Consider the following 288,358-nt stretch of genomic DNA (forward strand, 5'->3'; position numbering starts at 1 on the left):
TGTGTAATATACTGAGTCTATTTTTAATGATGCTGATATATGCGTATGGATACACGACACTGTAATGTGTGTGGATAAACTTTAATGTCATCAGTAATACACAACGATATAGCCTTCTAGTACTTCACAATTCATCCTAAGTAATCTTCTAGATGCTAATTCTACTGCATTGTCAGTTGACATGAAAATAAATTGTTGTTATTTAGAAGTGAAAGGCACGAATGGAGCATTTTGACTACTGTGCAAACAGATAAAAATCTCTTTCATGGCTATAATTGTGCTGAGATATTGGAAAGTGGAGCACAGGACTACAGTTTTACAGATCGATCACGTTTTGAATGAAATTTAAACAGAGACAATGTTGCTGTGTGCATAGATTGGATATTTGGTTGCAGCTAGTTTACCTTTGGAGTTATTAGTAGGTATATCAACAGAGTCATTTCTGTCAGTTTTGTGGAGCAAGAGTCCGTGTCACCTGCAAAATTTGGAGAGTCCTGCATACTTGCATCAAAACAACCAAAACGTCCATTGTTGTACGGGAACTTTGTACTGCAAACCCCCACCACACTCAATAGAATACACTAGAAAGAACTGTTATGAGAAAGTTTGATTAATGCTGTTTAGAGTGGGTTGTATCAGACAAGAGTCCAAAGATCTGATAACACATCTTCTGTGCTCATATGGTCATGCCGATGTCGCATGTGGATGTGAATCCAAAAATTCTTTCTCCTGCACGTTAAAATTCCAAATAATACATGTCGTAAAACGTATCAGCCACTGAAAATACACATTTCTGGGTGTACTCGCTACAGTGTTGTATACACTCCAGACAGTAAATGCTGTATATACCTACAAACTTCCACTGCCCGGTCCCTTGTTGTCTTTTCCTGAGATGGTGCGCTTACTGAGAAATATAGGGGGCTGTAACTCTTACAATCCCACCGTTCTGTCGTATTCCAACAGTATATTGATAACATTTTTTTACTTCTTTCCAGGTACATGTAATATTGTCAGTCACGCTATTACTTTCGTGTACAAAACTAATATCTGATTATAACGAACAAGGTTTGCACTTGATGCCTTCCTGATTCCCAAATTTAATGTTAAAAAGCTATTAGACATATATACTTGCGAATTTAGGCATAGAGTAAGGCAAGTCGAACATATTGTACAAAAAAAAATGTAGAAACTCCTCTACAGTGGCTCCTTTCGTAGCCGTACATAGCAGAGTTTCTGCACATCTGAAATGCAATCTACGCCCCATCCCCGAAAATCATATTACTTACAAACTGAAGAGGAACAGAGTCAGTCAAGCTGGGAGAAATGTAGAACTCAAGCATGCGCACGCATTAACCGTTAGCAGAAGTGATCAGCTGCCATATGAAATAACCTCCGTTGTCTTGGTGTTTCAAAATGAGTGCTGCAACTGATTCCATTGCTTCAGCCCACGAATTGAACCGGTAGTTCACATTACCTACAACCACAACTGAACCACAAACGAAACAGAGACTCATTGACAACTTCTTACGGGTAAACGACTGCTGTCACTGAAAAATTCTATCTGAAGCGTGTTACTTGCAGTACCGTCAATAGAGGCATCAGATCAGCAGGGTCTACTGAAGCACGGGAAACAACCCGTCGGGTTTGACAAAGGTCGTCATAAGTTGCTCTTAGATATTAATGCCATTACTTTCCAGCCATAGATAACAAATAGATTGTCTGCTGCGGATAAGCGTCATCATTGCACATTCAAACAAATTTTTTTTTTTTTTCGTTTGCACTGATTTCAGTAATTGGTTGTTTGCAATTCATTCGGTACTTAATGCCATTCTTAGTGAGTTTGAGACAATTTGGACTAATAGCTTTTTGTTTTATGAGAATTTTTACTTTTTCATTTTCGTTTGTAGGTATGGATTTGTCTACTCCAATAAACCTGGATGATTTAAAGGAGCCTGTGGGTGTAGACATGATGGCCACGATTCGATTTTTACAAATGTGTGGTGTTGTTGCTGATTATGTTCGATCTCGTGAGTGCGGTGAACATATGCACCTGAGCAGTGTGTCCGCTCGCCGTACTCACGACTTATTCGTATGGCGCTGCAGTAAAGATCGGCTGTGGCGGTCTTTTAGACGAGGAACATGGATCGAGAAATCTAAGCTCGCCTTGAGGGATATCATAAAAATTACATATTGTTGGTGTTTGAGGTATCCTGTGTGGCTGTGCGTGCATGAATGTCGTGTGGGTGAGCGTACAGTTGAAGATTGGTACTCTTTTTGTAGGGACGTTTGTGGGGAGTATTTGAAGTATAGAGGGCCTTTGGGGGGCCGGGTGTTACAGTCGAAATCGACGAGTCGCATTTTGGCAGAAGGAAGTACGATAGGGGGAACCCCCTGTAGGATTATGGGTTTGGGGGGCTGTAGTTTCAGGTCAAGAATCTGACGAAGTAATTTTTAAAGTAGGTACTAATCGAACGAAGGAAGTTTTGGTTACATTAATTGAAGATCATGTTGCAGAGGGTTCCGTAGTGATTTCAGATGGTTTTTCGTCACATACGGATTTGGGGAATAGGGGTTATCAGCATCATGTTGGTAGTCACAATATTGGATTCAGATCTTTATCCACTGGTCAACTGAAGAGCAGGATACAAATGTTAGGTATGGCGATATTTTTGTCTTCCGTAGCACTAGTATCCTATTCTTCAATTGACATATATAGGTCAGTTCAAGTACAGAATACGCATGTTATAAATGTCGTTGTCTCCCATTCGATAGTACTAGTTTTCTGTTCTTCAAATGGTTCAAATGGATCTAAGCACTATGGCACTTAACATCTGAGGTCATCAGTCTCCCTAGACTTAGAACTACTTAAAGCTAACTAACCTAAGGACAACAAACACATCCATGGCCGTGCAGGATTCGAATCTGCGACCGTAGCAGCAGCGCGGATCCAGACTGAAGCGCCTAGAACCGCTCTGCCACAGTGGCCGGCTTCTATTCTTCAGTTGTTCAAATGGCTCTGAGCACTATGGGACTCAACTGCTGAGGTCATTAGTCCCCTAGAACTTAGAACTAGTTAAACCTAACTAACCTAAGGACATCACAAACATCCATGCCCGAGGCAGGATTCGAACCTGCGACCGTAGTGGTCTTGCGGTTCCAGACTGCAGCGCCTTTAACCGCACGGCCACTTCGGCCGGCTCTTCAGTTGTCCTATACAGCTAAACTAAAGAATGGGATACAAATTTCACTGCTCTTGATTTTCTTGTCGTCGCTAGAAAGACTATAACTTTCACGCGATACTATTAGCATCCAAGGCAAATAAAAAACAACATATAAAACTAACAAATATTGTATCCCATTCCGAAGCACGAGATATAAATTTTGTGTGTGTCGTCTTCTTGCGCCCTCGCGTAGTTCAAGTGAGGTACAATGTAAAGTACGTCAGTACGTCGATTTCCTCGCTTTCGTTAAGAGTATATATATATCTGTGTAAGAACAGTGTATAGGTGGTAGCGGAGGCGAAAGAACGAAAGAATCTACACATGATGTAAAACTTCTGTCCCGTACTTCAGTTGATCTATATAGTTCAGCTGAACAACAGGATACTAATTCCAACGAAAACGAAGAAATCTACGTACGTTAAATTTGTATCCCATTCTGCAGTTATCCAACAATGCGATACAACTCTTATATATGAGACGTGAGGTATTCTACGCTACCGCTACTTCCATCCCTTCTTTTTCTCATTAATTTCCACTGAAGTACTAGGACACAAACGAGCGATATCCTTAACATTAAGGTCGACGTATTACTCGCCTTGTTATATGTCTAAAATATTTTTTCCCTACTGTATTCCCTTGTTTCTGAACACTCCTCTCAGCTGTTACATCTTCGTAATAAATGATCTCTGGCAAATTCTGACGTCATTGGTCAAAGCTGACGGGTTGTATCCCGTTCTTCAGTAGCCCCGATCAGCAATTGCTGGGAATCATCTCATCACAGTCCAAATGATGAAGCTTATTATTGACCCATTTCTGTCCGCTGTAACCCATTATTTCAACCAAGTATTTTCCCTGAGGTTTGCATACAGGGACTAGTTAAGCCATTTCTAAAAATGACGTTTCCACAGCACCAGCTGTTTTCTGGCCTATTTGCATTCTTCGTGGAATGTCTAAGGCCTCAGAACGTACAGTCTAGGTCCAGGTAACAAACTGTCCAACTACAAACAACCTACTAGACGAACACCAATCACGTTTCCGCAAACATCGCAGGTCGACATTTTCCTTCAAAGAGATGCACAAGAGACAACTTCAATGTGGACCTTACTCTCCAGAAAAGCCTTTGGAACTGCTGTCTGTGACATTTCATCTTTCCAAAATAAGAAGCCTAAATTTCTTGAAAAATATAGTGCAATGGTTTCCCTCATGACCGACATCTCGCCAGCAATGCTTCATATTCGTTACCATAAGTCACAATTGAGGAGGGTACTATCAGGTGTCCCCCAGCGTTCGGTATTAGGTCCAACATTCTCATCAGCTTTCTGTTCAGTTTTATGCTACTGCAAATACCACATCTACGTTGATTGCCTCCAGTTCTACCTAAGTCCAAAAAGCAATAAAAAGCTTTCGAGAATCTCAACACCGACCTGTTCGTGCACTCAAAATGGGCGCAGGATATAGGGTTAAAACTCAACCCTCCAAAACTCAAGAGGTACTTGTTGGTCATTCTAGGCTTGTTAGTCCGAAATATAGGACCGAAAGAGGTGGCGCAGTGGTTAGTATACTGGACTCGCATTCGGGAGGACGACAGTTCAATCACGCGTCCGGCCTTCCTGATTTAGGTCTTCGCTCCAGGCAAATGTCGGGACGGTTCCTTTGAAAAGGCACGGGCGACTTTCTTCCTCGTCTTTCTCTAATCCCATGAGACTGATGACCTTGCTGTTTGGTCTCTTCCCCCCAAACAACCCAACAACAATTCGAAATATCAGGAGTCCCTGCCATCTTGAACCCTACATAGGAGAAATTCCAACTTTTCTCCTTCAGCGAAGTGTCTAGGAGTAATAAGTGATGAAAATCTAAATTGGACTGAGCACGTAACAGTAATGTGCACGAAGTTATTAGCATCTCTACGTGCCCCATAAAAATGTAAGGAGCTCTTCCTTTATGACTCCAAGATGAAACTTGTTTGCCGGCCGCGGTGGTCTCGCGGTTCTAGGCGCGCAGTCCGGAACCGTGCAACTGCTACGGTCGCAGGTTCGAATCCTGCCTTGGGCATGGATATGTGTGACGTCCTTAGGTTAGTTAGGTTTAAGTAGTTCTAAGTTCTAGGGGACTGATGACCACAGCAGTTGAGTCCCATAGTGCTTAGAGCCATTTGAACCATTTTGAAACTTGTTTACATACTTCTGCTTCCAATTATTTATTACAGGGATGTTATCCTGCAAGCCTATCCTCACAGGCCTGGAACTGCTTATGAACACCTGCGTCCATTACATCTGTCGTGTTCGACTCACTATCATATGCACAGCTGCGTGCAGACAAGAGTAGGGGGCAGATGGCGGCGATGACGTAATCCAAGATGGCGGCCATGAGTCATTTGATGGCGTCATCCAAGAATGCGGCCGTGACAGCTGATGACACAAGTACCATTATTCAAGATATTGGCTTTTGGCGAGAAGTTTGAATTTAGGTGGGAAGATAGATCAATTGGGCTTCGTCCACTAACCTAAATACCCTCCCCCAGAAAATGGCGGGATTTTCAAACTCTGTCAGAAGAATGCAACACACCACGGCTACCTCTACTAACCTAAGGAAATGGCGGGAAAATGGGTCACTTTGGCTACCTCCACTAACCTAAGTAATCCGACCGCCATCTCTTCCTAGAAACTGGCAGGAAAAGGACACGGCCTGTGCTGGACATAAGTCTTTATTTCGCATGCAGTCTTTTTTTAAACAATTTGATGCAGTTCTCCATCTAGTGTGTTCACCATAGGGTCTGGAGTCCAACTGAGCAAGTACACAGCCCTGCCACCAGGGACACAGTCATCCCTCCTGTGACGTAATCCAAGCTGGCGGTCTGGGGTAGGGAAAATGGCAGGAAAATGAAGTGGCCGGTGCTGGGCTGCTCGAGAGAGAAAGGAGTGTACTTTCTTTATTTTGGAACACTTAAATTAGGGACGGATTTCACTTAGTAGATCAATTGGGCTACGTCCACTAACCTAAATACCCTCCCCCAGAAAATGGCGGGAAGTTCAAATTCAGTCAGGAGAATGCAACACACCACGGCTACCTCCCCTAACCTATGAAAATGGCGGGAAAATGGGTCACTGATACAAAACACTCACTCTGACATGCTTGGGATCACAATACATATCAAGCAGACCTGCAAAATACTCATAAATAATGCAGTACACTGATGTACAAACACGCAAACAGCTTGTAAATTAGCGAAATAATGCAGCATGCTGCATAGAGACTGGTAAACCACTGCTAAATCACCAAAGTAATGAAGTGAGCTGAAGAGCAGTCGTGAAAACAACTCCTAAATTATCAAAATAACGCATGAAAAATGCTCTGCAGACCTGCTCATTACTCGTAAACTGTGCAAATAATCCACAGCATGCCCTACAGATCTGCTCACGAAATGATATGGAAGCCATATCATATCACATATCATATGACGGTAGTATCTGTTCCCGAAAGAACAGTTACCGTTGATGACCATGCAGCTTTGCTAGAAATGAAATGATAATTAAATGGACACCCTAGCTGCAAACAGGCGTTGATATACTTCATTGGGGACATGTTGAAAATGTGTGTCCCGACCGGGAATCGAACCCGGGAACTTCTGCTTTATGGAACAGATACTACCGTCATATATAGTTAAAATATGGCTTCTTGGCTATTGACCTTCTTGTGTGAACGTACACACTGCGGCCGAACTCGTACAGGACTTGGTATATTAATCTGCCACGAGTAATGAGTGTGATAGGCAAACATCTATTAGGCGCACTACGAATGTAGTGGTGTAGACATGTTGGGAATGTGGATGTCACAGGGAGCGTCCAAGGGATAAGTCCCTGCAGGCGCACTATTCTCTGTGCATTCGGTGGCCCAGATGAATAGAGCGTCTGCCACGCAAGCAGGAGATCCCAGGTTCGAGTACCAGTCGGAGCACAAATTTTCAACATGTCCCCAATGAAGTATATCAACGCCTGTTTGCAGCTAGGGTGTCCATTTAATAATCATTTCGATGATAAAAATGAGACATATACGTAAGAAACGCTAAATATCTCAAGAAAATGTCTCCTTCAAGTTGTGGATAGTATCAGCAATAGTCCAGAAATTGCTTCATTACTCGCTTCGAAACAGATAAATGAATTAATTGACAGCACGACATAGCAGTAACTACATTAGGGTTACTGTAGTGTTGTATAGAGTGTTATTTTTATTATTGTTATTAGAGTGTTAGACACAAAGCATTAACAGCCAGTTCAGAATTAAGGAGTGATTTAAAAACAGTAAGTATAGTGCAATGGACAAGAATAATGCAGGGGTAATATGGTTTATAACGAGTGTCTACCCTCCCTGTGGATAGTTAGCTTTCTGATCAGAGAAGGAGTTGTGAGTAGCACTTGCGATGCACCACTAATTTCTTCGTCATTCATTCTAACTCACACACACACACATTTTAAAGATGAGACTGTTTCAAGAAAAGTCTTTCATTCTGCGGTTTAGTTAGGTGCTAACTATGGTGATAATTTGGGGGAATGGGGGCGGAGACAGACGCTGCGGCGAGGGGGAGGGGAGGAAGGCAGGGGTACTAGTTAATGTCTGATTGCACTCAGCGGTAATGGTCTAATAAAGGTTGGAAACCACTAATCTAAGCACTGCATGCGTCCGCTGTTTTGCAGCAAACTCTTGGAAATACAGTCTTTGGCAAATACCACACTTTCTTAATGTTTGTGAAACACGTCGTCGTAAATTAGGAAAGTAACAAAGTTTGGAAATCTTATCTGTACATTTTGTCACTTCGTGGTGTCCGCATACTTCGTGTTCTTGTTTGATAAATTCTTCGATATATTTCTCTCGAAGGCATACACACCAATGGTTAGAAATTTCGTGCTTCCGGTGAAACAAAACGGCTTTGTATAACTGATACCATTTACTTACCTTATGGTTTATATTCTGGTTAAGATTTTGTATTACCTTTTTCGACGTATTGTCCTGATGTTGTATCATTCAGATGTCTTTACAGAAGTTTTTGTAGTCTGATTTTTGTGTGTTACTTTGCATCAATAATGTTCGGATTTCTGATTCGTGTTCAGACAGTTCACTGAACTCGTCTAGTCCCTGCGGTAATCTGGATAGTGCATCTGCGATAATATTCTGACTGCCTTTTATGTATAGTCTTCGGTGTAACAGTTTACATGTTAAGAGAAATGATAATGAATGGTGATCACAATAGACTTAAGTGTTTTTATCCCAAATAAAACACTCAAATTTCTTAAACGCCCAAATTACTGCTAAACTTCCCAGTTCTGATACGGAATATGATCTTTCTGCCTCTGATACAGTTCTGCTGGCAAAGCTGGTGACTTTGGGTACTGTTTTCCCTTCTTCTTCTTGTATCTGGAACAAACATACCCTCAGCCCCTGAGACGAGATGTACGTGCTTAAACAAAAGTCCATAGACATGTCAGGACGACTCAAAATGTTTGCTGATATTAATGCATTTTTAATTTTGGTGAAGTCGTCCTGGCGTCTCTCGTCCCATAAGCAAGGTTTATTTAGTCCTAGATATGCTTTCAATTGTTTTTTTGTTCCTTGGAGGTGGACAATGACGTATGGCATCCAGTTTCCTTGGGTCTGGTAATATATCCTGTTCTGATACGATATGTCTTAAAAAATTTACTTGTTCTTTGCCAAAGTTAGATTTTTTAAGATTTACTTTTACTTTGTACTCTGCAAATCTCTGAAATAATTTTTCCATTATACTGATGTGCTCTGCCTAAGATGATATGGCTATTAACATATCGTCAACATAAATGGTAACCTTACTGAGCAATTCTGGTCGTAAGACCCTGTCCAAAGCTGATATAAATACGCTTGCGCTAATTTTTAAGTCAAATGGTAGAACTTCAAATTCATAACTCCTGCCATTGCAGACAAATGCTATGTATTTTCTACTCTCCTCATGTAACTTTATTTGCCAGTAGGATTTTTTTAGATCTAGGTTGCCGAAATATTTGGTGTTACGGAATTTTTCTAACTGTTCATCTAAATTATCTGTTTTTGTTCTTACTGATTCTACGATTTTGTTTATGCCTCTAGCGTCTAAATCTAGTCGTACTGATCCATCAGGTTTGCTAACTGGTAGTATTGTACTGCAATATGGTGAAAAGGATGGCTGTATATTTCCCCATTTGCACATTCGACTGATTTTCTACTTAACTGCACACGATTGGTCCATGGTTTGGTGTAAAACATAACACAAAATGTTTCATGAGGATAGACTTAAGTTTATGTTCATAATCTTTCATTACTCCTGGATTTTTATTAAAAACATTTGCATATTTAAAAAGTAAGTCAGAAAGTTCTTGTCGTTGTGTAGTATCTAGAATATTTCAAAAAATGCTTCAAAATGGTTCAAATGGCTCTGAGCACTATGGGACTTAACATCTGAGGTCATCAGTCCCCTACAACTTAGAACTATTTAAACCTAACTAACGTTAGGACATCACACACATCCATGCCCGAGGCAGGATTCGAATCTGCGACCGTAGCAATCACGCGGTTCCTGACTGAAGCGCCTAGAACCGCTTGGCCACCTCGACCGGCTATAGAATATTTGATTCGATCAATTTATGTTCTACTAATTCATGGTTAACTTCAGTGTCGGCATCATGTTCGTTATCACATTTGTTCAAAAAATGCATGGTGGGATATGAATAATGTACAGTGACATTGGGTTCTGGGTTTACTTTGTAATACCTCTCCGGTGTGTTACTCAGGCTGATCGAAAATCTATGGTCTTTCACAAAGAAATGGCACTTACCATTACCTATGTCTATTTGAGTTTTGGAGGTTCTAAATGTGTCCATACCTATCAAGCAGTTGACTATAAGTTTGTCTAGTATTAAGAAAGTACACTTCACAGAAAATTGTTCAATGTGCACGATGATAAGAGCTTTGTGTTTTACTAATTTGGTTTTGCCGCCGGTGGCGGTTTGTACTTTGCAATTTTGTGCTGGCACAACAGGAAATTTATTCCGTCTTTTGAATTCAGTAAAAAATGCTTCAGACATTAAATTAGCCGAGGACCCAGTGTCAAGTATCAACTGTGTGTCTATACCAAAAATTTTCACCCTGATAACTGCGTGCACATGTTCTTCTAGTGTATTTGTCGTCTATTCTAGTTCATGTTGGTGTAGATCGTCTTTTATGTCTTCTTGCTCATCGAATCATACGAAACATGTTTGAAAATCTGATTTGCCCCAATCACTTGTAAGATCTATATTATGGGGCTCAACTAAGACGGATTCGGGTTTTCCTGCAGTGTAGTCTGATTTACTGAGCATGGAACAATTTCTGTCACTTCTACTGTTTCTATCATTACCAGTACGCGAAATACTTTCTCATGTGTTCATATGGCTGTTGTGAAATGTAGCCGTATTGTGATTTTGTTGCGCAAAGGTTGGCTGCAGTATGGCATGTGGTATGTTGTTGTTGTTGTTGCCGCTCGCTGGCCATTGGTGCGGCTGACTGTTTTTATTTACACGCGGTGCATAATTTTGAGATGAGGGATTGAAATTAGCTTGTGTATGGTAATCGTTCCTGTTATACGGAAAGTTTTGTTTAAGTCTTTTGTTCTTGCCATTTCCTTTTCCGTATCCATTACCGCGGTTAATGTATCCTTGCGGTTGCGCGTACCAACTTTGCTGTATGTTCACGTCTGGCTTCTTGTATTGACAATTAGAGTTATGTTGTTGTGGAGTTCGGCTGTCTGATGCTCTACTTGTTATTACTCGCTTCTCATATATTAGGTCGATTGAGTCTGGAATGGATAGAAAATATTGTGTGTCGTGCTCAGGTTTAGTAACTAATTTTTCACGAATGTGTGATGGCACACGACTTTTTAAAAATTTTAAAACATAAACATGAGAAATAGGATAACGTGTTTTATTGAGATACTTCAAAAAATACCCTCACAAGCTACCATATTTGCTATTAAAATGGGCGGGGTTAAAAACCTCTCGCGTAAGTCTCTTCTGTACGCCTTCTGACCAGTATTTGTCAAGAAGTGCCGTTCAAATTGTAAGTATGTGACACAATGCTCGGCTACCTCGGTCACCCACAAAAGTACATCGCCTTGCGTGTACCCAACAACAAACCTGTTCTTCTGTGCTTCCGTCCAATTTCTAGGAAACACATGTCGAAAAGCACTAATAAAAACAACAGGATTCATCTTCCTACTTTCACTCGTAAATGTTGGGAATTGACGGTGTCTTAATAGACCTTCCTCAGAAAATATAGTGGACAAGTTTTTTGCATTTTGTGCTGTGTTTACATAGCTATCATAATTATTTACATTTCTCATAGGTACTGGTTCTGGCGTTATGCCAAGTCTGTCATTACTACTGGTAGTGTTTGTAGGGTTTGCATTGATCTGTGTGCATACATTACTTTGGTTTGCTATGGATGGCTCTTTGTTCATGTGTACAACTTGTGTCTCTGTAACACATTGATAGGTGTCTACATTGAGTCACAGCGCCAGAGATTGCGCCAAAGATTATTATTCCGCCGCCTCCACTGCCGCAGTAGTAGTTCAGAGGATGTCGAGAGCAATCGTTGTTCTGCTGGGCGAGAGAGTAGACGATCTGAGTGTTGACTGAAATGTTGTACTGTTCGGTTGGTGTAATGTATAGATAGAAGAAGATGCAATTGTCAGAATATATTTGAGAAAGGAGATGGGCTTTTGATTTATGATGCTGGTGTAATGGAATATTTTCGTCAATATATAATGAGGTAAAAAGGTATTACAGTTTTCTTTAATAACAATCCCTCTTGCTCACAGGTACAGTCAACAAAGCATCTGGCTCGTGTTCATTTATTAGACTTGTAATTCTGGTTTCTACGTGCAATTATAGTATTTCTGGTTTTTCAATTAGTTCATTGTAAATGGTGTTTAAAATATTTTGTAGTATTGAGAAAGAACCGAGCCAGATTCATGTACGTTGAGCCACACTAGCACACACAGAACAGTTACACTTGTGCTTTGTTGTTTCGTAGCTTTTATAGGTGTAGGGGACTTAATTAATCAATTCTGTTAACGGAAATTCCTTGTCATTCTTTAATTTTATTTTATGCAGTCAGATTGCTTGCTAATAATAGTCAGGGGCAACCGGTTACGAGACTTCGTAGCCGGTCACACAGATAGTAAAATTATTACATTCATTAATATTAATCTTTTCTTTTTGATTAAGCCCCCTTTGAACATTCGCCGAAGTAGTTGCGTATCCTGTACTCCGCCTTCCGGCGTAGCAAAATACATCTTTTCCGACGCTTCCAGTGGTCGCGCTAGTGTATTTTATCATTGGTTTTTAACTTTTGTCGTAGTGCATTGGGGCTTTTCCCTATGTGTCTATACAAATGACGAGCTGCGCGTTTAAAGTAGTATTCTAAGTAGACTGTAAAATGATTATACAGCCTGTATTGTACATCTCGAAGTAGGACCACGAGAACGAATTGAAGAGACATTACTTAGCGAACGGAGACGTAATGCCAGTAATTTTTTTTTCTTCGCCTCTCCTAGAAAATGGAAAAAGAAGGGTGGGGCAAAAAAACGTCACGAAATACAATTTTCCTTGCGTTTATCAGGTGAGTATTGTTTATATACGTATGTACATGCGTATCTGGATTGCAAGTGAGACAGCGTAGTACAGTCAGGCATAAAACGACAGTCACCGCTGCGGAATATCTTTCCAGTAGCGTTCTCGCTTACAGCAGAACCGTTTTCACATTGGACCAATGAAGAGTTCCGCTTTCATGGACAATACGCTGTTGTTGGTGGAAATTACGCGCCTAGGGCACGCCTGGTGTAAATTATTTACTGCAGCGACTCCCTTTGTGTGGCTAAAAGGAGTGATCCATCTCTCCACTGTGTTTGTTTGCGGGACATTCCCAGCTCTTTTGTTGCATCAAACTAAGTTTGTTCGTAAAAGTCATACCGGTAAGCTTTCTCCTCTGTCATTTTATGCCCCGCTGCCTGTTGGTTGAGCAGACAAAGTTTTCCATTTAATCAAAGACGTATTTTCATACACTATCAGCTACCACGTAAACTGAGTTGAAATGTGCAGTAATTCTTGTAATGATTTTGAATATAAATAACTACTTTCATTTTAGACTTCGTGTAATAATGCATTTGGTAGAAAAGTCTCATTATGCGTGAAGTCATCGTAAATTTTAAATTAAATTGTAAATTAAATACTACTTTTATTTTAGACTTCGTGTGATAATGTATTTGGTAGAAAAGTCCTATTATGTGTCAAGTCATTCTAAATTTTCTTGTACTTCTTTTACTACACAATCTAGATATTACATAACATATAGCAACCATCATATTAGGCTTCACGCAATAGCTACCGGTGCTTAAAGACTGCATAAATTAAATTTTTGGATAACAGTTTATCGGTATCTTAAGACCAAATCATTTAATATGTTTGACAATGAACTTTCGAAATGTCTATATTCATCAATACATTACACACTGAGTGTGAATTATTTGCATTACGTGAGGTTAACACCGAATCACGCTACTACTCGTAAATACACTAAAATTTTTACGTCTTTAGATAACTGAAAATAAGAAGTTAATTGCAGTTGCTTCATATATAATAGCGTCTTTTAATTAGTAGAATGTATATTATTACTTAGAAAAACATTGGTATGTATTTTTAAAGAAATGCATACAGGAAATAAGAGATATATATCATTATGGACGTATGGTTCTGCCTTGAACAAACAAAAATTCTCCTAGTTTAACATCCAAATATGTTTTGGTGAAGTTCCACCATCGTCAGTGGATTCACTCACTTTCTGTCACATAACAAAAGGAAATTTTGCATGATATTACATCCAGTTTTGAGATCATGGTATTTAGATTTATAGAATTATTAACAGAAAAAATTCTACGAATCTAAATATCACGATCTCAAAATTGTAAATTACCATGCAAAATTTATTTATATGTTATTTTAAAGAAACTAAATTAAATGCACCAAAACGTAATTGGATGTTAAACAAGGAGAGTCCGTATTTGCTGCTGGCGTATGCGTGTTTCTATAATTATGTATAACATAACAAACACGGAGAAAATGTTAGCTTCAACCACAAGTTGAATGTCTGACTTATTCAAAAGTAAGCATGGGGTATATGTGACAGATCAATACCGGGATGACACTGCAGTTATTTTTGATGGTCACTTGTGCGATGGACACACTTGCTCTCACTTTGTTGGTGCTCGATGTAACTGAAGTTGCAAAGTAAATCTCCAAAACATTAGCCCAAAGATAAGTGGAATGTGTTTTTCATCAACGCAGTCACGAAATTTTCGCCTTGTTTGTGTTACGACAGCAATAACGATAACTTCCACAAGCTAGTGATTCTTGCAGAATGTTGTGTTTGGCACACATGCCTAACATTAACGCCTAAAACGATGTTTATCATACGATATTAACTTGACATGTTTTACAAGAACTGAATATGCGGCGTTTTCAGCGGGAGCACAAGTGTGTTCAGTTACCGAAATTGTGTCAGACGCAAATAACACAAATACCGATGTTTGCCCATAGATATCAATATTCAGGAGGTTATGTATAATAATGCATATTTCACAACGAATTTTTGACCAGTAAGTATACTGCGCGAAAGAAATAAAGAGTTACTTTTTTGAAACCCCGTCATTTTCACCCATTGCCACGTAGAAGAGCTATATTTGGCTTGAAGCTGCCTATCACCTTCCTCTGTAACGATACAAAACAGGTGTTCCTTGCGCCGAAACCTCGGGCTGGAGTCGTTTCAAACACCAAGGTGTCGGCACATGTGAAGAAAAGGCCAGAGCTCGGAAATTCATGAAGGGTGTGAGGTGGTTTAATGAGATCACATGGCACTAATTTCACCACAATTCTACCTAACGCCAAATTTGACGTGTTCCACGATGGGAAGGTCGTGATGCATCCCTCAACCACGTCTCAACTGTTGTCTTGACAGTTCTGCGATGAAGGTCATAGCCGCGATGCCTAACTTTAAAACCATGCGCTTTTCTTACAGATGGCAGAGGAAAATGTTTCAGAAACACCACCGCTCAGAACGTACATGGAAAAGTCTCAGGGGGGTGACATAAATGGGTCATTGTAACCACCCCTTTGCTTCAGGCGTTCATTCCCACACATTTTACGGTCGGAAACGACAGCTCGCAGGGCGATGAGCAATAGAAGGACATTCTTGACAACCTTTGACAATTCCGACACCTCTTGACGATTCACCCCTACTCAAACGACGTCGTGAGGCTGCAACCCCACTGAACGTTTTTGAGCCTTTCAGAGTGTAGCGTGAGTGCAGTTTTTGCTCTGATATACAGCGTTAATCCACTAGAGACTGTGAAACGTCCCCTTTGAACAATTATACATGACTGTGTTTAAACTGACACACAATATTTTTTAGCGCAACGCAATCTGACTTTCAATAATCCCTACAAAAGAATGGCCCTGACTAACATTAACCTATAATTTTCACAAATCATTTACCTCACAAAAATCTTCGTTACTCGAACTACTGCAATACAGCGAGCGCCACTACTGCCAGCTAAATAAAAGATTCAAACTACGGATGGCACTAACTACTGATAAGCATAGTTAGCAAATGAAAGATTTTAATAGAGAGCAAACAATGTATTTACCTTAATAGTCATAATAAGTATAGCAGTTCATGACATCCAGTCTTACAAATTTCAAAACTCCGCCATTTCTCTCCCCACATCCACCACTGCTGGCGGCTCACCTCCAACTGCGCAATGCTACGCACTGTTAACATCCAGCTGCCCAACACTACAATGGCAGACAACAATGCAAACTAGCCACAGACTGCACACAGCACAGCCAGTGATTTTCATACAGAGCGCTATGTAACGTTGCCAATAAGAAAACATAAACAGCCTACTTTCAACTGTTCAAAACCGTTCGACGGAATGTGAACGTTATCCGAAGCAGCAAAAAGTGTTTATGCATGTTCAGCCCTCCTGTTTCATGCCCACCGGCGGCTTAGTCATGGAAGAGTGTGACATTGACACGTGTACGAATAAAACGACAAGAGGTCGCTGTAAGTTCTCCCATCAGTGCCACCAGTACCACTTTTGTGTATTTAAAAACGTATCTGTGCAGAAACAGCCGGTGTCCGATTGCTAGACACCTGCTAGAAAGCAATTACTTCGAGACACAACACTTAAGTGGCAATCTTGCTCTGGCACCTGCTAGTGGGAATGCAGACTCTGATTGGTATTTATAGGTTGCCTACCAACAGGCGCCTAGGAACAGGTCAAAAGTTATCGTTTCTTAGGTACATTTTTCATGTGGCCCACGAAGGTGCACAGGTGATACAGAGGGTAGCGCCGAACTGCGGTGTCTTAGATGGACCCTTTGCCGTTTAATTCATGCGTGTGTCAATGCGGCACATTACTGTGACCATGCCACAGGTGGGCGTGGACACTATGGCCGAAAATACGCAAACACTCTTTCCCGCTTCAGATGACGTCCGAATTTCGTCCAGTGGTTTTGAACCAACCATAGCGGTTTCACCCTAAATATCAGAAGAAAAACTTCATTCATTCTACACTCCAAAAGGGTTAGATCACATTAAATGGGATTACAGCTATGTTCGTCTAGAAGGGTTGAATATCCCAGGAGGTGTCAACAGTGCCAAAGGGTGCCAAGAACGTCGACCTTTTGCTGTCGTTTTCGTCTCCGAGATCCGTCGGAATCAACGTGGCAACGGAAGGGATGATTTCATTGAAACCCTATATGCCAATCCCTGAGGCCTTTTTGTTTAGATTCTGAGTGGTGATATCTCTGAAATGTTTTCTTTGGCCACTCATAAGAAAACCGAGTGATTTCAGCGCAGGTCATCGCGATTCTGACCTCCGTCGCAGATGTGTCGCGAGAAGAGATGAGATGCGGGTAAGGGAGCGTGTGACGGCCTTCCTATCATGTGACACGTCCACCAGGGCGTCGGGCAGAATTGTGATGAAATTTGGTGCCGATGTGACCTCACTTAGCCGCCTTACACGTCACATGAGCTTCTGAGCCCTGGACTTTTTAAATTTTTTTTTCACATGTGACGACACCTCGGTATCTGAAGCGTCGCGGAGCGCGTGCGTGACATCGTAGGGCGCGACACTTTTTCACCATTACAGAGGAAGCTTATAGGTACCTCTGAGTCAAATTTTACACTTCTGTGTCGGTATGGAGGAAAGTAACGCGGTTTCAAAAAAGTGACCCTGTAATTCTTTTTCTTAGTATATATACCGACATCGAGTAACACGTTATAAGAATTTGTGTAATTTTTACAATATTTTTACAAATTATACTTATTTTCAGGGTATGTTTCGTTTATAGTCATCAGGTCCCGGAATGTGGTACATATACAGTGGAAACATAGTTCTCTGCCCTTTAGTTGCCGTAAAATCACTTTTGAAGCTACTTTCTTGCTGGAATTATTACTTCTTATTTCTCTGAGTTTCCTACACCATTCAGTTTCTCTCGCATGCAAGTTTAAATGATTGAAATGGCTCTGAGCACTGTGGGACTTAACTTCTGAGATCATCAGTCCCCTAGAACTTAGAACTACTTAAACCTAACTAACCTAAGGCCATCACACACATCCATGCCCGAGGCAGGATTCGAACCTGCGACCGTAGCGGTCTCGCGGTTCCAGACTGTAGCGCCTAGTCAGATGAGTACCGATTTCAGTTAGTAAGAGATGACAGTAGAGTTGGCGTGTGGCATGGACCAAAGTTGTCAAGAAGGCACCGTGCAAGCTAGTGGTGGCTGCATAATTGTGTGGACTGCGTTTACATGAATGGACTGGGCCCTCTTGTCAAACTGAACCGATAATTGACTGAAAATGATTATGTTCAGCTGCTTGGAGACCACTTGCAGTTGTTCACATATTTTATGTTCCCAAACAATGATGTGAATTCTCACTGTGCCACAATTGTCGGCGACCGAGTTCAAGAACATTCTGGACGATTCGAGGAAATGATTTAGCCGCCCATATCTCCCGACACGACTCTCACCGACCATTTATCGGACATAATGGAGAAGTCAGTTCGTGCACAAAATCCTGCACGGGCAACACTTTCGCAATTGCGGACGACTATAGAGGCAGCGTGGCTCAGTACTTCTGCAGGGGACTCCCAACAACTTGTTGAGTCCATGTCACGTCGAGCTGCTGCACTACGCCGAACAAAAGGAGTTCCAACGCACGTTTAGTAGGTATCTCAAGACCTTAGTTACGCAGTGTGTGAAAAAATATGTGGGATGGGTAACATGAAACTTGTATCATATATACCGCGGAAATGGAAAGTGCTGTTGACGTGCGATTTTCGCAGAATGGAGTGGTAGTCAGCGGCTCAACAGATTGTAATGACACTTAGTAAGTGTATTTTTTGTGCATGAACCATGGACCTTGCCGTTGGTGGGGAGGCTTGCGTGCCTCAGCGATACAGATAGCCGTACTGTAGGTGCAACCACAACAGAGGGGTATCTGTTGAGAGGCAGACAAACATGTGGTTCCTGAAGAGGGGCAGCAGCCTTTTCAGTAGTTGCAAGGGCAACAGTCTGCATGATTGACTGATCTGGCCTTGTAACAATAACCAAAACGGCCTTGCTGTGCTGGTACTGCGAACGGCTGAAAGCAAGGGGAAAACTACAGCCGTAATTTTTCCCGAGGGCATGCAGCTTTACTGTATGATTAAATGATGATGGCGTCCTCTTGGGTAAAATATTCCGGAGGTAAAATAGTCCCCCATTCGGATCTCCGGGCGAGGACTACTCAAGAGGATGTCGTTATCAGGAGAAAGAAAACTGGCGTTCTACGGATCGAAGCGTGGAATGTCAGATCCCTTAATCGGGCAGGTAGGTTAGAAAATTTAAAAAGGGAAATGGATAGGTTGAAGTTAGATATAGTGGGAATTAGTGAAGTTCGGTGGCAGGAGGAACAAGACTTCTGGTCAGGTGACTACAGGGTTATAAACACAAAATCAAATAGGGGTAATGCAGGAGTAGGTTTAATAATGAATAGGAAAATAGGAATGCGGGTAAGCTACTACAAACAGCATAGTGAACGCATTATTGTGGCCAAGATAGATACGAAGCCCACACCTACTACAGTACTACAAGTTTATATGCCAACTAGCTCTGCAGATGACGAAGAAATTGAAGAAATGTATGATGAAATAAAAGAAATTATTCAGATTGTGAAGGGAGACGAAAATTTAATAGTCATGGGTGACTGGAATTCGAGTGTAGGAAAAGGGAGAGAAGGAAACATAGTAGGTGAATATGGATTGGGGCTAAGAAATGAAAGAGGAAGCCGCCTGGTAGAATTTTGCACAGAGCAATACATAATCATAACTAACACTTGGTTTAAGAATCATGAAAGAAGATTGTATACATGGAAGAACCCTGGAGATACTAAAAGGTATCAGATAGATTATATAATGGTAAGACAGAGATTTAGGAACCAGGTTTTAAATTGTAAGACATTTCCAAGGGCAGATGCGGACTCTGACCACAATCTATTGGTTATGACCTGTAGATTAAAACTGAAGAAACTGCAAAAAGATGGGAATTTAAGGAGATGGGACCTGGATAAACTGAAAGAACCAGAGGTTGTACAGAGTTTCAGGGAGAGCATAAGGGAACAATTGACAGGAATGGGGGAAAGAAATACAGTAGAAGAAGAATGGGTAGCTTTGAGGGACGAAGTAGCGAAGGCAGCAGAGGATCAAGTAGGTAAAAAGACGAGAGCTAGTAGAAATCCTTAGGTAACAGAAGAAATATTGAATTTAATTGATGAAAGGAGAAAATACAAAAACGCAGTAAATGAATCAGGCAAAAAGGAATACAAACGTCTCAAAAATGAGATCGACAGGAAGTGCAAAATGGCTAAGCTGGGATGGCTAGAGGACAAATATAAGGATGTAGAGGGCTATCTCACTAGGGGTAAGATAGATACTGCCTACAGGAAAATTAAAGAGACCTTTGGAGATAAGAGAACGACTTGTATGAATATCAAGAGCTCAGATGAAAACCCAGTTCTAAGCAAAGAAGGGAAAGCAGAAAGGTGGAAGGAATATATAGAGGGTCTATACAAGGGCGATGTACTTGAGGACAGTATTATGGAAATGGAAGAGGATGTAGATGAAGATGAAATGGGAGATATGATACTGCGTGAAGAGTTTGACAGAGCACTGAATGACCTGAGTCGAAACAAGGCCCCCGGAGTAGACAACATTCCATTCGAACTACTGACGGCCTTGGGAGAGCCAGTCCTGACAAAACTCTACTATCTGGTGAGCAAGATGTATGAAACAGGCGAAATACCCTCAGACTTCAAGAAGAATATAATAATTCCAATCCCAAAGAAAGCAGGTGTTGACAGATGTGAAAATTACCGAACTATCAGTTTAATAAGTCACAGCTGCAAAATACTAACACAAGTTCTTTACAGACGAATGGGAAAACTAGTAGAAGCCAACCTCGGGGAAGATCAGTTTGGATTCCGTAGAAACGCTAGAACACGTGAGGCAATACTAACCTTACGACTTATCTTAGAAGAAAGATTAAGAAAAGGCAAACCTACGTTTCTAGCATTTGTAGACTTAGAGAAAGCTTTTGACAATGTTGACTGGAATACTCTCTTTCACATTCTAAAGGTGGCAGGGGTAAAATACAGGGAGCGAAAGGCTATTTACAATTTGTACAGAAACCAGATGGCTGTTATAAGAGTCGAGGGGCATGAAAGGGAAGCAGTGGTTGGGAAAGGAGTGAGACAGGGTTGTAGCCTCTCCCTGATGTTATTCAATCTGTATATTGAGCAAGTAGTAAAGGAAACAAAAGAAAAATTCGGAATAGGTATTAAAATTCATGGAGAAGAAATAAAAACGTTGAGGTTCGCCGATGACATCGTAATTCTGTCAGAGACAGAAAAGGACTTGGAAGAGCAGTTGAACGGAATGGACAGTGACTTGAAAGGAGGATATAAGATGAACATCAACAAAAGCAAAACGAGGATAATGGAATGTAGTCAAATTAAATCGGGTGATGCTGAGGGAATTAGATTAGGAAATGAGACACTTAAAGTAGTAAAGGAGTTTTGCTATTTAGGGAGTAAAATAACTGATGATGGTCGAAGTAGAGAGGATATAAAATGTAGACTGGCAATGGCAAGGAAATCGTTTCTGAAGAAGAGAAATTTGTTAACATCGAGTATAGATTTAAGTGTCAGGAAGTGGTTTCTGAAAGTATTTGTATGGAGTGTAGCCATGTATGGAAGTGAAACATGGACAATAACTAGTATGGACAAGAAGAGAATAGAAGCTTTCGAAATGTGGTGCTACAGAAGAATGCTGAAGATAAGGTGGGTAGATCACATAACTAAAGAGGAGGTATTGAATAGGATTGAGGAGAAAAGAAGTTTGTGGCACAACTTGACTAGAAGAAGGGATCGGTTGGTAGGACATGTTTTGAGGCATCAAGGGATCACAAATTTAGCATTGGAGGGCAGTGTGGAGGGTAAAAATCGTAGAGGGAGACCAAGAGATGAATACACTAAGCAGATTCAGAAGGATGTAGGTTGCAGTAGGTACTGGGAGATGAAGAAGCTTGCACAGGGTAGAGTAGCATGGAGAGCTGCATCAAACCAGTCTCAGGACTGAAGACCACAACAACAACAACAATTCAGACAGTGTCGGGAAGGTAGAAAATTTCTGTGACTGGGTAAAAATCACAGAGGGAGTCTCACAGGGTTTAGTTTTGGGTCCATTCCTACTCCTTATGTATAGGAATGACCTTCCACTTAATATTCAACAAGATAAATCGATAACCAGTGCCGGTGGTAGCTTTTTGTTTTACCAGACGTCTGACGCGTTTCATGTGACCCACCGCGAATATCTTTCCGGAGCTGACCTTTTCATCTCAAAGCTGCAATTGCGCCCCATGTTCTCAATTGTTTCCTGAATGTATTCCAATTTCTGTCTTCCTCTACAGTTTTCACCGTCTACGGCATCCTCTACTACCATGGAAGTTATCCCCTGATGCCTTAACAAATGTCCTATATTCTCTTCCTTCTTCTTCTTAGTGTTTTCCGTACGTTCCTTTCCTTGCCGATTCTGTGGAGAACTTCTTCATTCTGTACCTTATCCTTCCACCTCATATTCACCGTTCTCCTTTAGTATCACATCTCAGAGGCTTTGTTTCTCTTCTCTTCTGGTTTTTCTACAGTCCGTGTCTCACTACAATAGTGCTGAGCTCCAAACGTTCTCAGAAATTTCTTCCTTGTGTTTCATATTATCAAACTTTTGTTGGCCAGGAAGGCATTTTTCCCCACTGATGTTCTTCTTTTTGTGGCCCCCTTGCTCCATGTGTCATAGGTTATTTTACTGTCTAGGTAGCAGAATTCCTTAACTTCCTCGCTATTCTCATTTCTGCAACTCCTCAGTACTTCCGTTTCTCTTCGATTTGCTCTTATATCCATATTCTATCGCCATTAGACTGTTCATTCCATTCAACATGTACTTCAGTTCTTCTCCACTTTCACTGAGAATAGCAATATCATCAGGGAATCTTATCATTGATTTCCCTTCACCCTGAATTTTAATCCCACTCTTCAACATTTCTTTTGTTTGCCTCATTTCTTCTTCTTTCAGAATGAGATTTTCACTCTGCAGCGGAGTGTGCGCTGATAAGAAACTTCGTGGCAGATTAAAACTGTGTGCCGGACGGAGACTTGAACTCGGGAGCTTGGCCTTTCGCGGGCAAGTGCTCTACCATCTGAGGTACCCAAGCACGACTCACGCCCCCTCCTCACAGCTTTACTTCTGCCAGTACCTCGCCTCCTACCTTCAAAACCTTACTCTACGCTGCAGAGTGAAAATCTCATTCTGGAATCATCCCCCAGGCTGTGGCTAAGCCATGTCTCCGCCATATCCTTTCTTTCAGGAGTGCTAGTTCTACAAGGTTCGCAGGAGAGCTTCTGTAAAGTTTGGAATGTAGGAGGCGAGGTACTTTTGCTTGTTCTTTGTTTAGATTGAACAGTATGTGCGGAAGACTACATTCCTGTCCTGAACCCTTTTTCATCCAAGCACATCGTTGCCTTATTGTTCTTCGTTCTTGTACATATCGTACCCCTATTTTCTCAGGATTTGGAACATGTTGCACCATTTTACATTGTCGAACGCTTTCTGCAGGCCGACAAATGCTATGAACATGTCTCGATTTTATTTCAGTCTTACTTCCATTATCAACCGCAACGCAGAACTGCCTCTCTGGTACCTTTACCTTTCCTAAAGCAAAACCGATCGTCATCTAACAGATTCTCAGTTTCCTTTTCAATTCTTCTGTGTATTAGTATTGTCAGCAGCTTGGATGCGTGACCTGTAAAGCTGATTGTGCGACAACTGTCGTACTTGTCGGCTCTTGCAATCTTCGGAATTGTGTGGACGATGTTTTTCCGGTTGTCAGGTTGTATATTGCCAGTCTCATACATTGTACATACCGACATGAATAATCGTTGTGTTACCACTTACCCCAATGAGTTTAGAAATTACGATGGAAGATTATCTATGCCTTCTGACTTATTTGATCTTAAGACTTCCAAAGCTCTTTTAAATTCTGATTCTAATAGTGGGTCCCCTATCTCTTCCCTGTCGACTCCTGTTTCTTCTCGTATCACGTGGTCAGTCGTCTCCCCCCCCTCTCCCCCCTCTCCCCCCCCCCCCCCCCCTTGTAGAGGCCTTCAATGTACTCATACTCTTTCCACCTGGCCACTCTCTCCTCTCCATTTAACAGTGGAATTTCCATTGAGCTTTTAATGTTGCCGCCCTTGCTTTTAATTTCAGGGAAGGTTGTCTTGACTTTTGTGTACGCTGAATCCGTGCTTCCGACAATCATTTTCTTTTCGATTTTTCACTTTTTCATGCGGCCATTTCGTCTTAGTTTCCCTGCTCTTCCTATTTATTTACTTCCAAATTGACTTGTGTATTAGTCTTATAATAAATATCCTTAGAGATAAAGCGACAAAAGAGTTAGTAAATAATATTTTCCAAATAATTATTAAGTGGTTCTAGGAAAATGGACTCTTCTTAAATTTTGAAAAAAAAATACTGCATTTAGTTTCTTATAACAAACAGTCATACCATTGACAACAGGTGTAGCACATGAGCAGAAGTCAGTAAGTAGGATACATATTAAACTTCCTGGATTTGCCTGACACTTTACAAGCATGTCTCTGAGTTTGCTGGGTATCTCTTGTCTAATGTACCTTATAAAGGACTCCAAATATTACAGCAGTACTCTAGAAAGGAGGTCACTCTAGCGTCTTGCAAGTGATTTCTTTTACAGGTGCACTGAGTTTTTCCAGCTTCTTCTATTCACTTTCCCTAATACTGAATGTACGTATCGTACTTCACGTATGCAGGTGCCCGACCGAGACTCGAACTCGGGACCTTTGCCTTTCGCGGGCAAGAGCTCTACCATCTGAGCTATCGAAGCACGACTCACGCCCGGTACTCACAGCTTTGCTTTTGCCAGTACCTCGTCTCCTACCTTCCAAACTTTACAGAAGCTCTCCTGCTATATCTCATTCAGGATACATATTGATGAAAACTTGAAAACTAGAAGGGGCCTATTACTGAGCTTCTCAAACAATGAAGGTCAGCTTTCTTTTTTCTTCGCATAATTGCTAGTCTTGGAAACAAGCGTTTCAACCTCTTCACATATTGTGCATATTTCCACTCAATAATCTTCTGGTGATACTCATCACATAGAAAGACAATATTTACTGCACAAAAGCGAACAGAGAGAATTATATACGTATGGCGTTCACTCACGGACGTCATGTAAACACGTCTTCAAGCAACTAGGCATTTTGCCGGCCGGAGTGGCCGTGTGGTTCTAGGCGCTACAGTCCGGAACCGCGAGGCCGCTACGGTCGAAGGTTCGAATCCTGCCTCGGGTATGGATGTGTGTGATGTCCTTAGGTTAGTTAGGTTTAAGTAGTTCTAAGTTATAGGGGACTGATGACCTCAGAAGTTGAGTCCCATAGTGTTCAGAGCCATTTCTGAACTAGGCATTTCAACTGCACCTTCACAATACATATTCTCGCTAATGAAATTTGTCATAAATAATGCATCACAACTTAAGAACAACAGTGATGTACGTACCTGCAGCACGTCAAGGAAAAATTACTTTTATTACCCGTTATTCAAGCTGTCAGTGGCTCAGAGAAGAGTCCAATATTCAGGAATAAAATTTTTGATCATTTGACGAATAACATAAAATGTCTGACGGATAGCGCATCAAATTTTAAGTGCAATTTAAAATCATTTCCCCTGACCAACTCCTTCTATTCTATTTGAAGAATTTCTAGTTAAAAACTGATATGGTATCCATAAAAATATTTGTTTTTAAGTATAGTTGCAAGGTCGAGAATAAAATGATGTGTTCATTAATGTTAACACTAATCATGTATATATACCTTGTGACTCGTTTCATATCATTTCGAGAAAAGAATCATATAGGTGATCTATGGAACATCTAACTAACCACGCGAGCGCAGACGAGTGTAACAGCTAGTTACTACTACTTGTGTATATCCATCCCGCCAACCTGCATACGTGAAGTACGATACGTACATTCAGTATTAGGGAAAGTGAATAGAAGAAGCTGGAAAAATTCAGTACACCTGTAAAAGAAATCACATGTAAGACGCTAGAGCGACCTCGTTTCTAGAGTACTGCTGCAGTATTTGGAGTCCTTTATAAGGTACATTAGACAAGAGATACCCAGCAAACTCAGAGACATGCTTGTAAAGTGTCAGGCAAATCCAGCACCTTCCATGAAAACCCTGACATGATAAGCAAATCCAGTAGTATGTCACATAGCTCCGAATGAATCGTGACATTAAATTAACCAAAGTAATACGAGTAACGAGTGAGCAAATAGAGCCCTCCAGAAGAACAGTATAGATCTTACGATAACACAAAAAGGGCCACCACAGCCGCAAGTTTTAGCGTGAGACTTTTTCGCGTCTCTGTTACGTCAGGACCACCCCCCAGCCCACGTTAAAAGATAGAGCCCTCCAGAAGAACAGTATAGATCTTACGATAACACTAAAAGGACCACACCCGCTGCAAGTTTTAGCGTGAGACTTTTTCGCATCTCTGTTACGTTGCAAACCTTAAAAACATTGCCCCACCACGAAAAGTATAACGTTTCTCATTGGATAGACAGAATTTTTGTAGACGGAGCATAGGATTAACATTGAGACCCTGATTGGTCAGATGAAAACACAGCCAGATAGTTTTTTTAAAGCAACTTCGGTAAATAGTAGTAAGGAGAAGTTGGGAGAGAGTTGCTTCCGAGACGGCGAGGTGAGCGGAGCTGTGCTGCCCGCCGCCCCCTGACGAACACCGACAAGGTAATGAACGCACGCGATGCTGCATAACAGCGCATAAAACTTCACTCAGAACTGCAGAAGTCTCATCTGTTACACCCCCTTTTTGCGTAATACTAGTGTCGATCGTCAATTAAAGCTCATGGTGTTCACATTTGCCACTTGAAGCAAAAATCTGAAACGCGATGATTTTTCTGTTATATGGTTATTGAGAAGCCACATCAGCCGCTGTAATTTACGACAAGTTAGATAAGTAATTGAAGATAATTGAGGGTCACTGTAGACCATTTTGATAGTTTTCTCTCTTGTGAAACTTAATTTAAACCTAGATTATAGATGTGATATGGCACAGGTCATCCTTCGATCCATTGTAGAACTTGAAAACCCACTCAGGGAATATTCGTTCACATTTTTGTTGAACGCAGTTGGTTTTTATCAACCTGTATTAAAACATTTCCTTTTATCAATAGTGCAATTTATAAACAATGTTTTGTGAGTAGAATAAAATTTCCAATGGTAAACTTAAATGCTTTTTTGACATTATTTTACCAGCTAACCAAAAATAGGAAAGCCTTGAACCCCTTCCACTAAATTTAGTTAGTATTAAGATTCTTTTACAGAGAGTGCAGTGGAGCTGACGCTGAAATCATTAAGTATTTGGTTATACCATCGCTAGTCTCACTGAACTCTTCTGAACTCTGCATGTCATGTGTGGTCTGGCGTCTCCTTACCAGCAACAGGCCCCAGGTTCAAACTAGACAATTCCCTAAAAAACACGCTCAGAGCGTCGTTGCGCGAAAGTGGTAGGGAGACAAGATATAGAACAAACAGACACCACGCAGAATGTTGGACCCGCCAACCTGCATACGTGAAGTACGACGACGTACATTCAGTATAGGGGAAAGTGAACAGAAGACGCTGGGAAAATTCAGTGCATCTGTAAAAGAAATCACATGCAAGACGCTAGGGCGACCTCGTTTCTAGAGTACTGCTGCAGTGTTTGGAGTCCTTTATCAGGTACATTAGACAAGAGATACCCAGCAAACTCAGAGACATGCTGTTAGGATCTTAGCGGGTCAACGTAGCCCGTGCTACAGTGCAACAGAAATGAGACTCCTTTTGCAGAAAGACGACGTTGTTCTCACGAAACCCTACTGAGCAGAATCTGAGAACCTGTATTCGCAGACGATTAAGTGATCATCATGCCGCCACCACGGTATACTTAACACACAGAGAGACATGTAGGGCGCTTACTAAAGCATAGACTTACTTTTTTTTTGTTTTTTTTTTTTTTTACATGCGGCATCTCTTTATCGACCACACCTACTTTCTCGTCTCTTCCATTACTTTCTGTGTAATGCGTGTTTGTCCATTCGGGGGTGGTCCTAGCTGCGTCGTCCCAGTTGTATCGTCAACTAATTTTGGGTCTTCCTTTTCATCTTGTCCTAACGAATATTGCAGGTAGTTCATTCTCTGACATTCTTGCGATGTGACCAGCCCAACTTAACATTTTTATTAGCATTTCGACGATGTTATGATCTGTGTACATCTCCTGTTGTCTTTCATTTCTTCTTAGCCTCTCTTCCAGCGGTTCCCAACCTCAGGGTATTTAATCCACGAGGGCCAAGATGAAATTTTCTGAGGAGTAAAACAAAAGGTTCGAGTGCATTTCGGTCATGAAATTGAACTAGTTTAAAAACATAATTACTTTTATCACTGTGTCATAAGATTACGTAAGCCATCAATTTTCTTTTTCCAAATGCTAGTTTTAGCACAGGACACAATGTGACGAAGGTTACAAGTCGTGAAACGTATGTGTGAAAATTTTCCTAACGTAGCCCACCCACTATACATTCACCCAGTTCTTCGTACCAGGCATCTATCACAGATATACATTACATATACTTAAATATCTCATGAAAATGCTTTCTTCGAGTTGTAGGTAGTTCACGCAATGAACTTCAAATTGCTTCATTACTCATTTCGGAACACATAAACCAACTAACTGACAGCAGTAACTGTATTCCGAAATAATTGTCGTAAAGGAGCGTGACCATAAGTTAAATGTTTATTTGAAACTACAATAGAGAGGCCATAGCCACAGTACACAAAATTTTTCTTTAAAAAAAGCGTTTATATTACCGTCGTCATTTTCGAATGTAAAACATCAGTTGGAGAATATATAATGCGAATTGTGACCGTACATCTGACAACAATTACGAAAAATAATGAGACCAGGCAACCGAGGCAATGGTGGTACAACCAAGTCACTACAAGTAATGCTCATTTTTGCCCAACCGTTCATTCTATGTCCTAATGTAGAACACATAAAACTATACCAGGGTAAAAATTGCCAAAGATTCTTGCAATGTTTCCTGCCGTGACACAACGATCGTATAGCTGATATAAATTCACAAGTCGAAAGTGTATCAAGCTCAGCAATCTTCCATATGGAATGCAGCGCATAATTTTACTACGTTCCGAAAGAAGAATATCAAAACACGCTGTACGCTCATGTAGGACTGACGAGTAGCGTACCAGTCCTACATGAGAATACAGCGTGTTTTGATATTCTTCTTTCGGAACGTAGTAAAATTATGCGCTGCATTCCTTATGGAAGATTGCTGTGCTTGATACACTTACGACTTATGAATTTATATCAGCCATACGGTCGTTGCGTCACAGCAGGATACATTGCCACAAACCTTGGTGGGACCTGTGACGTTGTGGGTCCTGTAACTGCTGCGGAAAATCGGTTTCAGACTTTGTCGGCAGAGGACGTTGCCTAGCCGTTCACTGACGTCCTTCACATCTGGTAAGAGCACTAGTGGACTCTTCTCTTGTTTTATATCTGTTGGCCTCGGTCGCCTTTCTTATAATGTTATTGCCATAACCGTTAGCGCAAAACCTATGGTGTAGCTGCCTCAGTTCTTCTTTGATGTTTTTAGTGTCACTTACCCGGTACGCACGGGAATTCAGAGAGTCAGAACTTTTGAACAAGGTGAACTCCGCGTGAAGTTGCCGATTTGTGTGTTGGCTTCCGCTACACATTGTGTCAAAATGCACCATACGCAGCTCTACACTGAAGCGTCAAAGAAACTGATAGAGGCACGCGTATGCAAATATAGATATACGTAAACAGACAGAACACGGCGCTGCGGTCGGCAATGCCTATATAAGACAAGAAGCGTCTGGCGCAGTTGTTAAATCGGCTACTGCAGCAACAATGGCAGCTTATCACGATTTAAAGTGAACTTGATGTTATAGTCGGCGGAAGAGCGATGGGACACAGCATCTCCGACGCAGCAATGAAGTGGGAACTTCGCCGTACGACCATTTCACGAGTGTACCATGAACATCAGGAATGCTGTAAAACATCAAATCTCCGACATCGATGCGGCCGGAAAAAGATCCTGCAAGAACGGTACAGTGACTACTGAAGAGAATCGTTCACCGTGACAGAAGTGCAACCCTTTCGCATATTGCTGCAGATTTCAATGCTGGGCCATCAACAAGTGTCAGCGTGCGAGCCATTCAACGAAACATCAGCGATGTGGGGATTCGAAGTCAAAGGCCCACTCGTGTACCCCTGATAACTGCACGACACAAAGCTTTACGCCTCTCCTGGGCCCGTCAAGACCGACATTGGACTGTTGATGACTGGAAACATGTTGGCCGATCGGACGCGCCTCATTTCAAATTGCATCGAGCTGATGGGCGTGTAAAAGTATGCAGACAACCTCATGAATCCATGGACCCTGCATGTGAGGAGGGACTGTTCAAGCTGGTGGAGGCTCTCTAATGGTGTGGGGCGTATTCAGTTCGGGTGATATGGGACCCCTGATGCGGCTAGGTACGACTCTGACAGGTGACACGAACGGAAGTATCCTGTCTGATCACCTGCATGCATTCATGTCCATTGTGCATTCACACGGACTTGGGCCATTCCAGCAGGACAATGCGACACCGCACACTTCCACTACTGCTACAGAGTGGCTCCAGGAACAGTTTCCTGAGTCACTGGCCACCAAACTCCGGAGACAAGAACATTATTGAGCATATCTGGTATGCCTTGCAACGTGCTGTTCAGAAGAGATCTCCACCCCCTCGTGCTCTTGCGGATTTATGGACAGCCCTGCTAGATTCATGGTGTTAGTGCATTACTTCAGACATTAGTCGAGACCATGCCACGTCGTGATGCGGCACTTCTGAGAGCTCTCGGGGGCTCTACACGATATTAGGCAGGTGTACCAGTTTCTTTCGCTCTTCAGCGAACATACCTCCAAGATCAAAAAAGGTACACGCCGTCGTTTTCAGTTCCGTTCGTGAACGGCAGATTCTTATGCAGGCTGTTTAAATGCTGAGAGAAGGCTCCCAACTCCGCCTCTCTGCATGGTCAAATAACGAATGTGTCGTCTGCATACCGTAGCCAGCAACGGGTGCGTAACGGTGCAGAATCTGGGGTCGTTTGCTCAAAAGCTTCCATGAAGATGTCCACAGTGAGTGGGGACAGGGGCGAGCCTATTGCCACTCCACCCAATTCCCCTTAATTTTGCCACTTAGCTCGCCGAACTTTAACCTAAACGAGAATCATTGTGATCATCTCGATCGACTGTTCGCGCCATGGATCCTCAATCAAGAAACTCAGCAAAGCTGTTCACGGGACTGGAGTCGGCAAGGCTCCATATACCTGTCATAATCTTCCAGAACCTTCTTCATTTCCTTTCTGAACGTCTCACAGCCGTCTGCGATGCAAAAAGTGGTTTCAGGCTTTTGGCGAGCCGCCAGATTAATCTGACTGAACACTATTGTTTTTTCATCATCCTGACTGCTTCTGTTTTGGAAGTACTTATTAATATTACATCACCCACGTAGACAAGTCTAGTAATATTCATACCTCGCTCGGTACATGAATGGAAAGCAGAAAATCGGTAACACGAGGTCAATCATAAAGTTTTAATTATCACTTCGAAAAAATATTTGTACATAATTATTATTATTGTTATTATGATTACTATTATTCTTTTTTTTGCAGTTACATATTGGAATTTCCGACCCACAGCACCGTAACACTCCACTAGACGAGTCAGAAAAATCAGTGTAGGCCATTGGTAAAGTGGCGTATCGTGCGGAGATTCGCTTCCTGCAATTTGAAGGGGAGTATCAACGGTGCAACAAATCATGTCGAGTTGGTGGACGTACTGCAACAATCCAACATATGACACAGTGGTTAGATGGCGTACAAGCTTCCAATGGGGCGAAACAAGCCTGTATATGTGTGACAGACCATCCCTCTGTGAAGAAACGGGAATGGCAAGAGAATAAGAGGCCCTGGTGCCCGAAAAACAGCGTATCACGATATCGGAAAAACTTAAAATCAGTTACGTCGAACTTCCGTGGTCGCTGTGTCTACCACTGCTGACACCCATTAGCTGGGCACACGAGCGGATTTCCGCCAAGGGCCAGAACCGCGGCCCAGTTCCGCGGGTATCCCTGACGGACCTGGCCCGCCGATATGTGGACCATCGTTCCCCACTAACGTGCAAACCCTGGCCGTGGGATATAGCTCTCCAATCTGCCCGCAAGGCGGATCCGGTCGTGTGTCGAGGCAAATCGGCGAGCTGTCGCGATTTAGGCGCGGATCCAGGACTGCTATGCATGCACGACAGATCAGAGGCAACAGGAGGTGATTTTAAGAGTTGCGACTACGTTTCAACACTAGTTAGTTGTACAGCGCGGCGTTTTATAGCCATTTTTTTTATTGTACGAGAGAAAGACGATGTTACGGAGAAAATTGTTGCAGTCGCCGGTTGTTTGAGCCCTTGTAAAGTGCAGTGATTCATAATACCTGTAAAGTAATGGGCACAACGCAGTAATGGGTAATAGTCTACAATAATGAACATAGTACAAGCAACATTTTGTTTGCGCTGTTTATAGTGGTGGTTTATACAACTCATCTCTCTCCCCTCACCCTCCGCTTACCTTCATTTTAAGAGAACTACAGCTTTCTCAAGTTATTTCTGAAGTTATTGAAGGTATTTTGAATTTGTCTCTGCAACTTCGACAAAATACATACCTTTTTTTTACCAAATGTGTTTCGTTTTATTGAATTAAGCATTGTCAGTGGTCTGTAATGCATTCACAATCTGGCATCTAAAGATGTTAATGTCACGATATACAAATTATATTGATGTTACGATATATTATGTCATATTTTCACTCACATCAAGAAACGAACTGTGCTTGCGCGTTTTAGATCTATTCTGTTGTTTGGCACTTTTGTTAGTTTTTATAACACTTTTGTCCACGCTTGGAATACTATCAAGAAATATTTCCAAAGTTTGTTAGTGTCCCCTATTTTTTACATTCTTGTTCGTGTAATCTTCATGTGTCAGTCTTCACGAAAAAGGTATTTCACGGAACAATTGTATAAAAGTATAAGTTTCTGGATGTAGTCATTGGTCCACCCCCTGTACTATACTGATAGCAACTATATGTTGCATTCACCTGAAAAACACTCGGTCACTAGTGGCGAATTTCGCATGTCACCTAAATTTCTCTTGTTGCCACGTTCAAATTTGCTTCTTTTAGAATAACAAAGCAACATTTACACAATGTCACTTCGCTAATGTCCTAATGCAATTGCAGTTGTGATAGAATACTGCAGGAGACGTTTATCAGAACAATAACAGAGAACAAATCAACGCAAAAGCTTCTAAAATGCACAATCTCAGTGTAGTTATAAAAGTGTAATTTCTTCACTTATCTTGTTGCAAAGCCACACCAATTCAAATTTCACCAGATATCGATGCCTCTTCAAAAGTTACATAACTCCATTGCAAAACTCTCCAGTTATTCGTATATCCTGAGAGATAAGAAAGTTCCACTTGTTCAAAATATGGTAAAATACTCTCCTCTTTCCAAACTATCGTTTGAAAAAATCTCGTTTCGATATCTCAAACCGTTTATAAGGTATGAGGTGTGTTTTGAGTATTTCATTCTAGCTGTATCTCTGGCTCATGCGATCGTAAATGAGTGTGCCACATAACAATTTTCTTAAGACTGGTGATAGAGACCTCCTCTCAGGTCTGAAGAAAAATTTAATATGTTAGCTAAATCTGATATACAGCAATATATGGTCTAATATGCACCAACCGCAAACTCATAGCGCCACCTATTTTTCATTGCAAGAGACAACGCAAAATATCACAATAACTATGACCATTAGTGAACTGATAGGCACTTCATCATGAAGCTGACATATAAAGCTACAACTGACTTCAAAATATATTTTTTTACCAAATAATTTCCTTAAAATTGTGTGAGAAATATTGCAAGGTAGCCAACGTGAGGACGTCGTTCTGGCAGAGTAGTGCGTCAGCAATCAGGCCCCGCCTCGCCGAAAATTCACAGATCTGGCTCAACGAGATCCGTCAGAAGAATCCGCCCGTGTGTGTATCTGCTGAGAGGCCTGATCGGAAGTTCCCTTAAATACGGGTAATGGTCTGAAGGTAATGGCTGAACTAACACATAGGTGGGGACTGCAGGTCTTCAAGAACCCGCTGGAAAATTCTCTGGTGTGTGGCCAGCTAATTAAAATGGCAGCCAGCCGAACCGAGGAGCAACACAAACGTGTCATGCGAATCGAGATGAATTTCTTGGCCACGTAATCATCATGGAACAAGGAGAAAGCAGTCAGTGGAAATTGTGGATTTATCACTGTCGAAATAGACGAAGATCCAACCATTATAGCGCAAAGTACTGCAGAGTGGTTTTTGGGACTGCAGTGGTGTGGCGCTAACAGATTACACGCTCGTACAGAGCACACTGCCGAAATCTCCTGACACATTATGGGTGGCTGTCAAGACGAAGTGTCGCAGGAATCTGTCCAAGAGACGTTTTCGCTCCATGACAAAGCCCCACATTATTCTGTGCAGGACAGTCGCGCGTACTGCGTCTTTTGATTGTTAAATTTTGCTCCCCTCCGCCATCCCCCCCCCTTTTTTTATTCTTCTGGTACGGCAAAAGTAACCCCTTCTTCCTTCTTCAGATAAAGAGACCATTGTGTGTCAGGCGTTTTCAAAATGATGTCGAGATGATATCAAAGTGGAGCTACTTCTGAACAGCAAAAATACAGAATCCTATGTCCAAGGTCTCCATTAAAGTCATCCACAGTTGGGAAATGTGTGAAGCATTGAAGGGTGAATATGCAGAGAAGTACTAACGATTTCACCAAGTTCCATAGGTTCAGCTAGATTTTCTCGAGAAGATAACTAAAACTTCTTCCTTGCCTCCTGTATTGGTACAAAACGCCCCTACTGATCCGTTTTATGCAACCCGCACCACATCTGTATGAGGAACGGTATCCAGACTGGCGACAGCCACGTAATCGACATAAATTCTCTGTCAGAGCTTTGGGTGATTGATAGCAAACGGAATCACACTGTAGAAAGTGCAACTGAGGATATGCCATGGGCTATACGGATTTTTGGATCAATATACACCTTACTTCTGCCATACTTATCCTACTGTCTCCTATGTGTCCTATGTAATTATCGGTTTCGTCATATGGGCTTTGGTTATCTCTGTCAGTTTATTCCGTTTATAGTACTTAAACTTTCGCAAATTGTTTTTTATAAATTGTTTCATCGTCCAAAACCAAAATTAACAGGAGATATTAAAATGGGAAGTTTGCAGGTAACAACTTTGCTGTATATAACTCAATGAAAAGATTAATATGCAGGATGACTGAGTTGCCCTGTCGATATCGTTTTATGCAACACCACATGACAGAACAATGTTGCTGGCCAGTCCTCTCTTGAGATGTGAAGAACAGTGTCAAGATGTCGCAGAATGACTGGTAAAGGAGTCTTAGATCTACCGTACAAATTTTGTTTATGGTACTACTTTAGTACATTAACGTGGTGGGTCTTATATTATTCTTTTCATTGGATTATATGACAGAAAGTTATTAATTCCACGCTTCCCATTTTGATGTATCCTGTTAATTTCGTTGTTTCTTATGGTGAAGCACACTTTATAAGGAAACGTTTCTGAACCATTAATGCTAAGCACCATAAACGGAATAAACTTAGGAGACAACAAAAACCTGTATGACTACAGACCGTGTAATTTGACCCCTCCTTCCTACTTCCATCTATTGTCCACATTAAAGTCTTTTATGAAGATTTGAGAGGAGCAAGGATTACAATAAACTTTCTAGTTTACGTAGTTTGTCATGTTGAGTTGGCTCCGGTTTTTCTTGTCTAAGGGTCTGATTCTTGAAGACTGTAAATGTCACATAAGGTCCTCACGGTTGGTTTGAACTAAAGAAATCTGAAGATTGTTGTTGCAGCATTTTTAAGTAAATATATTTTCTCACATTTTACTATATATCAAACAGTAATTTGATTTTTCGTATCAGCAAAGCCGAAATTACAAAAAATAACAAAAATACGTCCCATCACATCAGAGGCAAGCTTGAGACTCCCTCACTCTGTGGAAAAAACAACTTTCCAAAGGGTTTACAGTTTTTCTTAACAAATGATTTTCCATTATCATTTCATAAATAAATCCAGAAATAAACATACACTATGTGACCAAAAGTATCCGGACAGCTGACTGATAATGACTTACAAGTTTATGGCACCCTCCATCGCTAATGCTGGAATTCAATATGGTGTTGGCCCACCCTTAGCCTTGATGACGGCTTCCACTCTCGCAGGCATACAATCAATCAGGTGCTGGAAGCTTTCTTGGGGACTGCCAGCCCAATCTTCACAGAGTGCTGCACCGAGGAGAGATATCGATGTCGGTCGGTGAGGCCTGGCACGAAGTCGGCGTTCCAAAACATCCCAAAGGTGTTCTATAGGATTCAGGCCAGGATTCTGTGCAGGCCAGTTCTTTACAGGGATGTTTCTGTCCTCTAATCACTCCACCACAGGCCGTGCATTATGAACAGGTGCTCGATCGTGTTGAAAAATGCAATCGCCATTCCCGAATAGCTCTTCCACAGTGAGAGGCAATAAGGTGCTTAAAACATCAATGTAGGCTTGTGCTGTGATGGTTCCACGCAAAACAACAGGGGATGCAAGCTCCCTCCATGAAAAACACCACCACCTAATAACACCACCACCTCCGAATTTTACTGTTGGCACCACACACGCTGCTAGATGACGTTCACCGGGCATTCGCCATACCCACACCCTGCCGTTGTGTACCGTGATTCGTCACTACACACAACGTTTTTCCACTGTTCAATCGTCCAATGTTTACGCTCCTCACAGAAAGCGAGGCGTCGAGTGGCATTCACCTGCGTGATGTGTGACTTATGAGCAGCCGATCGACCATGAAATCAAAGTGGATCCTGATGTAGTTTGGAATTCGTGTGTGATGGTCTGGATAGATGTCTGCCTATTACACATTACGACCTTCTTCAACAGTCGGTGGTCTCTGTCAATGACCAAACGAGGCCGGCCTGTACGCTTTTGTGCTGTACGTGTCCCTTCACGTTTCCACTTCACTGTCATATCGGAAACAGTGGACCTAGGGATGTTTAGGAGTGTGGAAATCTCGCGTACAGACTTATGACACCAGTGACATCCAATCACCTGACCACGTTCGAAGTCCGTGAGTTTTGCGGAGCGCCCCATTCTGCTCTCTGACGATGTCTAATGACTACTGACGTCGCTGGTATGAAGTACCTGGCAGTAGGTGGCAGCACAATGCACCAAATACGAAAAACGTATGTTTTGTGGCGTGTCCGGGTACTTTTGATCACATAGTACAGTAAACAGTACAGGATTATGTAGTTAATAATATAAATTTTAAGTGTGCAAATATTTTGTAATTTCAAATGATTCTAAAAAAAATAATTTATCTGTACATTCAGAACTAGTACTTACTGATTATAACATTGAAACTAAAATATTTTATAAAGTAATTCCTTTTCATAAATTTTAGCTTGAGATATAACATACTGTGTATAAAATTATACGAACGTTTACAGAAAAGCAAGTCAGATAATACTGGCCTGTCCAAAAATGGAAAATTATACTGGTATCGACAACTACTGTTGAGGAAAGGTAATGCTAGATTAGGATGTGCCATTATAACCGCTAATTACACAAAGAAAGATTGGAGACACTTGGATATGTATGGCGGAATTAAGGTGTATCTTGGCCATGTATACCTCACGCCCGGTCTTCACTTGCATTTTTTACGGTATGTTTACGTTTCCTAACAGTCGCCCGAAACTATGAGAGGGAACATATTTCGATCACGTGACTGGATACCGTTCATGATATAGATATACAGGGTGATCAAAAAGTCAGTATAAATTTGAAAACTTAATAAACCACGGAATAATGTAGATAGAGAGGTAAAAATTGACACACATGCTTGGAATGACATGGGGTTTTATTAGAACAAAAAAAAAAACAAAGTTCACAAAATGTCCGAACAGAAGGCGCTGGACAGCAAAACTGCTATGGTGACGGCTGAGAGGTACGCTGATATTGTACAGAATCGCTTCATCCCCAGCCTGGCTGATAAACACCTGCTGGAATGTATTATGTTTATGGAGGATGGCGCTCCACCCCATATTGCTAGACGCGCGAAAGATCTCTTGCGCGCGTCGTTTGGTGATGATCTTGTGCTCAGCCGCCACTTTCGTCATGCTTGGCCTCCCAGGTCCCCAGACCTCAGTCTGTGCGATTATTGGCTTTCCGGTTACCTGAAGTCGCAAGTCTATCGTGATCGACCGACATCTCTAGGGACGCGGAAAGACAATATCCGACGCGAATGCCTCACCATAACTCCGGACATGCTTTACAGTGCTGTTCACGACATTATTCCTCGACTATAGCTATTGTTGAGGAATGATGGTGGACATATTGAGCATTTCCTGTAAAGAACATCATCTTTGCTTTGTCTTACTTTGTTATGCTAATTATTGCTATTCTGATCGGATGAAACGCCATCTGTAGGATATTTTTTGAACGTTTGAACTTTTTTGGTTGTAATAAAACCCCATGTCATTCCAAGGATGTGTGTCAATTTGTACCTCTCTATCTACGTTATTCCGTGATTTATTCAGTTTTCAAATTTATATTGACTTTTTGATCACCCGGTAGAATGGGCAGATTAAAACAGATCAAGAGGGGCAGCTGGACCAGCCACCATGTAGTCGTCGAGTTCGTTCGTCGGAACACCCTGTTTTTCTCCTTGTCTGAAGCCCTTCCCGTGGCCGTTGATGTACTGTAACGTGCAGTTCAAGTCGACTTCGCTATGCGCGTGTGTGTGTCTGTCTGAAAAGTGCTCCAGCCTTCTCGTCGCAGAGCGAGTCCTCGTGCTTTACGTCAGCCAAGAATCTGCCCCGCTACTGCTGGCGAGCGCATGTATATATATTATTTCCTGAATGGCGCCTGATGCTCTCGGAAAAGGGCACTTGAGCGAGTCGGGGCGAAGGGCCGTGCCGTGCGGCTGCAGCCCGCGATGTGCCGAAACGGATCGCTTCGCAGCCGAGCAGCGACGCCGGATGCCAGACGTAAAACTGCGGGACGCCAAGTTCCCAAACTCAATACATTCTGCTCGCCGCTGCGGCCAACATATTGTTCTGGTCCTCGTCACAGGTTTTTGGAGTAAAGTTTCATTACTGGAAGAGATTGAGAAAAAGTTTTGATTGCCACCCAAATGGTGCGCCGCAGTTGTTGACTTCGTTCGCTTTCCTCCTCCGCTCTGTCTCTCTCGCTCGCAGCCGCGGACTGTTTCCTCCTCCCGCCCCCCTTTTCCCTCCCAACCTTACTCCCCCCACTACAGCTTTCTTTCCCTGCTGCAGGCACTCCCCACGTGCTCAGACTGTTACCGACGAACTCTTAAAATTCGGCCACGCCGAGTGCCTGCTCGTCTGCCATCTCTCTCAACCGCTCAAGTTTTTAAAACCCTCGTTATATCGGACGATGAAATAGTCAGCGCGGGTTTCGTTCTGCCCTCGGATGAAAGACCTCGAAGAGAGGCCGGCTGCGAGTGGGAAAGCCTCATTCAACGTTTTCCGAGAACAGCCGTAAGCTCCACGTTGAACTTTATTCACTAGATTCCACAGTGCTGCTTTACCGAGACATATCTTTCGAGAGCCATGTAAAACAGTTTTTCCTTTTGGTAAGAAATTTCGTTATAGAAATTAAAGAGCCTCTGCCGTATACTTGATATGCATACGTCTCAGTATAATAGCTGTTCATTACGTGTAGCGTTCGATAGCTAATTTATCTTATAAGACCTACAGTCTCCAGCAGACGCTGTGATATTCAGTTCAGTTCTTCCTTCCTCTTCAAGTGCCGCATGCTTCTCTTTACGTAGACATTCGCTTTACTCTTAAAAGACTAAGTGAAATGGAACAATAGTTAAAACATTCAACTTCCATTTAGGTGGAGCAAGATGCATAGCCTCGCTTGCCCATCCACGTTTAGGTTTTGCATTGTTCCCTTGAAGTCGAAGCAGCTGAATGGGTTGAAAATAAATAAATCGGCAGGTCCTGATGGGATTCCAATTCGGTTTTACAGAGAGTACTCTACTGCATTGGTTCCTTACTTAGCTTGCATTTATCGCGAATCTCTTCCCCAACGTAAAGTCCTGAGCGACTGGAAAAAAGCGCAGGTGACGCCTGTATACAAGAAGGGTAGAAGGACGGATCCTTAAAATTACAGACCAATATCCTTAACATCGGTTTGTTGCAGGATTCTCGAACATATTCTCAGTTCGAGTATAATGAATTTCCTTGAGACAGAGAAGTTGCTATCCATGCATCAGCACGGCTTTAGAAAGCACCGCTCCTTGGAAACGCAACTCGCCTTTTTTTCACATGATATCTCGCGAACCATGAATGAAGGGTATCAGACGGACGCCATATTCCTTGACTTCCGGAAAGCGTTTGATTCGGTGCCCCACTGCAGAATCCTAACTACGGTACGAGCATATGAGATTGGCTCCCAAATATGTGAGTGGCTCGAAGACTTCTTAAGTAATAGAACCCAGTACGTTGTCCTCGATGGTGAGTGTTCATCGGAGGTGAGGGTATCATCAGGAGTGTCCCAAGGAAGTGTGGTAGGTCCGCTGTTGGTTTCTATCTACATAAATGATCTTTTGGATAGGGTGAATAGCAAAGTGCGGCTGTTTGCTGATGATGCTGTGGTGTACGGGAAGTTGTAGTCGTTGAGTGACTGTAGGAGGATACAAGATGACTTGGACAGGATTTGTGATTGGTGTAAAGAATGACAACTAACTCTAAATATAGATAAATGTAAATTAATGCAGATGAATAGGAAAAAGATTCCTGTAATGTTTGAATACTCCATTAGTAGTGTAGCGCTTGACACAGTCACGTCGATTAAATATTTGGGCGTAACATTGCAGAGCGATATGAAGTGGGATTAGTGCCGGCCGGTGTAGCCAAGCGGTTCTAGGCGCTTCAGTCTGGAACCGCACGACCGCTACGGTTGCAGGTTCGAATCCTGCCTCGGGCATGGATGTGTGATGTCCTTAGGTTAGTTAGGTTTAAGTAGTTCTAAGTTCTAGGGGACTGATGACCTCAGATGTTAAGTCCCATAGTGTTAAAAAAAAAAAAAAAAAAAAAAAAGTGGGACAAGCATGTAATGGCAGTTGTGGGGAAGGCGGATAGTCGTCTTCGGTTCATTGGTAGAATTTTGGGAAGATGTGGTTCATCTGTAAAGGAGACCGCTTATACAACACTAATACGACCTATTCTTGAGTACTGCTCGAGCGTTTTGGATCCATATCAGGTCGGATTGAGGGAGGACATAGTAGCAATTCAGAGGCGGGCTGCTATATTTGTTATTGGTAGGTTTGATCATCACGCGACTGTTACGAAAATGCTTCAGGAACTCGGGTGGGAGTATCTAGAGGAAAGGAGGCGTTCTTTTCGTGAATCGCTACTGAGGAAATTTAGAGAACCAGCATTTGAGGCTGACTGCAGTACAATTTTACTGCCGCCAACTTACATATCGCGGAAAGCCCACAAAGATAAGATAAGAGAGATTAGGGGCTCGTTTAGAGGCATAGCGGCAGTCATTTTTCCCTCGTTCTGTTTTGGAGTGGAACAGTGAGAGAAGATACTAGTTGTGGTCCGAGGTACCCTCCGCCACGCACCGTATGGTGGATTGCGGAGTATGTATGTAGATGTAGATGCAGAGATGAGTAAGGCCAGTACTGGGAATATTCCTTGACGTCGACCTGTCCATCCCCCTTTATCCCTGTCAGATGAGCTAGTGCTCAGCTACAATGGCGTCGAACTCGGTGAGGCTCTAGTAGTCCTCAGGGTTGAATGAAAAGTAATGCCTCCGCCTTCGTTAATTGGATTTGGATGGGAATATTTCAATAAATCAAACGCAGAATGGTTCAAATGGCTCTGAGCACTATGGGACTTAACTTCTGTGGTCATCAGTCCCCTAGAACTTAGAACTACTTAAACCTAACTAACCTAAGGACATCACGCACATCCATGCCCGAGGCAGGATTCGAACCTGCGACCGTAGCAGTCCCGTGGTTCCGGACTGCGCGCCTAGAACCACTAGACCACCGCGGCCGGCTCAAACGCAGAAGTAATCCTTATAATGTGATCTTTAATTACCAATATTCACTTTTCCGCATAATCACCAGCCAATTGTATACGTTTCTGCTGACGATGTACAAGTTTTCTGAAGCCGTCACGAAAGAAGTCGACACTGTTTCCGCAACCACAGTCTCACAGTTCTCTCAACATCTTCATCAGAAGCGTAATGATGTCCACAGAGGTCGTCTTTCACTATCGGGAACAGATGGGAGTCGGACGGTGCTAAATCTGGAATGTATGGACGATGCCGTACGGTGGTGAGATTCAGTCTCTGAAGTTCTGTTGTGGTGGCACGTGAAGTGCGTGGTTTGCCAAGCAAAGCAATAATGTGTCCCACACGTTCTTGTGAAATGCCGATTGTGCTTGCAATTCCTCTCTGAGTGGTACGACGGTCGTCCTGAAGCAATCTGTCAACATTTTGCTTGTGATGAAACTTGGTGGTTGCTGTCACAGGACGTCCAACTCTCTTTCTTTCGCCCCATCATCTTTAAACTTACTCGCCCAACGACGCACAGTCCTCACATCAACAGAATCACCATAAATTGCTTTCATTCTCTGATGAATCTCCTTTGGGGTAACACTTTCTGCTGTCAAGAATCCAATGACTCCACGTTGCTTAAATCGCATTGACCGACAACTGCACAGGGCTCCATACATTACACTGTAACAACACGACCGTTCAATTCTAAGGCTTCCTGCCAACTGGATCTGTAGAGAAGAGGGTAGGAACAAGCCAGGACCTGCCGCATACCAATGCTGCCAACTGTTGGAGAGTTACGAAGGTGGAGGCATTATTTTTCAGTCGACCCTCGTATATATATATATATATATATATATATATATATATATATATATATATATATATATATACTGGGGTACAGTGGGTACTGGGAGATGAAGAAGCTTGCACAGGATAGAGTAGCATAGAGAGCTGCATCAAACCAGTCTCAGGAGTGAAGACCACAACAACAACATATATATATATATATATATATATATATATATATATATATATATATATATATATATATATCTGGAACAACAATAAATATTCTAAAACGGTTTTCACAAGCATGAACGTAAGGCAGGGGCTTAGGAAACGAAATAAAATGCGAAATTTTAAAACGTAAACAAATACTAGGTTCAACACAAACTTGTGTATCTTTAAATCGACACACCCTAGAATTTTGTATGCAATCAGTAGCATGAAAAATTACAAAAATAACGGCGTTGGTTGTATCGCAATACGACAATTATATCCCGAGAAATTGGGAAGCAAAGTTTATGCTTGAAATAAATGTAGTGCACAGCTAGGTCACGTCCTGAGACTCAAGCATGCACCTCACGCTGCCGGTAATCGTGATGTGATTGACGTACTACGTCAATGCAGTGTTAATGTATGGTGTGGTATTGTATGACAACACATCATTGGCCCATATTTCATTGATGGCACTACTAAAGGGGGACAGTTTAGCGCCTTCTTGAGCTCTACCTTACTTGAACTGGTCCACCTCTTATAATGTGTCAGATAATACAGTATCAGTTGTATGTTCTGCACATTATGTTCACTGTAGTAAAATGACAACTAGAGGTAAAATTAGTGGCAACAGACGTGGTTTCACGTTTCTAAACATCATAAGTTCCGAAATACATGTCACTGCACCAAGAACTGTACGGGAATGACATTGAATCACGCATTTCATTCTGTCGTTTTGCATTTCAGCGGTTGCAAGGTAGTCCAGTATTTCTAAGCAATACGTTGTTTACGGACGAGGCTTCATTTACAAATCATGGTAATGTGAATCTGCAGAACATGCACTACTGAGCAGTGCAAAATCCCCACTGGATTCGCTAAGTTGCTCATCAATGACAGTGGAGTGTCAATGTTTGGAGCGGTATCATTTCTAACAGTATCGTAGGTCCGTATTTTTACCGCGGAACATTTAATGGACAGCGATATGCATCATTTCTTCAAAACACGCTAGCGCTTCTCATGGAGTATCTAGGATTGGAAACTCGCCTATCATTGTGGTTCCAACATGATGGATGTCCCGCACACAATGCAAAAGTTGCCAGAGACGTTCTAGATGGGACGTTTCCAAATAGATGGATTGGGCAGGGAGGTACTGTGCGATGGCAAGCAGGGTCCCCCGACTTGACGCCATTAGACTTCTTTCTCTGGGGTGCATCGAGAGACAGAGGGTATCAGGAACCCCCAACGACAGTAGAGGATATGCAACGTCGTATTACTGCGGCGTGTGCGGCAATATCTGTAGAAACTCTACAATCTGTGCAACACTCTCTCGTTACCCGTCTGCAAACGTGTATTGATGTAAATGGAGGGCACTTCGAACATATCTTGACGTGACACAGTTTCATTGGTCAAGATGCGGGTGAATTTTCTATGCTGGATGTAATGCAGAACAATACAGTTTCTGTGGGCGACAGGGCACTAGTAAATGTTTTTAGCAAAGTGAATTCAAGTGTGTTATCTCTTATTGTAGCTCTAGTTGTCATTTCGCTAGAATAAACATACATTTACAATCTGAAAAACGTAACTTTGCGTTGGACGTGTTACTTGTTTATTTTTGTAGGTTGTGCATAGCTTCCCATTGTGTGGGCCCCTGGCACAGTCAGCGTGAGGTGCACGCTTGAGTCTCAGGACGTGCGCTAGCTGTGCGCTTCATTTATTTCAAGTGTCAACTTCACTTCGCAATTTCTCGGGATGTAATTGACGTATTGCGATGCAACCTACGCCATTATTTTTGTGATTTTTCATGCTATTAATTGCATACGAAATAATAGGGTGCGTCCGTTTAAAGATACACAAGTCTGTGTTGAAAACAGTTTTTTTTTTACGTTTTAAAATTTCGCATATTATTTGGTTTCCTAAGCCTTTGCCGTACGTTAATGCTCGTGAAAACCGTGTTTGAATATCTATTGTTGTTCCAGAGATATTTGAGGTGGCAGAGTTAGGTGAGACACCCTGTCTATATATTACTTTTGGTGGCCAGTTATCGCAATAGCTACATGTAAATTATAGCGACTAGCGAGAAAACGGCTTTCTGTATGCTGCACATGAATTTCTAATTATACATCCGAACAAGTTTCATTTTTTTAACACGACGTCCTCATTCAGAGTACTAGTATATTACATGATTTTTCGAGTACGTGTTTTTATATTTAAAGTAGTTTGTGTAAATATTTCTAATAAAATGAAAAGCAACTTACAGTAAAACATCCAATTCATTACCTGAAGATCATGCAGTTTTCCCCAGTGTGGAAAACCGATTGAAAGTCTCAAAAATGTTCAAATGTGTGTGAAATCTTATGGGACTTAACTGCTAATGTCATCAGTCCCTAAGCTTACACACTACTTAACCTAAATTATCCTAAGGACAGACACACACACCCATACCCGAGGGAGGACTCGAACCTCCGCCGGGACCTGCCGCACAGTCCATGACTGCAACGCCTAAGACCGCTCGGCTATTAAAGTCTCACTTTTTCGTGTGGTCACAGTAATTTCGTAATGTCAGTTGCTATTCTTGGTGTCTAGTATGTCACTTGTTTCTATAAGTGATGACAACTTTACCAATATTTTTTTTGTTTTTACTTGTTTTCTGATTGTGTGTGTGTGTGTGTGTGTGTGTGTGTGTGTGTGTGTGTGTGTGTGTGTGTGTGTACAGATGAGAGAGGACTTGTCTGTCATTAGAATTGTGCTCACCTGTTGGTATGTTTGTCTATAATGTAAGCGATTAATGTACATAGTGAGTAGCTTGCCAAATTTATTTAATAGCACTTTACCTTCTGCCTTTGTTTTGCATATGTGATAGTTTTATTCCTTATTTATTGCAACCATATTTATGTATTCATGTCTTAATTGCAGATGACCTGTGACTCTTTTCTCTTAAATGTTCTGCAGATGCTGAATGGCTTGTACCGTGCGTCGAGGCTCTGATATGCTCTTTGAGCCGTGTGTCGAATGATATGTCCGTTTGTCGTAAGCGTGTTGCATAGTAATTAGTATTTTCTTACCGTCTGGTAGATGTCTGTGTCTTTCGTTATGTTTGGGACGTATTTTTGGGCTGTATTATCTGTTCTGAAAGCTATTTTTATGCCATGTCTTATTTTAAATGTTACTCATTTTGTGTGCGGGTTTGTGCCTGTATGCCTGTATGTCATCGAGTATCACTTTAAAACACTTTCGAGATGTCAATGGAGCCGCAAAACTCAAAAACCTTTCAAGTACATTGCGACTACTCAATATGGCACTGCTACCTCACATTCGTCAACCCCTGACAATAACTCAAAGTGGCTGCAGGGAGGGAGTGTACAGATGCTTTCGACACTTGAATGGCCACAATCTCTGCTCAAAGAGTCTGCAGCACATTTCAACCCGGCAGTGAGGCTCATACGCGAATCTCAGACCTGAAACGGAATTTATAGAGCGCTGAAAATATACAAGCAACAACACCCACTGTAATCAACAGGGACTGGTTTCGATTCACCCACATATTAAATAACAGGAAAAAAATTAAAACTAGAAAGATTACCAGAACTCTTACTGGAACAAGATCGGGAGCATAAGTATTCACTTTACAAACAGTAGCACAAAATGGTTCAAATGGCTCTGAGCACTATGGGACTTAACATCTGAGGTCATCAGTCCCCTAGAACTTAGAACTACTTAACCCTAACTAACCTAAGGACATCACACACATCCATGGCAGAGGCAGGATTCGAACCTGCGACCGTAGCGGTTGCGCGGTTCCAGACTGAAGCGCATAGAACCGCTCGGCCACAATGACCTGCAAACAGTAGCACAATATATTACGTATCCTGTTGCCATTTACTGCTGTTCTGTAAGTGTTAGAACCAGTCCTTTCAACAAGATTGATGTCCAGGTAAACGAACCATGAGAATTGTCACTGACACGCTACAATCAGCACCAGTTCTCTGACTTCTTGTCTTCTTTAATAAAGTTCATTAATGTTAAATTTAGATCATTTTGACATGTAAGGACTTGTAAATGGATAGCATGGAAATATCCACTGAAACTAATCACGTATACAAGTAAGAGAACGACGGGAATTTTTGCTCATGGCAGGAGATCAATAAGCACTCCAGATTAAATTTTACTTTGAACTTCCCCTCTCCTTACCCCCTCTCTAGATCCCTCTTCCTCCCCTCATCTACACGCCCTCTCCCGTCTCTCTCTTCCTTTTCCTCTTCACCACCCTCCTCACTTTCTATTTCACTTCTTGGAAGCAGGTTCAAAAAATGAAACCGCCAATCTCAAATATTCCTGTGACGGGGACAGGAGACGAGATCTAGAAAATAAAGCCAGTGTGTTATTATATGGCGTCATTCCTATCGAGTGGCAAAGGTAATTGAGTAAGTGTGTTATTATATGGCGTCATTCCTATCGAGTGGCAAAGGTAATTGAGTAATGCCTGCGTGCCATTTTTCACCAGACATGCGCTTTGCTTGCCTGAACAAAGTCAAGTCCTTACACATGTAGTGTGTTACGAAGTCAGCCATTTCACGAAATCCATTACGTGATATAATCTAGACAGTTACGCCCATGCATGAAGACGGAAATTCTGCCTGCTATGCAGGCATTAGTTCTCTCATGACTGTTCCAGATCACAAAAAAAAAAACACTGAAATATGAAGCTCAAAATATGATAGAAGGTTTTCATTAGACTGCCCCAATACATCACTTACATATCTTATACATCCACAAGATCTGTGTATTCCACTACATTATATGATGGCTTAAAAATTCAGTTTATGTTTATATGCTACTTGTGGATTGCAATTACAGTTCCATAATACATCTACAATCAGCGTATTACAATATCTCTTCTCTAAAATGGCCCCACGCTACAGTGCTCAATATCATCGAGTTTTAAATATTTATAGTCTTTTGCCAGTAATGTCAATTTCGATTGCTTCGTAGCGGAAACAGCATGTAGCTTAAACAGAATTATATGTCGAACAGCCATTTTATCAGCATAAGCTAATACACAGTTTCAGAAATCGTCAGTGTTAAATTCATTAGCTGCTGAGTATTTCATGCCTTCCGCTCTCCACATTCCGTTTTGTGCTTCAGTTTCGTGTACATACATTTTTGATCTCAGTCCTTTGAACTCTGTAATAATGCCCCTTGATATTGCATCTTTCATTTATCAATCCGTGGGATGTCATCAGTAAAAATGTAAATGTCGTGTGACTAGTGTTATTATCTGGGTAATACGATATGTCAAACCGGACATGCTCATTACTACAGAAATATCACAAATATGTGAAGTAGTTACACGAAATATTAAGCTTCCTGTGTCTGTGTAGTACATTTTAACATTTTTTTCCTCACATTTCTTCAACATCTAATGGAAATCTACAAAAAGCCTCTTACAAATACCTAAAAATAGCCATTCCTACGACTGTGGGCCTATCAAAAACAATGTTAAGTCTACACAATTTTCCTGAAATACGACGCTGAGCTTAAAATTTAGTCCTACAATCAGAGTAGTAGCTCTATATCAACCCTCCCAGCTTACCACTAGCTTCGCATCACTAATTTTTCGTACATTCTTCATAGTTTCGCCAAAAACACTAACATTCATAAGTTTTAAAAAATTCTTTTTGAATTCATTTTTGTATTCATACGTTTTTCAGTATTAATATCAATATACAGTTTTATCCAGGGAGCTTTATCTAATGATAATATCTAGTGAATCTTGCCTACGATAACATTACTGTTGAGGAACTCTTTTAAGTTTCTGCAGTGAATCGTGTAACTTTAGATAGCAAGATGTTGAAATCAGCTTCTTTGGAACTCCTGGCTTACTGATACTAGGTGATGGAATCCCTGTTTTCTGGACATAATGGTACCTCAAAGTGAAGTTCTTGGATATTTTTCTGGATACTAATACCTATTACTAAAATGTAACCTATATCTGAATCATTTGGTAAATTCATTACACCATAACTGTCAACCATTTCAGAAGATAGCCATGCAAAATCTGAAAATGGGTCGGTGTTGTATCACCGCCCATATGTAGGAACTGTTAACGTCAAGATCTGTCATATAAGATTCTTCGTTATTTTCATTATAACCAGCGATGAACCTATTGTTTGCAACAGAATGTCTGCCCAAACAGTGAACAATACTACCTCTCACACCACACTCAACGAACTGTAATTGTTTCTATGTCCGCAATAAGCTGTAATTTTATGTTAGCAGTTTTCAGTAAAGCAATCAACGCTAAGCCAGATGAAGTCACATAATGGACTGTCTTCTTTTAGGTTTCTTATTTCGCCATGGGGATTTTCTCTTCCTGGAGACTGGGCGTTTGTGTTGTCCTCATCAATTCATCATCATCATCATTCGTGAGAGTGGCTGGACTGCACTGTGTAAAAAATTTGACTGTGTAAAAATTGGGACAAACATCATCATATTCCGCCATCAGGGAAAGAGGTCATAAGTATATGGTAGACAGTTCAACAAATAATAATAAAATGTATATGCACTTCGTACAAACCGTCTCAAAAAAGTAATGTAAGAATGAACGGTGCATATTAGTTAGCTAGGTGACAGACCATCGACAAAGACTGACAAATAAGTAAACTCCATAAATCGTCTATGACAGATATCTGGATGGTACTTTCAAAACAGACATGGGCTATTTTGAACCCATCTTTACCCACTGTGAAATTCAGCTCCGGCTTTGTTGATCACACCATGTTCCATCGACAGTATTACTAGCGCAATCTAAAACACAAGTTTCTGTAAAGAAAATATGAGTGCTTTGTGACTTTCAGCGCACACAATCATGAGCAACTTCTACGATATTCAGTAGCTCTTTCGTTGAACGTCGATCTCGGTCTCTGAATGCAAATACGAAGAGTGCACTACTCGTAACTGTAACCATGTCATCTTTAATACTTCTTTGTCACAGTAACGGAATCGAAGAGGACCATGTCTCATTGTATTCAGTTAGTCATAAGTATACAGTTGCATATAAGAACATCCTCTTTGGTCACAACGTACCCATCAGTTTCTGTGAATATTCGGATAAGCCTAGATATAGTGTCTTCTTCGCAAATCAAGTTCATTTCTGCCTCTGATATGTGGTATCACCCATGAGAACATGCAATGCATTGCACAAGTTTCTCTCAGCTTCGTGATCTCTGTCTTTGTAACTGTGTATCTCCACCGCCACTCGTTTTCAAAATTTTAAACGAGAAATTCCGTTAATAAAGGTTGGAAGAACACGACAGGATTACAATCTCAATTCAGGGAGCCGTATTTGTGGCGCAAGAGAGGCTCTTAAAAGCATAAAGATAAGAAAAATGTACGCCTTGTTTTTTTCATGAATAGCTAATGCAAGTTTATCTCCACACTACCCACATCAAATTTATTACTAAGCACACCTGGCGAAGCCAAACGGACAAATTCTGAAAGATAAACTCAACCAATGAGCGATGGCGTGAATTCCAAAAATCTTCTTCGTGGTTTTTACGTAACGAATAAATTATGCGTTTTCACTTGAATGATGTGCTTCCTGGTATACTAGTCTGATTGTAATCGAGGCAGAGAGTGCACCCAACAGCAGAATTCACAGGATCTGAAGACGCCTGGGTCAGCCGTCGAAATATTCTGCGTTTAATGGAAACAAAACAAAGCACACTATGAAACAATCATGCCAAGAAATTAATTATACCAGTCAAGATCGCAAGGCATCTATATTAAACAGTGGTCGGTTTCGACCACCCCGTGATCACCTTCAGACCTACAACTGTAATATCATTCAGGATATAATATGGAGGGGTACATAAAAGGAACTTAAAATTAGCTATATATTTACAAATGATTCATATACTCGTATCGATGGACATGGCTGTGCATGGAGCAGGAACCGCTGAATGACGAAGGTCAATGTTGGAGATAGACAGCATGATGTCAGCGTTAGTCGATCAGGTATAAGTCGAGAGAATTATGCATAAAAAGATGTATTTATTAGTAAATAGAACGTCAAAATTACGTAGAATAATTTTGTAATAAAGAAGAAACAGCTTGTTAATACAATTATTGTCAAACAACTAAGAGCTTTAAAAAGGAAACAAATAAACGTCACATTCGTTGTGTCGAGAAAATCTGAGAGCTCACTTGTTTTCAATTATTGACTGCAACGTACGTCTAGGGTTTCTTTAATTCAGTAGGCAGATAATAGCGATCCTCTTCAGGCCATATCTCAGCTACGACACGTCACTCGCTCAAACATGTGTGTTGTGTTCTTCAGCATACAGACAGGATTAATGTAGCCCTCCAAGTTAGTCTATCCTGTCCAAACCTTTTCAAATTTGCATGACTATTGCAACCAATATCCAGTCGAAAATGCGTACTGTACTGCAGTTTCTACCCTCCATTACCAAACTTACGATTTCTTGATGCCTCAAGGATGGATCCTATCAAATCCTATCAAAAGCTTCTGTTATGGACAGCTTCTCGCTCATGTTTCACTGCTGTACAAGGCAACAGTTCAGACTAAAACCTCCAGAAGCGGACTTTCTAACACTTAAATTTATATTCGATGTTAACAAATTCATCTTTTTCACGAATGCTTCCCATGGTACAGCCAGTCTGCATTTTATAACAGGTCTACTACAGCCATCAACAGTTACTTTGCTACCGAAATATATTCAGAGAGTAAATGATACACTACTGGCCATTAAAATTGCTATACCGTGAAGATGACGTGCTACAAACGCGAAATTTTACCGACAGGAAGAATATGCAAATGATTAGCTTTTCAGAGCATTCACACAAGGTTGGTGCCGGTGGCGACACCTACAACGTGCTGATATGAGGAAAGTTTCCAACCGATTTCTAATACACAAACAGCAGTTGACCGGCGTTGCCTGGTGAAACGTTGTTGTGATGCCTCGTGTAATGAGGAGAAATGCGTACCATCACGTTTCCAACTTTGATAAAGGTCGGATTGTAGCCTATCGCGATTGCGGTTTATCGTATCGCGACACTGCTGCTCGCGTTGGTCGAGATCCAATGACTCTTAGCAGAATATGGAATCGGTGGGTGCAGAAGGGTAATACGGAACGCCGTGCTGGATCCCAACGGCCTCATATCACTAGCAGACGAGATGACAGGCATCTTATCCGCATGGCTGTAACGGATCGTGCAGCCACGTCTCGATCCCTGAGTCAACATATGGGGACGTTTGCGAGACAACAACCATCTGCACGAACAGTTCGACGACGTTTGCAGCAGCATGGACTATCAGCTCGGAGACCATGGCCTCGGTTACCGTTGACGCTCCATTACAGACAGGAGCGCCTACGATGGTGTACTCAACGATGAACCTGGGTGCACGATTGGCAAAACGTCATTTTTTCGGATGAATCCAGGTGCTGTTTACAGCATCACGATGGTCGCATCCGTCTTTGGCGACATCGCGGTGAACGCACATTGGAAGCGTATATTCGTCATCGCCATACTGGCGTATCACCCGGCGTGATGGTATTAGGTGCCATTGGTTACACGTCTCGGACACCTCTTGTTCGCATTGACGGCACTTTGAACAGTGGACGTTACATTTCAGATGTGTTACGACCCGTGGCTCTACCCTTCATTCGATCACTTCGAAACCCTACATTTCAGCAGGATAATGCACGAACGCATGTTGCAGGTCCTGTGCGGGCCTTTGTGGATACAGAAAATGTTCGACTGCTGTCCTGGTCAGCACATTCTCCAGATCTCTCACCAACTGAAATCGTCTGGTCAATGGTGGCCGAGCAACTGGCTCGTCACAATACGCCAGTCCCTACTCTTGATGAACTGTGGTATCGTGTTGAAGCTGCATGGGCAGTTGTACCTGTACACGCCATCCAAGCTTTGTTTGACTCAATGCCCAGGCGTATCAAGGCCATTATTACGGCCAGAGGTGGTTGTTCTGGGTACTTATTTCTCGGGATCTATGCACCCAAATTGCGTGAAAATGTAATCACATGTCAGTTCTAGTATAATATATTTGTCCAATGAATACCCGTTTATCATCTGCATTTCTTCTTGGTGTAGCAATTTTAATGGCTAGTAGTGTAGAAACGACATGTCGGCTGAATAAACCACTGTCTACATGAGTTAAGATGCTGTACTATTTCGCGTAGTTAAATGTAGTATCCAGTATTAGGGTTTAATGAGCCTTCTACGATAATCTCAACAGGAACTCATTAATACAGTAGGCCGTTTTCGCAACTACGTCTTGACTTTCGCACATAGCTGTTTGCAATCTTATAAAGCGATATAACCTCAAGACGTTCAAGTTTACAATAGACAGAGATTATGATTTTTCGCACTATATTTCAACAGGCTCCTTTCCTAAACATTCCTCAGATATCTCCAGAACGAAATTTTCAATCTGCAGTGGAGTGTGCGCTGATATGAAACTTCCTGCCAGATTAAAACTGTGTGCCTGACCATGAGTCGAGCTTGGGTAGCTCAGTTGGTAGAGCACTTGCCCGCGAAAGGCACAGGTCCCGAATTCGAGTCTCGGTCCGGCACACAGTTCTTATCTGCCAAGAAATTTCATATCAGTGCACACTCTACCGCAGAGTGAAAATTTCATTCTGTAAACATCCCTCCAGCTATTGCAAAGCCATGTCTCCGCAATATCCTTTCTTTCAGGAGTGCTAGTTTTACATGTTTCGCAGGAGTGCTTCTGTGAAGTTTGGAAGGCAGAAGACGACCTACTGGCGGAATTAAGGCTGTGAGGACGAAGCGTGTATCGTGCTTCGGTAGCTCAGATGGTAGAGCATTTGCCCACGGAAGGCAAAGGTCCTAAGTTCGAGTCCCGGTCCGGCAAACAGTTCTAATCTGCCAGGATGTTTCATTCCTCAGGTGTATCGAGAGAAAAAACCGCTCAAACAGAGAGCAACTTGAGATTTGCTCTCATAACACCAGAAAGATTACTAGGCGAGCTGCGGAAATATCTTGGAAAAATGACAACGCCCACCAAGAATTCCGCGCATAACAGTGGACGACTGCTTGCTGAACCACACTAGAATCATGGAAATGGCAGTATCTACTTATAGTGATCTTATAAATGTTGCAGTTCTTCTTATTTCCGTGCTTACTAAGAAAACCGGAGAGTAATTCCGCCTTATTCAAGACACCTTTGTAGTTTTCTTTTCACGAAGCACTTTTTGCGCTATGTTCAGTGGGTTTGTTTGTTTATTTTCCATTTGCAAAAATTTTATTTCATGTTAACCTCTACAGAAACTATTCGTACATAATATTTTCACTTTCAACATGAGCGATTATTGTCAAATATTTTACATTGTTGTGAATACAGTACAGAGTTGAGGCATGTATCACAGAGCTGTAGCATTCTATGTCGTTTACTTAAGATATGTCCAAAGGTTCTTGTTCCGTAGTACATTTGGAAACACAGTGGATTTGTTTATAAACCTCACATGAAGCTATTGGATGTTAGTCTTAGTAGCTTTAGGTCTACTAAGCAATCTACAGCTTGTCATCTGCAAACAGAAAAACGTTATTTTATTTTTCTGTTTATTATGCATTTCCAGCCGAGAATCACCATGTATCGTATCCAAAAATCAGTAGCCCAAGGAAAGAAAATAGTAACACATCGCTGTGACACACACACACACACACACACACACACACATACACACACACACACACACACTCACACACACACACACACACACACGCACGCACATGAACTAAACACCACGAACGTCAACAACACTTCAGACCCGCGCGCCTCAGTGCCTCTTCCCGAACAAACATGTCACGCAACAAATGAACACTACAAAGCCGCAACAGAATGCAATGGCGGCGAAAACTCTGTGCTTAGCGAACAAATCGTAGAAAATGCACGTGTTATGACAAAATCAATAGAAATAAGCGTGTCGCCTTGTCAGAAACAAAGTAAAATCGCCACAACATCAAAAACTGTAAGTAACAGGCTAAATAACGCGATACATAGTGATTCTATGTCGGACATGCATGATAAACATCAAAATAAAATAATGTATTGCTATTTTCAGATGGCAAGCTGTAGACTGCTTGTAGACCTAAAGTACTGGGATAACGTCCTATAGGTTCATGTGAGGAATGTGAATAAATGCATACATCAACTTTATCTACATAAGTACCACAAAACATTTAGACATATCGTAAATAAACAACACAGAATGCCTCAACTCAGTAATACACGTCTCAACCCTATACCGTAAAGAGACCAACGTTAATTTTTTTACAATAATCGCTCATTTTACAAATTTAAATATTCTGTACCAGAATTTTCTTTGAAGATTAACATGTACTAACAATTTTGCAAAAGGATATTAAACAAATAAACCCACCGAAGATAGCACAGAAAGTGCTGAAACCTGTCTGGGTAAAAATGACACTACAGAGGCCTCTTGCATAAGTCGGAATGCCTCTCCAGTATCTACCTGCGCGATAATTCGAAACCCTGTAGGTTATTTACATCATCGACAAAGCTAGAAGAGTGAAAATCTACTAAGAATATTTAATGAAAGGCAGATGCTGCTCTAACAAAACAGAAAAAAACTGAAAGGATCTAAAGGTCTAGAACAATATTCCGTAATATACTAGGCTTATCTCAAGAAGTTAGAGCCTCAGCAGGAGTGAGATACAATTGTACTCATGGGTGAATGAAAGAGTAGTGTCAGTAAGGCCTAAATTAGGCGTATAGTAGCTAAGTAAGGCGTGGATCTGCTCCCAAGAAGAAAACAGCATGGAAGATGAAGGGAATTTCGATGAAAGGCTGCAACGAGCAGTAAACGCTATTATGAACAAAAACAACTACATTATCATTGGTGGTGACATTAATCGAAGACTAGGAAGTATTGCAATATATAACGTTATGGGGAATAATCGCGAAAATGTTATGAATAACAATGGAAACTCCCAAGGCAATTCGCATGCTTGTGTAATTTCCGTACTATGAATACATATTTCAAGCATAATAAAGTAAATAACACAACTTGGGTAGTTAGAGTATGGAAATTAATAATAGATTACTTTCTGGGAAATTACAAAAAGTCTCTAACATTTGCACGTGTAAGAGAAGACAGAGGAGCAAAAATTAACACAGATCGCTACGTGGTAATATCAACGGTAAACATTAAAGCCAGATGGTTGAAACTTTAGCCTGACAAAAATATTCACAAAAACTCCTTCAGAACCGGTCTTGGAAGACCCAACGGTACTGACTGACCGCCGTTTCATCCTCAGCCTTAGACGTCACTGGATGTGGATACGGAGGGGGATGTGGTCACCACGCCGCTTTCCCCGCCGTTGTCAGTTTTCATGACCGCAGTCGCTACTTCTCAGTCAAGTAGTTCAAAATAATCGCAAAAAGCAGTGGAAATTCTGTCTTCTCACAGCAGCTTACGTTACGAAATTATGCATGGACCGACTGAATAAATATTATGCTCGAATTAAGAAGAGTACACATCTGCAACAAGAACGGAAGGACATCAAAGCTATTGTAGGAAATGCCGCCTCAAATACGGGTAACACCCATGTTTAAGAAAGGAGGCAGCAAACAGCTTGCGAGTTATATGGGCATTCTTTTTTTATTAACATTACAGAGTGACCTACCACTTTGGTATGTGTAGTGGGTCGACTGCTATTACAAAATAGACAATTTTCAAAATTTTAGTACTTTTCTTGTTTTTTATGTAATTAAATTGTTAGTTAAAAAAGGAAAAAAACACAGGTCACATAAAGTGCAATTGGGAAAAGAAGGGAAAAAACTAATTTTACTATATTCTTAAGAAGAAAATAGTGCACAAAAGGAAAGATTCAGAGAGCAAAAGAGGTCCCTTTACCTAGCTATTTCAAGTGGGAGGACATATTCTGTTCTGCTGTAGGTAGTACTATATGTATGTTTGTTGTGATATTAACTCTACGTGATTTGTGAATAAGGTATGACAGTATTATTTGTTACCACAACTGTTTCCTCCACTTATCTGCGGCGTAAGGGGCAGGAGAACCTCGAGTCTTTTTACGTTGTGCGCTTATGTTTGTGTATTTACGTCTTATTATACTGCATATGTACGTTTATGCACATTTCTATAAAGCTCACATGTTTCACAGTTTACATCTTATACGTTTAACTAATTACACAATTATATGTTTGAAAATAATGACCCAAAGAACTAAATAATTACTTGTTGTGTAACCAGGAAAATTCGTCGCTCTTTTCTATTGCTAACTCATTTCTAAATTCTATGTATGTATTACTTGTAGTATTGTTGAAGTGGTGTATTCTGCTACTATGCAGTATATGTATTTGGTGATATTGGAGTGTGCATGGCATCATCTCTGTCTATATTTTCAATTGTTTCCATATCATGTTTGAATCTCTATTGTCCCAAGCATCATGGTGCAGGGCGTGCTTCGGGTCTTGATCTTGTATATGGTCGTTGCTGTTTATAAGTGTTGTGTAGCGTTCTTTATGTTTCACCAGTGACGCGGTTAAGCATGCTCCAGTTATCTGGGTCTCTTAAGGCTTGCCCCGTATCTTTGATTTCTGACGTCGGCCTACGTGTCTGAGTGTGTCACATTTTAGTGGTATGTGTTCGAGGGATACATGACATGAACTACGATGGCACAAAGGTGTTACATCAATCTAACACCATCTGGGACTATATCCTCAAAGAGACAGTGGAGATCCGGCTGCATGGCGAACTAATAAATAAAGACAGCGGTTTAGCCGGCCGAAGTGGCCGTGCGGTTAAAGGCGCCGCAGTCTGGAACCGCAAGACCGCTACGGTCGCAGGTTCGAATCCTGCCTCGGGCATGGATGTTTGTGATGTCCTTAGGTTAGTTAGGTTTAACTAGTTCTAAGTTCTAGGGGACTAATGACCTCAGCAGTTGAGTCCCATAGTGCTCAGAGCCATTTGAACCAAAGACAGCGGTTTCCAGTTAAGCAAGGCCAGAGATCCAGCCTTGAGTGTGATTAAAACGCAACGACAGTCTACGCGGAAATCCGCTCCTGTCAGGACACCTGAAGAAAAAGAAGCAGCATTGTCTCCGAGACGGCAGAGTTCCGTAAGCGGCCGTAGCCGCGGAAGGACTGCGGCCCATGATCTGTCTCGGGGCGCCGCGCTTCCCCCACCACCCAGCGCCGCCCTTCCCCCACCACCGGCCGCGAACCGCTCGGATGCGCCCAGACGGATGCTGGGGGAGGGGGGTGGAGATTATATAAAGTAAGCATCCATCAGAGATCAAGCAGACTCCAAGAACGCCTGAAGATGGCAAGAAGTCGGCTTGCCGAAATATCGCGCCTTTTGGACAACGCTACTAGGCTGAATACCCGAGAAATTTTCAAGATTTCTGTACGCCAGGAAAACATCAGATCACACAACGAAGAGACAGTTTTGACGTTGCGCTTGGTAATGGAAGCGAACTGAAGAAAAATGAAGGCACTCTCGTAGGATTTGTCGACCAAGAAAAAAAGCGTTCGACTACGTAAAATGGTGCAAGATGTTCGAAATTCTGAGAAAAGTTCAAGTAATCCACAGGGAAAGTCGGGTGAAGAGCAATATGTAGAAGAACTCCGAGGAGACAATAAGACTGGACGACCAAGAACGAAGTGTTAGGACTAGGAGGGGTGTAAGACAGGGATGCAGTCTTTCGCCTATACTTTTCACTCTCGTATACACAAAAGGAGCAATGATGGCAATAAAACAAAAGTTCAGAAGTAAGATTAAAAGTCAGAGTGAGCGGATGTCAAAGTTAACATTCGCCAAAGAGATTCCAATCCTTAGCGATAGTGAAGAATTATGGGATCTGTTGAATGGAATGAGCAGTCTGTTGAGTTCACAACATTGGCTGAGAGTAGATCGGGAACAGACAAATGTAATGAGAAGTAGCAGAAATGAGGACGATGAGAACTTAACGTCATAATTGGTGATCAGGAACTCGACGAAAAAGGAATTCTGCTACCCTGGAAGCATAAAACCGATTATGGACAAAGCAAGGAGCAAATAAAAAGCAGATAGGAACAGGCAAAGAGGGAATTCCTGGCCAAGAGAATTCTACTACGTGCCTAACGTAGGCCTTAATCTGAGAAAGAAATTTCTGAGAAGGCACGTTCGGAGAACAGCATTTTATGAAAGTTAATCGCGGACCGTGGGAAAACCGGCACAGAAGAGAATCGAAGAGTTTGATATGTGTGCTGCAGAAGAATGTTGAAAATTAGGTGGACTGATAAGTTACGGAATGACGAGGTTTACCACAGAATCGGCGAAGAAGTGAACGTATGCAAAACACTAACAAGAAGAAGGGATGGGATTCGGGTACAAGTGTTAAGACATCAGGGAAAAAAGTTCATGGTACTAGAGGGAGCTGTAGACGGTAAAAATCACAGGGAAAAACAGAGATCGGAATACTCGTACAACCAGCATTTATCTGAGGACGCTGGGTGCAAGTTTTACTCTAAAATGAAGAGGTTAGTTCAGGAGAGGGAGATGTGGTGGGCCACATGGAAATAGTCACGAGTCACATTTCTTAAAACACATTGGTGAATGCAAACTTGGATTTTATATAGAGTAAATTTTCATTTGTTTTTAAGTTTGGGAGATATCTTGCTATTAGGCTCCTTAAAACAATTAAATAGCACAAGTAGACCTACTTCTCAAATTTTTGGACGAGTGCTTTTCAAATACCGTTTTTCTCTGAATTCTAAAAGCGTGAAATCTATACCAAATAGATATAGTAACCGATGTCAGCATTATATTAAAATGTTTCATATATTTTATTATTAATGTGAGTTGCGTTTTTATTTGAAGTAAGTATTGTTTTAAAATTCCAGTCTGGTAAACTGACATACGGCCGGGAGAGTGGTGTGCTGACTACATGCCCCTGCATATCCGCATCCAGTGACGCCTGTGAGCTAAGGATGACACGGCGGCCGGTGGTACCGTTGGGCCTTCATGGCCTGTTCGAGCGGAGTTTAGTTTTAGTTTTTTATTATTTTTTAATAAATGAAAAACATAAATAATTTAATATCAACTTTATTTTGACATGAGAGTTTGTATTTTAAGCTACTTTTCAACACAGTTTACATCTATATTAAGGCGCTTACCGTGTCGTAAGATGAGCTACTGAAATCCAGCCCCTTGACCTTTTAACCAGTGCTACACTGACGCGTTGACATCATCATCTTCCTATAGCGCTTACAGGCAAGGTGCTTCTTTAAGTGGAAGAACAAGTTTTTGTAATCAGGTACTACGTGAGTGCTACACGGAGGGTGATCAAATTGTTTCCAACCATGCGACGCAGTGAAATCTTAAGTTATGATGATGTGATGTGCCAAATGGTCAGGCATTGTTGTGCAGCAAAAAGGTCACTCTTCTGAGCATGCCATGCCTTTTGTTTGGGATTGCACGACGGAGTTTCTTTGGAATATTAGAAAACTGTCTGCATTGACTGTGGTATCCTGAGACAATAAATCGAAAGGCCAAACGTCCTACTTATCCAAAAACACAGTGCACACAACCTTACGGACTGAAATAGATTGCTGGAAATTTCGTTTTTCGGGGCATGTTGAATGTCTCCATTTAAATGACTGTTTTGATTACGGTAAACCGAGACCAACGCGTGTTTAGTCATCAGCGACAATTTGGCTTAAAAACTTATTGTCGTCGACACAGTACCCCTGGAGAAAGGTCATTTCACTGGCTAAACGATTTCATTTATGGAACTCAGTCAGCATTTGCGGAACCCAGTCGGCTCACAACTTCGGATACTTAGCGCTCTGTCACACTTTCATACACAATACTTCTTGAAATGAGAGGAGCAGTATGAGATAATGATGAAATCGTGGAGCGTCTTTCTTCTTTCTTCAGCAGGTCTTTAGTAATGACCGTCGGTCACCCACTTCGTTTCTCGTCGTGCACATTCGTGTGGCCATCTTTAATCACTCTACACGATTTTCTGTCCATTACCGCAGTCACAACGTTTCCTCTATGCATTTGGTTAATCCGCTGATGAATTTCGGTACCGTTTCGCTCTTGCAATTAAGAAAAGAACAACAGCATTTATTTGCCAATGTATGGCAGTTTCATTCCGATGAGCTATTTTAAACAGCATTTTTAAATAAACGTCCGTGAAATCGGCAGCTAACGTAATGGCGTTTGTGGTTCAAATGGTTCAAATGGCTCTGAGCACTATGGGACTTAACATCTGTGGTCATCAGTCCCCTAGAACTTAGAACTACTTAAACCCTAACTAACCTAAGGACATCACACACATCCATGCCCGAGGCAGGATTCGAACCTGCGACCGTAGCAGTCGCGCGGTTCCGGACTGAGCGCCTAGAACCGCTAGACCACCGCGGCCGGCCGGCATTTGTGGATGGACGATATTTGTAGGATAAAAAGTAGTTATAATTAAACTTTGTAACTAACCTGTTTCTACGGGTTATTACGTTGAGATTAGGGTCGCCACCGACTCTAACCATACAACTAATCAAAGATTTGGCCGAGTCGGAAAATAAATTAATTTGATCACAAACCAAAAATTCATAAAAATGCGTACGTCGTTATATCGCTCATAGGGGATGCGATGTAATTAATACTATTGCCCGTGCACTGTTCACGAGAATCAAACACTTAAAATAAAACAGAAAATGCATGAACACTGTGCATAAGATCAGATCCCAGCAACACACCTGAAAATAAGACTTAATCTAAAGCATTTGTTTTAAAATAAAAGGGGAAACTAATCACTGGACCTGTGCGTAAGGAAACGCGTTGGATGTGCTAACGGGAAAGCTATGAGGTGAGTGGCTTAGGTGCAAAAACGTAACCTCGGAACACAAGAGAAAATTGTGGATAAAATCATTTACGCCTAAGATATGGATGTGAGGCATGAACACAATTCCTGATATAATTAATTCCTAAAACGCTAAAGAAAAGCATCGATACATTCGCCATTATATTCTACACCTAAAATCATTGGTGTGAATCATTCATACAACTGCTGTTGCCTGATAACTGATCGCAATAACTCGTGAAACGGTACACGTTTCGCAGTACACCCGCGTGCCCACGTGGTTTGTGGAGACGCAATTTCTAGGTATGGTGGCCAAGTCGCAACATATCACATCACGCAATCACGAACAGTTAACATTCTTTAAAACAAACATGAGATGGGAGAGTTAGTGATGACGGTAGCCCAACAAACTCTTAATGTTCAACCACGTGGTTGGTTCCCCAGGGACGAAAGACACATTAAGCAAGGAAAATTTACGAGAAGGCAAAGCTATTAATATTTAGAAAAGTAAAAGCGCATACAGGCACAGCTGAAGGCAAACAGACGTTCATATAGAAGCGAGTTCTCACTTATTATCGACACCTTTGTGTGGCGCTCTTCCGACGGATCCAAATCTGCTATAGAAATTTACTAAAAGAAAAATCTGCCAAAGTTTTGCATTCCTTGCTGCGACAAGGCAAAGCAATCTCTCAAGAGTTGAAAAGCGAGACCAAAAGCTAACAGCTCTCCTCTCGCCAAGTAACAACGCGCCAAGCGGTCAGTCTAACTCACCTTTCTTCGACTGGAGCACAGTTGTGGACGCTTCCCGTACCGGCGGCAGACTGCCTCCCTTTTTCTTCCCCAGCCTCTTCCACGCTCCGCGTGGCCCGGAAAACCCAAAGATGGCATTTCCGCCACCAACCTAACGCAGGTGGATTTCTCACAAGTAGTGCAAACCTCTTTGACCACTTGACCACTACAAGAGTTGGCTATTCTGTGCAACTGTTGCTGAATCTGTATGACTATCGCAGACTTTCTGCAGCAGACTACGCCACCGTCTAGCAACGTGACACACAACCACATTCATTCAGTCACACCACTATGAGAGTTATGAGAAAAGAGAAACAAGGAAAAGAAAGAGAAACGGTAGTGAAAATGGGCTACCGGGCCAATGAAAGGTGGCTACAGGACCCATTCAACTTTCCCAAAGCTGAGCCAGTGCAGACGCAAAATCACATACCGTATTTGTATAGAACTTTACAGGAATCATGTTCAGACTGTGCACTGCAGGATTTGCGTTGTTAGTGGTGTTAGTATGATGACTTGCCATTTGACGCGGGTACTGGAACGGCGACATAGCATCGAAACATAAGCATCAGTGTGCATTACAACTGCAAACAGTCAGCATGAGTCTGAACAAGGTGAGCAGGGCTTTACACGCAAAATTGTCGTATCGGTTCTGCTGCTCTTTGCGGCCAGCCGGAATGGCCGAGCGGTTCTAGGCACTATAGTCTGGTACCGTGCGATCTCTACGGTCGCAGGTTCGAATCCTGCCTCGGGCATGGATGTGTGTGATGTCCTTAGATTAGTTAGATTTAAGTAGTTCTAAGTTCTAGGGGACTGATGACCACAGCTGTTAAGTCCCATAGTGCTCAGAGCCATTTGAACCATTTTGCTCTTCGCGAGTATCGACGAATTAAATAAATACGGAGAGGTCCACTATCTGTACCAGGGTTGAAGGCCACGGTTCAGAAGTACGAATTAACTGTCGATTTGGAATTTCCTCCTGGGAGAGGCTGATGGTCAATTGTGCCACAGATTTTTGAGTGAGTTACTGTTCCCACGGCTGAGAATGCTGGACGCCATGTGCGATCTTCAAGTAGTGCAGGAGCTGCCTCATGACAGCTGAACATTCCATCGTGGTGCGCCGTTGCTTCAGGCAACATAGCACGAGGGGGTAGTGCCTTGGACGGAGCTCGTGTAGTAAGCATTTCTGCCGCTAGGCGTTTACAGCACAACTCATTGCCAGTTCAGTGCCGCCTGTTTTGTCGACCTGGCTTGTTCTGTTCACCTGCAGTGATTGTTTTTGCCAGCGTTGCTTTTTCTTGTATCGTTTCTTAGGATGGCAAGTTTAAGTGAACAATGTGCAGCTGTGAAATTTTGTTTTTTACTCAGTAAAAATGCTGCTGAAACTGTTTTAATGTTGAAAACAGCTTACCAAGGTGACGCTATGGTAAAAACTCAAGTAAACGAGTAGTTTGCTCGATTTAAAAATGGCGACATGTCGACTGATGACAAATCTCGTTCTGGACGTCCATCAGCTGCCCGAACCAACTAAAATATGCAACAAATTCGAGACTTCGTACTCACAGACTGTCTACAGACAATTGATCAAGTGTCAGAAATTAGTGGGATGTCTTGAGAGTCGGTTCAGCGAATTTTAACGGAAGATTTGGGCAGACAGGAGACTGGTTCTTCCATCACGACAACGGATCTGCGCCACACAACCGTCTCGGTTACACAGTTTTTTTCTAATAATGACAGGGCTCCGCTGCCCCATTCACCTTACTTCCCTGACCTGGCTCCAAGCGATTTTTTCTTATTTCTACATGTGGAAAGGGACATGAAACATCACTGACTTGACAACACTGAAGTCAAGAAGGAAACGAGGGAGGAGTTTTCAGCCATTTCTAAAGGTGATTGCAAAAAAGGTTTCGAACAGCAGAGAAACCTGTGGGACAAATGTACACTGAAGCGCCAAAGAAACTGGTATAGGCATGCGTATTCAAATGCAGAGATATATAAACAGGCAGAATATGGCGCTGCGACTAGCAACGCCTGTATAAGACAACAAGTGTCTGGCGCAATTGTCAGATCCGTCACTGCAGCTACAATGGCTGGTTATCAAGATTTAAGAGAGTTTGAACGTATTGTGATAGTCAGGCACGAGCGATGGGACACAGCATCTCTGAGGAGCGGTGAAGTCGGGATTTTCCCGTACGACTATTTCACGAGTGTACAGTGAATATCAGGAATCCAGTAAGACATCAAATCTCCAACAATGCTGCCGCCGGAAAAAGATCCTGCAAGAACAGGACCAACGATCGTTCAACATAACGGAAGTGCAACCCTCTCGCAAATTGCTGCAGATTTCAGTGCTGGGCCATTAACAAGTGTCAGCGTGCGAACCATTCAACGAAACTTCATCAATATGGGTTTTCAGAGTCGAAGGCCCTCTCATGTACCCTTGATGACTGCGCAACACAAAGCATTACGCCTCGCCTGAGCCCGTCAACATTGAAATTGGACTGTTGATGACTGGAAACAAGTGTATGTGTATGTGTATGGGTATGGAGACAACCTCATGAATCCACGGAACCTGCATGTCAGTAGGGGACTGTTCAAGCTGGTGGAGGCTCTGTGATGGTGTGGGGCGTGTGCAAAATTGGTTCAAATGCCTTTGAGCACTATGGGACTTAACTTCTGAGGTCATCAGTCCCCTAGAACTTAGAACTACTTAAACCTAACTAACCTAAAGACATCACACACATCTGTGCCCGAGGCAGGATTTGAACCTGTGACTGTTGTGGTCGCGCAGTTCCAGATTGAAGAGCCTAGAACCGTTTGGCCATACTGGCTGGCAGGGCGAGTGCAGTTGGAGTGATATGGGACCCCTGAAACGCCTAGATACGACTCTGACAGGTGACATGTACGTGTACGTAAGCATCCTTTCTCCCCATCTGCATCCATTCATGTCCATTTTGCATGGGAATTCCAGAAGGACAATGCGACACCCCACTTGCCCATAACTGCTACACAGTGGCTCCACAAACACTTTTCTCAGTTCAAAGACTTCCACTTGCCACCAAACTCCCCAGACATGAACATTATTGAGCATATCTGGGATGCCTTGCAACACGCTGTTCAGTAGAGACCTTCACCTCCTTGTACTCTTACGGATTTATGGACAGCTCTGCAGCATTCGTGGTGTCAGTTCCCTCCAGCACTACTTCAGCCATTAGTCGAATCCATGCCATGTCATGTTGCGGCACTTCTGCAAGCTCATAGGGGTCCTACACGATATTAGTCAGGCATACCAGTTTCTTTGGCTATTCATTATATTAGTTACAATGGAGAGTATTTTGAAGGAAACAAAGTTTTTTGTAAACAATGTTAAAATACATAGCTTTCTAAAAACAATTCGGGTTTTTGTGGGGTACCCTCTCGTGCAATCTCTAGTGTGGGTCCAGCTGTCACGGATACAGATGGTCGCCACATTAAGCAACGTTTCTAACCTGAAGTGTAAATATGGAATGCAAATAACACATGTTACCCTCTCATGCGTTTTTTTATTGGTTATCCATTATTTGTGTTCCGCATGTCCTTACAAATGTTTCCACAAACTTTCATTTCCTACGACCACTCGTTTGTCATGGGGGCTCTCTGAAATACTGAAAGTTTAATAACTATCCTATACTTGGAGAGCATGCACAGAACGTTGACCACTTAGCTCTAACAACCATATTTCAAACCGGCCACATATTATCGTAGGCATCTGTGGCACATTAAAAATGATGTTTAAGGCAAGTTTAATGTAGGGGAGGAAGGAACACATCCTGCCCGCCGTCCCCCACCTCAGCTGAGGACCGAGCTTTGTATTCATATCCGCAACACCTGTTTTCAGATATGGGCAGCATTTACTGTAAAAGAATTTGCCACACGCGCGGCAAGGGAAAAGAGTGTGCGGTCAGTGTTTGTCCCACCTGCCGCCTGTAAACATAAACAAAAGCCGCACAGTGTGGGCCGCACCGTGCTGGCGGCCGCGTCGCTGGCAGAGCCGCGCGGCACCGCAGCGCCGCCGGGACAAATGGCGGCCGCCGCTGATGGCGATGACGTCACACAGAGAGGGCGGGCTGCGGGCTGCGGCGCGGCACGTGGCCGCGGCCGCAAATGGACGCGGCGGGGCTCGCACCTGAGGGACGCAGCGCGGCTGCCAACGAAAAGCGCACCGGGGAACACTGAAACTACTGGCACCACCCATCTGCTTTGACCTGTGGCGTCATCCAAATGGCACACACAGTCATTCACTGAAAACCTGCACATACAGTGGCTAATGGTTAGGTGGTCACCGTATTCTTCCCGATCGAAATCAGGATGCACAACTGATCAGAGAAAAACTTAAAAGTTGATATTTTAACATTCACATACTAGTCCCTTAAATGATAGCATACTGCCCATCATCCACCAGGACTAAATATTGTTTTGCTGTCTTATTGTGGCCACGTTTTTAGCTTCAAAACGTTCTGTAGCAAACAGCTGGGCCCTGAAATTTTATTCCAGTTTTTCTTCAAGCTGATTAAGGACAGTATGATACATTCAGGGTGGCAAATTACTGAGCCACATGAAAACAAAAAAGAAAATGTTTATCAGTTACAAACTACAGTGTGCACACACTTTATTCAACACGAAAACTTCACTACAGATATTCGTATTTAGATTATGACATGTTTTACATGCCTGCCATCATTGGCGATGATGTTGCGCAGATGAATAGCGAAATTCTGCATGATCTGCTGAAGTGTCGGAACATCAATGCTGCCTATGACCTCCATACGGGCTGTGTTCAGGTCCCCAATGGTTTTGGGTTTATTGCTGCACCTTGTATTTAATATAACCCCACATAAGGGCCGGCCGGGGTGGCCGAGTGGTTCTAGGCACTACAGTTTGGAACCGCACTACCGCTCCGGCCGCAGGTTCGAATCCTGCCTCGGGCATGGGTGTGTGTGATGTCCTTAGGTTAGTTAGGTTAATTTAGTTCTAAGTTCTATGGGACTGATGACCTAAGATGTTAAGTCCCATAGTGCTCAGAGCCATTTGAACCCACGTAAGAAATCGCATGTGTTCAGATTCAGAGAACATGGCGACCAACTGAGGCCTGTGCCAGTGGTCTCTGGATACCCCAGAGAATACGGTCCCCAAAGTGCTCCTCCAGGACATCACTCTCCTGCTTCGATGGGGTAAAGTTCCGTCTTGCATGGACCAAATCTTTTCGAAATTAGGGTCACTTTGGATAATGGTGATGAAATCACCTTCCAAAATCTTCACATACCATTCGGTAATCACCATGCCATTAAGGAATATCGCATCAACTATTCCGTGACTGGACACTGCACACTACACAGTGACACGTTTAGGGTGAAGAGACTTCTTGATAGCGAAATGTGGATTGTCAGTCCCCCAAATGCGCCAGTTTTGCTTATTGGTGAATCCATTGAAATGAAAGTGGGATTCATCGCTGAACCAAACCATACAGTGCATACTATTTCCCACCACGCCCCGCAGCCAACCATGCAGTTTGAACATCCTAACACGAACCGTCCAGAAGTTATGACGACTTTACTTCATATAGTTCAGTAATTGCCACCCTCTATGTAGAGTGCGGCATAGAGATGACATACTAATTTAGAGCTCCTTCAAATATTATGTGCAGGAAGACTGTGCATCAATGGGAAATGAACTGGCTTATGCGGAAGATCATCTTTGCTTAGTATATGGTCAACAGTTTGAGTCCAGTTCTCTAAGTCAGTCAAAAGGTTCTTTGTCAACGTGCGGCTCCCGGGTGGGTCCTATGACTATGTAATATTGTCTACTTGCACTTCAGTTTGTGGACACCTCTATGTACATTGTTGTAATCATTTTTGAAATATTACGACAGCACTACGTAACAGTAAATGGTTGACGGTCACATCAATAGAGCCTGAAAAGCATACTGATTATAATAAAACGTTTTGATGCTGCATTGAAGGGTAATTGCTGGAAAGGGTCAGCTATATTTCTCTTAGAATAGACGTGACCAGTGACAACATAATCAGTAGCTCTTCTTCACACGGAATAAGGTAGCCATCTACATTACAGTGAGCACTGATAGATGCTTTAAAATCGACATGAATGTAAACTTTGCTGTTAGACGTCGCCCACTGACTAGTTATTACTGCTCTGTAAGAACAGCCAATGCCGCTAGAGGATCTAGTTCCGGTTTAACTGCTTCCTCTGTAGTAAAAGGCATGGGATTAGCACAGAATGAAGGAGGAGTAACTGTAAATATAAATGTGTACTTTAAAGTTTTGCCTGACGCGGATTAGATTCAAATAAATCATTATTGTCGTTGCATTAAGTGGCCACATCAGTGAACAAAGATTATACTAAATAAATCTCGTTTTTGAATATCCAAACCGGAAGGGCATATAGACGAAGATATCGTACACACATTCGTTGGATCTGCCAACTCTGAATCAGACTGTGTGAGGGTACAGATATCGATACTGTTCCGTCGTATCGAATCCGCTGTTACTCATCTCTGGCAGATCACAGCAGCCAAGTGGCACGCGCTGCCCCGAGATACAGTGGGTGTGGTTTCGGCGGCTGCGCGCGTGAATGACTCAGTGTAGTCTGAGGGCGCCTATTGACCATGGAGCAGCGAGAGCCAAGCGAATAATCGTGCGCCGAAACAGGGGAAGTATGCGGCTGACTTGCGTTTTCGTACGAAATAAGAAAACAGAAAATGTTTCGCGGCGACTGTACTGAAAATGAAAGACACTGGAGAGGGGTTCGCGAAATCGTGCGAATTTTACAGAGGTACAAATGTTCTTTAGACATCGCAGGGACATTACTGTCTAAACCCGAAACGTAATAAATTCAATGCATCTAATACAAACCGTAATTTCAAGAAACCATTCTCACAACTTTTACCGTTTTACTGAACTAGGTATGAGCATGTGTGGGAACAGAAGACTGATGAGGCATTTTTTTTTTTTTTAAGGAAACTCCTCAGTTACTGCCCGACACCCATGTGGAGCACGTGTTGATCTCACCACGGACTTCTAGACTGAGCCACACACAACTGATTTCATCAAAGTGTACGGTCCTGAAGATGGCGTTGACGCAATGCCGAAACTAGTAGCGAAGTAAATAAAAAAATCTTAAGTACAGCTCGAGGAACTTCATTTTAATAAAAATTATACCAGCTGTGTCCCACCTTCATCCAGTTTAAATACGGATGTACGAAGATAAGGCATGTGTCACATAGTCACTTAGTTACAAACTTTGTTGTGTGTGTGTATGTGAATTCCTAAGGGACCAAACTGCTGAGGTCATCGGTCCCTAGACTTACACACTATTTAAACTAACTAACACCCATGACCGAGGGAGGACTCGAACCTCCGGCGGGAGGTGCCGCACGATTAGTGACATGGCGCCTCTAACCGCGCGGCCACTCCGCGCGGCACGAACTTTGTTACTGAGACACGTGTACCTAGGAGATAAGGCTAGCTACTAATGTGGTAAAACAATCAATACTCCCAGGCCATACTAAAATTGCAGAAGCTAAAACAATTCGGTATTCAGAACTAACATTTAACCCAATATAGTAAGTAGGGCCCCTTAGAGTTGTTAGCTCCTAGCCTGAGCTAGACTTTAGGCTAAACCACGGACCATTTTGTCACCACGTTTCAAAACATAATGTAGGGGTAAAATATCATATCATTAGTATTCTCTTCTGTGTCTGTTCGCGCACATAATGCGTCGCGTTGCAAAATATTGTTATGTCACAGGTGAAAGTCGATGACTAATACCAGGAGACTCACACAGTGCTCGTTGCACTGCCATTAACACCACAACACAGACTACTGCGTTTTGAGAGATGCCGTGAATGGGAAGCGTAGATTGCTAAGGAATAGCACCGCATCGTATTCAGGTATAAATCGCGGCCCTATACTACCATCGTCCAGGTGTATGACGACGATCTGGGGGGAGAGGTCACATTCTTCCAGTGCTTTGTTACTCCCTGCGTCACGGTGTAGAGATCCGTGGCGTATCACTTCACGTCGCGGCTGGTAGTGATTCAGAGTACTCGGCCGACACAGTGGTACGTCACGGTCATCCTGCAGCCTCATGTGTTACTCTCCATGCTCCAGTATCGTCGTGTCATATTTCAAGAGGACAATGCTCCTCCACAGATGGCATGTGTCTCTATGAATTTTCTTTGCGATGAAGAGATACTTCCATGGCCAACACTATGCCCGTATCTGTTACTGATAGAACATGTGTGGGAGCACCTCGTACGTCAACTCTATCCCAATGCCAATATCCAGGATATCAAAGAGCAGTCACCACAGTGGTTGGACAGCATGCCTCTGGAGAAGACACAGCGGCTCTATAACGCTCTTCCCACCAGAATCTGTGCTTTCATCGCTGCCAGAAAGGGTGCAACGTCATACTCATAAGTGGGATAATACTGCCAAGTTCTTGGTTAATTTGACTCGGTTTTATAATCACTAAATCTCAAACCCTCTCAACCCGTGAAGTTTCATTTCTGTTTCTCCTCCATCCCAGTTGTCTCACTTTCTTTGTGAGGCAGTGAATACTGGGCAAACAGTGAGCACCATAGGAGATCGCTGTCTGGAACCCCGGCGGTACACTCCTAAAATGTCTGCTGTCGCACAACGCTGCTTGTCAGAGACTTACACGACGGAACATAAACCCACCAGGATTTTAAAACAAACATCGAAATACTGGGACAGTGCCACTGGAGCGGCCATCGAAATTCAGTCCAGGGACAATCTACTCCTCTGGGACTGTGGTAATAGACTCATCAAGGCTTTTCTGTCATCAGTCTTCTGACAGGTTTGATGCAGCCCACCACCAGCTCCTCTCCTGTGCCAACCTTTTCATCTCGGAGTATCGCTTGATCCCTGCGTCCTCAGGTGCTAAACATGCTTCTGTTTCTGTCCTCCTCTATAGCTTTTACCCTCTAAAGTTCCCTCTAGTACCATCCAAGTTATTCCCTGATATTTCCACAGATGTCTATCATACTGTCTCTTCTCTTTGTCAGTGTTTTCCACATATTCCTTTCTTCTTTGATTCTGTGCAGAACCTCCTCATTCCTTACCTCATCAGTCCACGTAATTTTCAGCATTCGTCTGTAGCACCACATCTCGAATGCCTCGAGTCTCTTCTGTTCCGGTTTTCCCGCAGTCCATGTTTCACCACCAGAGCTGTGCTTCAAAAGTACATTCTCAGGAATTTCTTCCTCAAATTAAGGCCTATGTTTCATACTAGTCGACTTCTCTTGGCCAGGAATGCCCTTTTAGCCAGTGCTAGTCTGCTTTTGATATCTTCCTTGCTCCGCCCGTCACTGGTTATTTTGCTGCCTAGGTGGCAGAATTCCTTAACTTCATCTACTTCGTAACTATCAATCCTGATGTCAAACTTTTCGCTGTTCTCATTTCTGCAACTTCTCATTACTTTCATCTTTCTTCGATTTACTCTCAATCCATATTCGATACTCATTACACTGTCCCTTCCGTTCAGCAGATCATGTAATTCTTCTTCAGTTTCACTCAGGATAGAAATGTCATCAGAGAATCGTAACATTGATATCCTTTCGCCTTCAGCTATAATTCCTCTCCTGAACCTTTCCTTTATTTCTATAATTGCTTCTTCCATGCACAAATCGAGCAGTAGGAGCGAAAGATTACATTGTTGTCTTGCACCCTTTTTTATTCGAGCACTTCGTTCTTGGTCGCCCACTCTTACTATTCCCTATTGGCTCTTGTACATGATGTATATTACCCTTCTCTCCCAATTTCCTCAGAGTTTCGAACATCTTGCACCATTTTACAGTGTCGAACTCTTTCTCCAGGTCGACAAATCCTGTGAAAATATCTTGATTTTTCTTTAGTCTTGCTTCCATTATCAACCGCAACGTCAGAACTGCCTCTCTGGTGCCTTTACCTTTCCTAACGCCGAACTGAGCGTCATGTAACACATCTTCAATTTTCTATTCCATTCCTCTGTAAATTATACCCTGTTAACAACTTGGATGTGTGAGCTGTTAAACTGATTGTGTGATAACTCACGCACTTGTCAGCTCTTGCAATCTTCGGAATTGTGTAAATGATGTTTTTCCGAAAGTCGCCAGACTCATACGTTCTACACGCCAACGTGAATAGTCGTTTTGTTGCCACTGCCGCCAATAATTTTAGAAATTCTGATGGAATGTTACCTAGCCCTTCTCCCTTATTTGATTTTAAGTGTTCATAACCTCTCTCAAATTCCGATTGGCGCGCGGGATTAGCCGGGCGGTCTAGGGCGCTGCAGTCATGCACTGTGCGGCTGGTCCCGTCGGAGGTTCGAGTCCTCCCACGGGCACGGGTGTGTGTGTGTTTGTCCTTAGGATAATTTAGGTTAAGTAGTGTGTAAGCTTAGGGACTGATGACCTTAGCAGTTAACTCCCATAAAATTTCACACACATTTGAACATTTTTTTTTTTGAAATTCCGATTCTAATACTGGATCTCTATCCCTTCTAAATCGACTCCTGTTTCTTCTTCTATCACATCAGACAAGTCTTCCCCCTCATAGAGAGATTCAATGCACTCTTTAAACCTATCCGCTCTCTCCTCTGCATTTAACAGCGTAGTTCCCGTTGGACTCTCAATGTTACCGCCCTTGCTTTCAATTTCACCGAAGGTTGTTTTGAGTTTCATATATGCTGACTCGGTCCTTCCGACAATCATTTCGTTTTTGATTTCTTCACATTTTTCGTGCAGCCATTCCGTCTTAGTTCCCCTACATTACCTATTTATTTCTTTCCTCAGCGACTTGTATTTCTATATTTCTGAATTTCCCTGGACGTTCTTGTGCTTCCTTGTCTCATCGATCAACTGAAGTATTTCTTCTGTTATCCAACTTCTGTGATTGCCCTTTTTAGAGATGTCCGTTCCTTTTCAATTGTATTATCTACTGACCTATTCCTTATTCCAGTATGTATAGGCTTAGAGAACTTCAAGCGTGCCTCGTCATTCCTTAGTACTTCCGTATCTCACTCCTTTGGGTACTGATTCTTCCAGACTAATGTCTTAAACTTCAGCCGTCTCTTCATCACTACTACATTGGGATCTGAGTCTATATCTGCTCCTGGGTACGCCTTACAATCGAGTATCCGATTTCGGAATCTCTGTCTGACGATGATGTAATGTAACTGAAATCTTCCCATATCTCCTGGCCTTTTACAAGTATGCCTCCTCCTCTTGTGATTCTTGAACAGTGTATTCGTTATTACTAGCTGAAATTTATTACAGAATTCAATTATTCTTTCCCCTCTTACGTTCTTTGTCCCAAGCTCATATTCTCCTGTATCCTTTTCTTCTACTCCTTCCCATGCAACTGCATTCCAGTCCGCCACGACTATTAGATTTTCATGTCTCTTTATGTACTGTATTACTTGTTCAATATCGTCATATACTTTCTCTGTCTCTTCATCTTCAGCTTGCGACGTCGGCATGTGTACGTGAACTATCGTTGTAGGTGTCTTTTTCTGTCGATTCTGATGAGAACAAACCTACATTCCTATTCACAACGACTCCTACTCCCGTTATACCATGTTCATATTACGCTACAGTGATCTGATTATATATCCTTGCCTTCTTTCCATTTCACTTAATTGACCCCAACTATATCTAGGTTGAGCCTTAACATTTCCCTTTTCAGATTTTCCAGCTTCCCTACCACGTTCAAGCTTCTACCATTTCACGCCCCGACTCGTAGAACGTTATCCTTCCGTTGCTTATTCAATCTTGTTCTCATGATCACCTGCCCCTGTACAATCCCCTCCCGGGGATCCGAATGGGTAACTATTCCGCAGACTTTTGCCAACGGAGAGATCATCACGACACTTTTTCAATTACAGGCCACATGTCCTGTGGATACATATTATGTGTATTTAATGCAGTGGTTTCCACTGCCTTCTGCATCCTCGAGCCGTTGATCATTGCTGATTATTCCACCTTTATGGGTAGTTTCCCACCCTAAGGAAAAGAGAATGCTGTCATCTATGGCCTCATCTCCGCCCTCTTTGGCAAGGCCGTTGGTAGAATGAGGGTGACGTCTTATGCCGCCAACGCTGATTATTATTATTATTCAAAATTCGTCGTAACTGCCGTCTGCTTCACGTCTGCTGTGCAGCGAGCTACGTTAATTTAAGTATTAATTGTATTTTTCTTACTTGTCACTTCTTCTTCCGTGTGTTTTTGCTTTTAGGAAGCTTTAATTGTCGAGTGCTAGTAATAGTGTTCCATAGATTTCATGTTTGTTTTGAATACAGCCAGAGAGAGTCCCTTTAGTCAGCCACAGTGCCAGTAGTGCTAGTGTTTGTTTTCAATACAGTCAAGAGACAGGTAGTGGTATTTTCATTGTTTTCTACAAGAAGTGTCTAGTAACCACAGTTTAGTCAACTATCAGCCGCCTTTAGTGAATTAGCAGTCTAGTCAAAAGTCGATTAACTCTCTACAGTAAATTGTTTCTTAGGATGGAAAGGATGTGTGACTGCTGTATATGGACGCAGGAGGAGCTGGCCGCTGTTCGCGAACAGTTGAACGTGTTGATGGCCGCGGTCAGCCATCTTCAGGCTGCTGCCTCGGAGTGTAGCGGAAGTGGGGAGTCTGGTGCGTAGCATGGTACACCCCAGGTGTTACATGCTTCACCCCTGCTGTCGAGACATCTTCGCGGGTACCGGGCGCGGTTGGGCCACCCTCCCCCCAAGGGGAGTGGCGGGTTCAGCGGCGTTCGCAGCGAACGAGGCGGAGGGTCAATGTGGAGGCTGGCCGTGTGGCATCGCCTGCTCTGCCTGTGAGTGGACATGTGGCCGCTCCTTGAGCAATGTCCAAGCAGACACGCGGGGGGGAGGGGTTTATTAGTTATTGGGAGCTCCAACGTTAGGCGGGTGATGGAGACCCTTAGGGAAATAGCGGAAAGGTCGGGGAAGAAAGCCAGTGTTCACTCTGTCTGCTTGCCGGGGGGTCTCATCCGAGATGTGGAGGAGACAATGCCGGCGGCGATAGAGAGCACTGGGTGCACCCGACTGCAAATTGCTGCTCACGTCGGCACCAATGACTCCTGCCGTCTGGGTTCAGAGGCCATCCTCAGTTCATACAGGCGGTTGGTGGAGTTGGTGAAGGCGGAAAGCCTCGCTCGCGGGGTGGAATCTGAGCTATTTGTTGTATCGTTCCCAGAACCGATCGCAGTCCTCTGGTTTGGAGCAGAATGGAAGGCTTAAACCAGAGGCTCAGACGATTCTGCGGAGATCTCGGGTGCAAATTTCTCGACCTCCGCTATCGGGTGGAGAAATGCAGGGTCCCCCTGAATAGGTCAGGCGTGCGCTACACTCAGGAAGCGGCTACAAGGGTAGCGGAGTACATGTGGAGTGCACATGTGGGTTTTTTAGGTTAGAGAATTCCCTCCCTAGGCCCGACAAGACGTCTCCTGAGACGCGGCGAGGTAGTAGTAGGCAAAATGCAACGGGGAATAACAATATTAATGCGCTAATAGTAAACTGCAAGAGCGTCTATAGAAAGGTCCCAGAACTGCTCTCATTAATAAACGGTCACAGTGCTCACATAGTACTAGGGACAGAAAGTTGGCTGAAACCAGATGTAAACAGTAATGAAATTCTAAACTCAGATTGGAATGTATACTGCAGAGACAGGCTGGACAGTGAAGGGGGAGGCGTGTTCATAGTGATAAGAAGTGCAATAGTATCGAAGAAAATTGACGGAGATCCGAAATGTGAAATAATTTGGGTGAAGAATACAACAAAGGTCACGGTTAAAGCAGGCACAAACATGGTAATTGAATGTCTCTATAGGCCCCCTGGCTCAGCCGCTATTGTGGCTGAGCACCTAAAGGAAAATTTGGAAAATATTTCGTGTAGATTTCCCCACCGTGTTATAGTTCCGGGTGGAGATTTTAATTTGCCGGATACAGACTGGGAGACCCAAACGTTCATAACGCGTGGCAGGGACAAAGAATCCAGTGAAATTTTCTTAAGTGATTTATCTGAAAACTACCTTGAGCAGTTAAACAGAGAACTGACTCGTGGTCATAACATACTAGACCTTCTGGTGACAAATAGACCCGAACTATTTGAAACAGTTAACGCAGAACAGGGAATCAGCTATCATAAAGCAGTTACTGCATCAATGATTTCAGCCGTAAATAGAAATAGTAAAAAAGGCAGGACGATTTTTCTGTTTAGCAAAAGTGACAAAAAGCAGATTTCAGAGTACCTGACGGCTCAACACAAAAGTTTTGTCTCAAGTACAGATAGTGTTGAGGGTCAGTGGACATAGTTCAAAGCCATCGCACAATATGCGTTATATGAGTATGTGCCAAGCAAGATCGTTAGAGATGGAAAAGAGCCACCGTGGTACAACAGCCGAGTTAGAAAACTGCTACGGAAGCAAAGGGAACTTCACATCAAACACAAACATAGCCAAAGCCTTGCAGACAAACATAAATTACGCGAAGCGAAATGTAGTGTGAGGTGGGCTATGCAAGAGGCGTTCAATGAATTCGAAAGTAAAGTTCTATGTACTGACTTGGCAGAAAATCCTAAGAAATTTTGGTCTTATGTCAAAGCGGTAGGTGGATCAAAACAAAATGTCCAGGTACTCTGTGACCAAAATGGTACTGAAACAGAGGATGACAGACTAAAGGCCGAAATACTAAATGTCTCTTTCCAAAGCTGTTTCACAGAGGGAGACTGCACTGTAGTTCCTTCTCTAGATTGTCGCACAGATGACAAAATGGTAGATATCGAAATAGACGACAGAGGGATAGAGAAACAATTAAAATCGCTCAAAAGAGGAAAGGCCGCTGAACCTGATGCGATACCAGTTCGATTTTACACAGAGTACGCGAAGGAACTTGCCCCCCTTCTTGCAGCGGTGTACCGTAGGTCTCCAGAAGAGCGTAGCGTTCCAAATGATTGGAAAAGGGCACAGGTCATCCCCGTTTTCAAGAAGGGACGTCGAACAGATGTGCAGAACTATAGACATATATCTCTAACGTCGATCAGTTGTAGAATGTTGGAACACATATTATGTTCGAGTATAATGACTTTTCTGGAGACTAGAAATCTACTCTGTAGGAATCAGCATGGGTTTCGAAAAAGGCGATCGTGTGAAACCCAGCTTGCGCAATTCGTCCACGAGACTCAGAGGGCCATAGACACGGGTTCCCAGGTAGATGCCATGTTTCTTGAATTCCGCAAGGCATTCGATACAGTTCTCCACAGCCGTTTAATGAACAAAGTAAGAGCATATGGACTAACAGACCAATTGTGTGATTGGATTGAAGAGTTCCTAGATAACAGAACACAGCATGTCATTGTCAGTGGAGAGAAGTGTTCCGAAGTAAGAGTGATTTCAGGTGTGCCGCAGGGGAGTGTCGTAGGACCGTTGCTATTCACAATATACATAAATGACCTTGTGGATAACATCGGAAGTTCACTGAGGCTTTTGCGATTGATGCTGTGGTATATCGTGAGGTTGTAACAATGGAAAATTGTACTGAAATGCAGGAGGATCTGCAACGAATTGACGCATGGTGCAGGGAATGTCAATTGAATCTCAATGTAGACAATGTGCTGCGAATACATAGAAAGAAAGATTCCTTATCATTTAGCTACAATATAGCAGGTCAGCAACTGGAAGCAGTTAATTCTATAAATTATCTGGGAGTACGCATTAGGAGTGATTTAAAACGGAATGATCAGATAAAGTTGATCGTCTGTAAAGCAGATGCCAGACTGAGATTCATTGGAAGAATCATAAGCAAATGCATTCCGAAAACAATGGAAGTAGGTTACAGTACATTTGTTCGCCCACTGCGTGGATACTGCTCAGCATTGGGGGATCCGTACCAGATAGGGTTGATAGAAGAGATAGAGAAGATCCAACGGAGAGCAGCGCGCTTCGTTACAGGATCATCTAGTAATCGCGAAAGCGTTACGCAGATGACAGATAAACTTCAGTGGAAGACTCTGCAGGAGAGACGCTCAGTAGCTCGGCACGGGCTTTTGTTGAAGTTTCAAAACATACCTTCACCGAGGAGTCAAGCAGTATATTGCTCCCTCCTACGTATATCTCGCGAAGAGACCATGAGGATAAAATCAGAGAGATTAGAGTCCACACAGAGGCATACCGACATTCCTTCTTTCCACGAACAATACGAGACTGGAATAGAAGGGAGAACCGATAGAGGTACTCAAGGTACCCTCCGCCACACACCGTCAGGTGGCTTGCGGAGTATGGATGTAGATTTAGATGTAGAAAAGTAGTGGTGTGGTTCGAACCCGGGACCGCGGACGTTTTGATTACTAATCAGAGAAACTACTCCTTTTTGTATCTCATTCTGTTCGTTAATGTTTTTTGCATTTATTCAGGGCGACGTCCCATGACGCCCGTTCTAGTTCATCCTCAATCCGTTCACTCAGTTTTTTTTTTTTTTTTTTTTTTTTTTTTTTTTTTTTTTTTTTTTTTTTTTTATGACCGAAGCCGCTGAGGTACCCTGCCAGCACCCTTCGACCACCACGTTGTTTACGAAATAAATACTGAGCTGAGAATACATGTATTGATTTCAAAAATGCGTTGGATTTCGTTTATCGAACCCAAGCACAGATAACGCCATATTGTACAGCATTGTACAGCTATAGGATTCCACCAGCTTGTCCACCTAGTCGTCGCTCTCCGGATAAACCAGCACCGACAGCGTGATCTGGAAAACAGAAGTTTCCGCAGGTGCAGAGACGTCCTCCTTGGCATGTTCACGATATCCTCCTTACTCGCCCAGCCAGCTCCAAACAGTCCCTTCGTCCACAGTGCTTTGTAGCCGAAGTATATTGCCGGCGGCCCTCTTTCAACGGCAACCACCAGATATCTCTCCCCGCCCGCTGCCGCAGCCTGCAGCACTACAGACGTACTCGCGAGTGGGGCGCGAGGTGTCGACCTTCCCACGTGGCTCACAGTGGACAGAGAACCCAGTACACTGATTCCTTGCATCCCTAATTTACTTTTATACCTCCTGGGAAAGGCTGTACTGTTACAGTGAACTACGACTGCCCAGAGCTGTGTGCCTTTGACAAGCGCTCAGAGTCGTGTCATCCTTTCCCACATTGGGCCGGTTAAAATTGTTTGTCGTTGCATGAACAAGTTGCACATGTGTCTTCCATTCCCTCTTTGAAATGACTAATGGTTCACTCTCCCACTCATTTTCGCTAGTCGCAGCTATGCCTTCTGGCTGAAAGATTGCCCAGTTTTCCGAAAGACTTTCAAAAATGGCTCTGAGCACTATGGGACTTAACTTCTGAGGTCATCAGTCCCCTAGAACTTAGAACTACTTAAACCTAACTAACCTATGGACATCACACACATCCATGCCCGAGGCAGGATTCGAACCTGCGACCGTAGCGGTCACGCGGTTCCAGACTGAAAGACTTTCTGTCTTTGGTAACGGTCTCGTTAATTTTGTTACTCTGACAGATACCACATGTTTTCAGGGACATGTCTGAAAGTTACTGAAACCTGGTAGTGAAGGAAGGCAGGATTCGGTTACGATTGTGGACGGGGCAGTAATCAGTTACTATTGGTTTCCTTTTGCAATTACAAACATTTATTTTAAAACGGTAATTCCAGACTCTGCAATAAATAAAGATATCACACGTTATTAGTGAAAGAATAAACAACTGTGTACTTAAAAGTGCTTTCAGTGCGTTACAATTTACCAAATGAGCATAATATATAGACAGAGCAAATAATGTTTTAAAAACAAGCCAATGTGTTCCCAATTAGAATTTTAAGGTAAGTAACCACAGTCATGGCTGAAGGCCTTTAACGCCAAGAACGGCAATTATAAAAAAATTTAACAAACACATTGTAAACAGTAATGCAATAGCAAAGGTTAATTTAAAAAGACAGGCAACTGATCACCAAACGGGTGAGACAAAATGACGGTAAACTTGGTAGCGCAACCATTTAAACCTGCTGTAGCGCCAAGAATGGCAATTATATAAAAATTCAAAAAAACTTACAGTAAAACAACAAATACAACAGCAAAGGCTAATTTAAAATGACAAGCAACTGATCACCAAACATGTGAGACAAAATAATGGTAAACTTGGTAGTACAATCATTTAAACCTGCTGCAACGCCAAGAATGGCAATTATATAAAAAAATTTAGAAACAGACAATAAAACAGCAAATACAATAATAAAACACAGGGGCCAGTCACAGACGGTGCACCAGGAATCGACCTCTGAGTAGGTCCAGCAAAAACCATTTTCGCGACCGATGAGATAGGCAGCCAAGAGTTGCATTCACTTCACAAGATGGTAACTCAGACTATTGGCATCTAACGAATAACTAATGATAATCTTGCAGAGGCTACCTGACGTCCAATAAACCAAATGCTAAGATGTAAAAATACGCCAAAGCCAGAACCGGCGGTCTGGACATCGTCCGCAGAATACTGTGCTTAGAGCGCCCGGAACGAGAAAGCCATCACTACCACCAGAGTAGAATAATCGCCAACCAACCGATAATCAAGAAAGCTGTCAAAACTACATGCCTCACCGGACAGCAGCGGCAAGGCGAGGAAACGTACACTGCCGTTACATACACTAACTCCCAGGTCAGGTAACTGGGGCGTTACCGGCCACGAGGCAGGAAAAATACCGCTGATTGAACCTAAGAAATAGTAACAAACTGAATGCAATAAATAGTAATTAGAAGTCCAGGAAATCTAATCAGATCCGCCTTCCCCAAGCACACCACTCGCTGCTCTTTGCCTCAGCAATGTTACAAGCAGCAACACGAACCCAAGTCACTGGAGAATCGCAGGATTTCACAATGGTGGAGGTTTCTCAACTTGAATCCAAATGCACTCAACTTAAAGCTTACAGGATCCGGTCTACGACGAGGTCGTGCACCCTCGTGCCCACAGGCCTTCGAACCGGCAGTCCACGCGCGCCACCAGTGGTCCCGGCGTGTTCTCGCACTGCGCGTACCTGGGTTCCCCTGAGTCCCCAACCGAACTGCCCACTGACTCGACCCGAAAGAACCGCGACGTCGCCCCAAAGATAGGGCCATAGTTACTACATATCGGCAAGTGCCGCTGCTGCCACTAGCGAACAGGCAACGTTTGCGAAACGAAGTGTCACCAGTCAACACGAGAAGAAGACAAACAACCGCAACCATGTCAACTAAACGATACCGTCTGGCCTCCAACAGAGGACGGAAACCTACAAACAGCACCAACGCGAGCTGCAGCACCTCTCAGTTATCACATTTGGAGGAGGCATAATGTCACACAGGGACATGATGGACCATCTGCAGTTCACTACTGATTTATCTGCTCTTGCACGGAGATACACATACACAGTGTTTCCCGAAACCTTAAGTTCATCATTGACATTTTATAGCCAAAAGTATTGCCCCATTTTCCCTTTTACAGCTGATATATAACCGATGAATTTTAAATTTTTTATAGTCATCAATCTCCTGACTGGTTTCATGCAGCCCGCCACAGATACCCACATTTACAACCTACATCCTCAATTATGTTCTGCTTGTTACATGCAGGTTGTTTCCGTTAGAACTTGCAAAAATTTAACGCGACGTACAGGATGCTCCACTGAACAATTTGAGGTAGAGAACTTGGGGTCGGAGAAGCCAGATTAAGGAGATAATAGGAATAGAATCGCGTTACAGTGTACTTTTTATTTACATTAGATACAGTTAACGGGAAATACCATCACTGACACAATAAACATACCATTTGTATTGCATCTTACAAAATGTGCTGTAACTGATGGCCATGAACCTGAATGCAAGCATTACATCTGACGCACCCTCACTGGTGTTGTTCGAATCAAATAACAGGCAGCTAAAATTCTGACAACTAATTCCATCTCCGTATCCACTGGGCTCTCAAACACAAGTGGCTTTAGACATCCCCATACCTAACAATCAAGGGGATTCAGGGCATGTGACCTCGCAGGCCATGGAACAGGACCTCCTCTCCAGAATGAGATTTTCACTCTGCAGCGGAGTGTGCGCTTATATGAAACTATTCTGGCAGATTAAAACTGTGTGCCGGACCGACACTCGAACTCGGGACCTTTGCCTTTCGCGGGCAAGTGCTCTACCATCTGAGCTACCCAAGCACGACTCACGCCCCGTCCCCACAGCTCTAATACCACCAGTATCTCGTCTCCTACCTTCCAAACTTTACAGAAGCTCTCCTGCGAACCTTGCAGAACTAGCACTCCTGAAAGAAAGGATATTGCGGAGACATTGCTTAGCCACAGCCTGGGGGATGTTTCCGGAATGAAATTTTCACTCTGGCAGATTAAAACTCTGTGCCGGACCGAGACTCGAACTCGGGACCTTTGCCTTTCGCGGGAGAGGTTCTGTAAAGTTTGGTTCAAAATGGCTCTGAGCACTATGGAACTTAACATCTATGGTCATCAGTCCCCTAGAACTTAGAACTACTTAAACCTAACTAACCTAAGGACATCACACAACACCTGGTCATCACGAGGCGGAGAAAATCCCTGACCCCGCCGGGAATCGAACCCGGGAACCCGGGCGTGGTGTAAAGTATGGAAGGTAGGAGACGAGGTACTGGCAGAAGTAAAGCTGTGAGGACGGGCGTGGGTGCTTGGGTAGCTCAGATGGTAGAGCACTTGCCCGCGAAAGGCAAAGGTCCCGAGTTCGAGTTTCGGTCCAGCACACAGTTTTAATCCGCCATGAAAGTTGCAGGACCTCCTCTTCCAATCCAGCGAACAGGAAAAACAGCATTGAAATGGTTGCGTACATCCACACTGAAGCGACGTGTTGCACCATGATATTCTATCCACATCCTCTCACGAACAACGAAAGGCACGTTCTCCAACAACTCGGTAGAAATCTTTGCACGAGCCTCAAGTACAGGTGCCCATTCAGACCTCCTAGTAACGAGGATCATTTCCTTGCAGAAAATAAAGAATGTAGACGTACCAGCACATTATGTGAAAACTTGTACGCATGTTAGTTCTAAATTACCTGGAACAAGACAAAGTGGTAGGCAAGGTTATTTCCATTTCTCCTTAGCCTGGCTTCTCCGACCCCAGGTTCCACACCTCAAATTGTTCAGTGGAGCATTCTCTTTGTCTTACGCAAACACCCTGTATAACTTCCTGACCTAAGTACTCGCCAGGTAGCCATTGCGTCCGCCAGAATCAGAACATCGGGGGGAGAAGAAGTTATCCAGTGTGGATGCGATCGGCCAGTCTTTTCCCAATCCTCCTAAAAGGATTGTGGCGGCAAAGTATATGGATGGCTTAAAGGTTTGTGATTTTTTATGATGACCGATGTTTCCCGACCCTGCTGCAGAGAGGTCCTGTCAGGTAACAGCATCTCACAGAAACTCTGTTAGAAGGAGCAGAAACAAGCCAATGAAAATGCTACATTCTCATTCTGCTTCTGATTAGCTGAAAGGCCTGAATGTTAAGTAATTTCGTAAAGGGCTTTACAGCTCGCTAATTAGCCGAGTAAGTCAGCAGCCCTCGACAGTATTGAATGGCAGCACTGGGCCCTGTGGGGTGGAGTCCTTGAGAGTGAATTATCCTTACTGATCAGTATAGTCTGTTGGGAGGACAGAGGTCTCATATTAGAATGTGGAGACATGAACTACCTGAAGGTAGCGTATGAAAACAATGAGCTGGAATTATCGAGATCCCATAGAAGAAAATAAGTTTCATTTTACCCTGAGGAAACTTGTGGTGGTTCCACGTGTGTCCTTCGCCCTTTTATGATGCATAAATCGCCTATCCTTTTTTAATTTCTGAGTACATTTGCCACCTTTTATACAAAAATTTCAGCCAAGAAGCAATTTATAACGCAGCCTGACTACATTTTGCAAACATATCCAGCAGTAGCGAGAGGTTACTTTGCACAACGGAAAGAAGTAAATGCTTGGGGTGAACCAATGCGGATTCCTTCCTGGGAAGTCAACCATAGATTAAATATTCACCTTAAGTCAAATCCTCGCTTTTGACAGTTTTCACCGCTGGCGCGGCTGCAATTCTTCGCCTCACAGAGGGCAGCTCTTCCGTAGCTCGCGCACGTGCAACGGCCAGTTCCCCTCGGTATAAAGAAGCCGCCGAACCTGAGGTCTCTTCACCTCCGGCGTCATTGTGCACTCAATCTCACCTGAAGATGGCGGCCAGATGGTCCGCCGAAATGTCGTGTTGTCGTCAGGACGATGGAACCCGGCTGTAAACCCGTGAAAATCATCAGTAAACGAATACGGAGTTGGCACGCATCACCTCTTTATAAAGCCGCTTATGATAGCATAAATAGAGAGCAGTTATATCAACCTCTAGATGAACTGGGAATATGGAGAAAGTTGGTAAGGCTGGTGAGAATGATATAAGCGAAACACAGGGTAGTGTAAGAATAGGAGGAATGATGTCCAATACATTGAGTATTAAAAATGGAGTGCGACAAGGGGATGCATTGGCACGCCTTCTCTTTAATGCCGCTCTGGAGAAGGTGATGAGAAACGCAAACCTTCTGAATAGGGGAACGATCTTCTATAAATCAGTGCAGATACTGACCTACGCAGATGACACGGATATAATAGCAAGAACCCGAAAAGCAATGGAAGAGACAGGCCAGTAGGAACATTGGGTTGGTTATTAATGAACGAAAAACAAAATATATTGCAGCTGGAAAAGCACATAGAGAAAATATGCCAAATGCAATAACAATGGGCAATTGTACATTTGAGAGAGCTGAACATTTAAAGTACCTGGGCTCGACAGTTACCCATCTAAATGATACCTCCTATGAAATTAAGCAGAGATTAATACTAGCCAACAGAGCCTACTTTGCCCTAACAAGACTTCTATCCTCAAGTCTCCTGACTCGTACCACGAAATTAACTATGCATAAATCACTTATACAACCAGTGCTCACATATGCCTCTGAAGCCTGGGCATTAACAACTAAAGATATTGAAACACTGGATGCGTTTGAAAGAAAGGTACTTAGAAGAATTATCGGCCCAATCGGTGAAAGTGGAAGATGGAGGAGGAGATGCAACCGCGAGTTGTATGTCGTATACAAAGACCAACCCATCAGAAGGATAGTGAAATCATCGAGATTGAGGTGGGCGGGACATGTGGCTCGCATGAATGATACAGAAGTACCAAAAAGAATATTACAAGGAAAGCCAGGAGGGCAGAGAGGACGTGGTCGACCAAGAGCCAGATGGGAAGATGTATTAATAGAAGATCTTAGGAAGATGGGCTACAGAAACTGGAGAGTATTGGCAAAAGACCGAGAGAAATTGTAGAAGTGGCCAAGGCTCATCATGAGCTGTAGAGCCAAGAAAGAAAAAAACTTGAGATCAGAGTTACTTCTAGAAATTTCGTAATCTGATTCGTGAACGTATAATTGATCTTCTTTGCGAGTAGAACAACAGCGAAGGGCATGTCTGACTGTCTCTGATAGCCCAACACGTGTCCATACAAAACTTGAAGTATAGAGATATAAAACAACCATGTCGACAGTTATCTGGTAAGTGGTAAGTAGTCTTGGTGACTACGCACCATTACGTACAAAGGATGGACAAAATTATGGAAACACCGGGAGAAATACGTGCTTGAACATAAATGCAGACGCTGGACAAGCCCGCAGGCTGTGCTGTCGTATTTGTGCATAAACGTTACCTACCCAACAGCCTCGATATGTTGCAAGTGCCAGTCGTGGCCAGAACACCGTTCTGTGCAGTTGTGAGTCCATTACGTCACAGCTAAGTGAATTAAAATGTGGGCAAATTGTGGTTGATTGCATAGTGGGCACTTCCGTGACCAAGGTAGCCGAGGTTGTTGGCGTTTCAAGAAGCACCATATGGAAGATTTATACCGCATACAGGCTACGCGGAAAAACATCGTGCGCTAAGTCACAACATGGACGAAAGGTGTGTTGACTAATCGTAACGGACGTTCATTGAAGAGGATTTTGACGAAAAATAAGAGGACGACAGCTGAAAAAGTCGCTGCAGCGAGGAATCCCACCCTCACGCACACTGTCAACAACAAAACAGCAACGAAGGGAGGTCCGTAAGCAGGGATTTGCATGCGGGGCTGAAATTCCAAATCACTAATCAGTGATGCAAATGCTCGTAACAGGGAAACGCGGCGCCGAAGTCATGAAACGTGGACAATGGACAAGTGGAAGAATGCCATTTGATCGAATGAATCTTTTTTCACACGGTTTCCAGCCTCTACCTGAGGGTTTACGTCTGAATAAGCAACATGGCGGCATTCGGTGACGATCTGGGTGGCCAGTTCGCGGTATTCCATAGGCCCCACGGTTACTTTGTGAGGACGCATTACTTTCAAGGATGATGTGACCATTTTGGCTGATCAGGTACATTCCAGGGTACAATCTTCTTCCTCTGATCACCAGAGGAAGACCTCGGTATTAGTGAGCCTTTGTGGTCTGCTTTCGACAGAAGAGTGCTCGATCTCTATCCACCTACGTCGTTGTTCCATGAACATACTACAGTGTTTGACAGGAAGAATAGTATAAGATTTCCTTGAAAATCGTAAACGAACTGTTTTTATCCGTTCCGAGACGACAGGAACCTGTTTCGAATGCTAAGAGTTTTCCTACATCGTATTGGGCATAGTAATGTACCGTAATTTTGGTATGTCCATTTTTTGTCCACCTTCTTACCTGTAAACTACGCAAACAGCAGAAAAGGTTCCTGCTGGCTGTAGTTTTGAAACAGCTCATGCTGTTTGGAGTTCGGCTTTGCACTGATTAATATTCCTGATGAAGGCAGAAATCTGATTAAGGCAGTCACATTTTTGGACATGAATTTAACAAGTGGGAAGGAATTAAAAATAAATCACGGAAGCTTTAGTTAGGTTCATGATTATTAAGATTCAGTTCATAGGCGTTCATGCATGGAACGCTAAAACTGTTGAGGCCTCCACAAAAGAAAAATTCTAGATACATCAGGAAACCCTGAAATGAATGAAAGGGTCATGTAGTCAACATGCCTGTCTTATGAATGAACTAACCAAAAACAGACGCTATATCACGTGCATCGATAGCAAACTACATCTGCATCTAAATCTACACTCTGCAAATCACATTTAAGTGCCTGGCAGAGGGTTCATCGAACCACCTTCACAATTCTCTATTATTCCAATCTCGTACAGCGCGCGGAAATAACGTACACCTATATCTTTCTGTACGAGCTCTGATTTTCCTTATTTTATCATGGCGATCGTTTCTCGCTGTCTAGGTCGGCGTCAACAAAATATTTGCGCATTCGGGAGCGCTGTGAGCAGTTTCCGTTCTCTGCTATTCGTTGTTCTGAAGGACGCGTCAGCGGTCTAGTCGCGCTCAACTAAACTGCCTGTACTTGGTGAACGGCAGCGGATAAAACAAACTTAAAACTGCATTGTGTTAACACATTCGTCTGTCGAAAGACAACAGGAACGAACACAATGAAAATAACTTGTCTTTTATGCGCTAAAAATTCAGCAGAGCGTGTAGGAGGCAACGGATTTTTGTTTTACATTCACTTTTGATATGTTCTTGTACATGAAACCGTCGAAAATGAAAATAAAAAAGTTGTGTTACGATCTGAAAACTGAAGCGAACGTGTCATACATTAGAGATTAATACGTACTTCTTCAGAGATGCGTTCAAACTTAAAATTAAACTGTCGTTTTACGGTCTAATTACTTGAATGTGTAGCAGACAAAAAAACACGTTCGGTATTAATACGTGAATCTATAGGAAAGCGTAAGAAGTGAAAATGAAATAGAGATTTCGGTGCACGAACTAATAACTAAATACAAAATGGCTCTGAGCACTAGGGGACTTAACTGCTGAGGTCATTAGTCCCCTAGAACTTAGAACTACTTAAACCTAACTAACCTAAGGACATCACACACATCCATGCCCGAGGCAGGATTCGAACTTGCGACCGTAGCGGTCACGCGGTTCCAGACTGAAGCGCCTATAACTAAATATAGACGAACAAACACAGAACTGGATTTTCTATTACATAATTTTAGAGACTAGTGTGGAAAAATCAAATTTGTTTTATAATCTAATAGTTAACGTGTAAAGCATTAGGGTCTGTGTAGCTAGATGGTGCATAATAAATGTACACAATACCTTTAATCCATGTCAGGGCTGGACAGTTTTGTACTACAGCTACTGCTCTCACCATCGCTCTTTCTAACGGTATTGGCAAAGCTTTTACGTATTTATCGACAGAACTGAACTACGTTATTTATTAACGTATGTTTCCGCGATAACTATACAATTCAGCAGACGCCAAGAATACGCATCAGTTGTAATACACTACAGTATCAGCGCCGAGCGGCCTGGGTCATTCGCGTATTGTTTAGTATTGTCGGGCGCCTTCAGTCACGTCTGCACGTAAACGACGTTTTGTTCCGCGCTCTGCCATCGGCAATTGTAAAATAAACAGGTAATCCGTAGTTAATGTGCTCTAAGTTATAATAAAAATCATGTTATAACCTCAAATTTTTAAAACTAATATGAATAAATAACAAACTCACCAGTCAGCAAAGTTTGCGTCGGGCTTTGACGGCAGAAAACTCGTTGATCACATCTTCATAGTTCAGACGGTTATCGGTTAGGAAGTGGGCTTGGATGTGAAGAATAGACAAGGCGTCCAGACAAAGTAGAATGTAGGTACGATTTCAGTCTTTTAAGAGCCGAAAACGAGTGCTCTGCTGAACAATTTGTAAGTACCATACATAGAAATATTCTAAGAGCAATATGAACATTCGGAAACACGGACTGTAACCTCGCTTTTCGTAAAAATTTACTCATTTCGACTGGTGTATCACTAATCTCAGAAGATTTCGAAAGTTCTGCTAAATGTATCCATTCACTAGGGAAGTAAGGCTCTAAATCTGTGTCATATGACGCGCGGAGTTTCGTTGCACGTTCCGCAATATCGTCAAGTGAACTGTTCTTAAGGTTACTGAAAACTGTGAAGGAGTCCAACAGTGTTCTATAGCTTCCCTTCCTCCTCACGAATTCGCTGTACAAGTTGTCGAGTACTGGGAGAAATGTTTTGACTCTAAATTTTTCCTTTCCAGTCAGAAAAACTTCTTCAGAGTCCGCTTCTTCGTTATCAAGAAGTTCGCGTTTTTGTGATGTTTTGTAGGTGCATTCATAGTCTATATCAGTCGCAATCTCCATAGATTTGTTTGCATAATAGTCGAACATGCCACGAATAGATGCAATAAATCCTACAAGTGATTCATATAATTCATTCACTATTTTAGTATCAATATTTACACTTTGCAATTTCAGATTTACACTATTAAATCTCTGGAGTATGTCCTTCCAAACTGTCATCATGAATACTGTTTCTAGCCTCCTGAGTTGATTCAATAAAGCTGAAACCTCATTTGGCACAAATGGTTTTTCAAACGTATCATGGGCAGTATGTGTGGGGGCATTGATAACGCTCTCCCAGTTTTCATTTACACTTACACACACTTCCTCTCTTGCTGACCAACGTGTTTTTATTAAATTTTTTACGATTTTGCTTAGTGGTTTCATGAAAGAAAGAAGTTTATTCCAGCGCAGTGTAGAAGCAGAGAAAAAATTATAAGGGTTTTGCACTACATTGAAAATTGAACGTGCTTCCCGACAACAGCTTGCAGTGCTAGTGCCGACTAAATTCAAAGAATGTGCTGCACAAGGCACATAATGCGCTTTCGGATTTCGTTCTTTAATGCGTGCCTGCAAACCAGTGTAGGTTCCTGACATATTGCTTGCGTTGTCATATGACAGGCCTCTACAGTCAGTAATATCAATGGAATTTGTAGACGGGACTTTTAGTATGGCCTCAGCTAAGTTTTCGGACTTGTGCCCCAGGTTTGGTAAAAACAGAAGGAAACGTTCAACAGGTTCACCATTCTCGTTCGCATATCTCAATATGAAAGATAATTGATCAATATATGAAATTTTTCGCAGTAGAATCTACTATTATAGAGAAATATTTGGTCTGTTTTATTTCCATTATGATAATTCTTTTTATTCGTTCAGAAAGAAGCTCTATTATTTCATTACAGATTGTTGAATAAAGATAACATTTATATCTCTGCCCTGAATTTCCATATTGTTCAATGTGCTCTGCAAGAAAAGGATCAAACTCGGCTATAAGTTCAAGAGACATCATAAATTGACCATTATGTAATGAATGGAATCTTTCAACGTGTCCATGTGTGGGTAGTCCACGACTTGTTAGCTTCTTCACTATTGCAAACACCCTTTTCAACACACTGCGTCAGTACATTTTTTTCTGTCTCAACGTATGACTCGAAATGGCTAGCTATTGTTCAAAGTGACTTTCTTCATGTTAAGAGTAATAACTCAGAATTTTTGTGTTTGATTCAATTCTCATGATGAGATAAAATATTAGAAATATTTTTCCAATCTGCAGTACCATTAGTTGCAATCGTGGCCTTACCTCCAAGGAATTTACATGGTGCACAAAAAACAGCAACGGTGCTACAGGAGTATACCAGAAAATCACGCAAAGTTGATTCACCATTTAAAAATTTACGGTAAAATACATTTTTTTTTCAAAGATCTGGTTTTATCTCGTGTCGATCTTCTTGGATTAGAAAAATCACCGATACAATTTTGATTAATGTCATGTTGAAAGAGAATGTTGGTTATTGATTCATTGACACACCATTGTACATGATCATCACTAACGAGGTTATTTCTGTTTTAATGTCTGACTTGACACTTTTTTGCGAAACTGGAATTCAGGAACAATTTGCTTTTCTTAATTTTTAACTTTTGTTTCGTCTGTATTTACTTCTTTTACAACAGCTGCAGTGCCAGAAATATCATCCGTACTACTTGAAGTCGAACCAGCAACATTTTTTGCGAAAAATTTATCTACTCTGCCAAGCGTTTTTAGAACGTTGGCTTCTCGTTCTCGACTTTCCTTCGATAATTGCCGAAGTGCCGCCCCACTTCATTTTGCACGTTTGCTCTTTTCACTGTTATTCATGGTAAGGGACTTACAAAATCCTCAACCAACAGTTAAAACAAAAGAAAAAAGTTCGTAAAAGGAAAGAAAGAAAGACTGTATCCAGTTCCAGTCGTGCTACACCACACATGAGGACAAATCTTTTTACTTCAAACACGACACACGACCACAAAGATTTTTTCCTTTAAACACGGAACGATGAACTGACCAACTAGAATTACTCGACGTTACTATGCTATGAAAGAACGACAATGCAGAATAATTTAATTTCATTGACGCCAGTTTCTATGTTGTCAGTGAATAGTAGAAGCACACCTGCCGGCGGAATTCCTCTCGTAAAGTAAACGGCACAGTCCCTTTTTTGGCTACTGTTTACCGCGTCGCAGGAATTTTAGCTGGGACACAAATATGTTCTGAATATTCTTGACACTGTCTTTCGAATTTAAAACGCAAATAATTTTCGCAGTTTCTTGCAGTGAGGTGTGCTGGATCGACTCTCATCCCACTTACAACATTTTAGAGGTTTCTGTGGGCAGAGAAGAGAACTACAAAGTTTGGGTAGTGTTGTTGACAGTTGATGTGGTGTGTTGCCATTTGTGTGAACACTGCTGTTATGTCTACACGCAAATGCACCTTTTGTTCCAACACAAAATAAAAATAACCTTTCCTCGAAGGAAAAAGCTTAGTTAAGAAATTTAATACAAAATTTGCAATGCCACGTACTATTCGATTGCACAGAGTGGGAAGTTTGATATCGTGCTGGCTGCAGCGCAATAAATGAGGCACACGAAAGTTGGTTTCTTCTTCTTTTTTCGCCAAAAAAAGTAAATAAGTAAAGAAATAAAAATTTGTAACTGTTGTGAAGTGTATTTCACACATTATTATATAGTCTGCTTATTTTCTTTTCATATAAACATGTGTTTAAAAATGTAAAACATTCCCAGTATCAACATGTTTTGTTGAACGGGTGTCATTCAATCAAAACTCAGATATTGAAGACCACAGAGCTCTCACATTAATTACAGTAATGGAGGGTTGACTTGATATTTCCCTGTAATTTCTACAAGTAATGTAAGTAGAGTCGGGTTTTACATACTGAGACCCACACATGTTACAGGATTTAAGAAACTGCTGATCAGTTTATCACAGCTTCTCGGGGATCCCGGTATTTTCACGGGGAAAATATGGTAGGATGATTAAGAAGCCAACAACATTCTCGGAATGATAACATTTCAAACATTGTATTATAGATTGCTGTCCTGACAGCTTACCTCAAAATATTTTGAACAATGATGAAGATGATACCAGACAGAAACCCAACGTTAAATTTCCATTCAGCCACCAAGTAAACTATGTATATGTCAAAGCTTATGTTGTCGAATTTCGTTCTTAAGGCTTATTTAAACTAGAAAGTTATTTAACAATATTAAAAATTATTGACGTTTGTAAGTGCAGTTATTTTGAAACTTAAAAGATTAAATAGAGTACAGAGCAAAATATGCCGCCCCCCGTAGTGTAGCGTCCCTATATGTAAATCCGCCAGTGTTGCCGACGACTTACACGCCCGAGAGGTAACCAACTTATTTCCCGGCAGCGATTTATTTAACAGATAGCGCGCCCACAAAGTGGAGCAATCTCCTATTTCCTCCACAAGGGCAAAGAGCTGTGGAAGACAGTTTACAGACCATGGTCTGCAAAATTTGAAATATTTTCGCTATCGAGCGGTTCCTTTCGGAGTTACGGAAGAGAAAGACCGCATTTACTATGAACCACTTAATCACTGATCGGCTATCAATGATAATAAAGAAACATGGGTGATCTATTATGCTGCCACTGACCTTAATACGACGTCTGTTCAAAAAATTCCGGAACATCCGTAATTCGCGCGAATGGTGTGTTGGAGTGAAATGTGGTTGGCATCGCTGCTCACGCCTGTGTTTACTATGTAACTGCCGGATGTTTCATTGTTGTGTGTCTGTTAGCTATTGTTCAGTGCTGTATTTAGTAGAACGTTGAGTCGCACATTTTGCGAATTTCGAGATGGCAGAGTTAGACGAGTAGCACGTCGGCATTAAATTTTGCTTGAAACTCAAGGAAACCTTTTGCAGAGAAACGTCAAATGATGCAGGATGCCAACGGTGATGAGTTCTTAAGCCTACTCAGTGTGACGGACGGTTCACACGGTTTACAAATAGCCGGGCGGAAGTCACAAAATTACCCACGTTCAGGACGCCCTTCGACGTCCTGCGACGACGCTCACGTCAGGAAAGTCAACGACATTGTGCGTTCCAATCAGAGACGGACTGCCCGAGAGATTGCAGAAGAATATAACATTTCAATTGGATTACACTACTGGCCATTAAAATTGCCACACCACGAAGATGACGTGCTACAGACGCGAAATTTGACCGACAGGAAGAAGATGCTGTGATATGCAAACGATTAGCTTTTCAGAGCATTCACACAAGGTTGGAGCTGGTGGCGACACCTACAACGAGCTGACAAGAGGAAAGTTTCCAACCGATTTCTCATACACTAACAGCAGTTGACCGGCGTTGCCTGGTGAAGCGTTGTTGTGATGACTCGTGTAAGGAGGAGAAATGCGTACCATCAAGTTTCCGACTTTGATAATGGTCGGATTGTAGCCTATCGCGATTGCGGTTTATCGTATCGCGACATTGCTGCTCGCGTTGGTCGAGATCCAATGACTGTCAGTAGAATATGGAATCGGTGGGTTCAGGAGGGTAATACGGAACGCCGTGCTGGATCCCAACGACCTCGTATCATTAACAGTCGAGAGGCATCATATCCGCATGGCTGTAACGGATCGTGCAGCCACGTCTCGATCCCTGAGTCAACAGATGGGGACGTTTGCAAGACGACAACCATCTGCACGAACAGTTCGACGACGTTTGCAGCAGCATGGACTATCAGCTCGGGGACCATGGCTGCTGTTACCCTTGACGCTGCATCACAGACAGAAGCGCCTGCGATGGTGTACTCAACGACGAACCTGGGTGCACGAATGGCAAAACGTCATTTTTTCGGATGAATCCAGGTTCGCATCCGTGTTTGGCGACATCGCGATGAACACACATTGGAAGCGTGTATTCGTCATCGCCATACTGGCGTATCACCCGGCGTGCGGCGTGATAGTATGGGGTGCCATTGGTTACACGTCTCGGTTACCTCTTGTTCGCACTGACGGCATTTTGAACAGTGGACGTTACATTTCAGATGTGTTACGACCCGTGACTCTACCCTTCATTCGATCCCTGCGAAACCGTACATTTCAGCAGGATAATGCACGACCGCATGTTGCAGGTCCTATACTGGCCGTTCTGGCCAGCACATTCTCCAGATCTCTCACCAATTGAAAACGTCTGGTCAATGGCGGCCGAGCAACTGGCTCATCACAATACGCCAGTCACTACTCTTGATGAACTGTGGTGTCGTGTTGTAGCTGCATGGGCAGCTGTACCTGTACACGCCATCCAAGCTCTGTTTGACTCAATGCCCAGGCGTATCAAGGCCAGCGGTTGTTGTTCTGGGTACTGATTTCTCAGGATCTATGCACCCAAAATGTGTGAAAACGTAATCACATGTCAGTTCTAGTATAATATATTTGTCCAATGAATACCCGTTTATCATCTGCATTTCTTCTTAGTGTAGCAATTTTAATGACTAGTAGCGTATGTCATAAAATCCAGACACAGCACCTTGGAATGCATCGTGTTGCCGCCCAAGTTCGTCCCACGACTCATGAGTCAAGACCAGGAAGATCTTCGCCTCGCTGTCTGTGAAGAACTTTTGGATCGCGCAAAAGAGAATGAGATGTTCCTTAAGAGAATCATAACTGGTAATGAGACGCGTATCTGCGGTTATATTTACACCAAGTTTCAATCTTCACAGTGAGTAGGGAAAGGTTCTCCAACACCAAATACAGCTCGTCAGGTCAGGTCAAATGTGAAAGCCATGCTGATAGTTTTCTTTGACTTTGAAGGATTAGTTCATCATGAATTCGTGCCACAGTGACAAACCGTTAATCGATGGTACTGTCGGGACGTGTTGCGACATTGGCGAGAAAATGTGAGAAGGAAATGGCCTGAAATGTGACGAGACAATTCATGGCTCTTGTATCACGATAATGCAGCCGCGAAATCATCCCTGCTGGTGATTGAATATTGCACAAAAAACGAAATCACTGTGCTGCTTCATCCTCCGTTCCTTCCATACCTGGGCCCTCCGGACTTTTTTTACTTCCAAAGTTGCAAATCCTGTTGAAAGGACGAAGATTTGCAACGACAGACGAGGTATAAGAAAATTCTCAGACGACGCTTCGCACGATCCAGCAAGAGGCGTACCAAGACTGCTTCCGGAAGTGGAAACGAGGTTGGGAGCGATGTATCAGTTGTAGAGGAGAGTATTTCGAAGGAGATCGTGCACAATGAGTAAAAGGTAAGCCTAGAAAACTTTGTGGACAATGTTCCGAAATTTTTTAATCACACCTCGTACATCTCGCAGTTCGTTCGTAATCACCTTTTTCTAGATTGCCTGAAAGATGTTTGAACTGCTCGTGGGCATCCACAGTATAAGAAATCGTGTCTAAACAGACTATGACAGTGTGTCACCCCAAACTTTTTCCATATGCGCTCACAACGAGAACCCAGCATTGTACGACTGTCCGATTGTCAAGCCAGCGTTTAATTTCGGGTACGGGAAGCATTGCGCTTTGGGAATGCTATATTAAAAACGTTACTTTGTTTCCGGCATGTATGGATGCAGATGTATAATTGTAATCGGAATATTTTATCTATAGACAATAACTCTGTCGCTGCTATTTCAATATTCTATAGAACGCCGATGGCCAGAATTGTACAATTCATTTTTTTGTTTTTGTCATTTTGTTATGCAGGGTGAGTTACGTAACACCCATTTAAGTTCATGATCAATTCAAGACACAGAGATGAGATTTCCGTCAAATGATAGTACACAAAGAGGCGCGTAATTCTGAAACGTCACTAATACTGCAAATTCTTGCGCCAGCCGAGTCACTGTAACAACTACAGTTCTCTCTCTCTCTGTCTCTCTCTCTCTTTTCTTTTATTTACCACCAAGAGTCTGAGACATATGCTGAAGCTGAGACGCAAGGTGACTTTCACGAAAGACTTTAAGAAGAAGAAAGGTTAGATTATTACTAAGATGTTTTTCCTGTTTGCAAGACAGAATTAGTCATCTACTATTTCTGTAAATATAAGTGTCTGACAACTTCAAAGAGCTATCCAGTTACGTTAAAAAACCCACAGGGTGTCCAACAAAAGGCTTCGCAATTTTAAAATTATTCAACACGTAAACCAAAGATCGATAGAAGGCTTTACCAAACTGTTGTGAATTTATACAGACGTTTCGAAGTAGCAGCTACAAAAGCTGCGACCACATGACGCTGTACCCACTACAGTTCCTATCGGCGTGCATAAATAATATACTTGTCCTCAGCAAGCCATATTTGCAGTCACGACACTATTTTTTTAAAATTTCCACCACTCGCAGTAAAGAGGTGGCGGCGAACGAAGAATGAAATTTGTCACCACATATTGTGATGTGCAAGACTTATTTCGTTCGACGCCACATTGGGCGACTTGCACGCCGGTCGTGAGGATGAAATGGTGATAAGGACAACACGACACCCAGTCCCTGAGCGGAGAAAATCTCCAACCCGACCGAGAATCGAACCCGGGCCCGCTTGCATGGAAGGCGAGCACGGTACCACCCTGCTAAGCAGGCGGACACCACATACTGTAGTTGTCCCAAAGGAAAAGATTCAGTCGCCTCACTGATGGACGATTCGAACTCGTTCATGGTGCTGGGATGGTTCCGGCAGACAGTGCCTTTCAGCGTCCCCGTCAAGAAAGTAGTTACAAAGAGTCAGAACGTGTGAATGCGGACGACAATGTAAGCCTGCGCCGATAAATTAGGGATAATCCAAAGCAACAGCTATGTTCCCCCAATATTCTTCAAGAAAGCAAAACACCTTGTCAGGGTCATTGTTAAAAAATATATCGGCTCAATCGATAATAAATTTAAAACATCGTGGCTACTTCCCTTGATGTTTTAATTCAATTATCAATTTTTGTGGCTGGTGCATGTTCCATTTTAGCGAGTTTTAACAGGTTCTTTTACTTTTTATTATTTTGATAATGGAAGTTTGACTTCCGAAACGCGTCAATCTTAGTGTTTTACACTATAAACAAGTAAGTGGTTGAGCCGATATATTTTTTGACATTGACATTCACAACCACAACCTCTGATCCAGTATGGATAAAATCAAAACCTTGTCAGGGTGATGTGTTCAGACACCATGTTGCATGAACCAATCGGTGTCTGGCCTGTCCTTCAAAGCTTCTGTTTTACGATTAACTGATCCAAAATGACAAGGCAGCGTCACTAATTATCGATACTCGCGTGTAAAATGTGCCAATAATGAGTCTGCTGCATAGCGCAACCCAAAAAGCAACTTTGGGACTATACAGTGGTTTCGTTTCACACAACTGGGGATTTTCGGAACCCCAAAACCGCCAGTGTTACTTATTCACGAATCCATTTAGGTGCAGATTTGCTTCATATGTGAACCAGATGCAGCCAGCATCAAACGCTTCATTATCGAACATTCTTCGCAACGTCAGCCACATATGTCGCATAGGTGCAACTATGGCCTGGTGACTGTCGCCTGATGAACAAAGTAAGAGCCTGTGGAGTATCAGACCAGCTGTGTGGCTGCATTGAAGAGCTTTTAGCAAACAGAACACAGCGTGTTGTTATCAATGGAGAGACGTCTACAGACGTTAAAGTAACCTCTGGCGTGCCACAGGGGAGTGTTATGGGACCATTGCTTTTCACAATATATATAAATGACCTAGTAGATAGTGTCGGAAGTTCCATGCGGCTTTTCGCGGATGATGCTGTAGTATACAGAGAAGTTGCAGCATTAGAAAATTGTAGCGATATGCAGGAAGATCTGCAGCGGATAGACACTTGGTGCAGGGAGTGGAAATTGACCCTTAACATAGGCACATGTAATGTATTGCAAGTATATAGAGAGAAGGATCCTTTATTGTATGATTATATGATAGCGGAACAAACACTGCTAGCAGTTACTTCTGTAAAACATCTGGGGGTAGGCGTGCGGAACGATTTGAAGTGGAATGATCATATAAAATGAATTTTTGGTAAGGCGGGTACCAGGTTGAGATTCATTGGGAGAGTGCTTAGAAAATGTAGTCCATCAACATAGGAGGTGGCTTACATAACACTCGTTCGACCTATACTTGAGTATTGCTCATCAGTGTGGGATCCGTACGAGATCGGGTTGACGGAGAAGATAGAGAAGATCCAGAGAAGAGCGGCGCGTTTCGTCACAGGGTTATTTGGTAACCGTGATAGCGTTACGGAGATGTTTAGCAAACTCAAGTGGCAGACTTTGCAAGAGAGGCGCTCTGCATCGCGGTGTAGCTTGCTCGCCAGGTTTGGAGAGGGTGCGTTTCTGGATGAGGTATCGAATATATTGCTTCCCCCTACTTATACCTCCCGAGGAGATCACGAATGTAAAGCACGGAGGCTTTCAGACAGCCGTTCTTCCCGCGAACCATACGCGACTGGAACAGGAAATGGAGGTAATGACAGTGGCACGTAAAGTGCCCTCCGCCACACACCGTTGCGTGGCTTGCGGAGTATAAATGTAGATGTAGATGTAGATGTAGACTTTGGGTGACTTTGAATTTTGAATGAAAACATGTGTAGAGTGTTTCTCAGTGTATTACGCGTGCTAGAACATTCGTAAGACGCGTTTCCTCGGATGTTGCTAAATAAATCCAGGAAACGTGGCCACAATTTCACTAATAAATTCAGTTGGCCTTTTGGAACATTAAGTTGTTCTTGAAAACTGAGGTCTTGTTGCTGACCTGTGATAATCCAGCATCAGAAACAAACCTTGTTCAGTGGAATAGATGATTTCAACATCTTTCTTCGGTACACACATCTCGTTTGTCGTCTCAACATTGTAACTGATCCCTCTGAACTTTGGAGTAATATTTATGGGCTCTGTGCATCTGCAAGCTTCTGCAACAACTACTTAGAAACTTTTGTATAAATTTTCTACCTTTCACAATAAATGTACCGTGTGTTTCATTCTTCTGTCGGCAGTTGTCTTCTTGTTATTTAATTTGAAAACCAGACAGTTCTCTGTTGGACACCGTGTATATCTCGGTTGATGAAAGAGTTAGGAGTAGTGACCATGCAACTCATTACAAGCGCCCTCCTCATACTACATTTACCAAAATACCTAACTCATACTCCTTACGATCATAATCAAAATATCACTGATGCACTCGATAAAAATAGTCTTGGTCGTACAGTAACAATGAAATACTATGCCAGTGTTCTTTCTGTAACAATTTAATGATACAGATAGTCGTTTTACCGGTATAGTAACTCTCTGTAGATAAATATTGATGCATCTTATTTCTGTTTACACATAAGCGACTGCACTGAAACTTCTGGTATGATGTTAAAAACCTACTCATACTATAGCCGTTTTTATGGAGCGTCAACTAGTACGGCGGGTCGGATGAGGATTTTTATCTACATCATTGCTCCAGAAAGCCAGAGCAGCCCAGACGCTCATACATCACCTGTTTTTAATAACTGAACTAGTTCCAAGGCAAGCCTTTAAATCACAATTTTCTCAACTTAGAATAGCAGTCTGTAATGTTTTTGCTTCGTCTAGCAAACCTGAACACATGATACATAATTTTTGCCAAAATTAAACTGCAGAAAGTTCTAATAGAGCACTTATCGTGAATTTAAGAGCAGAATGTGTAAAAATAAAAGTTATTCAAGTTCCTTTTTCTCTTTAGAGCGAATCACCTAAAACTTGCACCGCAAATCTTGCAGCAATAGAAAGTGCTAGTAATGTGCGGTATTCAAAGAATGGATTGGTACTCAGGGGCTCGTATCGTTAGCCAGTCAACAGAGTAGAATAACACCCAGAAAGCATTTTTTGCTCAGGCATACACTTTTTAAAAAAATCGAACAATGTCCATTGACATCAACAAACTAAAAGTAATGTAAATTAGAATTTCAGTGGTGTTTGTTGCAGGATTGTAGTGCGAGTCGTTTACGAGATATCCTATTTTGAAAAGTTCCGACACTGGCACTTGTACAGAATTTGTGATAGCGTACGCGAGAGAACAACTCAAATGCATACACTAATTATTTCGATTCTGACCAATAACAAGACAAATGACGATTACAGGTTGTGTTCAAAATTACCACCAGGAGCGGCTACTAACATTTCAGTGGAGATGTCCGTGCAGGCTGCAATGATACGTTGTCGTATATCATCTGATGTAATTGGTATGTCCTTGTAGAAAAGGTCGTTCAGCTTTCCCTAAAGAAAAACGTCTGTAGTCCTCAAATCTGCGGAGCGCACCAGCCAAGGTACATGTCCTCCGTATCCAACGATTCGGAGACAATTCGTGAAGACTGTAAGGTGTCAGGCAAATCCAACACCTTCCATGAAAACCCTGACATGATAAGCAAATCCGGTAGTATGTCACATAGCCCCGAATAAATCCTGACATTAAATTAACCGAAGTAATACGATCAACCAGTGAGCAAATGGACAGACTAACACAAGAACGCCTAAATGCATGTCATACCTTCCCACCGTGAAACAGACGCAGTTCCGAGGGATGAAACGAGAACAGAAGCCGAGAGCAGAACCGTGTTCAGCTATAAGGCCCTACGATAAGGGACGGACACCCACGTCGCCAGCCAACCACCAGGACCACCCCCCCGCCCATGTTAAAAGATAGTCCTCCAGAAGAACAGTATAGATCTTATGATAACACTAAAAGAGCCACACCAGCTGCAAGTTTTAGCGTGAGAAATTTTCGCGTCTCTGTTACGTTGCAAACGTTAAAAAACATTGCCCCACCACGAAAAGTATAACGTTTCTCATTGGATAGACAGAATTTTTGTAGGCAGAGCTTAAGGTTAACATTGAGACCCTGATTGGTCAGATGAAAACACAGCCAGATAGTTTTTTTTAAACCAACTTCGGTAAATTGTAGTAAGGAGAAGTTAGGAGAGAGTTGCTTCCGAGATGGCGAGGTGTGTGGAGCTGTGCCGCCCGCCGCCCCCTGACGAACACCGACAAGGTAATGAACGCACGCGATTTTTGAGCGCATAAGGCTTCACTCAGAACTGCAGAAGTCTCATCTGTTACATCCCCTTTTTACGTAATACTAGTGTCGATCGTCAATTGAAGCTCATGGTATTCACATTTGCTACATAAGTTAAAATCTGAAACGCGATGATTTTTCTGTTATACAGGGTGTTACAAAAAGGTACGGCCAAACTTTCAGGAAACATTCATCACACGCAAGTAAAGAAAAGATGTTATGTGGACATGTGTCTGGAAACGCTTAATTTCCATGTTAGAGCTCATTTTAGTTTCGTCAGTATGTACTGTACTTCCTCAATTCACCGCCAAGATTTTATACGGGATATTCTGCCTGTGCTGCTAGAACATGTGCCTTTGCAAGTACGGCACAACATGTGGTTCATGCACGATGGAGCTCCTGCACATTTCAGTCAAAGTGTTCATACGCTTCTCAACAACAGATTCGGTGATCGATGGATTAGTAGAGGTGGACCAATTCCATGGCCTCCACGCTCTCCTGACCTCAACCCTCTTGACTTTCATTTATGGGGGCATTTGAAAGCTCTTGTCTACGCAACCCCGGTACCAAATGTAGAGACTCTTCGTGCTCGTATTGTGGACGGCTGTGATACAATACGCCATTCTCCAGGGCTGCATCAGCGCATCAGGGATTCCACGCGATGGAGGGTGGATGCATGTATCCTCGCTAACGGAGGACATTTTGAACATTTCTTGTAACAAAGTGTTTGAAGTCACGCTGCTACGTTCTGTTGCTGTGTGTTTCCATTCCATGATTAATGTCGTTTGAAGAGAATAATAAAATGAGCTCTAACATGGAAAGTAAGCGTTTCCAGACACATGTCCACATAACATATTTTCTTTCTTTGTGTGTGAGGAATGTTTCCTGAAAGTTTGGCCGTACCTTTTTGTAACACCCTGTATAATTATTGAGAAGCCACATCAGCCACTGTAATTTACGACAAGTTAGATAAGTAATTAAAGATAATTGAGGGTAACTGTAGACCATTTTGATAGTTTTTTTCTTTTGTGAAACTTAATTTAAACCTAGATTATAGATGTGATATGGCATAGGTCATCCTTCGATCCATTTTAGAACTTGGAAACCCACTCAGGGAATATTCGTTCACATTTTTGTTGAACGCAGTTGGTTTTTATCATCCTTTATAAAAATATTTTCTTTTATCAATAGTGCAATTTATAAACAATGTTTTGTGAGTAGAATAAAATTTCCAATGGTAAATTTAACTGCTTTTCGACGTTATTTTACCAGCTTACTAAAAATAGGAAAGCCTTCAACCCCTTCCACTAAATTTAGTTAGTATTAAGATTCTTTTACAGGGAGTGCAGTGGTGCTGACGCTGAAATCATTAAGTATTTGGTTATATCATCGCTAGTCTCACTGAATTCATCTGAACTCTACATGTCATGTGTGGTCTTGCGTTTCCTTACCAGCAACAGGTCCCAGGTTCAAACTAGTCAATTCCCTAAAAAACACGCTCAGAGCGTCGTTGCGCGGAAGTGGTAAGGAGACACGACTTAAAACAGACACCACGCAGAATGTTAGAAGACATTCTGTAGTACTTCGTGCATTACGGACTGGAGAGCCATAATGTTGGTACCAAAGGTTCCTCCTAGTCTGCAGAGGAACGTCTTCTAGCATCTGTAGGAGATGGTCTGTTAGAGAGGGTGCGATACTTTTGGGCACTCAGTGTTCCGTGAAAAACGGGTCTATGAGCTGATGATTCAGTATCCCGCACCACACGTTTACATTCCATGTATGCAGACGTTTGAAATAAAACAACTCTTTTGTTTTACATTCCTGTTTTGAAAGTTCTGTAATTCCAATGTTATCTAATAAGTTATTTCGGTAATACATTAAATCTCATAAAATGTATTACTCCATTTGGTTACTAGTAGGTCATACTTGTCCAATATATGTTCGCAATATTTAGCATTTACAAATGAAGCCATAATTAAGAAAATTTAGGTTAGCATTGTTATCTTTCAGTATTTTATATAATATGATGTATATCCTATGTAAAAGTCTTTTCTATTGTATTCACCAGTTTCAGCATAAAATAAGCAAGGTTTTGTGGGTAGTTACTCATAAAAATGTTAACCTTCCAATTGTTAATTTCATAAATTTACACTGTAGTTTTGTTGACTTGATTGTTAGCAAACGTATAAATAGAAATAGGACAAGACTCGAGAATGGTCAGTTGGAGACAATTTTGAGACGTAACCACTGTGTCGCATGTCTGTGCAATAATGTAATTGTTGTAATACAGTATTGCGACTATGTGGCCTGTAATGTGGAATGGGCTTCCACTAAGAAGAAATGGTGCAGCTTGTGATAAATAAACCACTATAAAAACGACTTGGTACCTGGATGTTTTCATGGAATTCACGTAACTTGATCCAGTTAGCAGATGAAATGGACCGAGGAAACGACTACTTCAGCAGCAGCAGCAGGAAGCAGATTACTCCGAGTTACACCGAACTAAGGTACGTATCAGAAATCAACTGAACTATATAAGTAACACTGCACAACTAATTACTAAAGTGTCATGTTTTGGAAACTGTTCCAGCAGTAAACATTTGCATTTGTCTCAAAGTAATTCTTTGAGTGGTGGAGGCCAGTGTGATCACACGTTTCTTTACTTCTATGGAACAGAAGAATAACAACAAATTTTGAGGTTTTTTTGTTTAAATCAAATAATCTCTTTTCGATGTTGCAAATTTGCGCCCCAGCAAAATTTCAATGTCTTCCCCACGTAACGTAACATAGCAGTTTCGTTTCACGTTCCATCTGACAAAGCCAACGAGGGTTGCCGGCAGACCAATAGTGCATATTTCGGCCGTTTACCTGGCCATGATTGGTAAATGTGGCTTATTCAGTAAACAAGATGCCTGATACACCTTGAGTATCCTGTCTTAGTGCCAATGCACAGAAGTTACCACAATTCTCGTAATCGTTTCCATACAGCTCTCGATGGAGAATACCTAGGACACTTGCCTGAAGCAAGCCCTTCCTCGTGCGACTGCGCGGGTGCTAACCTGCGGATCAACTGCAGTTGCAGCAAGAACATTAATCTCCCCTTCTTCCCTTGTCATCTGTTTCCCTCTGTTGCGTTGTCTAGGTGTTACACTACCACTTTCACGGAACTGGTTGAAGAGGTTGATAAATGACTGCCGAGATGGTGGACGTCTGTTGGGATATCTAACCGCTTACACTGTACGAGAACGAACTGCGTTCTTCCCACACCTTCCACACAGCATGCTAATGTTGGCTTTTTCTGCATTGGTAACTCTCATCGTCCACTCACGACCTACTGCCTGGACTGTCACACAATAACTGCCTGACAAGTCGTAGTGCACTCAAATAACACACAATCGCACTGTAAGCAAACACAACAACATCTTACCCGGCAACTACGTATGTTCAATGGCACAAAGAAGTGTCGGTGTGGAAACTTTTCAAAAAACGATACCTCGTAAACGATTCGCACTAGGATCCTGCAACAAACACCACTGTTATTATAATTTACCTTACTTTTAGTATGTTAATGTCAACGGCATTGTTCCATTTTTAAAAAAGTATATGTTTGCACGAAAATCCATTGTTAAGTATTATTGTAATCTGTTGATTGGCTAGCAGGGCGAGCCCATAACTATCATACCATTCTGTGAAAACACATGACCAGCACTTCCCATTTCTGCAATATCTGCGGTGCACGTTTTAGGTGATTCATCATGTATATATCAAATTAAATTTTTATTCCACGTGCATATCAACTATTACAAAGACAGAACGGAATTCCTTGGAAAAAATGGACGCAACACCCGTTTATTGAACTTTCTGAGAAGACTAGACATAATTCACTGTACTGAGGTGCATTGTAAGAGCCCCTTTCTAAATCCTGTTTACTGTGAAACACAGACTACTGGCCATTAAAATTGCTACACCAAGAAGAAATGCAGATGATAAATGGGTATTCATTGGACAAATACATTATACTAGAACTGACATGTGATTACATTTTCACGCAATTTGGGTGCATAGATCCTTAGAAATCAGTACCCAGAACAACTACCTCTGGCCGTAATAACGGCCTTGATACGCCTGGCCATTGAGTCAAACAGAGCTTGGATGGCGTGTACAGGTACAGCTGCACATGCAGCTTCAACAAGATACCACAGTTCATCAAGAGTAGTGACTGGCGTATTGTGACGAGCCAGTTGCTCGGCCACCATTGACCAGACGTTTTCAATTAGTGAAAGATCTGGAGAATTTGCTATCCAGGGCAGCAGTCGAACATTTTCTGTATCCAGAAAGGCCGTTACAGGACCTGCAATATGCGGTCGTGCATTATCCTGCTGAAATGTAGGGTTTCGCATGGATCGAACGAAGGGTGGAGCCACTGGTCGTAACACATCTGAAATGTAACGTCCACTGTTCAAAGTGCCGTCAATGCGAACAAGAGGTTGTAATTTTTCCTCCTATCTACGTAATTCTGTAGCTCTCAATTCGTTCGAGCAATCAGTCATTCATGGTAGGAAACACAGTCATAGCTCAGTCACTCAAAATGACTCTGAAATTTTACTTGTTAGAATGAAATCAGGCGATGATTCTTCTTCTCTGCAGGCTCGTGCTTTGCGGCAGCCTGCTAATCTGTACAAATAAAATGCCTCGTAATTTTGAGAGCGTTGTATAATCAGTCGGGAAACCTCTAATCAAGCGGATATTTGGCTTTGATGAAGTTTAACCTTCCGAAGAAGTAATGGAGCTTTTGGATTATTAAATGCAGGTTTGTATCCAGTCTTTCGGAAATTCCCTTCTGATTAACAACTACGGAATACATCGATAAATATCATTAATTCTCAAATTTCCAATACACACCTTTTATTTGAAGGAGCAATCTATATATATTGTCTTTTTAATCGTACAGTTTCGTCTCAGTTATCTTCTGTCATAAATCTCAATAATCGGATTACAGTTCTTCCAAACCAAGCTCAGGCTAATCGGCACGAAGACAATCTCGGAAGCTCCCTTTCTTTTTTTTCTAACAACCACCAGAGAGAGTACAACAAAGAATACTTATGCGCTCATGGCATAGCTATTGTATGAACTACTTTTCGCATGGATTCTGCGAGTATGAAGATAGAAATTTAGTAAACGTCATTCAAGGGTAGAATTGTATCTGAATAATTCATCGAATATAAAGAGATATTACAAGGTGACCGGGATGTGTAACCAATGGCACCCCATACCATCACGCCGGGTGATACGCCAGTATGGCGATGACGAATACACGCTTCCAAAGTGCGTTCATCGCGATGTCGCGAAACACGGATGCGACCATCATGATGCTGTAAACAGAACCTGGATTCATCCCAAAAAATGTTGTTTTCCCATTCGTGCACCCAGGTTCGTCGTTGAGTACACCATCGCAGGCGCTCCTGTCTCTGATGCAGCGTCAAGGGTAACCGCAGCATGGTCTCGGAGCTGATAGTCCATGCTACTGCAAACGTCGTCCAACTGTTCGTGCAGATGGTTCTTGTCTTGCAAACGTCCCCATCTGTTGACTCAGGGATCGAGACGTGGCTGCACGATCCGTTACAGCCATGCGGATAAGATGCCTGTCATCTCGACTGCTGGTGATACGAGGCCATTGGGATGATCCAGCACAACGTTCCGTATTACCCTCCTGAACTCACCTAATCCATATTCTGCTAACAGTCATTGGATCTCGACCAACGCGAGCAGCAGTGTCGCGATACGATAAACCACAATCGCGATGGGCTACAATCCGACGTTTATCAAAGTCGGAAACTTGATGGTACGCATTTCTCCTCCTTACACGAGGCATCACAACAACGTTTCACCAGGCAACTCCGGTCAACTGCTGTTTGTGTATGAGAAATCGGTTGGAAACTTTCCTCATGTCAGCACGTTGTAGGTGTCGCCACCGGCGCCAAGCTTGTGTGAATGCTCTGAATAGCTAATCATTTGCATATCACAGCATATTCTTCCTGTAGGTTAAATTTCGCGTCTGTAGCACGTCATCTTCGTGGTGCAGCAATTTTAATGGCCAGTAGTGTAATGATGTATTCCTTGTTTCCCCTGCAACTCTTCACAATCCGGCTCACAAGCCATAACCTTACTCTTCAGTCGTTAGCTGCTACAAATCAATTACCCAGAAAGATGGGTTAGAAAAGAAACATGATGTTTGTGGCTCAGTAACTGTATAGTTCTATGAGAAATCTAGAAGCCGTCGTCATTACCCGTACGCGTTACAGCATCACACCTACATCTGTACTCCTATCCTCTCTCAAAAATGCACGACTTCCTGATATTGGGCTAATATCTTAATACATGCAATGAATGCCGAAGTCTTAATTCGAAAACGCTTTATTTGCACAAATATTTCTTGCTGCCGTACTCTAGCAAGTAATAAATTCTGAATGGTGGTATTCTGAGCTGAACATCGCTTTTGTCTGTCGGCTTGGTAGCTGCAGAGCTTTTCTTCATATCATTACAATCATATGATATTACCGAATCCTGTACGAGTGTCACTCAACATCCTTTCCTTGGCGCGGGATATTTGCGCTAGCGTCTCCTGCAGAAAATATATCAAGGACCGCCGCCTGAAACTATCCCCCTAGTTAACCTGAGGAAGTTGAGTAGTGGCCCACTGTAATATCAGCTAAACCGTTCGGTTCAACTTTTCACTGGGTTGTTATCTCACACAGAGGCAGGGCTTTCTATTGGCTCGCTGCAGTGTAGCGTTATGCGAGCCTCTCAGAAGCCAATCCGACTAACTATTTTTATAATTGTTCTACTTTTGATTATGAAAACCTCATAAACACATATTTTCAGTCGCCTAATTTTTTAAACTTTTCATTCTTCGTATTTGCTCTAAGTTTTACATTCTTTAATGCTGATTTTACGTGATCGCCCCATTTCATACTATTTGTTAGTGTTATTAGTTATACGCACAGCTAACACCATCAAACGCATATTATAAACGAAATTTGTACGTATACAGTCTGACGGACATGATTTCCATAACAAGAAAGGGTTTACGTATGTATAGCCAGAGACAGAAGGTTCTCAGTGGCCGCAAGAAGTAGCTACATGCTTCTAACAGCTGGTAGCAAACAACACAAAACATCACAAGCATATTCTGTCCTCTTCAGATTCATGCACGGGCCAGAATCGCAACAAAAAACTGTGTCAATGATGATGAAGTTTCTACAAACTCTGCAGTCAAAACGGATAACACTGATTTAAAATTTTTAACACTTGGACCACAGCTATCTCACAAACGACACCGCCTTTCTGTAGTTGAATATAGGGCAAGACTAAGTGGAATGACTACATAAAACATGTAGTAGGAAGAGCGGACACCAGACAGATTCGTAGGATGAACCTTCAAGACAAATAGCTTATCCACAAGAGAAATGGCTTACAAGGCGCTTGTTGACCAATTCTTGAGTATTATTCATCAGTCTGGGACGCTTATCAGGTAGGATTGATAGAAAAGAGAGAGAGAAGAAGAGATGAGAGAAGATCCAACGAAGAGGGGCGCGGTTCGTGACGGCATCGTTTGGTCGCTGCGAGAGCGTTACGGAGATGCTCAACGAACTCCAATCGCAGACACTGCAAGAGAGGCGTTGTGCATCAAGGAGAGGTTTACTACTAAGCGCTTTCCGGGAACAGTCGGACAACGTATCACTTTTATACATCTCGCGTAGGGACGACGACGAGAAAATTCCAGAGATTAGAGCTACTACAGAGATTTACTGACAATCATTCTTCTCACGCGCCTTCGCGAGTGGAACAGGGAAGGGGGATCAGTTACTGGTACCGCAAGTACTCTCCGCCACACACCTTTAGGTGGCTTGCGGAGTACGACGTACAGAAGATGTAGACGTAGATGTAGAAACACACAAGACATCTTCTCACCAGAAGACTGATACAATGTAATTCGTTATTGCAAGACAAACAACATCTTTGCAGTAGCTGAAATGAATCTCAATGATTATTGTCTACAATGCCTTGTTGAGACCCCATAGCAAATCACAAGAAGATTGTTGTGGCTTGCCATACGGTGGATTCGATTCGAGAGGTTACTACCTTACACTGTACAATATATGACCACGTTTTGCAGGCATTGTGGAGAAGTCTACAGCAGGCGCCAACTTTAATTTGCAAATATAAACCAGGATGCCCTATACTCAATAAAGTATATTCCTCCTCTGAACCATGGCTACTACGAGAACAGCTAGTGACCACTCGCCAGGAATGCAACAGTCAATTATCAGAGAACTGATGTCTTTTATTGTAGCAGCTGGCCGCACTGGAAGTTAAAGTGAAATAGTGAATTTTTTCAGTTGAAAATAAGACTAATTCCTTAAAAATACAAACTTCACTTTGATATCTATTTCAGTGACTATCTGTGTTGTGTTTTCATCACATCTGTTCACAAAATTATAATTACCACAATAACACAATGATAAATATAAATTTGTGTTACAACCAAAAATGAATTTTCAATATGCATTTAATTTTAGTCTCAGTTTTCTCAGTTTCTGTTCCACTGTAGTTAGTCGGTTTGGCCTCTGAATACCATTATTTATATTAAATGGAGAAAACATAACGGGCGTTCAAAAAGAAACGAACCAGGGTCTGGAATGCACAAACTGGTGACATGAGGCGGTGTGGTTCTGACCAGAGCGAGGAAGTTCACAGCCCGTCGCTAGAGGGCACGCGTGCACATCACGTGACTGTACAGAGCTATGGACCGCGTCACCTAGGAGGGTGCTTACGTGCATATAAGGGGATCAGAAAGGAAGCGTGGTGGCTTTGTTATGCCCATCCGGCTTGGATCTCCGCCCCCCCTACCTTTTATCAATCCCTCCAAATCCTTGAACGTCATGCTCTCCGCCTATCGCATCCGTCTCCCCTCCCCCACGCGGATCCTGTACGATCTCATCCCCTTCCCCCACCTCCTCCTTTTCCTTGAAAGGATACAGATCCTGTACATCTCCCGCAAACTCGATCCTCCTCACCCGCTCATCTCCCCGATCCTCTCCCACCCCCGCCCGCTGCCGCACCTGTATTCCCACGTCCCGCCCGGTCTCCATCTCTCCACCCTCCTTACCCTCTCCCAAGGTGGCTTCCACCAGCTCCCCCTCCCTGATGATGTCCTCCTCCCCTCCATCTACCCCTCCTAGCAACTACTTTAATCCTCCCTCCCTCTTCCTGTATCTGTTCCTTTGGGCACCCTCCATCCCTCCCCCCCTTCTCCCCTGGGCCTCCCCTCCCCTGTCCTTCTACTCCTCCTCCCCACTCCTCAGCCATTGGCATCTCTGTTCTCCCCTCTCCACCCTCTCCACCCGCCCTCACCCTTCTTCCCCTCTTGGCAGGTCCCCGCACTCGCACACGCTACGTGGACTTTCGCACACCGGAGATCATCGCCATCTGTGTCTCGTGTGTGTGACGCTTTTCCATTCACTTGTGCCATCGGATTCATCAGTGTTCTGTGCGCCGTGTCAACGTGTTTTCAGTGTCTTTCTCGTCGAGTGTGAACGGCTATGTGTTCTTTGTGTGACTGTGACCACTATTTTTTGCCTGTCACTATGTTCATTTTCCTTCTCCGTTCTTGTACTGTGATTGTCAACTCTATGGCTGAAGAGCGGCGTAGCATGCTGCTGCCAGCTTACCTGATTGTTCAGGTGTTAAAATAACAATAAAGTAAAAAAAAAAAAAAAAAAAAAAGAAGCGTGGTGGAGATGAGCACAGCGCATTAGAGATGGGCAAACTGAAACACATAACTGTTTCGAAACAAATGAAACAGTACGATGTAATGTTTCGATACGCTGTTTCAAAACAGTTTGTGTTTTGTAATCTAATAAACCTACACATTTTATCATATTGAATGTCTACTGTATAAGTATGTCCATATAAACACAAATGAGGTGCGAGAGCGCTACACTTGGGCGTCTTGGCAGTTTCGTATTTCCTGCAGCAAATGCGCTGCTTTCGTGTTGTGTGACTTTCATACTTTTCGATTGGCTGAAGACAGCCATAGCTGAAGACAGAACGACCACCACGAACGGAACTGGAGGTGGGAGCAAACTGCAGAAACAACGGATATGCTACTGGGATTCCCACATTCAGTTTACATGCGCACAAAGGGAATCATTGTGGATAATAGGCACAGTAACTATAGACTAACAAATAACGCCAAATAATTCGAATAAATAACAACATATAACAGAAAAAAAAATTTTTGTCTTTCAAGGTGTTTCGAACCGTTACTATAAATTCACCATGCTTCCCAGCCCTTCCCGTTCACCATTATACTATCAGTGATATGTCAAACAGATTGCTTGCAATTATACCTACATCAAATTTATGTATATGTCTAACAACTGTCACTCTGCACCTTTTTTCATTCAAAATATTGTAGACTTACTTGCGTTTCTTAATATGATTACTGTACATGAAAAGAGAAGTGTATGTTATATAAAAAAAGTGTAATTTAATCGAATGATTTTCACATATTTATTATTTTGAATGTGAATAGTATGCGTTGTTTTATTGTTTGGTTAGTGTTTATAAAGCAGATGTTACGCCATTTCGTAATAGGACAGTCAGCTAGAAACAAAGCTTTATTTTCTGATATCTTAAGCTTCATGCTATTGGTTGTCAAAAAGATTTCGACACTCTTGAAAGTGTTTCATGAAGTGTTCTGTTGTGTTTCAGTACCTGTGCCGAGCGTGAATCTCGTACGACACAGAGCGGAATGAAACATCACTGTTTCGATACAATTAGTCCGTTCCAAGCACAGGTGGACTGAAACAGCCTTATTTTGAAACAACGATACAGTTTCTGTGTCTGGCTGGAGATCGAATCTAGTGCGGTTATCCGAGACAGGGGCGGAATGAAACATCACTGTTTCGAAACAGTGAATCACAGCCGTTCCGAAACACTGAAACAGTTCCACGTATCTATACACTGTATCGAAACATAGAAACAGTGGCCAAGTCTACAGCGCATGCGCGGCAGCAGAGAGCGGGAAAACAGAAGTCCACGTTGCCGTAACTGCATTGCAGCGTACTACAGTCAGGCTCGTTCCCCTTTGGTAGATTGTATTATACCTTCAAATCTATGAGGGGAATAATAAACATTAAAACCAATTTCGATCAATCGTCATGAGAGAAGTATTAATTCATGTCATGATGTTGCGTCCACTGCTCATCAGATTTACTCTGCGTGACGTCGGGAGGCGAGTCAGCTGACACAGCTTTGTGTAGACATGAAGTACAATTTTTCTCAAAATGACAATTTTCTAACGATAAGGTCATTAAAACTGCTTGCAATAATTGCCATTTATTGCGATTTGAACTGCATTATAAGTAAAAAATTTAATACACAACAAAATTCACTTCAACCATGAACCGAAATCATTATATTTGCTTGACAACTGCTTCCACTCAATAGAATTTTTAAAAATGTGTAAGGTGTGTGTGTGTGTGTGTGTGTGTGTGTGTGTGTGTGTGTGTGTGTGTTTGTGTGTGTGTGTGTGTGTGTGTGTGTGTTGACTATAGTTAAGTGTAATCGCTGCGTGTAGAAAAGAATTAGTCGTAGGAAAGACTAATGTAAAAGACTGTCGTAAAAATTCTCAGTAAGTTGTCATACTTCCACTGTTAACAGGCATTGTGAGTGTAAACTAACACGTTCGATATTACAGTGAGAGACCGCATTTATAATCCACTGAACAAGCGAACACTTAACCATCATCTGTGAATAGCTCCAGAGAATGCTGACCGATAGCACCGACAACCACCGATATCTCGACAAGTAACAGTCACTGTCATTTTAGGACCTTATCCAGCTCGTGCCTCGAAAATGGCAAGATGTTTGCATGTGGAAATATCATGCGACGAATTTATCCAGCTGCATTCTCACGTGTTAGTGAAGCATACAACATGATGGGAGAAGCTTAACTTTCCCTTGAGCAATATTTTGAATGGCATAGTCTCCATAATTAAAAGGATACAAAGTCTTAATCAAAAAGGCTAGGAAGTTCTATTATGTATGCATCCGATATGGTGACAAACGCATTTTTTGAACCACGAACCTTTAAAACGAAGAAATATTCTTACTTTTTTCCAAAGTCTGTATCGTAATACCACCATCACTTCTATTTGAGTTTGTTTCTGAACAACCAGATTGTAAATTTACGATGATATATTCAAGGCTTATATCCATCATCACGTCCCTGCCAAATTCTTCTTTCTTGTAAATTTACGACGATAGGTTCAAGGATTTATCCACCACCACTTTCTTGTCAAATTCTTCTTTCCGAAGCTTTTCAGCATGCCTCACGGATAGTGCGCACCCTGCAAGTGGAATGTTGTCTATTGCCTCATTGTCTATTGTCTCATGAACAAACAGTTCATTGTATGTTATCTTGATGTTTTGTTTTTTTATAACACATAGCCTTAAAACCCTTTGCCCAAATTAATTCTATGGGGCTACACTGAAAATGACACAGGGTTAAACCCAAAACTGTTTAACCCCTTTCACTTGCAAGGAAGTCAAGTTTGTACGTTCTGTCACGTGACTTGTATAAATTAACGAGCTGCAGGAGATTGGCACGAGCCTGGTTTATACGGTGCTTAATATTTTTATTTTTAAGTCAGAGAAAAATATCTGCTTTTCTGGTGTTTGTACTTGATGTTTTATGTATTACAGCTGAATTATAATTGGCAATGACCTACTTCAGAGCAAGGTATGACAAGAATTATGAATCACGTCACGAAAATGACAGTGTTCATTTCCGAATGGTTATCACTGCTGTTTTTCTTACACATAAATACAAGTTTATTCTCAGAAACAAATCCAGAAGAAGAGTCAGCATGCAGAATAATTATCAGAGAACCTATTCTTATGAGGACTTTAAAACGGTCAGTACCATCACTCATTGTCCAGCAGATCTTCTTCGAATGACTCTAATTGACCCATGCTTCATCAAGGAAATACACTGCTGAACTACCTCCAAAAGCTTGTGCAATGTTCACATTGAGCATTTATAATGTTCTTAGTAAAACTGTTTGAGTTGCTCTTTCATTTGACACATCATTTGTAACTGTAAGTTTAACATAATAAGTATTATAAAGCGTAAAACCCCGATATTCATTTATAAACACCCTGTAGTGCTTGGTAGCGCACCAATTTGCAGCAATACGTCAGCTGCAGCCAGTGGGATCTTACTTTAGGTAAAAATGTTTATGACATGAAAATGAAGTATAAAACTAACATTACAGTTATATTTACATGATTATACAAGTGCTGCTGTTTAAATAAATAGTGCAGGTCATTAATAAAATTGTTTAGCTTTAAATAAACTTTAAATGCAAGTGCACCAATACAACAGGTTGTGCGAACATTGAACGCCAACTAGTGGTGCAAGTTAGCGTTCAACGTTAGGACTATACATCATTTGCACGTCATACCTTAAGCCGGCCGGTGTGGCCGAGCGGTTATAGGCGGTCGCAGGTTCGAATCCTGCCTCGGGCGCGGATGTGTGTGATGTCCTTAGGTTAGTTAGGTTTAAGTAGTTCTAAATTCTAGGGGACTGATGGCCTCAGATGTTAAGTCCCATAGTGCTCAGAGCCATTTCGAGCCACGTCATACCTAAAGTAAGGTCCCATTGGCTGCAATTGACACACTGCAGGAAATTGACGCGCCATCGAGCACTATTTAACGCGTGGCAGTACAGCCCCTAGCAGCACTCAACACACAGCCGCTGAACACGTCGCCAGCTCCAGCAAATGGGCAAAACATCACGCTACTTTAGTTTGATTTTCGTAAATTTTATGCAAAACTGACTTCCCTAATTACTATACACTTTTATAATCTCTACACTGCAATCAATCTGAAGATGGCCTACTACACGTGCCGAAACCGGTCATTTTAAATAAACGATATTTTGCGATCGTGACCGTTTCTTCATAAGTAGTTGTCACAAGTAAGGTCGCTGACATTCCCAACCATTTTGGTTAAAATCATGTTAGACAGGTGTTGCAGTATGTCTGACGGTTACCGGCAATAGCGTTTTCTGTGTTCTGTTGTAGTTCTTCCAGCGTGTGATGGTTATTTGAGTGTACCTGACTCTTCAGTTTTCCCCACGGGAAAAAATCGCAGGGAGCGAGATCAGGAGAACATGGTAGCTAGGAGAATCCACTGCCTGTGCTGGTTGTGCTCTCTTCATCGAACAAGTTATGCACTCGTGACGCGAGGCAGGGCACAAACATTTGACAGCAACCAACTGGTTCCAGCGTTTCCTGTGACGGACACTTCTCCTGTTCATTAGCAAGGGTCAATTTCGCGCCAATCGAACAAATTTTTTCCAGACCAGCTTTATTTTTCCCATCCCTTAGAGTGCGTATGGTACAGGGTTGAAAATGAATGGTAATTATTTTTCAACAGGCAGAATTAATTTTAGTAAGAGATAAGTTCGTGATGTGAAACAGCGACATCTTCAGTGTGTCACTTGCTAATTCGATACTCGGTAAGCGTAATTTCTTGATAAATCGGACGTCAATACCTCAAAAATTTCGTTAAACCGAACGTCAATATCTTTAAAAAAGCTCGATAAAGAGAAGAAATCATTTGCGGTTTGGGACACTCAATAAATCGAAGCGATTGCCACGACAGACCGCACCAAAACCACTCTACAGTTCGAACTCTTTGGCTATCTAACACTCGGTAATTCTAATTGTTTCGTTAATTTTTCAGAGAATATTGCGACAGAAATTTTGATATTAGAATGAAATTCAAGCTGTCTAAGGAATTTACGATCATGATAGCCGAGATTTTCGCCTTTTTTCGACCCCTTCATTAGTGTGAAAAGCACTTCAGTTCAAAGTTCGTCATTCTTTCTGATTCCATATTACCACTTGAACTATCAAGACATCTGCATAAAGGATAATCCAACTATACCATAGCATATGACATCACGAATCTAATATTACAGATCATAAATATGAATCAGGAAGTTACCCTGTGCTGGGTAAAAGCACACTATGCAGTGCCTGCCAATGAAACGATAGATAATCAGCAGTCTGAAAAGAAGCGAGCGGACATATGCAGTTACCATACACGGATCTTTAATGTTATTAAATCAACACTCTGAAAAATCTATAGTGGAGCCCGGCAAGAGGCCTCCAAATAGAAACGCAAAGACTGTGCCAAAGTAAACACTCGCAGCAGAGCAGATGCGAATACAGTAAATCTTGCGCTCATCCCTTTTGCAGTAATTAGCTTCAGATACGAAATGACATAAAAAGGCAAATTATTCGCCTCACAGTTGTATAATAATTTGGTCTGGGCAGCAGTAATGTACAGTAAACACATTATACAGAAAAAATAATATTATTCTATCTGCCAACGACTTTACAAGACGGCGTGAAAATAAGATAGCAACAAGTGGAATGTCTCACTAGAATGATCACTGCCAACATCTCCACGGTATCCTAGACAAACAACAGACAGTACAGTACAATCTACACGGATACAGAACGCATTATAGAATCTACACGGTAAACGAGTAAATAAGCAAGAGGAGCAATGAGTTATCACAAGGTCGAAAAGCACACAAAACTGTTGTACAAAGAATGGAAACAGTTCACAGACAATTTTATTACAGCGGTACAAGGTCGAAAAGCACACAGAAACTCCTGTACAAAGAATGGAAACAGTTCATAGAAGAAAGATCAACCAACTCAAAAAAATCCAGACACAACATAATACCTTTACACACAGCCACGAAAAACACACACACAAATTCTACACACGATTAGTGAACCTTACGGACGCACAGTTGTTGTTGTTGTTGTTGTGGTCTTCAGTCCTGAGACTGGTTTGATGCAGCTCTCCATGCTAATCTATCCTGTGCAAGCTCCTTCATCTCCCAGTACCTACTGCAACCTACATCCTTCTGAATCTGCTTAGTGTATTCGTCCCTTGGTCTCCCTCTACGATTTTACCCTCCACAATGCCCTCCAATGCTAAATTTGTGATCCCTTGATGTCCTACCAACCAATCCCTTCTTCTAGTCAAGTTGTGCCACAAACTTCTCTTCTCCCCAATCCTATTCAATACATCCTCATTAGTTACGTGATCTACACACCTAATCTTCAACATTCTTCTGTAGCACCACATTTCGTAAACTTCTATTCTCTTCTTGTCCAAACTATTTATTGTCCATGTTTCACTTCCATACATGGCTACACTCCATACAAATACTGTCAGAAACGACTTCCTGACACTTAAATCTATACTCCATGTTAACAAATTTCTCTTCTTCAGAAATGCTTTCCTTGCCATTGCCAGTCTACATTTCATATCCTCCACTTCGACCATCATCAGTTCTTTTGCTCTCCAAATAGCAAAACTCCTTTACTACTTTAAGTGTCTCATTTCCTAATCTAATTCCCTCAGCATCACCCGACTTAATTCGACTGCATTCCATTATCCTCGTTTTGCTTTTGTTGATGTTCATCTTATATCCTCCTTTCAAGACACCGTCCATTCCGTTCAACTGCTCTACCAAGTCCTTTGCTGTCTCTGACAGAATTACAATGTCATCGGCAAACCTCAAAGTTTTTATTTCTTCTCCCTGGATTTTAATACCTACTCCAAATTTTTCTTTTGTTTCCTTTACTGCTTGCTCAATATACAGATTGAACAACATCGGGGAGAGGCTACAACCCTCTCTTACTCCCTTCCCAACCACTGCTTCCCCTTCATGTCCTTCGACTCTTATAACTGCCATCTGGTTTCTGTACAAATTGTAAATAGCCTTTCGCTCCCTGTATTTTACCCCTGCCACCTTTAGAATTTGAAAGAGAGTATTCCAGTCAACATTGTCAAAAGCTTTCTCTAAGTCTACAAATGCTAGAAACGTAGGTTTGCCTTTCCTTAATCTTCCTTCTAAGATAAGTCGTAAGGTCAGTATTGCCTCACGTGTTCCAACATTTCTACGGAATCCAAACTGATCTTCCCCGAGGTCGGCTTCTACCAGTTTTTCCATTCGTATGTAAATAATTCGCGTTAGTATTTTGCAGCTGTGACTCATTAAACTGATAGTTTGGTAATTTTCACATCTGTCAACACCTGCTTTCTTTGGGATTGGAATTATTATATTCTTCTTGAAGACTGAGGGTATTTCGCGTGTCTCGTACATCTTGCTCACCAGATGGTAGAGTTTTGTCAGGACTGGCTCTCCCAAGGCTGTCAGTAGTTCTAATGGAATGTTGTCTACTCCCGGGGCCTTGTTTCGACGCAGGTCTTTCAGTGCTCTGTCAAACTCTTCACGCAGTATCGTATCTCCCATTTCATCTTCATCTACATCCTCTTCCATTTCCATAATATTGTCCTCAAGTACATCGCCCGTGTATAGACCCTCTATATACTCCTTCCACCTTTCTGCTTTCCCCTCTTTGCTTAGAACTGGGTTTCCATCTGAGCTCTTGATATTAATATAAGTGGCTATCTTTTCTCCAAAGGTCTCTTTAATTTTCCTGTAGGCTGTATCTATCTTACCCCTAGTGAGAAAAGCCTCTACATCTTTACATTTGTCCTCTAGCCATGTCTGCTCAGCCATTTTGCACTTCCTGTCGATCTCATTTTTGAGACGTTTGTATTCCTTTTTGCCTGCTTCATTTACAGCATTTTTGTATTTTCTCCTTTCATAAATTAAATTTAATATTTCTTCTGTTACCCAAGGATTTCTACTAGCCCTCGTCTTTTTACCTACTTGATCCTCTGCTGCCTTCACTACTTCATCCCTCAGAGCTACGCATTCGTCTTCTACTGTATTTCTTTCCCCCATTCCTGTCAATTGTTCCCTTATGCTTTCCCTGAAACTCTGTACAACCTCTGGTTTAGTCAGTTTATCCAGGTCCCATCTCCTTAAATTCCCACCTTTTCGCAATTTCTTCAGTTTTAATCTACAGTTCATAACCAATAGATTGTGGTCAGAGTCCACATCTGCCCCTGGAAATGTTCTACAATTTAAAACCTGGTTCCTAAATCTCTGTCTTACCATTATATAATCTATCTGATACCTTTTAGTATCTCCAGGATTCTTCCATGTATACAACCTTCTTTTATGATTCTTGAACCAAGTGTTAGCTATGATTAAGTTGTGCTCTGTGCAAAATTCTACCAGGTGGCTTCCTCTTTCATTTCTTACCACCAATCCATATTCACCAATTACGTTTCCTTCTCTCCCTTTTCCGACTACTGAATTCCAGTCACCCATGACTATTAAATTTTCGTCTCCCTTCACTATCTGAATAATTTCTTTTATTTCATCATAGATTTCATCAATTTCTTCGTCATCTGCAGAGCTAGTTGGCATATAAACTGGTACTACTGTGGTAGGTGTGGGCTTCGTGTCTATCTTGGCCACAATAATGCGTTCACTATGCTGTTTGTAGTAGCTTACCCGCACTCCTATTTTTTTATTCATTATTAAACCTACTCCTGCATTACCCCTATTTGACTTTGTATTTATAACCCTGTATTCGCCTGATCAAAAGTCTTGTTCCTCTTGCCACCGAACTTCACTAATTCCCACTATATCTAACTTTAACCTATCCATTTCCCTTTTTAAATTTTCTAACCTACCTGCCCAATTAAGGGATCTGACATTCCACGCTCCGATCCCTAGAACGCCAGTTTTCTTTCTCCTGATAACAACGTCCTCGAGTACTGCCCGCCCGGAGATCCGAATGGGGGACTATTTTACCTCCGGAATATTTTACCCAAGAGGACGCCATCATCATTGATCCATACAGTAAAGCTGCATGCTCTCCGGAAAAATTACGGCTGTAGTTTCCCCTGACACACAGTTAACAGTAAAGAAAGACACCTGTTGGAGAAAGGATTAAAATACAATGTAATTCAGAAATAGATGAAGATTACTTGAAAATCTGATTATAGAAGCAGGAAGTGTTTTGACAAGCGAAGATAGGAATGAAAATAGCAGTGTCAAGAAAGGATTAACTAGAGAACTAGTATAAAAGAAATCCAGAATATAATACCCAGTATAAAAACACGACAACACAAAAACAACAAAAACACAGACTCTGCAACACTCAGAAAACTTAGGAGAAAACTTCAAAATGAAAATGTTATTATTTGAAAAGCAGACAAGGGGAACACAGTAGTACCAATAGACAAAGAACAATACATTAACAATAACACAAGAATTCATCTCACAAAATAACATTACAAAATTAAAATCGGACCCAACAAACAGATTCCAGACAAAAGCAAAAAACACTCTGAAAAATATTGACATCATACTGGCTAACACAGAGAAAAGAAAGTTGATACAGACCAGTCCCACTGCACCGGTCCTCTGAAGCCTACCAAAAATCCACAAACTGAACCTTCCTGTGGGGCTATTACTGGCTTTCAGAAAATCCCCTATATTTTCAAGCTTGCAGGTTACATTTTAAAATTACTGTCTGAAAATTTCAAAGTACAGGAAGGCAGAACTATTAAAAACACTACACAGCTAATACAACAAATAAAAGGTATCAAAATCCCAGACACAGCAACACTCCTCTCATTTGATATAGTAAGCATGTATTCCAACATACCAGTACGAGAAACAATACAAATTATAGATAAGAACCTGAAAACGTATAGTCAACTCCCTGATGAACAGATTAAGGAAATACACACGCTAATAAAGCTCATAACAGAACAAAATTACTTCCAATTCAATAATGAATTTTACTTACAAGAAGATGGATTACCAATGGGGTCCCCAGTTTCAGGAGCCTTAGCAAATATTTTTATAAACCACATTGAACAGATCATTTTCACAAAAACAGTAGCAAATGAATACAACATATTATACTGGTTCAGGTATATGGATGACATTCTTTGCTTAATAGATGAACCACAAACAAAAACTGAAAAACTACATACTGACATCAACAAGATAGATAAAAATATAAAATTCGTAATTGAAAGAGAACAGAACAACCAAATTAACATTCTGGATATAACAATTAATAAACAAAACAATAAGTATATGTTTGAAATTTACTGTAAACCTACAGCAATGGACATTATCATTCCCCAATCCTCGAACCACCCACATCCACAAAAGCAAGCACCACTTCGAAACATGCTCCATAGACTCAACACAGTACCACTCACCAAAGAAAGCTACCAAAAAGAACTGGACATAATAATGCAGATAGCACAAAATAATGGTTACAATAATAACACAGTCACAAAGATAAACAACAAAATTAAAAGCACAATAAAAGCAGAAAACTCTAAACCACAGACAACAACACATCAGAACCAAACACAAACATGCACTCCCATAAAGGCTACATAGGATAATCAGAAAAAGATGAAAGAAGACACAAGATGGTACACAATGACATACAAACACAAACTCACCCATAAAATCACCAACATTTTCAAAAGACAGCGAATAAACATAGTATACACAACAGATAATTCTATATCAAAACTACACTCCAAATCTGATAAAAAACAGAGACATATACCAGAAATCAGGTATATATCAACTACAGTGTAACACTTGTGAAGGCACATACATAGGACAAACAGGTAGAACATTTGATGTCAGATACAAAGAAGACAAGAGAGCCTGGAAATATGGGACAAACCACTCCACATTTGCAGAACACCTAAGAGAAAATGACCACAAACCAACCACTAGAGAAGATGAGATGTTAATAATTAGAATCAACAATAAAAAACACCTCCTAATCATGCAGGAATATTACCACATACAGAAAACCAAAGCAGAAGGGAAAATCCTGTTGAATGACAATAATAGAATAACGTTCGCAAAAAGGATTAATATAATAATACTGTCCAATATAATAATAATAGAACCCAACATCTTTACACTCACTCATCCATGAACCCCTCCACAAAATATTGAAACGAAAAGTCAAATCAGCTGTCACCAAAGTTTTCAACCATTTGCTAACAGCTAGTACACCCCACAGCCCCAACCCCCCCTAAAAAAAAAAGACTCGTCGGCTCTATCCTCCTCTCTCTCTCACTCATACACACACACACACACACACGGTATAAACATCATGAATAGAAGTTAGTCTCGAAAATATACTTCGTTAGGTCGGCAACAAATAGGTAAACACACCAAAGAGGATGAGACACGTAGTGGAGTCGCAATATTTACGCTGTGAAAAGCAATGTACGACGAAATAGTTGTATCGAGTGACAAAAAAACAATAGTGCACCACAAAAAAAGGAGTGAGGAACATGGTGAACAGTGCGAGGAAGGCCAGAGCACAAAGTTGTGATTATATGGCAGTGATAAAAGTGGTAGTGCGACCTCCGGACCAGATGTGAGGAAACTCAGATCAGCAAATCGTAAGTAATTACCTTTAAAAAAATTGCGAAGTGAACTGTTTAATAACCTAAAACTAACAAAACTCTATCGTTACAGGTCCCACTGATGATGCCTTAGAACAGGAAAAGGCGAAACGCATATGGGATAAATAAAGTAACTAGCAGCAGGAAAAGGCAGTTTTATTTACAAAACGGATTATATGCATTTGCATGTTGCATATGCATTTGCACATTTGGCTCCTTTTCAAGGGTTATTGCTTATTTTAACTAAAAACTAGGGACGCTGCGTATCTTCGCTATATGTTTACAATACTTTAAAAATTTAGACGGGCGGTCTCTAGCTCGATCTACTTTTCATGTCTCACAGATTAACCGCGACCCAAAACTGCGTGCAGTCGCTAACCAAGAGACCACTCCCTAGCGAAAACATTACAGAAGAGGAACAGGAACGGGCAGACAGAGCCAACGCTCCTGAATCCGCGCCCCCGGTCAATCCCCTCCGCAGTCTTGCCGTACGCATCGGCAAGAAGTAACTTAAACTACGCAAGCTGTTAGTCGCACGTCCATTGTTTCAGTTTAGCTTTCTATTTACTTGTACACAGTTCAACGTGTTTACGACGTGTATTGTGTAACGTGTTGTGCGCCATGCCGCCCGAAAAAAGTTATGTCGTTTCGTGGATAGCTGACCATCCTGAAACGTTTACATATGACGCAATTGTTCTACATTGTTGAGTTTGCGAGAAAAACGTTTCGTGCAAAAAAAAAAAATTGTCAAATAGACAAGCATATCAAGAAAACTCTTCATATCGCAGGAACACAGAAGAAAGGACTACAACAACGTCTGACAACAGCAAGTTGCAGTAGCAGGGATTTGTCCAAAGGTAACCAAAAAAGTCCGTTTAACATTGGATCTATGTGAAGCATTCATTGCAACCAATATTCCTCTTCACGAACTTATAAACCCTATCTTCAAGACTTCCTGCGCAAATACTGCTTGAATCAAAATATGCCAGATGAATCAACATTGCGTAAAAATTACATACCGACAATTTACGTAAATTTTATGGACGAAATATGCAGTGAACTTAAGGACAGCATTATCTGGAATTCCGTTGACGAAACTACAGACACTTGTAATTACACTGCAAATTTAATTGTTGGTGCTTTTTTTAAAAAAAAATTCTTTTTCTTCCTATTCAGCGGCTTGCAAATCACTCTACGATCGCCAAATTTGTGAATGAGCGTATTAGAAAAATATTTCCAGAATCTTCTGCAGATGAAATGGTGTTTGTATGTATTTCAGAAGTTGCTCCCTATATGATCAAAGCAGGATAAGCTCTCCAATTTGATTCATGTGACGTGCTTTGCTATGGAGTACATCGTCTTGCTGAAGAAGTGCGTTCCACGTTTGTGAATGTAAATAAACTGATTTCATCCACAAAGAAAGTGTTTCTAAAGGATCCTGCTCACATCATGACCTACAAAGAGATACTACCAAACGTGCCTTTACCTCCCGAACAGTGGTAACTTGTTGGGGTACGTGGGTCGAAGTTGTGTATTTTTACAATGAACATTTCGAGGCCATTAGAGGGGTAGTACAGAGGCTTTGGCAGTTTGCCAGTGCAAGGAAGCTTTTAATGATTTCGGTATTAAAAAGACATTGCTGTGATTAGCACTCATTTTTCCCATGTATCTGCAAGTATTAAAAAGCTTGAAACTCAAGGTTTGGCGTTGAATGAATCTATTCAGTTAATGGATAAAATTATTATAGGGAACTCCTCATTGAAGGAGATACTCCCAAGAAACTTAAGGCAAAGTTTGAAAACATTTTAAATAATTACCCAGGCTTAGAACCCTCGTGCCAAATTGATAGTTTTATTAATGGGACGGGTGAACTTCAACAGAAACAATAAATGCCAACACAGCAACCAAATTCAAACACTGCTCAGTTACTTCAGTTGATGTAGAACGGTCCTTTTCTGCTTATAAAAACGTTTTGAGTGACCGAAGACACAATCTTACTACAGAACATTTGGAACAGTACTTGGTCGTTTATGCTTACAATAGCAATAAATGTAAAATAAATTGTAAATTATGCTTTTGTCCAATAGTATTAATTAAAAGTTAATGCCGTCCAAAAAAAATCATGATTGTATGTTGTTTTTTATATAAAATATTACGGAGTTTTTGGTTGTGCCCCTCTGCACGCAATATATCTCGAAGTTGGTCAAGTACATATCGATTGTTTCGCTGCGACACACTCACATAGCATCCGCCTGTTACCGACAACAATCGCAAAGAAGGAACAATTCTTGAGACCCGGTGTGCGTCCCCATTTTGCAAATTTTTAGAAAATAATCCCAGAAAGGCCCCCTTCGTAACCTGTACCAGGAAGTATTCAGAAAATGATATCAGCGTTCTAAATGTACCGATTTTTCGCGTGGCCGGCGCCCTTCCTCGTAAATGATATGCACAGGTTCGACTTTGAGATATAATGCACGCAGTAACTACCATGTATTTTTATTATCTGATCTTGGATGTTTCTACACATTTCATGCATTTTCAAGCATTTTTCATGCATCATTCCATGCAGATTTTAAGGTTTTTATGATGCATGTAATCCTGTCGCTAGTTATCACTAACGTAGAGTGATCTCACAGTGGCCTCCGCATGTTTTCGAAATGAAAACAATAACGATAAACACAGATAGCACCATGGCCACGCCATGCAAATACACTTATGGAGAAACAAAATTTATCATAACCTCGCTGTGATTCATTACAATAGCTGTGCCAGACCAATTTCACTGATGCCACCGTAGAACAACGTACTGTATTTTAAGCGGTCAAAAACGTGACAGGTAACAACAGCCACACAACTGAAATTATGGCACACACACAAGCTCGCATCACTTTATGCCCTGGAAAAAATGGCTCTGAGCACTATGGGACGTAACTTCTGAGGTCACCAGTCCCCTAGAACTTAGAACTACTTAAACCTAACTAACCTAAGGACATCACACACATCCATTCCCGAGGCAGGATTCGAACCTGCGATCGAAGCGGTCGCGCGGTTACAGACTGTAGCGCTTAGAACCGCTCGGCCACTCCGGCCAGCTATGCCCTGCACTGTGTCGTCGTACCGAAATTCTGCACCACTCTTCCCCCCTATCTTTGAGCTGATGTCTTGTTCTTGATACCGAAAGACGCCGTCTGCTACCACAGCTCGACACTGTCAGCGTTACAGATGCACACGACCTGCACTGACCATTGCATTTCACTGCTGCTGCTTTTAAAGATGCTCTCAGTTCCACGACACTCTGCTTCGCCACCGTCTGGTTTTCTCGGTAGCCGTCAAAAAACTCCAAGAAATTTCGACCCAGCAACGCTGCTGCAAAACAAGTCCAGTCAGATAACCGTACAAGGACCCGGCGCTGCCACACGGCTCTTCCGCTGCTGCCCACAGTGACCTCTGGCGCTGACTGAGGTTGATGCCTCCATTTCAGTTGCAAGTTCCGACAGCCAACCACTGTAACACAACGCCCCAGCAAGGCTCTGTGCATCGCTGCCTCTGCCCTCTAGCCACCACATACACGTTCTGGTGAGAGTACAGCGCCGGACTCACATAGGCACGGCAGGGTGGGCAACAGGGGAGAGAAGTGTGAAGCAAAACACCCATTTAATGGCAGGATACCGAGCGATGTGGCGCAGTGGTTATCACAATGGACTCACTTCTGGAGGAAGACGGTTCAAACTCGTGTCCGGCCATCCTGACTTAGTTTTTCCGTGCTTTCTCGAAATCGTTTAAGGAAAATTTTGTAGGGAGCACATTGTGCTCATGCGGAAGCCATCTAGATGCTTGTAAAACAATAAACTGGTAACCAAGATCGGAGGAATTGTTTTTATTCCATGTTTACCTGTTTCGGCGAAACTAAAGCCACCATCATCGGATCTAGGGAGAACACAAAACACTGTAAAAGTGGGCTTGGATTCCACTTATATAACATGTATACATATAAATTTAGTTACATACCTTAGCACACATACAGGTTACAACATCACGGCAAACAATGGTGATCTAATAGTTGCCTGTAACACGCAGGCCTTACAAAATTGTCGTCAGTAGCACATAGGCGTCCAACAGAGATGACATTATAAACGTTGAGTGTGTCCATCACATACAAGCACAAGCTAGGTACTACCGGAACTCCAGCTCTGTTCTTACACTTCAGGCCGCGTCGCGAGATGACGCTAGCAGAAGAGGCGCCAATGAATGTCACAGCTCGCGTCATGACAGGCTCTGCATGTGTGGTAACACTACGTCACTAGGGCTTGTACATAATTCTAGAGATTACTGTATCACGTAAACATATACAAAACTTATGAAAGCTGCAGACCTACGCAATTGCACATCTGCCTGGGCACATATCGAAGAGCAATTGCAAATTTCATGAGAACTGCGAAATTATAAAAATGTACATCTGTCTGGTCCTACACGGAATAAGATACAATCATACATAGATATTTTATGGAATCTGCTGGGTTATACACAAAACGTCAGTCTGGTATTTTTTTTTTTTTTTTTTTTTTTTTTGGAATCAGTCTACTGACTGGTTTGATGCGGCCCGCCACGAATTCCTTTCCTGTGCCAACCTCTTCATCTCAGAGTAGCACTTGCAACCTACGTCCTCAATTATTTGCTGTATGTATTCCAATCTCTGTCTACCTCTACAGTTTTTGCCCTCTACAGCTCCCTCTAGTACCATGGAAGTCATTCCCTCATGTCTTAGCAGATGTCCTATCACCCTGTCCCTTCTCCTTATCAGTGTTTTCCACATATTCCTTTCCTCTCCGATTCTGCGTAGAACCTCCTCATTCTTTACCTCATCAGTCCACCTAATTTTGAACATTCGTCTATAGCACCATATCTCAAATGCTTCGATTCTCTTCTGTTCCGGTTTTCCCACAGTCCATGTTTCACTACCATACAATGCTGTACTCCAGACGTACATCCTCAGAAATTTCTTCCTCAAATTAAGGTCGGTATTTGATCTTAGTAGACTTCTCTTGGCCAGAAATGCCTTTTTTGCCATAGCGAGTCTGCTTTTGATGTCCTCCTTGCTCCGTCCGTCATTGGTTATTTTACTGCCTAGGTAGCAGAATTCCTTAACTTCATTGACTTCGTGACCATCAATCCTGATGTTAAGTTTCTCGCTGTTCTCATTTCTACTACTTCTCATTACCTTCGTCTTTCTCCGATTTACTCTCAAACCATACTGTGTACTCATTAGACTGTTCATTCCGTTCAGCAGATCATTTAATTCTTCTTCACTTTCACTCAGGATAGCAATGTCATCAGCGAATCGTATCATTGATATCCTTTCACCTTGTATTTTAATTCCACTCTTGAACCTTTCTTTTATTTCCATCATTGCTTCCTCGATGTACAGATTGAAGAGTAGGGGCGAAAGGCTACAGCCTTGTCTTACACCCTTCTTAATACGAGCACTTCGTTCTTGATCGTCCACTCTTATTATTCCCTCTTGGTTGTTGTACATATTGTATATGACCCGTCTCTCCCTATAGCTTATCCCTACTTTTTTCAGAATCTCGAACAGCTTGCACCATTTTATATTGTCGAACGCTTTTTCCAGGTCGACAAATCCTATGAAAGTGTCCTGATTTTTCTTTAGCCTTGCTTCCATTATTAGCCGTAACGTCGGAATTACCTCTCTCGTCCCTTTACTTTCCCTAAAGCCAAACTGCTCGTCACCTAGCGCATTCTCAATTTTCTTTTCCATTCTTCTGTATATTATTCTTGTAAGCAGCTTCGATGCATGAGCTGTTAAGCTGATTGTGCGATAATTCTCGCACTTGTCAGCTCTTGCCGTCTTCGGAATTGTGTGGATGATGCTTTTCCGAAAGTCAGATGGTATATCGCCAGACTCATATATTCTACACACCAACGTGAATAGTCGTTTTGTTGCGACTTCCCCCAATGATTTTAGAAATTCTGATGGAATGTTATCTATCCCTTCTGCCTTATTTGACCGTAAGTCCTCCAAAGCGCTTTTAAATTCCGATTCTAATACTGGATCCCCTATCTCTTCTAAATCGACTCCTGTTTCTTCTTCTATCACATCAGACAAATCTTCACCCTCATAGAGGCTTTCAATGTATTCTTTCCACCTATCTGCTCTCTCCTCTGCATTTAACAGTGGAATTCCCGTTGCACTCTTAATGTTACCACCGTTGCTTTTAATGTCACCAAAGGTTGTTTTGACTTTCCTGTATGCTGAGTCTGTCCTTCCGACAGTCATATCTTTTTCGATTTCACATTTTTCCTGCAGACATTTCGTCTTAGCTTCCCTGTACTTCCTATTTATTTCATTCCTCAGCGACTTGTATTTCTGTTTTCCTGATTTTCACGGAACATGTTTGTACTTCCTCCTTTCATCAATCAACTGAAGTATTTCTTCTGTTATCCGTGGTTTCTTCGCAGCTACCTTCTTTGTACCTATGTTTTCCTTCCCAACTTCTGTGATGGCCCTTTTTAGTACTTCCGTATCCCACTTCTTTGCGTATTGATTCTTCCTGACTAATGTCTTGAACTTTAGCCTACTCTTCATCACTACTATATTGTGATCTGAGTCTATATCTGCTCCTGGGTACGCCTTACAATCCAGTATCTGATTTCGGAATCTCTGTCTGACCATGATGTAATCTAATTGAAATCTTCCCGTATCTCCCGGCCTTTTCCAAGTATACCTCCTCCACTTTTGATTCTTGAACAGGGTATTCGCTATTACTAGCTGAAACTTGTTACAGAACTCAATTAGTCTTTCTCCTCTTTCATTCCTCGTCCCAAGCCCATGTTATCCTGTAACCTTTTCTTCTACTCCTTCTCCTACAACTGCATTCCAGTCACCCATGACTATTAGATTTTCGTCCCCCTTTACATACTGCATTACCCTTTCAACATCCTCATACACTTTCTCTATCTGTTCATCTTCAGCTTGCGACGTCGGCATGTATACCTGAACTATCGTTGTCGGTGTTGGTCTGCTGTCGATTCTGATTAGAACAACCCGGTCACTGAACTGTTCACAGTAACACACCCTCTGCCCTACCTTCCTATTCATAACGAATCCTACACCTGTTATACCATTTTCTGCTGCTGTTGATATTACCCGATACTCATCTGACCAGAAATCCTTGTCTTCCTTCCACTTCACTTCACTGACCCCTACTATATCTAGATTGAGCCTTTGCATTTCCCTTTTCAGATTTTCTAGTTTCCCTACCACGTTCAAGCTTCTGACATTCCACGCCCCGACTCATAGAACGTTATCCTCTCGTTGATTATTCAATCTTTTTCTCATGGTAACCTCTCCCTTAGCAGTCCCCTCCCGGAGATCCGAATGGGGGACTATTCCGGAATCTTTTGCCAATGGAGAGATCATCATGACACTTCTTCAGTTACAGGCCACATGTCCTGTGGATACACGTTACATGTCTTTAATGCAGTGGTTTCCATTGCCTTCTGCATCCTCATGTCGTTGATCATTGCTGATTCTTCCGCCTTTAGGGGCAATTTCCCACCCCTAGGACAAGAGAGTGCCCTGAACCTCTATCCGCTCGTCCGCACCTCTTTGACAAGGCCGTTGGCAGAATGAGGCTGACTTCTAATGCCGGAAGTCTTCGGCCGCCAATGCTGATTATTTATCGAAATTTAGGCAGTGGCGGGGATCGAACTCGGGACCGAAGACCTTTTGATTATGAATCAAAGACGCTGCCCCTAGACCACGGGTCTACCGAATGTATATATAAATTTTAAGAACATTACAGGGTTACACAGTGCATACCCGTCTGGTCATATATAAAAATACCAATAAAACTGTTGTGTACATAGTTCCGCGTAGTCAGCGCGTACACAACTTCCCCACTAGAGCGCGCCCCACTAAGCACAACAGCGCAGCGCTCGTCCGTCTCCGCACTACGAGATGGCGCTATCTTAGAGACGGACCAAATTCTGCATCCGCCGATCCACGTATTAATATGTAACGCAGCCAATGAGATCGCTGCTACCGTAGAACCTTTTCTCCTCGCGGATCACACTCGCGCAGTGATACCTGAATGCTCGAGGTATTATAACGAGTGTACAGACCTCCGATTAGTCAGTCTCCATTAGTCTGCATTAGTCTGTAGTCCAGTTTCAGTCTGCGCCTAATAAGATTATCATATTCCTGTACATAGCCAAGTTACATAATGTCTATGATTTTTATTATTTTAATAAATGTGTGTGAAAATTAATCAAGTTCTGTTTAAAGTGGGTCACCGTCAATCTGCTACTCTAAGCGTGGAAGTGACATTTCTATCGTCTGACCTAACGGCAGAAGATAAACACACCACGATAAGACCACGAGACATATTGCTGACACTCGCCAACTTCGTTAGAGTGACAAGTCAAATAATCTGATGGTGTGTGTACCGAAGGTCTTACAGTACACACACCACAAAAACACACGTTGCGTATGAGCGCAGATTTTTCCGGACATATTAAATGCACATCTGCCTGGTTACATACAAAACATACCGAAAAGAAATGCAAATTTTCTGAGACTGCAGAGTTACACAAGTGTACATCTGTCTGGTCATATATAGCCTAAGGAGGAGGAGGCTATTAGTGTTTAACGTCCCGTCGACAACGAGGTCATTAGAGACGGAGCGCAAGCTCGGGTGAGGGAAGGATGGGGAAGGAAATCGGCCGTGCCCTTTCTAAGGAACCATCCCGGCATTTACCTGAAGCGATTTAGGGAAATCACGGAAAACCTAAATCAGGATGGCCGGAGACGGGATTGAACCGTCGTCCTCCCGAATGCGAGTCCAGTGTGCTAACCACTGCGCCACCTCGCTCGGTATATGGCCTAAGGTATGTAACTAAATTTATAAGTATACTTTCTATATAAGCGGAATACAAGCCCACTTTTACAGTACTTTCTGTCCTCCCTAGATCAGATGATAGCGGCTTTAGTTTCGCCGAAACTGATAATCATGGGATAAAAAGATTTCCTGCGATCTTGGCTACCAGTTTATTGTTTAAGGAAAATGCCGGGATGGTTCCTCTGAAAGAGATCGGCCGACTTCCTTCTCCATCCATCTCCAAATCCTTGTCGACGGGACGTTAAACACTAGCCTCCACGGCAGAATGCTACGGCTATTTCTTGGCGTATTTTTCAGGCCAGAAGGTAAGTCATCAGAGGTGCGAGCCATCACTTGTACGTTTTGTTTGCTGCACGTCTTTCAATTGAATATTTTTAAATATAAAATCTTAGATTAAGAGAGTGAGCTAAACAAGGTTGCTGCATGTAACTTACCTACAAGGCGGGTTATTTACACGGTCTTGAAACCGGGACAAGAGCTTAGCACAAATTCGTGCAGTCATAAAATCCATCCAGTGTTCAATTACGCTTGTTAGCCATAACATTATGACTACTGGTCTACTATCGATATAAACCCATACCAGCGATAGCAGCGTCACATGACGAGGAATGACTGCTAGTCAGATACACGAACAGTGCGTGTAGTATTAGTATGCGTGCTGTCAGTGCGTAGAATGGGGAAGCCGCGTGATCAATCTGAGTTTCACCGAGGGCAGATTGTCATGGCATGGAGGCTCGGCACGAGCAGTTCGGAAACTGCACGGCTTTTCGGGTGTCCAAAGACTGCTGTGGTGAGTATCTTCAGCACGTGGCGAAACCGCTGTGAAACGATGTTCTTTGTGGGGTTGGACGCCCACCCCTCATTACAGTTGTCGGACGTCGTAAGCTGGTCAGACTGGTAAAACAGTACTGGCGGCGAAATGCAGAGGAACTTTTTTAATTTATTAACAAAAAATATTAAGTTTTTCTGCAGAAATTTTTTTTTGTGAACTTCCTAACGGGGAAATATTAATGAATGTAGTACCAGAGGTGGCTTTTTATGTTATGCAGAGTCTCTGAAAATTTCATTCATTTATCTATGATAGTTTCTGATATAATAGGGCATATGTACTGAAAATTTTAATTTGCGGGAAAGTGACTTTAAAGAAACAACTTTTGAAATTTGTTACTTACAGTTAATTAAAACTGTCGTGGTTCATGTGATGGCCCTTCTTTGGCCTCTAGCGGGTCTTCCAGCTTCTTTTTCACCTTCCTGGATGATTTTCTCGCTTTCTTGGCTATATTAGATGCAGACCTGTCTGCATCGGCTATCCTCATTTTATCGCAGTGTTGCAGCCCAGTGATCATATTTTCACCAGGATTAATTCCCAGCTTTTGCAGTACCCAACACTTTCCAATATTACCACAATTGAATGCAATAACAGCATCATCAACTCCTTGTTTCATTGTATGCATGCCTACAAATACAGTTTTAGGAAGGCGGTTCCAAATTGTGCTGTTGAAACATTCATTTGGGTTCTGTGTCTGCCCATGCAGAGATTTCCTTAGAAGATCAGGATGAGCCAAGTCTCTGAAAATAGGTTTAATTGCTGTAATAACAGCAGCAGGAAGGAATGCTAGTGAGAATAAGATTCTCCACTTGCCTGAGCCCTATTGTTTGCACCTCGAATTTTCTGCTGATGGACGCAATCCATGATATGGCTTATCATCAGCAGAGGACTTATGGAAGAATATGGCGCAAACATCTCTCTTCATTTTCTTTATTTCTCCTAATTGTCTGCCCATAGTATACAAGTTTTCTATTTCAGTTTTAGTTAACCGACCATCTCTGTTCAACACTTTTCCATCTTCTAATTTTTTTCCCTCTCATATCAACAGTTAGATTTCTCAGCCTTGTTCCCAAACGTTTTTGAACATGGCCTACATATTCTATTTTGCTAATAATGGTATCTCCATATGGCTTGGAGTTGACAGTGGTTGGGTTGATAGTGGGTGACAGAAAAGTGGGCGTGGCACATAAACACACGTGGTAGGAAAATGTTCTTTAAATGCTCGAAAAAAAAATTTACAGCAAAATCATTTTCAGAGTACTTAAACAAAACCTTAATCTATCGAAATATGACGAAAACCGAAAATCGATTTTTTTCGACCTGAACCACGGTGTGGTCTCCTTAATGCTGAGCTGAGTACAAATGTGTCTGAATAAATAGTGCACCGAACACTCCTGACAATGGGCGTCCGCAGCCGACGATCCATGCAAGTGCCAATGTTAACACCACGACATCGGTACCTACGATTGAAATGGCACGTGGCCGTTGGCACTAGACCTTCACGCAGTAGCAGAGCTTTGCATAGCCCGATGAATCTCGATACCTCCTCCATCTTGCCGATGGAAGGGCGCGAATCCGTTGACTTCCAGGGGAACAGCTCTTCGGTACCTGTGCGACGGGACGGAGACAGGCTTACAGCGGCTCCATTATGCTCGGGAGAACATTCACTTGGGCAGCCATAGGTTCAGTGGAGCTCGTAAAAGGCACCATGATGGCCAAGGAGTATCGCAGACTGGTTGCAGACCACGTGCACCCCTTCATGGCGATCGTGTTTCCCGACGGCAGTGGCATTTTTCAACAAGACAATGCTCAAGGCCAGGAGTGTGATGGACGCGCGCGCGCAGATGTGGTACTAGCTCCCTCCAGCGACCTACCAAGCCCGCATTGCTTCCAAGCCACGATGTGTTATCAGTGCCTAAGGTCCACATACCAGCTATTATGTGTTCATAGAGTTCTGGGTAAACATTGTATATACATTATTACACTGACGTGGAAAGGATCGCAGTACCAAGAACAAGCTGTGCGACGTAAACGAAAGTTGATGGGCGTGTTTCTTCTTCTGAAAGATGATGTCTATTCAAATTTCGCGCCAGTCGCATTGCACGTGACAACTAATCGTGGAGACATTTAGTTTTTTTTTTTTTAGGTGTGGGTGGTACGACTGGACCTGTCATTGCTGAATAAATATCTTTTAAGCCATATCTTTTACTAATTATTTGCTCCCTCATTATAGAGAATAGCATGATACAGAACAGCTTTTCTGTCTTACAGCTCCTGTAAGCTACAGTCTGCAGTAACTGGATTCTCAAGTCCGTGTGGTCCACGAAATTACCAGCATCTTAAATCGATTGCTGGGTATTAATAAATTCTAGTGGAAGGTTTTGACCAACCAGTAAAATTTAGCACGCAACGGATAACGCAGTATTTCTTTTTTGAACGACTACGGAAGGTACCTATACGGGGCTTACTAGGAAATATATATAGCTTTCATTTTTTTTAATTTCGTCACCCAGGATTCGACAGAGCTACTGATTTTGAACTATTCTCTATAATGAGAGAGCAAATAATTACCAAAAGATATGGCTTAAAAGATATTTATTCAGCATCAATGGCGTTTAAACTACTGGACTTATTTCTGTTGCAATGAACATGATCACAATTGGTCTCTCCAGTAGACATCGTTTAGTTCCGCCACTTAATTATGGAATGGGAGACAGGAGCGCAGACCTGGCTACAACACAGTTTTCCACAAACACACAATTACACCGAAACCCATGCTTATTGTATTAAATTGCTATTGGGCACGCAAGAAAAGTTGAGCAAAGACGCTACAAGTGAACTAGGTCAGGTTGGGAGAGAATTTCAGAAGTCTTTGTCAAGTCAAAGGGGATTAAATCGAAGGGCATTAAAATCAGATCCTTTGCTAAATGTACAGGCTTAAACCGTGTAAAATCCGTAATAAACAACAGTGCCAACAAATCAAATAGTTATGGAGGAGCACACGTAACGTTATCACTTCACACGTGGCCAAGTTTCAGTGGGCAACAAAAATCCAGAAAAATACGGAAACACAAGATTATTCTTTCGCTGTTTACACTCGCGCAGCATCGTATGGTTATCCATTGTTTACAATACATTTTCAGGCCGAAACTACACAGTCAATGTGGCGGTTACTCCAAACTACCACGTGACGCGAAAACAAGTCCACAATGTAACACATAGAAAATAAATAAAAATTCCCCAAAATATTACTGAAAATGCAAGTGCAGATTAAAACACATTTAATGAGTGGATTTCCGTTAAGCGGAGAGCAATAATAATGACCGTGAGCTTAAGGCCTATGGTGTTGACGTGACCAAAGTCCAAATGTAAAGTTCAACTGAAATGTGAATAAACTGTGAAAAATAAACTCTCTTATGGGGGGTTTAGTGGTTATCTTGCATCTGATTTGAACAACTGGCCTTCATTATTGAACAGATTTCAGACAATCTAATACCTTTGTTACTTTACCAAATCGAGAGCTGCGTCTCCACATCTGTTCAGTGAAGCAAGAGACCTCGCCTAACCGAACTTCGTTCAAGAGGTGGTGGTGGTGGGGGGGGGGGGGGATGGGGGGAAGATTCGCCAACCTAACAGAGCCGAACCGCGAGACTTCGCGAGCTCTTTGACCCGACTTGCCCACCATCTTTGCTAAACTTGCTCACGTTTAGGGGATTGGTACTATCCTACCACAGAACCATTCTACACATGCACAGCTACGACCTTTCACCAAGTTTTCTGCTACATCATTAACTATCTCAATCACACAAACCAGGCCGCATAAAGGAATGGCAACTAGGAAATGTGGCATACGTAATATGAATGAATGACTGAATAAATAAATAAATAAACACTTGGTTCATTCTATCCTGTATGTTACCCTAGTAATTAACTTCTCCTGAATAAAAAAAATCACTCGCAATAGTTCTAATGTGCCAGGATTTATTCAAGAAAATATGGAACGGGACAACAAGTTCCGTTTCGGCATAACGGTGACACAAACAGCGCCACTATGAGAATGCATATCACGTTTGGTAATTTAAATACACGCTGTAACGGTCGTAAGCGTTAGCTACTTTTGTGATTGGTCGTACTGTGTTGATGTTGGTCACGAATCCCTTTAATACGACGACAACGTCGTTATCAACAGCTCAGTGTATGAGCTATGTCATGTAGTAGGGCTACGATAAACTGGACGTTCCTTCCGCGATAATGCATAACCGTCCCTGTACTGACCGACCAAGTGCAGCAGGCATGGATCTGGATCCCACAAATTGAGATACGGCATCTGAAAACAAAATACTTGCACTTGCACATTTGCATCCTTGCATTCAACATTCTAGCGGTTACGCCACTTATTAGTGTACCAGCATTTCACATTTGCAATGGCTTATCTGACGCTTACATTAACCTGTAATCGTGAAATGTTAATCACTTAAGTATGTTCCCTAGACAAACGTATTTCTGAATTTTCTTACCCTAGATTAATTATTTTTTGCTGTTGCCATTTTTTCACGTCAGTGTATTTAGCTGCACGAAGTAAGATAAACCTTTCCTTCACTATGACTTTATAGATTATAATCAAATAGCGTAATAATATAATTTCCTAGGTCTCAACTGTATGTAGAAGAGGCTATTTTTATTCAGGACACGTTCCAAAATGCAGGTATGCACGTCATTCGAATTTAATAGAAGGAGAAAAATTGTGTGGAGAAAAAGGGATAATGCATAAACAAAAAATATATATGGAGGGTGTATTTCAATAGTGGTACAAGTCCGTTACCTCCACTTTTCTGTCTATAATGCTTCTGAAATTAATGAGCCAGAAAACAGAAAGCAAGGTTCATATCTAGCAAGAAGCCATATGCTTGAATATTTCTGGTACCTCAACTGCAGATTTTTCAGCGCTCATTTAACTTTAGGACTCTTTATCTCAATATGAACAAACATGGACTTGTACCACTATTGAAATAAGACCTTCCTTTAGTGTCATAGCCTATAGTATAATCTTTGTCCTTTTTGCTATAAAGATAATAGAGATAGTATTCTCTCCCTGTTCCTTTGTGAGCGCGATTCGATGAACACCTCTGTATTCAGGTCCATTGTTAAAGTACTAATATTCAATCGGTTTCAGAATATATATTGTTATTGTTAAATGATAGTATACGTTATGATTTGAAAGATTAGCGCTCCCTGTGTCAAATACTTTCAGATTTCAGCTTTTAGCGCTGCGGAGAAGAAAAGCAATCTCGACGCGCGGCCGCGGCTAACGGCCGCAATAAGCGCATTTCAATTTACAGATTTTCTTCCACGGGATCACGTTGCAGAGGAGCGCCGCAGCGTTAATTTATTTCATTTCAGCTAAAGTGCTGCCCTAGCAGAGAGCAGTGTATCTCAAGTAGGTACATAACAGTAACTTAATCTTAGCTGAACTAACTAACCTATTTGCTTACGAAGCGTGCAAATAATTTCAATTACAACCGTGCTTGAGGCATGTTAAGGAAGTTTATTAATAATAACAACAACTTTTGCGTCTGAGTTTTTCCAAGCCCTGAGATTATCTTGAAAGAGCTAGCTGGATTATTTGTGGACTTATACAATACGATCAAATACGGAAGCTGAGGTAACTGTAGTTCATCTTATAAGGAATACCTCTGCACGAGTTGCCCGAAGATACCTTCTACTCAATAGACCTCAAACAATTAACAATCAAAGCATTAATAACGAAAGTTAAATAAATTAAAACGCCTTCGAAAAATTGAAAAATTTGACGCCTAGTATCGCGGGGCTACATAGTGGATGTATTTGCGTTATTAGTCTATTGATCTATTGCATTATTATTGTGTTCAGTGTTATTGTGTATTGTATGTTGCACTTCTATTTGGAATTAATTATGTGTCTGTATGTATGTTGCATGTAATTGGTTCAAGACAACACTGCGGCCAAGAAATAGAGAAATTCTTAGCCGGCCCACAAGTAAATTCAGGTACGACAAAGGTTTACGCTCCCATACGAATCCTAGTGAGACGTGCAGTGTACAGAAAGTATATGGTACAGTGTAGTGTAGGTGTAGAAGTGAATAAAACTAAAACATCTACACACTCACCCTGTTCACACAGTAGAAACTTTTACACGGTAGTTAGAATTTTTTTTTTTTTGTGCAAACTCCATTGTGATTTATTTGTGGCTTGTACGTGAAGCTACCATGGGTGAGCCACATAAGAATCTTGACTCACAAACTAGTCAAGATCTAAATGTAGGTGATAATGTTAATGAAACCAATGTAGACATTGTACCAGAGGAAGTAGACGCCGAAGATCGGGAGATACAGTTCTGAAAGATGAAGTAGATGCTCCGTCCTCAATAATTTACAAAAAGACTGTAGACACGGGGACTAAGACTCCAAAAAGAGACTTTGAACCTCAGCATATTAGGCAACATAGTGTTCCTGCATGTTCACCCATACCTGATCCGTTCGCAGAATTGCTACGCAGACTACAAGAACATGACCAGGAAAGGGAAGAAGAAGAAAGTTTACACGAACTCGAAAGAGAAAAGCGTGAAAAAGAAAGAGAAGAAAAGATTATTGCCGAAATAAAACATTTTAGAAGTGAATACAAGGATTTACCAAAATCAGTACAAAACATGTCCGAACAGTTAAAAAGCTTTGAACAAAGATCACAGGTCGGCTAAGGATTAAGTAAATTATTTAAATGAAGGCTTTCAGAATGTTGTTATTGACGTAGATAAATCTGTTGAGAAAGTTTTCTGAGGAAACTCAGAAACATGAACAGATATGTGATGCATGGCTGGAACAAAAAGAAAATTAAGTACCCCAGCGCATTGACAGTCAAATTAAAATTAGTGCACAGCGTTTTGATAGGCCTTTCGCAAGAGCTAGAGGCAGCTGTAATTTCAACGCGGTGCCTGGCAGCAAAACACACGAACAGTTGCTTGGCAACGCGATATGCTACTACCCAAAATAACAGCCCAACAAGAACTCAAAATGTCAATCGAATTAAGGATACTGCATCTCGTGATATACATGGGAACGCCAGTCACAAACTAGTCACCAAGCTAGGTCAGTATCCAATAATGAAAACTATCCGGCTATTAGCAGAGAGGCAGAGCCTCAAGGTACTAGATAGGAAAATAGAAGAGAATTTGATCAAACACTTCTTGCCGTTTACGGGAGGATAGAAATCTATACACCCAGTTGTGTTCATCAAAGGATTTAGAGACATTCTACCCAGGACGTGGAATGAGAAACAAAACTTTAGATTCATCCCATCTAACATACAAGCTCTTGTGACACGCATAGTCAATTTGAAAAGGCGTTTGTTGCAAGGTACTGGTCGTTCAGCATTCAAGAAAGATTGCTAAACCAGTTTACAGTCCTGACTGGTATAATGCAAAACAAGGCTCTTTGAGAGCATAGTTTGACAGATACATAAACAAAACAAGATATTGGGACGAACCAATTTCGGATCCAGACATAATTAGGCTATTGAAACCAAAACTACCTGCACACATTCGTGAGCAATTAGTCAACTTGACAGAAAGAGATCTGAATCAGTTCCTTTCGGTCACAGATTCAACTGGTTTAATACAAGGAGACGTAAAAAATAGGGGCGACCACTCAAAGGGTGGCTCGTCTCCTCAAAAGAAGGACAAGCGAAACCATTCACCATCAAACTTCGGTAATGGCAATAGTAATGATAGTGGATGTCGGAAGAATGAACATAACTGCAATGGAAACAGACAAATGAACGCTAATGGTAATCACATATACAACCGTAAATGGGGACACGAAGACAGAAATAATTCGAGCCCGAACAGAAACAATAAGTGGAAAAAATACTATACAAAATAACTATTCATACAATGTAGGCTTTCACGGCCGGCGTTGTCTTCAGTTGAAACTTCGGATGATAAAAAACAACTCTGCAAAACGGAAGCTTATCCACCCAGATTTTATGGACTCCCAAAGGTACATAAACCACAGGCCCCGTTGAGACCGATTGTGAGTGCCATAGGATCTCCAACTCAAGAGGTGGCAGATATCTCGCCTGCTTGCTGCAACCACACATATGCAGAACCGACAGTTACACTAAAAGCTCGGCGCATTTTATTGAAAAACTGAGGGAGATTGACGTCAGCCCAAGTGATATTCTTGTGTGCTTCGATGTATTGTCATTGTTTACCATGGTGCCTGTAAACGAAGCTATTTCATATATAGCAGATATTTTTACGACTGACATAGTGGGTTTATTTAGACATTGCCTGACGATAACTTATTTCCAGTATAACAACGTGTTTTACGAACAGATCGACGGGATGGCGGAGGGAAGCCCTCTCAGCCCAGCTGTTGCCAGTTTGTTTATGAAGATCTCCGAACAGCGAGCGCTGCAGACTGCCATTAAAAGCCTGCTAAATGGTACCGCTATGTTGATGACACATTTGCAGTGTGGACTCATGGTGAAGAAGAGTTGGATATCTTCTTGGTGCACCTGAACGGCATTAACCCGAAGATACAGTTTACGATGGAGAAAGAGAGCAACGGTCGACTCAATTTCCTGGATGTGTCCGTAATTAAATGGGTGGATGGGACTCTGGGCCACAAGGTATATAGAAAAAAACTCTCACACGGATCGATACCTCCACAAGGAATCAAACCATCATCCTAGGCAAAAATAGAGGTGTCATGAAAACCTTAGCGGACAGAGCCAACAAAATCTGCGAGCCGGCTTACTTACAAGATGAACTGAATCACCTACGGTCAGCCATCATGAAAAACGGATATACCAGCAAGGAAATTGATCGAGCCCTCCATCAAAGAAGAAAAGAAGCCAGAAGTCCAGAGCAACAACGGTCACCTACTTGAAAAGTTTTCCTACCGTTCAGTAATAAGGTCACGGACTGTATCGGGAAAGTGCTGGCCAAGTATGGGATCGAAACAATCTTCAGACCCACCAAGAAGATTAAGGAATATTTAAGAACTGCAAAAGACGCCCGACATCTCCTAGCAACACCTGGGGTATACAAAATTCCATGCAGTTGTGGACAAGTACATATTGGAACAACGAAAAGAAGTGTAAACACCCGCTTAGCCGAACATAAAAGAAACTGTCGCTTAGGACACATCGAAAAATCGGCCGTAGCTGAGCATGTATTTCGAGATGGGAATCACGAAATTATATTTAATGAGACAAGCGTTCTATCACGAACATCCCATTATCATGCGCGCATGTATAGAGAAGCATTAGAAATTCACAAACACCGTAAAAATTTCAATAGCAAAGAGGAAGTTTTAAAGTTCGACAAAATATGGATGTCGACGTTGCGCCAGCAGAATGACAATCGATTATTCTTAATCGAGAATGATGACGAATTCCAAAGATAGGCATACCGACGGCATCACGTGACGAATGGTGGTGGCCTCTAGGCACTCTATAAATGCGAGAGTACCTGGAGCCTCAGTGGCAGTAGCCGGACGACCTCGGAAGATCCAGAATGAGATTTTCACTCTGCAGCAGAGTGTGCGCTGATATGAAACTTCCTGGCAGATTAAAACTGTGTGCCCTACCGAGACTCGAACTCGGGACCTTTGCCTTTCGCGGGCAAGTGCTCTACCATCTGAGCTACCCAAGCACGACTCACGCCCCGTACCCACAGCTTTACTTCTGCCAGTACCTCGTCTCCTACCTTCCAAACTTTACCGAAGCTCTCCTGCGAACCTTACCGAACTAGCACTCCTGAAAGAAAGGATATTGCGGAGACATGGCTTAGCCACAGCCCGGGGGAAGAAGTGCCTGGCAGATACTGCCAACGCATTACAGTTATGTGCTGAAGGTTAAGTGCGTTACACATCCGAGACACACAGCTGAGCTAAGGGGTCTATTACTCAGATAATGAGGAAAGAACAGTACGTCAGATACAAGAGGATTTATTCGAAAATTTGAGAATCTGATTACCTCACCAATGAACAGCAAACACAACTCGCAGACTTGCTACCTAATTGTGCTGCAGTGTTCTCTGACACACCAGGAATAGTAAAAGGGTGCCAATATAAGACAGTATACCCACACGCTACATACAGCCATGCGAATTACTTTGGCCCTTGGTTCGAAAAAGATTCCGTCAATAGAGAAATCTGTAAGATGATAGAATGGGGAATAATAGAGCCTTCACTATCACCTTACAGTAATCCTCTCGTAGCTGTAGCGAAGGCTGGAAACAACACCCGCTTGGTACTGGAGGCCCGAGAGAACAACAGAATTATTATTCCGATCAGAACTCGACCTGAGAACCTTGAGGTATGAATCCAATAGTTCTACGGAATGAAGTATCTCACCTTGATAGATATGAAACAATCGTACTGGCAAATAACGCTCACTGAGTGTTCTAGAAAGTACACTGCTTTCATATTCGATGGTAGAAGCTATAAATTCAGAGTACTACGGTTTGGCTTAAGTGTAAGTGTAAGTGTCTTTACTACTGCCTTAGGTGCAGTACTATGCACCGAGTTACTCGACAAGGCAACCTTGTATGTTGATATTTTGCTTCTAGCAACAGCGACGTAGGAAGAACAAGTAGAAATTCTAGATGTAAACATCAACGTCGGAAGATAGACAGTTCCAAAGAGACTCTTTTTACATACGTTACAAACAATAATATGTGTGTAGCAAGAATAATGGAGTGTGATCCATCCCTTCGAAAGTTATCTCCAGGTCGTTTTTTCCTGTACGAACCGCGCCCAAAAGGGGGAATCTATTTGAAACGGCCTAATTTATAAAATCGCACTATATACACTTTTTTTAGAAAATGCATAACCTTAGATTTGAAAATGTAACAAAATTTGATCCTAACGCACACTGAATGCAAAGAGACATTAATTAGTGAACGAAATGTCAAGCGAGTCAATGTAAACAATATTTATGTGAGTAAAAAAATGAAACAAATCGAAAAACACTGTAGAAGTATCGTTAGCAACGGTATATGTACTTAAACAATATTTATGTGAGTAAAAAAAGAAACAAATCGAAAAACACTGTAGAAGTATCGTTAGCAACGGTATATGTACTAACGACCCTTCTAGACGGCTTTGTGTTGTTTTTCCTTAGTGTTATAAGAAAATTAATTAATTAATTAATTGTATTGAGAAAAAGGAATAATGTATAAACAAAGAATATATATGATGTCGTAGCCTATAGTATAATCTTTGTCCTTCTACGTATAAACATAGTAAAGATAGTATTCTCTCTCCCTCTTCCTTTGTGACCGCCATTCGATGAACAACTCTGTATTTAGGTCCGTTGGTAAAGTACTAACATTTCATTCAATGGGTTTAAGAAAATTTATTATTATTATTAAATGATAGTACATGATTTCATTTGTAAAACTAGCGCCACCGAGAAGAAAAGCAATCTCGACGCGCTTCCGTGGCTAACGGCAGCAATACGCGCATTTCAATTTATAGATGTTCTTTCACAGCATCACGTTACAGAGGAGCGTCGCAGCATTAATTTATTTCATTTCAGCTAAAGTGCAGCCCTGGCAGAAAGCAGTGTATCTCAAGTTCGTGCATATCAGTAATTCAATCTTAGCTGGTCTGACTACCTCATTTGGTTACAAAGTGTGCAAATAATTTCAGTTACAACCGTGCTTGAGGCATGTTAAGAAAGTTTATTAATAATTATAACGGTTGTGTCTGAGATTTTCTAAGCTTTGAGATTATCTTGAAAGAGCTAGCTGGATTATTTGTGGATTTATAGAATACGATTGAATACGAAAGCTCAGATAACTGTATTTATCTCATAATGAATACCTCAGCACGAGTGGCTCAAATCTGCCTTCTACTGAATAGGTCTCAACCAATTAACAATCAAAGCATTAATAACCAAATTCAAATAAATTATAATCCCTTTAAACATTAAATACTAACAAAAGAATTGGTGAAGCAAGGAGCATAAGGAAAACACTGATAAGAAGAAGGGACAGGATGGCATGACATTTGTTAAGACATCAGAGAATAACTTGTGTGATACTAGAGAGAGAGACAGAGGGTAAAAATTGTATAGAAAGACAGAGTTTGGAATACAGTCAACAGGCGGTTGAGGACGTAGGCTGCAAGTTCTACTCTGAGCTCTGTGATGAATTTGGCACAGGAGAAAAATCCATCAAAGCAGGCAAGAAAGATATATCTCAAGTATTGCCTGAGAACTTGTGACACCAAACGGCTGTTTGTTATAACGAAATGTCCGAAATGGATGAATGAATGGAGATGTTGGTATGAACGCACGACGGCAAGCTCTTTAGCGCCCGATACGTCCGAAATGGTGTACTAATCACTAAAAATAGTTTTCGAAGATAACCTGTACATAAGTAAAAATAGTCACCAGTGACATGTAATTTAGAAAAATAATGGCCTCTGGCCAATCATATCAACAATTGCTCTCGTCAAAGAATTTGGGAACACATGCGTTGTGCGTGAAGCATTTTCTTCGTTTCGCCACAGATGGCGCTCCAATCGAACAAATAGAAATAGGTACACAATCGCATGCTGCTGCTGCTCAGTGGCTCTTGAATGTCCAATGGCCTCTGGGACCCCAGCTCCATGTTGCGAGGGTAGGACAGGCCAGCATTTCATAACTTCTAATTGGAAATCCCATTCTCAGAGTTTTCTTTGTCCGACATATTGAACAGAAGACTACTCTACGTGCCACCGTGGCCATGTGGCGAACTATGACGTATCATAATAGGCAGTACACTGAGACTCGAGGTCATGTATCGTGCAGAGCTAGAACAGGTAGCGGCTCTAAACATTACAATGACTGCCCAGTGTTTACTGCGTCCACATCTGCCTATAATTTGGAGAACAGACGTGCTAGTGGATGATCAACGTTGCAACCATAGGAGGAAAAACTGAAATGATCCTGATTTACCGAGAATGTAGGATAAACATTGAGGCTGCTGATGCCTTGCATGCTGAACGTTTTCCAGAGAGAGTTCGCTCTCGTTCGTTCTTTTACAAAGTTGTGAACGCCTTTATGTCTGATGGCAATGTATAGATCGGCAAAACGAAACGAAACAAACGTGTTACAGGAGAAGCTAATGAAATAGCTGCATTAGTGGCAGTGCACCACGACCCACGGATAAGTGCCCGGCAATTACACCGCGATCCCGGTATGTCCATTGGTCGTATTGTCACAATACTGCATCGTCATACGTGTCATCCATACCACGTGTCACTGGCTCAAGAACTTCATGATGCCTGTTTCCATAAGTGGGTAGTGTTTTGTGAATGGGCAATTCAGAAAATGCAAAAGACCTCATGTTCTTTGCCGAGGTACTATTTTCCGATGAGTCTACATTCACAAACCGTGGTAGCGTCAACCAGCACTGGTTACGACAAGTTGACTATCAATGTCCTTGGTCGGTAAACGTATGGTGTTCCTTATTGTTCCGTATTTTATCGACGGAACGTTGAATGGACGAAAATATGAACGTTTTTGGAACAGAGACTACTGGTGTTACTGCAGAATCTTGCCATGGACATTCGACAACGTATGTGGTTTCAGCATGACGGTTGCTCAGCATATTAAGCAGCTGAAGCACGGGAGGTATTAGACCGTGTTTACATAGGACAGTGGATCAGTAGAGGTTGCGCTATTGTAAGATATGCGCGCAAATGGATAAAAACTTCTGAACTGTCTACTCAAGCCCAGGGTGTTAAACAGACATTCTATATAGATATGAATCTGGCCCTGTAAGGGAGCTAATATTAGCAGCAGATCATAACAAATTAATTAGAAATGTTGCTGTCACGTAACTAGAATGCATGAATTAATAAAAGTGAAAGTTTGGGATGTATTCTAGAAAGACAAAACAGCTGTTCTCTTTTTCATTCTACATACAATTTATCAACTGTGCTTTCAGGGGCCAAGTGATACACAACAATCATGTTCAGTTACTTTCAATAACAAAATATTTAACTCTTGGACATATTTAATTGGCAATTATTAAACCATTGTCTCTACAAATAGAAATGTTATCACAGGCAAGAATGATCAAAAATCGTCATCTATTAAATTTACTTCTACGATATCGTAGCTGGTCAATGGACTAAGTTGGTGGAGAATAAATTTACCTTTTAAACCAATGAAAAACTCTCTCATGCGCTCAATGTGAGGGTAGGTTAGTATCCTAGCTTTTGATACTCAATGGTCAAAGTGTACGCAGGTTGGAGTGAGCAGAATCTCGACTCAAGATTTACTGTGGCCTAATATGTGATTGTACTTTACCAATCGGGATCTGCAACGGTGTAGTCTCCATGCTGGATCTGAAACGCTAATTCCCTACTCTGGCCTTGACTGAATTCAATCAGTCTCAACTTTCCTGCGCTCCTTAGAACGTTAACGGTTCCCTAGTCGAAATAATGGCTATTGTACACTTGCTAAGGGTTGGAGCGACATGCACAATTTCATTGCCCACAAAAATTCCCACTATCTGTCACCACAATACGTGAACCATATCGTCCACACTTCGCAGATGCAAAGCTCTCAACGCCCTCGCTATTTTCCACACACTTGTGCGGTCTGCCGTGAGATGACAGAGATCCAGCTATTTTTTAGTTATCAAAATGCTTTTATATAATGGCGATTTCACTACCATGTCGCGTTTGCGTCGCCCAGTATTGTTTCAGCCAACTGCCATCTAGCTAGCGGAGAATTTTTATTTTTCTTGCCGGGTCGCCACAGGCCCTGTTAAAGACGTGCAGCCACTTACCCTCTGTCGCGGCCATATTTACGTTAAAAGGAATAATGTATTGTTCTGGCCTTATCCCTTTCTGCACTGAAGCTCGGCGTTCTCTTGTAGTTTTCCAGTGCCATTAACCACCTGCTTGGTTCGTCTCCAAAATGCGTTTCGCTTTAACTTATATATGCATGCCTCTGTCCTTATATTGTTAGAGGTGTTTTGTTAGTTTTCGGTACATGAGATTACTGCAGTTGCTTTTTGTTGATAATATAATTTTCTGAGGATCACATAGTGTATCGTACTGTCGTTATGGACCAAGCTCATGTAAGGGCCATAAAATCTGGGTGCCTTACACATGCCATCCGTTTCAAATTAATTTTGTGTTGCTGTGATCAGTGTTAAGGCATTGCTCATTGCAGTGAGAAATTATAAGCTCAATTAATTTTAATCATTTTCCACCTACTGGTCTATCTTATGCTAGATGATTTCTTTTGAATATTCTAATTTTTTAATTTGAAATGTATTGCTTTACACGGCATTTTCTATTTAAATTACCATTATATGACTTTACAGTCCTTTAGAGCAGTTTTTTGATTAGTCATAAAACATTTTTCTCTCCATTACTTGTGGTTAACTTTTATTAAAATGGTTCATCCACCCTTTACATTGTCACTTTACAATAACTTCAGGCATTCCACAATTTCTCAAACATTCCTGATATTGAAGATTATGAAAGATGAGTGAAGTTAAGGAAGCGTTTGTTTCTCTCAACAAGTAAATACTACACAAATATTACAATTTATCCTCATAAAGTAACATATATTTATATATGTAACATAATTAATATTTTTGCTTAAGACAAACTTTATATTCATTGACATTAATAATCATTAAAAACACATATTCCAAAATATACACAAATTCTTATTTATTTTGTATGGACATTTACAAATTACACATGAAATGCAAAATATAAAAGATGGTACGTTTATGAATATACTTTAACAATTTTCAGATTGAATTACAAGATACAAGTGAAGCACATAAAGTACAAATTCGCAGTGGTACAGGTGCAACTGAATATTTACAGGAATCTCAACTTCTTACTGAAGTTATTATCTTTTCCACCCCTTAAAATGGTACAATGACCCTGTCACACACATCACTTTCTTTATTCATGCACTTTACACTTTTAACTTTGGGCTGGGTTTGTTTCCCAATGCTTCTGTCGATCAGTTGTGGTTGATGCTACTAGACAGTGGTAGATTGCATGATGTTGGTGAAGATTGTCGACATTTACAGTTTTGAGTTTTCAATCAAATATGCCATTACATGGTCAGTTCCATTTGGCATAGTATTGACGACTAACTGCTCGTCCAAAGCAGTGCCATGATGTGATAACATATGTGTCCTTGTCCTTTACTGGCGTCCTTGCTATCGAGGTTGATGAGTGTAGTCCCTCGATGATAGGTGATTGCTGCAGATTGATGTTTGATGTCCCCATTATGCATACCAACCTTTGGTTGGTTTGATGGTTAGAATCAAATAACTGCCACAGTTTTGTTGAATATTGCTTTCTGTGGATTCTGCCAAATCTCATACTGGTTTAAGGTAAAGTATTTAGAAAGGAATCTTGCTGTCTTCTGCCCTCATCTTGGGACCCTTTCTTCTCTTCGTTTCTTGCTGTATCTTCATGTCTTCTTTCTTGGAACTTGCAGGAATAGGGATAGGATATGTTATTCAGTGAAAGTTATTTGAAGGATTACCAATTATACTGTCATGAGACATGATCAAGTTTGAACAAATAACTTCCGAAGTGATATGTCTGTTTTCAGTTTTCAGCTTGTCCATTTGGTATTTGAGAGAAATTTCTGAGTTTATTTTTCCAGTTGGTTGTACTATGGAGCTGTTTCTGAGAATTTGCTATTGTTAGTTACTTCTATTGTGTGTAACCTCCGAACATGGGGTCGTTTCCCTTGCCTCGCAGGCGTGCATCCTTTGTCCTTTGCTGTTGCTGGTTTTCTCTGTCCTCTTGCTGTTGAGGTGAAGTGTGTGACAATGTTCAACTTACACCTGGCTCAGTCTCTGCACTAATGTGAAGCCTGAGTCAGTAAATTCCTTCCTTCAGTCTCCAATTTTTCGCCAGTGCTATATTGTACAATCGTATAACCTCTCACACTCAGACCTATAGCTTCCTACCGACTATCCGCTTCTATCATCAGTTTGTCTTCCTTCCCCAGACGACTGTAGTAATGTGAATTCATCTGTTCTCTGTTTCACCTACCACTACTTACAAGATTCTTTGTCTAAATTTGCAATGAATTTTATATGGAATTATTACATGAAAAATACAATTAATATTTACATATGTGTGTCTCAGTACTTTACACAAAATTTATCATTTACATCTCAAGTTATTTTATTTTATAATGGTTCCTTTACTTCATGAATGAGCACAGATTGATGATATGTAGATTAGTTAGTTAGTACATCATGCCATTAGTTTTCTTTTATTTTTTGACCTGCTTTAACAATTTAAATGATTAGTATTACTGTACTTGTTTTTAGAATAATTACTTTTTTATTGCTCGTCCTGTCTGCCTCTTGAGATCTGCTGTTACCTGAAACATATCCCCTTTTTTTGTATTATCTGTGATCCATTTATATTAATGTCTTCATGGCTAACTGCTGTCTAACCACTGCAAGAATTATCATTCGTTATAAGCCTTAAGGTGGTTGATGTGATGTACACCTATATTTTTCCTGTTCTTGGGTTCACCAATTCTACTGCATTTGCATGAACCACTTCATTAATTAACATGGGTCCCCCAGAAATGGGATAAAATTTGTGACAAACCTGTTTTCCTTTATTAGATAATGAGTGAGTTCTAACAAGAACCAATTGTCTCCCAGTGAATACCTTTGTGGATGCGTCTCTGTCTACTCTGAGCTTCCTTTTTGCAGCTGCTCATTCGATTTTTCGAGTACTAATTTTAGTATGTGATGGTCTTCTGGATGGGAGGAACTGTACCACTTTTTTTTACCCTAACCACTGGTTTTTATTCTTGAGTACAGTGACTGGCGGTAAGTGTGTAGTACTGTGTGGCATTTCATTAATGATAGTTTGTAACTGATGTAAATTTGCATCCCATATGGTATGTCGTGAACTATAGTACAACCGACACCACGTCCCAATATCCTTCATTGTTCATTCTGAACTATTGGCGCTTGGTTTGTATCTGAATATGAAGATGGGTTTAATTTTATGTCTTTTTAAAGTTGCCAACCAAGGTTTAGATGTATATTGGGGCCCATTATTTGAAATCAACCTTTCTACATACCTTGCCTGCTTGAGGAAATCACATTACTGATCGTAAAACCAATTGCATGTTTCAAAGGATCCAAAGTGACATACTTTGAAGTTAACTCTAAAACTACAAGTATGAACGTGTTCCCATCCCTTGTCCTTGGTACTTGTCCCATCAAATCTGTTGCTGCTAGATGTTTTAGTTTTTTCGGTATTATAGGTGATAATGGTGGTCTAGTCTGAAATGTAAAGTGTTTGGCTCGATGGCAATCCTTACATTTTTTGCGTGTTTGCCGAATACGTCTTTCCATATTGCGGAAATGTGCTATCTCTTTAAGTTTCATAAAATATTTCTTCGCCCAGAAATGCCCATTACTTAAGTGAGTGTCCATATATACTTGTTTAGAGTTCATCAGGAACACATACTGTCCATAAACTTGTACTTGGGTCTCGTCTGCAGTACAGCACATCATTCTACAGCAAAAAATGCTGATGAATGTCAACCGAGCTCTTGTCTTTCGACATATGTTTGACCCTTAACATTTCTGGATCTTTGTTCTGTTCGCTTGAAATGTTTGAGAAAGCTGTTGTTATATAGTTTTCAAATGGAACTCCTCTTATATAATATATACCAATTTGGTCTTCATCTGCACAGAACTTGATGTTACTTGGGGTTGTACCATGTGGACACCGAGAAAGAAAATCTGCTAATGTATTTGCCGGTCCTGGGATATGTTTTACACAGAAATCATACTCTTCCAACATTAAAATCCACCTTGCTAGCCTGCCATGTGCCAATTTTGCTGTGAGTAAAAATTCAGGAGCTTCATGATCTGTATATACAATAGTTTTCCTCCCGAATAGAAAATATCTAAACTTTCGGAAACCTCAGATTACCGCTAAAGCTTTCAGCTCTCTGTCCATCTTGTTCGTAGTGTTGAACTAATACTACGCCTAACCCAGTCTTGGCGATGTCTGTTTCCATACAAAAACCTTGCGTAAGATCTGAGAGTGACAGTATCGGTGCTTACGCTAACGCCTTTTTCAACTTCTGAAATTCTTGTTCTGCAGTATCATCCCATATCCATGGAGTGTTATTACCAGTTAAACTGAATAGTCGGGATGTAGCCAGAGTGTCTATACAGATGAACCTTTTAAAAAATGTTACTAATCCCAGGAAGCCTCTGAGTGTCTTCCTATTATATGATGTTTCAAAATTTCTTATTGCCTATAATTTTTCTGGGTTCAGTTTTATTCCCTGTGCAGATATGACATGTCCGAGGAAGTTTATGTGTTGTGTTTCAAATTTGGATTTTTCCAAGTTTGCTGATACTCCATGTTCTTTAATTGTTTTCAGTAAAGCATCCAAAATTTCATTATGTTTCTCCGACGATGACTCTGCTATGAGGATTTCATCAACATAACATGTCAATCGCACCTGTAACTCCGTAGGTAAAATACTTCCTAGACCTCGAATAGAAGCTGCGGATGAAACGTTGAGTCCGAAGGGGAATATTTTAAACGGATAACACCTTCCAAAAGCAGTACATGCAGTAAATTTTCTGCATTCTGGAGCTAATTCAATTTGCCGAAAGCCACTTCGTATATCGAGTGAGGAGAATACTTTTACATTATGAAATTTTTGGAGCAAATCTTCTAGTCTCTCGGGACGATCTGTTTCTGGAACTATGATTGTGTTAATTTGTCTTTAATCTAACACCAAACGTATCATTCCATCCTTCTTTTCCACAACACGTAACGGGCTGTTATAAGTTAATGGTACCTGCTCAATAACACCATCTTGTTCCATCTTATTTAACTCCAAGAATACAGCACGTCGGTAACTCAATGGGATTTATATGGAACTACTCTAAAAGGCTTATGGTCCTTAAGTTCGAATCTGTATTGTAGATCTTAAATTGCTCCTGGTTTCGCTTCAAATACAATCTCATGCTTGCGTAATATTCCATCTAATTCCAACCTTTACTGATCTGTTAACCACTCTAGACTTCATGTTTTTTTTTCTCGATCTCTGTGTAAATGTCTTCGAGTATTCCCAAATCCATAGGCCCTGATTCGTTCTTTCTTAGATATCGCGGGTTATCCTGACAAGCAATATCTCAATCTACTTGCATTTGTAAATGTGTATAAGTTCCACACATTTCTTCATGTCTCAAGTTTTCCTTGAATTTGTAGGTGATTTCTCCTAAACTGATACTTCCTCAGCCCATACCCAACACAGCTTTATGTTGATTGAGGAAGTCAGCTCCGATAATCATATCGACTGATATCTTTGGTATTATGACAAAACTAGTTTCTATTACTTAACCCTGGCAGTAAAATGCAAGTCTTGTCTGCCTTATGACATTCGACGAACGTCGCATAATTTGTCCGTGTACTTTGACCTTCCGTGCTTTTAACACTAATAAATCACTCAACGATTGAATAACGGCTCTGATATCGCTGTTAATTCACTCCAAATTTTACGTTAACGACAATACCCTTGACTGGTACACGAAGTATCGGAATTATCTGTGAAATACTCTCGCCTTCGACTTCCTCCATTAATATGTCCTCAATTACTTCGTAATTTAACCGATGTTTGTGTGTTTGTTCCGTCACAGCTGGATGTTTATGGGCATCCATAGTTGCGTCATTTTCCATCAACATTTGATGGTCTTCATCGAGAGGTTGGGGTGAAATTTTTCCCTTCTTTAAATTTTCCAGCTTTAGTTTCGTTCCTTCCAACTCAACTTCTACCGTAACCAATGTAATTCTTAAATCCTGATTTTCACACCTTGCTACTTTCTTTAAGTTTTTCTCCTCGTCACACATCCTCGAGATCGTGTTTAATTTGGATTTTAGAGCCTGGCAAGTATTTTTTAAGTGTGACAGTACTTCACACTTCGATTCTAGGGATTTGTCAGATTCTACATTAATTATGTCTGTACTCGCACCCTGATTCAACTCGTTATCATATTTGTTCTCTGCCGCTGAGAGTTGCAGATTCAAATTTTCAGCTGTGTCGTTATTTATTACGATGCTGTTTCCTGTGTTTGGTGTGATGATTACATAGTCTCGATAATACTGCCCTACTGTGTCCTCATATGTGCCAAAATTGTATACCTTTGAATCTGATATATCAGACTGTTCACGTACTTTATTATCTGGTTCGTTTTCTGATCCAGACGAATCATTTGCCTTATTTTCCTCTCCATTATCGACTTTTTCTTCCCGAGTTTGTTCGATTCCCTCTATCCACAACGCCTCAGACTCTTTCTGCTTTTCTTCCAAAGTTTTGTGGAAGTATTTTAGTATATCTCGTAGCGTGTCGAACTTTCGATCAGGTGTACTTATCCGTAGGTCCGTCTTTTTTCTATGACCTATATTAGCCGTATTTTGTGGGTTAATCCTATCGTCTTGATCAATCGTAGCGTTATTCTCATCGTCAGTGTCAATCCACTCCATCTCGTCCCAACACTTCAGCTGTGACTCCCTCCCTATTCGTAGTATCTGTACTGATACCTTTGATGATCTTTCTGTCGTTCCTGTTCCCAATTCCGATTCTTGTACATCACACCTTAACCTATTTATTGCTGCGGTCACCTTGTCATTCGTTTCTGTAGAAAGTGTATTATCTGCTTGAGTTCCTAACGTCAGTCAATCCTCACGCTTCCCAGGATTCGGTGGTCGTAATTCAACCTCCATCTGTGGTTCATTTATCTGGTAATTACCCGAAGTGTTTGCCTGTAGCTGCGTTCTCGCACTACCTCCCCATCTGCTTTCTCTCCATGGACCTAGCGATCGCTGATTAAAATCATTCTGTCGGTTATCCCGAGTTCTCCAGTTTCCATTCCTATCTATTTTCCGCCAGTTCCAACCATTATTAAAACCATGTCCATTACGCTGTGGTCTAGTGTTTCCACTACTCCCATTTCCGTAGTTATTCCCGTTTCGTCCAGAATTCAGTCCCAATACCGACCTACCATAGCTACCATTATTATTATTCACTTTACTATTACGTGTTCTTTCAAAATTATTCTGTCCTGAATCGCGACGTCTTTGAGCGTCGTTTTCTCACATGAATTCTACTTCTCTCAAAACACCTTTGAAAGTTTATACATTATCGCCCCCACGTCCTATCAAGGCTTGTTAATACTTCACTGGCAGTTTCGTTTTACGTATTTGAATCAGTTTTCCGTCGCTATATGGTTTATCTAAGTATTGGTCCCTTTTAGCCATATTCTCAAATAATTTGACTGCTCTTTTCGCAAGCGAATTTTCGAATGAGACATTTTGTAATAATTCATAATTTATCCTCATCTGACCCTCAGGTGACCAATGTCTTGCTATAAATGCAGCTCTAAACGAATCATACGAATCGCAAGTTTCCGCTATCTTCTGCACAGTTTCAGCAACACTCCCCTCTGTATGTGCACAAATGAAATCTAACTTATGTTTTAATGGCCAATGTGTCGTTATTCCTACTTTAAATTGTTCAATAAATGTGTCGGGATGGAGAATATTTGCATCTTCCTTATAGTGCTGGTATTTCCGTACAGTAAGAAAGTGGTTATCATCAAAACCTCTCGCTTCTCTCTGTGATGTATCTTCTGGGTTTTGAAGACTGGAATTCTGTCCTAGTTTTGCATCAGATATACGCAAACGTGTGTAACTTGGTTCATTCTGTGTCATTTGTGCCATAGAATCACTTGCATATGTCATTGAGCAATATGCGAGCATAACGCCTGCTACCGGCTCTGTGTCTTGACGTGTAAGCAATTCTGGATCGTTAGACGCCATACTGTAACCCGTCGATATTCGTTCTACAGGTTGTGGCGTTGCATAACGTGTCTCAATGGTTTGACCAGCGTTGTGTCACGCTTTGTGCTTGACGTACCGAACCTTGCTGCAAACTACACTCTTGTATTCTCGATTGACCTGTTACTCTTTCTTGAACAAGTGGTCGCAGTCCACACTGTTCCCAACGATTACCGTGATGTTCTGTCATACGCTGGTTTGGACTAATTTCCAGTTATCGGTTTGCGGTTTCGGACTGACAACCACGTGTGCCTTTCCGTCTTACGTCACACATAATTTCGCGTACCCTTTCTGTCGTATTACCGACAACTGTTGATTTTGCAGTATTCATAGTAGTATCTACCGACACTAAAGTAGATTCTGTTGTCGTCTGCGACTCCCCACTAAAGGCCTGGCCAGACAGAATGCGGCCTGGCCGTCCGGCCTGTGGCCTTGAACCGCAGCCGGCAGGCCGCACTGTTGAGTCGCTCGTTACTGTACGGCGGCGGTCACACAGAGTGCGGCTCTGACGCACCGGCATGCGGCCTGCCGCACCGGCCGACGCCGGGTTCTCACAGATTACAGATTCGCCGCAAGCCGGAGCGGCTGCTTGTCTCCGTTGGCACACTCAACCGCTCTGTGGTCACACTAGAAGCAGCGGCGTGAGGCGGTTTTTGTCTTGCAGCTCGTAGTGCATGCATCATGGACACAGAAAGACTTATGGAGGAGGTGAGACAATACAACTTTTTGTACGATACACGCGATCCTGATTTGGAGGTAGAATACTTTTGCCTTCGATATACTCTTGATAGAAAGCTGAATAGTGTTGTCACTGTGACGTCCATAATTTCCAATATCAACTACTGTAAAGTCGACAGTATGGATCAACGATCGGCAGGAGAACCAGCGAAAAGAATTGTTTGTAACAGAAGATCTGGGGTCCACTATCCTTCGGGCATTTTAACCTGATATGCTTTCCGTCTATGCTTCCAAGGCAGTTCGGAAACCCCCAGTTCTATAAATCCTTCTTCAGATTTCTTCCACATCTCTGTTGTAGGAGTAGGTAAATACTTGGGCTGTAGAACAGTCCATATTCCCTGATACACTTCTTTCACAATATCTGAGACTGTTGAACGTCCTAACCGAAAAGAAAACGCTATGGTCTGGTGACTGTCGCCTGTAGTCAAGTATCTGGAAAATATTAAAATCAATTATGCCGATAGAACTAATAGATAAGTTAACTACCAAAGGTATGTTTGTTTAAATTCAATGACAATGTTATGAATACAATGAAACAAAACAATCTATTAAGTAGAAAGTTCTCTCTAGCGGGACATACGGAACTAGATGTTACTATGTTTCCTGTATTCGTAAACACTGCAGATAAATTTATCACTCCACTCGTAACTACGTTGTGGGATAGCACTTTCTTCCGCCGAACCTTTCATATGATACTGCAAAACTGAAATGGAATAATTTATTTGACTCCTATTTCAAGCACAAAGAGGCCACAAACGGTAAAACTCACCTCAAACAAACGGCTTGTCTGTGCCTTGTATCAATTGGTTACCTCCAGTTCATTGCGCACTTCTCGGTGCTACCTTTTTATCAGGCGATGCATTTCCTCGAAACATTCTCGCGACATACGAAAATATTTGAAGAACCTATCTTCGTCAGACTCTAGATCAATACACAGACCATGGTAGTCTCATAAGCTTTCTCTCTTGCTATCGATGTCGTGCACCCAACATCTCCTCTTCTTGGTGCAATTTCGTATTATCGCTAGTGCAAGCTACTCATTTCTGCAATTTAAAAAAAAAAATGAACTCGCACAAAGATAACGTGTCCTGCGTGAAGATTCCAAATCGTCTAACGCAAGACAATCGCGCTACGCATGCAAGCTTAATAATGGGCTTCGGCCCTTTCCACGGTGTAACAGCTGACGCATCAAGAGTCGCTGCGGCCGGCCGGCCGGCCGTTGCCTGTGTGGCGTCGCTGGCCGCTGACGGGCCCGGCCTCCCGCTGCGCCGTCCGTCGCAGCGGCAGGCCGGATTCTGCCTGGCCAGGCCTTAAAAAACGCTTTCTACGTCACCTCGACTGTCGATCGAACGTAAAACTTCCGATCTCAGCCGTTGAAATTGATGTTTGTTTTTCTCCTGTATTTTTGAAATACGAGCACCGAGTTTCTTTATGCTGCTTTTGTCGTTCTTTTGTGAGACGTCGTCTCAGCAAACATGTTTCGCTTTCGTCGTCGCTTTGATGGCAAAAACTTCGACCTGTTTTTTTAACCTTCTTAACACTTTGTTGCGTAACTTCAAGTAACGTAATCATGTCTGTTTGGACAGTGCCAAAGTCTGTTCTCAGTTGTTTGTGCCCTGTAACGACCGTTTGAAGCGTAATTATTTGCTTCTTTAGCTTCAGTTCGTATTTGATCTAATTGGCCTTGAATATTATCACGCGTTTTTTGTATTTCCTTGTTAGTTTCTATCAGCCCCAATGTTAAGCGCCCATCTAACTCTTTTTACCTTTGTGTTATACACCCTTCTAATTATTTTTGCCCTTGTGATATGCACCCTTCTATACGCCTTTCTGATTCCTGAGATTGATGTAAAAAACGCTGCAACATCCCAAATACACTACTGGCCATTAAATTTGCTACACCAAGAAGGAACGCAGATGATAAACGGCTATTCATTGGACAAATATATTATACTATAACTGACATGTGATTACATTTTCACGCAATTTGGCTGCCTAGATCCTGAGAAATCAGTACCCAGAACAACCACCTCTGGCCGTAATAACGGCCTTGATACGCCTGGGCATTGAGTCAAACAAAGCTTGGATGGCGTGTACAGGTACAGCTGCCCATGCAGCTTCAACAAGATACCACAGTTCATCAAGAGTAGTGACTGGCATATTGTGACGAGCCAGTTACTCGGCCACCATTGACCAGGCGTTTTCAGTTGGTGAGAGATCTGGAGAATGTGCTGGCCAGGGCAGCAGTCGAACATTTTCTGTATTCAGAAAGGCCCGTACAGGATCTGCAACATGCGGCCGTGCATTATCCTGCTGTAATGTAGGGTTTTGCAGGGATCGAATGAAGGGTAGAGCCACGGGTCGCAACACAGCTGAAATGTAGCGTCCACTGTTCAAAGTGCCGTCAATGCGAACAAGAGGTGACCGAGACGTGTAACCAATGGCACCCCATACCATCACGCCGGGTGATACGCCAGTATGGCGATGACCAATACACGCTTCCAATGTGCGTTCACCGCGATGTCGCCAAACCACGGATGCGACCATCATGATGCTGTAAACAGAACCTGGATTCATCCGAAAAAATGACGTTTTGACATTAGTGCACCCAGGTTCGTCGTTGAGTACAAGATTGCAGGTGCTCCTGTCTCTGATGCAGCGTCAAGGGTAACCGCAGCCATGGTCTCCGAGCTGATAGTCCATGCTGGTGCAAACGTCGTCGAACTGTTCGTGCAGATGGTGGTTGTCTTGCAAATGTCCCCATCTGTTGACTCAGGGATCGAGACGTGGCTGCACGATCCGTTACAGCCATGCGGATAAGATGCCTCGTGTCATCTCGACTGCTAGTGATACGAGGCCGTTGGGATCCAGCACGGCGTTCCGTATTACCCTCCTGAACCCACCGATTCCATATTCTGCTAACAGTCATTGGATCTCGACCAGCGCGAGCAACAATGTCGCGATACGATAAACCGCAATCGCGATATGCTACAATCGGACCATTATCAAAGTCGGAAATGTGACGGTAAACATATCTCCTCCTTACACGAGTGATCACAACAACGTTTTACCAGGCAACGTCGGTCAACTGTTGTTTGTGTATGAGAAATCGGTTGAAAACTTTCGTCATGTCAGCACATTGTAGGTGTCGCCACCGGCCGCCAACTTCGTGTGAATACTCTTAAAAGCTAACCGTTTGCATATGACAGCATGTTCTTCCTGGCGGGTAAATTTCGCGTCTGTAGCACGTCATCTTCGTGGGCTAGCAATTTTAATGGCCAGTAGTGTATGTTGGCTTTTTCATCTCCACCACTTTCGCGTGTTGCCATCTGATGTAACCGTTCCCAATCTCGTTTTTCGTGAACTGTTTCCTTCAGTTCTGAACATAGTGTAGGAGCACTAACACTCGTTCTTTCATGCAATTGCAAGCCTGATTGATTGAATGATTGAGTCTGGTTCAATAAGCTGTAAATCACTATCTACAGAGTCAGATTCTGATTCATTAGCAACCCCGTTCTCATGTCCATTCTTTGGACCATATTGTACATCATGTGTTGCATTTTCGGTCTCATTCGGTATTTCTACGTATTCTGTCTCGTGTTGTCCACACTGATCTACCTGCTGCATGTCCAACTCGATCCTATCAAGATCTTCCATGACTTATCTTTGTCTTAATCTATTATTTTCTGCCATTTTGAGCGTTCCTCTGAGTATTGCTGTTTGCGAATTTTGCGACTACGCGTTAACATCTGATTGTAAGATTTCATTCTACCACAAAATATCGTCCATGATCCTATATTCAATCCGTTTTCTCGTCGTTTATAGCCTTCCAGTGTAATGCAGGAATTAGCCATGAAAACAAAAATACAAATAGATCACAGATAATACAAAAAATACAGATATGTTTCAGGTAACGGCAGATCTTAAGAGGCAGACAGGACAAGTGACAAAAACGTAATTATTCAAAAAATAAGTACAATAATACTAATCATTTAAATCGTTAAAGTAGGTCAAAAAATAAAATAAAACTAATGGCATCATTTACTAACTAACTAATCTACATATCATCAATCCATGCTCATTCATGAAGTATAGAAACCATTACAAAATAAAATAACTTGAGATGCAAATGATAAATTTTGTGAAAAGTACTGAGGCACACATATATAAATATTAATTGTATTATTTATGTAATTATTCGATGTAAAATTCATTGTAAATTTAGACAAAGAAATTTGTAAGTAGTGGTAGGTGAACAGAGAACACTCGCAGAGCCACGTTACTACCATCGTCTGGGGAAGGAAGACAAGCTGATGATAGAAGCGGAAGATCGATAGGAAGCTATGGGTCTGAGTGTGAGAGCTTAAACGATTGCACAATATAGCACTGGCGAAACATCGGAGACCGAAGGAAGGAATTTACTGACTCAGGCATCACATTAGTGCAGAAACTGAGCCAGGTGTATGTTGAAGAATATTGTCCCACGCCTCACCTCAACAGGAAGAGGGCAGAGAAAACCAGCAACAGCAAAGGACAAAGGACACACGCCTGTGAGGAAAGCGATAAGACCCCACTAGAAGCGGCGACACACAATAGAAGCAACGAACAATAGCAAACCGTGGGAAACAGCTCTGTAGTACAACCACCTGGAAAAATAACCTCAGAATATTTTTCTCAAATACCAAATGGAGAAGCTGATAACTGAAAACAGACATATCACTTATATGTTCAAACTTTATCATATCTTATAACAGTATAATTGGTTATCCTTCAAATAACTTTCACTGAATAACATATCCTATCCCTATTCCTGCAAGTTCCAAGAAAGAAAACACGAAGATACAGCAAAAAACGAAGAGAAGAAAGGGTCACAAGATGAGGGCAGAAGACAACAAAATTCCTTTCTAAATCCTATACCTTAAACCAGTATGAGATCTGGCAGAATCCACAGAAAGCAATATTTAACAAATCCATGGTAGTCATTTAATTCTAACCATCAAACCAATGAATAGCAGTCAAACCATCAAGCAGAGTATGCATAATGGGGACATCAAACATCAAACTGGAGCAATCATTGAGGGGCTACACTCATCAATCTCGATAGCAACGATTCCAATAAAGGAGAAGGCCACATCTACATCCATATTCTGCAAGCAACCTGACAGAGTATGGCGGAAGGTACCTTGAGTACCTCTATCGGTTCTCCCTCCTATTCCAGTCTCGTATTGTTCGTGGAAAGAAAGATTGTCGGTATGCCACTGTGTGGGCTCTAGTCTCTCTGATTTTATCCTCATGGTATCTTTGCGAGATATATTGTAGGAGGGAGCAATATACTTCTTGACTCCTCGGTGAAGGTATGTTCTCGAAACTTCAAGAAAAGCCTGTACCGAGCTACTGAGCCTCTCTCTCGCAGATTCTTCCACTGGAGTTTATCTATCATCTCCGTAACGCTTTCGCGATTACTAAATGATCCTGTAACGAAGTGCGCTGCTCTCCATTGGATCTTCTCTATCAACCTTATCTGGTATGGATCCCACACCAGTGAGCAGTGTTCAAGCAGTGGGCGAACAAGTGTACTGTAATGTACTTCTTTTGTTTTCGGTTGCATTTCCTTGGGATTCTTCCAATGAGTCTCAGTCTGGCATCTGCTTTACCGACGATTAATTTTATAAGGTCATTCCATTTTAAATCACTCCTAATGCCTACTCCCAGATAATTTATGGAATTAACTGCTGCCACTTGCTGACCTGCTATGTTGTAGCTAAATGATAAGGGATCTATCTTTCTATGTATTCGCAGCATATTACACTTGTCTACATTGAGATTCAATTGCCATTCCCAGCACCACGCGTCAATTCGCTGCAGATCCTCCTGCATTTCAGTACAATTTTCCATTGTTACAACCTCTCGATACACTACACCATATCCGCAAAAAGCCTCAGTGAACTTCCGATGTTATCCACAATCATTTATATATATTGTGAATAGCAACGGTCCTATGACACTCCCCTGTGGCACACCTGAAATAACTCTTACTTCGGAAGACTTCTCTCCATTGAGAATGACATGCTGTGTTCTGTTATCTAGGAACTCTTCAATCCAATCACACAATTGGTCTGATAGTCCATATGCTCTTACTTTCTCCATTAAACGACTGTGGGGAACTGTATGCAACGCCTTGCGGAAGTGAAGAAACACGGCATCTACCTGGGATCCCGTGTCTATGGCCCTCTGAGTCTCCTGGACGAACAGCGCGAGCTGGGTTTCACACGATCGTCTTTTTCGAAACCAATGCTGATTCCTACAGAGTAGATTTCTAGTCTCCAGAAAAGCCATTATACTCGAACATAATACGTGTTCCAAAATTCTACAACTGATCGACGTTAGAGAAATAGGTCTATAGTCCTGCACGTCTGTTCGACGTCTATGTTATCACAAATTGCATTGCCTTGGAAGAGCAGTTTGTCGTCAAAACAGTGGAACATGGAACTGACCACACAGAACTATAAATGTGGACAATCTTCAGCAACATCACGCAGAGTCTACAACTGACTAGTAGCATCAAGCACCACTGATCGACTGCAGCATCGGGAAGCAAACCCAGCCCAAAGTTCAAAGTGTAAAGTGCAGGAAGAAAGAAAGTGGTGCATGTGACAAGGTCATTGTAATATTTTAAACAGTGGAAAAGACAATCACTTCAGCAAGGAGTTGAGACGATTGTAAATATTCAGTCTCACCTGCACCACTGCGAATTTGTGCTTTATGTGTTTCATTTGTAGTTTGCAATTCAATTTGTAAATTGTGCACGGAAAAGGTTAATGCACATGAACTGTCTTCTCAAGCCCAGGGTGTTAAACAGAGATTCTATAGAAATAAGAATCTGGCACTGTAAGGCAGCTAATATTAGGTGCAATCGTCACAAATTAATTAGAAATGGTGCTGTCATGTAACTAGAATGCATGAATTAATAAAAGTGAAAGTTTGGGATCTATTCTAGAAAGACAAAACAGCTGTCCTACAAAATTACGTGTTGAGATTGATCACAGCAGCACAAAATTGATTCGGAAGGGACAGCATGTGTAAGGCGTCCGGATTTTACGGACCGCACATGAGCTTGGTCAATAACGACAGTACGATACAGTATGAGATCCTCAGAAAACTAGATTATCAACAAAAAGCAATTGCAGTAATCGCATGTGATGTCGAAGTTGGCAGTACCACTTTCGAACATTTACTTCAACTGGAAAAGTGGAGTAGCCTGAGTCGCCACCTGCTGTCACAGTGGCTCATCGAGTAGTCCCCTGTTCGAAATGTCGAAGGAATGAAACATTGCCAATGGGATTTGCAATCAGAATCCTACCCTCGCAGCATGGAGGTGGCGACCACACGCCATTGGGTATTCAAGGCCCACTGAGTAGCATGTCGTAAGTTGTGATTGTGTACCCATTTCTGTTCGTCCGACTATAGCACCATCTGTGGCGAAACGAGGAAAATGCTTCAGAAAAAACGTATGTAGAATCGTAAACTGCAATAAAAAATGGAGGTTCCCTTTGAAGATTTCAAAGTTACTCCCAGTGCCTACACACGGGGTGCGGTAGTGGGTCGAGTGTGGTATCATTGGATGCCCCTCTCCGAGATAAACGAGTTGGAATTATAACTTTTTTATCCGATGTGTAATCTTCTAGATATTTCAGTGTCTTTACTTAAAATGAACACCATGAATAAGCGATCCATTTGGCCTCTTAACTACTAACATGGGCGTCGCCCACTCGCTAAACGATACTGGGAATACTACTCCAGTATTCTGCAAACTATCTAATTCGGCTTTAACTTGATCGCACAAGCCGAAAGGCACTGAATGTGCTTTACAAACCTTTCACATTGCTGATTCCTTTCAGGAAATGTGGTCTTCTAACTCTGTTGCACGATCTACTGTGAGTCCAAATAGTTGCTTATACTGCACATATAATGTGTCAAGATCTGTAAATGGTACCATGGCTGAAATTAGATTCTCTTGGTCTTGAATTTGGAATACAAAAATGATGAAAACCTTGTGGCATTTATGCCACATTGCGTTCCGCTTTTATTCCTACATTACATTGTAGACTGCAGTGTATAGAGCAGAGCTGCATCAGTAGCCGGTAGTAGGTAGCTGACTTCACACCACGCGACACCATATGGTCATGTTGTGTGGGAATATGGAACTTTCGAGAGACTTCCTTTTACCGGAGCAGTGGTGAGTAACTGTTCAGATGGGGCGCCTAGTCGGTTATCGCTCACAATTTGCTTTTGCAGATTACTATTAAATTTTAACTTCCAACCATAACGGTGGTCTTGCTTGTAAAAAGAACACCCATTTAATAATGTTGACAACTTTAATACGAAGGTCGTTCAATAAATAACGCCTCACATTTAAAAAAAAAAAGCCATTAATATACATGGACAAACGTCCTGGTTGGTGCTTTTTTCATGTTTTCCGTGGGGGCCGGTGAAGTTTCGAACCACTCTGGCAGATGGCAGAGCCGTAGTACAGCGTGTAAGCAGGCTGTTTAAGTTTTTATATTGGTAACGCCACGTAGCGCTCTGTATGAAAATCACTGGCTGTGCCGTGTGCAGTCTGTGGCTGGTTGGCATTGTTGGAATATTCGCCATTGTAGTGTTGGGCAGTTGGACGTTAACAGCACGTAGCGTTGCGCAGTTGGAGGTGAGCCGCCATCAGTGGTGGATGTGGGGAGAGAAATGGCGGAGTTTTTAGAGCGGATGATCTGGACGTGTGTCCATCAGAGACAGTAAATTTGTAAGGCTGGATGTCATGAACTGCTGTATATATTATGACTTTTGAACACTATTAAGGTAAATATATTGTTTGTTCTCAATCAAAATCCTTCATTTGCTACCTATGCCTATCAGTAGTTTGAATCTTTTATTTAGCTGGCAGTAGTGGCGCTCGCTGTATTGCAGTAGTTCGAGTAACGAAGATTTTTGTGAGGTAAGTGATTTGTGAAAGGTATAGGTTAATGTTGGTCAGGACCATTCTTTTGTAGGGATTATTGAAAGTCAGATTGCGTTGCGCTAAAAATATTGTGTGTCAGTTTAGTGTTGATCAGAATAGGTAAATGTCTGAGTACGTTCAGTTCTGCTCAGCTGTTTGAAAATCAAATAATGTAAGAGGTTTGTCAGCACAGTAATTCATTAATTTTTCTAAGGGGACGTTTCAAGCGTCAAAATGGCGTCTACATACGACTTGCATTACAAGCAGCGTGCTGTTATTGAATTCCCATGGGCAGAAAAAGAAACCGTGGTGAACATCTATAAACGCTTGTGTGGAGTGTATGGCGATGTTCCAGTTGACAGGAGTACAGTTGGGCGATGGGTAGAGATAGTTACAGCTTCAGGAAATGCAGAAGCAGAGCTCCATGATCAGCCACGCTCGGGACGTCCTGTCACAGCCACTGCTCCAGACGTGCTGAATAGTGCGGGTGCCGAATGGCGCATCACAACTCGACAATTGGCTATACAGTTGTAGGTCAGCATTCGAAGTGCGTCTGCAATGATAGAGACTCTCGGATATTCAAACAAGTGCTCACGATGGGTTCCACGAATGCTCATAGCGGACAACACCATTCAAAGAAAGGCCATTTCATCTGAATTGGAGGAGCGTTTTGAGACCGACAGAGATGCCTTTCTGTCACGGATCGTTACGGGAGACGAAAGCCGGGAGCACCACTTTGCTCTGGAAACGAAAAGGCAGTCCATGGAGTGGCATCACCCTCATTCACCACAAAATAAGAAATTCAAGACTACCCCTTCTGTCGGAAAAGTCATGGTGGCAGTCTTCTGGCATTGTGATAGCGTCATTCTAGTGGATGTGATGCCAAGAAGATCAACTGTCAATTCAGAGGCATACGTGAAGACTGAATAAACTCAAGAACTTTTTCCGACGTGTTCGATCGGACAAGAATCCAGCAGAAATTTTTCCATCACTCGGTGGAGAACAGGAAAATTAATGACGGTGTTGGAGGTGTATTAAGGAATGATAGAAGCAGTGTGCAATCTTGCTACGTACTAGCAGCTTTAAATATGGCATCCAGCAAAGAGGGACAGAATAGTACTAGTAGTGTTACAAGTGGTTATAGACTTTCCGTTTAAGGAACTTTCCGGATTTGTTTCTAGATAGAGGATTCGATTTACCAAATGAACTGCAAAACATTCTATCATTCTGTTTGTATCTTCGGGTATCAATCTGCTTGTTGGTATTAGTTGTCCTAAATACATAGATACTTCGTTTCTTTAAGTTCGTCGTTCATGCTATATGCTACTGTATAGGCATACTGATTGTACCTTGCTTTGGTCTTCGATCCTACTGTCATATGTGCTCTATTCAATCGCTCCAACTGTTTATAAAGTTGTTCTGGTTCCGAAGCCAAGGAAACAACATCCACAGGTTCAGATATAAGACGTTTATGTGTCTTTTTTTAAATCCCACTTACTGATCTGGTGACCCTTTCGACGGCTACAGATAACATGTCTTGATGAAAGAGTGTATCCTTGCGTAAGTCTGTGCTCAGTCCTTGACACCTCACTCCAAAATGGCGCAAGAAACTCTGTATAAAAACATAAAATAACCATACAAATTAGTGAGATATTTCCAACTGAAGGAGCGAATGGGTGGCATATAATGTATCCGCTCATGTAAAATAATTACTTAAAAGTGGCTTATTCCTGGATTATCAAACTTTAATAGGGAATAATTATTGTAAATTTCCTGAACAACTAGTCACCTCAGAGAGATCCATTAAGTGCGACTTCGATGGCACATTTGTTTAAATGAAGAATAATGTTGCAAATAAGTGCAAAAAAAGTTGTTTCGAAAGGTCTGGTAAGCGAAAAACATTGTCAACTACCTGACCTGGGGAATTCTGTTCTGCCTTAAAGCCAATAAATAATCAGATTTTGGATGTTAAGTTCAATTTCTTATTAGGAAATAAAAATAAAAAAATTAAATATATTAATGGATCTTTATTGTTTATGTTTTTGGTGCATAGCTTCCACTCTTCAATTAAGTACCTTGTGATACGCATCATTTTTTGTTTTATTATCAGGCACAAGAACAAACGACGCAGATGGTCTTCCAACTCGTGAACATGCCACATATAACTGACCACGTGAAACACATGATATTCCAGATTTAAACCACAAACTTTCAAGGATTGGCATTGTGATTTGTTAATGGTCATGGCGAATGCAAGACGGATCTGAAATTGAAGTCTTTTAAACTCAAACGGTATATCGGTTGGGATCATCGGTATCCTCGGAATGAGAACTTACTCACCCTCAAATTTTCCTTTGAGTATCGTCGCGTAAATAACATTGTTCATCAATTTACTTACCACCAAATGCGTACCGTTGCACAGTTTTGGTTGGTTTATGTTTCGAAGCATGATTACTATGGAGCCAACTTTTGGGTTTTAGGCGAAAATTATGCGTTGGTAAGCCAGGCACATCCAAGGAGTTTAAAAAGCTCAGCTTTTTGGTACAGTTTGCATGTTAAATACCAAATAAATTGATAGGTAGATGCAGAGGCCGTGTTCTTATTTCGAATCTGTAGCGAAGTTCATAGAGTCGTGAGTTCCTGAGATGTGTAGAAAAATGTAGCAGTTTCTCAACCAAATCCTACGAATATGTTTTTAACAATTTGTTTTCTAAAGAACTCTGGGTCTTTCTTAGTCATATAATTGAAGCATTATTTCAAAAGTTGGTGTTATTCATTAAAAATAACGTATTTCCTGCAATTCTTGTAGGAAAGGCCAATGACTGGAGTGTTTCCCCAGAAGCCAAAAATCTTAATATGAACGCCAGTCTATGTCTGAAAGTAAACAGAAGCTAAATACATTCTGGAAGTTTTTGCTATTACGAAACTTTCTGTAAAATACAGGATGGGCACAAAGTCTTGCCCTGATTATAAGAATTTGTAAGAGCATATCCGTTTGGCATAGTAAGTTAGATTTGATGCCATTCCATAGGTTAGTGTTACTAGTTTTTTTTAAGACCACTTACTTTAGTAAACCTCAGCGTGTGCTCCCTTGGTAGCTTGGAGAATGTCGAGGCGGTATTCCAGTTCCCGCCAGGTGTTCCGTAACATGTGTTATGTCACAGTACCCACAGCAGCTTGTATCCTAGCCTTCAGTTCATCGACGTCAGCAGCTGGTGTGACGAAGACTCTCTCCTTGATACAGCCACAGAACAAAAGTCAAGTGGGGTAATGTCTGGAGAGGAGAGTAATGTCCGGATCGGTGGATTGGAAGAAACGGTCCAACACCCTGGCGACCCCACTCTCCAGACATTACACCCCTTGACTTTTTTTTCTGGGGCTGTATCAAGGACAGAGTCTTCGTCATACCAGCTGCTGACGTCGATGAACTGAAGGCTAGGATACAAGCTGCTGTGGGTACGGTGACAGAACACATGTTACGAAACACGTGGCGGGAACTGGAATACCGCCTCAACATTCTTCGAGCTACGAAGGGAGCACACGTTGAAGTTTATTAAAGTAAGTGGTCTTAAAAAACTAGGAACGCTAACGTATGTAACGGCATGAAATGTAAATTCTTATGTCAAACGGTTATTCTGTAATAAATTATTATAATCAGGGCAAGACTTTGTGCTCACCCTGTATATAGACCTGTCTCTCGTTTCACGGACTGTCTCATGTTTGTATCTTACCGGTAAATATCTCTTTTAATGATGGTGAGCAGCTTCGGAAAAAAATATCTACCTTTGGAATGAAATTAGGAAACGAGTCTCTTTCTTAAAACTTATGTAAAGTACGTTACTTTAGAGTGACAGAAGTCAAACAGCATCGATAGTATGGATACTGTGCATGCACAAACAGACGTTAGGCACTGTACTTCAGCTATATTCAATAACAAACCGAAAATGGTATGAAAATTCACTTGAGTTAACAAATAACTTCCACTAGTATCTGGCTCAGATTGTTGTACAGCATTATGTACTGTTCCTCTACCAGCAATTCGCTGTTGAAGCCATCGACCAGTTCCGATCTTCAACACGAATTTCTTCGCTCTTCTTTGACAATCGCTAGGGGTACTAAAGCAACTATTAAACGTGTGTCCATTTTCGTACAGACACTGTATGGTTTGCGAGCCAAATAAAGCCTATAACGGCCGCTGGAGAGCGCTGAGAACGCAGATTACGTTAACTGTCTCGTTCCGTGTAGCGACGTCGCTGCTACTCGTGAGGTCCGCGTCCACGTACGCGACCAAGTCAACGCTGGCTGCCTCGTCCCGTATGAGGACGGCTCTACTCAGCCGTTCTCAGCCCGTCTTGATGGCCGACGCAGTTCTCCCACCCACACAACGTGAGCCTTTCTCCTCACTGCTTTCCTTGCAGCGCACTACATCCTTTCAAGTGTGGTTAGCCCCTTTTAAATGTTGCTTTTCGAATAATTAATAATAATATACCCAAACGTTTAATAAATGCTAAAAGCCATTAAAATGGGGATCGGACAGGGCACACATCTTCAGTTTTATCGGGCTTTCATGTGTTCGCAGCTGGACTACAGGTGCACGGTGTATGGGTCAGCGAGGACCTCTTATGTGCGAATCATTGACGCTGTCCACCGTGAAGGGATTTGGCTGGCCACGGGTGCTTATTGGAACCAGCCTCTGTGCTGAGGCGGGTGACCCGCACTTCCCATCCGGCGCCAGCTCCTCATGGTGAGTCAGACGTGTAAGTTCCTCGCAGCTCCAACTTCGCCCGCACACCATACTGTTGTTCGTCCGCCTCTGGAGCGACTTTTTTCTAACCGTCCAACGATCCACAATTCCATTTGGGATCCGCATGCAGCGTGTGCTGGAATCACTCGATGTGAAGCCAGTACGACCCCAAATCCGGGGTTTTTGACTGTTTGCCGCCCTGGTTACTGGAGTGGCCCAGAGTGATTACAGATTTGGTGCGGTACAGGAGAGATAGCACTCCTGCTTCTAACAATTTTAATAAACATTTTTGGAACAGCGATCAAAATATTTAATTTTTTTTTTTTAAATTCAGTCTTGATCGCACCACGTATGCTACAAGAACATCGGTCATATCACATGACCATCATCAGACCTGTAATTTAATTTAGAAAGTAATAGAAACCTTACTAGATTGACAATAAAATATGACAAAATGCTTATAAGGATAAAAAACAATAAGACTTCTTATACCCATGGCATCCTTCGATGATGGTAGGTGGAGCACTCTTCTCAGCTGCTGTGATGTCAACTGGTGCCAGCAAGTGACGGGCATACGCTTAAGTACGAAGATGCTCCGCTTACCTCATCTCCCTCTACCCCACATCAACCAATCAGTGTAAAACGGGCTCGCATAATCGTCAAACCGTAAAAAAACAAAGTACAATAATAACAATAAATAGTTATGTATAAAATATCTCTTGACAACCATGGAACTACTTAAGTATTATATAAAATATCAATTAAAAGCTTTAATATAACTGTACAGACGATGTATACTCAGTGTGTCCTCTATGGGCTAAAGTGGTACTACCACAATGGTTTCAAAGTCAACGATGTTGTGAAGGTGTTTGGCATTACGGCGTCATATCGATATGTGAGTTGTGACTCGACTGCTAGTATACACCTATGCCAGATTCAGTCTGTCTGTCTTACATTAACTTTATTTGCCACTCGTGATATATGTAATAATGGCATGATCAGCTACAGAGTGCTATGATATTACATACACTTTTTAAAAGTTATAAAAACTGATTTATTAAAAATGGAGTCATATTTCGTAGTATTTCTAGTTGGAAGTTTAAGATTGTGATACAAATATTTACGTACTGTTCTAAGGTACATTTCTGCCATGGATACAACTGAGTCCTATGATTTTCTGAACAAAAGAGTACATACGTGTTCATAGAATTTCCTCAGAGAGATCATAAAAATGTTTTTCACGAAAATCCAACTGTTCATTGAGAAGCACTGACGGTTCATCTCTATAATGGGCATACATCTAGATCTCCTCCAAAATATTTAATAATAAGCCTTTATTAGCGTAATGAAGGACTTGCAAATTCTGTCGCACCGCCCCTTCGGCATGCTTATTAAAATTTATGTGATAGCCGAAGACTGATTTTGCTCGTGCAGTACCAGATGTATGATTTTTGTATCGTATAGTAAAGCTCTGGCATGTTTGGCCAACGTATATTTTTCTACAATCACCACATTGGATCTTGTTTTCAATGTGATATTTTCTGACATTTTATCTCAGTACCACAACAGTGTCCCTGTTTTTACGGATGTGTCTCAGCATGGGGACTCGGTTGGTCCTCAAGGTCAGACTTCCTCCAAAATTTACTCTCTCCGATGTAGAATTATATGCTATCTTGCGAGCCCTGGAGCAGATGACACGTTCTCCCAGTGTTAGATTTCTCGTCTGTTCAGATTCTCTGAGCGCCCTTTACTCCCTCCAGCGTTTGTACCCAGCAGATAAAGTAACGCAGAATATGCAGGATCCCCTCCTCCATCTACAACGACTGGGGAAGGAGGTATGTCTCTGTTGGGTACCAGGGCACTTGGGAATTGCGGCGAACAAAAGGACGGATCGAGCAGCCAGGGACACGTGTCCTTCTCCTCAGGTATTTCGGTGTGCAATCCCCCTGGATGCTATCACATCACTGTTGAGGTACAAAGTGATGTGTCGGTGGGAAGACGAGTGACTGGAAGTGACCGACAACAAGCTCCGTGTCGTCAAGCCCACAACTCGGCCGTGGCGGACTTCCTCCCAGCCACGCCGACCGGAAGAGGTCCTTCTTACTCGTCTTTGCGTAGGCCACAGTCCTATGACACACGGCTACTTACTCCGGCGAGAGGACACTCTAATGTGCGGTGCTTGTGGTGTGCAGTTAACGCTGCACCACATTTTATTGGACGGTATTTTAATGCTGTCCAGCGGATCTGCAGTCTATTCTATGTAATGATCAAACGAATGTGGTTCGAGCTTTAAAGTTTTGTGTATCGTCCAGCGTTTTTAGGAAGATTTTAGGGAGATGTTTTTAATGTGTCACCAGGGTGGCTGGTTCACCCAAGTTTTATGTAAGTGGTCACCCAGTCGCATTTCCCTGTGCTTTTCCTTTAGCTCGTCTGTGTTTTGTTTTCTCTGTGTTTTAATTTCTTGATTAGCTATCTTCCCTCCTAATTGATTTCAGAGCATGTGTGAGTGCACGTGAGGTAGAGTGACTGTGTGGTCAATTCGAGTGCACGCGTGCACAACAATTTCAGTTCTTGTCCACATTCGTTTGTTTTAAAAAGTGTAAGGGCTATGATTACCTCGCCATTGGGCGCACACACGATCCAAATTAGTTTTTACTCTTCATATAAAGAATATTCCAGAGAATGTTTATACATTGAAGCTTTATAAAAGACACTCTGTAAAGCAAGTTGAAGGCAGTCGTCTTAATTTGTTTTGACTCTTTAAAAGCAGGAACTGGTCTCTCGTTCTCTCTCATTTGTTACTGATTGCTGTCTCATACGATGTAAATGTCGCTTTTGTTTAAATAATTATATCAATTTAATGGTAACAGCCGTGTTTGAATCAAGAAACCTACTTTTATCTTCCATTAATGGCGCATCTCAGTTTATTATTTTGCATTTTAGAACGCAGGAGAGTTGCCGACGAATTGTTTGACGGCCACATCTGAACCGTACTATTGTTCAATCAGCATTTACTTTAGCAAACTTTTATTTCAGCGCCCCTGAGATCTCTTTCACCGAGCTTTTCTATCAGCATCCGGGCAATGTAATAACGCAAACTCTGTCCTTTTGAGATCGGTCACTGGCCTCTGAATAATGCCGCCGGTCAACGTCCTCGTCGGTCTGACGGGAATCTGATGCTAGATGGCGAAATGCAAATTAATTAATAAGTAAGTAAAAATTTTCTTTGCGCCGCTTCACCGTTTCAGAAGCTTTGCCACAAGCAGACGTGCTTAAAAGTCTTGTAAAATCACTTACTAACTGTTTAACAATCAGTAAGTTTCTTTTGGGGAGTTAAATTAATTTCAATCGGGAATCTTTAAAGAAGATATCAGAAACTAACTACCACAGCTAATATTAAACTGAGTATTTCAAACTAACTCCCCCACTGAACAAAAAATTGAAATATAATATTTTAATATTAGTAATATTATATCTTGTTAAAATGTTCCTTGAGGCGACTAGCTGTAAAAGTGGAAAACATTCATCCTAGATTTCTGTAAAATTTGTGTGCGTGCTTGTGTATGTGTGTGTGTGTGTGTGTGTGTGTGTGTGTGTGTGTCTGTGAGTGTGTGTGTTTGTGTGCTCCAGTGTATCGCCCCATTTAATTTTATGGCATCCTTTGCCCACAGCTACATCCTCAGTTCAATATGATGAACACGGTTCTGATAGGCTAATTCGAACTGTGTCTTCACGCATATAGCCACAGACGTCCGAATCACTTGTGCAAAAGACAAATGATATTTCTGCCGATTCATGTTGAATAGCTTCACAGCACAGCAACACATCCCCCTTCCCCCCCCCCCCCCCCCCCCTCCGTCTTCCATCCATGTCGTCTTCTCTACTCTTCACCCCCACATTACCGCAAATTCTGACATTTTCGCCTTCTTGATGTAATCGAATGTCTCGATTATCCTATGTTCCTGAACTTGTGATATAATGCGAACCGAAAGAGAATCCACCGCGACAGATTATTTGCAATGAGGTTTCTGTTTGAGTAGGGTATTGAGTCCACCGCAGAGTGTTTCCAGCATACACGGCACGCCCAGTAAAGCGTAGATTTTAGATAGAGTTTGAACAGCTGATCCACTGCTGAACGGAGTGAACCTGCACCGGTCGTTGTTTGCGTATGTGCTGCGTATGAAAGTGGGTAAACACGGTGCCTTTTGTTTTGTTCGGCGTCCAATACTTGCCACACAAATCCCGAAGGCAGCGTTGTGTGGATGCCGTCGTGTCAGGCTGCTAGTCTGTTGGTGCAGGCCCATCGCCCTTGCCGTAAACAACGGTGTTGTGTAGCGCGAGCACGGGAAAATATTTGCTCTATTCTGCCAACATGCCCTTGTCTCAAAAATGACATTGGTGTGAAAGAACGTGCTTCGCTGCATTGAATCTCTGACGAAACTGATGACAGCTGACTTCAACATATCGATCTACATTCACGTCCCTACTTGAAAATTCTCCCAAAGTGCTCGTCGTTGAAAATGGTTTGCATTTCGCTTTGAGACGACGCCCATAGTGCTCGTATCATAGTGAACTGCACTCACAGCTGTACTTTGTCCATTGTACGTACAACCCTAGCGTAAACAAACGCACGCCAAAGTGTCAGTCGTCATCTGCGGTGCTGTAACGCTACCAGAAAAAGGGCCTATGTATTAGCTGACAAAGCGTCCTGAGGATCTGGGCAGGGTGGCAACATCGTCATCTTTACGCCCGCGAAACGTGGTGCGGAGTCAGTAACAGTTTACACCACAGTGATGTTATAAGTGGAGTACTACTACAAAATACACGCCTAGGACAAAAACAGAAAGAAGCCCTACGGTACATCTTAACTTTAGTTGCTCGCGACGTTTTGTTGGCTGTATCCCTGCCTTCCACGGAGATGTTTCTAACTCTCTCCTCTGTGTCTATCAATTCGTCATCTGCCGTTTTAGTCACGTATAATAATGACAGACCTTCCCTACTGTGCTTACTAATATGATAATAATTTTTCTCCAGTCATCTTGTCCGAAAGCAGCGAAAGCATTAGCCGTTACTTCTTTCAGATCCGAGTCGAGGTGCGTGACATATTACATTTACGCTTATTATTCTTTGCAAGATTCCAAATCAGCTCTACAGGTCTAAGACATTTTGTCGAAAGCTGAATTTTGTGGGCGTGCCCATGTACGAAATACAGGTTGATTCTTGCAAAGAAGAAAACAGCAACCGGCCGCTATTGACAGAGCTACCTCTTTACACAAATAGAGATGTTGCTGGTTTCGAACCGATAGGTTGATCTTCAGACTGCTGGTCACGTATCTATAATCATTCGTTCAAGTATATATAAGCTTTTGGCTCTTCATTCACTATTGTGCTGAAAGATTCTTGGGATAGTGGTGCCCCATAGTGCAAAACGATGCTAGAAATGACCTATTTAAACGTGACTGTTCTTAATAATCACCGCACGCAGTATAAACAATGTAAACAAATATATATATTGAATAATTGCTTCATATACTCTACAGTATTTCTTGAACATTGGCAAAGAAGACTGCAATAAAATGAAGCAGTCTTTTCAACGGAAATTAAGTGTAGCTACAACTACTAACCTCACAGGTTTGTTTGCATTGTGTCCGATCGTTATTAGGGATAGTTACGTTTGAACAGACCATTTAAAACATCGTTTTTTATTATAGGCCACCACCATCCCAAGAAACTTTCACCACGAGGAGGAATTAAGAGCCAAAAACTCACATAAACTTTAAAAAATGAGTTTATAGATGTGAACAGCCGTCTGAAGATGAACCAGTTCGTTTGAAACCATATCGGCGCTATTTGTATAAGCAAATAGCATTATTAACAGTGGCTGTTTGCTGCTTTCTTCTTTGCTATAATCGACCAAATGTACAGGATTTCGGTCTCGATGGGGAGGCAGGAGTCAAGGAGAAACAAATCCATTTTCCTGCAAAATTTTGTCAACGAAATAATCAGGAGAATGTTGCTGTCCCTTGAATGATGCCAAAAATTCAACTTTCCTTAGATCTAGCTCATAATGTGCGTGGCTACTTGTCAGTAAGAACTGTTTCACTTTATTGCAATTTTATTGTCATTTATATTAAACCACGTCCTGTAAAAATAGTTTGTAAAAATATTAATCTTTATATTTCTTATACACAGACAATGTCCATTCACCAATTTCGTAGAGGCTGCAGGTCACCATGAATACATAAACTGATTTTCACTTCTTCATTGATGTGTAACCCATGTAGCTCTCACTAGCAAGACTCTCTCTGCCCGTGAATCGCACGCACATGTTGTTCCCCGCGAGTTTATACTGCACGGAAAGCTATACAGGAATAGACCCACACGTCCGATGTAGAAAAGCAAAAAGCGGGTACACTAAATTATAGAACATAACATGCCTTTCCCAGAGACTTTAGCCATATAGCGAATACAGCTATGCGCTGGGTATCTAGACCATCCATCATTCGATTCCTTTTTTGTCATGTTTTTGGCGTAGAGTGTCCACCAGACCATTAAATTTGACCATAAAAGTTATTATGAATATTCACACAAATTGTGTTTATTGGCACTACCTATTTAGCCAATTTCAATAGCACTATGAAACAAGAAACAATAAACAAAGCTACATTTGTCAACACTGAATTAACGTCAACGGCTCGGATGCCGGAAGAGAATGTTTTTATAGCATTCCAACGATAGAAGAGGCGGAAGGCATCTCTGCGGGGCAGGCAGAACTCAGAGCCTGGGAAAGGCAATCTGCCTAGGAAATGATAATCCAAAATATTACTCAGCAATTTTGTAAGCTGTGAGGTGGCAGCCCCATCACCAAGCTTAACTTGCGCAGCGCTCTTAACGCAGCCAGAGGATTCTATACCTACTGGCTCACATCAACGATTTGCCTCGGATAATGGATTCAAAGGAAACGGACATAGGCTATGGAACAGGAATTCGCGAGATGGAAACAAGAAAAACTGCTTCACATTTGGGACATGGAACGTTCGTAGTCTTAATAAACCAGCTGCGGCAGCTACTTTGATATCTGAATTGAAAACATACAAGACAGACATTGTAGCTCTACAGGAAGTTAGGTGGCTTGGAGAAGGGACACACATTGAGGATAATTGTGTCATTTTTTATGGGGGAGATAAAAAACATCATGAATTTGGTACTGGTTTTGCTGTTAAGAACAGGATTGTTAACCGGGTTAAGGAATTCCATCCCATTAACAAAAGAATGTCTTACATAAATATCAGGCACCAATGGTACGATATAACGTTCTTAAATGTCCATGCACCGACAGAAGATTCAACTGAGGATGAGAAAGATGAGTACTATGAAGAATTAGATAGAGTAGTCGAATGCGTTCCAACAAGAAATATGAGAATTATCTTAGGGGACTTTAATGGAAAAATTGGTAAAGAGGATATGTTCATCCCCACAATGCGAAAACATAGCAAGCACTCGACCACAAACGAAAATGGATTAAAAATGATCAACTGTGCACTGTCAGAGAATATGAGAATTTGCTCGACTTTCTTCTCTCACAAAGATATACACGAAGGTACATGGTGCTCTCCAGATGGCAAAACAGTGAATCAGATTGACCATGCTATGACAGATCAACGTTTCACTTCATTTATAAGAGATGTCAGAACGTACAGAGGAGCTGAAATTGGCTCAGACCATTTCCTAGTGGCAGGGAAGATGAAAATCAAGATGATTTGGAATCAACGAAAAGCTACACCAAAACCTAATATAGACATCGAACGACCGATGTTAAAGAAGCCTATGCGATTGAAATAAATAACAGATATACAGCATTGCAAGAAGCTGAGGAGGAAAATAGTCTCGAGAAGGCTTGGGAAAGAAAAAAGCCTATAGTAACAGATGCAGCAGAAAAAACACTAGGCAAGAAAAAGAAACCGAAGAAACAGGAATGGTTCAACGAGAAGTGTCATAGAGCAGTGGAAAGGAGGAAAGAAGTCAAGATGCTGTGGCTGCATAATAAGGAGAGTGAGGACAGGAGAGAGACCTTCAAGGCGGTTAGAAGAGAAACAGCAAGAGTTCTACGAACAGAGAAAGGGAAATATCTAACTGGAGTACTAGAATCTATAGAAGTGGAAAGCAGGAATGGAAACTCAAAGAAGTTGTTTCAGTATACAAAGAAACGTAAAAGAGGTTATCAAAGTGAAAACCTATTCATAAAAGATAAAAATCAAAATATGCTAACGCAGCTGGAAGATATCCTCGAAAGATGGAAAGAGTATTTCTAAGAAATGTTAAAGTGCACTGATCCGCACATAGCCTTCAATTACGCAATGTCTAAGAGTGACAGCATTAATAATGACGAATGTAGAATCACAGAACAGAAAGTGATCCACACCATTCAAAAGCTCTAGGCAGCAGGTGCGGACCAGATATCACCAGAGATGTTAAAAGAGGGCGGAAGAAAACTACACAAAGAAATTTGTAACCTTATCACAACGATCTGGAAAACTGAAACACTGCTGAAAGATTGGAAAACTGCAATAATTTGTCCAATAAACAAGAAAGGAAACAGAATGGAATGTGGAAATTACAGAGGAATCAGTTTGCTGAACGCAGCATACAAAATCCTGTTAATGATCATTCTGGAAAAAAGTAAACCTTACGCAGAAAACATTATTTAAGCTAACCAGGCTGGATTTCGAACAGACCGTTCCACAACTGGTAATTTGTTTACAGATCTTTGAGAAATACTGGGAATTTAACAAAAACATCCAATGTCTCTTCATTGACTTCCAGCGAGCCTACGACAGCATCCACGGAAGTAGCCTCTACGACACATTACGAGAATTTAGAATACCCAGTAAAATCATTAGGATGATACAACTGTGCATGGATGGCTTCTAGGCAGCAGTGAAGTTCAGAGGATCCATATCCCCCACCTTTCCAATTAAAACAGGTTTACGACAGTGAGACGCTCTTTCATGTGTCCTCTTCAACCTTGCACTAGAAAAGTGGTTCGGAAGAGTAATTTAAATCTATACAATGGTCTCCGATTCGGACACAGTGAAGTAAAACTCCTGGCTTATGCAGATGATATGGTGTTGCGGAGTGAAACTGAAGAAGAACTGAAAGACATGTACAGATCTCTCAGGCTTTTGATTAATCAAGAGAAAACCGAATATATGGGAATAGGTCGAGTCATAAACCCAAATCCTTACTTTGAAATTGACCAGCATTCTAAATTCAGAAAAGTTCTCCAGTTTAAATACCTTGGATCACGTTTCAACAGTAAAAATATCATAACAATGGATATAAATGAAAGAATAGCCTCAGGGTCAAGATGTCTGCACTCACTAAGCAACCCACTCAAAAGTAAAGTTTTGTCAATTACCACAAAGAGGAAGATATACAACACTATCATCTGCCCCACAGTTCTGTACGGCTCAGAAAGCTGGACGCTTACAAAGAATGAAAGAGAAAAACTGAATGTTTTAGAAAGAAAAGTAAAGAGAAAAATCTGGGGACCTGTGTTGGAGAATGGTGTATGGAGAATTCGAAAGAACAATGAAATTTATCAGTTAATGAAGCAACCCACAATCATCCAGAAATTAAAAAGTAGGACACTGCAATGGGCTGGACATGTGGCTAGAATGGAAAACAACAGAATCACCAAGATAGCATTTGAAGGAACTCTCCAGGCAACAAGACCATTGGACCGACACGGTACAAGGTGGAAACATGACATAGAGAAGGACATCGCAGCGTTAGGAATTTCCACAGGGTGGAGAGAGGCTGCGAGAGATAGAAGACGGCGGAAGCAGAACGTTGATGCAGCGCGGGGTCTACAGGGCCTGTGATCGCTGAGAAGAGAGAGAGAGAGAGAGAGAGAGAGAGAGAGAGAGAGAGACAACTAACTTCACACCAAGTAAAGTCTAAACTCCGTCCGAACAGGCTTTGGAAGGCCAAACGGTACCGAGCGACCGCCGTATCATTCTCAGCCAATAGGCGTCACTTGATGCGGATATGAAGGGGCATGTGGTCAGTACACCCCTCTCACGGCCATTGTCAGGTTTCGTGGACGGAGCCGCTACTTCTCAGGCAAGTAGCTCGTCAATTGCCCTCGCGAGGGCTGAGTGCACGCCGTTATCCAACAGTGCGCGACACAGCCGTGTGTTTTGTAACGTCGGAGGCCATCCAACCATTGTTGTAGCTTCCCTTGAGACTACTGCAGAGATGGGTGCGCCGATTATGGCGCACCCTGTGGCTGCAGCGGACAGAGGAATGGCACCATATAGCCTTCTGAAACGAGTGCAGAATCACGATGGATGTATGCGTGAGTGGACGTTCCGAGGCCAACGACCGCTGTCAGATTACATTCATCATCGTCACGTAGCGGCAGCACCTGGCGTCATTTGTGGGGTAGCGTTGGATATAGAGCACTGTCACTACTGGCTCACAGAACTGGTAATTTTTACAGCAGGTGTTACATATGTAATGTATTAAGACCAATGACTTCAACCTGTCTTCGAAGTCTCTATGATGTTATTGTTCAACAAGATAACGCAAGACCGCATGTCGCCCGTGCTTTCCTGACTTACTTCGATACAGAGGTGTTCGATTGCTGCATTGACCAGCACATTCTCCATATCTCTCATCCACTGAAAACATCCGGTAATGGATTGCGAAGATACTGGTACGCCAGCACTCGCCAACCTATGCGGCTGACGGACTCTGACAAATGACGTGCTCACATTTCTAATTCAAGGACAGTTCGATGTTGGGTGATTTCGCCTTAGAACCGTTGTTGCTCCCAGAGACGGCAGCTCCATGTGCTAAACTTTGATTCCTGTGTACTCCCAAATCACCTACATGTTTTCTTCCTACTGTACTGTACACGCACAGTGACTAAAATTTCGTTTTTCTCCCTCCTGGTATAGCAGTTTTAATGGTCAGCAGTGAATTTTGGCGTCGAAAATTCTACAAACCTTGCGGGGATACATGTCGGGATGCGCGTGTGTGCGTCCTCCCTATACTTCAGATAAAGAAAGGAAACAGTAGTAATCAAAAATCAAGGAGTGTCGAGTCTGAAAAAATTTCATCCCGCAATCTGATACGGGTTTAGGACCATCTGACAACGAACTGTAGATCAGCTTACTCATTGTTACAACAATTTTATTTCGAATTCTTTCAATCTTCAATTTTGATGTCACTTGTAAAATAGGAATCGGAGGTAAAAAAGAAACATTACTACAATTGTTCCTGAAATACTGAGGAAGCTAAATCTGGAAACCGATTTCGGCCCTGTTCATATTGAGGGTAGTTGTTAATTTACTCGAAATGGTGGCACCTGTTAGAAAATCTTCAGGTTTTAAACGGTTCCGTCTTTTTCCACGTGGAGGCGTACGAACACAGTGACGACCACTTTTCTGATTGTTAGTACTGAGCCGGAATGAGAAACTACTCTCAGCAAAATATGTATACATTTCCCTATGAGAGAGCGGGTAGTCTTTGGCTTTTCTTCCTCCACATAAGTTAGCAAGAGCCCAAGAGCACCCATAGCGCCGAGTGTCCCCCCCCCCCCCTCAGGGAAAGGGAAAAATATAGTGTGGTCAGACGTTTTTCTTTAACAGGGTCGAAACCGGAAATTTTTAATGGCTACTTACAACTCGGCATTAGTCTTCCAAAACATTACAAATACTCCATACCCGCACGCCTACTCCTACCCCCTCTAGACTGTCGTATGCGTGACCTTGTAACAGCCTATTTTTACGGGTCGAAGGCTCGCTAGAGGGTGTCGCCACCGGACTCATAATAGGCTGAAACCCCGCCACCTCAGCCCTTTTTCTCTCAGCTTTAATGCCAACCAAAAGACGCAGCCTCTTCTCCGTCTCCGACACATTTTCCTACAGGCACTTGGCACCGTGTATTCAGTAACACACACGCGGGCAGTGGGGGTGCGATAATCTCAGGCTACGGCCATAGTCGGAGTCACCTGCCACGCGCTGAGATTCCACTGTGACCTCCCCTTCGTCACCTGAATCGCCATCTTACTGTTTAGTACACGCTCTCAGGCTTAGGCGACTTTTTTCCAGTACTGTCCATCTAGCGCATCTCTATTCTTTGTGTAGCTCACATAAATTACCATCTAATTGTGTTGTTTCTATGTAGTTTAGCTAAGTTTTCTATTCACTTACTTTTCTTTAGTAATGCTTAACGTTAGTAAAGACTGCTCTCGCCTGAGTATGGTGAAACTATAACCTCTCATTACATCCATGTTTTCAAAATGATGGAGCACAGCAGTCAGCCGTCCTTTCCTTGCGTTCTTGAACGAACTGTTCAAATGGCTCTAAGCACTATGGGACTTATCATCTGAGAGCATCAGTCCCCTAGACTTAGAACTTCCTAAACCTAACTAACCTAAGGACATCACACACATCCATGCCCGAGGCAGGATTCGAACCTGCGACCGGCGAACGAACTGTGACAGAAGCCAGAATAACAGGGGACGGACGTACTAGGACATGCTTCGATACTGTGAAATAGTACATTGATAATGGCTGGGCCGAAATCTAGATTTGTTTTATAAAGCGTGAAAGGAAAGGACGACTGATTTTGCTCCATCGTTTTGAAAGTCTTATCACAGTCGTTGAGTGTATCCACATTCCTAATGGAGGGTAACTTGACATTCATGTTTTTCTCTTAAATCTGCTATTGGTTTTTCTTTTGTGTTATGACCTTTCCCGCCAATCTTATTTAGTTTCGATAATAGTCAAGGACGCCTTAAACGTTTTATGCCGTCGGAGACTGAACAAATAACCATTATCAGGACCATAGCGGTGTGATGATCTTTAGCGCCACTGCAACTGGAGCAAGTAACCTTCATATTAGCAGCCTGGGACGAGAACGCTCCTTACAGACAGAAATGGGGACCAGAATGAGCTGATGCTGACTCCATGTACAGTCGTGCTCAAAAGTATCCGAACGACCTGAATTGCATTTCGCCTGATTCGCATGCAACCCACATAACGCAGCTGTCTAGCAGGTCCACTAATCGCTCCTTGGTACAGTCGTTTGCCTACTGAAAATGGTTCCAACAAGTCACCACTAGAAAACACTGCTCTGTGTCGCAATAACTCAAGATGTTAAGTAATACCACGATACTACAAATATCAGGCAACACCTTATCGCAGATAAGACTGTCCTTCAGGCTCGTAAGCTCACACTAATTACAATAAATGACATACCTGAAATATTACCACTCGCTTTAATACCTCAGATAGGTAATGCAAGTAATAAGTTCGTCGTATTCATCATTTTCTCTTCAAAGTAACATACCGTACTTATTAATTAACACAAAATGACATCAAAAATTTAAGTTATTCATGAGCAGCTTGTTGATAATATGTATGAACTCCAAATGACGCGACGAACCGTCTCGTTCTGCATATGGATTCAAACCCAGGTCATGCAGACTAAGCAAAGATTTCGTGACTGACGGAAACTAGCAGTCATTCCTGATTAGGCATACAGAGAGTGCTATACCTCGACTTTAGACAGTATCAGTTAGCAAATGCCAACTTTAAATTACATAACGCAAACGTTTTTAACGGACGCGAATTCCTACCCAGCATCTATTGTCCTTGTTAATGAACTACGAGAGATGTTAAATATTGCTTCTTAACAAGTAATTTACTTGAAATGCTGTGAGTTAAAGCCCTGTGTTGGACACGAATTCGAACCCAGAACGTAATCGGACTGATATCGAAGCACAATCAACTGTGACATTTCGGATTTTCACGGCAGTTTTAACAGAAATGACGAGACGAAACATTAATTTTTTCCTTCCCAGGACTCCAACCCAGCACCTATCGCTGTTATATTCTAGAGAAAACGAACGTTAAATATGGGTTTGTTGCACGAGCAGCGACATGTGAGCATGTTTGAACTAGAAATAATAAGATGAAGAGTTCAGCGCTGACTGGGAATCGAACGCCACACATATCGTTGTTGACTACACACAAAGAGACGTCTGCTACCGAATTTTTCTCCACCAGCAGCTCGGAATAACATCTCGAACTTACAGTGATCTCGCAAATAGTTCTGTGTCTCACTGGGAGTCAAAAACGTCAGATATCGCTAGTGTTGACAACGAATGAAAAATACATTAAAAATCAAATTTATTATCCACCAGCAGATAGGTGTTCTCATGCTACAGCTTGATAATACGTAATGAAATCTTTAGTGCCGGGCCAGGATTCGAACCCATTTACGCGCAATATGTGGAGATGTTGAGGAATCTGCAGTTTTGAACAAACAACAAATTGTAGCCGAGCTGTGTTGTCACGAAGGGATCAAATTCCGCGTTAAGGGCGATCTGAGTTGCATTCCCTGTTCAGAACCAATTTTATCGACATACAGAAGCTCAGATAAAAGATGGAATAAGTGTCCTGTGAGCCTACATACATTTGTTTCGTCACTAGAAATAAATAAATAGTATAATAAAGGTTACTGGTGATAGAGTTTCTACATGTCGCCACTCCAGACTTTATTGTGGTCGAACCTAACGTCTACTTGGTAGAGAAGGAATATCATTTTTAATGTGAATTTCAAACCACAATTCGTTTATATCTTCTTCACTCGGTGTAGCCAGAAGAGAATGGAATCTGTCTCTCCCTATCCAAAGTCATTGACAGAAGTTGGGATTGAACCCAGACCATAGGTATACGAACGTATCGTCAGTCCAACAGACCACCACATCCTCTTGCCTGTGGCTGGTTTTTCTATCGTAACGCCGTTGCGCCACACTGGATGAGAATTTTGTCACACAGGCTCCTTGTGGTAATTTGCAGCATGTTCAGTAAATTCGTTTACTTGGTTGACCGAATCACCATGAACAAGCTTTCTCGGCTACCCAGCGCCTACACTCGACTCTACTTTGTTATCACCGAAATAAAACCACGTAAGTGCCACCTACACAGAACTGCCAACAGTGTAGGATGCAGAAATTTAAATAGGAAGTGTTCCTTTCCACTTGAGCTAGTGTATTGCGTTATCTGTTTGTTGAAAACATCGTGCAGTGCAAAAGAAAAGATGTAACTGTTTGTCTCTCAGAAGTCTAGACCCGGCCATATTCATTATGTCACAGCGCTGTGGAATGCAGAAGTTCTGGAGGAACTGTTTTTGAGTTATGGAGCTGTTGTAGCTATGTGTCAGCTAGTAGCGTAATGGTAAGTGTCGCCAATTCGAGTATATTCATAACTACATTTTTTAAAACATAATTCTACTGTCTGCTGAAGTTATCAACTTAATGGAACTTGTAACATAATTCCCCTCACTTCTCAACCCAACATAGTCGCATGTGGAAAAAGGGCTAACTTCCGCGACATTTTGTTCTTTTCAGGTTTAATAAACAGCCAGGCAGCAGATGCATGTTGAAACTTTTGTATTATGCATGGGGAGAGCGCATCGTGCCAAAATACGTCGGAAAAGTATTTTCTACATTAGCTGTCGTCTGGTAGTGGCATTTTATTTTTCTTCAAACCTTGTTTGACATCTTTAACTCAAAACAAGTTTTCTACATGCATGTAATCAATACACTGCATGTGCATTGTCAGACTGTTATAGAAAACATCAGAGAATTCGCATATATCGTTGATGATTAATTTCTCTATCATGTTTACTATTGTTTTAACGACACTAAAGGAAACCTAACGAAAATTGTGAACTGTATCATAACAAATGAAATAAAACTACCCCCGATAACCTTACGAGAAAAGTCTGTTTTAATAAAACTGAGTATCTGTACACAAGCGTGCCTCTATCGACACGAATTAGTAAAGTACTACTCACTTAGATTTTGATTGGGTCTGTGTTTAATTGGTATGCTGTGTCATACTCAAGAAGTATGCGAATGTATTCCTAGAAACCCAAAATTTGCATGTCACCAGCGGGAAGAGGCGTTACCTGCTGTGGAGCATTGTAAGTTTTTCACCATTGCACTATGAGCCGAGAGTATTTTCTTGCGATTTCCTTATCGATGTTTGATCTCACTGCTTGTAGCTCTTTCACAGAAGGGATACAAAATCTACACTCAGTGAGACTGGAACTGCGAACCATAACAGACGCTTTTTGTAGGTCAGCACGTTACCACACAGCTGGCGAAGGCTGATGTGTCTCACTCCCCTCTTACGAGACCAATAGTGGCTAGAAGTCGTAAACCGCTATTTAAAGGACGAGATTAGTTGCGATTTACACGTGCATCGACTTTCCTGGGCTGAAAACCGTAAATTTACAATCATTTGTTACATCTCAAGCGATAATAACTAATATTATTCAATGGAAATGACAGATAAAATCAAGTGAACTTTGAGGCCTAATTCCGTGCACACCAGGAAGTAACTCGTCGATCACAGAGTTGCCAAACATACGTTGCCTTGTTGCCAAATCTCAGTTACAGTACCAGTAGGAAGAAGACGAACCGATGTGATCCTACAGCAGACTGGGAAGTGACCATAACTGGTGTCTCCAAGTCGCGGCTGCTACGGCCTGGAATACGTAATCCGTTTGATTCGCATTTCTGTAACTAGGTTTAGGGACTGTAGCGTAGTTACTAATAATACTCAGAACTGACTGCAAACTAAGCATCATAAGTCAGTAACTCTCATAGTTGTTTTTATATTTCTTTCGTAAGTGTACTCAAAACTAAGAAACTCATTCGCAGGCGTTTTCGTGCCTCGCTGATAGTGGAGCACAACAAACAAATAAAAATAAAAAAGAATGTGTGTGTCTACATGTGTGTGTGCGTTTGTGTGTGTGTGTGTGTGTGTGTGTGTGTGTGTGTGTGTGTTTGTGACAGAGAGAGAGAGAGAGAGAGAGAGAGAGAGAGAGAGAGAGAGAGATTAAAAAGGATGAGAGAGAGAGAGAGTAAAAAATTGTTGTAAATAAATTGAATCATGGTATGTAAAGAAATCTTTCATTAAAATGACACGTTCCACATCATTACGAAATATCGTATTCATGATCTATGGAACAAGAATTAATCTAATCTAATCTCATCATATCACATTGATGACTAGCCATGAAGAGTCATGAAATACCGAAATTTTTGCCAATACCAGTAACCAAATCTGAAGTTGAAAATGAAAGTTGACAATTTTTGTAATAAACTGGGACTCCTATAAGACCATTTCGTCCCTGTTAACTAACCACGAAAGATGTCTGGTCTACCTCCACTCTGAAGTAACAAAGTATGCATGCATTTAAAGATGAAGTGCATTATGTGAAGTTCTGTAATGGAGATGCGAACCCAACTCGTAAATGTTACGTATCGGTTTTTCTTAACACCTGCTTGGTGTTTGAATCTAAAATATGGATACAAACTTTTGTGCCTAAGCGACAATCGAGCTGCTCACCTGCCGTGTATCCACGAATATAGCTTAAGTATCAGTTGCTTACTCACCAACAGCAAGACGTGTGCGTGTTTGACCAGAAATAACGACAACACATGAACAGACATTAAAAATGCACGTTAATTTTCACTAGCAGGCTTGAAATGAAATTATGAATATTTTTGTACTGGATCAGGATTCGGACCCACATACTTACCTTTGGAGGAGAACTAGAGAAGATTGCAGTCTTGGGAAAAGGAACGAAATGATTGAACTATACTGTTCCGAGAGATTCAGATCCTCAAAGAGGAGATACAAATTCGAATCACAGTCCAGCACCAAATTTTTCAACGTCTCTAGTTCAATCAAGTACAAGTAAAATAAGAGCCCTGTTCCTTCAAATGGCTCTCGGTTTATCAAATAAAATAAAATTTTCTAATGTAAGTAAGTTTACTGGCGACTGTATTTCTGTTTACCATGACTTTCGCTATGTCATTGGCTCTGCCCAGTTGATAATGAAGGAACGTGATGTTTAATGCGGATTCTGGATTATAACGTTTTCTCTAGAGGTTACCAGAGGTAAAGTAAATCTGTTTTCGCCTCATAAAAGTAAATGCCTGAACCCACGCGTTGCACCTGTGATAGTTCGTTCCACCAGACCATTGTGGCCACGTTTCCCAGCCCCAGGAGTGTGCTGTAACGGAAGATGTGCTTAGCTTACAAAATTAGTCACGGTGGAAAAAATGCGAGTCTATTAAACGGTTAAGTAGAAGCAAGCTTCTGACGCGGAGATTATGCTGTTCTCATGTCACCAGGATGAAAAAGACTCCTCTAGGCATCGTAGGTTCGATGTGAAGCCATTTTGAAATTTCCACAAATTCAGCAAATTTCTTAGTTCGAGAAAATCCACTGGGAAGTGTGAAGTTACCGGATAATTCGATTATTACCGTCATTATTACTATCATTTTCTTCATACCGCTGCTGGAACACTGTACTTGAAGATCATTTGATGCCTTTTGGTCACTATAGAAGTAGTTTCCCAAGAACAGGTTCTTTCCCTGTCTACGGAATCCTTTTCATGTTAATATCAAACATCAGCAATTACTCGTAGATTACATTAAAACTAAAGTAATTGATGAAGCCGTTACTTGATAACAAAAACGCGCTGCCTTTCTTCATTTACTTGCGCCTAGAAATGGCTATCGAGTACTACCAAACGAAAAGGCAAAAGATCTTACTGCCTTCCGATATACGTCGCTGTCAGTTCTTCCACATGATTTGGTCGACATGACCTGTTTCAAGTTGTGTATGACAGACAACGTTTTAGAAAATCAATTGTTTTCCTTTGCAATAAACAGAAAGTATTTCATTTTAAGCTATCCAAGTACAAAATGTTCGTAATATTAGTTGAAATTTAATATTCGCTTCTGTAATGTAGGAAAGCATTTCACAGTTGCAAAAGTCGCATACGACTCATTGACCTTACACTTACTCGCTGACCAAAAATTCTAGCTCAGAGTGACACCATATTAAGTAACCTAATGTAGCGAAGACTGTTTGCCAGTGCTCTTTCTAACTGGAAAATACGCAATACACTCATTTAGCTCCATAAGTACACTGTAACAGTAATTTCTGTGTGTATGCAATGCATACGGATTGTAGAATTTAGTGGTGTTCTCTCTTCCACTTCTGTATACAATATGCCTGACCTAAACGTGCGCCGGTCGGGGTAACCGAGCGGTTCTAGGCGCTACCGTCGGGAACCGCGCGACCGCTGCGATCGCAGTTTGGAGTCCTGCCTCGGCCATGGATGTGTGTGATGTCCTCAGTTAGATTTAAGTAGTTCTGAGTTCTAGGGGCTGATGACTTCAGACGTTAAGTCCCATAGTGCTGAGAGCCATTTTTGAACCTAAACGTGTCCTTTATCATTACAGGCCCTGAGCAGTGCAACATCGTACTGACAAAAGTAATGTGCTTATACTGACAACTTGACTTCGTTTTACCTGATTTTGTAATAATTTAAATAAAACAACGGGACCCTTCAGTGAGAGACATTTCGTCCCCCTTTTCCTTCTGTGAAAAACAGTAATTTCTGTGTGTATGCAATGCATACGGATTGTAGAATTTACTGGTGTCCTCTCTTCCACTTCTGTATACAATATGCCTGACCTAAACGGGCGCTTTATCATGACAGGCCCTGGGCAGTGCGCCGGCCGAGGTGGCCGTGCGGTTAAAGGCGCTGCAGTCTGGAACCGCAAGACCGCTACGGTCGCAGGGTCGAATGCTGCCTCGGGCATGGATGTTTGTGATGTCTTTAGGTTAGTTAGGTTCAACTAGTTCTAAGTTCTAGGGGACTAATGACCTCAGCAGTTGAGTCCCATAGTGCTCAGAGCCATTTTTGAACCTGGGCAGTGCAACATCGTACTGACAACAGTAATGTGCTTATACCGACATCTTGACTTCATTTTACCTGATTTTATAATAATTTAAATAAAACAACGGGACCCTTCAGTGAGAGACATGTCGTCCCCCTTTTCCTTCTGTGAAATTTCTCGAGATGCTTTTCGTCTTCCAACCAGCGAAATGAGGCAGTGTGCGGCCGGTAAACGATTCACAAATTACGATTTAGTGCCGTTAAGACGATTTATTTAAACATCACAAGCCTGCACATAGATGCAATCGATTTCGAGGTGCAAAGTGTTTGTTATCTTACTTTCGTGACAGGTGGGCATAAGTGATTTCCAAAGACTTTTTATTGTACTGAAATAAATTTTTGTCACATAATAACAAGGTACGTGTTTTATTCGTATATATTTTGTAACAAACTGTAATCGTGATGGAAGATTATACACCTGAATGTTTGACACAACTGGTAGTAGAAGACGCTGCATATTAACCAAACTACGCGCCTCCTCTCCGTATCCTCCTATGACACGAGCACGGGATTCTCGCATATCGCTACAGAGCTCTTCCTAGCACAGCTGAGAATTCGCTACATCGTCACAAACATTAGGCAACACTGAGACAGGGCAATCACTTCCGCGCATGGTACTGAATTGACTCGCTAAATTCACTTGATATTCCCTTTCCATTTGAATGACTCATGCTGTATAATCCTCATGTAAACTAAGACACTGAGACAGAAAATTCAATTTTTTGGCTAGAGAAATGCTATTCTTCACATACGTGAAAACGTTTATTATCTTTCACGATGCGTTATGACGCTGAGCGACCAATACCATGATGAGAGTGCCGTGCCAGCAGCAATGTGTCCATAGCCCCGTGGTACCCTCCGTGTCTCGTGTTGCAACGGTTCAAGGAGTCGTCAGTTCTAACCGTGGTAGGGGCCAGCGTGTGCGAGCTTTTTTCCTGATGTATTTTATGGAGCTGCGAATTTCCAGAAAAAATTCTGTAACGAAATCGGAAGAAAACCTTTACACATCAAATGCTCTTGGTAGCTCGACTCAGTAAGTTGTGTTAATGGTCATAGATCTGGGCTTTCTGACTGCCAAGCTGCTTCGCAATACCAGCGTCTCTGAAGAAATTCGAATCGACCATCAGCAATACGAATTTCAATATTGTTCTTCACTTAAGACTCACATGCCAGGGTGATAAATATGAAGGAAATGAACCTCTTGATTACCATAGGGCCTCTATGCTGAATTTCCACATAGCAATTAGGAACTCTCTGCAGACATTTGCTAACAGCGGCTCTAGCAACTTACTTTTTCTCTGAGTAGTTTCAAATATGGGCAATTTTGTCGCCTTAAATCCAATTGAATATTTTAAATATCAGTTGTGAACAGCGTTCACTTCTCCATTAATTAATGTATGTACCTCAAAAGAACCAATTTGCCTGAGTAGCTATAGAGCAGGTTTTGATAGGTATTGACACAATCTTTCGCATCCGTTTACCATAGAGAATCAAAGAAAGAAACCAAACACATTACATTGCATTTACTCTCTGTGCCTTGACTAATACATATGAATCCATTATAACAATAAATTATTTGAAGAATCTCCTGTGAAAGGAAAAAGAACAGAATGTGACGCTTTAATTACAGTGCACCGGATCTGAAACAATGAAATTAATTCTGTGCCACATTGATGTATTGCATTCAAGTGTAATTAAATAATCATCAAATAAAAACGGTTTTGTGTCTCCGTTTCTATCAAGAGTGAAACACAAATCGTAGACAGATTTTATGGGTCACCACTCACCAACATTAAAGCATTTTACATGGTCGAGAGGACGGAGTGGAGCAGACGTTGTCGGGAGAAGGCGAGACAATGCAGTGCCTCAGCCCTCGCCGGTAGGCAGTAAACGGGTCCCAGAGAACTCAGACGCATGCAGTGTTCAGAGGCAGATGGTCGGCAAAGAAATCTTTCGCCAAAACATTGTTGAACCAAACTGTTATTACCAGTGTGACAGAAAGCGAAATATATTGTAGATTCGCTTGAATTACACTCATAGCTTCAGCACCGAGAGGAAAGGAGCGATAAAAATTTTGTAAATGTGTGCTTTCGGTCGCTAGCCGTCATATTAGCTAGTCTCGCGTTTTACCTCAAGACTACGGTCGTAGTCAAGCATAGTGTACTAAGACTGAAGTCGAGGCGTCTTCTGGGAAGTGCCGCAGTCTACAATGTTGCCAGATCGAGGATATTGCCGGACATACGATTCTGAGAGGAGCATGACTGTATTGTACACCTTTCGTGAACGACTCGGAGGTCAATTTTTTGCTCTAAGACTGTATCTACAAGACATATTGCACGCTGAAGACCCAGAAGAATTAAAAAAAACAAAAGTAGTTTATGAGAGCAACGTTAACTATAGCGTTCAAAGTATTCATAGTATTGTATACGTGAGTGTATACGCCTTCCAATGACCACTCAAGAATGATAAGAATACATAGTCTAGCTTGAATATTATAAATACGCCTCAGTTTGCGGATAAACTCAGACTTAGGTTGATTATCATTTTGAATATTAACAGTACTGTACCCATTAGCGTTAAACTTGTTTTCAACCAATGATTCCCACAGCTACAGGAACACAACTTGTGATACTTCTTAGACCAAATACTTACACAGTGCTATTAGACGAAAAGATCAACTTGACAATCTGTGGGAAGTTTGTTTTACAATCTTCGTACCTGGATAATAAGCTTTTTCCTATTTGAGATGTCTCTGAACGTTGCTGCTTAAGACGATTTAAGACGAACCTAAATTCCATCAGCTACGACAATGTTTAAATAAATCGTCTTAACGACACTAAATCGGGGTTTGTGAATCGTTTACCGGCCGTACTCTGCCGCATTTCGCTGGTTGGAAGGCGAAAAACTTCCCGGAAATTTCACAGAAGGAAAAGGAGGACGAAATGTCTCCAACTGGAAGGTCATGTTGTTTTATTTAAATCATTACAAAATCAGGTAAAATGAAGTCAAGTTGTCGGTATAAGCACATTACTGTTGTCAGTACGATGTTGCACTGCCCAGGGCCTGTAATGATAAAGCGCCCGTTTAGGTCAGGCATATTGTATACAGAAGTGGAAGAGAGAACACCAGTAAATTCTACAATCCGTATGCATTGCATACACACAGAAATTACTGTTTTTCACAGAAGGAAAAGGGGGACGAAATGTCTCTCACTGAAGGGTCCCGTTGTTTTATTTAAATTATTACAAAATCAGGTAAAACGAAGTCAAGTTGTCAGCATAAGGACATTACTGTTGTCAGTACGATGTTGCACTGCTCAGGGCCTGTAATGATAAAGGGCACGTTTAGGTTCAAAAATGGCTCTCAGCACTATGGGACTTAACGTCTGAAGTCATCAGCCCCTAGAACTCAGAACTACTTAAACCTAACTGAGGACATCACACACATCCATGGCCGAGGCAGGATTCCAAACTGCGACCGCAGCGGTCGCGCGGTTCCCGACGGTAGCGCCTAGAACCGCTCGGTTACCCCGACCGGCGCACGTTTAGGTCAGGCATATTGTATACAGAAGTGGGAGAGAGAACACCACTAAATTCTACGATCCGTATGCATTGCATACACACAGAAATTACTGTTACAGTGTACTTATGGAGCTAAATGAGTGTATTGCGTATTTTCCAGTTAGAAAGAGCACTGGCAAACAGTCTTCGCTACATTAGGTTACTTAATCTGGTGTCACTCTGAGCTAGAATTTTTGGTCAGCGAGTAAGTGTAAGGTCAATGAGTTGTATGCGACTTTTGCAACTGTGAAATACTTTCCTACATTACAGAAGCGAATATTAAATTTCAACTAGTATTACGAAAATTTTGTACTTGGAAAGCTTAAAATGAAATTCTTTCTGTTTATTGCAAAGGAAAACAATTGATTTTCTAAAACATTGTCTGTCATACACAACTTGAAACAGGTCATGTCGACCAAATCATGTGGAAGAACTGACAGCGACGTATATCGGAAAGCAGTAAGATCTTTTGCCTTTTCGTTTGGTAGTACTCGATAGCCATTTCTAGGCGCAAGTAAATGAAGAAAGGCAGCGTGTTTTTATTTATCAAGTAACGGTTTTATCAATTACTTCAGTTTTAACGTTATCTATGAGTAATTGCTGATGTTTGATATTAACATGAAAAGGATTCCGTAGACAGGGAATGAACCTATTCTTGGGAAACTACTTCTATAGTGACCAAAAGGCATCAAATGATCTTCAAGTACAGTGTTCCAGCAGCGGTATGAAGAAAATGATGGTAATAATGACGGTAATAATCGAATTATCCGGTAACTTCACACTTCCCAGTGGATTTTCTCGAACTAAGAAATTTGCTGAATTTGTGGAAATTTCAAAATGGCTTCACATCGAACCTACGATGCCTAGAGGAGTCTTTACATCCTGCTGACATGAGAACAGCATAATCTCCGCGTCAGAAGCTTGCTTCTACTTAACCATTTAATAGACTCGCATTTTTTCCACCGTGACTAATTTTGTAAGCTAAGCACATCTTCCGTTACAGCACACTCCTGGGGCTGGGAAACGTGGCCACAATGGTCTGGTGGAACGAACTATCACAGGTGCACTGCGTGGGTTCAGGCATTTACTTTTATGAGGCGAAAACAGATTTACTTTACCTCTGGTAACCTCTAGAGAAAACGTTATAATCCAGAATCCGCATTAAACATCACGTTCCTTCGTTATCAACTGGGCAGAGCCAATGACATAGCGAAAGTCATGGTAAACAGAAATACAGTCGCCAGTAAACTTACTTACATTAGAAAATTTTATTTTATTTGATAAACCGAGAGCCATTTAAAGGAACAGGGCTCTTATTTTACTTGTACTTGATTGAACTAGAGACGTTGAAAAATTTGGTGCTGGGCAGTGATTCGAATTTGTATCTCCTCTTTCGAGGATCTGAATCTCTCGGAACAGTATAGTTCAATCATTTCGTTCCTTTTCCCAAGACTGCAATCTTCTCTAGTTCTCCTCCAAAGGTAAGTATGTGGGTCCGAATCCTGATCCAGTACAAAAATATTCATAATTTCATTTCAAGCCTGCTAGTGAAAATTAACGTGCATTTTTAATGTCTGTTCATGTGTTGTCGTTATTTCTGGTCAAACACGCACACGTCTTGCTGTTGGTGAGTAAGCAACTGATACTTAAGCTATATTCGTGGATACACGGCAGGTGAGCAGCTCGATTGTCGCTTAGGCACAAAAGTTTGTATCCATATTTTAGATTCAAACACCAAGCAGGTGTTAAGAAAAACCGATACGTAACATTTACGAGTTGGGTTCGCATCTCCATTACAGAACTTCACATAATGCACTTCATCTTTAAATGCATGCATACTTTGTTACTTCAGAGTGGAGGTAGACCAGACATCTTTCGTGGTTAGTTAACAGGGACGAAATGGTCTTATAGGAGTCCCAGTTTATTACAAAAATTGTCAACTTTCATTTTCAACTTCAGATTTGGTTACTGGTATTGGCAAAAATTTCGGTATTTCATGACTCTTCATGGCTAGTCATCAATGTGATATGATGAGATTAGATTAGATTAATTCTTGTTCCATAGATCATGAATACGATATTTCGTAATGATGTGGAACGTGTCATTTTAATGAAAGATTTCTTTACATACCATGATTCAATTTATTTACAACAATTTTTTACTCTCTCTCTCTCTCATCCTTTTTAATCTCTCTCTCTCTCTCTCTCTCTCTCTCTCTCTCTCTCTCTCTCTGTCACAAACACACACACACACACACACACACACACACACACACACACACACACACACACGTAGACACACACATTCTTTTTGTTTTATTTGTTTGTTGTGCTCCACTATCAGCGAGGCACGAAAACGCCTGTGAATGAGTTTCTTAGTTTTGAGTACACTTACGAAAGAAATATAAAAACAACTATGAGAGTTACTGACTTATGATGCTTAGTTTACAGTCAGTTCTGAGTATTACTAGTAACTACGCTACAGTCCCTAAACCTAGTTACAGAAATGCGAATCAAACGGATTACGTATTCCAGGCCGTAGCAGCCGCGACTTGGAGACACCAGTTATGGTCACTTCCCAGTCTGCTGTAGGATCACATCGGTTCGTCTTCTTCCTACTGGTACTGTAACTGAGATTTGGCAACAAGGCAACGTATGTTTGGCAACTCTGTCATTGACGAGTTACTTCCTGGTGTGCACGGAATTAGGCCTCAAAGTTCACTTGATTTTACCTGTCATTTCCATTGAATAATCTTAGTTATTATCGCTTGAGATGTAACAAATGATTGTAAATTTACGGTTATCAGCCCAGGGAAGTCGATGCACGTGTAAATCGCAACTAATCTCGTCCATTAAATAGCGGTTTACGACTTCTAGCCACTATTGGTCTCGTAAGAGGGGAGTGAGACACATCAGCCTTCGCCAGCTGTGTGGTAACGTGCTGACCTACAAAAAGCGTCTGTTATGGTTCGCAGTTCCAGTCTCACTGAGTGTAGATTTTGTATCCCTTCGTGAAAGAGCTACAAGCAGTCAGATCAAACATCGATAAGGAAATCGCATGAAAATACTCTCGGCTCATAGTGCAATGGTGAAAAACTTACAATGCTCCACAGCAGGTAACGCCTCTTCCCCGCTGGTGACAAGCAAATTTTGGGTTTCTAGGAATACATTCGCATACTTCTTGAGTATGACACAGCATACCAATTAAACACAGACCCAATCAAAATCTAAGTGAGTAGTACTTTACTAATTCGTGTCGATAGAGGCACGCTTGTGTACAGATACTCAGTTTTATTAAAACAGACTTTCGTCGTAAGGTTATCGTGGGTAGTTTTATTTCATTTGTTATGATACAGTTCACAATTTTCGTTAGGTTTCCTTTAGTGTCGTTAAAACAATAGTAAACATGATAGAGAAATTAATCATCAACGATATATGCGAATTCTCTGATGTTTTCTATAACAGTCTGACAATGCACATGCAGTGTATTGATTACATGAATGTAGAAAACTTGTTCTGAGTTAAAGATGTCAAACAAGGTTTGAAGAAAAATAAAATGCCACTACCAGACGACAGCTAATGTAGAAAATACTTTTCCGACGTATTTTGTCACGATGCGCTCTCCCCATGCATAATACAAAAGTTTCAAGACGCATCTGCTGCCTGGCTGTCTATTAAACCTGAAAAGAACAAAATGTCGCAGAAGTTAGCCCTTTTACCACATGCGACTATGTTGGGTTGAGAAGTGAGGGGAATTATGTTACAAGTTCCATTAACTTGATAACTTCAGCAGACAGTAGAATTACGTTTTAAAAAATGTAGCTATGAATATACTCGAATTGGCGACACTTACCATTACGCTACTAGCTGACACATAGCTACAACAGATCCATAACTCAAAAACAGTTCCTCCAGAACTTCTGCATTCCACAGCGCGATGACACAATGCATATGGCCGGGTCTAGACTTCTGAAAGACAAACAATTACACCTTTTCTTTTGCACTGCACGATGTTTTCAACAAACAGATAACGCAATACACTACCTCAAGTGGAAAGGAACACTTCGCATTTAAATTTCTGCATCCTACACTGTTGGCAGTTCTGTGTAGGTGGCACTTACGTGGTTTTATTTCGGTGATAACAAAGTAGAGTCGAATGTATGCACTGGGTAGCCGAGGCAGCTAGTTCATGGTGATTCGATCAACCAAGTAAATGAATTTACTGAACATGCTGCAAATTACCACAAGGAGCCTGTGTGACAAAATTCTCATCCAGTGTGGCGCAACAGCGTTACGATAGAAAAACTAGCCACAGGCAAGAGGTTGTGGTGGTCTGTTGGACTGACGATACGTTCGTATACCTATGGTCTGGGTTCAGTACCAACTTCTGTCAATGACTTTAGATAGGGAGAGACAGATTCCATTCTCTTCTGGCTACACCGAGTGAAGAAGATACAATGGAATTGTGGTTTGAAATTCACATTAAAAATGATATTCCTTCTCTACCAAGTAGACGTTAAGTTCAACCACAATAAAGTCTTGAGTGGCGACATGTAGAAACTCTATCACCAGTAACCTTTCTTATACTAGTTATTTATTTCTAGTGACGAAACAAATGTATGTAGGCTCACAGGTCACTTATTCCATCTTTTATCTGAGCTTCTGCATGTCGATAAAATTGGTTCTGAACAGGGAATGCAACTCAGATCGCCCTTAACGCGGAGCTACAATTTGCTACAGCTCGGCTACAATTTGTTGTTCGTTCAAAACTGCAGATTCCTCAACATCTCCACATATTGCGCGTAAATGGGTTTGAATCTTGGCCCGGCACTAAAGATTTCATTCCGTATTATCAAGCTCTAGCATGAGAACACCTATCTGCTGGTGGATAATAAATTTGATTTTTTATGTATTTTTCATTCATTGTCAACACTAGCGATATCTGACGTTTTTGTCTCCCAGTGAGACACAGAACTATTTGCGAGATCACTGTAAGTTCGAGATGTTATTCCGAGCTGCTGGTGGAGAAAAATTCGGTAGCTGACGTCTCTTTGTGTGTAGTCAACAACGATATGTGTGGCGTTCGATTCCCAGTCAGCGCTGAACTCTTCGTCTTATTATTTCTAGTTCAAACATGCTCACATGTCGCTGCTAGTGCAACAAACCCATATTTAACGTTCTTTTTCTCTAGAATATAACAGCGATAGGTGCCGGGTTGGAGTCCTGGGAAGGAAAAAATTAATGTTTCGTCTCGTCATTTCAGTTAAAACTGCCGAGAAAATCCGAAACGTCACAGTTGATTGTGCTTCGATATCAGTCCGATTACGTTCTGGGTTCGAATTCGTGTCCAACACAAGGCTTTAATTCAAATGGTTCAAATGGCTCTGAGCACTATGGGATTCAACTGCTGAGGTCATTAGTCCCCTAGAACTTAGAACTAGTTAAACCTAACTAACCTAAGGACATCACAAACATCCATGCCCGAGGCAGGATTCGAACCTGCGACCGTAGCGGTCTTGCGTTTCCAGACTGCAGCGCCTTTAACCGCACGGCCACTTCGGCCGGCCCAACACAAGGCTTTAACTCACAGCATTTCAAGTAAGTTACTTGTTAAGAAGCAATATTTAACATCTCTCGTAGTTCGTTAACAAGGACAATAGATGCTGGGTAGGAATTCGCGTCCGTTAAAAACGTTTGCGTTATGTAATTTAAAGTTGGCATTTGCTAACTGATACTGTCTACAGTCGAGGTATAGCAGTCTCTGTATGCCTAATCAGGAATGACTGTTAGTTTCCGTCAGTCACGAAATCTTTGCTTATTCTGCATGACCTGGGTTTGAATCCATATGCAGAACGAGACGGTTCGTCGCGTCATTTGAAGTTCACACATATTCTCAACAAGCTGCTCATGAATAACTTAAATTTTTGATGTCATTTTGTGTTAAATAATAAGTACGGTATGTTACTATGAAGAGAAAATGATGAATACGACGAACTTACTACTTGCATTACCTATCTGACGTAATAAAGAGAGTGGTAACATTTCAGGTATGTCATTTATTGTAATAAGTGTGAGCTTACGAGCCTTAAGGACAGTCTTATCTGCGATAAGGTGTTCCCTGATATTTGTGGTATCGTGGTATTACTTAACATCTTGAGTTATTGCGACACAGAGCAGTGTTTTCTAGTGGTGACTTGTTGGAACCATTTTCAGTAGGCAAACGACTGTACCAAGGAGCGATTAGAGGACCTGCTAGACAGCCGCGTTATGTGGGTTGCATGCGGATCAGGCGAAATGCAATTCAGGTCGTTCGGATACTGTTGAGCATGACTGTACATTGATGAGCCAAACTACGAGTATTACTATTTAAACGTCCCCTTAGAAAACTTAGCGAATTACTGTGCTGATAAACCTCTTATGTTATTTGATTTTCAAACAGCTGAGCAAAACTGAACGTACTCAGTGACATTTCTCTCTTTACTTATTCTGATCATCACTAAACTGACATACAATATTTTTAGCGCAACACAATCTGACTTTCAATAATCCCTACAAAAGAATGGTCCTGACTAACAATAACCTATACCTTTCACGATCACTTACAAAAATCTTCGTTACTCGAACTACTGCAATACAGCGAGCGCCAATACTGCCAGCTAAGTAAAAGATTCTAACTACTGAAGTCACTAACTACTGATAGGCATAGTTAGCAAATGAAAGATTTTGATAGAGAACAAACAATGTACTTACCTTAATAATCTTCAAAAGTCATTGTATATGTATCAGTTCATGATATCCAGTATTACAAATTCACTCTCTGATGTACACACATCCAGATCATCCGCTCTCAAAACTCCGCCATCTCACCCCCACATCCAGCACTGCTGGCGGCTCACCTCCAACTACGCAACGGTACGCGCTGTTCACATCCAGCTGCCCAACACTACAATAGCAAATATTCCAACAGTGGAAATCAGCCACAGACTTCACACAGCACAGTCATTGATATTCATATAGAGCGCTACGTGGCGTTACCAACATAAAAACCTAAACAGCCTACTTACACTATCACTGCCCACCGCGTATTTGGGTCCCACCCGCTAGTGTTACGGGTACGCGACGCAGTAAGGATATGTAAGAGGAGAAGAGATGAGTGTACGGACAATGCGGAACACAGTGCCACTATGGCTGCAGTACATTAGGACATTGTTTTCATAAAACAGATCTGAAGATGGACATTATAGACCGAAACTGGTAATCTGTTGACAAAAAGTTTGTGACCGTAGACGTAAAGCAAAGGAAATTTATTCTATATTCGGGTTACTGTTTTATTCGGGACAATGTCCAAGCTTGTGAATACGGAACACAACTGTGGAAATCCACTGACGTAAGCGAATTATACAGGCACAGATATTTATGGCCTGGGACCTGAGAACGAGCATCTCAAAAACGGCGAAGCTAACCGTCAGTTCGCATACTGCTGTCGTGAGCATCAACGGAAACTGTTTAGGGTGGCAAAACCACGAATAGGCGACAAAGTCTTGGACGTCCGCGCTTCATCAGAGAACGTGCATATCAGAGGCTTGCTCGCTCTGTAAAGCACGATGGTGGAGAGCTGGTGCACATCTGACGAGGGAGTACAGTTCTGGTGAATGCAGTAGGGTTTCGGGAGACACCGCTCAGCAGTCATTGCTGAACGTGGAATTCCGCAGCAGACGACGCCTGCCTGTGCACGTGTTGCCTGATCGACACTGTTAGTTTCCAGTCAAAGGGCTCCCGATCGATGGAATCGCGTCACCTAGTCGGATAATCATGTTTCTTGATAAATCAACTTTGGTGGTGACGTCCGGATAGGTCATCATCCAGGAGAACGGCTGCTACAAAGATGCACCGCGTTAAGGACGCAGTCCGGTGGGGGCAGTATTTTAGTATTGGGAACATTCACCTGCGCTTTCACGGGACATATGCTAGTAATCGAAGGCACTTCTACAGCTGCGGACTCCGTAAATATTGTTATGGATCAGATGCATCCCTCGATGCTTGGTGTAATTGCTGATGGCGATGACATTTTCCAATAGGATAACTGTCCGTCTCACAAGGCTAGAATCTTGCTACAGTGCTTTGAGAGGTACGATAGTTAACTCACGTTGATTCTTTAGATACCAAATTCGCCCGGTCTGAGGCTCTGCAACTGATCTGTTACGCTATTTGGTGGCAACTCCTCACCTACAAATCACCAATCTGTAATTTACGGGAATTGTGTTACGTGTGCACAGATACCTGGTGCCATTTACCAAGGACGTGGTACATCCATTTTACTCACAAGGGAAATACCCCATCGCACCACCCTAAAATTTAGTGGTAAGATCGCCCAGTGGATATCCCGTCAAAACCTGAACACAGATCAAGCACTAAAACAGGAAGAAGGTGTACTGAACTGTGAGAAAAAAGGAAGATAGAAACAGTCAACGCTCAAAGGACAAGAAGTGCAACAAAGAGCAGCCTAAGACATCAACGGCGTCGTGGGTATCTAGATTAGTCGTACTGGGAGTAGAATCAGATAGGGGCCGTCTGAGGTGTACTGAACTGTTACGTGGGCGAGCCGTGTTCAAACATCCCTCTTGCCACGTACGTTTTACAACATTATGAACTGTCCGTCCGGTCATTGAAATGTTTGTTCTCTTTCTATAGTCTTGGCAGTTGTCATATTATATCTTGGTTATAGATTATGAGTCTTGTGGTAAGAATACGTTACCGTCGCAAGTAAATGTGATGAATAGTGAGAGCAGGCGAGATACCACATATAAGTCTCAGAAATGAAAACAACAAATAAACGGGCGTGAACTATTTTTACAACAAAGTAATTCAAGAATCAAGACATCCAAAACGAAAAGCAACTTCAAAAACGTTAAAAACGTATGTTTTAACAGAGCACAGAGAGACTGTGTGACTGTGAAACTGTTTTGTTCATTTGTTGCAGTTTATGCGACAAACTATTATATTTTCATCATTTCCTCGGGATTGATCACAATTACATTCATAAGAATACCAAAATCGGGCAAGGAGGCATATCTCACTCACTTACCAGGCGTACAAATTAGGTACGTCGGTAAGAGATTCCTATCATATGACACACGTACTGTCACTAATGGCATGTTTTCCAGTGGAGGATTCGGCTGACTTGTTGCCTCGTCATCAAAGGTTTGCAAGTCCAATTCGAAAGCCATTTACTTTCGGCTGCTAGTGGAGTAGTTGTGCAGCATCAACTCATTATGGGTCCCTACCTTACAGATCGCTGTTGGAAACAGACATTACACCACGACACAGACAGAAATTTGAATAAAGCGAAGAGCGAAAAAAAAAAAGAAGAATTGGCACGAGGGAGGCTTGAAAATCACCTTGGTAGTCCACCACCGTAACCAATTACCAACGATGCCAATCTTCTTCTTGGTTGCTCTATATTGCACTTCTTGTTCTTGGACCGTTCACTGTGTGTTTTGTTTTTTTTCACAGCCCTTCCTGTGTTCATGCTTGATCTGTGTTCCGTTTTTGACGGTGTGTCCACTATGCCATTTTACCACTAATTCTGAGGGGCGTACGATGCAGAGTTTCCCTTGTCAGAATACCAGCTGTATTGCGTTCTGAAGGTGGACCAATACTCAACCACGCAAGTGGCAGAATATATTTGGTTCATCAGCGCATATTCCATTTCTATGACTCCACGGTTCAAACTGCCTTAGGCCAGCATAGCTCACGAGCTGCCACAGACGCTGTGAGTGTGTGAGTGTGCGTGTGTGTGTGTGTGTGTGTGTGTGTACAGTCAGTCTCCCCCACCATGCTGCATCCCAGGTATTCTGTCGTGGCAATCACACAAAACATGTGTGCACCACAACAGCACTTTGCCACAACAAATACAGAAACCAGAGACGGAACGGCAAACCTAATTTATGTCATCGTTGCTAATATTATTCGTAACAGCTCTCTCTCCACTCCGGGTCGATCTTGGAAACCACTTGATAACATCAAAGGGTTACCGTATTTATTCGAATCTAAGCCGCACTTTTTCCGGTTTTTATAATCCAAAAACCGCCTGCGGCTAAGAATCGAGTGCAAAGTAAGTGGAAGTTCTGAAAAATGTTGGTAGATGCCGGAAAAAAAGTGGAAGACGAGCTTTTTCCTCTGCCGAGAGTTTCGACCACTGCATTTTCATACATTATCCAACGAAGTAAATACAAACTCAGTATTGTTCATCTTCGAATATAGCAGCCTTTCAATGTACTACGAAAATCCGACTGGCGAGACTGTTAGGGATGTTTGTCAATATGGCCAACTCTACGTTCTGAATGTTTTCCTACCTGTGACAAGAGATGTTTGCTAATAGCAACTTTTATGAATTGTGAATCACATGCAATATTCTCTTCAGCATAAGAATAATACCAATGTAAACATTTTGCCATGTATTCTTCCGTGTTTGCTGCTATCTCATTTAAATCCTGTCTGCCTAATAAACTACAAAACTAGAGTGAGACAACAGCAAACGCGAAAGAATATACATATCATGTCATGTTTATATTCGTATGATTCTTATGCCGAATAGTGATGCAGTCAGAAATGAAGCACGGCAACTGACTAGATTTTTGAATCTAAGATGACTCTAATTTCTGTGCAGAGTGTAACGTACAAAAGAGGCGTCTGCAAAGACTTTCAAACGGAGAAAAGTTTTCGCTAAACTCCTGTTCAGAACATCTTCTGTCATACGCAGTCTATTATTTGGTACTTGCTGATCATTGTCAAAGAAAGCAGCAGTGTAAGTACCATCAAACAGCAGTCTCTTGCCATTGTTTCGCTAATGAGACAATTCCTCTCTTTTTTTTAACTGTAAGCGGCGGTAGCGCGCACAAAAGCAAGCCATGCCGGGAGCGGCGACAGGCCGTAAACACTCATAATTCAATGCGACAAACAATGCATGACACAGTACAATAATGTAGTTTCAGCTTAGAGTGACGTAAACACCTATAACAAAGAGAACGGCACTTATCAGATCAAAGCAAAATAAGCAATTAATTCAAACCAGACCAAGCACGTGAAAAAGGAAGGGGTACCCCTATAAATACCGACGGAGTGCCTCAGTCATAGCAATGGCTACCTCGTAAAGCTTAATTACTAAACTTAGGACTCGAACCAAACTACTGTAGCTGTATCTTCTTTATTCATTAGACCTAAATTGTGTCTCATATTACAATTTACTAACTTTGTTTCGATTTGGAGGTGCGGTCTGAAAGTCCGCAGCTCGTGGTCGTGCAGTAGCGTTCTCGCTTCCTACGCCTGGGTTCGCGGGTTCGATTCCCGGCGGGGTCAGGGATTTTCTCTGCCTCGTGATGACTGGGTGTTGTGTGATGTCCTTAGATTAGTTAGTTTTAAGTAGTTCTAAGTTCTAGGGGACTGATGACCATAGCTGTTAAGTCCCGTAGTGCTCAGAGCCATTTGAACCATTTTGCGGTCTAAAACTTTTCTCTCCCCTTGAATTTCCAGTCTCAAATTTCTGGTGAGGCTTAGATTCGGGGATTTTTTTTCCCTTGATTTCGAGTCTCATTTTTCAAGTACGGCTTAGATTCGAGTGCGGCTTAGATTCGAGTAAATACGGTAACTGTACTAGCATTAAAAGGTCTTAAAAGTAAGTATTGCTAATGCATTGACAATGTACTAACAAGAAAACGTGTGCTCTAGAAGAATAAAAAAAAGAAAGGAACATATAGTTTTCTCAGTATGAGTATTTTTACATGGTAACAAATAATTTTGATGTTATGCAAACGAAAACAGACCACGTTCGCCAAGACGGTTGAATGGCATCTCTTGAGGGCGCCGTTTGTTTGACAGACTCAGTGTGAATCAGATCCCCGATTTCGACGTTTTGTAAAATATGCAGTTCCTTCCTATCCCGTGTTCTCATAGGCCACAGCATCATCGATCGTTTTACGAGACGTGTGCTTAATAGAGGCGGTTTATCGACACAGCATGTGTAGCACATGATACGGACCGCGCGCTGTCAGTCCCTCTGCACCCGCGCTTCCCAACTTTTCAGGGGAAAATTAACCGTTAGCGTTTTTGGACGTATAATAACGTTGACTTTTAGGATTACATGGGCATTACTGTGTAGTATTTTAATGCACTTGCAATAACAGCAATGACCCGCACGCTCGCCCGATTTAGCACCAGCGGATTTTATTTTGTGGCGATATCTAAAGAATTACGAGTGTCACCGAACCAACACCGACTCAAAGGAAGGCCTCGTCGCTTGTTGGTGACGTCACGTCAGCTAGGCACGGCGAACGCCAGTCTGTTGCAGACATACTCATAATGGTGGTGTCTCCCTCTCTGGCACGGGAAAATGTGAAACTATTGGCGGTAGTTGAGCAACACACATTCTTCTGAGAGATTTCTGCAATCAATTAATTGTGCAATTCATTACACTTCTTAACAAACAGTGTACTCCTGAACTTAAATTTCCACATGTTTTAAGGATTGACATACAAAAACAACTTCATGGTCCAGCAGCAACAGAATTCGTGCTTCTTTACCTTATTTGTAAATCTGAGAAAGTTACGTTTGTACTGGGTTGCTTTTACAAGAAACTGTGAACATATTGGTGCTCTTCTTTAGGTAACTTGGTTGACTGTGGGGTGAGGAGCACTGAATGTTAATCAAATATCTTGCGATTGTACACGTTGGGGGAGGGGGTGGGGGACAGAAGAAGAGGCAAAAGAGAGATACTTGTTTTATCAAATAATTTTTTTTTTCTTATAAAGTTTCTCCTTTTAGTTGGAAGAGGGGAATATTTATGTTTTCTAATGCGCATGTTTAAAAAAGTTTAAGGTATTTTCGATGTATGAAGCTATTTTGTTTCCTGTTTAGAATTCCTTTCGTTGAAAACGACTGTAATCTAATGACTGGAAACAGTTGGACATTTACACATGTAAATTAGTTCACATTTCCAGTGACGATGTCAAACGAAAATAAATAAATAAATAAAAGAAACGAGTTAATTGTAAGGGGGTTGGGGTAAGTTTTGATAACAAAATGGATCAAGTAAATATAGTTACTTGGATGTAAAATTTTCGAAGCTTGCAATGGGGCAAAGCATCTTCTCATATTGATCTACGGTTGTTTCGACAGGATTCAGTAATACAGAACTAAGATCTTCATTTGAAGTTTTATGATAGTAAGAAAATCTTTCATCTAAATAAAACTGCAGAATTCAAAATAATACCAAACATTTTGTCAAAAAATAAGAGATTTATAGTGATAAGCACGCCCCGGCGTTTCTGCCTGCAACAGACCTGGCGTTCGCCGTGCCTAGCTGACGTGACGTCACCAACAAGCGCCGAGGCCTTTCTTTGAGTCGGTGTTGACCGAACCCACAATCCCAAATGACTAACATGTCGCTCTGTGAAAGCGGAAGTTTTACGTCTCGTTCCGCATGTAGTTTAGAAGTCGCATTGTGTTGTGCCTTCAGGAAAGTGGGAACTCATCACACTTAAATGAATATTCCATCATCAGAACATCAAACCAAAGGTACAGAGATACTGAATAAAACGTGTTTGGCTATCAAGAGAGCAATGCGTTATGCCTTCAGTGGCTACTGTAGCAGAATATTGTCAAGTGATCTTTCACAGAAAAAAAAAAAGTGTGAAATCTTATGAACTGCTAAGGTCATCAGTCCCTAAGCTTACACACTACTTAACCTAAATTATCCTAATGACAAGCGTACACACCCATGCCCGAGGGAGGACTCGAATCTCCGCCGGGACCAGCCGCGTAGCGCCTTAAACCGCTCGGCTAATCCCGATCGGCAATCTTTCACAGAACCCAAAGAAATTCTGGTCGTATGTAAAAGCTGTTGGTGGCACCGACGTTAGCGCCCAGTCCTCAGTGAACGAGACAGGAACTGAAACTGATGGTAGCAAAGCAAAAGTTGAAATGCTTAACTCCGTTTTCATATATTCCTTTACAAAGAAAAACCCTGGAGAATTGTCCCAATTTAATCCTCGTACCACTGAAAAGATGAATGAGATAAGTATCAGTGGCAACGGCGTTAAGAAACAGCTGAAATCGTTAAAACTGAACAAAGCTTCAGGGCCCGATGGTATCCCTGTCAGATTCTATACTGAATTTGGAGCTAAGTTAGCCTCTCTTATAATTGTAATCTATCGCAGATCCCTCGAACAAAAAAACATGCCCAGTTGTTGGGAAAAGCGCAGGTCACATTCGCCTACAACGGGAGTAGTAGAAGTGATCCACTAGACTGCCGCCCAATATCCTTGACATCGATTTGTTGTAGAATCTTAGAAAATATTCTGAGCCCAAACATAATGAGGTATCTTGAACAGAACGAGTTCCTGAATGCCAACCAGCACGGATTTCGAAAACATCGATAATGCGAAACTCAACTCGCACTTTTCTCACATGACATACTGAAAGCTTTGGATAAAAGCAACCAGGTAGATCCATATTTCTTGACCTCCGAAAACCTTTTGACTCAGTACCATATCTACGCTTATTGTGAAAAGTACGACCAAGTGGGGATCAAATGAAATTAGAGACTGGATTGAGGACTTTCTGGTAGGGAGGGCACAGGATGTTATCTCGGATGGAGAGTCATCGTCAGACGTAGAAGTAACGTCGGGTGTGTCCCAGGGAAGTGTGTTGGAACCATTACTGTTCACGTTGTATATTAATGACCTTGCGTACAAAGTTAATAGTAATACCAGGCTTTTTACAGATGATGCACTTATCAATAATGAAGTACTGTCTGAAAGAAGCTGCGTAAGTATTCAGTCAGATCTTTATAAGATTTCAAAGTAGTGCAGAGATTGGGCCGGCCGCGGTGGTCCAGCGGTTCTAGGCGCGCAGTCCGGAACCGCGCGACTGCTACGGTCGCAGGTTCGAATCCTGCCTCGGACATGGATGTGTGTGATGTCCTTAGGTTAGTTAGGTTTAAGTAGTTCTAAGTTCTAGGGGACTGATGACAACAGATGTTAAGTCCCATAGTGCTCAGAACCATTTGAACCATTTTTTGCAGAGATTGGCAACTTGATTTAAATGTTCAGAAATGTGAAATTTTGCCCTTCACAAAATGAAAAATCGTAATATCCTATGACTGTAATGCAAATAAGTCACTGCTGAAATCGGCCACACACAAATACCTGGGTGTAATACTTTGTAGGCATATGAAATGGTATGATCACATGGGTTCAGTCGTGGGTAACGCTGGTGGTGGACATCGGTTTATTGCTAGAATACTGGGGAAGTGCAATCAATTTACAAAGGAGGTTGCTTACAAATCACTCGTGCGACCGGTTCTAGAATATTGGTCAACTGTGTGGGCCCAGAACCAGATATGCCTGACAGGCGACACTGAACGTATACAAAGAAGGTCAGCACGAATGGTCACAGGTTTGTTTAATCCGTGTGAGAGTCTCACACAGATACTGAAGGATCTGTACTAAAAGCCTTTTGAAGACAAGTGTAAACTATACAGAGAAAGTCTATTAGCAAAGTTTCAAGAACCGGCGTTAAGTGATGACTCTAGGAATACGCTACAGTCCCCTACGTATCGCTCACACAGGATCGTGAGGATAACATTAGAATAATTACTGTGCGCTCCATACGTGAATGGAACAGGAAGAAACCCAAAGAACTGGTATAATGGGACGTACATCTGCCATGTACCTCACGGTGGTTTGCTGCGCATAGATGTAGATCTGTCTGAATACAACCAATTTTATAGAGTATGTCGCATCCATCCCTAAAACTTTGAAAATTTCTAGCCCACTAACTAATATTCACAGAAACTTCGTTTCAATTTATTTATAAAACTGTCGATACATTTTATAATTTCACCTTTTCGTATGTTGCTGCACCTTGATACAAGATTTACTTTGCAACTGTACATCTACAGTACGTTAAGATTCTTTATCTCTGTACTCTTTGACCGACAGCTACATTTTTGCAGCGCGTGCTTGTTCACTTGTGGCGACATTGTAAACAGCTGTATGTAGATGTGCACTGTGACTACGCATGGTGGAGCTGGTCTTCCCATTGTTAATGGTAATCTGTGACTTTTAAATTGTCTATTACTGCTACCACTCTATGTATTTTGTGCTGTAGGTAATGCTCTTTGACGACCGTTAAATGTATATCTAGCCATTGATTGCTATTTATTTTTAGCGCTGCAGTCATGGACTGTGCGGCTGGTCCCGGCGGAGGTTCGAGTCCTCCTTCGGGTATGGGTGTGTGTGTTTGTCCTTAGGATAATTTAGGTTAAGAAGTGTGCAAGCTTAGGGACTGATGACCTTAGCAGTTACGTCCCGTAAGATTTCACACATATCTGAACATTTTATTTTTAGCGAGGATGAAGTATCCTCGTCTGCTGTAGGTAAACACTGTTCTTGAGAAAACATTTGTATAGACTTTCATATTTTGCCTTTCATTTAGTTCCTGTTTTGTTATGCTTAGATCAACTTGAGGACGATCCACGCTCAAAAGTATTTGAGTTAATACTAATACAGTGCAGTTTTAAAATACAGACTGGCGCAATGATATCTATCATGAAATTTATCGAATCTGTGCTGCTCACCCAGAAGAAGTTTAGTTCAAGTTTCACCAATCCCGGTGCTGCTTTTTGCCTAATTCGGATCTGGTACAGAAGATCTCCTCCTCAACCAACCTCTTCTGCTGTTTTATCACAGAATAAATGCGCCAACAAGCCCAGTCCAAATGGAGTACATGGTGGACAAAATAGGTCGTGTGTAAGGAGAAAGTGACGGTCGAGAAAGCTGAAATCATGAGAGGGACCAACTGATGTTTTATGCCAGCTGCGTTCCATGTATTGAAGAAGCAATGTAGTCAGCCATCAACAGCCACAAATGATGCAAACTGCGTGAAACCAAATCGTCAGAATAGAAACTACATCGGAGGCCGAATCTCTAAAACAGTGTAAGCACAAAGCTGCACAAGAAACTTATATCAGTCTTAATCGAAATAAATAAAGGGCCAAAAACTTCGTCCAGAGGAAAAATGATGAAATATTGGTTCAAATGGCTCTGAGCACTATGGGACTCTGAGGTCATCAGTCCCCTAGGACTTAGAACTACTTAAACCTAACTAACCTAAGGTCATCACACACATCCATGCCCGAGGCAGGATTCTAACCTGCGACCGTAGCGGTCGCGTGGTTCCAGACTGTAGCGCCTAATAACCTGCGACCGTAGCGGTCGCGTAATTCCAGACTGTAGCGCCTAGAACCGCTCGGCCACCCCGGCCGGCGAAATATTGGAAAACAAGTTGTTGTTGCTGTGGTCTTCAGTCCTGAGACTGGTTTGATGCAGCTCTCCATGCTACTCTATCCCGTGCAAGGTTTTTCATCTCCCAGTACCTACTGCAACCTACATCCTTCTGAATCTGCTTAGTGTATTCATCTCTTGGTCTCCCTCTACGATTTTTACCCTCCACGCTGCCCTCCAATACTAAATTGGTGATCCCTTGAAGCCTCAGAACATGTCCTACCAACCGATCCCTTCTTCTGGTCAAGTTGTGCCACAAACTTCTCTTCTCCCCAATCCTATTCAATACTTCATCATTAGTTATGTGATCTACCCATCTAATCTTCAGCACTCTTCTGTAGCACCACATTTCGAAAGCTTCTATTCTCTTCTTGTCCAAACTATTTATCGTCCATGTTTCACTTCCATACATGGCTACACTCCATACGCATACTTTCAGAAATTACTTCCTGACACTTAAATCAATACTGGATGTTAACATATTTATCTTCTTCAGAAACGCTTTCCTTGCCATTTCCAGCCTACATTTTATATCCTCTCTACTTCGACCATCATCAGTTATTTTGCTCCCCAAACAGCAAAACACCTTTACTACTTTAAGTGCCTCATTTCCTAATCTAATTCCCTCAGCATCACCCGACTTAATTAGACTACATTCCATTATCCTTGTTTTGCTTTTGTTGATGTTCATCTTATATCCTCCTTTCAAGACACTGTCCATTCCATTCAACTGCTCTTCCAAGTCCTTTGCTGTCTCTGACAGAATTACAATGTCATCGGCGAACCTCAAAGTTTTTATTTCTTCTCCATGAATTTTAATACCTACTCCTAATTTTTCTTTTGTTTCCTTTACTGCTTGCTCAATATACAGATTGAACACCATCGGGGAGAGGCTACAACCCTGTCTTACTCCCTTCCCAACCACTGCTTCCCTTTCATGTCCCTCGACTCTTATAACTGCCATCTGGTTTCTGTACAAATTGTAAATAGCCTTTCGCTCCCTGTATTTTACCCCTGCCACCTTTAGAATTTGAAAGAGAGTATTCCAGTCAACATTGTCAAAAGCTTTCTCTAAGTCTACAAATGCTAGAAACGTAGGTTTGCCTTTTCTTAATCTTTCTTCTAAGATAAGTCGTAAGGTCAGTATTGCCTCACGTGTTCCAGTGTTTCTACGGAATCCAAACTGATCTTCCCCGAGGTTGGCTTCTACTAGTTTTTCCATTCGTCTGTAAAGAATTCGTGTTATTATTTTGCAGCTGTGACTTATTAAGCTGATAGTTCGGAAATTTTCACATCTGTCAACACCTGCTTTCTTTGGTATTGGAATTATTACATTCTTCTTGAAGTCTGAGGGTATTTCGCCTGTTTCATACATCCTGCTCACCAGATGGTAGAGTTTTGTCAGGACTGGCTCTCCCACGGCCGTCAGTAGTTCCAATGGAATATTGTCTACTCCGGGGGCCTTGTTTCGACTCAGGTCTTTCAGTGCTCTGTCAAACTCTTCACGCAGTATCATATCTCCCATTTCATCTTCATCTACATCCTCTTCCATTTCCATAATATTGTCCTCAAGTACATCGCCCTTGTATAGACCCTCTATATACTCCTTCCACCTTTCTGCTTTCCCTTCTTTGCTTAGAACTGGGTTTCCATCTGAGCTCTTGATATTCATACAAGTCGTTCTCTTATCTCCAAAGGTCTCTAATTTTCCTGTAGGCGGTATCTATCTTACCCCTAGTGAGATAGGCCTCTACATCCTTACATTTGTCCTCTAGCCATCCCTGCTTAGCCATTTTGCACTTCCTGTCGATCTCATTTTTGAGACGTTTGTATTCCTTTTTGCCTGTTTCACTTACTGCATTTTTATATTTTCTCCTTTCATCAATTAAATTCAGTATTTCTTCTGTTACCCAAGGATTTCTACTAGCCCTCGTCTTTTTACCTACTTGATCCTCTGCTGCCTTCACTATTTCATCCCTCAAAGCTACCCATTCTTCTTCTACTGTATTTATTTCCCCCATTCCTGTCAATTGCTCCCTTATGCTCTCCCTGAATCTCTGTACAACCTCTGGTTCTTTTAGTTTATCCAGGTCCCATCTCCTTAAATTCCCACCTTTTTGCAGTTTCTTCAGTTTTAATCTATAGGTCATAACCAATAGATTGTGGTCAGAGCCCACATCTGCCCCTGGAAATGTCTTACAATTTAAAACCTGGTTCCTAAATCTCTGTCTTACCATTATATAATCTATCTGATACCTTTCAGTATCTCCAGGGTTCTTCCATGTATACAACCTTCTTTCATGATTCTTAAACCATGTGTTAGTTATGATTAAGTTGTGCTGTATGCAAAATTCTACCAGGCGGCTTCCTCTTTCATTTCTTACCCCCAATCCATATTCACCAACTACTTTTCCTTCTCTCCCTTTTCCTACTACTGAATGCCAGTCACCCATGACTATTAAATTTTCGTCTCCCTTCACAATCTGAATAGTTTCTTTTATTTCATCATACATTTCTTCAATTTCTTCGTGATCTGCAGAGCTAGTTGGCATATAAACTTGTACTACTGTAGTAGGTGTGGGCTTCGTATCTATCTTGGCCTCAATAATGCGTTCACTATGCTGTTTGTAGTAGCTTACCCGCATTCCTATTTTCTTATTCATTATTAAACCTACTCCTGCATTATCCCTATTTGATTTTGTGTTTATAACCCTGTAGTCACCTGACCAGAAGTCTTGTTCCTCCTGCCACCGAACTTCACTAATTCCCACTATATCTAACTTCAACCTATCCATTTCCCTTTTTAAATTTTCTAACCTACCTGCCCGATTAAGGGATCTGACATTCCACGCTCCGATCCGTAGAACGCCAGTTTTCTTTCTCCTGATAACGACATCCTCTTGAGTAGTCCCCGCCCGGAGATCCAAATGGGGGACTATTTTACCTCCGGAATATTTTACCCAAGAGGACGCCATCATCATGTAATCATACAGTAAAGCTGCATGCCCTCGGGAAAATTTACGGCTGTAGTTTCCCCTTGCTTTCAGCTGTTCGCAGTACCAGCACAGCAAGGCCGTTTTGGTTATTGTTACAAGGCCAGATTAGTCAATCATCCAGACTGTTGCCCTTGCAACTACTGAAAAGGCTGCTGCCCCTTTTCAGGAACCACACGTTTGTCTGGCCTCTCAACAGATACCCCTCCGTTGTGGTTGCACCTATGGTACGGCTATCTGTATCGCTGAGGCACGCAAGCCTCCTCACCAACGGCAAGGTCCATGGTTCATGGGGGGGGGGGAAACCCGTATTAAACCAATTTGTCTAGAAAGTTGCCTTCGCCCAGACTGCTCCAAAAACTACACACCCCTGTTCAGCGATTAGTGCGATCGCTGCTTAAACGAAACATACGCCATGTTTCAGACAAATTAATTTCCCCTCTCACTTGCTTTCGGAAAAGAAGGCCCATTTGTATACTCTTGCGATTGCACGACACAAAACTTTACGCCTCGCCTGGGCCCATCAACACCGACATATGACTGGAAACATGTTGCCTGTTCGGACGAGTCTCGTACCGAATTGTATCGAGCGGGTGGACGTATACGGGTATGGAGACAACCTCAGGAATCCATGGACCCCGCATGTCAGCAGGGGACTTTTCAAGCTGGTGGAGGCTCTGTAATGGTGTGGGGCGTGTGCAGTTGGAGTGATATGGGACCCCTGATACGTCTAGATACGACTTTGACAGCTGACACGTAAGCAAGCATCCTGTCTGGTCACCTGCATCCATTCATATCCATTGTGCATTCCGACGGACTTGAGCAATTCCAGCAAGACAATGCGACATCCCATACATCCAGAATTGCTACAGAGTGGCTCCAGGAACACTCTTCTGAGTTTAAACACTTCCGCTGGTCACCAAATTCTCCACACATAAACATTATCGAACATATCTGGGATGCCTCGTGCTGTTTAGACGAGGTCTCCACCCCCTTCTTACTCTTACTGGTTTGTGAGCAGCCCTGCAGGATTCATGTTGTCAGTTTTCTCCAGTACTACTTCAGACATTAGTCGAGTCATTCCACGTCGTGTTGCTGCACTTTTGCTTGCTTGCGGGGGCCCTACACAATGTCAGGCAGGTGTACCAGTTTCTGTAGTAGTAGTAGTTGTTGTTGTTGTTTTGGTCATCTATAGATTACTTTTACAAGGACGCTGGACATGATTGGGAACACAATTTGAGAACAACATTAAAACATAGTTCATTTATACAGTCCTTTACATACAGGGTTATTACAAATGATTGAAGCGATTTCACAGCTCTACAATAACTTTATTATTTGAGATATTTTCACAATGCTTTGCACACACATACAAAAACTCAAAAAGTTTTTTTAGGCATTCACAAATGTTCGATATGTGCCCCTTTAGTGATTCGGCAGACATCAAGCCGATAATCAAGTTCCTCCCACACTCGGCGCAGCATGTCCCCATCAATGAGTTCGAAAGCATCGTTGATGCGAGTTCGCAGTTCTGGCACGTTTCTTGGTAGAGGAGGTTTAAACACTGAATCTTTCACGTAACCCCACAGAAAGAAATCGCATGGGGTTAAGTCGAGAGAACGTGGAGGCCATGACATGAATTGCTGATCATGATCTCCACCACGACCGATCCATCGGTTTTCCAATCTCCTGTTTAAAAAATGCTTCTGCCTTAGCCTTTTCCGCAAGATTTTCCAAACCGTCGGCTGTGGTACGTTTAGCTCACTGCTTGCTTTATTCGTCGACTTCCGCGGGCTACGCGTGAAACTTGCCCGCACGCGTTCAACCGTTTCTTCGCTCACTGCAAGCCGACCCGTTGATTTCACCTCACAGAGGCATCCAGAAGCTTTAAACTGCGCATACCATCGCCGAATGGAGTTAGCAGTTGGTGGATCTTTGTTGAACTTCGTCCTGAAGTGTCGTTGCACTGTTATGACTGACTGATGTGAGTGCATTTCAAGCACGACATACGCTTTCTCGGCTCCTGTCGCCATTTTGTCTCACTGCGCTCTCGAGCGCTCTGGCGGCAGAAACTTGAAGTGCGGCTTCAGCTGAATAAAACTTTATGAGTTTTTCTACGTATCTGTAGTGTGTCGTGACCATATGTCAATTAATGGAGCTACAGTGAATTTATGAAACCGCTTCAATCATTTGTAATAGCCCTGTACTTACAGGTGTAATTTGACAAGGATGTGCTTTATATCAGAAACCAAACCTCATTTGCCTGAAGTAATTTAGGGAAAACATGGAATACAGAAACCCAGATGGTCGGATAAAGACTGGAGCCTCCACTCGTTCTAATAAGAAGCCAGTCTGTTTAAAATGGTGCTGCCTCGTTCGATTTACCTCATAGTGAACAACATTTATTTACAAACAATTTATTAAATACTGTAAAAGCTGAGTGATAACATTGTTCATTCAATTTTCACTCGCAGTCACTGTAGACACTATACACTACGGTCGTAGGTTCGAATCCTGCCTCGGGCATGGATGTGTGTGATGTCCTTAGGTTATAAAGAGTGAGACGTTGAGCTCAGAAAGAGGATAAGGTGTCAATATTATACATTGCGTAGCTTTGGGAGTAAGATTTTCCAGAAAAGAAAAGAAAATAAAAGAAAAAAAGTGTTACGTCAAATGGTAGATGCTGTATTATCACTATTATTTATTTCTGTTACATTTTGTAGCAAACCCCTACTCCGTGTTATCCAAGTTATTCTTCACTGTATAGATTGTATTGCTTAACAGGTACTTTTCAACTGTCATTTAAATAAGTTTGTAATAGTAATCTATAAGATCTCTTTGGCCAATTTATTGTATAGTTTTATTGTTTGGGGTAAAATGCTGTTATGAGTTTTTATATTTATTCCTTCTTGGTAAAAATGACTTTAGTCTCGCTCTTGTTCCATGGTCACAGGCTGAGTTGTTTGTACACTAACTACTAATGTTATTTTTATACCTACAATTTTTTATTAAATGTATTCACATGGTGTAGTTAACGAGATGAAACGTGCAAAATTCGGCAACAATATTTCAATAAATACAGACTAATTAACATACCGAAATTTTTATTCCATCAATACATTCCTTTCATTTCCTGTCTGTCAGATTTCTCGAAGGAATACCGTCAGTTGTTGAGTTGCTACAACTCTTTCAACAGTCCTCACACTTACCTAAAAATGTGTTTTCAGTATTACTGCAAAGAAGGGCCACAATACAGTGAGCAGACTGTAAAAAGTGCAATCTATCCGTTCTTTCGGTAGTCTGTGGTCCTGATTCGCCTGCCATTCTGATGACTTCATGACCGTTTGTCAATCAGCACAACCTTGGTCAAAAAGCGTGAACCAAGGACTGTCTGCAGATGAGCTTATCTACTACAGGTAGTTGAATGCATCGAAGTTCAGAGCCCAGTCAGCGTTGCTGGCCACGGCTGCTGATACTGTGACAGTTTCACACATGTAGAGATGTAACGTGGAGCCAAAGACTTTTCACACTCGTTGGCTTCGCCCACACGCACCTAAACTGCCACGTTCCAACCTAACCCAGTTCTCGTCTCAAAATGGGCAAAGCTAACTGGAACTGGTAAAACAAAGCAGATTATCAGAGACATGCGACTGGTCACAGCTTTTTTAACCTTCCGACATATAATTTTGCACATGTACATTTCAGAAATGGAGATAGGCAGGAAAGTGCGGTTTGTGGCATAATGTTCACACACAGCTAAAGTTCTTGTTTCTCTTTGATTTTTTTCAGATTAGTTAATGATTAAAATGGCCATCCCAGCAGATGACACACTGTGTGGAATTGTTCATAGACAAAATATGACACCAGAGTACAATGGAACCTAGGGCAAATTACAGAGGCATACCACCATCGCGTCCGACCACCAGGCAGTTGTACGCCATGTTCAAAGAACCTGGAACTCTGACGAAGAGGACGATTTCTGGGCGTCCGTGCACGAGTCACGCAGATGTGGGACGGATACAAAAGGCATTTATTCGGATTCCGCTGAATCATTTCGTCAAGCGTTGTGACAGTTGCACTTGCCACCAATCACGGTGAAAAGGTTGCAGTTGAGATTATGTCGCATCGACAGTGACGCATACTAGCTGAAAAAAGTGATGTTCACAGAAGTTTGCGTTCATGTGTCTGGGAAGGTAAAAAAAAAGCAATACACAGATCAGGGGCTTTGACACCCGCACTTCAGAGTGGATATTGTATGCAATGGTCCGAAGGTATACGTGTGATTTGGTCTGCTTCATGACCGTGCGGAGGGATCGTTTTACCTTGCGGAGATTTCAATAGCCTCGATTGGTCATCTGGACATGTTAGAACAGTTTGCACTTTCACAAGTCGAAGAACTGTAACGCAGAATGTTGCAGTATGAGGGTGTCCGTCCTCACTGAAACATCATTCGTGGGGAAGGCTTTGGCTGATACATTTCCAGGACGCTGGACTGGAAGCAGAGGACACATTTCCTAACACCCAAGGTCTCCAGACATAACCCTATTACAATTTTTTTCCTTCGGGCTTTGTGAATAATGTATACAAGATCTGGGTGCGGGTCCTCCAGGATCTGCGAGTTCGCGTCAGACAAGACACGTTAATGAGGACGTACTAGACTGGACATGGATCTGGAATATCACCTTGCGTATACAGGTGATGCACTCACTGGACTCTGTCAAATGGCCACTGTTTATGGAAGGGGTCCTAAAGGAAATGCGCCCCTGATCGTTGAATATGCAGAAACTGGGATCAATTTAAAAACTGAAATTATGTATTGGGTAGTGTGGGATCCTGTCGACTCGTCATGTATAGGGTGCCTAAGGTATGCTGCGTTTCGGAATGCTATACAACAACTCAATCAAATACTAAGGTTGAACGAAAAGTAATGCCTCCATCTTCATTAATTGGGTTTGGACGGGGATGTTTTAACAAATGAAACGCAGAAATAACCCTTACAATATGATCTTTAATTACCAATATTCACTTTTCCAGATAATCACCAGCCAATTGGATACACTGCTGCCAACGACGAACAAGTTTTCAGAAGCCGTCAGGAAGAAGTCGACACTCTGTTTCCACAACCACAATCTCACAGTTCTCTCAACGTCTTCATCAGAAGCATAATGATGTCCCCGCAGATCGTCTTTCATTATCGGGAACAGATGGTAGTCAGACGGTGCTAAATCTGGACTGTATGGAGGATCCCGTACTATGGTGAGATTCAGTCTCTGAAGTTCTGCTGTGGTAGCTCGTGAAGTGTGTGGTTTGGCATTGTCATGCTACACGAAAACATTTCCCTTTTCCTTTCGGACCCTTGTTAGCAGTCGTTTCAGAGTTCGCAGCGTTGTAACGTAACACTCTGAATTTATTGTCGTTCCATGATCAATGAAATCAACATGGATAACACCATCTGCGTCCCAGAACACTGTGGCCATGATTTTTCCAGCTGACGGCTGCGTCTTGAATTTCTTTTTCTGGGGCGAGTCTTTGTGTCGATATTCCATATACTGACGTTTCGTCTCCGGGTCGTAATGGTGTACCCACGTTTCGTCTCCTGTCACAATTGAATGGAGAATTCAGTGACTGCACGTTGCTTAAATCGCATTGACCGAGCATCTGCTCAGTGTTCCACACTTTACATTGTAACAACACAACCGTTCAATGGCTCTGAGCACTATGCGACTTAACATCTTAGGTCATCAGTCGCCTAGAACTTAGAACTAATTAAACCTAACTAACCTAAGGACATCACACACAGCCATGCCCGAGGCAGGATTCGAACCTGCGACCGTAGCGGTCGCTCGGCTCCAGACTGTAGCGCCTAGAACCGCACGGCCACTCCGGCCGGCCACAACCGTTCAGTTCTAAGGCTTGTCGCCAACTGGAGCTGTAGAGAAGAGGTTACGGAACAAGCCAGTACCTGTCGCATACCAAGCTGACAACTGTTGAAGAGTTACAAAGGTGGAGGCATTACTTTTCAGTCAACCCTCGTAACATTAATAGTTTTATTTCAAATAAGAAGATTGACAATACTTAAGTTGGGTCGGCCAGTGTGGCCGAGTAGTTCTACGCGCTTCAGTCCGGAACCGCGCAACCGCTACGGTCGCAGGTTCGAATCCTGTCTCCGGCATGGATGTGTGTGATGTGCTTAGGTTAGTTAGATTTAAGTAGTTCTAAGCCTATGGGACTGATGACCTCGGATGTTAAGTCCCATAGTGCTTAGAGCCTTTTCAACCATTTGAACTTAAGTTGGAATATACAATGGTGTCGCAAGCGATGGGCGACATGCTACGTGAATCCGAATCCTTTGCTGTATGCAATGTTCAAGAAAGTTTGTCACACAGTTGTGGATCACTACTAAGTGCTAGACCTGTCCATATACTGTCCTAATACTCTGCGAATACTGAGCGACCAAGGCTGGGAGGTCTCGCAGAGGTCGCTCCTGTCGTGGCATGGTTTCGTCAGCGGGCTATTGCCTGACGCCGCCTCACCACCTTCTCTGGTCTTGCGTTCTTCCTCTTCGTTTCGGCGCTTGTGGTTATGTCAGAACATTCCTCCCCCACAAAGCGACGGACCGTCGTCGTGTAGGGAGTGCGACCACGGCGGGGGAGGCAGGAGCGTGGGCGCACCGTTGGGCCAGAAGCTGTGGCTGCAGTGGACGTGTAGCTTCTAGCCATACCCCGCCGTCCGGCCTGCGCTCTAGCGGAAACGTCCCCCGGAAAACGACCAGAAGGGTACGCGTCCACCTCCTGCTGCCATGAACCAGATGAAGAAGCCAGCGACTGCTGCGGTATGGGCGGGTCCATCTCCATCGGTAGGACGAGAGGGATCGGAGGAGGAGAAGTCTCCGTCTCCATGGGGTCGTCTCGCGGTGTCGTAAGGACACGATCTGGCGACTGCTGTGGCCGCACTCTCTTCTGGACCCGTGAATCTGGGGGAAGAGGCACTGAAAGATGATCGTGTACATGACAGGGGCGAAGTTCGATGGCGACACTCCAAGCCATCAGGACCTGAAATAAGATACGAGTACGCATAAGCGCAAAGTCGACTGACTACCTCGCCTCGCGCCCACCGTCAGATGCCGCTAAAAATCTTGTAAAAAACATTATCATGTGACGCGAAGCGATACTTGTGGCCTTCTTGCGGTGCCGCATGCTGAGGGGGCTGTAGCAGGTGGAGCAGTGTCCGATAGCGGCGGCTGTGAAGCAATTTCGCCGGCGATGGTCCATCTCGTGGGTGCGAACGATAAGAGGCGAGAAACAGTTGCAATGCTTGATCTCTGACGTGTGCTGAGCGAAATTTGGCCATCTGCTGCGTGAATGTTCTAACAAAACATTCCTCTTCGCCCTTTGACTGTGGATGGAACGTGCACTGATTAGATGCTGTATGCGATTGCGTTCACAGAATGTTTCAAATTCGTTTGGCGTGAACTGAGGCCCGTGTCTGACACCATTACTTCAGGTAAACCTTCTAGGCAAAAAAAGCGATGACAACACCTGAATGGTGCTACGGGACATTGAAAGTTCATTGGCACCGCAAAAGGAAACTTGCTATATGAGTCAACAACAGTTAACCAACGAGTGACCCAAAAAGGTCTCGCGAAGTCTATGTGCACACGTTGCCATGATGATAGCGACTTAGGCCAAGCAGAGAATTTTTGTGGTGGAGCAGACTGATATTCCGCACATGCGTGACACTGTGATGTCATCTGTTCTATTTGGACGTCCATACCCTGCCACGTAGAGTGTCGACGCGCCAACTGTTTCGTACGAACGATCCGCCAGTGTCCTTGGTGAAGTAACTGCAACACTTCTTTTTGCAAAGCTTTAGGCATCAACACAAGTGACTGTCCACTGTCATTCTGAACAAGAATCACACCTTTCTGTACAGCGAGGCTGTGCCGACGTGCGAAGTATCATTGCACTACAGACTTCTTTATCCTATTCAATGAGTGAGGCCAAGAGGTGCGAATGTATCTTAGCAAAATGTTCAAATCTGGATCAGCTTTCATGGCCAGCGCAATTTTCTTGTAGTTCAGCAGAAAATACAGGAGCAATTCAGAATCCTGAGCATACATGTGGCAACAAAATGCAGCAGAAGCGTCAAAGTCGGTATCAGAGTCAATCGGAAAACGTGAAAGGATGACACACAATCTCGCACTAGTACTGAGACAACAACAAAGCCCATCTTTGCAATTTTTGGGCAGTTCGTGCAGGAACCTGTTTCGTCTGATGAAACAAGGACTGCACAGGCTTGCGATCCGTTACTAAGTAGAATTTTCTGCCGTACAAATAGTGCTGGAATTTGGTGACACCATACACGATAGCCAAAGCCTCTTTTTCAGTTTGTGAACAGTTAAACTGAGCTTTAGACAAAACTTTTGATGCGAAAGCAGAAGGTCTGTCTTTATCACCAATTCTGTGCGAGAACACTGCATCGATTCCGTAAGAGGAAGCGTCAGCTTGCAATACAACTGGCTTGTCAGGATCAAAGTGAACTAAGCATCGATCACTGAGCAATGCATCTTTAAGTTTTTGAAAAGTCTCTTGGCACTCATGTATCCAAATAAAGGGGACTTTCTTGCGACGCAAGCGATGCGATGGAGCTACGATTTGCGCAGCATTTGGTATGAACCGAATATAACAGTTCATTTTCCCTAAGACTGACTGCAATTCTGTGATATTGCGGGGAACAGGCAAGTCTCGTATGGCTAACAAATGCGTTGCGACTGAAGAGGATGTACACCTTGACTGTTTATGACATGACCAAGATACTGCAACTCAGGTTTTTAAAAAATCACACTTGTCCTGTCTACACTTTAGTCCTGCCTCAGATAACACACGAAACAAAGCACATAAATTTGCAATATGTTCTTCAGGTGTGCGACCTGCTACTACAATATCGTCCAAATAGTTTGAACAGGGTTGGCACTTGCGCAGTCAGCTGTTCCAAATACCGTTGGAAAACGGCGGGTGCGGAAGCACTGCCAAAAAGCAAACGCAAGTATTTAATCAAGCCCAAATGAGTATTTATAAGACACAATTTTTTGAGATTCTTCGTCAAGCAGTATTTGAAGATATGCGTCGCACAAATCAATTTTTGAAAACAAGCGTCCAGCGCCTAATTTGCATGAGATCCTCTGGGCGTGGCAATTTCAGTCTGTGGGTTGACTGAAGACTTAAAATCAACACAGAGGCGAATGCGACCTGAAGGTTTGGGGAGCAAAACCAGTGGATTTGCCCACTGACAAGTTGACATGGGCGCAATAAATCCGTGATCTTTCGAGTCTTTAAGTTCAGCAGCGACTTAAATTTTGCAAGGCTGAGCATTGTCTTCCAGAGTAATATGTGCAACAAAACTGTTAGCTTTGCCTAAACTTTCAGAAAAGAGTTCCGAGAATTCTTTTAGCAAGCTAGCAACACTGTCTTTTGCATTGAATACAGACCCTGACAACACGTCCTGAATGTTAAAGCCAAACAAATCAGAAGAATGAAGGCCAAATATGTTCTCACATTCGCGTGATTGTAGCTCTGTAAACGTCACTGTTAATGTATGCGAGCGATACATGGCAGGCAACGTACATGTTGCGAGAATAGGAATTTCTTGTCCATTGTAAGCTGTCAGTTTTGTGCTCGTTTTAGACAGGCGTGAAAAGCCTAATACCTCATATGTGTGACGATTTAGCAATGTGACAAAGGCACCTGTGTCCAATTGAAATTTGACACGTTTCCCACAAATAAGTAAATGAACAAAAATTTTGTTTGAGTGGCATATCACTGAAGGAACTACACACCTGCCTGTTGCAGACTTTGAATATACTGCATTAACGACATGAGCCTTGGGACTAGATTTTTGCGAGTGGGCCAAATTATTATGTTTGTTCCATTGCAAACATACGGATATCACATGTCCTTTACTACCGCAGGCGTGACAATGAGCTGTCGGGAGGGGCAGTCTTGGAGTTTGTATCGTGAATAACACCTAGGGCAATACTTAATGCTGTTCGCCTGTGTGTCCGCCTGTGTAACGAACTGTTTACGCAGCATGGAGAAGTGTTGTTTACTCGGCTTGGCTAGCGCAAGTCGCCAGTGCGGAATGGGGCGATCTCAAACAAGGGGCTCAACCCAGCAAATAGCTGGCTGCTCAAATGTATGAGCTGACAAGGCATCAGAATAGTACTGATCTATTATTTGCACTACCTGCTGAAATGATGGATCGGACTGGCATCACGCAACATGACATCTGAATATAAACCACCACAAGCACATTTAAATTTGCATTACCTTGTCATACCTTGCAAATCTGTTACCCACTCGCGATAAGATTTTTCTGGCCGATTCTTGCAATTAAAGAATTGATACCTAGCTGCTACCACATTCACTTGTTGTTCATAATAATCTGTTAGTGAGTCTAACACTGTGTCATAAGCAAGTTCACTCAGAGCGGCGTTAGGAAAAAGTGTTTGTAGGAGCCTAAACACTGCACTTCCTACTGTTGATAATAGATATGGAAGTTTCACAGTACATTTGAGTGATTGCAGGGCACTCTCACTTCTGACTCAGTGTAGCGAATACGATCTACTGTGATTTGACTTCATACATTGTGATGAAATGGTGGGCAGTAGTTTATGGTTTTGTTTGCATTCTCTAGGGAAGGAAATACGGTAAGCCTTACCTACGTTCAAAGGAACAGGGTGCCAACTTAAACGACAGCAGTAAAACCACAGCATTGGTGGGCCGACAATGCGAGTTTTTTCTGGAGAAAGGCGAGGAGACATTTCCAGACGGCTGCGTGCCGTGGTCGCATTGTGCAGAAACACTTAAAGATGGCACTGGACGACAGGCAGACGTCCAGGTATACGGCCTAGCGCCGAAAAGTCGCCGACAGCGCATTGTAAGCCAAGAATAAAGCAGAGGATAGGCCTTTGTTAGGGAACAAGCCGCCAAAAGGAATGTAAACGTTCTGCAAATCTCCATGGGACAGGGAAACTGGCGTCCAGATGTCCAGACTCTGTTTCAAAACATGTTTTGTCAATGCACGAATATGTTTGGAGTTTATGGCCATTCTTTACTAACTTTGAAATGGACGCAACAGGGGACATAACAAGCTGTTTATGGAAGGCTGTGCTTCCATCCTGTATTGTGTTAGCAAAAGACACAGCAAACATGTGGGAAAGAGGCCTTTTCTGCCAATTAACTTTAGAGTCTCTGATTGGTCAGATCGGTTTGCAGTGCAAAGACCATTCCCTGAGCTTAGAATGCTGGGCGCCAGATCATGATTGGCTTGTGCGAAAGTGGGAGAAGCCAAAAAAGATAAATGTGCTTTTGGAACCGAGCTGAGGAGGAAACACAGAGGAAGGAAGAAGGGTCACTCTTGTACAAGTCTCTTGTACTGGCGCTTCGCTAGTAAAGAACTGCAGGTCTCTACCTAAACAATAATTCTTGTGCCCTTAGCTAGTGTGCGACTTAGAGCCTGTGCCAGTCACCTTCTGACCCATCATAGGTACTGCTTATATCATCACGGTCACAGTGAATGACGCGTGCGTGTGCTTATTTGTCTTGAGTCAGCCGTCTAAACATTTGGTGTATTCCGACAAGCACAGTCATGGCACGGAATCAAATTGGTTTGCCAGACCAGCAAATGGGTCCACCTGCACACTGGAATCCATCAGGGACTCAGAGGCTCATAGGGAAGTACCTGCGTTGTGAATTAACCAAACGCGAGACCGAGCACTTGCATTTTTTGGGAACGCGCATCGAACAACAGATTGCCACTCTCCATGAATTCGGTTGCTGAACACATCGTGGTGTGCCGCCTTGACCAACAGGACGGCAAAGTATTTGCTGCTTCGATTTAGGGCTATAATATATATTTGTCAGCACCCTGTTCTTTCGAACCATATTTTTCCTTTTTTTTTTTTTTGTATGGTAGAATGTAGATGCTTGGTGGTGGCATAGTTTGATGCGATAAGCTGGATTCATGTGTATGAAATGAGATAGAACAAGTAGCGTTCTGGTTAGTGCCGTATGTCGATTCCCAGCAGATCACTTTGTCCACCATAGATCTGATGTTAGTAAGGCGTTTGTCAAATACAAAATTTTTTGTATGATGTTTGTTTAATAATTTTGTTGTCTTGTCATGTTTAAGATCAATACATCGATTGTGAATTAGACTACAACTTCTCCCTGGGTTCTCATTAACAGTTCCTTCGCAATTTATGACAGTCTAGATCTGAAACATAAGGAGTGGCTTTTTCACTTGGTGTCCACTGTGTGGATCTTTTACTTCATTAACATTAATCATCTTTCATTTGGCGAACTCCTGGCAGGATCTCGGTTCTTGGCACTTCTTTGATGCTGTCAGTTTGCGTAATTGCCGATCTGGTAAGCATTATTAAGAAAAATATGGTTCATTAGTATGTTGTAGATATTTAATGCTCTGATTGTGTTGTTTATGTGTTTACTTGTTTTATTTATAGTGCATTTGTGTCAGCGACTTCTGTGTCATTTGTCGACCCATTTCCCGCCGTTGCTAATGGCGTTGTCGCATTATTTTTGTGGAGTTTACTATTGTATTTGCTTTCCATTTGGTTGTTTTTGATTCCGAATCTCATGCACTACTGTCTTTGTATTATACTGCGTATATCTTGTGAGTTAGATAATAGGTTGTCCACGTGTCGCACGAATAAGTGAAGTTGTTGTTAATTGAGAATTTGAATGATAACGAGAAGCAGGGTAGACAAGTAGACTGGGAGCGGGAAATAAAGCATATGTCATGGACGAAGAGCCAAAGAAATAGTTGAGGCACAGTTTGAACGTAGGGAGGCAGTGCTGTTGAATGGAATTAGCAACAACGGGGTCGCACAACAAGGAAATTAGGGAGACGAAAGCGATATGTCTTTTCTTGAGGGAACAGACAATGTCAGATCGTGTGTGGTAGAAGATGTGAGCATACAGCAAAATATCAAGGCAGATGTGATTGTTAGAAATCTGGACAGGGAAGACTGGGTGGTATCAGAACGCAATGATGAGGACACAACACCGGATAATTCATGTATGAGTTCAAATGATCACGATACGGTGGGAAACGAAGAGGACTTCAATCTAGTGGCTGGGAACGGAGAAGAAACTTGATAGACTAAAAGGAATGGAGGAGAAAATTAACGAGACGAGGACGGACATAAAAAATATCGGTGCTCAGCTAAATCAAATGCGGGAGGAACACAAGTCATGGGCAAATAAACTTCAGGATGACCTATGGAAAGTAAACATCAAGGCAATCAAAGGTTTAAAGATTGCACATGATGCTAAGAGGACGGCAGAGAGTGCCAAGACAGTTGCAAGTTTCGCAAGACGAGTAGCAGCTGAAGCATCGAACGCGAGTAAACCCATAGAATTCCAAGGATGAGAGGCGGTGATCGATTTGAACAAGAAGGTCGAAAGTGTAGAAAAGCGACAAAATGACATGGAGGAGCGCATCGACACAAAAATACGTGAAGCCACCGATTTTCATGCAACAGCGGCTATGGACAAATTAGAATCTGAGCTGCGCTAATTAGGGACAGGTTCAGAGGTAACAACTGCAACTCCAGTGAGCGCGACTGAAAAGGTCCATTTCTACTTTCATTCAAAGCACAACAGGAAGTGATCAACACGTGCATGGAAAAGAAATTGGAGGAGGCTCTATGGAAACAAATTCAAATGTGGCCAAGTGCGAATGCAACAGCATCTGAAACAAATTCAGCTGGGACGGTTAACTGTATACCGTTAGCGGCAAGCAGAGGATATGGTGAGATGAAGGTCGCTGCCGGCCACTGTGGCTGAGCGGTCCTAGACGCTTCAGTCTGGAACCGCACGACCGCTACGGTCGCAGGTTCGAATCCTGTCTCGGGCATAGATGTGTGTAATGTCCTTAGGTTAGTTAGGTTCAAGTTGTTCTAAGTTCTAGGGGACTGATGACCTCAGATGTTAATTCCCATAGTGCTCAGAGCCATTTGAACCATTTGAACGTCGCATTTTCTCGAAGCCAAGGAGGGAGCACAAATGAGGGGACGTCGAACGAGGACAACTAAAGGTCAGATATTTTCCGAAGGACGGAAGTTGTCGATGAAATGCCATTTGATTTTCAACGCCTCCTACAAGTCCGAAAGTTCTAAATTTTCGGGGATGAGGGTAATTTTACTCACCCACGGACTTGGATATCACAATTTGACATTTCTTTGCCACCAAATTGGCCATTAAAATACAAGCTGGACTTTATTTGCAGACACTTGTAAGGGTCAGTTGCGGATAAAATGCGCGGAATATCAGCAACGTGTAGAAGTTACCAGGAGTTCAAGGAGAGCTTCCTAAATATCTACTGGTCCAAGGAGACGCAGGAACGCATAAAATACGAGATGATTGCTGGGAAAGAAGTCTAGATCTGAAACATAAGGAGTAGCTTTATCACTTGGTGTCCACTGCATGGATCTTTTAGTTTATTAACAATAATCTTCGTTCACATTGTGGACGATGACATGGGGTTCAAATTGGAACAACCACTCGAGCCAGTCCTCGTCTTGTTCGCAAAACTGTCGAAAAGGCGGTGTAGCAGTAGCTGTTGCTGTAGTTGGTGCTTGTTCCGTCCGGCGCGCAGCTGCACCGTGTTGAGTAGTGCAGAAATCCGCTGTGTCTGGAACTGAAACATCTGCATTAGCTGTGTGTCAAGATGGATCAAACGGCTCTAAGCACTATGGGACTTAACATCTGAGGTCATCAGTCGCCTAGACTTAGAACTACTTACATCTAACTAACCTAAGGACATGACACACATCCATGCCCAAGAGAGGATTCGAACCTGCGAGCGTAGCAGTCTCAAGGTTCCGGACTGAAGCGCCTAGAACCGCCCGGCCACAGTGGCCGGCAGCTGTGTGTCATCTAACGCTTGCAGCTGTGGCGCCTGAGCGGGGGGCGGGGCAGGTGGGGTGCGCGTGTTGAAAGACACAAATGCAACAAACAGATTAGGTAAGCAATCAAAATAGGCAAAGTAAGTTTCAGCAACACCCACCTGAAAACACTGATTAGCGAAAACGACAAGAAACTGTTAAAGTAAATGAGTGCCCCTGCCAAGTAAAGACAGGAGGAGATTAAGGCGCCAGCAGAGACCACAAAAAAGTCCATGGTCGTCAACCACTGGGTTCGGTGGATACTTGTCGCCAAGTGTGGGGTCCTGCACACTCGTCGCGTATAGGGTGGCTAAGTGATGCCATATTCTCGGAATGCTATACAAGAATTCAAGCAAATAGCAAAAAAATGGTTCAAATGGCTCTGAGCACTATGGGACTCAACTGCTGAGGTCATTAGTCCCCTAGAACTTAGAACTAGTTAAACCTAACTAACCTAAGGACATCACAAACATCCATGCCCGAGGCAGGATTCGAACCTGCGACCGTAGCGGTCTTGCGGTTCCAGACTGCAGCGCCTTTAACCGCACGGCCACTTCGGCCGGCAAGCAAATAGCATTAATAGTTTTATTTCAAATAAGAAGATTGACAATACTTAACTTGGAATATACAATGGTGTCGCAAGCGATGGGCGACATGCAACATAAATCCGAATCCTTTGCTGTATGCAGTGTTCATGAAAGTTTGTTGTGGATCACTACTAACTGCTATCGTAGCACTCTCTGCTGGGCCTGTCCGTATACTGTCCCAATGCTCTGTGGATACTGAGCGACCGAGGCTGTCAGGAGCGGTGCTTATGCTCCCTTCCTGCAGAGGTCGCTACTGTCGTGTCGCGGCCCTTGTCAGCGGGCTGTTGGCTAAAGTCGCCTCACCCCCTTCTCTGGTCCTGAGTTCTTCCTCTTCGTTCCGGCGCTTGTGGCTAAGCCAGATCGGGTAGCCCTGGCAAATGAATCGTGGTGTGATCCTATGAACGCTGTTAAGAAACAGAAGTTAGCCAGGATCGCTGGCCGTTCTAGGGGACTGATGACCTCAGATGTTAAGTCCCATAGTGTTCCGAGCCATAAGCCAGGATCATCGAAATACTGATAAATTATAGATGAAGTTATGAATCAGAATTTATTACAAAAAGACAGGTAAATAAATAACATAACACGCAAGTTGATTACCACTCTCCTCTGCCGGAGATTTTATGCTGTACACATAAGAAACACAAAACTATGCCACCAATATGAAGACCGAACACATAAACAATTGCGGTGTTGGGATGGGAGTGTTGACTGGTGACCACCATATGAAAAATATCATAGACATTGAATTCGCGATGCTTTAATAAAACTGATGGTTGCCGCAAGCTCTACTGTAATGCAACTCATTTGGAGAGGAAATGCATAACCGTTTGCTCGAAGAAAGATCCGTACCCAAAGACTGAATAGTTGCATAGGTCACACCAATATTCAAGAATGGCAAATTTGCAATCAAGACGGATTTTAAGTAACTTTATAAAATCACTGATTGCTGTTATCCCATAAGACATTATGTATGTTTTTGCAAAGGCAGCAGCAGTAATCCACTAAATTACAGGCCCATATTGTTAACGTCGATATGCAGCAGGATTTTAAAACATACCGGGTGATGAAAAAGTCAGTATCAATTTGAAAACTGAATAAATCACGGAATAATGTAGATAGAGAGGTACAAATTGACGCACATGCTTGGAATGACATGGGGTTTCATTACAACAACAAAAAATACAAAATTTCAAAAAAATGTCCGACAGATGGCGCTTCATCTGATCAGAATAGCAATAATTAGCATAACAAAGTAAGACAAAGCAAAGATGATGTTCTTTACAGGAAATGCTCAATATGTCTACCATCATTCCTCAACAATAGCTGTAGTCGAGGAATAATGTTGTGAACAGCGCTGTAAAGCATGTCTGGAGTTATGGTGAGGCATTGGCGTTGGATGTTGTCTTTCAGCATCCCTAGAGATGTAGGTCGATCATGATACACTTGTGGCTTCAGGTAACCCCAAAGCCAATAATCGCACGGACTGAGGTCTGGGGACCTGGGAGGCCAAGCATGACGAAAGTGGCGGCTGAGCACACGATCATCACCAAACGACGCTCGCAAGAGATCTTTCACGCATCTAGCAATATGGGGTGGAGCGCCATCCTCCATAAACATAATACATTCCAGCAGGTGTTTATCAGCCAGGCTGGGGATGAAGCGATTCTGTACAATATCAGCGTACCTCTCACCCATCACGGAAGCAGTTACAAAACCAGGATCACGCATTTCCTCGAAGAAAAAAGGCCCGATAACAGTAGATGTGGTAAATCCAACCCATACCATGACTTTCTCGTCGTGCAATGGAGTTTCGACGACAGTTCTAGGATTTTCGGTAGCCCAAATTCTGCAGATGTGGGGGTTGACAGACCCTCGGAGCGTTAAATGAGCTTCGTCGGTCCACAACACGTTACTCAACTAATCGTCATCTTCCACCATCTTTTGATACGCCCACACCGCCTCCGCTTCACTAAATCGCCAGGTAACAGTTCATGATGCCGATGGATTTTGTACGAATAGCATCGGAGGGTACGCCTAAGTGCCAACCAAACAGTAGTGTATAGAATGCCAGTGCGAAGTGCGACTGCACGAGCGCTGACTTCCCCGTGCATAGACGAACCCGCTACAGTCTCCATTTCTTCCTGAACTGTCTCAGCAGCATTAAGCCGTATGCTCGGTCGGCCACTATGGGGTCTATCGTCTTCGAACTTCGAAATCATTCTCACCACAGCTGCATTTGTCAACGGACATTTACCCGTTCGAATCCCCTTCCTGTGGCGATAGGATGGTAACGCTGAACCAGCACATTCCCCATTCTGATAATACAGCTTCACTAAAAGCGCTTTTTCAGGTCACATCAACATGCTGCGACCGCTGGCGTATCTGATTCTCTCTCTCTTTTTTCTTCCTTTATTGTATTTCAATGCCCCATTGGGGTGGGCTGGCAGCAGCATATGCGCTGCTTTTCAGCCAAAAGACATAGAACAAACAATAGAAGACATTTAAAAATAACATGGAAGAAAACATGGTGAACATAGATACAGAAAAGGGAGAATATCATGGAAGACAATAGACAAAATAGGGGCGACTGTAAAATGGAGATAAAAGCATAAAAAAGTTGCACATACAACAGAACCACACACTGGGACAATTAAAAGAACACAAGGCACAGTATGACCGGAGCAGAAAAGTATCGATGGATGGCGTCACATAACAAACACTGACAGTAACACTAAGTACACAGCCAGCACACAATTAAAACCACACCTCTCGACACACAGGAGAAACAGCACTAAACGCAACACTGACGTGGCTCACTGACGATGAGCAAAGTAGAGGATCTGTCAGACGCAAGGAGGTGAGGGAGACTGGAAGAAGGGAGGGAGGGGAAGAGAGGGGGGAGATGGGAGGGGGGCATGCCAGAGAGGGCCAGGTAGGGAGGGATGTGGGAAAGAGGCAAGGATGGGAGCAGGGTCTCAGGGGGGGAAGGAGGAAAATCCGCTCTAGGGAGAAGGAGGGGAGAGGAAGAAAGGGGACCCTGGGGAGGGGGGGCGGTGACATGGCCAGGTTATAGTTGAAAGGAAGGGTAGATGTCACGGCGAAGTTCATCATCCGGGAGGGGGAGGTGCCGTAAATTGCCCTGATGGAGGGTGTGGAGGTGGAGAGAGGGAGGGATACAGCGATAGAGGTGCGGCAATGGGTGGGGGCTGGAGAGGAAGGGGGAAGCCAGGGGGTGGGTAGGATCAAGCCTGCGAACAACGTAAAGGATGCAGAGATGTTGGAGGAACAGGAGGAGGTGGGGAAGGGGATGAGTTCATACAGGAGCCATGTGGGGGAAGGAGGGCAGATACGGAAGGCAAGGCGGAGCGCATGGCGTTCAAGGATTTGGAGGGCCTTGTAAAAGTGGGTGGGTGCGGAGATCCAGACAGCGTCAGCATAACAGAGGATAGGACAGATGAGGGATTTGTAGGTGTGGAGGATGATGGAACGATGCAATCCCCATGTCCGGCCAGACAGGAGTTTCAGGAGGCGGAAGTGGGAATGGGCTTTCTGGTCTGGAGGTGAGGCGTCCAGGTGAGGTGGCTGTCGAGAGTGAGGCCAAGGTATCTCAGGGTGGGGGTGAGTTGGATTGGACGGCCATAAAGGGTGAGGTAGAAATCATGGAGATGGAAGGAGTGGGCGGGATTCTCTCTCTCATTACAGCTCCTTTTATACACGATTGTCATGCGCAGTCACTGACGTTTTGATGTCAAGTGTTATCTGTCAGACATATTGTGAACTTTGTTTTTTTTGTTCTATTTAAACCCCATGTCATTCCAAGCATTTGTGTCAATTTTTACCTCTCTATCTACATTATTCCGTGGTTTATTAAGTTTTCAAATTTATACTGACTTTTTGATCACCCAGTATATTGTGTTCGAATATTATGAATTACATCGAAGAAAACGGTCTATTGACATACAGTCAACATGGATTTAGAAAACATTGTCCCCGTAAAACATAGCTAGCTCTTTATTCACATGAAATGTTAAGTGCTATTGACAAAGGATTTCAGATCAGTTCCGTATCTCTGGATTTCCGGAACGCTTTTCACACTTTACCTCACAAGTGGCTCGTAGTGAATTTGCGTGCTTATGGAATATCGTATCAGTTATTGTGACCGGATCTGTGACTTCCTGTCAGTGTGCTCACAGTTCGTAGTAATTGACGGAAAATCATCGAGTAAAACAGAAGTGATTTCTGGCGTTCCCCAAGGTAGTGTTTATAGGCTCTTTGCTGTTCCTTATCTATTTAAACGATTTGGGAGACAATCTGAGCAGCCGTATTCGGTTGTCTGCAAACGACGCTGTCGTTTATCGACTAATAAAGTCATCAGAAGATCAAAACAAACTGCAAAACCATTTAGGAAAAATATCTGAATTGTGCGAAATGTGGCAGTTGACCCTAAGTAACGAAAAGTGTGAGGTCATCCACATGGGTGCCAAAAGAGGTCCGTTAAACTTCGGTTACACGATAAATGGGTCAAATCTAAGGGCCGTAAATTCAACTAAATACACAGGAATTACAATTACGAACAACTTAAATTGGAAGGAACACATAGAAAATGTTGTGGGGAAGGCTAACCAAAGACTGCGTTGTGTTGTCAGGACACTTAGAAAATGTAACAGACCTACTAATGAGACTGCCTACACTACGCTCGTCCGTCCTCTTTTAGGATACTGCAGCGCGGTGTGGGATCCTTACCAGATGGGACTGACGGAGTATATCGAAAAAGTTCAAAGAAAGGCAGCTCGTTTCGTATTATCGCGAAATAAGGGAGAGCGTGTCACAGAAATGATACAGGATATGGGCTCGAAATCGTTAAAAGAAAGGCGTTTTTCTTTGCGATGGAATCATCTCACGAAATTCCAATCACCAACTTTCTCCTCCGAATGCGAAAACATTTTGTTGATACCGACCTACATAGGGAGGAACGATTACCACGAAAAAATAAGGGAAATAAGAGCTCGTACGGAAAGCTTTAGGTGTTCATTTTTTCCGCGCGCTATTCTAGATTAGAATAATAGAGAATTGTGAAGGTGGTTCGATGAACCCTTCGCCAGAAACTTAAATGTGATTTGCAGAGTATCCATGTAGATGTAGATGTGCTGAGCCAAAGCCAATGAATATTGAACAGATCCTCTGACTCATTCCCTGAAATGAGGCCGGCCGAAGTGGCCGTGCGGTTAAAGGCGCTGCAGTCTGGTACCGCAAGACCGCTACGGTCGCAGGTTCGAATCCTGCCTCGGGCATGGATGTTTGTGATGTCCTTAGGTTAGTTAGGTTTACCTAGTTCTAAGTTCTAGGGGACTAATGACCTCAGCAGTTGAGTCCCATAGTGCTGAGAGCCATTTGAACCAACCTGAAATGAGAACTTAAATACGCCTAATGAATGATGTAAGCACGCCAAGCGTTGAGGACAGGACAGCGTACACTTACCACTGATTAGCGTGTAGAGATGCTGTTACTCAAGACAGCCCTGAGGCGACCAGTGTGAGGTGATGTATGTCAGAATAGCATCCTCCAAGTTGACCTACTTCCAAAAACAATCGCCCAGACGAAAATCAAAATCGAAGTCCGAAAACTTAGAGTGAATTCTGGAACCCGAAAGCTCGCATCCGGATCCTCGCCCCAGAAGAACGCAGGTCAGCACCAGAATCGGAGGAAGGATGCCAACTATCCCCCCTCCAGCTCATTTCTAAAGCTTGCTACCCTCTCTCTTCGTAAAAGTTATAATTCTTGAATCAGGGAATCTGTTTGAGTTACATGATTTTAACAAATTCTTGCTGAACTTCAACTCTTCACAACATTACAAGAGCGACCAGTGAATGGAAAGCCGCTGGCTTGCTCTCCCACCAGACAGTCTCTGCTGAGTCCTCGCCTTTCCATAGCCTGGAGCAAACTTTCCACGACTTGGCGACGGCCATGCACTACGGCAAACATAAAAAACCTAACAGCGTCAGTGAAAAAGATCTACGCGCGAAGCATGCAACAGTTACTACCGCCACACCTCAGAATAAGATCTGTCAGAGAACTGGCGAAAATTCTGGTCCTGAGTAAAATCGCTAAGCGGGTCTAATGCTTCGATTCATTCCCTTGTCGACCAGTCTACTGCGATAGTTGAAGACAGCAAAATGAAAGCCGAAGTTTTAAATTTCACACAGGAGAATCGTACAAACGTATCGTCATATGACCGCCGGAAAGACTCCCGTAGAGACGACATAGTAATACGCATCCCTAGAGTAGAGAAATAACTGAAAAATTTGAAAGCAAATAAATCATCAGGCTTGGATGGAATCCCAATCTGGTTTTACAAAGAATACGCTAAGGGGTTGGCTACTTACCTTTATCGTGAATCTCTCGCCCAACACAAATTCTCAAGCGACTGAAAAAAGCGCAGGTGACTCCAGTATATACACTTTGTGATGAAAAGTATCCCGACACCCCCAAAAACATAAGTTTTTCATATTAGGTGCATTGTGCTGCCACCTACTGCCAATTACTCCATATCAGCGACCTCAGGAGTCATTAGAGATCGTCAGAGAGCAGAACAGGGCGCTCCGCAGAACTCATGGACTTCGACTGTGATCAGATCATTGGGTGTCACTTGCGTCATACGTCTGTATGCGAAATTTCCACACTCCTTAACATCCCTAGGTCCACTGTTTCCGATATGATAGTGAAGTGGAAACGTGAAGGGTCACTCTACAGCACAAAAGCGTACAGGCCGACCTCATTTGTTGACTGACAGAGACCGCCGACAGTTGAAGAGGGTCGTAATGTGTAATAGGCAGACATCTATACAGACCATCACACAGGAATTCGAAACTCCATCAAGATCCACTGCAAGTACCATGACAGTTAGGCGGGAGGCGAGAAAACTTGGATTTCATGGTCGATCGTCTGCTCATAAGCCACACATCACGCCAGTAAACGCCAATCGGCGCCTCGCTGGGTGTAAGCAGCGTAACATTGGACGATTGAACAGCGGAAAAACGTTGTGTGGACTGGCGAATCACGGTACACAATGTGGCGATCCGATGGCAGGGTGTGGGTATGGCGAATGCCCGGTGATCGTCATCTGCCAGCTTGTGTAGTGCCAACAGTAAAATTCGGAGGCGGTGATGTTATGGAGTGGACGTGTTTTTCATGGAGGGGGCTTGCACCCATTGTTGTTTTGCTTGGCACTATCACAGTACAGGTCTACATTGATGTTTTGAGGACTTTCTTGCTTCCCACTGTTGAAGAGCAATTCGAGGATGGCAATTGGATCTTCAACACGATCGAGCACCTGCCCATAATGCACGGCCTGTGGCGGAGTGGTTCACGATAGTAACATCCCTGTAATGGACTGGCCTGCACAGAGTCCTGACTTGAATCCTATGGAGCACCTTTGGGACGTTTTGGAACGCCGACTTCGTGCCAGGCCTCATCGACAAACATCGATATCTCTCCTCAGTACAGCACTCCGTGAAGAATGGGCTACCATTCCCCAAGAAACCTTCCACCAACTGATTGAACGTATGCCTGCGAGAGTGGAAGCTGTCTTCAAGGCTAAGGGTGAGACAACACCATACTGAAATCCAGTATTACCGATGGAGGGCGCCATGAACTTGTAGGTCATTTTCAGCCAGGTGTCCGGATACTTCTGATCAGGTAGTGTAAGAAGAGTAAAAACTGCATCCGCAAAATTAGAGGCCAATGTTCCTAACTTCGGTTTGCTTCAGATTTCTTGAACATATTCTCAGTTCGAATGTAATAAACTTCCTTCAGATTAAGAAGCTTACATCCACGTATCAGCATGGTTTTAGAAAGCATCACTTGTGCGATGCTCAGCTTGCCCTCTTCTCACATGATATAGTACGAACTATGGATGAAGGGCAACAAGCAGATTCCATGTTTTTTGATTTCTGGAAAGCATTTGACACGGTGCCCCATTGGAGGCTGTTAACGTAGGTACGAACATATGGAATAAGTTCATAGGTATGTCAGCGGCTCGAAGACTTCGTAAGTAATAGAACCCTGTAAGTTGTCCTCGACTGCGAATGCTCATCGGAGACAAAGGTTTAGTCAGGAGTGCCCCAGGAAAGTGTGGTAGGAGCGCTGTTGTTCTCTTCATACATAAAGGATTTGACGGACAGCATGACGTGTGGTGTAAGGTGTCGAAGTTGAATGACTGAAGGAAGATACAAGAAGACTTTGACAAAATTTCTAGTTGATGTGATGAATGGCAGCTGGTTCTAAATGGGGAAAAATATAAGTTAATGCGGACGATTAGGAAGAACAAACCTGTCATGTTCGGATACAGTATTACTAGTGTCTTCCTTCACACGGCCAAGACGATTAAATATCTGAGAGTAACGCTGCGGAGCAGTATGAAATGGAACGAGCATGTGATAACTTTGGTAGGGGTGGCGAATGGTCGCATTTAGGAAGCTGGTGCGACCTATTCTTGAGTACCACTCGAGTGTTTGGGATCCACACCAGGTCGGAATGAAGTAAGACATCGAAGCAATTCAGAGGCGGGCTGCTGAATTTGTTACCTGCAGGTTCGAACAACATGTAAGTGTTGTAGAAATGCTTCGGGAACTGAAATGGGAATCCCTGGAGGGAAGGTGACTTTTTTTTCCAGAAACACTATTCAGAAAATTTAGAGTACCGGCGTTTAAAGCTGATTGCTGTACGACTTGGCGCCGCCAACATACACAGCGCGTAAGGACCACGAAGATAAAATTCAAGACTTTGGGGCTCATACGGAGGCGTATGGCCAGTTGTTTTCCCTCGCGTTATTTGCGAGTGGAACAGGGAAGGAAATGAGTAGCAGCCGTAAGGGCACCCTCCACCACGCATCGGCCGGTGGCTTCCGGAGTATCTCCGTAGGTGTACATGTAGATGAACTGACGTCTGTAAAGTAACATTCCCACGAGTTGGCGAAAATGTCTGCTGGCAGTTCGTGCAGCTTAACTGTGTCTGCTTTGTGCTTTGTCCGGTTGTTTGTCGCACTGCGCCCAGGGTGGGCGTCGAAACTGCAGACGGCGCTTCAAAGTGAATCACTCAGGACGCATGCTGTGCCATCGACTATCGTAGTCAAGTGGGCGAACTACGGTGCCATGCCGCCGCCTCAGTGACGCCTCTCCACGTTCCAAGAGACGGCAACTGTGAACAGACAGCCCCGGGGAACTTTTAACAAAAGCGAGACAGGTATCAGGCGGGTACATCAGACAATCCGCCGTCGTCCTCTATTCAGTAACGCCCATTCCTAGAAAACGCGTCTGGCAGCGCCGCCAAACGTGGTCTACCGAGAGGACAGTCGGTCGCGCCCTGTGGAAATTGCAGTGGCTTTAGCCTAGGCAAGACCAGTAAACCAGGAGTAGATGTACAGTAAGAATCCAGTACTAAATTAATATGGTTAGTATGACAATCAAGATGTTTGTAATGTGGCAATTATCTCTCCCACATGTATTAATCAAATTTAAAAGACACGATGTAACGGATAAGAAGAACTTCGTCACACCCTGAATTACGTTAAATGACTTATTAAAAGATAAAACGGCGCTCAGGGACTATCCTAACGCAGTTTTAAAAGTTGTATAAATCAATTTGGAACACCTTGTGTACTAAAAGTAAGAATCAATAACACCTTGTCTGACATCTTTTCTACTAATGCCGGCGTGAGACAGAGATGCAGTCTCTCTGCACTATCGTTCAGTACGTATAGTGAGCACATTATGAGCGATGTTCTTCAAGACTATGTAAGCGGTCCATGATTAAGGAATTTGTTGCTTGCGCACTCGAGCAGATGTAATTTCGATGGATTGCTCATGCGTTGCCTGCGATGTGTAAGGTATAAGAGAATCTCAGACCAGAGAGCAGTGTTGGCTGCAGTAGGAACTGCGTAGCAGATGTAGTAGCAGTAGCGATCAGTCGTGTGTATCGAGTTGGCTGGGCCGGTCGTGTGGGGCGATGGCGGTGCCTGAGCGTTGTAGTATAAGGTAAAGCAGCCTCGCGTATATGTGCTATTGTAATATCAAGTCCCATGTAAATGTTTTTCAAAAACCTCTTAATAATAATCTTTCTTATAAAAATTAACTTTTGACAATCATTCATCTCAATTTAAAGAATTTACTAATTTCTCCAATCCATTGTCATCCCGATTATTGTAAAGAAAAATCAGTGTTTCCTTTTATACATGACAAATCTATCGGCCAGCATTGCACTGGGCTGTGCCAGAAAAATTTCTTACAGGAGCAGATGTATACGCGTTATCCGGCGACCTTATTGAGGTAAGAATTTTCAATTTATTCAGTATGATCTTTCAGGGCCATGGCGCAGCACTGCTGACGTCCAAAATTTACCAGTTTAAAGTCACAGTCAATTATTGAAAGGTTATCTATGAGTCACATTTTTTTGTTAGGAGATTAGTCACATTTTATTGTTCCAAGGTTACGGAATTTATCTGTTGGGAGGTTACACTGAATGTGAATGATATAAATAATTATATTTTTTGCTGTTGGGAGGGTATTAGATTATTTATCTGTTGGGAGGTTACAACTAGTATAACAGCATCGTTGGAGGTGGCAGATAATCTCGGATATTCAGGTGCCACTCTGATAATTGCAACAGACGAGCATCAACTGGTAACTCCCATGCCAAGGTTGGCGGAACGAAGCAGGGAATATGCTCTTGAAGGCAACAGCATAGAGACCAAAGAGATTATTTTAGATCGCCCTAATCGCGACAGGCGAACATAACAATTCACCTGGAGTATTTAGGATCGGTTGTTACTGATACTGAGGACTGCGAGCCTGAACCCCGTAGGCGCATTTCGCTCGCGAGAAATTCTATGGTAAACGTTTCTCGTATCTGGAAGGACGGCTCCACCACTGCTGAGACAAAAATCATCCTAGTCCAAACTCTGATCTCCCTAGAGCAGAAACTTGACCGATGAAGACAGCTGATCGTCGCAGTATTGATGCTCTGGAAATGTGGAGCTACAGGAGATTACTTCGAATACTATAGAGAGCACATTGAGCTGATGAATCGATCCTCAGGCAGCTTGGCATCAGAACAAGGCTGTCGACACTTGTTAATCAAAACCTGTTGAAGCATTTTGATGGCGTTGCCACAAGGCACTGGAGAAAAGAACGATAGTGCGAAAAAGTCGATGGCTGAAGACCTAGAGGACGGGCACCACTATGGTGGGTGTGGCGTCTAGGAAGCCTGCATACTCGGACCGGTATACAACCACTCAGGCCAGTCGTATTAACGAGTTTTGTTACAAAAAGAAAATTGTAATACATAACTTTTGCAATTACACAGATGTGTCGCTGGCAGAGGGCGACATGCAAAATAATTGAATCTTCTTAACTACATCCCAAGTCTGTGCTACATAGAGAGTACCAGTGAAGTGAGGCTGCTTAGAACTGGGCCATCACCAGTCAGTCGTGGCGCTTTATATCTTCTTCTGTAGGGGGCCGCTGCTGTCGAGTTATCATCCTAGAGAAGGTCTGATCAGCGTGCAATTGGCTGACTTATGCTCACAGTTTTCTCTTCCCTGTCGTTCCCGACTGGCGGTCCAGAGCATGTCTTTACACTGTAACAGTGGGTAGACCAGATTAATAGCTTCACCGGTATGGACCTACAGCAAGGAAATCACCATGTCCAAGACAGATGTTGCGGCCACATGTAGTAAGCATTGCTTCACGCATTGGAGAATGGCAAAACAGGGGCAGCCGGAGATTGCGGCATTGCGAAGTAGGCGCGGCACAGATAGCCTTGCTGACAGTTGCAGTCTACCAACCGGCTGACGCAAGGACGCACGCAGACCGAGCGCCGAGCGAAGCGTGGAGAGTGCTGAGTAACGGAAGTGAGGCCAGCACGCTAAGTTACGCTGCAATATACTGCAGGAGTAATAACAAGAAGCTGCCACCGAGGTAAAAGACGTCCGGATATAAATAGTGGAGCGCAGGCAGCAACGGACAGAAGCCACTAGGAAGCAGTTCGGATTTGAGGACGGACGTGGTCCGTGTCCGAATGTTCAATTCTCATAGGTGACGATTCTGGAAGTCTGTTTCAGCTCGCAAAAGCCATCCGTTCGCCGCCAGATGTCTACTTCAGCTCTGGGGGTTGGCCCGAGTCCGGTCGGCACCACGGCACAGCGAGAACTTCCAGCAGGACCGGCCGCAGCGCGGTCTCGGGTACAGGCGCCGCCGGGGTCTGACGCCCGGACTGCACGGCAACCCCGCCCCACGGCGCGTGGTCCGTCCATGACGGGAGCTCGCAGACATCGCGACTGACGGCTTCCCAGCCGCCGGTGCAGCAGGCGGTGGCAGCTGACCTCACGGCGACGCGGCTCCGTGGGGGTGCTACTCATACTGGGCTGCCGAGCGGCGACGAGTTCATCTCAACCACAGGGCATCCTGACTTCAGCGGAGCACTGGTGGCGCGCGTTGCGAGCATTGTCGGAGAATCTATACAGCCGCAGCCAGGCGGAAGGATCCGCAAGGCTGGGCAGCGACGACGAGGGAGAAATTGTAAAGAAAGCTCAATAAATAATTGTAAAACTCCACGCCGTCTCAGTCTTTGGCGCAGCCACTGTGTCTGCTGCTAACAAGTACTGCAGAAGTCTGACATAACACAGAGCTACATCGAGACCGGTCCTTAAGGGGCTCACCACGTGATGCTGTTACACCCTTTCTTAGGGTTAGACCAAAATTCCCAACAACACGTTTCATAAACGCTCTGCTACACTGCTAGTCAGGAAACAAATTCTTAGTGTGCCCGTATGCTACCTGCGAGAAGCGACTTACCCCAGCCAGTACCAAAGGCTGCGCAGAATTGTCTCTCCGCACAAGTGTCCCAGCCACGGGGCGCTCGCCCTCCAGGAGCGAACCTCCGGCCACCGCCAGGCGGCTAATGAGAACAGCACAGCACAGCCCAGCCCAGCCCAGGGCACGCTGCTCCTTAATGGCCGCCGTGGCCCGCTAACCGCCGCCATTAGCGCGGTGCGCACTCACTCATTGCCGGCTGGTTTCGCCGCTGCTGTTCCGTAAAGCCCCGCCCAGCGGCGACGCGGGCATAAATCCCCCCCGGCCGCGGCGCGGACGCCTCTGCGGCTTCCGGTCACGCTCGCAGCTTTGTCTGGCGCCAGATGAAATGGCACGCCACTGGCGCCGCGCAGTAACTTATATTAACCCGCGGACGAGCGCCGCCAGCCGCTGCGTGCTGCGCCATCGTCCGGCATTAGCTGCACTCCATTCTCTCTGGGCAGCCCACGCGCTTGTTCTCCTGGCGACGAAGCGAGCCATCCGTTTATCCGACCGCCCTGGGAGCTGCAAGTGCGTTAAAATGTAACACATTCGGGACATGTCACTACGACAGCCTGCTAGAGTAGTGTGCACTTGAGAAGTGACTGATCGACATTCATCGGTAGAGCGCTGACAAATAACGTGACACCGCCGCAGAAGCGCGTTTTCGAGATGAGCACTATACAAATCCATCCCATCATTCTGCAGGAGCGACCGCCTCAGGTGGCTGTAGCGTTCCGGCCTGCACACTTGTCGGTGATCTCTCATTACTGACTCACTGAGGGCCAGCTAATGCACTCGTACCATCCTGCAGGGCAGCGCTTCAACAGCTTCCATCACTGATGTAGCCTCAATGTACACTGATTGGAGATATGGGATGATGTGGCACCTCTCACACTTCCCTTGTACTCTTGCTGGTGTTCTCCAGTAGCTGGGAGTCAGCCAGCATTCCCTGTACCAATAGTTGTGTGGCACTTTCCATAAGACCGCCTCCGAGTTCACAGCTGTGTGCGCGTCTGGGCAGACGTCAGAGTGGTCCGTGGGTCTCTACTAGCTTTTTCAGCAGTACTCCTAGAGCAGTGGACCCACACAGTCACACCCTGTGCACAATGCTGAGATGGCACGTATCAAGGTGTAGGAGGGGCAGCATCAGAGGACGAAGGAGCATACCCAGTTGCTGCCTACGCGCAGCTCACTGGGTCTATGACTGTCAACTGTCAATCAGTGTGGGGAAAGGGGGGAGGGAAGCGGGAAACAGTGTGAGACCCAATGGGTAGTGGGAAATAGAGCAGCTTTCATAATATGTTACTTAAAGGTCCAAACATGACTTTCCACTACCCATTTCAGGAAGTATAGAATGGAGGGCTGAGAATATGTTTTATGCCATTGGCCCACAAAACTCTTTCAAAGAAGACTCCATGAATTGGGGCCTGTTATCAGAGACCATAGTGTGAGGTAAACCTTTGAGGACCAGAATCTGGACCAAGGGCGTGAGGTTGGCATTGGTCATATTGGTACATATGGATACTTTGAGTAGGCATCCACAATGAGCATATCGACCCTAAAAATGGGCCTGAAAAATCGAGATGGATGCGGCCCCAGTGATGGTGGGATTTAGGCTAGTGTACAGATGACTGTGGAAGTACTGCCTAGAGCTTAGCACACACTATGCAGCCATGAACCATTCTCTCCATGGCAATATTGACACCTGGCCTGTACATGTGTTGACGAGCCAATGCTTTCATGTGGGACATCTGCCAGACTGCCCAGTGCAGCAATCTCGTTTCTACAATTCGGCTGGAATGATCAGCCCATGTGTGTCAGTCTCAGTATCCAACAGAACGATGTCGTCGACAAGAGAGAGCCTGTGAGAAATGAGTTTATTACGTTTGAACTCGGTGCCAACCAGCAGATGGGGTAGGCTGGCCATTCCCTGGTTACATGTCAGAGGTCCTGCCTGGCAGCAGCGACACATGAGTCCACAATGGGGAAACTATCCAACATACGTTGTCATGAAGTCTCAGTGTGTTTGAAATCAGAGTCCGGACCAGTGGGTAGATGGAATGATGTATCAGCGTTGGAATGTTGTGCTGTGGGTTGATATCAGATGGTATAATTGTATGCACTCAGGAAGAATGCCCAGCGCTGGAGGCCTTGAGATGTTCGCTCCAGCAAGTCGGAATGTGACTAGAATAATGTAACGAAGGGCTTGTGGTCCGTAATTACAGAGAACTTCGCCCCAAAAAGGTATACGTGATATTTTTAACAGCAGAAACCCTAGCACAAATACGACCTGTCAGTAGTTGCGCTCTGCAGGGTTAAACGTCTTGGAAGCGTATGCATTGGCTGTTTGGATCCATCCTCACTCCTGTGTCGCAGAGCCACTCCAATGTCATTAGCAGATGTGTCGGCCATTGCAAGCAACAGACGTCCAGGGGAGAAAGGCGTGAGAAAAAGGGTGGATTTCAGCGTCGTTTTTAATTTGGGTAAAAGCTGTTCACAGGCAGTGGTCCAGTTGTAGGGCAATATCCTTTCACGCAAGTGATTGAGGGTTTGCACAATGTGGGCTGCCTATGGGGGGAACTTGGAATAATAGTCGACTTTGCCCAAAAGCACCTGCAGTCTGGTAAGTTCCTCAGTTGGGGAAGGAATCGATAGCGGCGACATTTCGATCAGTAGGCCTGATTCCGTCTTTGGTGAGCCAATGCCCCATATACTCTACGTCCAGTTGAAAAAATCGTCACTTCTCCAAACGATAGTGCAGACCTGCCTCCTGCTGGATTATAAAGAAGGTGCAAATGGTCCTTGCAGAAGGTTTCTGTAAAAACAAGACCACCCAGATAATTCACACAAGCTGGAATGTGTTGTGTCACTTGTACCAGACACCACTGGAAAACAGCAGGGCCAAATGAGAGTCCCTTGTCCTTATTTATAATCTAAGGGGCCTGTTAATAACAACAACATTCTGAGATTCCTCATCTAAGGGAAAGTGAACGTAAGCATTAGAAAATTTGGTTTGGGGAATAGGATAAGTTTCGAGCAGCGATTGAGCAATGACAGAAGCCTTGAAATCCCCACATAATCGAAGAGAATCATTCGACTTACTGATTATGCTATATTTCACATGCTCGATAACACCAGAAGCCCGGAGATGTTCACGTTCCTGCTTCTGCGTCGTATATAAGACCGCTGGGATGGATCTGGCACGATAAGAACGAGGCGTGGCGTCTGGCCAAAGGATGATGTGCGACTGAAAATCTGAGTCTCACCACAAACTCGGCTTGAATAGGGATGCAAACGCCGAGCAAAGATCGTCCAGTTTCTGCAAAGGTACTGCAGTGGCCACGACGCTGGCTTCATCTGATACACGAAACCCAAACAGTGTAAAGGCGTCAAGGCCAAAAATATTGGTAGCCAATGGTCAGTCGACAACAAACAACGTAATAAGCTGTGTAACGTGCTTTTAGGTTGCTATGATCAAGAACTACCCACAGAGAGAACTACATCTGTCCCTGTAGGCCACTAAGAGCCACGAAGGCAAAGACAACTCAGGCGAGCCCAGACGCGCATATGTTGCCAGACTGATCAAAGAGACGGTGGCCTCTGTGTCCACCTGAAAACGGAAGTCCTCGTTATAAGCGTGGAGCGTGAGAAACGGCTTCTGCATGAAAGGGCAGTGCAGTGGTGAGCCGCGCGTGGCTCACGCTCGTGCCATCTCTTATTTTACATCCGGCTTTTTTTTGTGTTGCCACCTCGTTATGTTAGTTCCAATTTCTGTTGTCACTGAGTTGCTGTTTTGTCTGCCCGTCAGCAGCAGCAGCAACTCACGTGCTATCTTTGCTGCACTGCTGTTACTTCCCGGTTGTCGTCTGTCGTGGAGTCAGTTGGAGGGCGCCAGGAGCGCACTTCGGACCTACCAGTCGTAGAACTGGAACGCGTTCAGTCGGGTTGCAACAGCAGTGAGGCCTGCATGTCCATGGCTCGCCCGACCGTTGCTGCAACGCACCACTTGAGTCGGGGACGGTCGGTCGTCCTATTGGATGACGTGAATTGCCTCGCCGATCGCTTATGGGTTGGCTGTGTGTGTGTATCGGGCTCCCGATTTGTCTTCGTGATTGCACAGCCACTGCTGAGTGTCGTTCACGTCTTCGTGCAAGTGCGGAACGAACCTATTAAACACACACGTATTGATACACTGCATAGGGTAGTTCAAAGTTTCATCACCTCTACTCTAGGAGAATGATCGTATCCCACGTACTATACTGTAAATCGCAAGAAACGCCCCCTGTGGTCCTGTTTAGTTGTTTGAAACACGCTTTGTACACTGCCAAACATTTTGTTTTTCTGCCATGACTTCGAGGCCTGCGCCAGGTTCTATACTGACATTAAGAAGTTCTGATCCACGGGCTTTTGCAGGAAACTAGATGCTGCACGGTGTAAATCATGTTTTTAGGGCTGATACCATAACATGCCACACATCTGAAGATTTTAAATAAAAGACAGCTACAACATAAGTAAACCGGAAGAGTTTGATCGCGTTGTGTAGAGTATCCAAATTACAGTCCGAAGGTGATTACGAGCTCTACGTTTAGACTCATCTCTCTCACTGACGGAATAGCTGATAACTACGTTCCGTTTCGACTCACTCATCATATTGCATTCATGTACGCGATCACTATTTCGGTGCTACCCACCCCAGAAGGTATAGCCCAGATACAAAAACTCTCGATCCAACTCAAACAAGCATTGCCACTAAATCATTATTTCGTAACCAACAGCATGCCAGCGGACGGATGGGATGGAAAAGAAACCACCGATGTACTCTAATAATATGCATCAGAGTTGATAGTCTGAACAATTTTAACACTTTTAATTTCAACACCGACCAATGCTGTGACAGCATGGCCCCCCCAATTTCAGTATCACAGCAAAACCATCCATTCTCTACTTGGCGAGTATCATTGCGAACATGGATAGATGACTACCCACCACGCCCATTCACAGTTAATTCTCGAACACTTAAATCATCAAAGTATACAAGACAGTGCTCCACATATTTCTAAGACCTCGAGCATAGTACTTAATTTACGATCCATCTCTCATCGTATGGGAGTCACAGAGCATTCTCAACTAAATTATTGTTCTAGAGTCGAGGATCTGTACGTGGAAGGTATTGGTAAGAGAGAGAGAAAACACACGCACTCCTAAGACTACAACGTTCTGCACTTAAAAACAGGCTATAATGTTAGATCGATTACCTTTCCGGCCTATCAGACATACATCCTTCTTCACAGTTTCTCTACGCTGAACTATCTTACTGAATCGTAAAACGAAAAAAACTACTTCCGTAAAACATTTACTTTGCATCATACGAGCACAATACAGCTTTGCGAAGACGTATAGTGTCCGCTGTTCACATCCTATCACAGTTCAGAAATTATAACCCGCCTGCATCAGGCCTATATAAAATGATAGTTAGTAGCGGTGGATACATCCTACAAGGAAACAGATAAACGTATAGCAGCAGCGTCCTACATGTGAAAATTACAAGTCATTCGGCCACTAACTCTGTAAACACAACATATGTCAGGCAAATGTGAATACAGGGATTGTAGCGCGTCGCAAGCTCATACCGATAACTTAGTTATGAGGCCGAAGACTCGATTTTACACACACGAGATGCGACAGGGGCGATCACATAAATCAAAGCTCGTTTAGAGGAGTGTGTCAAGTTCCTTCACACATGAGATGGAAGTCCTCCGATGACAGACAGGTTTACCGTTAACTATCGCAAGTAGACAGTGCTTTAAAACACATACGGAACACGTAGCTGTATACAAGTAGAACGCAGGCTTTGTCACGTGACTGATGCATCCAGACAGAACACTTGAAAAAGAAAGCGACCTCGATCAACTTATCATTCTCTAGAATGAATCTGTCAGCCATTAAATCGTACCTCGTTACAACTCCATCTCAATCGATCACCCGATCCACTCTCTGTTATCCTTTAACGCAGATTGAAGTAAGTTTAGAAATGAATCGTTCTCTGTCATCGCAAAAACCATCAAATACAGTAGTCAACTCGCGTGTATCACTGGTAGTTCAATAGACATACAGTATAATGCTGCCTCCCTTATTCCCTTCGTTTCTATGTCCACGTTTTCTCGGATTCCTCCTGTTGTCGCATGCGATCATGACATAACATCTGTGTTCTAAAATTGATCGTAAATATAGCACAGCTGCCACCACCTAGCCCAAACGCATTGATCGGGACTCGTAATACAGCACCGTACTCGACTGTATCCAGTCACCTCCACATTCGGAGAGCGTTTGCTCTGCTTTCTGTGTGTCTGTGTACATGCACGCCTCGTGGAGGGAGGGATACAGCAATAGAGGCGCGGCAACGGGCGGGGGGTGGAGAGGAAGGAAGAAAGCAGGGAGTGGGGAGGATGAAGCCTTTGGACAGTGTGAAGGATGCAGAGATATTGGAGGAAAAGAAGGAGGTGGGGGAAGGGGATGAGGTCGTACAGGATCCATGTGGGGGAAGGAAGGCAGATACAGAAGACAAGGTGGAGCGCATGGTGTTTGAGGATTTTGAGGGCCTTGTAAAAGTAGTTGGGTGCGGAGATCCAGGCAACGCTGGCATAACAGAGGATAGGACCGGATGAGGGATTTGTAGGTGTGGAAGGATGCAATCCGCATGTCCAGCCATACGGGAGTTTCAGGAGGCGGAGGCGGGAACGGGCTTTCTGTTGGATGGTCAGGAGGTGAGGGGTTCAGGTCAGGTGACGGTCGAGGGTGAGGCCAAGGTATCTCAGGATGGGGGTAAGCTGGATGGGACAACCATAAAGGGTGAGGCAGAGGTCATGGAAGGAGCGGGTGGTGCGGCCAGTGATGATTGCCTGGGTTTTGGAGGGGTGGAGACGAAGGAACCACTGGCTGCACCAAGTGGTGAACTGGTCAAGGTGTGTTTGGAGGATGCGTTGGAACCGTTGAAGGGTAGGATAGAGAGCCAGGAAGGCGGTGTCATCAGCATTGGTGCGATTCTCCGTACTGGGAGACTTTGCAGTTTAACTCCTTACGAGTTAAGACGAGCCTGTGAACAAGTGTTTGCATAATGACTCCCGCAATAGTTTCAGTGTGGCCCGAGTCGCTTTGCTCAAACAATCGACGATTTTCTGCAAGAGAAAGAGCGAATTTCTCTGTCTACATTTGCCTATATCAAAACTACTGGCTACGCATTTTCTTTCTGGCCAATCAGAGCGTTCGTACTTGTTATAACTCCACTCAGTAGAGGTTTTGTAGCCTATTACAGGCGTCATTCGTTCGTAGGTAAGAATTTAACTTCTGATATGTAATACTGAGATAAACAGCTTTTCATTCATGCGAGTTCAAACATAGGTGGCTACAATGGGTCAGAAATGTTTTGAGTTGAGTTTCACAGGACGTTTATCGGCCGTCTCCAGCCCTGTTCCTGTAGAAAGGCTTTCCGAGAGATGTTTTTAAAAGCAGGGACAAGGGTGGCTTTTGCTGACGGCCTGCACAGTGGCTCCAGCAGTTTGTCCGCTATATGTCCCGCTGTGTAGGTTTCGGCCTAACAGTGAGACGGGCATTGCCATCATATAGTTATCCTTCCCTCAGAACTGCATTTCGTACTTCGGGTCTGGGAAATTACTTGCTTGCAATTACTAGTGTGAGCGTTCGTGGTTTATGTTCACGAAATGCTGGCTTGTTTATTCGCTTTGTCTATCAATAATTCGTGCATTTTCGCGTAACTATGAGGTGCGACATGTCGATTTAAGGGGAGATTTACAATGTTTTGGTTCAAAAAATCGATTTTTAATTGTATTTTTGGATCCATAAAAGTATTTAGATTCCACCCCTGAAACGGTTTTTCCGAATACAGAACGGAAATGTTTGTTATTCGCGGTTGAACAAAAAAAAAAAAAAAATGCGCCTCCCTGAAATCGGCCCTTTTCACGCACCAGATTTTTTTTCTTTTGGAGAACGAGTTATTGTACCGGTGCTTGGGAGGGAACACACAAAATTCAAATGAAAGTTTGAATGCGTGTGTTTGGAAGTCAGCCCGCAAGAATTTGCATTCTGGTGCGAAGACTGTGGAGATTGCGACTTTCCTGGCAGTGAGCAGCTTCAACGAAAGGTATTCAGCAATTCTGAAGACCACGACAACGATGGACGTCACCCTGGGACTCTATTCGACGCAGTTCGCCAAGCATTCGGACGACCACCGGATTCAAGCGGTCGAAAACCACGTGTTACCGGCCGTACGAGCGGCTCTGATGCAGCGCAGGATGGCCCAGATCGAGCAGAACGCCCTCTTTGAGGAAGATGAAGGACTAGTTTATGGACCCGGAATAGCAGATTGAACGTAAGTTGCATAATATTGCATTTATATGTAGTCAAAACTTCAAACGCGGTTTTCTCGATATGACTTTTTTTTTTATCGCGCGGTATGGTAACTTCAAATCTACTGAACCGATTGGCATGATTCTTTGTTTCCGACGACGCTAACTAAATTGTCTAGGTGTTGTACCACTTTTATTCCGATCCATCAACTATAAATATTTTTACTTGGCCGACAAAGTCGAAAAATCGATGAAAAAACCCTATGTTTTTCAAATGGCACCATTTTGTTTCCTATGGTCCAAGAAACTTAAGCGAGGTGCAGCTCCTAAAGAATCTTATATAGTTGGCTAACGTCAACTCAATTTTGATTTCAGACGAGCCGGATGACCTGCGACATACCACGCGTGGAGGTCTACATCGAAATTTTGTTTCGTTCCGACGGCACTTTCGCCTTTCCTCTTCGACATTTCCGGCCGAAAAAATTGAAGTTTGTAGAGGAAATATCAATAAACATTCTAACAAAATTTGACATTGATATCTGTAACACATCCAGAGAAAAAATTCTCAAAGAACATTTTTTTTCAGGCCAAAAATAGTAAACCTCCCCTTAACCGGAATTGTTTCACGAATTCAGTGTAAGGTGTGATATCTATTTGACACCTTACAAGTCAATAGTGTTTGTTCTCTCAGACATATACATAAGAATCAGAGTTGTTTTATGTATCGTTTGGAGAATTGTAGGTGGCAGGTTTACTGGTCGATCCTGGAATCCATCTATGCTTCAGCAGGTATTTCGTCTGCTGAAGGGTGATAAAGTACTAGAAGCGTGGTGGGAGTCTCACGAATGCCTGGTGCCATACACAGAGCAAATGACGTTATTTTATTGAGGTTCTAATAATTGTACCACAATGGCCTATAACGGCCTTGCCTAAAATCAACGTACCTGTTTGCACACCTTATACCGTTTGGGATAAATACATATTCTCTATAAGCGTCCCTAAACTGACGAATTAAATCATCCAAATTAGACTTATAATACCACAGTTCTTCCAACACTAAAACAGCTGCAGAATAATTAAGCTTGTTGCCATAGAAGGTAATAGCAAGTTCATCAATCCTCTGTTGACTATTAGGAATAAGGAAGGCGAGGCGTAGGTCGTCCGGCTAATTACGAATGTGTTCCCAGTTGGCATAAAAAACTCCAACGCAGACATTAGCTGTAAACAAATACTTTTATTTAGAAAGTTAAATTGCCTTTCCTCTTACAAAATGTCATATAAACTCTATTTCTTACAATAAATGTCACATATTTTACTTCACTCTGCACATTATCGTTTCTCTCGGGTTCATCACCAGCAATCTGTAGTCCAATGTAAAATGGATTTGTACCTTGAAACAACCTATTCTTAACTTTACATTCTTTTTCCAGATCTGTGCAAGACTTAACTTTCGTTATATGTGCACTTTGTTCTGGTTTAGAATACGTTACAAACTTAAACCTATTCCTTCTTGTATATTTACGCCAAGGTACACCAGATGCTTTCTGCGGATTCAAATCAGATGCTCCCATTTTATTACTACATGCTATACGAACTTTCTCCAAAGCACCCTGATCTTCAAATATCTTTTTGTTAGCTTTATCATCAAGTGTTAGTCTTTCGATTCTAACATTAACCCTATACACGTATGTTACTGTTGTATGAATAATTACTGAACCATATTTGTTACCGAAAAACATAAATTCGCGGTAATATCATAATGTTGCATAATGTTAAGAATTAACCTGGTATAGTTATTAGACATCGTGGCTTGGTTATATTTTTACCCAACGAATTTAGTATAGGTGACGAAGCACTTATTTCCAGATTGGAAATAATCTACTTACAGTCGAAGTATAGCCTGAGCAAGGTCCTAAGTTCCAGTTCCACTGCGGAACTCGCTTTTTATTCCAGTGCTAATCTGTTGTCGCAAATTCAACCATCTATTCTCAAACGCATGACAGGAGGTGACTACGAAGGAAGCTCGTAAGTCACCCACGCGCCGCACAGACTGTGAAGTCTTGCGCTCCAGCGGCGCCTGCAGCGAAGCGTGCCGACGCAGACGGCCGCGCGTAATGACTGGTGGCGACCGCCGCTGTTACGGATGGTCCGCCGCTGTTTAGCCGCCCCTGTCTCTTCCCGCGCTGTCGGCTGCTCGTCGCCGCCGGATTGATTTGTGCGGGGCGCGGGCGCGCAGCGTAAATTAGCGATTGTTGCGCGCGGTGCGTTTTCGAGCGCACCGGAATTATGGCGGCGGTCCGGCCGGGTCCAGTAAATCAGCCCGCGCTTCCAGAGCTCTGCACGCGCTGATAAAGGGCTGGTAGTTCCGCGTGTGCAGTGCCGCCTCTGGCCGCAGTGGATGCGCGGGGAGCAAAGCCCCGCACTCGGGTTCGAACCGAAAGCGCCGACTTCCCACAAAGAACGACGTGAATCGTTGCGGAATAGGATGTATGCAGCGCACGTCCCAAGCGACAGATGTGGCGTAACAGTGGCGGTCGCTACCGTGCATGCCCGTGGTTCTATGGATAAGTACAAGGCTACAGTTCTGGCAGTCCCGGCTTTGGACAGCCATCAGTTCACAACTTTGTCCTGTCACAGAAGAATGGAAAAGAAAATTGGGGATCTTTTAGATGACGACCAGTTTGGCTTGATAAAGGCACCTGAGGGGCAATTGTGACGATGCAGTTCATAATGCAAGCAAGACAGAAGGAAAATCGAGACACGTTCATAGGATTTGTCAGCCGGAAAAAAGCGTTCGACAGTATAAAATGGAGTAAGATATTCGAAATCTTGAGAAAAATAGGCGTATGCAATAGGGAAAAACATGGTTGAAATGGCTCTGAGTACTATAGGATTAACATATTAACATCGGAGGTCATCAGTCACCTAGAACTACTTAAACCTAACTAACCTAAGGACATCACACACATCCATGCCCGAGGCAGGATTCGAACCTGCGACCGTAGCGGTCGCGCGGTTCCAGGCATAAGCGCCTAGAACCGCTCGGGCACATCGGCCGGCATGCTATAGGGGAGTACGAGTAATATACAATATGTACAAGAACCATGAGTAAACACTAAGAGTGGAAGATCAAGAACCAAAGGATGTAAAGCAATGGTGTAGTCTTTCGCCACTGCTGTTCCGTCTATACGTCGAAGAAGCAGTGACGTAAATAAAAGAAAGATTCAAGAGCGGAATTAAAATGCGAAGTAAAAATATATCAACGATAAGATTCACTGACAAAATTGCTATCCTCAGTGAAAGTGAAGAATAATTACAGGATCTGTTAAATGGAATGAACAATCTAATGAGTACAGAATATGGACTGAGAGTAAATCGAAGGAAGACGAAACTCATGAGAAGTAGTAGAAATGAGAACAGCAAGAAACTTAACACAAGGATTGGGGATCACGAAGTACATATAGTTAAGGAATTCTGCTACCTAGCGGATTAGCACTGGCAAAAAGGGCATTCCTGGCCAAGAAAAGTCTACTAGTATCAAACATAGACCTTAATCTGTCGAACAAATTTATCAGAATGTACGTTTGGAGTACAGCATTATATGGTAGTGAAACATGGACTGTAGGAAAACCGGAACAGAAGAGAATCAAATCATTTGAGATGTGGTGCTACAGGCGAATGTTGAATATTAGGTGAAATGATAAAGCTAGGAATGAGGGGGTTCTGCGCAGAATCGGAGAGAAAAAGAATATATGGAGAATGCTGACAAGAAGAAAAGAAAGGAAGATAGGACATCTGTTAAGTCACCAGGCAATAACTTCTACGGTTCTAGAGGGAGCTGTAAGTGCAAAATCTGTAGAGTAAGACGAAGATTGGAATACATCCAGCAAATAATCGAGGACGTAGATTGCAAGTGCTACTCTGAGATGAAAAGGGTGGCACAGGAGAGGAATTTGTGGCGGCAAAAAAAGCAACAAACCAGTCAGAACACTGATGACCCAAACACAAAATATCCCTACTTTCAGTTTTACAAATGGCTTGTTAATGTGATGAATATCTACACTACTGGCCATTAAAATTGCTACACCAAGAAGAAATGCAGATGATAAACGGGTATTGATTGGACAAATATATTGTACTAGAACGGACATGTGATTATATTTTCACGCATTGTGGGTGCATAGATCCTGAGAAATCAGTACGCAGAACAACCACCTCTGGCCGTAATAACGGCCTTGATACACCTGAGCATTGAGTCAGAGCTTGGATGGCATGTACAGGTAGAGCTGCCCATGCAGCTTCAACACGATACCACAGTTCATCAATAGTAGTGACTGGCGTCTTGTGACGAGCCAGTTGCTCGGACACCATTGACCAGACGTTTTCAGTTGGTGAGAGATGTGGAGAGTGTTCTGTCCAGGGCAGCAGTCGAACATTTTCTGTATCCAGAAAGGCCCGTACAGGATCTGTAACATGCGGTCGTGCATTATCCTGCTGAAATGTAGGGTTTCGCAGGGATTGAATGAAGGTTAGAGCCACGGGTCGTAACACATCTGAAATGTAACGTCCACTGTTCAAAGTGCCATCAATGCGAACAAGAGGTGACCGAGACGTGTAACCAATGGCACCCCATACCATCACGCCGGGTAATACGCCAGTATGGCGATGACGAATACACGCTTCAAATGTGCGTTCACCGCGATGATCGCCAAACACGGATGCTACCATCATGATGCTGTAAACAGAACCTGGATTCATCCGAAAAAATGACGTTTTGCCATTCGTGCACCCAGGTTCGTCGTTGACTACACCAGCACAGGGGCTCCTGTCTGTGATGCAGCGTCAAGGGTAACCGCAACCATGGTCTCCGAGCTGATAGTCCATGCTGCTGAAAACGTCGTCGAACTGTTCGTGCAGATGGTTGTTGTCTTTCGAACGTCCCCATCTGTTGGTTCAGGGATCGAGACGTGGCTGCACGATCCGTTACAGCCGTGCGGATAAGATGCCTGTCATCTCGACTGCTAGTGGTAAGAGGCCCTTGGGATCCAGCACGGCGCTCCGTATTACCCTCGAAAACGCACCGATTCCATATTCTGCTAACAGTCATTGGATATCGACCAACGCGAGCAGCAATGTCGCTATACGATAAACTGCAATCGCGATAGGCTACAATCCGACCTTTATCAAAGTCGGAAACGTGATGGTACGCATTTCTCCTCTTTACACGAGGCATCACAACAACGTTTCACCAGACAACGCGGGTCAACTGCTGTTTGTGTATCAGAAATCGGTTGGAAACGTTCCTCATGTCAGTACGTTGTAGGTGTCGCTACCGGCGCCAACCTTGTGTGAATGCTGTGAAAAGCTAATCATTTGCATATCACAGCATCTTCTTCCTGTAGGTTAAATGTCGCGTCTGTAGCACGTCATCTTCGTGGTGTAGAATTTTAATGGCCAGTAGTGTATTTGCGCCGTGTATCGGAGCCCTCCATAACACCAGGTTATAGGAATAATCGCAACGGCGAAACGTGCCAAGACCCATATGTGGGTGGACGCACAAGACCGAAAGCAGAGAAAGAGTAGAGTAGGAATTAATAAGCAATAAATCAAGTACCAAAGTCAGCAGCCTTTGGCAATGTACGAGGATCGCTCAGTAAAACTGCAACACATTTTTCTTGGCCACTATCAGGTGAAAAAATACGGAATTTCATTTAGGACACAGTGGAATATTCTCTCTTCGGCCTCTACAGTTTCATGAAGTTCCGATACCTGGCGGAGCTATAAGCAGCCTTCAAAATGGCGTCTCTTACGGAGGTGCATTCCAAGCAGACAGCAATCATTGAGTTCCTTTTGGCGGAAAACCAGAGCACCACAGATATTCATACGCGCTTGCAGAATGTCTACGAAGACCTGGCAGCGAAAATGGTTCAAATGGCTCTGAGCACTATGGGACTTAACTTCTGAGGTCATCAGTCCCCTAGAAATTAGAACTACGTAAACGTAACTGACCTAAGGGCATCACACACATCCATGCCCGAGGCAGGATTCGAACCTGTCAGCGTAGCAGTCGCGCGGTACCAGACTGAAGCGCCTAGAACCGCTCGGCCACCAGGGCCGGCTCCTGGCAGTGAATAAAAGGACGGCGAGTCGTTGGGCAAGGCGTCTGTTATCGTCACATCAAGATCGCGTAAATCGCTCTGAATTCCCGCGTGCCGACCGGCTTCATACTTGTCTGACTCCTGCTATGTTGGAACGTGCGGAACTGATTGCACATTACGAGGCTTATCGTGAGAATTATCTGTCGTAGGTGAAGGAACACGGGTTTATCACTTCGAACCGAAACAAAACGGCAATCCATGGAGTGGAGCCACACAACCTGTCCTCCATATAAAAAGTTCAAAGCCACACCCTCAGTTGGTAAACCCATGGCGACGGTCTTCTAGACGGACTTATTCCGTTTGATGTCATCCCTCATGGTACAACGATCAACTCGGAAGTGTATTGTGCTACCATCAAGAAACCGAAAAAACGACTTCAGCATGTTTGTCGCTGCAAAAATACAAATGAACTTCTCCTTCTCCATGGCAGTGCAAGACGTGATACAAGTCTACGCACACGAAAGAGCTCCCAAAACTTCATTGGACTGTTCTTTCTCATCCACCCTACAGTTTGGATCTCGCCCCTACCGACTTCCATCTGTTGGGCCCAATGAACGATACACTCCGCTGGACGCAGGACATGTATGATGGAGAGGTTACTGATGCAGCCTGATGCTGTTTCGGATGTCGACCAGTGGAGCAGTACTGTGCGGACATACAGGCACTACCAGTAAGGTGTCCTAGTGTCGTCGCAATGAATGGAGACTATGTTGAAAGATAGGGTTTTGTAGCCAAATAAGTGGGGAATAATATGATGTATTGGAATCCTCAATAAAAGCAATCTGAGTTCAGAAAAAAATGTGCTGTACTGAACGCCTCTCGTAGAGCCTGCGGGTATATCCATTATTAACTTATTAATTTTAGTTACAGGTACTTAGAAATTCAACGGCATATTAAACCATTAATGAAATTTCGAGATGAATCAAGCTTTATAATAATGTCGTCATAAGATGCTGAGGAACTGGAATCTGTAAACAGAGAATGACTTCCATCATTTTGAGAGGAAAGGTCATTGGATCTGACGCGATATCAGTTCGTTTGTTCACAAAGTATGTGAAAGAAATCGCCCTTCTCCTAGAAGCAGCGTACCGCAGACCTCAAGAGAAGCGAAGAGTTCCTAACGACTGGAAAAAAGCATTCTAGTTTTCAAGAAGGGTCGTTAAAGAGAGGCACAGAACTATAGGCCTATATCTACATCTACATCTATACTCCGCGAGCCACCTTACGGTGTGTGGCGGAGGGTACTTATTGTACCACTATCTGATCCCCCCTTCCCTGTTCCATTCACGAATTGTGCGTGGGAAGAACGACTGCTTGTAAGTCTCCGTATTTGCTCTAATTTCTCGGATCTTTTCGTTGTGATCATTACGCGAGATATATGTGGGCGGTAGTAATATGTTGCCCATCTCTTCCCGGAATGTGCTCTCTCGTAATTTCGATAATAAACCTCTCCGTATTGCGTAACGCCTTTCTTGAAGTGTCCGCCACTGGAGCTTGTTCAGCATCTCCGTAACGCTCTCGCGCTGACTAAATGTCCCCATGACGAATCGCGCTGCTTTTCGCTGGATCATGTCTATCTCTTCTATTAATCCAACCTGGTAAGGGTCCCATACTGATGAGCAATACTCAAGAATCGGACGAACAAGCGTTTTGTAAGCTACTTCTTTCGTCGATGAGTCACATTTTCTTAGAATTCTTCCTATGAATCTCAACCTGGCGCCTGCTTTTCCCACTATTTGTTTTGTGTGATCATTCCACTTCAGATCGCTCCGGATAGTAACTCCTAAGTATTTTACGGTCGTTACCGCATCCAATGATTTACCACCTATGGCATAATCGTACTGGAATGGATTTCTGCCCCTATGTATGCGCATTATATTACATTTATCTACGTTTAGGGAAAGCTGCCAGCTGTCGCACCATGCATTAATCCTCTGCAGGTCCTCCTGGAGTACGTACGAGTCTTCTGATGTTGCTACTTTCTTGTAGACAACCGTGTCATCTGCAAATAGCCTCACGGAGCTACCGATGTTGTCAACTAAGTCATTTATGTATATTGTAAACAATAAAGGTCCTATCACGCTTCCCTGCGGTACTCCCGAAATTACCTCTACATCTGCAGATTTTGAACCGTTAAGAATGACATGTTGTGTTCTTTCTTCTAGGAAATCCTGAATCCAATCACAAACCTGGTCCGATATTCCGTAAGCTCGTATTTTTTTCACTAAACGTAAGTGCGGAACCGTATCAAATGCCTTCCTGAAGTCCAGGAATACGGCATCAATCTGCTCGCCAGTGTCTACGGCACTGTGAATTTCTTGGACAAATAGGGCGAGCTGAGTTTCACATGATCTCTGTTTGCGGAATCCATGTTGGTTATGATGAAGGAGATTTGTATTATCTAAGAACGTCATAATACGAGAACACAAAACATGTTCCATTATTCTACAACAGATTGACGTAAGCGAAATAGGCCTATAATTATTCGCATCTGATTTATGACCCTTCTTGAAAATGGGAACGACCTGCGCTTTCTTCCAGTCGCTAGGTACTTTACGTTCTTCCAGCGATCTACGATAAATTGCTGACAGAAAGGGGGCAAGTTCTTTAGCATAATCACTGTAGAATCTTAAGGGTATCTCGTCTGGTCCGGATGCTTTTCCGCTACTAAGTGATAGCAGTTGATTTTCAATTCCGATATCGTTTATTTCAATATTTTCCATTTTGGCGTCCGTGCGACGGCTGAAGTCAGGGACCGTGTTACGATTTTCCGCAGTGAAACAGTTTCGGAACACTGAATTCAGTATTTCTGCCTTTCTTCGGTCGTCCTCTGTTTCGGTGCCATCGTGGTCAACGAGTGACTGAATAGGGGATTTAGATCCGCTTACCGATTTTACATATGACCAAAACTTTTTAGGGTTCTTGTTTAGATTGTTTGCCAATGTTTTATGTTCGAATTCGTTGAATGCTTCTCTCATTGCTCTCTTTACGCTCTTTTTCGCTTCGTTCAGCTTTTCCTTATCAGCTATGATTCGACTACTCTTAAACCTATGATGAAGCTTTCTTTGTTTCCGTAGTACCTTTCGTACATGATTGTTATACCACGGTGGATCTTTCCCCTCGCTTTGGACCTTAGTCGGTACGAACTTATCTAAGGCGTACTGGACGATGTTTCTGAATTTTTTCCATTTTTGTTCCACATCCTCTTCCTCAGAAATGAACGTTTGATGGTGGTCACTCAGATATTCTGCGATTTGTGCCCTATCACTCTTGTTAAGCAAATATATTTTCCTTCCTTTCTTGGCATTTCTTATTACACTTGTAGTCATTGATGCAACCACTGACTTATGATCACTGATACCCTCTTCTACATTCACGGAGTCGAAAAGTTCCGGTCTATTTGTTGCTATGAGGTCTAAAACGTTAGCTTCACGAGTTGGTTCTCTAACTATTTGCTCGAAGTAATTCTCGGACAAGGCAGTCAGGATAATGTCACAGGAGTCTCTGTCCCTGGCTCCAGTTCTGATTGTGTGACTATCCCATTCTATACCTGGTAGATTGAAGTCTCCCCCTATTACAATAGTATGATCACGAAACTTCTTCACGACGTTCTGCAGGTTCTCTCTGAGGCGCTCAACTACTACGGTTGCTGATGCAGGTGGTCTATAGAAGCATCCGACTATCATATCTGACCCACCTTTGATACTTAACTTAACCCAGATTATTTCACATTCGCATTCGCTAATAACTTCACTGGATATTATTGAATTCTTTACTGCTATAAATACTCCTCCACCATTGGCGTTTATCCTATCTCTGACGTCGATCTGTTGTAAATTTTTGAACAGGTTCAATGGCAAGGGCACCGGAAACTACTTTTTAGCGTTCGAAGTGGGCTCCGAAAATAATGATCGTGCTCCTAAAGTAACTATCATGTGAAACCTATCTCTCTCTGTTCGTCCACGAGACCCAGAAAGCAATAGATACAGGCGCCCCAATAGATGCTATATTCCTTGACTTCCAGAAGACCTTGGATACAATCCCACACTGGCACCTAATGAACAGAATACGAGTGTACGGAATATCAGACCAACCCTGTGATTGGACCGAAGAGTTTCTAGCAAATACACCACAGCACGTCATTCTGAACGGAGAGAAATCTTCAGACATAAAAGTAATGTCGGACGTGCCCCAAGGGAGTCTTACTGAACCATTACCTTTCACAATACACACAAATGACCTGGTAGATAACGTCGGAAGTTTCATGAGGGTTTTCGCGGATAGTGGTGTTGTACATAGAGAAGCTACGACGCCGGAAAATTGTAGCGCAATGCTGAAAGACCAGCAGAGGATCGTCGTTTGGTGAACGGAGAGTAGCAACTGAGCCTCATCATAAACATAAGTATATTAACTGCCAGGGTCATGTACGATTATATGAACGCAGGACAACAACTGAAAGCAGTTACTTCCATGAGGCGTCCAGAAGTATGCTTACGGGGCGATCTGAAGTCTAATGGCCACAAAAAATTAGCCGCGGGTAAGGTAGATGCTAGACTGATATCCATTGGAAGAATCGTCAGGAGAGGTAGTCCATCAACCAAGGAAGTGGCCTACAAACCAGTCGTTCGATCAATACTTGAATATTGCACGTCAGTCTGGGATCCGTACCAGATAGGACTGTCAGAGGAATACCCACAGAGGTGCAGCACGCTTCCTTACAGTTTCACTTGGTAAGCACGAAAGCGCCACGGAGATGCTCAGCCAGCTACGGTGACAGACGCTGCAAGAGAGGCGTTCTGCATCGCGGTGTGGTATGCTACCAAAGTTCTGAGACTGTACGTTCTTTGAAAAGTCAACCAACATGTTGCATATATCTCACGAAAAGATGACGAAGACGAAATTAGCGATTCGACCTACAGGAGGGCTTACCAGCAGTCGTTTTTCCCACCAACAGTACGTAACTGGAACAGGAAAAGGAACAACTGGCAGAGACCCTCTGCGACACACCATAAGGTTGCTTGTGGAGTAATAGTGTAGACTCAGAACCAGTAAAAAATATTCATCTTTTAAACGGCGTATTCTTGCTTGTGAGAGAGGCGTAGAGATGCAGTGAAACCACCGTTCCGATGTGTGGGACCTTGCCCGTGTAGGAAACCACTGTGGGAAAAACGATGTGCTCAGTTGATATTGAAATATACCTTCTCTTTAGAAAAAATTACGAAAAGAAAAATCTCCCAGTTAAGGAACATTTAAAGATGCGTGTAATTAAAAAGATTCGCATACGCATTTTATTATTTCAAGAAGGCACATTCCAACAGCGACGGGATTATTTCTCATTCTTTCAGTTTCTCTGAGTAGCTGCAGTAAGAAAATTTAATTATTTGAAGATTAAAAAGCTTTATTACTATTTTCCCATTGCCGGATGTTCAGGCCAATGCGTTGTGAATGGCTTCCCTATTTGTTCACTGACTTTCGACAGCAAAACGTCAACAAAATTCGTACACTGTAATAGTGTAAAGATATTAATACTATCGGACTTCGTCCCTTGCAAAGACAGATTCTTTTTCTACGGCGAGAATGATTAACGACAGGGTCAACATGAAGCTCAAATCGTTTCATCATTGAACAAAGCGGTTGCAATCCTACTGAAGTCAGCCTAAGGCGCAAGTTTACAGTTCTGATTAATTCTGATACGGACAATGGTTATTTCAAATATGTCTGCTAAATAAGACACTGTTATATGAATTAAAGTAGTAATTATTCATTAAACCATTTACAGTACAAGAGCTTACATCTTGCATCCATCCAATCTGAAGACAGAACAGAGAGAGAGAGAGAGAGAGTATTCAGGAGACAATTCAAGTATTCTAACATTTTATTGTTCAAAAAGATACATGAAAAGACATGTAAACAGCATCTTAGAATGCGATAAGACATCTCAGGTGGTTTACTTATTTTTAGCATTTCGTATATGAGCGGTGCAAAATCAGTGACATTTTCTTGAATTTGAAAAGGTGATGTTGTACCGTGTGCCAGCAAGCAGGCTCTAGCCCGTCAGCCTCTGACGTGGTTGGCAATGAAGCTGTTTTTTGAAGACGGAAGACTACCAGTGTGTGGCGTCAACCTGCCAAAAACGTCTGGTCGGTACCACGTCCGCCTCTGAGTGTTTGAACTACGAGACGGTCCAGCAGTCCCAGCCACCGTCACGGTTCGTCAGTGCATTTGCTACAGGCGCTCACCGCTGTGCGGCGGTACTAGTTTAGCTGTTCATTATTTTGAACAGAACGTAGAAATGTCCTTCGATTTCATTTGCCGATTCGCTCACTCGGTGAGCACGAGAAACTCATTCTTCGAAAGCGTCAGGCATGTGGTAAGATTCACCAGCATCTCCCCTCCCCCCCCTCCCCCCTTTGTCATCGTGATCTGCTCCTCTTGGTTCAGCATTCTCGCTACGACTTTGCTTTGATTCAATACATGTTCGCTGTGTTGTTTTGTTATTGCATAACATCAATAAACACGATCCTCGGCTATATAATTGTTCTGTCTCATTCTGATTTCACAATACACAGGGGATAGGCAAAATAATGTGAACATTGTTAGTAATAGGATGGTTGTGTTTGACGGTCAACAACGCAGGTAAGGCACGTGTCGCGCTGGACTGCGCGTGTTCATTACGGACTAGGCACCAGTGCAGGTTGTTTACGAGTAGTGCACACTTCGTATCTGCAATCAGAGGCCGACGTCGACGTGCAATGGAAGACCTAATAGAGCTACAAAGTGGATAGATTGTGGGGGCCCGATTAGCTGGAGCGTCAGTAACCAAGACAACCAACTTACTGAATGTTTCGAGAGCAACTGCTGCAAGTGGAGGAAATCAAGTTGGGTTGGGTTGTTTTGGGGAAGGAGACCAGACAGCGTGGTCATCGGTCTCATCGGATTAGGGAAGGACGGGGAAGGAAGTCAGCCGTGCCCTTTGAAAGGAACCATCCCGGCATTTGCCTGGAGCGATTTAGGGAAATCACGGAAAACCTAAATCAGGATGGCCGGACGCGGGATTGAACCGTCGTCCTTCCGAATGCGAGTCCAGTGTCTAACCACTGCGCCATCTCGCTCGGTCGAGAGCAACTGTTCCAACGGTCATGACAGCCTACACAAAACATGGAAAGACATCATCGTGCAAACATAATACTGGGCGCAAACCAAAACTAAATGACAGATATCGTCGTACGCTAACACCAATTGCGTTAAAACAACACAAAACTACGGCGGTTCAGGTGACTGTAGAGCTCAATAGCCATCTTCTATACCCCATATCTATCGACATTGTCTGCCGAGAACTCCATTAAGCGAATATTCATGGACGAGCTGCTATACCGAAACCATTAGTGTTCGACAACTAACGTAAAGAATCATAAAACATGGTGTCAGGAGCATAAATCCTGGACGACCGATCAGTGCAAATACGTCTTACGGCCCGACGAGTCAACGTTTTCGATATTTCCAACATCGGGTCGGGTTTACGTCTGGAGAACGCCAAAAGAAGCCTATACAATCCTGCCGGCCGCTGTGACCGAGCGGTTCTAGGCGCTTCAGTCCGGGACCGCGCTGCTTCTACGGTCGCAGGTTGGAATCCTGCCTCGGGTATGGATGTGTGTGATGCCCTTAGGTTAGTTAGGTTTAAGTAGTTCTAAGTCTAAGGGACTGATGACCTCAGATGTTAAGTCCCATAGTGCTTAGAGCCATTTGAACCAACAATCCTGATTGCTTGATTCCAACGGTTAAGCATGGATGTGGAAGTGTGATGCTGTGGGCAGCCCAGCCATATCACGGTATTCTGCTGGTCCCATTATTACTCTCAAAGGCCGTGTTACAACCAACTACTACGTGAACATTTTAGGTGATCAAGTGTACCCCATGATTCAAGTTTTGCTCCCCAACGATAAGGCACCCATTCACACAGCCAGGAAAGTACAATCGTCGTATGAGGTGCATGAAACTCAACTGCAGCGTCTTCCCTGGCCAGCACAGTCCCCGGACTTGAACATTATCGAATCCTTGTGGGCGGTATTGGGGCACAGACTCGGGAGTAGATTTCCGCCTCGCTCGTCACTGAACGAGTTAGAAGTGGCTCTGATCGAAGAGTGGCATAACATTCGACTGGAGACTATACCTTAATTATATGCCAGTACTCCAAGAAGAATCGTAGCTGTATTACGGGTATATGGGGGTCCAACCCCATATTAATAAACCATTCCAAAGTAAGTACAGGTGTTCACATCATTTTGCCTATCCCCTGCATCTCTGACTTTTATTATTATTGTTGTGAGTTACTCTCACTTTTTCCTAGTATCCATACAAATCAGGGACGTTCGGCAAGTAAGAGCTGTGCCGACGCCTTACACGGCGGGATACTGGGTCGGAAATCGTAGTGGACTGTTAAAATTTCCCGCGCCAAAAAACTGGGACGTATTCTTTTCATTTGCAAAGCCTGGTGCTGCGAGAACTGCAGAAAACAGCTGGGTGAGTGGGCGCACCATGATGAATTGTGGGTTCTCTACGGGGTATAAAGTGCGACTTAACCGACAAAATTCCCAACGGTGTTCTGGAATATTTTGGTATAAGCGACCCGTGGTCTCCGGTGGCTTGTCATTTCTTACCGTCATTTATCTTTGTATCTCTAAGGCACTGCAAATATCTGCACAATAGGGCACGTGTCGACGCTGTGCGCTGTATGTTTTATTTGGAAACCAGCTTGTCCCATGTATCCATGGTGCTTGTTGTTGATAGCAATAATGCTCACTTTACTCCTCACCCTGTTGAGGGAAAGGACAAAAACACGGAAACAATGAAAACTCAAGGCGCTACCATGCCTAAGACGGTGTAGGAAATTCGTTAGCAATCAAAACAGCCTCCAACCGTCTCGGAGTGGGTTCATACATTTCCTGTTGTGGTTTTCAACGGAATCGTATACCACTCTTCGTGCAAAGTAGTTGCAGCTTCAGGTAACGACGACGGAGACGTACGGCGATCACGCACCGTTCTCTCCAAGGCAGACCACAGAGGCTCAATAATATTGACGTCTGCCGACTTTCGTGGCCAGGGTAAATGCGACAATTCATCCTCGATCTCATAAAAATAGTTCTGTACGACGTGAGCTTTGTGAACAGGGACTCTGTGATCTTATGACACACATCACCACTGTCTATTATTTGTGAGTGTGCTTGCGTCTTTCGTCTACTCCTCGCGCCTCAGTAGTGTGTTTACATTTTGCGGCGTGCACTGCAGCTGTACCGGTTATAAAGCTAAGTACTGACAAACTTGTTTGTGCTCTGTAATAGAGTTATTAAATTTAGTAGATTTCAGCGGTGTTGCGCGCCGCTTGTGGTGAAATAACGACTTAATAAACTTTTGTAATCGTTCGCTCTCTGTGTTTTAAGAGTTTTCTGTGCGTTGAAGTCGTTTAGCTAATTTCGTGCTTTAGTTTTCAACTGATGTTTATTATAGTTTCTACCAAAGTATTTCAGTAAAATTTGCATTCAGTGTTTTAACTTCGCTTAGTTTTACAGTGGCCGTTTGCATATTTTGCTTTTAGCTAGTAATTTTGTGAAGCTTTGTTGATATTGGTATTAGCTGTGGTGTAGTAGTATTAATACAAGTAGTTGCTTTCTTAGTAGTCAGAGAATTTCGAGACCATTATTGTTAGTTCTTAAATAGTTCTGCTGGTGTAACTGAACTTTGGTAACGTAGACGTATAGCTTTTTTCAGTAACTGTAAAATTTACCATGAGTGAGAAGTGTGGGCTCTGTCGTAGGTTTGTGAGTAGTGGGTTGCGGTGTGGGATTTGTTCAAAGTATTTTCATTGGGGGGAATGTAGTGGGGAAGCCAGTAGTCATTTTAGTGAGATCCTCTCCTGGGATTGCAGAATCTGCAGTAGAAATAAGTTGATAGAGGAGCAGGAGCGTAAGATCTGTGCCTTTCAGGTGCATTTACAATGCGCAAAGGGGGAACTAGATAGGTTGAGGAGGGTGAAGGGTGGTGGGGAATGGGAACTGGCAGTTGGCGAGGAGGCAGCTAGGAAGAGGAGGTATTCGGACAGTTTTACTTTGCATTCATGTAACAGATATGACCAACTGTCAGAGTTGAGTGGAGAGGAGCCTCGTGTAGCTGTAGATGTAGGGAACTTCCTAGCAGTTCTCAGCAATTAGGAGGCCTAGGTTAGTTGCAAAGTCTAGAAGAAAGAACGTTCTGCTGTTAGGTAGTTCCCACGGTAGAGGTGTGTGCCAGCAGTTGCAGGAAGTGTTGAGGAGTGAGTACCAGGTCACCAGCATTGTGGAGCCTAGTGCAGGATTGGCTCAGGTGACTGACAGCGTAGGGGAGTTATGTAGGAATTTTACGAAAGAGGATCAGGTAGTGATAGTGGGTGGAGCAGGGAGCAGTCTCGATAGGGACGGGGAATATGATGTAGGTGGTGACTTGGTTAAGACAGCTACTCGAACTGGTGGCACTAGTGTGGATTTCGTGCAACTGTCTCAGGGTCATGATCGGACTCACCTTAATGCGGCTGTTAGGCATGTTAACGTGGGGCTGGGGAGGGCACCGATGTCAGAGGGCATGGGTCACATCTCAGTGGTTCCAGCTGGGTCTATCAGTAGATCGGGGATGGCCTGCACCTCAAGAGGTATGGGAAGGGGAGGCTGGCTAAGCTTATAGGTGACAGTGTAGTGGGTGGTGGTGGTGGTGTCACTCATAGAATTCCTGTAGTAGTTGGTGTTAGAGCTGCACCTTTTTTAGTTTGAAGTCAGCTGATAGGTATACCTGCTTAAAGGAAGTCCCCCTAACTAAGGACTCACCTTCAGAGGATGTAATGTTTCAAAGTAGAGAAGGAATTAGCATATTTCATGAAAATATAAGAGGTATTAGAGATAAAGTGAATTGCTTGTAGATGTCGACTCTGAAATTATTGGTATACCAGAGCACCACTCAAATAATTTGACAATTCAGAGGCCTCCTTTACCAGGCTACAGATTAGCTGGCTGTTTCTCAAGGAGTTTCTTGTGGGGTGGGGGAGTGGATCTGTATGTAAGAAACAGTATTCCATTTGAGTCCACTGCACTGAACAGATATTTGAATGTTGTGCAGCTTTAGTTGAATTTAGTGAAACTAAACTTCTAATTGTTGGTGTTTATAGGTCCCCTAACTCCGACATCAGAGCATTTATGCTGAAGCTAGAGAGGGTTCTTGATTCACTTCGTAGGAAGTATCAGAACCGAGTTATACGTGGTGACTTCAATATTAATTCTGTATATGACTGTGCAAGAAAAAGGATGTTCGTAGATCTCTTAACTTCATATGATCTGATGCAAACAGTGTTTCTCCCAACTAGGGTGCAGGGGAACAGTAGCACAGCCATAGACAATATTTTTATTCATTCTTCATTACTAGATGGACATTCTGTAAGTAAAAGCATGAATGGCCTTTCAGACCAAGATGCACAAATTTTAACACTAAAAGGCTTTTGCACTCAAACCAATGTCATATTCAATTACAAACTATTTAGGAAAGTTAATCCAACAGCAATAGAGAGTTTTTTAAAACTTATCAAGGAACAAGAGTGGCAGGATGTTTATAGTGCCAATAACACAGATGATAAATACAGTGCTTTCCTTAACACATTTCTCATGCTCTTTGAGAGTTGCTTTCCATTAGAACATTCTAAATGGGGTACTAGCAGTAATGGGCAGCCCAGGTGGATGACTAGTGGGATAAGGATATCATGTAGAACAAAGTGGGAATTATATCAAAATGTTAGAAGTAGTCACAATCAAGCTACAGTAGCTCATTACAAACAGTATTGTAAGGTGTTTAAAAATGTTATTAGGAAGGGAAAGAGTATGTGGTATGCAAATAGAATAGCTAATTCACAGGATAAAATTAAAACCATATGGTCAGTTGTGAAGGAAGTGTCTGGTCAGCAGCACAAGGTCGACGATATAAAGTCAGTTCGCAGTAAAAATATTTCTGTTACTGATAAATCAGATATTTGTACGATATTTAACAATCATTTTCTGAGCATTGCTGGTGAATTAAATAAAAATTTAGAATCTAAAGGGAATCATACAACTTTCTTGGCAAATGCCTTTCCGAGATTGATGTCTGAAATACTCCTCTGTGATACAGACAAAAGGAAGATTGAGTCAATAATTAAATCACGGAAGACTAAGGACTCTCATGGTTATGATGGAGTATCTAGCAGAGTATTAAAGTACTGTGCTGAAAATGTTAGCCCTGTATTTAGCCTTATTTGTAATGTTTCCTTTAGGAATGGTCAGTTTCCTGAGCGATTAAAGTACTCAGTTGTAAGGCTGCTTTATAAAAAGGGAGAAAGGGACTAATGTAGATAGTTTTAGACCTATCTCTATGTCATCAGTGTTCACAAAAGTTATTGAAAAGGCTGTGTATGTAAGGATAATTCATCATTTTATATCATACGATTTGTATCAAATGTACAGTTTGGCTTTAGAAGTCGTTTAACAACTGAAATTGCTATATTCCCTTTTCTCTGTGAGGTACTGGATGGGTTAAACAAAAAGTTTCGAACGTTTAGCGTATTTTTTGATTAAACAAAGGCATTTGATTGTGTTGATCACACAATATTGCTCCAGAAGTTGGACCATTACAGAATAGGGTGAGCAGCTCACAATTAGTTCATCTCTAGCGACAGGCAGCAAAAGGTCATTATTCACAATGTTGATAACAGCTGCGATGTGGTATCTGAATGGGGTACTATCAAGTGGGGGGTACCCCAGGGATCAGTGTTGGGACCACTCCTGTTCCTTATTTATATAAATGATATGCCCTCTAGTATTACAGGTAACTCTAAAATATTTCTGTTTACTGATGACACTAGCTTGGTAGTAAAGGATGTTGTGTGCAACATTGGCTCGGTTTCAAATAGTGCAGTACATGATATAAGTTCATCGCTTGTAGAAAATTAACGCTAAATCACAGTAAGACTCAGTTTTTACAGTTTCTAACATACAATTCTACAAAACCTGACGCTTAATTTCACAGAACGGGCATATGATTAGTGAAACTGAACAGTTCAAATTTCTAGGTGTTCAGATAGTAAGCTGTCGTGGAAAGCCCACGTTCAGGATCTTGTTCAAAGACTTAATACTGCCATTTTTACTATTCGAACGGTATCAGAAGTGAGTGATACTTCGACACGAAAATTAGTCTACTTTGCTTATTTTCATTCGCTTATGTCGTATGCTGTTATATTTTGGGGTAACTCTTCGCATTCTACAAGGATATATTTGGCTCAGAAACGGGCAGTTCGGGCAATAAGTGGTGTAAGTTCACGAGCCCCTTGTCGACCTCTGTTCACGAGTCTGGGTATTTTGACATTGGCCTCTCAATATGTATACTCCTTATTGTCGTTTCTTGTTACCAATATTAGTTTATTCCCATGAATAAGCAGCTTTCACTCGGTTAATACTCTTCAGAAATCCAACCTGCATTTGGATCGGACTTCCTTAACTCTAGTGCAAAAAGGTGTGCAGTATACTGCTGCATCCATTGTCAATAAGCTGCCACTCGAAATCAAAAATCTTAGCAGTAATCCACGCGCTTTCAAACTGAAACTGAAGAGTTTCCTCATGGATCACTCCTTCTATTCTGTCGAGAAGATCCTTGAAAAATTAAGCTGATTCTTATTGTATTACTGATAGCGTTTACTTAAACTTATGGACTGACTTTTACCAGGTTCATGAACATTTATTTTTATCTGTTATTACTTTTATGTTGTAATTTCATGTACTGACACGTTCCATGACCTTGGAGAGTTGCTCCTCAATTTGGTCCTACGGAACTTGAAGTGTAAATAAAAAACATCACACCTGAGTGCCTGATAGAGGATTCATCGCACCACCTTCGCAATTCCAATCTCGAGCAGCGCGAGGAAAAAACTAACATCTATACCATTCCCTTATTTTATTATGACGATCGTTTCTCCCTATTTAGGTCGGGGTCAGCAAAATATTTTCGCATTCGAAGGAAAAAGTTGGTGATTGTAATTTCGTGAGAAGATTCCGCCACGAGAAAAGCGCCTTTGTTTTAATGTTGTCCGCCCCAAATCTTGTATCATGTCCGTGACACTCTCTCCCCTGTTTCTGGATAATACAAAGCGCACTGCTCTTTTTTGGACTTTCTCGATGTCCTCCATTAGTCCTATCTGATAGGGATTCAAGACCGCGCAGCAGTACTCCAAAAGACGACGGACAAGCGTAATGTAGGCAGTCTCTTTAGTAGGCTTGTTACATTTTGTAACTGCTCTGCCAATAAAACACAGACTTTGGTTTCCCTTCCCCACAACATGTTCTATGTGTTCTTTTCAATTTAAACTGTTCGTAATTATAATTCCTAGGTATTTAGTTGAATTTGCTCTCTTTACATTTGACTGATTTATCGTGTAACCGAAGTTAAACGGATTCCTTTTAGCATTCACGTGGATTTATTATTTCGGGTCAATTGCCAATTTTCGCGCAATACAAATACCTTAAGTAAATCTTTTTGAAATTTATTTTGATCTTCTGAAGACTTCACTACACGATAAACGATAGCATCATCTGCAAACGACACAACACGACTGTTCAGATTGTCTCCTAAATCGTTATATAAGGAACAGCAGAGGGCCTATAGCACTACCGTGGGGATCGCTAGAAAACATTTCTGTTTTACTCGATGACTTTCTGTCAATGACTACGAACTGTGTCCTCTCTGACTGGAAATCACGAATCAGTCATAAAACTGAGATGCCATTCCATAAGCATTCAATTTCACAAGCAGCTTGTGTGGTACAGTGTCAGAAACCTTCTGGAAATCTAGAAGCACGGAATCAATTTGAAATTCCTTGCCAATAGCACTCAACACTTCGTGTGCATAAAGAGCTAGTTGTGTTTCGCAAGAACGATGTCTTTTAAATCCATATTGAATGTATGTCAATACACCATTCTCTTCGAGGTAATTCATAATTTTGAACATAACATATATGTTCCAAACTCCTGCTGCATATCGACGTTAATGACATGGACCTGTAATTTAAGTGGTATAGCCTGTGCAACTTTCCAGTCTTTGGATACGGGTCTTTCTTCGAGCGAGTGGTTGTATATGATTGTTAAGTATGGAGCTGTTGCATCAGCATTCTCTGAAAGGAACCTAACTGGTATGCAGTCTGGACCAGAAGACTTCCTTTTATTAAGTGATTTAAGTTGCTTCACTACTCCGAGGATATCTACTTTTAAGTTACTCATGTTAGCAGTTGTTCTTCATTGGAATTCTGGAATATTTACTTCGTCTTCTTTAGTGAACGAATTTCGAAGAGCTGTGTTTAGTACTCCTGCTTTCGCAGCGCTGTCGTCGATAGTGCTTCCATTGCTACAGAGCAGTTAAGGCATAGCCTTGCCGCTAGCGTACTTTACAAAGACCGAATCTAAGCTATCATTTGCAACAAACTGCGTAGCTGTGTCTAGCATAGTTCCTTAGAAACACATTTTGGTAATCAGCAAAAGACTTTATCTTCACCCTGTAGTTTTGGGTGTTAGTAACAGCTCCTTTTGAACGAAACCTCTTTGTGTCTTGTGTTTTTCTTGATACTATTTCTTTCTTGCATTGTCGTTATTCATCTATTCTACTTCCAAGCTAACAAAATTCGAGCACCATTTCAAGACCGTCTTGTGCCAGTTTAACATTAATGTTTCCAGAAGGTCTGTGCGATATGCTTAGGCAGCTGTCTTTAGGTAGTGCAACTGTGTAAGCCAGCCTGGCAGTTTGAGGGATGGAAATGTATTCTGTGGGAGCCACAGGATGGGGGTTTCCATTTCTGTTGTTTATTTTCCCGTAGCCGTTAGTGCTTCTGGTTTTGCCACTCGGCTTCGCCCACATTAACAATGGCGCCTGTTGCCGCACATCATAACATGTAGCCAGTTGGAGCGACATTATCTTAGATTTCCTTTGTTTATGTTTATATTGTATGTATCGACTAACATACGTTCCATTTCATTAAGCACCCCACTCTATCCTTGATCACTTTCAGCTATTACTGCCGTATTATCAGCAAACCATATCATGCTCATTTTCTACCCATGATAATATAACTCCCACGCTGACATAGTCCTTTGCTTCCCTCACTGTTACTTCAATATACAAATTAAATCAATGACCAGTCCTGGATACTACCTTCTTGATTGTGGACACTTGAATCATTCCATCAGTGTTGACTACATAAAGAAAGTCGAGTACCCTTTATTCCTGTAGTTGCAATGGGAGATGGCAAACATGATATTCTGATATGGTTTATCCAATGGCGTAAAATCGTCAATCATGCATCTTGTATGCCAGTAGTAGGGCCCTAAGGCTTCCAGCGCACTTTGTTTACGCTCTGAACCTACCACGCCAACCCCCATGGCCTCCTGCCACACTGAACGACCTGAATTTTGCATAAAGTGTCGGCATGATCAGAAGTATTCGATTATGTATCAAAAATAAGTATAGTTATTGACAATACTGGGGTATGTTGGCACTGGTAATCTAACTTACAAGTTAAGCTGCACTTGCCAATGGGCGTAGTTCACTCTCTGTAGCGCACTTTTTGCAAGGCTCAATGGACACTAAAATTGAATGTTTCCACAACCAAAGTATCTGTATTATTTATCAAAAATACGTAAGCACACATATAATGATATTTCCATACCAAAAAATACAGTATTTCTATATATAAATAAATTGGCCACCAATGGCGACCATGGACTACCTGTAGCAACACCATCAATCTGCTCAAAACATTCGTTATTAAATAAAAATGTGTTGTTGCCATTACATTTTTGAACATAGCTGATAAAGAAATTTCAGCTCTGTTCAGACGCGTGATGACCACCTCTGTGGGAAAAGAGGCAACTGAAATTCGCTTAGCGACGAATTTAATTAATAGAGATAGCAGCTTTGGCTTGGATAAGTCATGGAACCTAGCGCTTTTTGTTATAGAGGTACAAAGGTATCGCGACAGGAGCTGAATTTACGCGGATGCTCGTCCGAAATTCTATGGACCAATCATTGCCCCCCGAAAACACAAAGATGCACAATATCTTCAATATGTGAGTGTAACATGGTCAATAATCACCTATGAAAATTAAAGGTAAAGGTCCACATACATAGAGCACATGTATGCAATACCATGGCAGTGGTGTACTAATGTTTACATGCCTAAAAAGGTTTAATAAACAGATTAGGGGAGTGTGTACCTAGAAACGCATGATGTTTTTTGGTCAGCGTTCCAGTCTAGTGACTGATTTTAGAATCACATCAAGTGTCCACTACAGACTGCCATAAGCAGTTTCCACATTTTTCAACACGTTGCTATATATAAGCTTATGCTTTTTGTAAATTTGTAAATATTTCTAGTTATACACATTTAAGTGCTGTATAATGCAGTAAATTAGTTTGGAATATATTGTTGATTCTTCAGTAACAAAATTCTACACCAGATAAAATTATATGTATTTTTAAAAGTAGTTACCTAAGATGTGAACGATAAAAGCATACTTTGCTGGTCATGCACCAACTTCTACCTTTAAACAAAAGGTCTTACAATGTGGAACATTAGATATTTTCAAATTTAACAACTTTCATTACGTCTTAACAATTTTAACTGTCTTGAAAATGGAAATTTGTAGTTTCCAGTAGCTCCTGTTTAAAAATGTATTTTACTTGTAACAGGTTTCTGTTAATACTTCTGCTTAATTTTGTTTCCATTACTGTTTGTTGGTGCATAGTAGAGTCTTAATGTAACAGACAACTAAATATGCAACTGACAAGATATTCTCGGCTGCAGATCTTTTAAATTTCAGATGAATATTTGTTCCTAAGTACATGAGCATCTCATATGTTGCAATGTATTTTTACATCTGGAAGAACTTTTATTTTCTTTTGCAATTTCAGGAAAACACCGTGGCACTCAAATAATGGAGTAATAAAATATAGAAACTTCTCTTACAGGGCAGGCTATAGGCGAAGGTCTGAAAAGTGTCCCAAGCTCTCCCTACTAATTAGAAACGAGCGTAGTATGATCAAGAAGACTTGCCAAGACCAAAAATGAACAAGTTAAAACTGTACTTAAAATCACCATCTTTTAAGACATTCCAGAAACAGTCTTAGAAGATCTTATTTTAGATGTCAGTCGGTGCACTCAGAATATATTCTGGCTGGTCTCCAAACGCACTATAAATCTCGTGCTCTTTTAAGTAACCAAGCTGTCCTCCCTTCTCGCTTCTACGAAAAATTGCTAAGGAGCTTTCAGTGTAATTTAAATTGGGTTTAGGTGTCTGAAGATGGTACCCAATCAAAGATATATAAATGTCACTGGTGTTAATGTATTCTCTAAATCTAACGGCAAAACTTCCACCTGTTTGTCCTGTTTAAAATATTTTTCATTCTGCAAAGTTAATTTTGTAAATCCTTCAATGCAAGTATGGTATGGTATGCTGGACACAGTATTACATCGGCTTACCCAGCACGTTGTTAACATTCATATTTTGGTGTTTTGGAATTGTCTAGCTATTCCATGAGACACAGATCCACCATAGGGTAAAGTCATGTATTTAGTTTTAACCTACTCTCCTTTTTGTAACGTAGTTTCATCGGTTGCATTGCAGCTACGTCTTCTGAAGCAAACATGTTAGCCAACAATTATGGTTTGAAGCCATTACTCACTGCAATGTGTCTAAGGATCTGGACTTGACTAATCAATTAATAATGGAAGGAAAAAATACCTTCTTATGGGGAATTATTGTGGTGCCGTTATCAGTACAGATGGGCTTGCTGTAGATGCTAAAACTATGAACACTATTATCATTCTTGACAGATCCAGAAATTTAATCTTTTTCTTTAACTCCATACTGAAGGTAATGTTAATGCACACACTATTAAGCTGCACTAATATAACTAAAATATCGCTGATTGATCCTCTGATCAGGAATGATATGTCGTTCTACCATAACATTCAGTTTCACTAGCTGTAATGGGAATGTTCTTCATGAACTGACTTTTCAGATGGGTACCAAAAATTTCAGCAAGCGTAGTCAATATACAACTGCCCATTGCAATGCCACCCAGTTGGAGAAAAGTACAAAGTTGAACTTAAAATAGTTATAAGAGTATCAGACATAGTGAATTAATGTTGTCATTAAACTATTCTATTCGAGATTTCTTGTGTTACGTAGATTCTCTTCGATGACCTAAATAATGTATTGCATTGGAATGTTAGTAACTAAGTAAACTATCTCAAAAGATAAGATTTACCAATAGTGGGAATAGGAACATGTTTGATTTTGGTCATTAGTTCAAGAGAGCTTTTCACTATATAGATTTCTTCATATACGTAATATCTGAAGCAACTTTCTACTTTTTTGCTTACTTTCTAAACAAAGCTATTATATAAATGACAATGGGTCAAATGGGAATAATAGTTTTCTGTATTTTCATTTGTACACATATAGTTCAGCTACATGTGTTTATTGCCAAGACAGCTTTTACTTCTTCCTCTAAAATACTGAAATCACTCTTCTTATAGCTTTTCTAATCAAGCTATAACATTTATTAGCTGTTCCCTCGTGTAATTTTATGATACCATTTGTAGAAAAGAAATTGTGTACTTTATTAACACAGTCATCTTGGTTGATGACAACTGCACTCTTCCCTTTGTCAGGTTAAAAGGTGATTCCATTGTTTTCAGCTAGTTACCTGTTGAGTTAGCAGACTGTCCGGATTTTTTTTCTTATGCAGCTGTTTCTCTCTCTCTCTCTCTCTCTCTCTCTCTCTCTCTCTCCCTCCCTCCCTCTCTATCCAAATCTCTCTGTTCAGTTATAATCTTCACGACTTTAATTGTGATTCTACTCTGTTCCAAGAACAGTTTCTAACAAGGGGAGGCCGCCAATTGTGAAATTCAGATTCGATTCATACTGCACATAATAAAAGCTCATGGCCAGAGGTGTAATGTGGCAAAGCACCAAGATGCACTTCTCAGCCGTTGTCGAGAAAATCGACAGTTAAAAGAAACCGTTGCAGTGAAATACTCTCTACTATTAATAATTCTCTACAGTGTAGTGGCGCAGCGGTAAGCGCTCTGGTTCGTAATCCGAAGGTCGCCGGATCGAATCTCGCGCTGTGCAATTTTTTTTAAGTATTTGTTTTTTATAATTATATATATATATATATATATATATATATATATATATATATATAATTCCCGGCAATCAATTGCAACAATTATGCATATAATAAGTTGTTGAAAGTCGTTTGTCGTGGAAATCATTATGTTTTCCGCAAACAAAGTTGTATTTCACAAATGTTATTAATTGTCTTCATAATGTTAACCACGCATAGTTAACGGTAGACTTAGAAACGATATTCCGAAACGAATACGTATAGCGTAAGTCAAACGTTCGAATTAGAATAGAGACCCCACGAACACAAATTTGCTGTGGCACGTATGAAATATAAACTCCGTTACTCGCTCGTTACACTTGAATGACAGATGTTGAATGGGCCGAAACGAGCCGCCGCATAACAGCGTAGTTGCCTGCTAACTTCGAAAGAAGGTAGATGCGGTCCCTAGCGCAACTTATAACATTGTCGAAAACCAGTGCGGACGGGAGAGCTTTGGTACACCCTGTTAAAAAAAAAGGAAAAATGGAGGCGGTACAATTGGAGAGCGATCCGCCTTCACCAACATGCATGAGCAATTCATTAATACTTTATATATATATATATATATATATATATATATATATATATATATATATATATATATATATATTAATTACTAAAAACTAATAATAAAAAAAATTGCATGGCGCGAGATTCGATCCGGTGACCTTCGGATTACGAACCAGAGCGCTCACCGCTGCGCCACGACACTGTAGAGAATTATTAATCGTAGAGAGTATTTCACTGCAACGGTTTCTTTTAACTGTCGATTTTCTCATCAACGGCTGAGAAGTGCATCTTGGTGCTTTGCCACATTACACCTCTGGCCATGAGCTTTTATTATGCGCAGTATGAATCGAATCTGAATTTCGCAATTGGCGGCCTCCCCTTGTAAGACAATTTTGGTGTTGCCAATTATACTTCTGACCTAGCTGCCTTTCATAGTGGAGGCTTAATTACATTTTAGCCTCTTATTTAAAATCTGAGTGTCTCTGTTGATAAACACAATTACTCAGAAGTTAAATGATTCGTACTTCAATTAACATCCCATATTCATTCCTCATTCATTCAGACAGAAAAATAAATGAAAATGATAGAGTCCAGCAAATAAAATAATGGTAGCAGTTTCAATTAGTTACATAAACTTTTAGTCTTTTCATTAAAATATTGCTTACATTATTATTTAAGCATCAGGTATTTAGTTAACATTCTTCACTGACTTCCACACAATGCTTTATAACATTTCTGAAAGCAATTCATCTAGGAATGTGTGTTTTAGATAATTTTTTCTATACTAAAAGTTACATAAAATAAAAACGTGAAAGTCATACTATGGTTGACTGTCATTCTTACAAAAGTTTACACAAAGTTAAGCAACAGTTAGGTTGTTAGAACAGCCCTGTTTAATAGGAGATAGCATGTATGCAGTGTCTGATCTGTGTTTGGTCCCTGTACGTGGAACATACTCGAAGAGTCAGCTAATTCACGTGCAAACATACGTTACTCTCAATGTGCAAAAGTGTTCTCTGGAGCCTTGACTCATTATGTGTGGTAAGAAAGCTTTTGTAAGGTTCCCTACCGTCACTGCATATTGCTACATCTCACTGCATTATCTATAACGACCTCATCATGGGCATATTGCTACATCTCACTGCATTATCTATAACGACCTCATCATCTATGGGAAATGGAACCCTATCCTTCCTCTATTTTGGAAAAAATAGCTACTTATACTACGGGATAAGAATAAATCCTGTGCCCCAGGAGGATTAGTCATTTCGACGCCAAAATAGTCCTATACCTTACTGTGTAGTCGTATTCTTGTTCGCCCATAGTAGCTCGAATTCACTTAACCCTACCACGTATAGTACAGTTTAGACTCGATATAAAGCCTCAAAATTTCGGAGGTTGTCCAGCGACATTGGAGTATTTTGGTATAAGGAACCTGTGATCTGCAGCGGGTCGCTAAAGATAACTTGCATTTCGTTTGGTTTCTTACCCACATCCTAAAAATAACAGAACGATTCACATTAAGCCATCGCGCCAGTTTGCGACTGTCCTGCTTCCATTTTTCCCATGGCCCTCCAACGCAGAGACCCTGGTAGGCGTCTTCTCCGTGCCATACTGCACCGTCTGAGACTGTGATTTGAGACTACCTGGCAATCACTATCCCGTCTGATAGGCGCCCTGACGTCATCTTTGGCGTGGTTGTCTGTTGACCAGAATGCCATCTTCCGAGCAGGACACGATGTTACTGACATCTGTTGACAGTTTCTATCATTATGTAGTGGATTAGACACAGGACGGGGAAATAGTGGTTTGTTGCTTTAATTCTGGACACCAGTGTAAATCCTAATTGTACTTACACGTTGATACGTGCAATAGCTATCAGAAAAAAAAAAACACGACAAACTTGACGTCGCCGTACTGTTCAAGTGTTGATATGAGAATAAATATAGCTTGGCTTTCAAATGTAACCAGGGCTCAGGTAGAGTATAAGTAGTACAAAAATTATCATCACTTTCTGCAACATTACATACACTGAACTCAATGCCCCGATCACTACTCAAGATATCATATCTACACTCCGCACGAAACGCAACACCGCTCCCGGTGCGACCGTGTTACCTATCGTCACCTCTGTGAAGCTCCCACCTCCTTCCTCTCCATCCTGGCCAGACTATACGATGTGGTCTTGTCCACTGGCTTCTACTCCGACCTGTGGAAAACCTCCCGGATCCTAATGTTCCTCAAACCCGACAAACCGCCACCCGCTGTCTCCTCCTACCGTCCCATCAGCTTTACCTCGGTCTTCAGCAAGGTCCTGGAATCCATCCTCACCTGACGCATCCACCAGCATCTCCCCAGCATGGCCTCCTTCCCACTACTCAATGTGGCTTTTGGCCGTCCTTCTCTGCCGATTACCTTCTCCTTCACCTCACTCACCTCCTCTACAAACAACTCAACTCCCATTGCTCCAGCATCTTCTTCTCCCTCGACCACACGAAACGCAACACCGCTCCCGGTGCGACCGTGTTACCTATCGTCACCTCTGTGAAGCTCCCACCTCCTTCCTCTCCATCCTGGCCAACTACCGTGTATGGCATTCCGGTCTCGTCTTCAAGCTCCAAATCTTCGCCCTTCCTATTAACTACGTCCGTCTGATCGCCTCCTTTCTTTCCCACCGTCCTTCCTATGTCACCATCCACAACACGGATTCCTACACCTTCTACCACTCCGCCAGTGTGCCCCAAGGTTCCGTCCTCTCCACTCTTCTCTACCTTCTCTACATGGTGGACATGCCGTCGCCTTCACCTCCCTTACATCTTCTCCAGTACGCCGATGACACAGCCTTCCTTGCCCTCGCCCCCAGCCTACAACGCTCCCAGCACATCCTCCAATCCCATCTTGACCAGTTCACCACTTGGTGTAACCAGTGGCTGCTCAGGGTCAATCCCAGGATGGTCATTGTAGGCAAAACCACCCCTTCCTTCTGTCTCCTAGATTTATATCTCACTATCTACAGCTGTCCTACCAACCTCACTCCCACCCCCAAGTACCTTGGCGTCACCCTTGACCATCACCTCTCCTGGAACCCCCATCTTCGGACGATCCAAGCCAAGGCACACTCCTGACTCCGCCTCCTCAAGCTCCTTTCTGGCCGCACATGAGGTCTTGACCCTTCCACCATCCTCCACACCTATAAATCCCTCATTCACCCTATCCTCTGTTATGCCCATCCCACCTGGAACGCCGCCCCTCCTACCGTCTACAAACCCCTTCAAAACCTGGACTGCCATGCGCTCCGCCTCGCCTATCGCATCTTCCTCCCCCACGCGGATCCTCTACGACTTAATTCCGTTCCCACACCTCCTCCTTTTCCTTGAACTGATACGGATCCTTTACACCTCCCACAAACTTGATCCCCCTCACCCTCTGGTCTCTCCCATCCTTTCCCACCCCCATCCACTGCCGTGCCTGTACTCCCACATCCCACCCGCTCTCCATCTCTCCATACTCCATACCCTTGCCCAAAGTGACTCCCGCCAACTCCCTCTCCCTGATGATGCCCTCATCCCCTCCATCTACCCCTCCTACCAACTTTGATCCTCCCCTTGCTCCCCCTGTGTTTTTCCTCCAGGGCACCCTCTTTCCCTTCTCCCCCTCCTCTCTTCCTCAGTCCTTCCCTCCCCCATCCCCAGTCTTCTACACACACACTTACCCTCTCCCCTCCACCTCCCTTCTCCTCTCCTACTGGCATCAACCTCCTCCCGCTCTCCCTCCTACCCTCACCTCTGGCAGGCCTCCGGCTTTTTCGTGTGCACGGTGCATTTTCATGTGCCGGAGATAGTCGCCAGTGCTCGTGTTTGTCTTTGCGACGGTGCTTCAGTGTCTCTCCGTTTGTGCTCCTCCATTCACATGTGTAAACTCTGTCTTCACCATTGTGTACAGTGATGAATGTTTTTATCCAAACAGTACGCCTGTGAAAGGCTTCATTTATTTTACTATGTCTGTCTCCCGTTTTTATCCACCATGTTTGTTTGTTTTTCTGTCTTTCTGTTTACTGTATGTGTTCTCTATGGCCGAAGAGCGGCATAATGGGCCGCTGCCGGCCTACCTTTATTGTAAAGGTGTCGAAATAACAATAAAGAAAAAAAATCAACACTTTCCGGGGGACTCGGTAGAAGGAAACCACTGGTACATAGCTTAGCTCTCTAGACCAGCTAAAAATAACACGGTGGCGACAGGATACCAGAGTAAGAATAATTGACAAGAGCCCCCAAACAGTCTGCAACAATGTCACCATTTCACTGCAGGCGCTGCCAGAGCACGCTCCACAGAATTCCGAAACAGCACACAGTCTCCCGATCTGCTGCTCAGGATGCTGTCAGAACACTCCGAGACACACGCGCCTCTAGCAGTGGCAAGCCACACCATGCTACTACGCTAGTGACAGCCACCTCACTCACTCTACAACCGACTGCCCGGCCGCTGTCGTCGCAGTCCGAGTGACTCGCCGCGCCTCGCTGAGGGCCACCATGCCACACAACGCATTGCGCTACTCTCGGAGGGAACCCCTCGGCAACACGCACTAGACCAAACAGCCTAGCGCTCGCTGCACAAGAAAATCTCTGACGGGAAAATCTCAAGAGAACGAGTGAATTATCCAACAATCAGAAGGCGCAGCAGAACCATCGCAAGAGAATTTGACAGAAGCAAGCCGGACTGCTCAGTCTGACAACAGAGCAGCAGGTAAGAATGAGTACAAAGTTTGGTAGTGGAAGAGTTACGATTTGGGCATGTAACGTAGCAAAATATTACGAGTTGTCATCTTGCATTGAAAGCTTACCTTGATGTGGAGCCGGATGGAGAGGAGACGTTGGTTCTCACTCTCGCACAGATGACTCTGACTACTGGTCCGGGCGAGTGGTGTATTTGGCTAATGCTGTGTGCAATACGTTGCACATACTCTCTATGAATCTGAAAAAGTACTATTAAATATTAATCGAGCTTTTGCATACTTAGTGTACCGAATTCTATGAATAACACAAGCATACTGCTAAAATTTCACATCACTAACTTCAATACTTCTGGAGATAGAAATTTTTTCCTAATAGCCGTTCTGGCATTGTGAAACCGGAGTTAGGGACTGTAACGTGTTCATCTGTAGTACCAATTGAAACTACAACCGAGAGGATAGGTTCACATAATCGAATTTCCTTTAGTTTCGTTACCATAATTTCCCGGCGTAATTAAAAATAATTTGGAAAATTATCATTTCATCGTGTTTTGCTTGAGTGAGTGTTTTGGAGAGAGTGAGAGAGTGAATGAAGGACATACGTAAAGTGATAACGTGATACTGTATTAAAACTACTTAAGTGTATGCTTGAGAAAGTTGCCATGCAATAGGGAAATTAGTGACATATGTCCGAGTGAGCTTTATTTTGTAAATGGCAGCCACAATGAGAGTAGAGTGTTAAATTTATTAGTAATTCATTTTGTGGGGAGGAACCGTATTTTTCTTTTCATTAAATTTTATTTAGTTTCGGAATTACGAAATTTCTAGCCTAAATTATTTGTGGTAATCAGATTGGCTGATATTAGACATACGGCTAGTACAGAATTGTTCGAAATGATCTGATTGTTTGCTTAACATAGTAGCCAATAAGAATTCAACGTTTCCCGCGCGTATGAGCACGACTTTGTGGCTCAGATCTAAGAGTCGAGATAGTCGGTCGGGTGCCGTCTTCAGGTGAATATCTATGTTAATCCGCGCTGATCAAATTTGTACCAAAATGAAGCTATTCGCACCTCTGATCGGTTCTCATGCTGCTGACGAAAAAACGACTACAGTATTGTAAAATTTAATGTTTCACCCAAATAATGGATCTGTCCTCGTTTCTGCTACAAGGAAAAAGTAGTTTGAAGAGAGCGATATCTTGCCCTGACCTACACGTAGCTCGCATTTGAGCAATGTTGAAAACCTTTAGGAAACACGTACAAGACATGTGTATGAGAATGGAATGCAATCTGATGCCGTATGTGAACTTAAAAAAACTATATAAGAAGTGTCGGCGACAATTTCACTGCAAGTGTTAAATCCAGCCTAGTCGTCAATTCTGAGACGTCCAGGAAACCTGCTTTCCCGGATTCCTAGACAACACTCAAACAAATCGTATTAATGAGCTTTATTATAAAATGAAAAAATACAGAACTTAACTTTGTGTACACAGATGTGTCGCAAGCAAAGGGCGACAGACAAAATAAGAAATCTCTTAAGTATAACAATTCCCAAGTTCGAGCTACATAGAATGTACAAGCAAGTGATTAGTTTTGACGCTTCTATACAAGTCGCTAGTCATGAAGCTACTCTTTAACTGGGCAGCGACAGTACGGCGCGGCGCTTATGTCCTCTCCACATAGGGTCCGCTACTGTCGCGTTGTCGTCCTGGAGAGGGGTTGGTCAGCGTGCAAATTTGCTGACGTCTTCTCACAGCCGTCTCTGCTCTATCGTTCCTGACCGGTGTGCTGGCGCTTGACTTTATGCCGTAAGAGCAAGAACTACTAACCCTAACGCAATCGATGCCGGAGAGAATTTTTGAGGCAATTAGGAAGAACACACACTCGACAAAGTACTAACAATGTAATAACACAACAGGACACTGAGTGCCTTCATACCCATTTTCAATCACGAAACGTGAACGTCTTATTTTGTTACACGTTTTATAAAAGAAACTATGTAATTCCTTCATGACTGTTATGTCTTATACATTGTACTGTTACTTTCGTAGGAACCCTGCCTTTATACTGATATCCACTATTATTTCCACTTTTATATACTTGGTGTGTAACACGTAAAAGCAGCCCCTTAATAAGTTGACATGTCAGTGTGATGGTTGTTTTTTCCCTGTGTAGAATAATCTTCCCACAAGCACGTCACAAGCTTTACGAGCTGACGTTTTCTGCATAGTCGAAACTTAAGCTCTAGGTGGATTACGCCTTTCAGTATAGACTAATCGTTTTGCGTCCACGCATCCACACTTCAACACCCGATCTTCTACCCAAATGAAAATAAGCATTAACAGCTTGCCTGTGCCACGCGTACGTAGAAGTATTACCCAGTCTAAAAACATAGGACTTGTAGTAGCAGTAATTATTATTCTGTAAATGACGTAAATACTGGTGTAATGTTGTTCAGTACACAGTACTCAGTCACCAATAGAAGTATCTGCACTTATACCCATTACAGACTGTGTGTATATATATGATTGGTAAATCATAGAATTAACTGGTGAAACTGATGAGTTACCATCACAGTGTGGTAAGTATTTCTTAACTTTCTTGTTATATGCATAGATTTCGAACTTTTACCAAGAGGCGTTGGTAAATCGTAGGCTGTACGCATACCCACTGGTAAAACAGTATTCATTAAAAAAAAACAGCTTAGCAATTTATTGAAATAGTTTGTATTTATTGTAAATTTATGTAGTTTAAACATTCGTGCATTCCTATGTGATTATAATGAACAATATTCCTTATTAGTGAAAAATGTTGTAAAAAAAGGTACTTCGAGAGCGTTAATTTTTGTTACAACCAGGCTGATGATTGTGGCATTTCGAATTGCATAATACGAAAGACGATTTACACAAGCGTTTTTTTAGGTGAACACTTTTTTAAGCAATTGCACTTTTTGAACCCTTGTCCTCGAACAAAAGATTGTATGGCAACCACTTCCCGGAGACTAATTTCTTCTCTTGCTACTTCTATGTTGAAACTTCCTGGCAGATTAAAACGGTGTGCCGGACAGAGACTCGAACTCGGGACCTTTACCTTTCGCGGGCAAGTGCTCTACCAAGCACGACTCACGCCCCGTCCTCGCAGCTTTACTTCTGACAGTACCTCGTCTCCTACCTTCCAAACTTTACAGAAGCTCTCCTGCGAACCTTGCGGAACTAGCACTCCTGAAAGTAAGGATACTGCGGAGACATCGAACTATGCACCAGGTGCAAAAAGTCAGATTCATCAACTTCTGCATTTTGTCTAAAGCGTATTTCACTGCGCAGGTATTTCCAATCCCCGAACTAGTAGCGAAAGAGATCATGTCCACTCTTACCAATTATTTATGGCGAGGAGACATATTAGGATTGGTGCGACTACCGTTATACTGGATGTCAGAAACGGGGGCCTCGGTTTGGTGGATATTCGAAATAAAGCGTCTGCTCTGTTCCTCAAACGGACTTTCCATATACTCAGAGAACTTCCAAAATGTATAACCGCAAAGCTCTTTAAGGCTGTGACACCCCATAGCCTGCAAGCACCGATTGATGTGCGAAGGATTAATGCCTGTCTGAAGTATGTGAGGAACTTTTTCCTCGAAGCAAGTTATCTTTGTGACGAAAGCAGAAGCAACACATGTATCACAGCGGGCGACATCATACTTGAAAAGAAGTTAAATGAGGGCAGAAACAAAATTGAAAAGATATTCCCTAATTGTGACTGGAAAGCTGTATGGCGGAACATCAACTAGGCCGGGCTATCTACAGACGCTATTTCCGCATGGTACAAAACAGTTAACAATGTCATCAGCACCAACGAGAGACTATATGGGATCGGTTTAAACCAGACACACCTTCGTGGAAAATGCAATCTGGTGGATACACTCATCCATAGATTCACCTGTTGCGGCAATGTGAATAACTGGAATTGGATCAGGCAACAAATCGCCTTTCTCACCAGATCCTCTACGGAATATATAACGCCATCGCTCCTCCTGAGACCAGACTGACATACTTTCCGAAATTAAAAACCAACGCCATTAGCTGGTTACTGGGAAAATATGTTAGTTATGTCATCAACAAACTTGGGTCGGACAACGAGATAGAATTCCGCGTTTACATGAAGCGTGAATACGCAAAAATCGGCACGTATCGCACGCAACCACAAGAAGCACTACGGCAACATGCTGGAGATCATTTTTGAAAGAATGGGTGTCGGTTAAATATGTGGAAACACTACAACACCATGAACGAGAACGAACAGAAGAAAATTAAAAGTCACTTGTGTTCTTATTATTATTTAGTATTACCTTGCTTCCGAAACTTCTATGTTACACGAAGAGATTTTTTTTTTTTTCAAAACATTTTGTTCAGAATTACTCGTGTTCGACTTCCAAAGTATTTGTGTGATTCAAGAAGAATTGTTAAGTTTTATCAGTGTCAGTTTCTACTCAGAGAAGAGGTTTCTTTGTCTTTCTTACATCGGAGAATGGGAGTTTTGTGTTAAGATTTCTGCACACTTAGTGCTATGACCCAACAGGGAACATGAGACAAGGGGTGGGAGGGGTTTGGTCCTCGACGCACTGGCAGTGCCGTGAAGAGACCCCACTGCTAGTGCGGCGTGTACCACGCCCTGACCATACTAAAAACAAAAAAAAATTAAAAAAAAGAACAACTACTGTATATGATTAATGCGTTGTAAAGAAAAAAAGTTGGTAGAGCACTTGCCCGCGAAAGGCAAAGGTCCCGAGTTCGAGTCTCGTTCCGGCACACAGTTTTAATCTGCCAGGAAGTTTCGTATCAGCGCACACTCCACTAGAGAGTGAAAATCTCATTCTGGAAACATCCCCCAAGCTGTGGCTAAGTCATGTCTCCGCAGTATCCTTACTTTCAGGAGTGCTAGTTCTGCAAGGTTCGCAGGAGAGCTTCTGTAAAGTTTGGAAGGTGGGAGACGAGGTACTGGCAGAAGTAAAGTTGTGAGGACGGGGCGTGAGTCGTACTTGGGTAGCTCAGTTGGTGGAGCACTTGCCCGCGAAAGGCAAAGGTCCCGAGTTCGAGTCTCGGTCCGGCAAACAGTTTTAATCTGCCAGGAAGTTTCATATCAGCGCACACTTCGCTGCAGAGTGAAAA

The sequence above is a fragment of the Schistocerca serialis genome, chromosome 8, assembly GCF_023864345.2.
Source record: "Schistocerca serialis cubense isolate TAMUIC-IGC-003099 chromosome 8, iqSchSeri2.2, whole genome shotgun sequence".
In the NCBI taxonomy this organism is placed as follows: Eukaryota; Metazoa; Arthropoda; class Insecta; order Orthoptera; family Acrididae; genus Schistocerca; species Schistocerca serialis.